This window comes from Grampus griseus, assembly GCF_964374135.1.
Source record: "Grampus griseus genome assembly, chromosome: 16".
In the NCBI taxonomy this organism is placed as follows: Eukaryota; Metazoa; Chordata; class Mammalia; order Artiodactyla; family Delphinidae; genus Grampus; species Grampus griseus.
Window position 1 is genome coordinate 13,062,440 of NC_139010.1, and position 271,905 is coordinate 13,334,344.

The 271,905-nt window shown below is 47.3% G+C and overlaps 2 protein-coding genes across 6 annotated transcripts; one reads left to right on the top strand and one right to left on the bottom strand.

Moving 5' to 3' along the window:
- The first annotated feature begins 252 nt into the window (after window positions 1-252).
- On the top strand, window positions 253-49,784 carry CSGALNACT2 (chondroitin sulfate N-acetylgalactosaminyltransferase 2). Of its 4 annotated transcripts, none has more exons than XM_082673583.1 (8): window positions 253-361; window positions 20,671-21,598; window positions 23,779-23,995; window positions 25,303-25,404; window positions 28,659-28,837; window positions 30,668-30,762; window positions 41,286-41,367; window positions 46,765-49,784. In XM_082673583.1, exons 2-8 carry the CDS (start codon window positions 20,938-20,940, stop codon window positions 47,055-47,057), a joined length of 1,629 nt encoding a protein of 542 aa, XP_082529709.1. In that variant the 5' UTR covers window positions 253-361; window positions 20,671-20,937; the 3' UTR covers window positions 47,058-49,784. The 4 variants fall into 4 exon arrangements, with proteins under 4 accessions (XP_082529709.1, XP_082529710.1, XP_082529711.1 ...); XM_082673584.1 differs by having other exon boundaries at window positions 20,671-21,358; XM_082673585.1 differs by lacking the exon at window positions 30,668-30,762 and having other exon boundaries at window positions 46,765-46,899.
- An 8,370-nt stretch (window positions 49,785-58,154) lies between these two features.
- Window positions 58,155-236,497, bottom strand: RASGEF1A (RasGEF domain family member 1A). Of its 2 annotated transcripts, none has more exons than XM_082673591.1 (13): window positions 236,480-236,497; window positions 68,410-68,610; window positions 65,962-66,084; window positions 63,976-64,113; window positions 62,895-63,116; window positions 62,212-62,286; window positions 61,762-61,854; window positions 61,175-61,277; window positions 61,007-61,086; window positions 60,047-60,238; window positions 59,298-59,421; window positions 58,805-58,877; window positions 58,155-58,480 (listed from the first exon to the last, which is right to left on the bottom strand). In XM_082673591.1, exons 2-13 carry the CDS (start codon window positions 68,602-68,604, stop codon window positions 58,456-58,458), a joined length of 1,443 nt encoding a protein of 480 aa, XP_082529717.1. In that variant the 5' UTR covers window positions 68,605-68,610; window positions 236,480-236,497; the 3' UTR covers window positions 58,155-58,455. The 2 variants fall into 2 exon arrangements, with proteins under 2 accessions (XP_082529717.1, XP_082529716.1); XM_082673590.1 differs by lacking the exon at window positions 236,480-236,497 and adding an exon at window positions 95,882-95,968.
- Between the last annotated feature and the right edge of the window lie 35,408 nt (window positions 236,498-271,905).

Below are 271,905 nucleotides of genomic sequence, written 5' to 3' on the forward strand. Positions count from 1 at the left end.
CAAATCGTTTTTTGGGCTACACGCGCGCGCGCGCGCACACACACAGACACATTTGTAACAGATACAGGGTTAATCAGTACCGGACTCCAATTACTGAGCGCTTCTATGCCAAGTACTGGGCGCGGGGCGGGCGTGGGCGGGGCCGGGGCGGGCGTGGGCGGGGCCGGGGCGGGCGCGCGCCGCGGCGGCGGCCTCATTTCCTCACGCGCGCCGGAAGTGGAGGTTGTCGGCGCGGCGGCGCGCCCGGAGGGTGGGCGGGGAGTTGGTGGCGGCTCCGGCGAGTCGGGCGCCGCCCAGGTGTGCCCGAGGCTGGGGAGGTGACGGCGGGGCGGCGTCCGCCGTCCGCAGGCGGGTGAAGTCGGTGAGTACCCGGGCCATCCGGCCTCGCCTGCCCGCGGCTCCCAGGGCTAGGGCCCCTCCCGTGCGGGCTTTGGGGCGCAGGCCCCGGACTGTGGGTTCCCGTCGCTGTCGGGTCACCTCACGGACGAGCTCTCCTGGGGGCCGTGTCCCCGTGGGTTCGCCGCAAGCCCTCCGGAGTCTGCTCCGGTGTCAGGAAAAGCCGCGGTTTTTCGGAGCCGTTTGACTTGGCTTTTCAGAACTGTGCTGCCGGAGACCGTTGGTTTGCGTGTGTTTTATTTTTATCACTTTTTTTTTTTTTTTTTAAACCAACTCACCGCCATCTCTGCTCCCCTCAGTGGGTAAACTTTGTAGTCAGCTGTTACCGCTTTATTGCGTTAAATTAGTATTCTCTGGCGGCAGCCTTTCTATGCCTGCCAGACGCTAGGCACCTTTAAAAGATGCATATTTGTGTAGGAATTAGTGGCGCCGAGGAGACCACGGGACGGGAAGCCTCTTGCATTTTTAGACTTCTTGAAAATTACACTATTCCTGAGCAACTTGCCGAGGAATAATTTGTAAACGCCATAGTGAAGCTTTTATTTATGATGTTATTCGCAGAATGAAAATTTGATTATAAACCTGAAGCTTTTATCCGTCAGACTACTTTTGAGATTTATATGCGATGTCTGGACATTTAACTATCATTGAAGGTTCTCAGGAGCTGGGCCTTGATTTTTGCTGGAGTTAATGTTGTATTAAAACAGGACTTCGAACGTGGAAGTAGGAATCCAAGTAGTATTTTATGACTGAGGATGTTAACGTTCATTTTGTATTATTATTCTGATACCATTTGTCTAAAGTTGTCTTATTACTTAATGTAAAAAGGATTTGGATATCCACTATTTATGGCTTAGAGAATTTTGACATAAGTAAACACAGTTTTAGTTCTCTCAGTTTGGAAATTACATTTTTTTCTTTAACTTTTTGATTGAGATATAAAATATTTATGAAGTCATCAAGCGCATAAATCTTAGTTGTACACCTCAGTGAATTTTTGTTTTTATTGTGCAACCACCAGCTTTCATATTATACCTGTAGAGCATTTCCGTCATTCCAGGAGTTTCCCCCTGCTTCTTCCAAGTCAGTTATACCCCTGCCCAGCCCCCATCAGTATTCTGATTTCTGTCATCATCTATTAGTTTTGTCTATTTGGGGCTTGATATTAATGGAATCCTACAGTATACTCAGCATATTGATTATGAGATTCTTCCATAATGTTTCATGTATCAGTAGTTCTTTTTTATTGCTGTGTGGTAATCCATTGTATCCTTATATGGCACTCCTCTGTTGGTGGATATTTATGTTTCCAGTTTTTGTATATTATGTATTTTGAAGAATGCTATGAACATTCTTACAAATGTCTTGGTGAACATCTGTGCATTTCTGTCAGCTGTGGAATGGCTAAATCATAAGGTAGGTGGAAAATTACGTTTTAACCATCATGGAGTCTTCCTTTTTAAAAAATACAATTTGTTATTTTAACTTATATAACATTAAAGATTAGTAAAAAGCATAACTATTATGATTTCAAGACTTAAGTGATTCATTACCATATTATTATTATTTACTCCTTGGATTGCACATCTATGACAGCCTTCTACCAGACTGTCATTATTTGTTTAAACTGTCTGTTAGGCAAGTCTGTTAGTTAGAGCTGGTGATGTTCTGTCCCTGAAGCTTGCTGTATAACACTTAGATAAGAACTGTGTTACTCAAGTTAGTGGTTGCTAGGGGAAATGAAACACCAAAAGGATGTGCCTAAAAGCGGATTGAAGAATCATAGGATTGCAAGTCAAAAAACTTACATTGTTGTTGTCATACTGCACAAAGTCCTAGGATAAATGTAAAATTGAATTATAAGGTTAGTTACAAATGTGAATTTACTATAGGAGTACAGTGATTTCCACCTGTACTGAGATACTGATACATTTATAATGGGAACAGACAACAAAAATCACTAAACATTTGTGGGAAATCAGTAGCATGTAAGAAATGGCCCAGACTGAACAGATACAAGGACTGGACCTGAAGCAATGTAGTTCATGTAAGAAAAAGAAAAAAACTTTAAGATAAATGTTAATATGCTTAGATTTCGGAGGGTATCATGCCTACTGAACATATACAGGCTGCCCTGAAAACACGCAATCAGTTCTTGAATATTGAAACATAGAAAGTAGGGAAAAACAGTTAACGTGGAAAATGGATCCAGGAGAGGGCCAGTGTACATCTAATAGGAATTCCAGGAGGGAATAGAAATTAGAAGAGGAGAAATAACCACAGAGATAACAGATCATGAAGGTAGGAGTATCCAGGCAGACTCTTGGGCAGCCTGATTAGACTTCTAATCTGAGACATGGAATGCTGGATGACAGTGTGGAGCAGAGTTTTAAAAGTGCTCGCTGGACATTTTTTTTTTCCATTGGACATATTTCGAATTCAAAATCTTATCCCTAACCGAACTGTCATTCAAAGTGGGGGCAAAATTAAGTCATTTTCACCCAGAACCACTAGGAATACCTCAGGATGTACTATATCAAATGAAAAATTAATCCAAGAAAAATAGATGTGGATGTGGAATTCAAGAAACAGTGATCAAAGAAAACAGTAAAACTTATTTCTTTATTCCAAGTCATTGATAACTATAGCTAAGAAATGTAATGCAATGCAAAGGAAGGATTCATAAACCAGAGTAGGTATAGTTTTCAAGTCTGTAATCTGGAAGAAATATTTAACGTGATTTTAAAGTTGATTGGGAAGGTGGGTAATAGGTAAAGGCATGTTGGAAGGCTTATCCTGAGTATCTATGCTATAGATACTGACTAGTTACATACTGGAATGAATGCTTTAAGGAAATTTGTCCCAGCAGTTCCATTTACAGGGATTTATTCTATAGATGAATTAACATGTGGAAAGTCATGTATATACATATAAGACTATGTCTGCTGAGATGTTAATAGTGTCAGTAGATTTAAAAGGATACACAAGGGACTTCCCTGGTGGCGCAGTGGTTAAGAATCCGCCTGCCAATGCCAGGAGATGTGACTTCAATCCCTGGTCCAGGAAGATCCCACATGCCATGGAGCAACTAAGCCCATGCGCCACAACTACTGAGCCTGCGCTCTAGAGCCCGGGAGCCACAACTAATGAGCCCACATGCCAAAACTACTGAAGCCCGTGTGCCTAGAGGCTGTGCTCCGCAACAAGAGAAGCCACCGCAATGAGAAGCCTGTGCACCGCAACAAAGAGTAGCCCCCACTCACCGCAACTAGAGAAAGCCCGCCACAGCAACGAAGATCCAACACAGCCAAAAAATAATAATAATAAAATAAATAAATAAAAGGATACAGAAAAACTGGAGAGGGGAACTGGGCCTCTGGGATAGAAGGGAGAGGTGTCACTCTATGCCCTTATATCCTGTTTAACCTTTTTATCACGTGTATTTATTTTGTGGAATTTTATAAATATAAAAAATTTTTAGGAGTGTAAAAATTTTAAGGGTTTAGAGCATGGATTGCCAAATCTGGCTGACCACTTGTTTTAGTATGATCTGTGACCTAAGAGTGGCTTTTATATTTTTAAGTGCTTGGGAAAAAAAGAATAATAGTTTGTAACATGAAAATTATATGAAGTTCAGATTTCAGCGTCCATTGGAACACACCTGTGCCATTCTTCTACGCATTTTGTGCTACAAGGCAGAGTTAATTGGTTGTGATATTTGCTACTTGACCCTTTACCTAAAATGTTTGCTAACCCCCGATTTAGAGGCCAGAAATAGACTTCCATATATATAGGAATTTTGCATATGATTAAAGTGGCATTTCAGATTAGTGTCAAGAGCATGGATTGTTTAATAAGTGGTAAGAATTGACTATCTATTTGAGGAAATACATTTTATAGTAGGAATTCCAGGAGGAATATATAGCCAAAATTCTCAAGCCAAAATTGAGAATACAGGAAAAGCTTCTCAAGCCAAAATTGAGAAGTAATACAGGAAAAGCTTGATAGGTTTAACCATTAACAACAACAAAACAAAACTTTGAGTAATGGGAAATAATACCTAAAACTTATTGAACACTTAATGCTTGTCATGTTTTACTTAATTAATTGTTACAATAATACTCCAAGGTAGGTGCTATAACTGTACCCACTTAACGGGTGAGAAAACTGAAACTTATAGAGATTAAGGAACTTGTCTGTGTTGATGAGTTAGAAAGTGGTCGAGCAGATATGTGCACTTAGGCTATCTGGCTCCCAAGACTATTATACAGACAAAAACTGAAAGAATTATTTGTAATTTGTTAACACCATTGTATAGATATTATCTATGTCAGCACATCTGGATCTACCTCATTCCTTTTAGATAGACATTCTATTGTATAAATGTCTGCAGTTTACTGAACCTTTCCCCTACTGATGGATAAAGTTGCTTTTATTTTTATTTAGCTGTTACATATAACACTAGTAAACATCTTATGCATGTGACTTTATATACTAGTGTGAATATTTCTGTAGTTTAGAATCTTAAAAGTGGAATTGCAAATTGTTGCACTAAAGGGCATGTGCATTTAAATCAAATTTGTCCTCCAAAAAATAAGAATGTATGTGTGTGTGCGTGTGTATTTTTAGTTTATCATTCATCAAAGGAATTGTAACATCTTGGAAAGAACCTTGGCCATCCAAGCAAGTGATTTCTTTTTACAGACGAAGCTCAGAAAGGTTAAGTATTATGCTCAAGATTACATAGCTATTAAGTAGCTATGACACTTGACTCTGTTTTTACTGTGCCACAGGCTGCCTTTGGCACAATTTTCTGCTTTATTTATAAAGATATGGGTATTACTCTCATTTGTTTTGCTGAAATCCACGTACCATAAATTTAATTTTCCCTGGAAACACTTGTCAAAACGATCCATCTGATGTTACTTGTTCTTGGCACCCAACACTGTCTTAGTCAGTTTGGGCAGTTATAACAAAGTACCATAGACTGAGTGGCTTATAAACAACAAATATATTTCTCAAGTCTGAGATCAGGGTGCCAGCATAGTTGGGTTCTGGTGAGGATCCTCTTCCAGGTTGTAGACTTCCAACTTCTTGTTATCTTCACAAGGCAGAAAGAGGGCTACTTAACTCTCTGGGGTCTCTCTCATAAGGACGCTAATCCCATTCAGAAGGGCTCCACCCTCATGAACTGATTATCTCCCAAAGGCCCTACTCCTAATACTGCCATATTGGGGGTTAGGATTTCAACATATGAATTTGCCAGTGAGGGTGGGGGAATATTCCATTCATTGCAGTGCGTGACATACAGTAGGTACTCAAATATTTGTTGAATGCACGCTGCCTTTTCGTGATCAGTATTTCTAAATATTTACAAAGTATTTATTCAATGACCTTAAAGAATCCATGTATCATTGTAATACTCATCAGTTGCTCAAGAAGTAAAAAGTTCTAATTCCCTCCCTTACATGTGTTTGTACTTCATAATGTTTTAGTTTAGTCTGCTGACAGAGGTTTTGTTTTCCTAATAATTTTTGTGACTTTTTGTTGTTTAAAAAATGAACTCAAAATTATACATTTAGTATTTGAAAACTTTAGAAATCGTTCAGAAAATTTAGGAAGATTATACAGACTAGAACGTTGAAAATAAATAAATTCAGATTCAAGTGGGTTGCTTGTATTTTGCAGAAAGCAGTAGGCTACTCTTGTTGCAGAAGTTAGTTTGGCACATTGCAGTGTAAGCATCCTGGAAGTGATTATGAAATGTTTATTGGTAGTTTCATAAAATTATAGAATCAAATGTTTGAGTAGAAACTGGTTAAAGGTCATATTATTTAGGGATCATTACTGTAGAATGAACTATCTTTAATACTCTCTTGTTTTCTCAGAAGCACAAGGCAAATAGAAAAGATGTAACAAGACTTTCAGAGTAATCTGAGTACTACTTTTGTGGGGGCCGGGGCCTGGTGTATGCTTTGTTTTGTTTTTTTAAATCCAGATTTTTAGTCAACGAATCTTCATATTTGTCTTAATGAACAAAATGGAGTTTACTTACAAATGCCTCTTTGGCACTACTACACAGCTTCACTGAGGTATAATTGACTTACAATAAACTACACATGTTTAAAGTATAAAATTTGGTAATTTGAACATACCATATATACCTGAAATCATCACCACAATCAAAATGATGGACAAATCCATCACTCCCAAAAGTTTCTTTGTGCCCTTTTATAATTCCTTCCTGGTACGACCTTCCCTACCCTCGCCCCATCCCAGGCAACCACTGACTCCTCTGCTTTCTGTCACTACAAATTACCTTATGTTTTCTAGGATTTATATAAATGGAATCATACTCTTTCATTGTACTCCTTTCTTGTTGGGCTTCTATTATTGAGATTCACCCATATTGAAACATGTATCAGTAGTTTATTCCTTTTTATTGATGAGCTGTGTTCCATTGTATGGCTGTATTAGTTTATCCATTCACTTGTTAATGGACATTTGAGTTATTTCTAGTTTTTGGCTGTTTCATATAAAGCTGTTATGAACATTTGTGTACAAGTCTTTGTATGGACATATGCTTTCATTTCTCTTGGTTAAATATCTAGGAATGGAATGGCTCAATCAAGCGATAGGCTTATATTTAACTTGTTAAGAAACTGTGAAACCATCTCACATTACCACCAGCAGTGTATTAAAGTTCTAGTTCCTCCACATTGTCACCAACATATCAATCTTTTTAATTTTAGCCCGTCTAAGATTAGCCATTGTGGTGTCTCATTTTGGTTTGAATTTGCATTTCCCTGATGGCTAACAGTGTTGAGTATTTTTTTTTCATGTGCTTATTTGAAGTGTTTCTTCAAATCTTTTGCCAATTTTTGATTGTGTTTGTTTTGTTATTGCATTTTGATACTTTTAAAAATAGATTCTGAATACAAGTCTTTTATCATATATATGCTTTGCCCATATTTTCTCCTGGCCTGTCACTTGTTTTTCCATTCCCTTTATAGTGTTCTTCAAAGAGCACAAATTTTGATGAAGTCCAGTTTATCAGTTATGCTGTTAGTGTCATATCAAAGAAATCTTTGCCTAATTCAAGGTCACAGAGATTTTCTCTTATGCTTCTAGTTTTATATTTTAAGGTTTTCATTTAGATCTGTGATTCATTTTGTGATTTTTTTAATTGAAGTACAGTTGACTTAAAGTATTAGTTTCAGGTGTACGACATAATGATTCAATATTTTTATAGGTTATACTACATTTAACGTTATAAAATATTAACTATGTTCCCTGTGCTGTGCATTACATCCTTGTATCTTATTTACTTTAAACCTAGTAGTTCGTACCTCTTAACCCCCTTCCCCTATTATGCCCTTCTCCCCTATAATTCATTTTAAATTATATCGTAGTGCATATGAAGTGGTATCTCATTGTAGTTTTCATTTGCATTTCCCTGTTGGTTTATGATGTTGACCATATTTTCACATGCTTATCAGCTTAATCTTTAGAAAAATGTCTATTCATACTTTTTGTTCATTGGGTTATTTATTTTTTTAATATTGAGTTGTAAGAGTTCTTTACATGTTCTAGATGCATCTTACATATTCTAGATGCATCTTATATTCTAGATATATATATTTATATATTTCTATTATATTTCCTAGTAGATATATGGTTTACAAATATTTTCTCCCATCCTTTTCACTTTCTTGATGATACCCTTTACAGCACAAAAGTTTTTAATTTTAATGAAATCTAATTTATATATTTGGTCTTCGGTATTTTGGTGTCATAGATCTAAGAAACCATTGCCTAATCCAGGGTCACGAAGATTTACATTTATGTTTTGTTTATAAGTGTATAGCTTTATAGTTTTAACTCTTACACTTAGATCTTTGACCCATTTTGAGTTAACTTTTGACTATAGGGTGAGGTAGAGATTCAGTTTCATTCTTTTGCTTGTGAGTATCCAGGTATCCTAGCACCGTTTATTGAAAAGACTGTTCTTTTCCCATTAAGTTACCTTGCCACCCTTGTTGAAAATCACTTGACTTAATGTGAAGGTTTATTTCTGGATCCTAAATTCTATCCCATTGATCCATATGTCTAGTCTTATGCTAGCTCCATGCTATCTTGATTACTGTAGCTTTGAAGTAAGTTTTGAAATGGGAAAGTTGAGTCCTCCAATTTTGTTCTTCTTTCTCAGTACTGTTTTGGCTGTTCTGGGTTCCTTGAATTTCCATGAGTTTAGGATAAGCTTGTCAATTTCTGTAAAGCTGGGAATCTGAAGAGGATTGTGTTGAATCTGTAAATCAGTTTTGAGAGTATTGCCATCTTAATAATATCAAGTCTTCCAGTCAGTGAGCATCGGTACCTTTCCACTTATTTAAATCTTTAATTTCTTTTAACAGTGTATTGTAGTTTTCAGAATACAAGTCTTGTACTTCTTTTTTTTTTTAGTTGAAGTATAGTGGATTTACAGTGTTGTGCTAATTTCTGCTGTACAGCAAAGTGACTCAGTTATACAAACATATACATTCTTTTTTTATATTCTTTTCCATTATGGTTTATCCCAGGAGATTGGATATAGTTCCCTTTGCTATTCAATAGGACCTTGTTGTTTATCCATTCTACATGTAATAGTTTGCATCTACTAACCTCAAACTCTCAGTTCATCCCTCTCCCTCCCCCCTCTCCCGTGGCAACCACCAGTCTGTTCTCTATGTCTGTGAGTCTCTTTCTGTTTTGTAGATAGGTTCAGTTGTGCCGTGTTTTAGATTCCACATATAAGTGATATCATATGGTATTTGTCTCTTTCTGACTTCACTTAGTATGATAATCTCTAGTTGCATTCATGTTGCTGCAAGTGACATTATTTCATTCTATTTTATGGCTGAGTAGTAGTATTCCATTGTATATATGTACCACATCTACTTTATCCATTCATCTGTCGATAGACATTGAGGTTGTTTCCATGTCTTGGCTATTGTGAATAGTGCTGCTATGAACATAGGAGTGCATGTATCTTTTTGAATTGTAGTTTTATCTGGCTGTATGCTCAGGAGTGCGATTGCTGGGTCATATGGTAATTCTGTTTTTAGTTTTCTGAGGAACCTCCATACTGTTTTCCACAGTGGCTGCACCAACTTATATTCCCACCAACAGTGTAGGAGAGTTCCCTTTTCTCCACACCCTCTCCAACATTTGTTATTTGTAGACTTTTTAAAGATGGCCATTCTGACTGGTGTGAGGTGGTACCTCATTGTAGTTTTGATTTGCATTTCTCTAATAATTAGCGATGTTGAGCATCTTTTCATGTGCCTGCTGGCCATCTGTGTATCTCCTTTGGAGAAATGTCTGCTAAGGTCTTCTGCCCATTTTTCAATTGGGTTGTTTGTTTTTTTGTTGTTGAGTTGTATGAGCTGTTTGTATATTTTGGAGGTTAAGCCCTTGTCCGTCGCATCATTTGCAAATATTTTCTCCCAGTCCTCTGTAGGTTGTCTTTTTTGTTTTGTTTGTTTTATGGTTTCCTTTGCTGTGCAAAAACTTGTAAGTTTAATTAGGTCCTGTTTGTTTGTTTTTGTTTTTATTTCTATTGCCTTGGGAGACTGACTTAAGAAAACATTGGTACGATTTATGTCAGAATGTTTTGCCCATGCTCTCTTCTAGGAGTTTTATGGTGTCATGTCTTATGTTTAAGTCTTTAAGCCATTTTGAGTTTATTTTTGTGCATGGTATGAGGGTGTGTTTTAACTTCATTGGTTTACATGCAGCTGTCCAACTTTCCTAGTACCACTTGCTGAAGAGACTTTTTCCCATTTTATGTTCTTGCCACCTTTGTTGAAGATTAATTGACTGTAGGTGTGTGGGTTTATTTCTGGACTCTCTTTTCTGTTCCATTGCTCCATATGTTGTGTTTTTGTACGAATACCACACTGTTTTGATTATTGTAGCTTTGCAGTATTGTCTGAAGTCTGGGAGAGTTATGCCTTCTGCTTTGTTTTTTTCCTCAGGATTGCTTTGGCAATTCTGGGTCTTTTATGGTTCCATATAAATTTTTGAGCATGGGAAATTTTCTTTTATGGTTCCATATAAATTTTTGAGCATGGGAAGTTTTTCCATTTCTTTGAATCATCTTTAATTTCTTTTATTAATGTTTTATACTTCTCAGAGTTTAAGTCTTTCACCTCCTTGGTCAGGTTTATTCCTAGGTATTTTATTTTTTTTGGTGTGATTTTAAAAGTTTTTTTTTTTTTTTTTTACATTCCCTTTCTGGTATCTCATTGTTAGTGTAAAGAAATGCAACCGATTTCTGAATGTTAATCTTGTATCCTGGTACTTTGCTGAATTCATTTATTAGATATAGTAGTTTTTTGTGTGGAGTCCTTATGGCTTTCTATATATAGTATCATGTTATCTGCATATAGTGACAATTTTACCTCTTTCCTTCCAATTTGGATACCTTTTACAGTAAGTCCCCTACATACGAACCTTCAAGTTGTGAGCTTCCAAAGATTCGAGTGTGCGTTCACATGTCTAATCACGTAAGTTAGTTCTGTTTGAGGAGAACTAACTTAGTTTTAGAGGCAGAGGACCTGGACGTAGAACAGTACACAAAGGTTGCAGCAGCCATTCAGAATACAATCCAGTGCTACCGTGTCTTCTATGACAAGAAAAAAAGAGCTACTACCCAGATATCACTGGATCATATTTCCAAGAGGTTAGATAGAATTGAATCCAGCAAGGAACTAGAACCTGTGCCACCAACGTCAGGCATGAGTGAAATTGCAGCTTGCCCTCCATCTCCTATTGCTGATGATCCTTCAACTCTACCATCTCCCACCTCCTCTCCCTCCTCCAGTCAGTAACTCTTCTTGCCTGTTCACTCGATACCAACCCCTATATGCCCACTGTTGTACTACTGTACTTTTCCAGGTACTGTACTGTAAGATTAAAAATGTTTTATTTTTTGTGTTTGTTATGTATTATTTGTGTGAAAAGTATTATAAACCTATTACAGTACAGTACTATATAGATGATTGTGTTAGTTGGGTACCTAGGCTAACTTTGTTGGACTTACGAACAAGTTGGACTTACGAGCATGCTCTCGTAATGGAACTCATTCGTATGTAGTGGACTTACTGTATTTCCTTTTCTTGTCTGATTGCTGTGGCTAGGCCTTCCAATACTATGTTGAATAGAAGTGGTGAGAGTGGGCATCCTTGTCTTGTTCCAGATTTTAGTGGGAAGACTTTCGGCATTTCAACATTGAGTATTATATTGGTTGTGCGTTTGTCATAAACGGCTTTTATTATGTGGAGATAGGTTCCCTCTGTACCCGCTTTGGTAAGAGATTTATTGTGAATTGATGTTGAATTTTGTCAAATGCTTTTTCTGCATCTGTTGAGATGATTGTGTGGTTTTTGACTTTTCTTTTGTAATGTGTTGTATTACATTGATTGATTTGCGTGTGTTGACCCATTCTTGTGAACTTGGGATGAATCCCACTTGGTGGTGGTGTATGATCTTTTTTATGTGTTGTTGGATTCAGTTTGCTAATATTTTGTTGAGAATTTTTACATCTATATTTGTCAAAGATATTGGCTTGTAACTTTCTTTTTTGGTGGTATCTTTGTCTGGTTTTGAAATCAGGGTGATGGTGACTTCATAGAATGTCTTTGGGAGTGTTCCCTCCTCTTCAGTCTTGTGGAAGAGTTTGAGAAGGATTGATATATGTTCTTTGTATGTTTGGTGGAATTCGCCTGTGAAGCCATCTGTTCCTGGAGTTTTGTTTGTAGGGAGTTTTTTTAATTACTATTACAGATTCTATTTCACTGCTAGTGATTGGACTGTTCAAATTATCTATTTCTTCTTGATTCAGTTTTGGTGGGCTGTATGTTTCTAGAAAGTTGTCTGTTTCTTGTAGGCTATCAAATTTGTTGGCATATACTTGTTCATAGTATTTTCTTATGGCTTTTTATATTTCTGTGGTGTTGGTTGAGATTTCTCCTTTTTCATTTCTTATTTTGTTTATTTGGGTTCTCCCTCTTTTCTTCTTGGTGGTCCTGGCCAGAGGTTTGTCAATTTTGTTTATCCTTTCAAAGAACCAGCTCTTTGTTTTAGTGATACTTTCTTTTTTTTTTAAATCTCTATTTTATTTATTTCCTCCCTGATCTTTATTATTTCCTTCCTTCTGCTGACTTCAGCTTTCATTTGTTCTTCTTTTTCTAATTCTTTTAGGTGGTAGGTTAGGTTGTTTACTTGAGATTTTTCTTGTTTTTTGAGGAAGGCCTGTATCACTGTCAACTTCCCTCTAAGAACTGCTTTTCCTGCATCCCATAGAGTTTGTATGGTATTTTTTATGGTATTCTCAAGGTATTTTTTAATTTCCTTTCTGATTTCCTTGTTGACCCATTGGTCTTTTAGTAGCATGTTGCTTAGTCTCCATGTAATCATTTTTTTCTCATTTCTTTTCCTGTGGTTGATTTCTAGTTTCATGCTGTTGTGGTCAGAGAGGATGCTTGAAATAATTTCTGTACTCTTAAATTCGTTGAGGTTAGTTTTGTGCCCTAGTATGTGGTCAGTCCTAGAGAATGTTCCATGTGCACTTGGAAAAAATGTGTTGTTTTTTTTTTCAGATATAATGTCCTGAAAATATCAATTAAGTCTAACTGTTCTGTTGTATCATTTAGGATCTGTGTTGCCTTACTGATTTTCTGTTTAGAAGATCTGTCCATTGATGTGAGTGGGGTGTTAAAGTCTCCTAATATTATTGTATTCCCATCAGTTTCTCCCTTTATGTCTGTTAGCGTTTGTTTTATGTATTTGGATGCTATTATATTAGGTGCATATATGTTGACCAGCGTAAAATCATCTTCTTGTATTGATCCTTTTATCATTATATAGTTTCTTTCTTTATCTTTCTTTATGGCCTTTGTTTTGAAGTATTTTGTCTGATATGAGTATTGTAACTGTCGCTTTCTTGTCATTTCTGTTTGCATGAAATATCTTTTTCCATCCTCTCACTTTCAGTCTGTGTGTCCTTTTCCCTAAGGTGGGTCTCTTGTAGGCAGCAGCATATTGTAGGCTCTTGTTTTTTTACCCAGTTTGCCACTCTGTCTTTTGATTGGAGCATTCAGTCCATTGACATTTAAGGTAATTATTGATACATATATATTTATTGCCATTTTAAACCTTGTTTTCCAGTTGATTCTATGTTTTTTCTTTGTTCCTTTTTCTTTTTGTGGTTTGATGATTTCCTTTTATTTTATGCTTGTGTTCTTTTTGGTTTTTGTGAATCTGTTGTATGTTTTTGATTTGTGGTTGCCCTGTTTTTCAAGTGTGTTAACCCCTTCCTATATCTGCTTGCTTTAGATTGATAGTCATATAGGTTCTCTTGCTTTAGATTGATAGTCATATAGGTTCTAACACATTCTAAAAAAAAGAATCTACATTTTCTTACCCTCCTTGCCCACATTTTATGATTTTGATGTCCTCTTCTACATCTTCATGTTTATCCTTTTGCTGTTCCTTGTGTTTATCATCGCTTTCACAAATCGGTTTTTTCTTTTTCTTTTTTTTTTTTCTTTTTGCTCTGTATACCGGCTAATTTAAGTGATTTACTTTCCAGTTATGATTTCCTCCTTCCTGTATCTTCCTACTTCTTTTCTGTTTAGAGAAGACCTTTCAATATTTCTTTTAGGATAGGTTTAGTATTGCTGTATTCTTTTAGTTTTTGCTTATTTGAGAAATTGTTTATTTCTACTTTATTCTAAATGATGACCTTGCTGGGTAGAGTATTCTAGGTTGCAGATTTTTCTCTTTCAAGACTTTGAATGTATTTTGCCACTCCCTTCTGGCTGCACCGTTTCTTTAGAGAAATTAGCTGATAGCCTTATGGGGTTTTCCTTGTAATTAACTCTGTTTTTCTCTTGCTGCCTTTAGAATCCTCTTTTTATCTTTAACTTTTGCCATTTTTATTACAATATGTCTTGGTGTAGGTCTGTTCGGGTTCACCTTGTTTGGGACCCTCTGTGCTTCCTGTATCTGCATATCTGTTTCCTTCTTTAGGTTTGGGAAGTTTTCAGCCATAATTTCTTCAAATACATTTTCAATTCCCTTTTTTCTTTGTTTTCTTTCTGGAATCCCTACTATATGTAGATTGGCACACTTTATATTATTCCACAGGTCTCTTATATTACTTTCATGTTTTTTTTTTCATTTGGCTTTCTGTCTGTTGTTTTGATTGGGGTATTTCCATTATTCTATCTTCCAGATCACATATTCTTTCTTCTGCATTATTCATTCTGCTATTTGTTGCCTTTAGCTCAACTTTTATCTCAGCAAATGAATTTTCCAATTTTTCTTGGCTCTTCCTTATAGTTTCTAGTTCCTTTTTACAGTAATCTTCATTTCTGTTGATACCCTTTCTTAATTTCTTCAGTATTTTCATTACCTCCTTTTTATTTTTATTTTACTTATTTTTTTTGCGGTACGCGGGCCTCTCACTGTTGTGGCCTCTCCCGTTGCGGAGCACAGGCTTGGACACGCAGGCTCAGCGGCCATGGCTCACGGGCCCAGCCGCTCCGCGGCATGTGGGATCTTCACGGACCGGGGCACAAACCCGTGTCACCTGCATCGGCAGGCGGACTCTCAACCACTGCGCCACCAGGGAAGTCCCGATCTTTGTACTTCTTTTTTTTAAATTATTCCTAAGCACTTTTATTCTTTTTGGTGTAAATAAATTGTTCTCATAATTTTATTTTCAGATTATTCATTGCTGGTATATAGAAATGCAGTTGATTTTTGTGTATTGATCTTGTATCCTGAGTTCCTAATTTCTTAGGATTTTCTTTATGCAGGATCACATCATCTGCAAATAGAGATAGTCCTCTTTTTTTTCAATTCAGATGTCTTTTATTTTGTTTTCTTGCCTAATTGCCCTGATTAGAACATCTTTCAATACAATGTTTAATAGAAGTGATGAGAGCAGACATCCTTTTCTTATTCCTGATCTTAGGGGGAAAGCATGCAGTCTTTCACCATTAAATATGAAATTAGCTGTGGGTTTTTTATATATGCCCTTTATCAGGTTGAGGAAGTTGCCTTTTATTCCTCGTTTGTTGGGTGGTTTTATCAGGAAGTGGTGCTGGATTTTGTGAAATGTTTTTTCTGTGTCTATTGATAAAATCATATGGGTTTTGTCCTTTATTCTATTGATGTGGTGTATTGCATTAATTGATTTTCAGATGGTAAATTCACCTTGCATTTTTGGGATAAATCACACTTGGTCATGGTGTTTTGTGTTGATAGATTTAGTGTGCTAACGTTTTGTTGAGGATTTTTGTGTCTATATTCATAAGGAATATTGGTCTGTAGTTTTCTTTTGATATCTTTATCTGGTTTTAGTAGCACAGCAATACTGGCCTTATAGAATGAGTTGGGAGGTATTCCCTCTGTTTTTTGGAAGAGTTTGTGAAGCATTGGTATTCTTATTAATTCTTGGTTGAATTCACTGGTAAAACCGTTTGATTCTGGACTTTTCTTTGTGGGTAGTTTTTGATTACTAATTGAGTCTCATTATAAGTCTATTCATATTTACTATTTCTCCTTGAGTCAGTTACAGTAGTTTGTGTCTTTCTAGGAATTTGTCCATTTCATTCAGTTATATTTGAAAGCAATTTAAATAATAACAGAAATCTTGGGGAATTCCCTGGCGGTCCAGTGGTTAGGACTCAGCACTTTAACTGCCGTGGCCCGGGTTCAGTCCTGGTCTGGGAACTAACATCCCACAAGCTGCGCAGTGTCGCCAAATAAAAAGAAAGACATCTTGTAATTATCCATGTAGTTAACATTTCTGGTTTCTTCATTGCTTTGTGTAGATCCATATTTCCATCTGCTAACATTTTCCTTCTGCCTAAAGGACTTGTAGTGAAGGTCTGATGGTGATGAATTCTTTTAGCTTTTTAATGTCTAAAAAAAAGTTTTTTGTCTTTGTTCTTGAATACTTTTTCTGAATGTAGAATTCTAGGTAGACGTATTTTTCCTTTCAGTTCTTTAAAGACATTGCTCCATTCTCTTTGTTTTTTGTTTTTGTATGATGTGTTTTTTTCCTTTGGCCACTTTTAAGATTTTCTGTTTATCGTAGGATTTGTGCAGTTTGATTATCATGAACTTTGCTTTAGTTTTCTTTGTGGCTTTTGTATTTGGTATTCGTTGAGCTTCTTGGATCTATGTGTTGATAGTTCATCAAATTTGGAAAATTTTCAGCCTTATTTCTTTAAATATTTCCCCTAGCCCCCTCCCCCTTGTTTGGAGACTCTAATTACATATATATTAGGCTGCTTGAAGTTGTCACGCAGCTTACCAGGTGCTCTATTCATGTTTTTCATTATTTTTTCCTTCTACATTTTGAATAATTTCTGTTGCTATGTGTTCAATTCATTAATATTTTGTTCTGAAATACCTGCTGTTAATCCCATTCAGTATATTTTTCATCTCAGAAATTGATGTTTTCATCTCCTTAGTTCAATTTGTATCTTTTTTTTAATGTTGTCTGTGTGTCTCCCTGTTTTTTTGAACATGATTATCTTTTTAAATACAGTTATAATTTTTAATGTCCTTTTCTGTGAATTCCAGCATCTCTGTCACTTCTAGGTCAGTTTCAATCATTAATTTTTTCATTATGGGTTGTGTTTTTCTTTTTCTTTGTATGCCTGATCATTTTTGTTTGGAGGGCAAACATTTTGAATTTTATTTTACTGGATGCTGGATATTTTTATATTCCTATAAATATTTGTGAGGCTTGTTGTACAGTTATATGGAAACAATTTGATCCTTTCAGGCCTGCTTTTAAGGTTTGTTGGCAGGATCAGGCCCGTATTTAGTCTAGAGCTAATTATTTCCCACTACTGAGGCAAGACCTTTTTGAGTACTCTACCCAATGCCCCATGAATTTTGAGGTTTTCCAGTTTGTCTGGTGGGAACAGTCACTATTCTTGGCCCTGTTTGAATGCTGAGTTCTGTGTCTTCTAATTTTTTGTGTGCTTCTGTCCTTAGCCTCAGTTAGTTTCTTCATATGCCTGCCCTTATTAGTGCTCTGCTGTACACCCAAAGGGTGTCCTCTTGAGATCTCTGGAGTTCTCTCCCTGTCCAGCTCTCTCCTCTGGTACTATATCCTTTGAACCTAGCTGCCTTGGTCTCCTCAGACTGTCAGCTCCACCTCATCAACTCAGGGAGTTACCTGGGCTCTACTTAGGAGGGGACTCCCTGTGCTATGGCTTGGAAACTACGGCAGAAAGCTGTGCAATCACTTGTTTTTTGTTCCTCCAAGGATCAGTGTGCTGTATTACCTAATGTTCAGTATCTTGAAAATCATTGTTTCATATACTGGTTTTTTTTTTAATTGATTTTGTTTGTTTTTAGTTGTTTCCAGTGTGAGAGTGAATCTGGTCCATGTTACTTGATCTTGGCTATAAGAGGAAGTCTCTTTAGTCTGTTTTAGAGTGTAAAATTGGTGGCTCCTAACGTTTCTTTCTACTCTGAGCTCTTTGATTTTGTTTTACATATCTTTGACAGCACAGTTTCCCATTTCCACAGTATCCCATTCTCTCCTCAGAACACTTAACTATCTGCTGTTGGTGCTTGGAAGGTTGCTTGGTATTAACTCTGGGTTGTGAATGAACCTGGTTTATCATACAGACAGACTACATAGAATGATGGCAGTCAAGGTGTAACAGGCAGAAAATGGGTGTGTTCTCTAATACTATTCTTAACATATTTAGAGTTGTCATAATCTAGTTTTTTAGGATGTTGTTAAAGAGTTCCCTTCAGGGAACATAAAGGCAAATATGACTTTAATTGGAATCTTTTATGTTTAACAACCACAGAGCTGTGCAACTAACATTTATATTCTAAAATAATTACAGGGACTTCCCTGGAGGTCCAGTGGTTAAAACTTCACCTTCCAGTGCAGGGGGTGCGGGTTTGATCCCTGGTCGGGAAGCTAAGATCCCACATGCCTCATGGCCAAAAAACATAAAACAAAAGCAATATTGTAACAAATCCAATAAAGAGTTTAAAAATGGTCCACATCAAAAAAATCTTTAAAGTAATTACAGCGACTTTTCTTTCATTTCAGTGGATAATATTTAACCGTAAGATATTCAGCTGTAAGATAAGCATGTAAGATATCTCAGACCTGTATTTTGCTTAAAGGAGGGAGAAAGAAGACCTTGGCTTTAATGTTGCCACTTAATAGTTATATAACCTTATTTAAATCTTTTCATTTCTGAACCTATTTTTCCTATACAAAAGAAGATACTAGCAACACTATTCTGAAAGGATGACATGGGAAATGTATAAAAATACCTTATAAATCAGTATTTTTCAAGATTTTTGGATCACAACCCACTTATAAATACATTTTATGTGGCTAGCTCATGCATATGTGTGTGTGTGTATTTGCAACACAGAATTTACTACTATATGTGATATGCACCAGTATTTCCTGTTCTAGTTCACTGAAAAGTAAACCTTTGGTAGTGACCCATTAATGGGTGATATCTCACAGTTTAAAATACATTGTCTATATAAAGAAAAAAAACATGAGGTACCATATTAATATAAGGTTGACATACTTAGCTTATATGCTGTTAGTTCTGTTATCAAGTTCAAATATAGTATAGTTAAATATATATAACTTTATTAACTTATTCAAGATTATGTTCTCATATTTTTAGTTTTAATCTTTCTTTTCCCTATAAACGGGCTAGTAATAACTTATAGTTAAGAGATACCTCTGAGTTTTAACTTTTAAACAATGAAGTTTAAGTGGTTTCTTATGCTAAGAATTACAGTTCTGAGACATGTTAAAGTCCTAGAACTAATACTGGCTTTGTTTTTTACTTAGTTTTCTTGATACGGTACCAATATTTTTTTCCTATTTTTTCCTATATCACTTAAAATAAATAAGATTTATAAGCAGTAAAACAGATGCCATCATAGTAAAACTTGTGAATTAAAATTTTAAGGATACTTGGTTATCTTTTGGTTAATTAAAATAATAAATGGCTAAGGGTAGTTAAGTCCATTGTTTGTGATCCACTAGCCAAAAGAAGTTTGAATCTATCCTACATTTTGTATAAATATGTGCCACAAAGAACACACGTTGCAGCATTTTTCACAGAAGGCATCCAGGCTTTCCTAATCACCAAGAAACTGACGAGGGCTGATGTTCTCTAGTGACCTTCTTCCATAGGTTCTGCTGCACTGGTAGAAACCAATTCTGTTAAAAGCAGGCTTAGTATCACATATTCTTCTTGACAAACCCTTCATTAGAATAGAAGTTCTCTCTGCAGTGGAGGCCTTCCCTGCTTCCTGTCTCCTAGGTTTAACCTTCTCTATTTCTAGAATTAAGAATCCTTAGTTTAGAAAGAAACATGGAAGAGCTCACATAGCTGGTTGTGGTATGAGGGATAGCATGTAATTTTGTAAATTTATAAACGGTTCTTGGATTTTGTTTCCCTATAGATAAATATGTTCCTGTTTTTCTTTATATAGACTCCAAACTTTCCAGAGCTGTAGGAAATCTGTTGCTGTGTAATACACTGGAAAGAATTATGTGATCTAATGCTCAAATAATCTACTGGAGGACTTTGGATGTAAAACTGTTTCTTAATGTGTTTTCCAGATGTCTGTGACCTTTTGAAATTGCTTTTCCTCCCAACTTAATTTTAAGGCTCTTAGATTGACTGAGTTGAGCTATAGAAATTAATGAAGTAGAATGCTTGAATTGAATAAACTGGAAGAAAATATCTCTCTCTAGAAAGCCATTATCAACATAACAAAAACATTTTATAGAAACTCAGCTCCCAAATGGTGATATGTTATAGGTGGGAAATGGCGAGTTAATTGAAATATTATGTCAATAAAGAGTTATACATGATGTAATTTTCAAATAGTTAGGGACCAATAGAATCTATCTATTGTAACACAAACTATGCTAAATGTAAGTTTAATGTTTCTTTGATTCATTCAGGTTATGGATGTGTAGACATTATGGTTGAAAATATTACATGTGATATTTTAGTGTTTCATAAGGTATTTTTCTTAGTACTTTCTCCCAGCATTTACTGAATATTCTATATTGTATTAGTGCCTCTCCTGGTGCTCTGCCTATGGTAGTCACATAGCTAAGTTTACTGAAGCTGTCAACAGTGTGATATACTTAAAGAAACAAAATTCTGATTGATTCTGATCTGTTTCTTTCAGAAAAATCACCATCCGTGTCATGGATTTTATCTGATTGTGTAGATCAGATTTCCTTATTCTGGATATCATGGTAACAATATAGGAAATATGCATTATTTCTGCAAGTAGAATTCACTGCTGAAGGAAGAAATTTTTTAAGCTACAGCCAAATTCATTTTGTTACCTTTTATGGAAATCCTGATTTTGTTTTTACTTTTTTATAACCTTTCGCAAAAGGTATGAACAAGCAAAGAGCACATCTCATTAGGCAAGTCCACATTAATAAGAATGCCTAGAAGAGGATTGATTCTTCAGACCCGGACCCACTGGCTACTGTTGGGTCTCGCTTTACTCTGCAGTTTAATATTATTTTTGTACCTTCTGGAATGTGCCCCCCAGACTGATGGAAATGCATCTCTTCCCGGTATCGTTGGGGAAAATTATGGTAAAGAGTATTATCAAGCCCTCCTACAGGAGCAGGAAGAACATTATCAAACCAGAGCAACCAGTCTGAAACGCCAGATTGCCCAATTAAAACAAGAATTGCAAGAAATGAGTGAGAAGATGAGATCACTGCAAGAGAGAAAGAATGTAGGGGCTAATGGCATAGGCTATCAAGGCAACAAAGAGCAAGCACCTAGTGATCTTTTAGAGTTTCTTCATTCACAAATTGACAAAGCTGAAGTTAGCATAGGAGCCAAACTACCTAGTGAGTATGGAGTCATTCCCTTTGAAAGTTTTACCTTAATGAAAGTATTCCAGTTGGAAATGGGTCTCACTCGCCATCCTGAGGAAAAACCAGTTAGAAAAGATAAGCGAGATGAATTGGTAGAAGTTATTGAAGCTGGCTTGGAGGTCATTAATAATCCTGATGAAGACGATGAACAGGAAGATGAGGATGGTCCCCTTGGAGAAAAACTGGTATTTAATGAAAATGACTTCATAGAAGGTAATGTGAAAACAGTGTCGGTCCATAGTTACGTTAGTATGACAAAATTCTGTTATTGTATGCTGGTAATATGTCAGTCATTATCCACAGTATTAAAACATTTAAATTTTTACCCACTAAATTCCACCAAGAATTTGAAGTGGCTTTTTTAGAAAAAGTTATAATGTGATCATGATAAAATAGAAAATAAGGACCAGGGAAATAGAATAAATCTAAGTTTATATAGCAAAATACTCCCCAAGTTGAAGGGCTCTTAGGATTGTATATGTATTTGCACGTATATGTATTTGCATTCATGTCTTAACTGGTCTTGACGTTTGTTTTTTATATTTTTTAAAATATATGAACTAAGGCTCAAGATTTGAAAACCATTTGCTAAAGGAAAGAAAAAGAACCTGATTTAGATTAGTGATTGTTCTATATTTTGAGTGGAGGAGAAACACATGTCAGAACATCAAGAGGCATACATAGTTTTGAAAAGCATATTTGGCATTTGGAAAAGTAAAGAAATAAACGTATTTTCCTAATACAGGCTGCAGAAAGGGCATAGGATTTTTATATGTCAAAATGGGACGTGACTCAAAAGTTGAGGAACACTTGTATAAATTTAAGAAATTTGTTGATTAATATAAACAGGAATAATTATAAATCCCAACCCATCTCCATCTTAATACCCCCTGCTAGATATTTAATTGTAGACTTAAAACCATTTTGGATACAAATACGTCTTGAAAGTTCTCTTTGCTCGATTCTGTAAACAGTATACCACGTGTAGTTTTTTTTTTTTTTTTGACCCTAAATCATCATGGGTATCACTTGCTGTAATATAATATAATACCTTGAGCCTTTGGAGGCCATCAGGGAGGGCCTTGTGCTTTTCTGTGGCATTTTAGCTGTCTTCTCCCTATAGCCACCTCTTTTCCCCTGTCACTTCCTGCAATTTTTGATGGGTTGTTTCTTTCAAAACGCTTGTAATTTTTCTGAAAGCTCAGCTTTTTGTCTTTTCACTGTGTATGTTTGTAGCTTATGGCAGAATTGAAAGCTGCAGAGGAAATAATATAACTAAGATATGTAAAATGTCTTCATGTCTGCCTAAAAAGGAAGGAACCTATGCCAGTTTTATATTCCGCAGCTTCTGCTTTTCTTATAACTCTCCTCGGATTCTGTCACTTACAGGATTTTTCTCTGCATGGAACACATTTTGCCCCTTGCTTTTCCTCCACTGTGCTGCTTCCCTCATCAAAAAAATAATTACTGACAATGATTTAGTAACTCCTGTTTCTCTACCAGACTTCAGCTTCGATGTCACTTCTTCTTCGAGGTGATCTCCAACCTGCAAGTTTAAGACAGCAGTACTTCTTCTACCCTGTGTCCCATCTCACAGCACTTGTCATAGTATATGGCATTTCCCACTTCCTGATTTGTAGTTCCTGATACACTGTAAGCCTCAGGAGGAGTGGGACCAGTCAATCTGGTTTACCATTTTATTTCCAGATATTGACTGACTCACACATCTATAGGTCTAACCTCTCCCCTGAGTGTCACACTTAAAAACCAGATTGCCCAATAGACTTCCATACTTTATTCCCAAAGGTGTCTCATATCACCATGTTTAAATTTATACTGATTTTTCTTTGTCTGACTTCATTCTATCCAGAGTCTTGTGTGTTTGCATGTGTATATCACTATATTGTTATTTATTTTTCTGTCTTCCTCACTAGACTGACCCTTCCAAAAAACTGGGACCATGTAGCCTTCTTTATACCATCAGTGCCTGACACAAATGCACTCAATTCATTTTTGTTAAGCTGAACCAAGTAATAGATGATTTGACTGTCAGGTCTAGAATTTAATATTGCTAGAAGTAATTTCTTTATTTTCATCATTTGGTTTCTGTGTTGATAGGCTCTGCTATTAAAGTCATATATGAAAAGGAATCATTGTCATTTGGAGCATATTTTATGGGTTGAATAATATAGCAGAGTGGTGAACATTTTTTTAACCTCTCCTTTTAAAGAAACAGTTGTTGTTGACTATACTATGGGGATAACATTTTCACAAATATATAAAAACCCTACAAGTTTGGTATCACACTTTTGATCTTTGAGTAAAATCAATAGTCATATTGAACTTGTAAACTTTGACATGGAGACATCTTTGTTCCTAACTCTTTCCTTTAGGTTATTATCGCACTGAGAGAGATAAGGGCACACTGTATGAACTCTTTTTTAAGAAAGCAGACCTTACGGAATATAGACACGTGACTCTCTTCCGCCCTTTTGGACCTCTCATGAAAGTGAAGAGCGAGATGATTGACATTACTAGATCAATTATTAATATCATTGTGCCGCTTGCTGAAAGAACTGAAGCATTTGCACAGTTTATGCAGAACTTCAGGTAACTCCCGGGGCTTAGTGATTTGACTGAGCGCTCCTAAAAAAAAAAAAGCACATTTCATGCCATTTTATTTAATTTACCTTCACTGAGTATGATTACTTAGAATTACAGAACAATTTTTTTGGCTTTAGGGAACTTTATGTTTTGATATTCCCTTTTTTCTTAAGGCATGTATAGTATATTGTGTTACTGACAACTTGAACTGTGAAGTAAATTGAGGGTGACAACTATTAGAAACTAAATTTGATTACCTTTATAATTGTGTTTGAATTCATTTTAGGACAAGTTGAATTTTTAAAAATAAAGTTATTGATGTGTAACTTACATACAATAAAATCGACATATTCCAAGGATAGAGGTTTCATGACTTTTGACAAATGTATACACCCATGTAACTGCCTCTCCAGTTAAGATATAGAGCATTACTATCTCCCCAGAAAATTCCCTGAGAACAATTTGAATTTCAAAATTGAAAGAAATTTTAGAAATACAAATATTCAAGTAAACGTGGGAGAATGTTTTTCCGTCTTGGGAAGCAGAGACTGTAGCAGTTTTTAAAAGAATTTTTTTCTTTTTCTTAATCATTAAATTTGGATATTTTTAAATGCTGAAGTGTTAAAAAGTTAACAACTACATATTAGGGTAACGATTTGAGGAAAGTTTTACTTTTTTGTTTTAATTGAACAATTGTCATGTTTTTAATACTTTAATATGATAGTTTTAATTCTTTGTAGTCCCAATCTTTGTTCTCATTGAAGTTGTTGGATGTAAAAGTTAACACAGTTCTGTTGCAGAATATCTAGAAGTCACGCTTCCAAATGAGTTTTACGTTTTTGAAATTGCTCGCTTGAGATCTGATTTCCTAAAGCATTTTTTAATTGCCTTTTTTGGAATTACCTTCAGATGCTACATTATTCTTTACAGTTACTAATCTCAATCATGACAAATATTTACTCCTTGATGATAAGTATAATTTCTCTAATTAGCCAATCTGAAGACAAAGTAACTCTTGACCCCAAACTTGAGTTATTTATTTATTTGGTTTTGAACTGATTGAACTTATTTCCTTGAGTAGCTTATAATTTGCTTCTGAAGGCAATACCAAAGCAAAAGTTCCAAAAATGTTTTGAAATATGGCAAAATTCAGCAATATTGCCAGTTTTATATTTACTTAAAGCTTTGTGTGATTTCATTCTAAATGAGTAATGCTTCATTTGTTTTCTTGTTAAAGCTTCATGTGATTGCTTTCTGAATGAGTAGTGCCTTATATATTTTCCTGAATGAACTTTATTTTTCAATTCTGTTAGGGATGTATGTATTCATCAGGACAAGAGAATTCATCTCACAGTGGTGTATTTTGGTAAAGAAGGACTATCTAAAGTCAAGTCTATCCTAGAATCTGTCACAAGGTTGGTGAGCCATGTCCACATTGAAGTCCTTTATATATAATAATAGAAGAATGAGAATTTCAGATACTTAATGGATAATTTTGAATAGCTGCCATTAAAAGTTGGCTGAGCATGTGAGTGGTGGTGCTAGTAAGTTCCTCATTTCACCCCTAAGTTCACTCTAAATGACTCATCTTCCCTTAACCTCTTAGACAGTGTGGCATGATTAGGGTGCTCTCACTCTGCGGCCCACTCACCTTGTATATATTTGCCTCCATTTATTCTTCCATTTCCTTCGTTTTGAACTCTTTCCCTTTTTCTAAATCTAATCCCTTCACTTGGATATCATCTCCTGAGCTTGTCTCTCTTGCTTGCCACTTTTCTTTCCTTCCATTTTCCTAAGTTCCTTCTCACCCTGCAAATGATGCTTAGGTCTCCCCTATCCTTAAGAGACCCCCGCCTGACTCTAGAGTACCCAGTAACTGCTATTAGGTTTCTGTCCTTTCACATCTGAACCTCACAAAACAGTAGCTATCTAACCAAGCAACTCATATAGTACCTGGCACACAGTAGGTGCTCAGAGGTTTGAATGAATGAATTAGTAATTCCTTAATACTCCATTATTAATTCTGTAGCTTCTCAGCCTTTTCATCTCTAAGTTATGGGCCTAGAGTTATGACCTAACTGCCAAATTCAGCCTTTTCTCTGTCATCCTCTTTGCTTTCTTACATTTGATACCTAACCAGTACTTCCTTCTTGAACCTCTCCTCTGATGTTTGTAAAATGTAAATATTTTGTAAATGTAGATATGTTATAATGTAAGATATAGGTTGATTGACTTTTCTGACCACATCAACTCTGTATCCTTTACTTGCTTCTTTACCTTTCTGCTAGTTGTGGCCATTCCCTAAGAGTCCAGCTTTGGCCGGCCATTCTTCTCGAATCGTTCAACTAACATTCATTGAGTCCCACCGACTATGTTCCAGGTACACTGCTCGGGAGTCTAACTGGGGTGGTTGGGTTAGGACTGGGCACAGAGGAGGGAGTTGCAGTCCCTACCCCAAAGGGACTCTCACAGCATTGGAGTAGGAAAAACAAACACTGTCTCCTCCTCCGCCTTCACTGGCTCCTCCTCCTGATGGCCCTCTTTCAGTTCAGATGAAGGTTCTCATGATTCCCTGGGCTTGATGTCTGAGGGCCAGCGTCTTTCACTCATTCTCTACCTCTGATTAATCGGTTTCTGCTCACCGCACAGGACCTCTGTTCTGTCCTTTCCTTGCTGCTGCCACCGCTCTAACCCACGCTCCCCTCCCTCCATTTCTTCCCTTTGTCTCTTCCCTCCTTACCATTTTCAGATCACCTACTAAGTACCAGTGACTCACGTTGGTATTACTGAAGTTGTCCCTGCATTAATCAAGACTCCTCTGTGGCAAATGATGGAAACTTATCTTGAATTTGGTTGAGGAAAATGGGAGCTTTTATGAAGAATCTTGGATAACTCCCAGAATTAAAGGGATTATTATAACCAAATTAATGAGAAGAAAACCAAAACAGCTTTGGTATCTTAGGGACTGGGACCAGAGACTTGAATACCATCAGAATTCTCTTGTCTTCTTGTCTGTTTTTCTCTGCATGTTGACTTCATTCTCCTGTTGCAGATTGGCTTCTTCCACATGTGAGGTATATGGCTGTTGGCGGCTCTGGGCTCACATCTTCTCAGCTTTGCCATCAGAGAGGAAAGAGCTTTCTCCCAGATCCAGTTGAGAGAATCCCAGGGAAGGACTTTTGCCCACTCTTGAGCCAGTCACTATGGCCAGGTGGGGTGGGGGTATTTTGATTAGCCCAGCTTGAGTCTGGTCCTTGCCCCTAGGAAATTACTGCGGTTGGGGTATTCTGTGATTAGTTCCTCCACTTGGTGCTGGGAGTGTGAGGTGGTGATCAGCAACTTCCCCAAAAGAAGGGAGAGATTTACAACCTATAAAGGGGGCGGGGGAGGCATGGGCACTCAGAGTACTTGGAGTCCACTCCATGCACTGTTTGAGTCTTTGCTTCAGTCTCTCCATTTCCCATTCTATACTATTTTAAGAGTAATCTTTTAAAAATGTTCCTTTTTTGATCCAGCAGTTCCCTAGTGCAGCAGTTCTCCAACTTTAACATCAGTAACCTGGAGTGACTTGTCCCAGGAGAGACGCAGATGCTCAGCTCCTCCCCTAGTATCTGATTCAGGGGCCTGGGGTGGGGCCTGAGAATATGTATTTCTGACCTGTTCCCGGGGAATTCTGATGCTGTGGGTGCATGGACTTGGCTGTGATAAACCACTGCCCTGGTGGAAAGACCCTGACTCCTCCTTGACTTTAGAACACTGACCAAGTTCTTCAACTTCTCATGGAAGGTACTCCTTAGTCTGACCCTTTTCTGGTCTTCTCTCATTGTTCCATTTTAGAATCCCTGTGTTCCAGTTTGACTTGTCTGATTCCTGTTCTTTAAAAAGCTTCCTACTTTCTTACCTCCTTGCCTTTGAGAATAATTAATTGGAATGACCTTTACACTCACCACTGAATTCAGGATTTTAACTAAGGCATAACTTAAATTCTGTTTCTAACGTCTTCTCTAACTACTTCAGACAAAAGCAATCTTTTTTCCTCAGAACTGCTGTTCATTCATTCATTCAGAAAGTATTTATTGAACTCCTACCCTTTGAGGGGCGTTGTAATGAACAAAACAAAATCCCTGCTCTCATGGAGCTTACATTCTAGTGGGAGACACTCAAACAAACATGTCTGGTGGTACTGAGGAAAACAAAGCTGGGCAAGGGAATAGAGATTAAAGAAAAGGGAGATCAGGGCTACTTCACATGTAGCATGAGGGGATCCCTCTGATAAGGGGACATTTGAGCAAAGATCTGAAGAACTAGAGAGAAGAGCACTCTTTGTATGTATCATTCATGTGGATTGCATTATTTATTACCAAATACTATGCTGTTTTTCCATGTGTATATTTCTTACCTCCCTAATAGGTTTTTAAGATCCTGAAGAGTAGTGGCCCCTCAACACTTATTAACTTCACATCACTAGCATGTTGCCTCAAATGTGGGCATTTAGTTGACTGTCTGTCCCTGATGATGATCATACACATGAAACTGATCATTGTCTTTCCTTATATGAATGTAGACCCAACATAATAAATACCTGAAGGTAAAATATATTTTGTAAGTTGCGTTAAGAGAGTCAGCTTTAAGTGGGGCTTACCGTTTGTTGTATGTGCTTTCCTCATAGTGAGTCTAATTTTCACAATTACACCTTGGTCTCATTGAATGAAGAATTTAATCGTGGACGAGGACTAAATGTGGGTGCCCGAGCTTGGGACAAGGGAGAGGTCTTGATGTTTTTCTGCGATGTTGATATATATTTCTCAGCCGAATTCCTTAACAGCTGCCGGTTAAATGCTGAGCCAGGTGGGTAAAATGTTAGTAGGTGGGTTGAGTGTAGAATTTAGAACAATGTCAGCACATCTCATATTTTGAATCAAGTTAATTATGTTTTTTAAAGGTTATATTTGGTGTAATTTAGCTGGAATATTAAGTAGAAAAGTGAAAATTTGCCCCTCTGAAGAAGTTCATACCCCTTGTTCTGTTATGGCCAGATTCCATTGTATACATTTGGATTCAAATAAACAAATGCAAAGAAATAAATCTTGAAATTGACAAGGAGGAAGTAGCACCCATCAAAAAAGAGCAAAGTGATAGTGTGATGTGTGAGATTCAGAAGCACTCTACCTCAGGCAGGTGGTGCCAACACAAATGCAGGCATGCAGTCACGCAGAGGTCTAGATACAGATGGTGCTTGGTCTTCGGACTGTGCATTTTGGGATGATTACTATACTTTGTTTTATGTTGTACATATTTTTTGAAAATGTTAAGAGCAAATGACATTTTTATATATCAAATATTATTTTAAATGTGAAAAGGAAGTTTTCTATATTAAAAAAATCTCATAGTAAATGTTTTTTTATATAGAACTACTCATATCGTACAAATTATTATCTTCGTATTAATCAATTTGGTTAGGGATGGTTGTCAGGAACTCCCTGAGAGTCAAGTGGGTAAATGAGGGTTAGATTTACCTTTTTTTTTACCAGGCAAAAATACATATTTTATATATATTTTACATTATTTCCTTAATGTAAAAGAAATAGATTTGCCTCTGGGAAATTGAGGTCCCCTTCCCTAAGTGGGTTTTAATGAAGATGAGATGAACATCTGCTGGGGATCTTGTAATAAAAAGACTGCCACATTACTTACAGGGTCCTTGACAATTTCTGAGTGCTACATATTATCACGTCTGATTGAGGCCAGTCTCAGCAAGGGGATCTCTGTTGAGAGGAGATGGGCTAGTTAGTTAGCCTTAAAGGGTCCCTTCAGTGCTAACAATCTGAATGCTAATGACAAGGCCTTTTGAGGGGGCTATTACATCATGTATTTTTTGTGGGTTTTTTTTTTTTTTTTCCCCGGTATGCGGGCCTCTCACTGTTGTGGCCTCTCCCATTGTGGAGCACAGGCTGCGGACGCGCAGGCTCAGCGGCCATGGCTCACGGGCCCAGCCGCTCCGCGGCATGTGGGATCTTCCCGGACCGGGGCACGAACCCGTGTCCCCTGCATCGGCAGGCAGACTCTCAACCACTGCGCCACCAGGGAACCCCACATCATGTATTTTTAACTCAATCTTCCCAAGTTTTCCAAATCTTGTTTAGATCTGTCTGCAGTTCTATATTCTAATTATTATTTATGTATCCATTATACAATATCCTTTGGATTCACTGTTTTTATGATTCATTTTGAAGGGTGAGTTTAACAGAAGTTTCTAAGTTTCTTGGTGATTGTCAGAGGTTAACCTACATCTGTTACTGCTAATTCGATGACATAATGATTAATAAATGGTTCACCTCAGAACAGGTGAGAGAATGCTTTTGTGCATCGCCCCAGAGTCAAAGGGAATAAACATGTCAAAAGGGAATAAAGCACCCTTTAGTCTTTTTTTCTCTGTTCTTTTGCAAGGTTATAGTTTCATAGCCAAACTTACTGATATGTTATAAAATCATCATCATGTTCATCAACATGAGGTTTCAGTAACCTGAACATTGATAAAATACAATATTAATAAAATAAGATCATCATATGTAACAAAGAAACACTTTAACGAAGTCGTAGTAAAGACTTTACTGCAATAAAGATCAATGCTTTATTTTATTACTTCTTTTTGTGATGTAAACATATTTTAATTTATAGGTAAGAAGGTGTTTTACCCTGTGGTGTTTAGTCTTTACAACCCTGCCATTGTTTATGCCAATCTGGATGTGCCCCCGCCTGTGGAACAGCAGCTGGTAAGACTCTTACTATCGGTTATGAAAAGTCTCAGAGATCCTTGCCTGGTTCCTTTATGTTTGTTTCACAAACAGAAAACATAGTTTCAATTAAAAACTGTAGTTACTATGAACACACTTTCATAGTGTACCCCCTCCATAAAGTGTGATTCTGGCAGGGGGTTGGGGGTGGGCAGAAAAGTTTAGGCTACAGAGAAAAGTTCAGGTTCTAGATTGTGAAAACTGTACGGTCATTTCTACCAACTTATTTTTAGTAATACTAAAAATAAATTTTAATTTTAGAAACCTTACTAACTGGAAATTAAAACTACTAAATAAATAAGAAGGAATAATATACTATGGGAAATTACTTAGTCTTGAAATGGGAGTGCCATATATCAGAACTTACAGTTATTGACAAAGTTACAAAAGTTTTGAAAAAAATTTAAATAAACATGTGGAATAATTTAGATTTACAGAAAAGTTGGAAAGATAGTATAGAGAGTTCCTGTACTTCACCCAGTTTCCCCTATTGTTTACATCTTACATAGCCATGGTTCATTTGTCAAAATTAAGAAATTAACATTGGTAAGTTACTGCTAACTACACTATAGATTTTATTAGGATTTCACCAGTTTTTCTACTACACCTCCTCTTTCTGTTTCAGGATCCAGTCCAGGATACTATATTGCATTTAGCCTAATCTTTTATTGTTAACATTAAGAACAAAAAGGAAACAAATGAACTAAGAAGACAATTTAACATGTTTAAAAAGTGAAAAGTAACTCCAGGAAAGAAATAAAGATAAAGGTGGAAATTAATGAACCAAAAATAATAGATTGACAAATACAGGAGCTTATTCTTTATGTGCAGAAAAAATGTAATCATAAAGTGGGCAGATTCAGGGTAAAATAGAAAACAACAACGTACAAAATTAGAATAAGAAAACATTAAGAGAAATCTATTTCATATAGTAAGTTTTAAAAATTCTAAATAAAAGGAAAGATTTGAGAGTTTATAAAATATTAGAATGAACTAAATTCATGTAAATTTTTTTTTTTGTACTTTTATTTTATTTTTGGCTGCACTGCACAGCATGCGGGATCTTAGTTCCCTGACCAGGGATCAAACCCACACCCCCTCCATTGGAAGCATGGAGTCTTAACCACTGGGCCACCAGGGAAGTCCCTCATGTTAATATTTTATAAAAGCTCATGTTAGTATTTTATAAATAAAAGAGATGGAAGCTCTGAAGAGATGAAGAGCAATTTAAAATATTAGAACAGTTATCAAACATTTAACCTGCAGATACGTAGATATGTTTCACTGGTAAGTTTTTCCAAACTTTCAAAGAACAGATAATATTAGTGCCATATGATCTACTTAATATATTTTAAGAGGCCAGCATTATCTTCATATCAACCCCTGGCAAAGCATGTATACATAAACATACACACACACACACACACACACACACACACACACACACACACACACACACACACACTTCTACCTTATCTGTAGGCCAGTATTACTTAGGAATATAGATACAAATGGGGTCAAAGTGGCAAACTGAGCATCTACATCTGCCCTATCTGACACCGTAAATCCTTTGTAGAAGTGAATTATTAAAAATAAAAAGGCATATTCGTATTGGAGAATGAGAGAAGTGCCATTAGGAGATCTAAATTTTGAGAAATTTCTGTAAGATGACAATAGTTGTCATAGGGTTGATTAATGGAGGAGAGAACAGTCTGGAACATATTCAGGACAACACTGAAGATGGGGCTGCCTTGCATCCTCTGAGCTCATAGAAGACAGGGAGTGGTAGAGTATCTGTGCTTCTCTGGAAGTTGTGCTGAACAGCAGGCATCACAGGCACTGACCTACAGGCTGAGGCAGTGTGTGTGGTCCCTGGAGCTAGAAAGGCAGGGTAGGGTCCTAGGAATACTGAGTTGTAGGGTGGATAGGGAGCCCCAGACTCCAGAGGTGAGCCGTCATTGGCACATTTTGCCCAAGACCACGTTTAGCCCCTCCTTCACTGTTGCTGGAGATAGACCCCTGTAATCATAGCTAAGAACCAGGGGTGTTTGAACAATGATTTTTGAAACAAAAATGAGTGGCAGCTAACCACAGCTAGCCAAACATTTGAGGGAAGCTAACACAATGAAAGAGGCACCAAATTTTAATAAATAGAAAAATTAACGTATGAGAATATGAATACAGGTAGAAAACAACTTTAAATATATGTTTAAGGAAATTAGAGAAAATGTTGATTTTGTAAAACTATTTGTTGCTAAAAATAGAGTCAGAACTTGGAAATTGTGAAAATATAAAACTCAGTAAATGGGCTGAATAGCAGATGGTCACAGTTGAAATAGTTTATAAACTGGCAGACAGGCCAAGAGACAATGTGAGAGAAAAATTGAGATGTGGGAAATCAATTCAGAAGCTCCCAGATTGTTTAATAGGAGTTCCAGAAGAGAAAGAAAAGAGAATAGAGAGGGGAGGAAATAGAAGAAAACTTCAAAGAACTAAGAAAAGATAAGTCTTCTGGCATTTGAGAACAGAAGTCAAGGGACAATCCTAATAGTTTCCAGAGACGCCAAAAATAGCAAAACCTAGCTTGTCTACCAAGGAATAATAGGTTGGCACTCGCGGCCTTCATGATAATATTGGTATTAGAAGATAATAAAATGATACCTTGAAAATTCTGAAGAAAAATAACTTCGATTATAGAATCCATATTTGACTTATTTGAGGGCAAAATAGATATTTTTGAACACTGAAGAGGTCAGAGGTTATTTCTCACAGACCTTTTCTAATTCAGCAGAATGAGAATGAGCACATTGAAAGAGGAAGACCTGAGAATAAAACAGTGGTCAGGGGCTTCCCTGCTGGCGCAGTGGTTAAGAATCCACCTGCCAATGCAGAGGACACAGGTTCGAGCCCTGGTCCAGGAAGATCCCACATGCTGCAGAGCCAAGCCCGTGCACCACAACTACTGAGCCTGTGCTCTAGAGCCCGTGAGCCACAACTACTGAGCCTGAGTGCCACAACTGCTGAAGCCCATGCACCTAGAGCCCGTGCTCCCCAACAAGAGAAGCCACCGCAGTGGAGAAGCCTGCGCACCACAACAAAGGGTAGCCCCTGCTTGCCACAACTAGAGAAAAGCCTCTGAGCAGCCACAAAGACCCAATGCAGCCAAAAAATTTTATTTAAACGCAACCAAAAAAATTTTTATTTAAAATAAATTATTTTTAAAAAGTGGTCAACAACAGCAAGAACCTAGTAAAACTTTAGTTTCTTTAAATAGTTGTTGATGAAACACATAATAAAAAAGAAGTTAATAGCAATTTAGGATTAAAAAGTCAAAGGGTATATACATGGTATACATACATGTATGCCCTAACTCTGTCCCAAGAGACCCAGAAGCAGTGACATCTTTAGAGTAAAAGGCATACCCAGCTCCCAGATCTTAGTGCTGGGACAGGAAATAGAGGAGCCTGGAGCATCTTGTAGCTCTAGAAAGTAAGGAGATATTCAAACAACAAAAGGATGAGGGTATGTCAGAGGGACACGAGCCTGAAAGGGCTCCCAGTGGCAAAGCTGGAACAATTTGAGCAACAAAATAAATAACCTAGTACTGGATTATAACACTAGAATAAAATAAATATCCATGAGTCCATACTGATATAAATAAATTTGTGAGTGAGTAAATAAGTAATAATAATGAATGAACTGGATAGATTGATAGGTTGATTAGATTAGGGGGAAAAGAGACAGATCTTCCCTACCAAATTCTAAATAACTTGTAGATACTCCCTTTTCCAGAAGGTGGAGCTAGGTGACTCACTTCCAAAGAAACAAGTATGAAAAAAGAAAAACTAGTAGGTTTCAACAGAGAAAGCCTGGCAGACACCACCTTAAACCAAGTAATGAAGGTTAACATTACTAGTCTTGTCATGTACCCCCTCATATGATGTAACAAGAAAGGCACTTCACCCCTGTGGTCTTTCTTCCAAAAACCTATAACCCCAGCCTAATTATGAGAAAAACTTCAGACAAACCCAAATTGAGGGACATCCTATAAAATACCTGACCATTACTCCTCAAAACTGTCAAGATCATCAAAAACAAGACTGAGAAAATGTCACAATTTCTCAGGAGACTAAGGAGACATAACACCAAATGCAATGTGGTCGCCTGGACTGGATCCTAGAACAGAAAAAAGGACATTAAAGGAAAAACGGGTGGAATCCAAATAAAGTCTGCAGTTAGTTAATAGTAATGTACCATTGTTGGTTTCTTAGTTTGGACAAATGTACCACAACGGTGTAAGATAAGAACATTTAGGGGAAGCTAAAGCTACAAGAGAAGTATATGGGAACTCTTTACTATGTGGCAACTTTTCTGTAAATCTGAAATTATTTCAAAATAAAAAGTTTATTTATAAAAAATTTTACTTGGAAAAACAAACCAGAAGAAGTGCAAAATGGACTCAGCCTATGAGGGTGAAGAGCGAATTTTCTTGTCTGGTTTGGGAGGATGTGGGCGAAGAATGATTTGAAAGTGGATTCATTCTAAGATGTTGTATAGAAAAATAAGTTTAAGTACTTCCATTTCAAGTTGTAGTTTCACCAGTTTGTAACCATTGCAATTTATTTAACCTTTCTAAGCTTCATTATTTTCACTTAAAAAGCATAAGACAAAAGTTTGCTCTCCATAATGTTTAAAGTTGTATTAGAAGTAAATAGGAAATACACCAAATAGGAAAAAAAATAGTTAAAAGGCATTTGATAAGAATTCACAGTAAACATATTTAAATAGTCATTCTTACTAAGAATGCATTAAAACAGCAGTGCAATACTTTTCTTCTGCCGTGAAATCGCTGTTTTGAAAAACAGCCATGTGAGTGAGGCTGGTGGGGTAGGGGCTCCTCCGTCCCTGCCAGTGGTGTGGGAATGCAGGTGAGCTTTCTGGGTCAGGAGTTTTCAAACAGGTTCATCCCTCTGATCCAATAATTTCCGCTCCCAGGAGTCTCTCCTGAGGAAATAATCAGAGGTGTAGAGTAGCAATATGCATAATATTGACAAGATTGAAAGCAAGCAAAACTCTAATAATAAAATGATAAATTGAATTATAGTATATACTGTGGTGAATGTTGTGTGTCAAGAGGAAAGTGTTCATGAAATGGAAATAAATACAACAGTGTAAATGTAGAGGTAAATGTGAAGTTAAAAAATGGTAAATGGTGTATATATATTTTAAATATTTTAATGCTATAATAGCTAGTGTTTTTATGTACCCTTTTGTTTGTGCAAGGTACTGTGCTGTTTTTTATACACGTTAACTCATTTAATCCTGTAACAACCTTTGAGGTGGGTGCTATTATTACCCCTGTTTTACAGATGAGGAGACAGCTGTGCATGGATGAGTGCCCCTCCCCTAATGCACAGCTGGCCAGGATGGGGCCAGGAGCCCGGGCAGTGTGGCTCCATAGTCTCCACTCTGTTATATTAATTCATCAAATAGTGAACGTCCATTCTGTGCCAGCCATTATTCACCGCTGTAACCCCAGCACGTAGAACCATACAGACGTGATTGTTGTTCACAAGAATCTTTAGTCTGGTAGGAAAAGACAGAAAATAAAATCAATTAACACATACCATGCAGATCATTAAAACAGGCTGCGTTGTGAAGAGTGATTAGGTGGTATCTGTGTTGCGTTGCGTCAGAAAGGCCTCTCTGAGATGGGGCTGTTGGAGGGGCTTCCGAATGAAAGGAAGGAACCTGCTACACAGTGACTGGGGAAGGCAGTGCCAGGCAGAAAGACAGCTAATAGATTTCCTAAGGTGGCTGGAGCACAGGGGGCGAGCGGGCACAGAGCTGGGCCAGGTCATGTAGAGCTTGCTATACCCTTGTAAGGGGTTTGAATTTTATGTAAGTGTGATAGAAAACCTTGGGAGTTTTGGTTCTTTGGAGAATGGATTGTGTGTGGCTCTAGCTGCAAGTAGCCAGTTAGGCTTTTGCAGTAGACCAGGGGCGGTGCTGTGGCTTGGGTGAGGATGGTGATTGTGGAGAAAGGTTTGGCTATGATTTAGAAACAGAACTGACAGAGCTTGCTGGTAGATTAGATGTGGAGAGTGAGGGAAAGACAGGAGTGGCAAGAGGAGAGATCAGGACTTCAATTTGAGCATGGTAGGTGTGTGTTGGTTATCAGACATCCAAGGGAAAATGCCAAGTTGCCAGGGGGATTCATGGACCTGCCGTCTGTGAGCAGCTGAGGGCTGGAGATGTAGGTTATGTGTGGATCGCTGCATCTCCCACATGCTTAGGAGAAAGAGTAAAATGCAATAAAATGTTAACAATCAGGGATTGTAGACAATATGAGTTTCCTTCTACTTTTCCTCAGTGAAAATGTGCTGATTTAAAAATCAAACAAAACCAATGACTCTTTTCCCCAAGTCTGATAATATTTGAAGAATTTTTAAAGAAACTAAAGTTATAAATGAAGTCATAATATTTATAAAATCAGAATTGGCCTGGGGTAGAAATGTCAGAGTGGATGTTTTAATACTTTGCACCAGGATTATATATATTATATATTTTTGACAAAGGAGATAAGAATATTAGAGCCCACTCTTGGTTTTGCCACAAAACTTATGCCTCTATAAATTTATTTATTCATTTACCAAGTATTTATTGAAAGCCTATCCTGCGCCTTGCATTGTTCTAGGTACTAGGGATATAGCGGTGAGCAAAATTAATAGCGAGCAAAATTAACAAAAAGTCCTGCCCTCAGGAAGAAGCCTTCCACCCCCCACCAAATGTTAAAGGAAAATTTGTATTTCATTTATTAGCTCCTACTTGAGCCAAGTTCTCAGTACTGCCTGGTTCATTCTGTTTTCCAGAGTGGTTCTCCCATTCTGCACAGCAGCTTTTTCAGACTGTCCCACTCTTCTCAAAAGCTGCCTCCTCTACAGACCTGTATATTCCTATATTCCTGCTATCTGCAAGAATTTCCAGTCTGTGGTTGCCCTACAGATCACTGAAATTCACTGTGTGCAGAACCTAGCTCCACATCATCCATCTCTGGGCTGGTCCTCCCCTGCCCCCAGCCCCGTGCTCCTGCTCTTGTGGGGGATGTACCGTCACATACCCATTGTCAGGACAACAGTCTGCTGTCATCCTTGGATGATCCTTCCGTCTCATCCCCTGCTCCTGCCCATTGAGTCACTTGCTGACTTCTGTCAATTCTGTGTCCTAAATCTTTTCTACATCCCATCAAATTTTTTTTCTTTCTGGACATACCATGACAGTCTATACCACCAGCCTCTTATCCCCAGATTATAACTGTTGCCTCTTAACCAGCCTCACTGACTCCATTCTTGCCTTCTTACCTCTTCTCTCTCCTTATCTCTTCTCCCTTATCATCCAGAATGATCTTCCAAAAACATCATCTGATCACATTACTCCTTTTGCTCCTACTCTTCAGAGAACCCCCATTACCATTAGGATAAAGCCCAAACCATGTGACCAGGCACACGTAGTTCTCTCTGATGTGGCCCTGCTGATCCCTCTAGGCCAGGGGTCAGCAGTCTGTGGCCTGCAGGCCAGATCTGGCCTGCTGCCTAGTTTTGAATGGCCCATGAGTTAAGAATGGTTGAAAAGTATTTTTAAAAGGATAATATTTCATGGCACATGAAAATTATATGAAATTCAAATTTCAGTGGCCTTAAAGTTTTTTGGAACACAACGTGTTCGTTTGATTATTTAATTGTTAATGACTGCTTTCACACTACAGTGACAGAGTTGAGTAGTTGAGACGGAGATTCTGTGTTCTGCAGAGCCTAAAATATTTACTGTCCAGTTCTCTATAAAAGTTTCCTGAGCCCTGCTCCACATTTATGGGCACCTCTACTTCTGACCCCAGTGTTTAGTCCCACCATCTTTCACCCACAGTGCTCTCTTCCATCACAGGCCTTTGCGTAAACTGTTCCTTTGCCTGGAACTTTCTCCCAGCACATCTTTCACTTAACTAACTCCTACTTATCTCTCAGATCCCAGCTCTAACTTCATTTCTTGGAGGAAGCTGTCTCAGAATGCTGCAGGTTGGGTGAGGTGCCTGTCTCTCTCCTCTCTGTCACCCTCCTCACATCCATATCCTCATTTCCCTCCTTACCCAACTCAGATTCCATGGTCAGCTGTTATCCACAGCCTCTTTTTTGCCATACACTCACCTCCTTCATCCCTCACTCCTTCCAGTGTTTTCTCTTAGAACCCTAACCTGGTTAAGGACAACTCTGTCAACCCGGCCCCAGAGCAGCAGAATGCGGAGAGTGAGAGACACACAGTCCCACTACACAGCATAGCTTTAAACGTGACCACAGGCCTCAGGAGTCCCAGACTGCCCTGAAATCCTGTGCCTTACCCTAGTCCACCCACTCTTTGTCCTCCAAGTCCGCCACACTATCCTTCTCACGCCTCCCAGCAGCCCTCACCACTCCTCACTCTCCACGTATGTGTTTCATTTAGAAAAGAGAAGCAGTTGGATGTTCACTTCCTTATTCTCCGGTCATGAGATCCATCGGCCTCACTGGCTCTGTATCCCATTCTCAGCCTCTCTCCAGTCCCAGTGGAGGAACTGCCACATTCCTTCCTAAGGCCAGCTCGTCCTTTTGTAGTGAACTACATGGAGCTCATCCCTCATGCCTAAACAAGGGCGCCCCTCAGCCATTCTTCACTCTCTCCTATCCTAACATTTTGCCTCTTCTAGATCATTGCCATAAGCCTATCAAAATACTGTAATACCACTTATGTTTGGAAAATGTAATAGCTGTTTCTTGACCTGGGGCCTCATTCTTCTTGCACTTGTTTTCTGAGCTATTGCCACAGTTGTTTCTTTACTGTTTCTCAAACACTCCAAGTGAGCTCCTCCCTCAGAGCCATTGTACATGCTTCTGGAATGATCTCCACATATTTGCATAGCCCACTCCCTGATTTCAGTAGGGTCCCTGCTCAAACGTTACCTCCTCATAGAGGCCTTTTGTGGCCATTATATCTAAAATAGGCTTTCTATCTTGCTCTCTTTTTAGCCTACGGCATCTTTCTTTCCAGCATGTGTCACCACCTGAGACCTATATTTATTTATTGGTTATTTTCCCATCAAAATGGAGACTCTGTGGTAGCAGGGATTTTGTCACCTCTGTTCCCTGCTGGGTCCCAGCTCCCAAAACCAAGTCCAACAGATTAAACACTTGTTGAATGTATGAATTTTAAAAGGAGGTTTATCAAGCTTCAACTTTTACTTCATTCTGCAGGTGCAGTGTCATCAAAGCTCTGATTTTCTTTTTCTTTCTCTGCTTGGACTTCAGTGGTGACTGCTCCATTTTAAAACTGGTTTCCCTCATGGTGGGAAAGGACTGAAGCAGTTCCAAACTTCTCATCTATACCCTACACCAGGGGTTGACACACTTATTCTGTAAAGAGCCACATAGAAAATATTTTAGGTTTTGCAGACCATACAGTCCCTGTTCCAACTATTTAATAACTCTGCCATTGTACCACAAAAATACCCATAGACAATTTGTAAACAAATGAGTGTGGCTTTGTTCCAATACAGTTATTTGCAAAGCCAGGTGGTAGTTGCTTACTCCTGCCCTACACCATCCAAAGAGAGCAAGTGTCTTTTCTAGTAGCTCTCAGAAGAATGAGGGGGCTTTGTTTTCCAAAGTTCCCAATAGCCCTCCTGTTTTAGCATGTTGACCTGAACTTTGTCTAATGCCTAATCAGTTCCTAAGTGAGTAGGGTGAGACCGTCTCACTGGTGTAGCATGCTCACGGCCCAGTCTGACGCTGCCAGTGGAAGGAGCGTCCCTGAAACTCATGGACTGCATGGGGCCAGGTAATTACCAGAGCAAAACTGTACACAGTTAGGAAAGCGGTAGGGGAATGGATGCTGGCCAGGCACCAAATAAGGTCTACTCTGTAGAAGTGATCAGTGTATTACGGTATGTGCTTGTGCAACTGGTGTCCTCCTTAAACAGAATGTAAGCCCCCTGAGGTCAGGCATCAAATTCTTTGATTGTTAGTAACCTCAGCTTGCACCTTCTACAAGGTTTGAACAAATTAAATTGAAAGTAGAGAACAAAAGTATGGGCACCAAGTGGGGACAGCAGGATAGGGGGTGGGGCAGTGGTGGTGGGATAAATTGGGAGATTAGGATTGACATACACATACTAATTTGTATGAAATAGATAACTAATAAGAACCTGCTGTATAAAAAAAGTAAAATAAAACAAAATTCATAAAACAAAACAAAACAACAAAAAAGAAGTAGCAAGAATCCTATGCTCATGGGGATTACTGTATTTTTGTTGGTTTTGTAAGGATTTAGTAATATAAAGGCATCTGATCCATTATCAGTCACATAAATGCCAGGAAAAAGTATTATTTGGAAAATATTTTAATTTGTTTCATTGTTGATTGAAACTACTTCTAGTTTTTGAGGGATTAAATTGAATTTTGTTTTTTAAACTTCAGGTTCACAAAAAGGATTCTGGCTTTTGGCGAGATTTTGGCTTTGGAATGACTTGTCAGTATCGATCAGATTTCCTGACCATTGGTAAGTATACCTTACATTTAAGGATAGGACTTTAGGTATATACTGTAATATGGCATTTTTCTAAAAGGTCTCAGATGTAAATGTTTTCCTATTAAATTTTGAATGTCTGAGATTAGCTGAAGAGTCTGGAAATATGAAAGGCAAAGTGAGCTTATAATTAGTGTCTTTGAATAGAAAAATGAGGTCATAATGATAAAATAAAATACCCATATTTGCAGTTGTTTCGAGTACTCTTACAAAAGATCTGTACCTGGCTTTGGTGGTGTACTCATGAATTGTTACAGCTAGAAATAATGTTGGGTTATCTAGTCCAAGGGCTTTCATATTTTTTACTTGGAGAGGAAACCACGGATTTCTTGAACATAATGCAAAATCCCAGTATTTAAAACAAATGGGAAAACACCTAATCTTTCTAGCTCTCGTTGAAGTTGGAGTGGGGAACTTGGAATCACTGGCTTAGTTATCCACTCTCCTAAACCAAAGCTAACCATGAAGGATCTCATCTAAGCTACCTGCCCCACTGTACCTTTAGTCTCACCCAGCAAAAATTAAAGTATCAGAGCTTAGTTTAAGGAAGCAGGCTGAAACCTGATTCATTCATTCCATGTCTCCTGATTCATTCAGGGGCTACCTTTCCACAACGTGTTAGAATACATGGTATATATATTTTTTAATAGAATATATTTTGTGTATTTTTTAGGTCCATCTTACCTTCATTTTTATAATCAGCCATTTGTTTTGGAAATTCCTACACCTTGTCTTTTTTTTTTTTTTTTTTTTTGGCCATGTTGGGTCCTCGTTGCTGTGCGTGGGCTTTCTCTAGTTGCAGCGAGGAGGGGCTACTCTTCGTTGCGGTGCACAGGCTTCTCATTGTGGTGGATTCTCTTGTTGCAGAGCACAGGCTCTAGACGTGCACGCTTCAGTAGTTGCAGCACACGGGCTCAGTAGTTGTGGCACACGGGCTTAGTTGCTCCCCGGCATGTGGGATCTTGATCAGGGCTCGAACCCATGTCCCCTGCATTGGCAGGTGGATTCTTAACCACTGTGCCAGCAGGGAAGTCCTCCACCTTGTCTTTTTATCTCTGTAACAAATGATGGAAAATCAGCAAATAGTAATAAAAAAGACTATTACATGAGACTAATGCCTTTTTCCCTGATTTCTTGCTTAATAAAATAGTAAGGATACATCACTGCCTTCTGACCTCTGTTATTTCTCACTGCTCCTTTCTCATTGTTTTTTCCTTGTATTTCTATTAGATACATGTTGGAGCAGTTAATGGTGTCCCACATTTCTCTGAGACTGTTCATTTTTCTTCATTCTTTTCCTCTTTGTATTGCATAATCTCAATTGATCTATCTTCAGGTTCACTGATTCTTCGTTTGTTAGTTCAGATCTACTGTTGAGCTGCTCTAGTGAATTTTTCATTTGAGTTATTGTGCTTTTTAACTCTAGAATCTCATTTCTATCTCTTTATTAATACTCTCTTCTTGATGAGACGTTGTCATTCTTACTTTGTTACTTCTTTAAGCATGATTTCTTTTAATTCTTCGAACATATTTATAAATGGTTGTTTTGAAATCTGCTAAAACTGACATCCGGGCGCTCTCACAGGCAGTTTCTGTTGCGGGCTTTTCTTTTGGTATACAGGTCACACTTTTCAGTATTCTTTCAATACTTTTTTGAAAACTGGACGTTTTAGATAATATTTTGTGTTGATTCTAGATATTGACTCCCCCTGCCTCCAGGGCTTGTATTTTGTTTTGACTTTGCTTATTCATTTATTAATTGACTTGGCTTTACTATTTTAGTGAATTCTGTCTCCCTACCCTCTGCCTCCCAACAATATGAAGCTTCTCATGTCTCTCATCAGGGCATGTTGCACAGCCATCCTGGGATGACGTTGGATTTAGTGAGGCTCTCTTTGACTGTCTCTTTCCATGCCTGTTGATGTCACTCCTACCTATTAGGCTGCACTAATTTGCTCTGATTTAACAGTGCTCTGGGACATAAATTGCTCCGTAGTCTGAACCAATTAAATCGAACCCTTTTACAGGGTAGTTTTTGGGGCAAGTTTTTGAGGTTTGCTTGGACCCAAGGAGGGCTGTGCACATGGCCTGATGTCTCCCTGCCTTAGCTGTCTCTTTGCCTGCCTCGTTCTGGTAAACTGGCTGGCCTACATTTTAGCTTGTTCTAATGGGGCTACCAGCCTCCTCTTAATTGTTTACCACCAAATCTCCAGTATTTTCAAGAGCCCCCTTAGGCCTGAACTTCTGCACATTCTCTTTTAAATAAAGTCAGTTCCTTTGGGAAAAGCTCTGGAGCATTTGTTCTTATGGACTGCTGCTTCCCCTGAGCCTCTGCTCCAGACCTGGGGGTGGAGATAGTGGCACACTTCTCTCAGAGGGACACTCCTGCTTTATGAGCAGGACACTAGGTGGCAGCAGAAGGGACTACTCCCTCTTGGAGAGCCTCTACCCTATGAATGTGGGCTGGGTGAGAAAGGGAGCCCCTGCCCTCTCAGCAGCACTTGTTTGCAGTTTAGCCTCTTTCATTTGGAGCTTCTGTTCTTGACCCTCTTTTCTGTCCTTCTGGTATTCCCATTATACATATGTTACACCTTTTGTAGTTGTCCCATAGTTGTTGGATATTCTGTTCTGTGTTTTCTTTTCTTCTTCTCCCCACCCTCCGCCCCCAGTCTTCTTTCTCTTTGCTTTTCAGTCTTAGAAGTCTCTATTCACCTGTTCTCAAGTTCAGAGATTCTTTCCTCAGCCAAGTCCAGTCTACTAGTGAGCCCCTCAAAGGTATTCTTCATTTCTGTTACATTGCTTTTTATCTTTAGCATTTCTTTGTGATTCTTTCTTAGGATCTCTATCTCTCTGCTTACATTAACCACCTGTTCTTGCATGTTGTCTGCTTTTTCCATTAGAGCACTTAGCATATTAATTATAGTCATTTTAAATTCACAGTCCTTTAGTTCCAACATCCCTGCCATATCTGAGTCTGGTTCTGACGTTTGCTCTTTCTCTCTGATACTGACCAGGGTTCTTAGCCTTCCCCAATCAATAGAAGTTGACTAGAGGCCGGACAAGAAATTCATGCAAGGCTTTATTGGGGCCCCTGCTGCAGCAGCCGGGGAGTGAGAACAAACGACAGGTTCCCTTGCTTGCTCACTCGCTGAGGCAGGGCGAGCTTGTTCCTTATACGGGGTGGGGGTAGGCGTGTGTCCAGGGGTCGGAGCAGAGGGGGGGTGGCTTAGATGGTCTGCCCACCCCTTGGTGGGGTTGAGTGCAGGGGGCATGCGCAGTTCCCTGCTTTTGCTCCTGACACCCAGTTTTTGCTCCAGGCTCTTTAGAAGTGGCAGTTGGGTTTTTCGATCTTTTGTATCTTTCTATCCATAATTTGCCCCAACTGCGCATTCATGCAGTTATTTTTCGTCCCATACGGTTTCTTTGTATTTTGTTGCTTCGAGGAGAGGTGTGTCCAGGTGTAAGCACTGCAGCAAAGGGTCCCGGGTCCCAGCCTGTCTCACTTCAAACTGTTTTTTGATTTTTAGTTTGCCTAATTTTTTTCCTCATAGCTGAACATGATGTACTGGGTAAAGGAAACTGCAGTAACTAGGCCTTTAGTGATGGTAAGGTGTGGGAGAAGAGGAAGAATTCTGTAGTCCTATGATAAGGTCTCAGTCCATCTTTAGTGAGCCTGGACCATGAACTTCACAATCGTTTCAAAGACACAGCCCCCAATCTTAGGTGGGACAGGATGGCTAGAGTGGGCTGGAGTTGGGTATATCCCTTCCCCCAGATAGGTTAGACTCTGGTAAAATAGTTTTTCCTAAACACAGGCCTTATTAAGAAGAACAAAATGCCCTGGCATATTTCAGAATGGTTACTTTCCCCCTCCTTCTGAAAGCACTAGGGGATTTTTCTCCAGTCTTCACTGTGAGAACCTGGTAGACCTAGAGGTAAAACTCACAAAAGTGTGCAGGCCTCTCTGGAATTTTCAACTCTTAGACTTTTCCACTGAGCCTCTAGCAATTCATCAATTACAGTTCAGATTTTCCTACCCCAGTACTGGTTCCCCTGGAGATTTCTACTAGTCCATTTCTTCCCTAATAGTTGTGATTCTGTCTTACCCACCTATCTGTGTCTTCACAGTTTGCCCTGTGACTTTATTTCTCCGAGGGATCTGAAAAGAGTTGTTGAGTTTTCAGTTTGTTCAACTTTTTACTTGTTGTCAGGATGGAGTGATGACTTCTAAGGTCTGTACATGCTGGACCAGAAACCGGAAGTCCTCTGTTTATTTTTATACCGTCTCCAGTATTTGAGGAGCTTATTCGTATCTACAAGGAAGAAAAGCCAAGATATAATCAGACATAGCATTTAGTAAAGCTGTGACTATTTAAAGTAATATTTTTCAGAGATCTCAGGATTATTGTCATCCTATGAGAGTGAAATTAAGTGACATAGAATTATTTGACAAAAGACATAATTTGGAAACCTAGCTTTTAATTAAAGAATTAATTTTTTCTCCATTTTTAAGAATCTTTTCTAGCTTTTCAAAAAACTCAAAATAGTTTGTATTCTCCATGCTTCTTTAAAGTTAGTTCAGCTTAAACCAATTTGAAAATAGTGTGAACTCTATCTCCCTTGCTCTAAGTAAGGCTCTAAGTGACATTTACATTGCCAGGTCTACTTGATTCTTTTTAAGTTCTTAATTGAGCAGCACACACTTGACCATTTCTTTCTCAGGATGCTTTCCTCACTTCACTACTGTGATAGCACATTCTCCAGAATTTTCTCCTTCTTCTGGGGCCGCCTCTCAGTCTGTTTTGCTGACTTGTCTTTCTCTGCCTGTTTACCCTCTAGATATTGACATTTCTTAGCATTTAGACCTGGGCCCTGTTTTCCCTGTAAACTCTAGTAATTTCACCCACTTCCATGGCTTTAAATCATCTGTGTGCCCATTCTCAACTTTATGTGTCCACCTTGGCCATTTCTTCTGTTTTCCCCTCTGGAAAGTTTTCTGTGACCCAGAAGAACTTGGATCTCAAAGGATAGAAAGAAAACATAATAAAACATTAATGGTGGTGATATTGTGGGTGATTTATGTTTCCTTCTCCTTTATTTGACTTTCTAGAGGTTTTCTGTAGAACTCTGAAGTTCACAAAGTATTCTCAGATGTTTAATCTCATTTTGATACTCTCAACAACAGATTGTGAGCTTCTAGACGTCAGCTGGTAACTGGATTTCTAAACCAGGATGTCAGTCCTCTACTTCGGGTGTCTTTGGATTATACCGTGCCATCTCATTTGAAGCAGAATGTTTAAATGTTTATCAGGTTTGACTGTGCTCTGGCTGCCAGGCAGTTACTTAACAGTGTGAGTTTTGATCCTGCAGGTGGATTTGATATGGAAGTAAAAGGTTGGGGTGGAGAAGATGTTCATCTTTATCGAAAATACTTACATGGTGACCTGATTGTGATTCGGACTCCGGTTCCTGGTCTTTTCCACCTCTGGCACGAGAAACGCTGTGCTGATGAGTTGACACCCGAGCAGTACCGCATGTGCATCCAGTCCAAAGCCATGAACGAGGCCTCTCACTCGCACCTGGGAATGCTGGTCTTCAGGGAGGAGATAGAGACGCATCTTCACAAACAGGCATACAGGACAAATAGCGAATCTGTTGGTTAATGTCATCAGTGACACATTAGTCTGAACCACAAACCAGCACTATTTAGCCTTAATTCCAATCCAGATGCAGTGCCTCTTTCAGAGAAGACATGCTTATCTTTTGTGTTCTTGCTGACATTACTTTAGCAATTTAACTTAGTGTGAGAAGAAAAAGCAAGTTTTGCAATGCAGAGTCTCTGTTTTGTGAGTATACTTCACTATGGAATCATTGACAAATCAAAATCTGGTATTTGTTCCAAGAGTAGCTTTGAGTTAATTTTACCCGGCTTCATGTTCTGATGTGTATCCTGGTTGCGTCTGGGCTGAGGGATGGAATGTGTTGTGCTGAAGGTGGGTCGGGAGCATCCTGTTCCCAAAGAGAGGACGGAGTGTTATGGATGGAGTGTGTGGATAAGGGCTCTTCACCTACCGACCACTGAGTCAACCTACTTGGTTTTAAATTAAGATCTTTGGGCAGTTGCTTAAAGGATCCTTTTTCACTGAAGCAGAGAATAATTAAATGACACATCTAAAATCCCCAACTAATCAAGAGAAGGCAGAGACAAAAATCCCTCAACTTTGTGTTGTTGCCTAGCCCCCTCAATGTCTGTTTTTAAACAAATGGGTAATAGTAGAAAATACTAAGGTTATAATCTGTGGCTTGATTAAAAATATAATGTGTTACAAATTTAGCATCATGTTCAGGATTAGGAGTCAAAGTTGCTGTAGACTGTTTTGAACAAACAGAAATAAACATGGAAACGTCTTTAACAGAACAGTTAATTATGCTGGAGTGTAGGACACTAGGGGTGTCTGGGACATCAGTTTACATGAGCCAGGGCCCTATCAGGGCCTTCTTGTGGTGGTTCAGAATAGATGAGCATAGCATGGTGTCGTGTGTTTTTGGCTTTGTATTGTCTTATTTAGCATGGATCCATAATGTATGTATTATTCTTTTTTCTAATATGTTAATTAAGCTACATCTGTGTTATTATAATACTTTGATTTGAGGAGGAGTTTCACTGAAGGAAGAAAAACCAAACAATGAGGTATACCATAAGATCATACTGATTTGAGAAAAGGGGAGGAGGGGAAGTTTGTCTAAATGGAAATCTGAATTACAGAATATTTTAGAGAAATATATAACTTGCAGATAGAATGATGTTTTAATTGAGGTGTAAATTATATTAAGGAGACAAGATGAGTAAGAAATTATATTCAGATATGACTGTACTGTGTTATTTATCACACATGGATCTTTTACCATATGGTCAATTGCTAGATCCACAAATTGGAGATATGGTGAAAGGCATGCATAGATTTTTGAACCTTTGGCTTTTAAAAGGGACCTATATTGAATTCTTTCTATTTGTATAGAAACCCCTGAAAATTCATAGAAGACAAATCATTACTCTTTTTTCTCAGTAAATCATATCATCTGAAATACTATAAATCCCAAATTTCGTGGTGCTACATGAATTCAATTTTATAATAACTCTTACTAAATATTCTTACAAGTTTTTAGTTGGGGTAGCATTTAGGCTTAGTTTTTTAAGATGTGTAAAATGTTCTCTGCAAAATTGTTCAGGCCATTGTCTCCTTTTATATACAGTTATTTATTGTGAAGACCAGTGAATTAAGGTATTTAAAGTGAGAGAACCTAATTATTTGCAAAAGTGAGTTGTAGCTGGTTTTTTGACAGAATCAAATGATTTTTTTTCCTTTTTTAAAAAAAAAAAGCTTTTCATTTAAAGATGGAAGCTAAGCAATGGAAACATTACTCTGTTTTTGACAGTAAAAGGTACCAATAAAGTATTTTATTACCGAAAGTTAAATGAAAATGTGATAAGTTAATTTCTTTCTGTTGTAAAATATCATAAATACAGAAAAGTGTATGACATGTAAATGTGTACTTTAAAGAATAATAAAGCCAACGCTAGTGCACCAGCTATTCAGATTAGGATATAGAACATTACCAGTGAAAAGTCTCTGTGTGCCCTTTCTCGATCACATACCCTCACCTCACTCTCTCCATAATAGTCACTATCCTGATTTTTGTGATAGTTTTTCACTCATTTTTCTTCACAGTTTTCCCAACTATGTATGTATCTCTACCCAATGACTATTTTGCCTGTTTTGAATTTGTATGCATATTATTTCATTATACTCTAACTTTCAGTATTTTGTTTTTGAGGTTCACTCATGTTAATCTCAAAATTAATTCATTTTCATTACTGACTAGTATTCCACTGAATGAAAATACTGTAGTATTATTCTACTGTTGATAGATATTTGGATCATTCATCATTTTTTTTTGTTTGCTTATTTGCTTTTGCTATCACAAGCAATGTTGTCGTGAATACTGCTGTGCGTGTCTCTTAGGAGTGTGCGAGAATTTCTCTAGGAGTAATGATGCTAAGTCATCGGTTGTGTGTACGTTCAACTTACTTTCCGAAGTGGACCACCTCCAGCACTGTAAGAGATTCACTTTGCATCCTTGGTAATACTTAATTTTGTCAGACTTATTAATTCTTGCTAATCTAGTGGACTTTAGGCATGAATTGTAATTATAATTTTCATTTCCAGTCTTTTTGCCCATTATTATAAGTTCATAGGAATTCTTCACATATTCTGGGTACCAATTCTTGTTGGTTAAATGTTTACAAGTAACTTCTCCCAGGATGTGGCTTGTCTTTTCCCATTGTTGATGGTACTTTCTGATGAATAAAAATTAACTTTAATGTGTTCAATTAATCTTTTTCCTTTATGTTTTCTTTTTATTACTGATTTATGACCTCATAATAGAGAAGGGTATCCTAAAGCTATTGTTCTGTATTATCTTCTAAATACCTCATACGTAGCTTTGCTTTTTCCCAGTCATAAAAGTGGAAGAGGTTTTGTATATTATGTGACGTAAGGATTGCATTTCACTTTTTTCCAGCGTCGCCTTACTATGAAGTCCATATTTTACCCACAGATCTGCAAAACCACTCTCATCCATCAGATGTCATACACACACAGGTCTGCTCCTGAGCTCTCATCTGTTCAGCAGATTAGGCTGTCTCTCACCACGTTATCACATCACAGTCTAATATTACTGTAACATTATAGGAGTTGATAATGTCTGAGAATTAATCTGCTCACCTTGTTCTTGAAGATTGTCATGGCTGTTTGCAGCCTTTGTACTTTCATATAAGTTTTAGAATAAGCTTGCTAACTTTAATGAAAACTTGTGAATTTTTATTAGAATCTCATTGAATCTATAAGGTCACTTTGGGGAAAATGTACATCTTTATCTGATCCTTGAACATGACCTTATCTATTTTGGTCTTTATTGTCTTTCAATTAAGTTTTATACTTTTTCACACAGTGGATTTTTGTGTATTATTTTTTGAGATTTTTTTTCTAGGTAGTTTGCATTTTTTATGCCATTGTAACTATCTTTTATTTATTTTTATTGTCTATTGCTGGTATTTAGAAATCAGACTGATTTTTGTGTGTTAATTTTTGTGTTCAGTTGCCTTGCTGAGCACAATTGTAATGTATTTCTAGTTTCTTTCGCATTTTTCTGTTATCTATGAGTAGTAGAAGTTTTGTTTCTTACCAGTTTTTATATCTTTATTTTTCTTGTCTTACTGTGCTTGTTAGGATTTGTTGTGCAGTGTTGACTGGAGTGATAGTAGAGGACTTCCTGCCCATATTTCTTATTTCAAGGGAGACATTCTCAGTGTTTCATCAGTAAGTATGGTATTTGCTATAGGTGTTTTTATAAATACCCTTTATTAAGTTAATAAAGTTACCTTCTATTATTACTTGGCAAGTTTTTATCATGCTTGAGAGCATTTATCAAATGTTTTTACTATATCTTTTGAGATAATTATATGATTTTTTCCCATCTTTAATATGTTAAATTGATGAATTAGGTTAATTGTCTGAAGTACCCTTGCATTCTTGGGGTCAGTGCCAATCTGTCATGATATGTTATATTATCCTTATACATTGCTGGATTTGGTTTGCATGCATACACAAACACATATTTATTTACATATTTGTATATATTTGTGGCGGGGTGTATATTATATATGTACTTTTTTCAGGTGTTTTTCATCTGTGTTCATAAGTAAGATTGCCTGTGTATATACTTCCTTTCTCACCCTTGGGCTTTTCTATTAAGGTTTTACTAGCTTATAAAATAAGTTACAGGTGTTCCTTTGTACTCTGTTTCTAGAAAAGTTTTGTAAGACTGTAATTATTTCTTCCTTGAATATTTGACAAAACTTCCTGAAAGCCACCTGGGCCTGAACTTTTCTATATACTAAGATCGCTGATCACTGGTTCAATTTATTTAATGATTGTGGACCTGTTCAGATTTTCTGTTTCTTCTAGTCAGTTTCGATTGAGTTCTTTTAGGTAAGGTGCTGTTTTCTAGGAATTTATCCTGATAAATTTGAAATTTTAGATGAAATGTACAAAGTTGTTTGCCATTTCCTCTTGTTATCTGTGTAATATGTATGTGATCTATAGTGATAGCTTCTTTCTCATTCCTGATACTGTTTATTTGTGCTTTTCTTTTTTCTTGAATAGTCTTGCCAGGTGTTAGCAAATTTTTCTCAGTCCTTCCAAATAACTGACCCCCTGCCAGCCACATATGAGAGACCCAGTTGCTTCACATTCTCCCCAGCACAGTATTTTCAGTGTTTTTAATTCAGACTCTTTAATTTCTGTTGGGTGTGTACAGTTATCTCCTTTTGAGTTTAGTGTAGTTTATCATCAGGGAAATGATGTTGAGTATCTTTTCATATGCTTATTGGCCATTTGGATATCTTGTTTGTGAAATGCCTATTCCATTTTTTTGCCCTTTTTCTTTAATTGGCTTTTTTTAAAATTGATATGTAGGAGTTACTTATATATTCTGGATATGAGTCTTTTGTCAGATTTATATATTGCAAATATCTTCTCCCAGGCAGGGGACTGTTCTTCATTCTCTTAATTTTATCTGTTAATAAGCAAAAGTTCTTAGTTTTAATAAAGTCCAGTTGATCGGTTTTCTTTCTTTTATGGCTAGTGGTTTTGGTGTCCAGTTTTAAAAACCTTTCCTACTCCAAAGTAAAGAAGAAACATTCATGTTTTCTTTTAAATGCTTTATTGTATTGCCTTTCATATTTAGATCTATGATTCATATAGAAATAATTTTTATATAGTATGCAGTAGGAGTCAAGATTCATCCTTTAGCATTTCTTTTAGTGAAGGTCTGATAGCAAACTCCATTTTAGTGTATAAATATCTTTATCTCATTTAAGAAATATTTTTTGAAGTGTTGAGAATTCTAGGTTGAGAAATCTTTTAGCACTGTCAACTTTAATACTACAATCAGTTATTTTACCAGGAAAAGCGAATTTATTCGGGAATAGCCAGAGGAATTGCAGTTCTGGGTATGTGAACTACGGTGGACCATAGGCAAATCAGAGAGCAAGGAAAGGAAACTTGCTCTCTAAGGTAAAAGGGGGAATTGGGAGGGACTGTATTAACCCAAGGGTCCATTGGAGGAAGCTGGGAGTTCAAAGTATGGAGGCTTCTCATTGGTGGGCTTCTGTAGTCTCTGACTGGCTGGCCTGTGCTCAGGGGAGAGAAGTTTTCTTCTTCCTGGTTGATGGTAAAGCGGGCAACACCTTTCTGTGATGGAGATGTTTGCGCTCTCTGTAATTGGTGATGTGTAGCTAGGTATGAGAACTCCCCCTCCAGGCCTGTCCCAGCTCTGACTCTAGCTCAGGTTTCTTTAATTCCACAGCACATTGATGTTATTATTCCACTGTCTTCTGCCTTCAGTTATTTCTGTTGTGAAGTAAGCTATCAGCTTAACAGTTGATAATGCCTTTGAAGGTAATCAACCTTCTTTTTCTCCAGCTGTCTTTAAAACCTCTTCTTTATCTCTGTTTTGTATCACCATGATATGTCTGTGTGCAGATTTTGTTTTTGTTTTTTGTTTTTTATCCTGCTTCAGAATCTTTGGGCTTCTTGGATTGTCTTTTGTCAATTCTGGAAGATTCTCAGCTATTTCATTTTCATTGTCTCTGCCTTGTTCTCTCTCTCTTTCCTTCTGTAACTCTGATAACATACGTTAAACCTGTTTCATATTTTCCAATCTTTGTCTCTCTGTGTTACATTCTGGTAATTTATACAGAATTTTGTCCAAATGGATTTGGAAAAGAACCAAATAGAGCGTCTAGAAATGAAAATGAATTTTTAAAATCCAATAGGTGGGTTTAACAGAATATTAGACACAGCTAAGGAGAGACTTTTAAAACTAGAATATAGGTTAGAATGTTTGCTTCTGCTGAGTAACTTAAGGACAGTACCAGTTCAGGGCCATGTTAAACTAAATTCTCAGCTTAAAGTTTTTTTGACCAGTGTGATTTGTGCTGCAAAACTTTGTAAAACTCACTGACTTGTGGTTATAAATTATCAGGGGCAAATTTTCCCCATCTCCATTCAGTGCCGAGGTTCAAAACAGGCAATCTTCCTTAACCCCCTTGGTGGGGTTGGAGTAGGAGTGCTTTATTTCAAGTTCACTGTTACACTGAGGGGTGGCTTTTTGGGATGTCAGCTTTATGGGCTAGGGTCTCCTATTTGACCCTTCTTCTTGAGCAAGTTCTGGACTTCCTTCTCTATCCCCCTTGTGGATTGGAAAGTGAAGCTCTGGGTTTCTCACTTGGATGTTAAAGTTTTGCATAAGTTTATTAGTCAATTTCAGTAGGCAAGCACTTAGTCTTTCATGCTGCCAGAAATGAACAGGTGCTTAACTTAAACTTTCTTATATTCTTGACAACATTGTCCCCTTAACATTGTTGCTGAAGATCCATACCTGAGAGTCCTGGGTATGCTGAGATAGAAGCGTGTGGGGTTTGAGCAGCAGCCCTCCACCTTCCTCCTAGTATCATGAATGCCTTTTTGAGAATAAAGATAGAAATTATATTGGCATGATCTAAGGTTACCAGCCTATAGGTGGATAGTAAGTTTTTCATTTAGAAAGTAGTTTTGAATCCCAACTTCGCGTGAATTTCTTCTATTTTTTTTTAAGATTTTTAGTTTTGTTTTTTTTTTAATTTATTTTTATTTTTGGCTGCATTGGGTCTTCATTGCTATGCACGGGCTTTCTCTCTAGTTGCGGCGAGCGGGGGCTGCTCTTCGTTGCGGTGCACGGGCTTCTCATTGCGGTGGCTTCTCTTGTGGAGCATGGGCTCTGGGCGCGCGGGCTTCAGTAGCTGTGGCACGGAGGCTCAGTAGTTGTGGCTCGTGGGCTCTAGAGCTCAGGCTCAATAGTTGTGGCGTACGGGATTAGTTGCTCTGTGGCATGTGGGATCTTCCCAGACCAGGCCTTGAACCCATGTCCCCTGCATTGACAGGGAGATTCTCAACCACTGTGCCACCAGGGGAAGCCCTCTTCTCATATATGTTTATATGTTGGTTATATTTGACACTTAAATGATTCTTTGGTAATGTTAGAATATATTTGTATTGACCAGGACTTGAGTTGTTCCTTTGAGCAGGGCACTTAATAATCCTTTGCTTCACTTTTCCCAGAAGATTCCTCTCTCTGTGGGAGAAGTGGCATTCAGTTTCATAAGGGTGCCACTGCTGGTACACAGCTAACACCACTTCTAATGCAGTAGGCATTGCACTTTCTGCCATATAACATTACAACAACCCATGAGATCAAGAGTATTGTAATTCCATTTTAATCATGGGAAAAATGGAGGCTTAAAAAGGCAGACAACTTGTCCAAGGGTACCCAGCTGGGAACTGGAAACTAGGACTCAAATCCAAAGAGTTTAGCTCTCGATTCCTTGCTCTTCCACTTACCCCGTCTTGCCTCCCTGAGGAACCTGACACGTTTCACAAATGTGTAGGTGTAATAGGTGTATAAAAATCTTAGTTTTGTCACAGAAGTCTCTGTGGCCTTAGTAGAGATTCTTAGCTTATCTTCCTGTCACATCTGATGCTTTTAACAGGTTTGCCCCTGAAACATGTGTAAAGTGAAAGGTGGTAACCCTCGGTCATCCCATGGCGTTAGGAGCTGCACACTGCGCTGGTCGCTGGCCACACAGCTACACGCCAAGAGGCTTCTACACAGAAAGAGCTGAGGCCCTAGTGCGTGAGACGGATGCCGACAGTGTGTGGTGTGGATGGTGAGGCAAGGCTGGAGGAGCACGAGCGCCACTCACCAGGAAGATGTAAGGAGGCTCAGAGAACGTGTGTGGGAGAATGGGGTGGCAAGTGTACTGGAGAAGGTGCACGTGCACAGCATGTGAGTCTAGTGCCCGAGCAGCAGCGTGCCCCTGGGAGAGGTGGGCAGGAGCCATGTTCTGCAGAACCCTACCCACCAGGAGAGCTTCCCAACTTGCCTGGGCTCCCCGCTCCCATGTTTCCCATTTAGCAGGTCTGCACAGGGGCCCAGAGAACATCTCAGACAAGTTCCCAGTGTTGCTGCTGCTGCCACGCTGGGACCCACACCTTGAGAAGCACTGCCTGGAGGAACCACCCATGGGTGAAGGACAGGGCCGTGCCGAGCCAAGCCAGCTCGCGTCCTGCTCCCAGCTCCACATCCAAGATGCAGACCAGATGATGTGCTGCTCCTTCTTCAGCTGAGGTAGGTAGAAACTTGCAAAAGTAACTTTACCAAGAAAGTAAGGAGGCCCTTACATGGAAGGACCTAAAAAGTGTTGTCACTTACCCAGAAGTCACTTAGGCATCCTCACAGGGGTCCTAGTTTGCTCCACAAACACCTGAGCACCTACTGTGTGCTGTTACTCCGCAAGGCACGTGGAGCAGCAGCAGGTGATGAGGCCCCGCAGGCCTCGCCTTCTGTCCGCTAGCTATTTAAACGTATGTAAGTTTAGAAGTTCTGTTCTTCAGTCACACTGGCCACATTTCAGGGCTCAGTCCCTCTGTGTATCTAGCAGCACTGTACTGGGTGATGCAGTACAGAATACCCCCTCAGCACAGAAAGTGTTCTGCTGGGTGCTGCTGCTCGAACGGGCTGAGTTGGCCCTGGAGGAGCAGAGCCAGGTCTGGCGAGCTGTCGTGGGCAGACCTCATCCAGCCTGGGCACTGGTGACAGGGTGGCAGTGGGAGACAGGCCAGAGAAGAGCAGTGTCTCAGTTCTTTTCCTTCAGTGCCACAAGCTCTCGTGTGCCCCTCCACAAATCCCTTTTATTTAGTGCTCCTAAGCATGACCCATTGAAACGGAAGGAGAACCGCGCAGCAGAAAGACGTCGGCAGGCACTCCCCAATGTCCCCAGCCCCCGGAGAGACCCTCAGCACCCGTGGACACTGAAGGTTCTTGTTAGTCCCTGCAGTAAAGGAACCTTGAGAGTCGTTTAAGGTAGGCTTCCTGAACTGACATGACCATGTAATTCAAGGGGCTAGTGATATCCTTCTGGATCTTTCTTTGAGGAAAGCAAAGCAGCAGAGAACATGCCTCTTATACAGCTTTGTTTTGTTTTGCAATGTTTATTTGAAAAGCCCTTTGTCAGAATGTGGAGGTGAGAGCTCCCTGCTCCATCTCTGAAAGGCCCGTGGTGGCCCTGGCAGTCTCGTCCTCCCCCCTGGCCCTGGCATCCCCAAGCCTCCTGCCAACACAGAACCGCGCACAGAGAACAGGCACACGAGGGGAGCAACATGTTCTTTTATTGATGCAAGTACGTCCAGTCACACCAACAGTTGACATCCTTTATTATTATAAAGTACAGCTTTATACGCAGAGTTCATCTCGAAATACCAAAACATCATAGGGTATGTGTCAAATTGGGAAAATAAAGTAGCAAATGTAGCACTGTGTCAGGTCGGTACTAGAACTGATGACCAAGTGAAGCGCACACTGATGTGAAAGCTCCTTAACACATGGACAGAAAAGGTTCTAACATTGTATTCCAAATATATATTCTCAAGTTTTAAACCTTTCTTTATCTCAAATACATAAACAAAGCAATATGTACTGTCAATATACAATATGTACTATCTAGAACGTCTGGAAAGTGCAAAAACACTGTGACAATACAGTGTAAATATCCTTGCTCCACCCTGGGCTGAGGGCGACATGAGCAGCGGATCATGGAGCCACCTCCCCCTGAGGCCTCGCCTTCACATCTCCAGGCTCTCCTAGGAGTTTTGGGAATTAGCAACTAACTGTCCTTACCCAGGCCTGCCAGCTGGAGGCTCCGGTGGAAGCCAGCCATGTGGAGAGAAACAGGGTGAGTAGTTCCAAATCTGCTTGGATGGAATGACAGCCCCGCCATGAGGGAGATACAGTCAGCATGGATTGCCCATTTCTGGCCTTGGAGGGAGCAGGGCTGTCACTGTCCCATGGCCGGGAAGTCAGAAAATGGAGAGTACTCCTCGAGTTCGGGTGTGGAAAATACCTCCAAATGTTGGGCAGCTTTATGTGAGTGGGCTCCAGCAGATACTGGCCTGGCTAACCTTCCATGTTTCACACTCCGTTAGGGGAGCTCAATCCCCCACCCAGAGGGAAGGAGGATACTGATTTGTAAGTTGCTTCTTTTGACTTTGTACTTGAGTTTCAAGATGGCTTTATACGTCCCCATCCTTAATTATACTTTGTATTCGCTTCATTACAGCTAAGTAAGTAAGTGTGTCAAAGTTACAGCCTGGAAAACGGACAATTCCATGACTCCCTCCTTACGTTATTTTAGATTTTCTCTTTTCCTAAAATGTAGGTGAAGAACAATTTGCCAGACATCTTCCAACAGAAAATATGCTGCCAGGTGTCCCCCTGCCCTCCCCCCAACCCCCATAAATCCCTGATAAAGGAAAATGAAAATGTAAACTTTGGAAAGCCCGTATTCAAGGTTCACTTCTGGAAGTACGCAAATGAGACCTCCGGGCCACCCGAGCCCTTCTTGCCAGAACCTTGTGGGCCTGCGCTTTGAGGGCAGAGCTTCCCCGGTGCCTCCAGCGGCACTGGCTGCAGGCGAGAACGGGCCTGCCAGAACCCTCTAAGGCACTCACCCCGACATCAGAGACACTGGCTGGAAAGGAGGCAGGGCTCACGTTGGTTTTGGTTGGGTTTTTTTAAGTATTTTTTTTGTAAGATGTTTGTTAATAATCAAAAGTAGAAAATAAAAATCTACATTTCATTAGAATAAGATGTTATCATGGATGCCATCTCCCATGATACTCTTTCCCCACCCCTCCCCAAAGCAGGGCCCTGCCCTGTCATAAACAAAAAGCTTTAAGTGCCAAAGGTTGATGCATGAAATAATTACTTCTTTTTTTTTCATAAAAGTTATGTACAAAATGGACCCCAACCAGTGAGGCCTCATCTCAGCCCATTATCACTCAAGATTAAAACTCAGTACGTAGGTGTGCTTAATCCCAGCGTCTGCAGGCTGCATCCGTGCCTTCAGGCTCTGTTAAGGAGAGTGGTCCTAAAGGTGAGCAGGGAACGAGGAAGTGGTCAGGCGGGCAGGCCCTTCCCCTGAGCAAGCAGAGGGCAGGCTTGTGCTACTAGGGGAAGGCCCGGCTGCCTAGAACCGCCCATTGAGGGAGGGGTCAGGGACGTTCAAACCCCAAGTCCTCAGCCTGTACCGGGGATGCCTTCCTCTCCCCGGTCTGCGGAGAGGTGCCCTCGGCCGCCTTTCAAAAGGGCAGACCCATCATGCCTACCCCCACCCCATCCTTTCCCTTCCTTGTAGACTCTGGTATGGGGCTGGTCTTGGGGGCTCACCGGACTGCTGCTGGAGTTCTCCTACCTGAGGGTCTTCCAGCTGTCCTTTTCCATGTGGTTCTCGGGACCTTCACTTTCGAAGGAGGCGATGAAGAGAGCTGAGAGACGAGAAGCCCCGCAGAAGCCATGTCCACACCCGGTCAGTCTGCCTCCCACCCCGGTTATCCCTTCTCAAACTCTCCCTCCCAGGGTGGAGCGAGGCCCGGGAACGAACTCCTAAACCAAGGGGGCAGCAACTTCGGGCCTCGGCTGGTCCACAGGCCTCTGCTGCATGGGGTTCCTGGCAACCTGCCTGGGGACTCAGACGTTTCCTGGTTCTGCAGCACTGGCCCAACCACGTACTGGCTCTCTCAAGTGGCCTCGGGAGCCTGATCTTTTCTTGTCCTTATCCATGGCCCACCCTCATGCACTCACCCCTGTGAGCTGAGCTTCCCCAGCGTAGCATGGGAATAACAACCCTGGAAGGGCACCCTGCCCAAGTCAGGGTGACCTCTACAGTGTGCAGAGGTGGACCTCACCTTCCTCGCTGTAGATGGGAGCCGTCAGCAGGTAACTCTGAATCTTCTTGTCCTTCTCGAAGGGACACTCTACCTGTGTCCATGTCATGAACTCATGGATCTGTCTGGAGATGTCCCAAAATTTCTGAAGGGGCAGAAGACCAACTGGATGTTCATTTGTCACCTTAAGCTTGAAAACCCTGGTTAGGGCAGGGGACGTAGGCTCTGGCTTTGGTCAGCTGATCATTTCCCTGGTCCCAGAGAGACTGGACGGTGGCCCTACAAAGCTGACTCCGTAGCCGTGGAAGTACTCTGTACAACAGGGCCAGCCGGTGTCTCCAAGGCCATTCAGTCCTGCCCTCCGCCTGAGCCACCGGGCTGCAGCCAGGTCTGTGCTTCTGCTGTGCATGACCCCCAAGAAGCCCCTCATCTGTCACTCCAGGCTGAGGCAGGCGTCCCAGCCACACCCAGCACAGCCCCACCAACCAGAACACCCCAGGATCTCACTCTGGGGCCCTCGGGCTCCTAGCACTGTAACCAGATCATCCACCCAGAACTGGGGCCACCCTCATACCTTGAGGTCACGGCACCCATGACCCACCCTGGAGCCTTCAGTCCTAAAAGGCCCTTCTGCCACAGGGCCTCGGCCTGGCAGCTCTCATGGCACAGACGGATTCTGCCTGTCCTAAAGCAAGGCCAGGAAGTCTGCCCTACCCTGTGCTGGGACAGCCTGGCCCCCTCCCCTCAGACCACAAGGGGGCTGAGCTGACCTTGAAGTTAATGTGTCCATTGGGCAGGTGGTTGGTGTGGATTTTGTGCAGGAAGTAGATGTCCTTAACGAAGAGGTTGAACACAGGGATGACGATCTTCTCCCGGCTGCTATTGGCCATCTGGGATCTCTGTGTGGCCCCCTGCAGGGCTGTGCGGTAGTTGCAGAAGTTGCTGGATGGGTCCATGTGGTGCTGTGGGCAGACGGGAGGATATGGTGGGCACTGCTCCCCCTGCACCCCTCAGAGCTGCTCAGGAGGCCCCTTTACAGGAAACAGCTCAGGGTGGCCCTGTACCATCACCAGAAGAGGCCGCCTCTCCAGGAGTGAGCACAGGGGAAGGAAGCCCAGAGGCACGTGTCTGAGCACTGGGCTGGGACTTTCTGGCTTTGGGTCCAGGCGTCACGGGGCAAGCTGTAGAGAAATCTTGAAGCTCACACACACCTCCTCCCTGCCCTGCTAAGTCTGGGTCTCCCCTCCTTCCTTTCAAAACCTTCCTTTGCCCTTGTGCTTTCACAGACACCTCCCAAACCTGACCAGCTCCACAAGACACACACTTGCAAAAACTGGATTCTCTGATCAAATACATCTGGTCAAGGCTGTAGACTCGCCTCTCAGCCCCTGGGCCCCCCAGACGGTCCGAGACCATGGAAGTCGAACGAGAAAAAGGCCAGTCTCTGCTTGGTAGGCACTGCCCAACCTGGGGCTGTCGGCCTGCTTTTGCCGACAAACTCCTTGCTGATCTTTCCCCCAAGCTTTGCTTTAGGCGATGCCAGTTCTGACTCAAGGCCCAAGGGCCGAGGAGAGCATGGGCTACCTGCCTTCTGGGGGCGCCGCGGCCAGGTCAGCAGACACACCCAACATCAGACGGCACTCGGGGCAGCAGGCCCTCAGCAAGGGGCCAGAGCGTGATGGGACGCCCAGCCCTCCTCAGGCTGACTCGGGACAAGACAGGGTGCCTACCTCTAAGACGTCGAACTTGGCCGTCTTGACTTTGGACCAGGTTTTCTTCAGCCTTGCCACAGGACTGAGGTTCATGCCAGCTGCGGGGGGGGCGACAGCTAGGGTCAGGGCGGGAGGAGATGGGCCACACCGTGCTGGAGGGGGAGCCCCTGGGGCCCGCACACTCACAGATGATGGCCATCATGGAGTTGAAGTTCCCGATGTTGAAGCACTCTCGGGCCACATCGATGAAGAACTCCAGCATGCGAGTCCGATGCTTCTTCTTCACCACCTGGAGGGCAGCCAGACTGCTCAGCGCGGTCCCCACCAGGGGTCATCCCCTACCACACCAGCCCCCAAAGGGCAGTGCCCTGGGCCTAGGGAGGGGCCTCCCCAGGAGGGAGCTGCCCTGGGCCCTCAGAGCTGTCATGCCGGGGGTGGAGGGATTCTCGCAGGCTGCAGAGGCAGGAAATGCAGCCGTGGCATTTTCGATGCTGGGCAGAGGCGGGAGGGTAGTCTGAGAGGACCAAGGGAGACCCAGATGAGCTGACAGGCCACGCTGGGCACAGGCTGCCTCCCCGGATGGGTCTCTGTTGTAATTTCAGGCATTACTGTTGGGGGTTGGCGCTCCCAAGGCCCTGGCAATAAAAACTTCCTATCTCCACTTGCAAAGTTCCGTCCCCTGCGGGGTACAGGGGTCAGAGCCCCAGGCGGCACGGTGGGGTCAGGAGGAGATGAGGCCGGCCCTGCTGCTGTGTGCGCCGCACGGCACTTACCCGGCACACCTCGGTGGCCACCAGCATGCTGAGGCAGTTGAACCAGTTGTCGTAGGCCTCCAGGCTGTAGGTCTTAATCAGGTCTCCTCGGCACTGTAGGGACACAGCAGGTCACAGGGAGCCCGAGGACCCTGCCCGTAGCTGCCGCCCCAGCCCCACCTTCAGAGCCCTCAGAAGGAGCTGTGGCCAGAGGAGGAGGGGGGTGGCTGCTGGACTGGCCCCCTGGGCCCGCCCAGGTCTCCCAGGATGCCCCCACCTGGCCCTCCAGGGCTCCCCGGCAGCATGCAGCATCCTGCGTGGCTGTCCACTGAGCTGTGGGGCAGGCGCTGCAAGGCCAGACCTACGTGCATCGTCAGGTTGTGAGGCCCGACACTCCGGAGGCGCTCAGGCGTCTGGGCGAGGCCCCCGCACCCTCCCCCGGCCACCCTGGAGCACGCCGCAGCCCCTCACCCTATGCTTGTCCCGAGAGTCCATGTGGCTGACGATCTGCATCAGGTCCTCAGGGTGGATGCTGCTGACCCTCTCCTGGATGAAACGGGGAGACAGCCCAGGAGGAGTGACAAGCCTGCCACCCTCAGGCAGGCCCCACACGCAGCATGGAGGGCGTGTCAGAGCAGCAGTCACGGCCTCCCTGCAGGCGTGCCCCTCAGCCATGGCCCCTCCTCGATCAGAGCACCCAGACAGTGGGCAGGCCCCCCAGATGTACCCCAGGGTCTGGAAGGCCCTCCCCTGGGAGGCGAGAGCCTCAGCAGCGGCTGCTATGTGCAGGGCCCCTGCCCAGCCCGGGCACAAGCAGGATGAGGGGACGGGGCGGGGAGAGCCGTCCCCCTTGAAACCCTTCACCTCTTCCCAAGCTGCTCTTCCATCCTGAGGCCACTGCAGTCCCCATCGCCCCAGCCCCTCCCGTTAACATGGGGCTGCCGTGATCCTGGGGACCCAGGTACCAAGAAACCCTCTGCTCAGGTGGACACACAGCCGCCAGAGGCAGCGCTTGGGGCTGCCAAGCGGGCTTCCCGACACCCCGGTCCGGCCGGCAGGGGAAGGCCCTGTGGTGTCATGTTGGGAAGGTGCCAGCGTGAGCATCAGTGAACACGCCCCAGCCCATTCTGGGAAGGGCGCACTGCAGCACTAACCAGCTCGATGTGAGTCAGCTGCTGGGCCAACACCAGGGGGTCACAGCACACGCCCAGGATGTCCTTCTGCGCGGCTGGCGGCTTGGCCTTGAGGATGGGCCCTTTGTCCATGGCCGGTGAGCGGAGCTTCTCACGCAGCTCCTGAAGCTGGCTCCGGGCAGCCAGGGACAGCAGCAGGCTCTGCGTCATTTGGGCGATGGCCTTCTTCACCGTGCCATTCTCCTGGGAGGGGCGGGGGTGGAGAAGGTGCTGGCCTGGGCTGGCAGCAAGACCTGCACCGCGCCGGAGGAACCCATCTCATCTCCAGGGACGCGTCTAACTTTGAGCCCACGTCCCCTACCCAGACCTGCCATGAGCACTTGGGCCTCTGACGGCAGAGTAGGGCACAGTGTGGGCTCTGCCGAGGGCTGCAGGGGAGGGTGACTCCACAGCCGTCCTGAGGAGAAGGGAGCTGAAAGCCAGGGCTAGGCTTCTGGGTATGAAAAGCATGGCTTTCTGGGTGGCGGCCAGCTGAGCTACTTCTCGTGGCCTTTCCACCGTAGGGGGGGCCCACGGTAGGGACGAGGGACTCCGGAAGGGCTTCCTCCAGGACTAGGAGCCTTCCTTCCCTGGGTGGGAGCAGCCCTGGCTCTGCCCCACTCTCCCTGGGCTTTGAGCCCTCAGGAAGGCAGAAAGTGCTGAGCACACGGAGCCCAGGCTCCCGCAATGGGGGCCGGCGGCAGGACCAACCTCCCTGGAGGGCCCGTCTCAACGCTGCAGACCAAGCGGGAGCTGGGAGCCAGGAAAGACGGACAAGGCCTCTCGCTAGGCCCCCACTCCACCCACCCAAAGAGCGGGAGAAGGTGGGGCCTGGGATCACCCCACTCGGGCCACAGGGTCTCCCGCGTGCGCAGGATGCCAAGGGCAAGTCTGGCCGGTTGCTGGCCAGCTGAGCGGCCCTCATGGGGCTGAGGGGCAAATGGAGCCACCCAGCAGTCCTCTTGGGAGAGTGACAGCAAAGGGGACCACATACAGAGCTGTCCCTGAAGACCCACCCCTCCCTCAGACAAGGAACTCTGCCAGGCTCCGAGGAGGACCTCACCTCGTCACACTGTGTGACCCGGTGGGTGATGGCTTTCAGTTCGGCCATGGCCTTCTCGTCCTGGAAGTCGTAGGGGAAGGCCTCTGTCCACTCCTTCAGTAGCTGCACGATCTTGGCTGAGAAGGACTTCAGCCTGGCCTGGGGAGGGTGGGGGGGTCGGGGGATAAAGCAAGGCCTGACCCTCCAGAGTGGGCGACAAGATGACAAGCGGTACAAGCACCCCCAGTTCTGCAACACCTCTGACCCATTCCCCCACAGGACCTGTGTCCTCTGCCCCGACGCTGGGGTGAGAGCTGCTGGGTAAGGACATCCTTCACCCTGTCCACCTGCGGTTTTGTCATTCCTGCGTTGCTTCACATTCCCCTTAAGCCAGCTCTCTTTTTCACTTAAATTCATTTTCAAAGAACCTGTCCTATCGCTACCGTGACACAGAAAATTAGTTTCATTTGCTGTAATTAGAAGTTACCCATAAAAAAGGACACGATGAAAACCAAGCAAAATCATTAACGTTAAGCAAGAGACCCCAGCCACCTTCTCTCGGTAAAAAGCAGGTTGGCAAGTGCTGGGAAGGGCCGCAGACACACCAGGCATCCTCTCCCCAGTTCCCACTGGCCCAGGTCCACACGCACATACAGTCCAAGGAGGGGGTGCGGGATGCCTGGCCGTGCTCTCCCGGCCAGTCCTCCAGGCCCAGCCCCGCGTTGGCTCACGTACGCTAAACCATTCCTATGCCCGCTTTGGCTCCTGCCTGGCCCTGACCAGATCCCCGTGCCTGCCTGGCCACCCTGGACCGTTCCGGCCCTGACTACCCTCGGGGCCCAGTTCCTTCATGACCCAACTCCCCACACCTACACCTACCTGCCCCCCTCCACCCACCTCTGCTCCGCTGCCTCCACCCAGCTGACACTCCCCCCAGGTGCCCGCTGCACCCCGCACTCAGCAGGAACTACAGCCCTGCATTCCATTCTCAGAGGCCCTGCCCTGCCTGTCATCACAGACGAAGGCGGGAGGGCTCACCCCAGGCTCCTCTCAGGCTTCTACTGTCCCCCTGCTGACCCTCAGCCTAGAATTTCATCTCCCACTCACCCTGTTCTGGCTTCTCCCCACCCACGCCTTCAGGAGCCTTTCCTGATCTCCGGGCTGCAATGGGTGCCTGTCTCTGTCCCTGCCCAGCACACCCAGGGACGCGCCCCTCTGGAGAGGAGACTGAAGAGGGCACAGATGTCACAGACCTTTGCCGCAAACCTCCAGAGGCAGGAGGTCCAGCCTGGTAGAGGGGAAGGTCATCCAGAACAGGCCCTGCCAGCACCTTGACAGTACGCCCACCAGCCCTGCTTCCGCACCAGACCCCGGGCCTGCCCCAGGGCCTCAGGGATGAGCTGTGGTTTCTTACCCATCTTGACTGCCCAAAGCCCGACTCAATCAGAAGACATGACAGTGAAAAACAGCCCTATTTGAGTCTCTGAAAACTCTAGCCTGAGGGTGCTGCCCGCCACCCCCTTTGGAGGGAGCAGTGACCCAGGCTGCTTCTCCACCAGCTGGAGCCGGACCCTCCCTTCCGGAGTGTCTGGCACTGAGCAGGAGAGCCGGCAGGACTGTCTGCTATGGCCCTTCCCCGGGAGGGGGTGTGAGCACCCGCTGGCTCACAGCATGCAGGGTGCTGCATGCTGCCGGGGAGCCCAGGAGGGCCGGGTGGGGGCATCCTGGGAGACCCGGGCGGGCCCAGGGGGCCAGTCCAGCAGCCGCCACCCTCCTCCTCTAGCCACAGTTCCATCCAGCGCCCTGGGAGGTGGGAGCCCCTGCAGACCCCCGGGAGGCCTGCTCCAGGGATGTCAGGAGGCCAGACAAGCAGACCTGCCCCCAGCAGGGAGAGGCCCGGGCCGGGCTCAGCCAGGCCCCGTCCTGAGGAGCATTCTCTCCCAAGCGTGAGCCAGCGGGGAAGCCAGGGGCACGGAGACGGGCAGCAGCCCGGGGGTTCACCTTTACCTTATCAGATCCGGCCTCCAGCTGCTGCCTCTGCTCCAGGCAGATCTGCCCCACGCGGGCCAGCAGGTCATGAGGGGGGATGAAGACCCGGGAGCTCAAGAGAAACGTGAAGATGTATGTCCTCTGAAGGAAAGAGACAGAGGGTGAAGAGTGAGTCGGGCCCGGCATGGCCCCCAGGTATAGCCGCGGCCTGCTCCTCCGCCTGGTCCCCGCCTCCCGGGCCCAGCGTCACCTTCTGCGTGGTTACCTCACCTCGAATGCCCTTCCTCCTCTCTCACTGCTCCCAAATCCTGCCCACCGTGCAAGGCACAGATCAAACCCCACTTTGCAGCAGCTCTCAGAGGTATCCCTGACAAGCGGTCCCAGTGGTTTTACTCAGCTGGGATGCTCCCCTACCCCACGCCGGGAGCTAAACCCGGACCTGGATGTTGGCGGTGTCTCCGGGCCTGTGTGGGCCTGTGGCCTGGCCCACGGTGCTCCCCGGGCCAGGCGCCCAGCCTGCTCTGTGACAGATCCTCACTGCTCAGTGGGGCAGGGCCTGGCTGGGGGGCGGTGGGGGCCTCCTTGGCCCCAGGACCCCACATCAGGAGCTGCTGCAAGCCGCTGTGTGGTCACTAGCCAGCTGTGGGCCCCGTCCCCACCTGCCACACCAGGGCCCCGCAGTCCCAAGGCCACACGTCCTCGTCACCTGGTCGCGGTGCAGGCTGAGGGGTGCACCTGGTCTGGGCTGAAAGGCGGCAGGGAGCAGAGCCCAGGGCTCTTGGAAGCTTTTGGCTGACGTGGGATTTACCAGGCCCCTGCCTGCAGACAGGGCGGACCTGGGGGCGGGGAGGCTGCCTGGGGTCTCCCGGAGACTCGACTCAGACAGTGATCTACTGCCACATGGCTGCTGCAGGCGGGGGGCCCAGGACTCTCGGCCTCCACTCCAGGCCCAAAGGAGCAGGTCTTCTGTGCTCCAGCCTAACGCAGCCTCCCAGATCGGGACTCGGCCCTCAGGCCCTCCCTGCCCCGATGCAGCCCTCAGAGGCCGCTGGGGAGGCTCTCCCTGGAGCAGCAGGGTGTCCCTGGGCTGTGCAGCACGGGTGCTCCAGGGGCCCGGCCCGTCAGTGGTGGGACCTTCAGGGGCCCCTCCTGAGCAGAAGGCTCAGAGCGTGAAGGAAGGCTGCACCTGTTACACCTTGGAGCTCTCAGCCAGGGGCAGAGGAGAGCCCAAGGCAGGAGGAGCAGGGAGACAGACGGAGCGCCGTGTCCCCAGCCGCCCACGTCTGCAGGGCACGGGCCGTGAGGGAAAGGCGGGGAGCCCAGGTGCTCGGCAGCCGGGCTGATGCCTAGCTGGACCCCCGTTCGACCTCCACCGCCCCTTGGCTCTCTCCTGGGAAGCCGGCTGGGACCCCAGGGCACAGTACTCTGGGGACAACACTGGGTGAGCTGGCTGAGGCTCCCCGGGGACAGGCCTGAAGAAGGGGAGGCCCCTCCCCCCGCCACACAAGGCCACTGTCGCACAGACCAGCACTGGGGTTGGAGGTCCCAGCCCCTGGGGGACCGCGGCCCTGCTCCAGACATCTTCAGGGCCTGGGGTCCCCTCTCCCCGGCTCTGCCGCCTGGACCTCAGCTGCCACATCGGCACCACCAGCCCCAGCCAGGCCCTGAGAGGATTTCCGGGGTGGATGGAAGGACAGACAGAGGAGTGGACAGAGCCCCAGGAGGGAGGGAGGAGGCCTGATATGTCTGGTGGGGGGGGGGGGCGGCCAGGAGTCCCGGAAACCCAGCTGGAGGGTAAAGGGGGCAATTCCTCCCCACCCTCCCTCGCAGCCCCATCTGTCGCCCAGAGGCCATGCGCAGGGCCCTGCCCTCAGGAGGGAGGGGGCACCCATAGGGGAGCAGGTAACAGCCCCACTGCCACTATGAGACGTCATCTACTGGAGGCGGAAGGGAAGCCACAAGTGACAAGGGAACTCTTTCTCGCTCTTCCGAGAACGCGCCAATGTCACCTTGAGATGAAGAGGGAGGATACGGGTTGGCAAAGGCCCGTCCTGCCCGCACACGCGTGTGCCCAGGAGGGCACGGAGGGGCCGACCCTCTTCATTCTGAGCCACTGCGGTTCATGCACAAAACAAACTTTCCAGCTCAGAGACAGGACACTGACGGGTGGACCCTCACCAGGACCCTGAAGCACTGGCCTTGCCCCTTAGACCCCTCCTGCTCCTCCAGGGTCGCCTCCTACCTGCCTGGGGACAGCAGGGAAGTCGCTGCCGGCTCCCCTCTCCTAGGCTGGGGGCCAGGGTGGCAGGGAGCAGGAAAGCACAGGAGGTAGGGCCGGGGCTCCCTGCTGCCCTGCGCCTCCCCTGCCTCTCCGTCCAGCTCTGACTGATGGGGGACCTCCCTCTCCATCCCAGCAGCAGCCTCCCCGGGAGCCCAGGTCGATCCCACCAGTCACGGGGCACTCACATCGGGGTAATAGTCCACTGTGGGGACCAAGTGCTCCATCAGGGCCTCCAGGGACCCGGAGATGAGACGTCCGTCTTGGAAGACGAGGTCCCCGGAGCTGCCGACCCCACCTCCTCGCTCCCCCATGCCGGGCTGCACCTGTCCACTACAGCTGGGCCCGAGGATGCTGGAGAAGACCACGGACGTCTGGGGCATAGTTTCCTGGGAGAAAAGAATGAGGCCATGAGGCATCAAAGGCACCTCCGCCAGGCCCTCCTCCCAGGTTGCCTGCAGCCTGCGTGCAGGTGCAGAGCCTGAGCCCCGGCAGGGCCGGGAGTGGGGTCATTAGATGTCAGCACAGGCGGGCGGGCAGGCTCCTCAGTGGCCCCGAAGCCGCTGATCAATGTGTCTGATAAATGTTTCTTCAGCACCTGCTCTGTGCATACCAGGCCTCATTCCAGGCATCTGGACACAGAAGGCCCTGCCTCCTGGGGTTCCATCCCAGTGGGAAAAGAGAAACTATGGAGAAAAACAGCACCAGGAGGAGAACACTGAGTGTGCGGGGGGTGATCAAGGCGGCCTCGGGGAGGGGCCCTGAGACAGACTGATGGTGTTAGCTGTGCAGCTTCCTGGGATAAAAGAGGGAGGTTCGAGGCAAAAAGGACAGCAGGTGCCAAGGTCCTGAGGCCAGTGTAGGGGAAGGTGATCAGCAGGGGAGTGGTCTGGCCAGACAATACACACCTGGGGGCCCAGGGTGCAGCATGTGAGACAGGAGGCGTCGGGACTCCGGACAAAGGAGTGACCTGACTCAGGGTGAAGGTCACCGTGGCCGCCGTGTGGAGACCCAGCAAGGGAAAGATCTAAAAACCAATCAGTGGGTTTTGCCATGACAAAACCCTGGGAGACATTGCTCAGGTCAAGTGATGGCAGAGGAGGAGGGGAGGAGGGTCAACTCTGGACGCTGTGGAGAACGGTCTTCCGCCTGAGAGACTGACCAGCACGGGGAAGGGCTCGGAGGGTGGGGCTTGGGGACAGACCTGGAACTTGCTTTTGGACACGTGGATTTGAAATGCCTGTTAGACACAGATGCTGGGCAGCAGTCTGGGGGCTCAGTGTGATGGAGGCTGAGGGTCCCCACCTCGCACTGCAGCCGGGCTTTGCTGCAGGCTCTCATGAGGCCGGGAGAGTCTGCAGCCCTCTGGGCCTCAGTTTCCTCACTGCCCGGGGCAGCTGGCCGCGTCTGAAGGGGGCTCTGAGGCATCAGCGTGACGCACACCTGCCGGCCCGAGGCCTCAGAAGCTAGTGCCGTGGGTGCACTCCCCCTCCTGCTGGCCAGGGGTGGCCTGCCCCGCCTGCTGGGCTAGTCCCACCCTTGGAGGGCAGGGAGGCTGAAGTCCGGGGGGAGGAGCTGGCCCTTCCTGCCTTGGCGGGGACCGTGGCCAGGTGTCACCCTCTCTGGTCACTGGCAGGCAGGCACCGCTGCCCCACCCCTAGCTCCCCAGGCTGCCGCGCTGGCCTCCCTCTCCGAGCCGGGGCTGCTCCCCACGCCTCAGGGGGCAGAAAGAGCCCCCAGCGCTGAGCTTGCCGTTGATGACGCCTCCAACCAGCCCTGGCCTGCTCTCTTGCCCGGACCAGGGTTGGCCTCTGAGCCCTTCTGGCCACAAGTCTCCCCACTGGGCGGAGCAAACAGCAGCCATGAGGGGCCCCTCCAAGGGCTTTACAAGGAGAGCCAACTCCCACCCCAGCACATCAGCTGAGCCTCACACCAGGGCAAAAGGGGCCCGGCCCAAACGACGCTGGCTTCTCTGCCAAACGCCTGGAGGTCGCCTTTGGATTCTCAGAAAATCCTTTGCAAGGAGGGCAAGTGCTCAAGGGAAGTCCCCGGGGACAGACCTGGATTGCAACGTCTGTGGCCCCCAGGCTCCGTGCTGCCCTCGTGTCAGGTTGGGTTCAGACTCACAGAACACTCCCCTCAGCCCACGTTAGAACGCACAGTCTCAGGCCCCACTGTGTCAGAACCCTGGGGTGGGTCCTCTTTGCCGCTCAAGTTAAAGAACCACTGACTTGAGCAAACCTTTACTTTTCACATAGTGAAACAGTCTCAGCAAGAAGGAACTCAACCGAGGAAATCAGGATTTCCAAGTCCAGCCCGGGTGTCACTACCCCTAGGAAGCCCCCCTGGGTTAATCGCTAGACTGCTGACCCACGAGGCCACAAGTGGCTGACCACCTGCCTTCACGTCTTCCTGTCTGGCTCGAACCCGTCCCATGGCCGTGCTCAGTAGCCTTTTGTGGGAGGAAATAAGGAAGGTGGGCTCCCTGGGTGCCTCAGCACTGGCAGCTGCTCTACTGTGCTGTCACTGGGACCCGAGGGGACACGACCCCCAGCACTTCAGCTGAGGGCCATGCGCTGCAGGGCGACTTTCCTGAGATTACACAGTTCCAGGTTCAAAAGTTGACCCGAGAGTGTAACCTTGGCCAGTTGGATATCCTGACCCCAAGCTTCTTGGTCATCAGAAATGGCATTTTCAGAGCCTCTGGCCTCTCCCACCGTGGAGAGAGCAGGCTGCTCTGGTCAGAAGGTGCTATGGGGGGAGCACACTGACACCCCACTAACTCACAGAGCCCCTACCAGATCCTCCACAGGGCAAGGCCGCCTGCAGGGACACCTGCCCCAGGGCTAGCCAGTGGGGAGCCAGCCTGGGGACTCAGCCCCCCAACTCTGCAGCCCCCCGTGGGGGGACAGGTGAGCCTAGCAGGAAGCCAGGGGGCCGAGCTCTACACTGGGCACCGGCCCACAGCTCCCTAGGGAGCCTCAGACGGCACTCATTGTCCCCCTCGACAGGGGAGGGGCGTGCGCTCAGGGTACAGTCACCTACCCCGGGGGTGAGGCCCCAGCCCATGTGTCCTGCACAGCCACTGGGCGGCATGTCCCTCATCACGCTGCTGCTCCCCCAGGGCTCCCCACCCGTGGGGGGTCTCGGTCCTCCAGAGACTGCGTCCCGCCTACACCATGCCCGTGCACCGCCCAGGAGGCCACGGGAAGGAAGGGGCAGCCACGTGAGGCCCAGCCCTTCAGCCTGGGGCAGTGACCCCTCTAACAGCAGCTGGGCCAAGGACCCCACCTCTGGACTCCCCAGCTGCACAAGATCCCGCACCAGTCACTTTTAAACGACATAAACAGGCGTGTACATGACATGTAAATAAAGGCACGGCAAACATCTGGCCACCGGTGGCCACGCTCATTACAGGCTTTACTGCAAGGGAGCAGGAGAGGGAGGAGACTTCCGCTTGCCGCTCTGCACATTTGTCATCTATTTGGTAACTTTTCTAAATGGCGCATCTATTTTGTCATCTTCTAAATAACCTTGTTTTTTAGTGCAAAGAAGCTGAGTTTTGAAATCAGCTCTTTTTATAAAGGCATAATAAAGAGGCTGCAGCCCCAGGGCTGGGTCTGCAGACAGAAGCATGGCCACCATCTAGCGGGTCATAATGTGAGGATGGGCTTTGAGGTGGAGGCCCAAAACCCCCTCGGAGAATGGGCAGAGCCCCCAGGGGTTGTGCAGGACCACCCAGCCTCTTCCCTACCCTGGGACTCTGCCTGGGGCCAGGTCTCTCTGACCACGTCTCTCCCTGCTCCTCTGTACACTGAGCCCTGTGGATCCTGGGGACCCCCCCCCCACAGAGGCCCTTCCTTTCCCACCCAGTCCCTAGCAGAGCCCACCCCCGCCAGGCCATGAGCACCTTGGGGAGGGTCTCCAGGCTCAGTGCCAAGTGGGAGGAGACAGGTTCCCCAAGTGGGTCTTCCTGGACAGGAATTTAGAGCCCCCTTGGGTTCAAATCCCAGCCCTGCAATGAGCCAGCTCCTTGTTCCTAGACAAGTCTAACCAACCTCGATTTCCTCAGCTGTCAAATGGGGATGATGGCAGGACTACCCGTTAAGACCTCTGCTTGGCATCTCTGCTGGCCACCCCACCCACCTCTGTGGTCCCTTCTGCTCTTGCACGTGGGGTCCTCCTCTCCTGTCCCAGAGCAGGGACTGAGGCTTCTGGCCACACACCTATGTGTCCATCACCCCCAACTGGACCCTTTCTCAAGGAAGGGCCACTCAGAGCAGAGCACACAGGAAATTTGGGCTCCTGTCTTGGGAGGGAACACATAGCAAGAGCAAGCATAGTCAGAAATACAGTAGCTATTAGGAGGGGCTCCCGCTAGAGTAGGCCCGTGTGTCCCGGTCACTCGCAGCCTCTGCCCCCTCCCGCCTGGGAGGGCACCTGTGCTCCGGGGCAGCCTCAGGAGCAGACACTGGTGGGTGACCCACATGCAGAGGTGGGGCTGAAGTCACAGCTGAGCCCCGGGGCCATGCAACAAAGGAAGAAGAGCTGAAATCTCTCCTCGCGGCTGTGTGAAGCAGGTTTACACCCCTGTGACCGGCTTTGTAAACTCAGAGCTGCAGAACATCCAAACAGACAATGAGTGCTCCCACCACTGAGATGGGTCTAGTTTGAGCAGCGGTGGACTTTGTGGGCACATACACACAGGGGTTGGGCCAGGCCAGAGTCTGACCTGCCCCCATAGCGCCCACAGAGGGGTCAGATGCATGATTACTGCAGTCCTGGGACATGACTTCAGTGGATCTATGCTGGTGGCCTGGGGAAAACAATACCTGAGAGACACCAGGGCCAACTGCCAACATACCCACGGTTAAGGTGGAGCTGAAAGCAGTACCAACAACAGTGTAATCTGTGAGCCCACACAACAGGTGAAAGGTGACACAACAGAGCAGCTCACAGGTGAACATCTCCAGAGGAGGAATACTCAGGGGCTTCTCTCCCAGTGGGACTGCTCCAATCCTGCCTACCTTGCACCGCAGATCAGAAACAAAACAGATCTGGGGGCCTCTACAACAACAACCAGGAAGCAGACTCCGCCCCTGACAGGGCGGTGACAACCACAGACCAAAGGGGAGGCCCTGCTCAATACCCAGTGCAGGCTCTGGTCACAACACCAGTCAAACCTCCTATAAAGGGGATAACGGCCAGCATACACTGAGGAAAGAGGTGGCAGACACCCACACGAAAAACAGCCCTTGCACTAAAAAATATTAAAATCACACAGGCTATATAGGGACGTAAAAATAGCCCTTCGAGACAGTCTGAGGGTCTGGCATTGGGAGGAAGAACCCCCAGAGCACTCAGCCCTGAAGGTCAGCGGGGCTTGAGAGCAGGAGCTCCACAGGGCTGGGGGAAACACTCTGGGAGGGTGCATACAAGAGTGCACTGGGACCCAGCACAAAGCAGTACCTCCCTAGGAACCTGGGCTAGACCTACCTAGGGATCTTGGAGGGTCTCCTGGGGAGGCAGGGGTTGGCTGTAGATCACTGTGGGGGACAAGGACACTTGTGGGGGGAAGGATCAATATTCCCCAAGGAATACTGATCAGCGTGAGCTCTCCCGGAGGTCCCTCTGTTGGCAGCAAGACCTGGCCCCACCCAACAGCCTGCAGGATCCAGTGCTGGGATGCCTCAGGCCAAACAACCAGCACATAGGAACACAGCCCCACCCATCAGCAGACAGGCTGCCTAAAGTCCTACTGAGCTCACAGCCACCTCAAAACACACCCCTTGGCACAGCCCTGCCCACCAGAGGGACAAGACCCAGCTCCACCCACCAGAGGGCAGTCACCAGTCCCTCCCACCAGGAAGCCTGCATAAGCCCCTGGACCAACCTCACCCACCAGGGGGCAGACACCAGAAGCAAGAGGAACTGTGATCCTGCAGCCTGTGGAAAGGAGACCGCAAACACAGAAAGTTAGACAAAATGAGACAACAGAGAAATATGATGCAGATGAAGGAACAAGATAGAAAACCCACAAGGACAACTAAATGAAGAGGAGACAGGCAATCTACCTGAAAAATAATTCAAAATAACGATAGTAAAAATGATCCAAAACCTTGGAAAAGGAATGGAGGCACAGACCGAGAAGATACAAGAAATGTTTAACAAAGAGAAGATTTAAAGAACAACAATAAACAAAAAGAGATAAACACCACAATAACTGAAGTGAAAAATACACAAGAAGGAATCAATAGCAGAATAACGGAGGCAGAAGAACGGATAAGTGAGTTGGAAGACAGAGTGGTAGAAATCACTGCCATGGAAAAGAAAAAAGAATGAAAAGAAATCAGGACAGTCAGGGACTTCCCTCATGGCCCAGTGGTTAAGACTCCACGCTCCCAATGCAGGGGCCTGGGTCCAATCCCTGGTCGGGGAACTACATCCCACATGCATGCCGCAACTAAGAGCCCGCATGCTGCAACTAAAGATCTCACATGCTGCAACTAAAAAAGATACCACATGCTGCAACTAAAGATCCCAAATGCTACAACTGAAGATCCCACATGCAGGACTTCCCTGGTGGCGCAGTGGTTAAGAATCCACCTGCCAATGCAGGGGACATGGGTTCGAGCCCTGGTCCAGGAAGATCCCACATGCCACGGAGCAACTAAGCCCGTGTGCCACAACTACTGAGCCTGTGCTCTAGAGCCCATGAGCCACAAATACTGAGCCTGTGTGCCACAACTACTGAAGCCCATGCGCCTAGAGCCCGTGCTCCACAACTAGAGAGGCCACCACAATGAGAAGCCCACGTACCGCAACGAAGAGTAGCCCCTGCTTGCTGGAACTAGAGAAAGCCCGTGTGCAGCAACGAAGACCCAACACAGCCAAATAAATAATTAATTTTTTAAAAAAAGATCCCACATGCCACAACTAAAGATCCCACATGCCACAACTAAAAAATCCCACATGCCACAACTAAAGATCCCACATGCTGCAACTAAAGATCCTACATGCAGCATTGAAGATCCTACATGCCACAACTAAGACCTGGTGCAGCCAAATAAATAAATGAACGTTAGAAAAAGAAAAAAGAAATGAGAACAGTCTCAGAGACCTCTGGGACAACATTAAACACACCAACATTTGCATTAGATGGATCCCAGAAGAAGAAGAGAAAGAGAAAGGGCCTGAGGAGATTGCAAACAGATTTCAAATAGAAATCTCTTCTATTTGAAGAGATTATACCCTAAAACTTCTCTAACACGGGAAAGGAAAGAAGTCACCCAAGCCCAGGGGGTGCAGAGAGTCCCATCCAGGATACAACCAAAGAGGAGGCCGAAACACATATTAATCAAACTGACAAAAATTAAATACAAAGAAAAAATATTAAAAGCAACAAGGGAAAAGCAACAAACAACATACAAGGGAATCCCCATAAGGTTATCAGTTGATTTTTCAGCAGAAACTCTGCAGGACAGAAGGGAATGGCACGATATATTTAAAGTGATGAAAGGGGAAAAACCTACAACCAAGAATACTCTATCCAGGAGGGCTCTCATTCAGATGCGACAGAAAAATAGAAAGCTTTACAGACAAGCAAAATTTAAGAGAATTCGGTGCCACCAAACAGCTTTACAACAAATGCTAAAGGAAGTTCTCTAGGCAGGAAATGCAAACCAAAAAACTACAATAGATACACACACAAAAAAGAAAAAGCAACCAAACACAGCACTAAAGATAGTCATCAAATCACAAGAGAGAAGAAAAAAAGAGAAAGGGAAGAAAAAAGACCTACAAAAACAAATCCAAAACAAGAAAATGGCAATAGGAACATACATATCGATAATCACCTTAAATGTAAATGGATTAAACGCTCCAATCAAAAAACACTAGGTGAATAGATACAAAAACAAGACCCATATATATGCTGTCTACAAGAGACCCACTTCAGACCTAGGGACACATACAGACCGAAGGTGAGGGGATGGATAAAGATATTCCATGCAACTGGAAATCAAAAGAAAACTGGAGTATAAATACAATTATCAGACAAAATAGACTTTAAAATAAAGACTGTTACAAGAGACAAGGAAGGACACTACACAATGATCAAAGGATCAATCCAAGAAGAAGATATAAGTTGTAAATATATATGCACCCAACATAGGAGCACCTCAATACATAAGGCAAATGCTAACAGCCATAAAAGGGGAAATCAACAGTAACACAGTAATAGTGGGGGACGTTCACACCCCACTTACACCAATGGACAGATCATCCAAACAGAAAATAATAAGGAAATATAAGCCTTAAATGACATATTAGACCAGACGGATTGAATCGATATTTATAGGGCATTCCATCCAAAAGCAGCAGAATAAACTTTCTTCTCAAGTGCACATGGAACATCCTCCAGGATAGATTACATCTTGGGCCACAAATCAAACCTTGGTAAATCTAAGAAAACTGAAATCATATCAAGTATGATATGACCACAACACTATGAGATTAGAAATAAATTACAGGGAAAAAACAAACACATGGAGGCTAAACAATATGTTACTGAACAACCAATGGATCACTGAAGAAATCAAAGAGGAAATCAAATAATACCTAGAGACAAATGACAACAAAAACACAATGATCCAAAAGCTATGGGACACGCCAAAAGCAGTTCTAACAGGGAAGTTTATAGCAATACAATCTTACCTCAGGAAACAAGAAAATTCTCAAATAAACAACCTAACCTTACACCTAAAGCAACTAGAGAAAGAAGAACAAGCAAAACCCAAAGTTAGTAGAAGGAAAGAAATCATAAAGATCAGAGCAGAAATAAATGAATAGAGATGAAGAAAACAACGGAAAATATCAATGAAACTAAAAGCTGGTTCTGTGAAAAGATAAACAAATGGATAAACCTTTAGCCAGACTCATCAAGAAAAGAAGGGAGAGGGCTCAAATCAATAAAATTAGAAAAGAAAAAGAGAAGTTACAACGGACACAACAGAAATACAAAGGATCAAAAGAGACTACTATGAGCAACTCTATGCCAATAAAATGGACAACCTAGAAAATATGGACAAATTTTTAGAAAGGTACAACCTTCCAAGACCGAACCAGGAAGAAATAGAAAATATGAACAGACCAATCTCAAGTACTAAAATTGAAAAAGTGATTTAAAAACTTACATCAAACAAAGTCCAGGACCAGATGGCTTCACAGGTGAATTCTATCAAACATTTACAGAAGAGTTAATACCTATCCTTCTGAAACTCTTCCAAAAAACTGCAGAGGAAGGAACACTCCCATGCTCCTTCTAGGAGGCTACTATCACCCTGATACCAAAACCAGACAAAGATAGCACAAGAAAAGAAAATTACAGGCCAATGTCACTGATGAACACAGAAGCAAAAATCCTCAACAAAATACTAGCAAACAGAATCCAACAACACATTAAAAGGATCATACACTATGATCAAGTGGGATTTATCCCAGGGATGCAAGAATTCTTCAATATATGCAAATCAATCAATGTGATACACCATATTAACAAATTGAAGGATAAAAACCATCTGATCATCTCAATAGATGCAGAGAAAGCTTTTGACAAAACTCAACCCCCATTTATCATAAAAGCTCTCCAGAAAGTGTATATAGAGGGAACCTACCTCAACATAATAAAGGCCATATATGACAAACCCACAGCTAACATCATTCTCAACAGTGAAAAACTGAAAGCATCTCCTCTAAGATCAGGAAAAAAAAAACAAGGATGTCCACTCCCACCACTTTTATTCAACATAGTTTTGGAAGTTCTAGCCATGGCAATCAGAGAAGAAAAAGAAATAAAAGGAATCCAAATTGGAAAAGAAGTAAAACTGTCACTGTTTGCAGATGACATGATACTATACATAGAAAATCCTAAAGACGCTACCAGAAAACTACTAGAGCTCATCAATGAATTTGGTAAAGTTGCAGGATGCAAAATTGATACACAGAAATCTCTTGCATTCCTATACACTAACAATGAAAGATCAGAAAGAGATATTAAGGAAACAATCCTATTTACCATGACATCAAAAAGAATAAAATATCTAGGAATAAACCTACCTAAGGAGGCAAAAGACCTGTACTCAGAAAACTATAAGACGCTCATGAAAGAAATCAAAGATGACAAACAGATGGAGAGATATATACCACGTTCTTGGATTGGAAGAATCAATATTGTGAAAATGACTATACTACCCAAAACAATTTACAGATGCAATACAATCCCTATCAAATTACCAATGGCATTTTTCACAGAATTAGAACAAAAAATTTCACAATTTGTATGGAAACACAAAAGACCCTGAATAGCCAAAGCAATCCTGAGAAAGAAAAACGGAGCTGGACGAATTAGGCTCCCTGACTTCCAACTATAGTACAAAGCTACAGTAATCAAAACAGAAATAAAGATCAATGGAACAGGATAGAAAGTCCAGAGATAAACCCACACACCTATGGTCAACTAATCTATGACAAAGGAGGCAAAAATATACAATGGAGAAAAGACAGTCTCTTCAGTAAGTGGTGCTGGGAGAACTGGACAGTACATGTAAACAAATGAAATTATAACATTCTCTAACACAAAACACAAAAACAATCTCAAAATGGATTAAACACCTAAATGTAAGACTCTCTGACATAAATCGCAGCAAGATCTTTTTGGATCCACCTCCTAGAGTAATGAAAATAAAAACAAAAATAAATAAATGGGACCTAATTAAACTTAAAAGCCTTTGCACAGCAAAGGAAACCATAGACAAAATGAAAAGACAAACCACAGAACAGGAGAAAATATCTGCAAACAAAGCAACCAACAAGGGATTAATCTCCAAAGTATACAAACAGCTCATGCAGCTCAATATCGAACAACCCAATCAAAAAATGGGTGGAAGATCTAAATAGACATTTCTCCAAAGAAGACATACAGATGGCCAAAAAGCACATGAAAAGATGCTCAATATCAGTAATTATTAGAGAAATAGAGATCAAAACAACAATGAAGTATCACTTCTCACTGGTCAGAATAGCCATCATCAAAAAATCTACAAACAATAAATGCTTGATAGGGTGTGAAGAAAAGGGAACCCTCCTGCACTGTTGGTGCGAATGTAAATTGGTACAGCCCTATGGAGAACAGTATGGAGATTCCTTAAAAAACTAAATGTAGAATTACCATATGATCTAGCAATCTCACTCCTGGGCATATATCTGGAGAAAACCATAATTCAGAAAGATACATGTACCCCAATGTTCATTGCAGCACTACTTACAAGAGCCAAGACATGGAAGCAACCTAAATGTCCATCAACAGAGGAGTGGATAAAGAAGATATGGTACATATACACAATGGAATATTACTCAGCCATAGAAAAGAACAAAATAATGCCATTTGCAGCAACATGGATGGACCTAGAGATTGGCATACTGAGTGAAGTCAGCCAGAGAAAGACAAATATATTGCTAACATGTGGAATCTTAAAAAATGGTACAAATGAACTTACTTACAAAACAGAAATCGAGTCACAGATGTAGAAAACAAACTTATGGTTATCGGTGGGGGATGGGGGAGGGATAAACTGGGAGACGGATTGACACATACAGACTGCTATATATAAAATAGATAACTGGGCTTCCCTGGTGGCGCAGTGGTTGAGAGTCTGCCTGCCGATGCAGGGGACACGGGTTCGTGCCCCGGTCCAGGAAGATCCCACATGCCACGGAGCGGCTGGGCCCGTGAGCCATGGCCGCTGAGCCTGCGCGTCCGGAGCCTGTGCTCCGCAATGGGAGAGGCCACAACAGTGAGAGGCCCGCGTACCGCAAAAAAAAAAAAAAAAAAAAAAAAGATAACTAATAAGGACCTACTGTATGGCACGGGGAACTCTACTCACTACCCTGTAATGACCTATATAGGGAAAGAATCTAAAAAAGAGTAGATATATGTATAACTGATTCACTTTGCTGTATACCTGAAACTAACACAACATGGTAAATCAACTATACTCCAATAAAAATTGTTTTAAAAAATGAAATACAGGAGCTAAGACTCTTAAGTACTTCACGTGCCAGCAGTGACAGTAATGCTAGAGCTGAATCATCTCATTAATCCTCACAATAACCCCACGAGAGACACCGTTACTCTCTGCACGCTGCAGATGACAAGGCACAGAGATGCCAAGCAACTGCCCCAGGTCACAAAGCAGATAATCAGAGGAAGGGGATGCAATGAGGGCTTCAGAGCTTCCACTGACAAGTTTTACGATAAACCTTCAGTGGGTGACGATGATGAAGGCTTGGAGACGTTGGAAGAAGACACAGAAGAAAGTTCAAGATCGCGGAGATGGCAGCAGGGCCAGGATGGAAGCAAAGGCGGTCAGGCAGGCCTGAGTTTGACCCTGGCTCAGCTACTTGTGGCTTTATCAGGATCCTCAACCTCTTGGAGCCATAATTTCCTCATCTGTAAAATGGGCACAGGGAGCACTACTTCAGAGGTTTGCTGGGAGGAATGAATGCGCTCACTTGGGTAAAGCACTGCACACTAGACATGGTAGCACCTCCCCACTGAGGTGCTGACTCCCACAGGTGTGCCTGCTCAGAGCCCCGCACAGGCCATTCCAGACACACAGGCCCCCAAGGTTCCTAGGGAGCCAGAGCCTGCGGGGACGCCCTAAAGCAAATGCAGTGCATCAGCATCACCAGGAACCTGTCGGCAGCGCCAGCGAACCTTCCCCCGAGTCAGAACTCAGCCTGCTCTGGAGTTTCAGATCCTCTCCTATATAGAGCTTCGCTGCTCCTCCTGGGGCCCAACCAGCAGTGCCATCACCTGTCGATCACTGAAATGCAGGACCTCGAGTCCGAGCCCAGGCCTGCTGGGTCACGTCCTCACCTTCCCTGGACGTGCTTATCCCTTGGAGAGTTTCATCCTCCAGGTGACGAGAGCAGCTTCACCTAGGTCAGTGCCTCTGGCTGTGGCTGCACAACAGAATCACCTGGGGAGTTTAAAAATCCACTGTGCCCAGCTCCCACTGCCACAATTCTAACTGGCTGGGGGTACAGCTTGGGCACTGGCGTTTTCCACGGCTTTCCAGGTGAAAATGGGAGCAGGGAGCACAGGGAGCCTCTCTCCTGCCTTGGCTGCTCCTGGCTGCAACCAGACCCACTTTGAGGCTGCAGACTCAGACATCGGTGGACAGCTCTGGAAGCCTCCAGAAGCCAGCCCGAGGGAGGGGGAAGATGGGGCTGGGGTGAGCCCGAGGATGGAGCCCCCAAGGACCCGCACCTCTGCCCCAAGTCAGCTGGCGCTGGTATGGACAAGGCAGAAGCCCTTTAGGGGGCAGTGGGGGACGGACTTGCACCCACCCTGCCTCCTCTGATTCCTTACAGCTGTGCCTCTGTTCCCACAGGAGGAAGGCCAGCACCTTCTAATTATAGATGCAGACGACTCACAGCCGGGCGGGTGAAAGCGATTCACCGGCTCCTAGAAGCCAGGCCCTGCCAGGTTTCCACCTTTCCCACCTCACGCGCAGGCCCCGGTGGGCGTGAGGGCATCCCAGGCGCAGGGGGGAAAGGAGCGCTCCTGCCAGCTCGGGAGAGAGCTGGCTCTGAATTCAGTGTCAGCGCTTGCCCGTCTCTTCCCTGGGTTTACTTGGCTCTCTGGGGGCACCATGGAGGAAGAGGGTCCTCCCTGCATGTGGGGCCAGGGTCCCCATGGCCAAGCCTCAAAGGGTGCCGGGGTGCCAGGCGAGAAGGCTACAGCCACTGCCCCTGCACAGGCAGAGTGGCACGGTGGCGGTCAGGGGGTGGGCAGGGAAGACTGGCCGGGCAAAGGCTGAGCCTGAGGAACCCTTTGCTGCCTGTCTGGATGAGCCGCCACCAGCGGTGTCCAGCGGGCTGGCCGTGGGTCAGGTGGGCCAGGTGGGCGAAGCAAGGAGGCGTACGAGTTTCTTGTGTCTGCACTGTTGCCCTCTCCCTCTTGCCGCCCCTCCCGGGGCTCCCGCCACCACTCTGCCTGACACAGGCTGGCCCGGCACCCCTAGGCTCGGCCGAGGCACTCCATCCGACCAGCTCCTGCTGCCGCCCCGAGCGTGATACGGCTGCAGCTACCCCTACACCACGGCCCAGCCCAGCCCCCCGCCTCCTGAAACTCCATTCCTTCAGCGCTCCCTGTCTGCACCCTCACCCGTGACCCTCACGTGCACACCTGCCGAGTCCTTTCCTGTGGTTTCAGGCCTGCGTCTCGGACCTGGCGACAGAGTCCAGGCTGGAGTCAGGAGACACTGTCTCGACGACGATGGGGAAGCCTCTGAGCTGCTCTGAGCCTCCATTTGCTCCGCTGTAAAGTGGGCGTAGAGGTTCTTGCCCCTCCTCCCTCGCAGGGTTGCGATGAGGGTTCGATGAGAAAACATGCCCCTGGGAGCAAGAGCAGTGCTGTTCTGTGCCTCCTGCCTCTGTGCCTTGCCTCGATGGAACCCTAGTGGCCCAGCACGGGCTGCCGCCGCTTCCGACCCACGGCCTCTGACCTAGGGCCTCACAGCCATCCGCAGGCCACCGGCCTCCCGCGCGGGCTGTGGGCTCTGCTCAGGTGCGAGACCCTGTGGCTCCACCCCAGCCCGTGCGTGCGTGCGTGCGTGCGTGCGCGTGCGTACAACCCAGGCGTCCGGGGGTGGGGGTGGGGGAGGTCGGGTAACACCCTGGGGCAAACTCGGATTAATGAGGCAAAAAAGCTTCCCATCCCCACTATCTACTTGCTCTCCCTCCCTCCCGCATCCCTGGGACCAGCTCTCCCGTAAAGTGGTGGCACGTTAGCTTTGCCTCCATCTCTAGGGGAGGCTGGGCTCAGAGAAGGGCAGCCATTCTTCTTGCTTCCACAGCCCCGCCCATGTCGAGATGAGGCACAGCTGAAGGCTCCCAAGTGCCCCGAGGGCCTGAGCTTAGGCGCCCACACACCCAGTCCCCGGCCCAGGCCTTCTCCAGCTGTTGGTTTGGGGCAAGTTACTCCATCCCTATGAGCCCCAGCTGTTTGTCAAACAAGACACTGGTCCCCAGACTTCCCGGCCTGGGTGTGGGGATACAGGAGGGGAGAAGGCAAGGAGGGTGGCTTCAGCCCAGAACAAGTGCTCACACACCCGGCGTGTTGTATTTCCGAAAGTAATCAGCGTCCTCTGGGTTCCGCTCAGCCCGGCCAAGGCCTGCATGAACATGGGATTCCTTCCTGCGGGTACAGCCCGGAGCTCTGCGTCCACACAACTCAGGCTGGAGGCCCCGTTGAGGCACTCGGTGAAAACTTTTAGCTTCTGAGTACGTGCAGCTGCCCTGCACACAGAGCGCCCACAGCGCACACAGACACACAGACACATGCGCACACCTTCTAAGGAACACACCGCTCCAAAGCATCAAGGACATGGAAGCTGCTGGACTGAGGGCCCAGGAGGAGAGGGAAGCACAGTGGGGAAGTAAGAGGAGATCTTAGGCAGCCCCACTGCTGTGAGAGATGCCGGCAAAGATGGGAAGAGGGTTTTTAGGAACTTGCCACAGAAGATTATGAATGAAATTCCCTTCTGCAGCCTCTTCAAGAGACTCGGCCACACCACACAGCTTGTGGGATCTTAGTTCCCCATCAGGGATCGAACCCGCACCCCCGGAAGTGGAAGCGCGGAGTCTTAACCACTGGACCGCCAGGGAAGTCCCTCTTCAAGAGACTTTGGCTAGAGATCTGGGTGCCACTCACTGCTGCAGTGCTTTCTAATGTGGCCCTAGCGAAGGGGAGCCTGCAGGCAGCAAAATCGGGAGGAGAGTATCTGTTCCTGGCTGCACGCGTGCAAAAGCCGGACACCCGCCAGGAGGGGCGGCCACACACACAGGCATGTGTGTACGGCTTTTGTGACCTGGGGCACAGTCCTTCCGCTCACAAACTCCAGCTGTGCCCAAGACGGCCTTCAGAGACCCTGCACTCCACTCTCATCACCCAGGAGCCCCCTGGACCCCTGGGAGCCGCAGCTGTGACAGTGGCCCAGATGGTGCTGAGCCAGGGCTGCTGGACTCACTACGACAGCCAGAGCCCACCGTGTGCACCGGATGCATCCATGGCTACACCGTCATGTATCTTCATGTCCTCCACTCACACACTCGTCCAGGCCTGGGTACAGGCCTTTCCCAAGTGCTTTTCCTGCTTCCTGTACTGAGAGGCTCAACAAGCCCTGGGGAGGCCTGACACTGCCCAATGGTCTCGTAAAAGGTTCCCACAGCGGAGGCTGTCACAAACAATTTACTTAAACGTACTTGGGTAAGGAATGCACGTGACACTGACTCGAGACAAACATCCAATTACTGCAGCATCTGTGTGCAGGGTTGTCCGTGCTCACAACTGTCCGGGGCAGCGCTGCACAGCTTCCTGGAGATGTTCCCATGCCCGGGGGCTGCTCCTGCCTCATCTCTTGCCTCCTGGCCCTTGAGGGGGAAGGTCCCTGCCCAGAAGCAGGGCCCGGGGTCCTCCGGTTCAATGCCCCAGCTCTGGGCAGGAAGGTGGGCTGGGAGGGGACGGCAGGAAGGGACTTGGGGCTACAGGTGGGGCAGGGACCTCATCCTTCATGAGCCACTTGGGAGGGACCCCACCCGTGGGCTCTCTGGGCTCCGCAGGCCCCCTGGCCTCTGATGCCCAGCTACCTGCTCCCAACACCACCTCTGCCCTCGGGGCACATCCTGTGAAAGGGGTGGCAGTGCTCAACGAGCATTCAATGCGCCCCCCCAGGGCAGCCTCAGACACAGCCAGCTCAGCCCCAGCTGAGAATGGGGACAGCAGCCCAGGGAGGGGACAGCCTGCTACACAGCTGGACGGGAGCAGTGTCAGGCCCCCCACTCAACTCTGAAAGGGAGGAGCTGTCTGGGGCAGGTTTCCAGGGCACAGTCAGAATTCAGGATCCCTTCCAATCTTGGAGTCTGCAATTCTGGAAATTTCTAAGAAATGGAGAAGCTTTCTTTGACTAACCTTTGGTACTTTCAACGTTTATCATCAGGAGTTGGGAGCCCAGCCATGTGCTGGGCTTTACATATCTCATCTCAACGCAATCCCTCCAACCCACAGGGGGCGGTGGGGAGATGCCCATTTCTTAGATGAGGATGCCAAGTGCCCACGACTTGCACTAGGCTGCTTAGGCAGGCAGTGGTGAGTAGGTCTGTCCAGGCCTGCCTGCCCCACTGCCCTGCTCCTTCTGGGGACTGTCATTTCTCCTCATCATTGTGCTTGGCCGGGGTATAACCTTCCGAGCAACAGATGAAGGCTGAGGCCCTCGCCCAGGGCACATGGATAAGTGCCCATTCCCACGGCACTCTGCATATGATTTCAGGGATTGACGGGCTCCCAGAAGCTCATCCATGGATGGCAAGTTAAGCATCCCAGCTTCCTGGAAAACTGGGACAAAAATGGCCCTGAGGGCCCATCTTGCATGAGCCCCCAGGGATCTGCTGGGAGGTGGAGGAGGGGCACGAGTCAGCCCCCTGCCTCTGCCAGGCTTTGCAAGTGGTGCTTCTTTGGGAGGCAGCACATGGACTTCTATTTTTTAACCCACTCAACAAAATGGAGACTATTTTTAGCTCAGCAAGCTGCAGGGCATCACAATTAGCAACTGAAAATTACACATCTTGCCAGTCTCCCCTCTGTTGGCTGGAGGAGAGAGAGAGAAAGTGCTCCTGGGGGGAGCTGGGTGCCAGCCCTGGCCCACACCCTGGTGGGCCACTTAACCAGGAGGGCAGCCTTTGGCCGAGATTTCAGAATGAGTGCATTCAGGGGGCTGTCTCTGGTTTCATCCCAGTTCCAGAAAAATCCAGAGCTGGTGGGAGCCAGGCAGGAGCCCCATCAGCTCTCAGAGGCCACAGTTAGGGAGAGACCCATGCTGGCTGCTTGAACCAGGGCCAGTAACACTGGAACTCAGCTCGGCTGGGGACCTCGGGCAGCTGAGGCCAGGCCTCCTGCCCCGTCTGCACAATGGACCCAACCACCCTTCTAGGGCTAACTGTCTGGTTCTCTGATGTCATTTGCACTGGGGTGGGGTAGGAGGTGGGGTGTTCCACAGAGCCCTTACTCTTCGACCGACAGACTAACCAATCATTCATTCATTCATTCACAAATGGCACCAAGGACCTGCCTACACACTGGAGATCTGCCAGTGAAGGAAACGGTCTCTGTCCCCACTGAGACCCCCGGCGCAGGCTGTGGCTGTCAGGCGTGATGACCACACGGATGAGAATGTGATATTAGGGGTTAGAAGGAGAGCAGTGCTCTGGAAGAGGAGAAGAGGGTCGGGAGAGCAGCTGCCAGCCCGAACCCAGACACTCCTAAGGCAGAGCGCTCCCTCCTGGGGGCCCTTCTTCCCCTCCCCAAACCCCAGCTTTCAGAGCTTCCTAACTTTGAGCTGAAATGTGTGTCTCCTAAGCTCCAGAAGCCCTGGTCCTATCTGCTGGGACCACACGCTGAAGATCTGGCTGCACACGGGCTGGGCGGAGGCCCGGCCACCCCATGAGCTGGGACCCAGAGCCCTCTCTGTAAAATGGCTACGGCAGCAACTTCACAGGCAGCAGTGAGCACGGCCGGAGGCCACCATGCTCCAGACATGCTTAGTACCTGCTGGTTTCGGTGGAGTCAGAACTGCAGGACGCTGACAGGCACTTGGGATACCTGTCCTCCAGGTTACCCACCGCCTTCCTAGACACAGTTATGGCAGCTGGTACTGCCCCTCTCCTGATCCCGCCTCTGAGGCCCTCTCCGCAGCCTGGGCAGCCACGGGGCCCTGGTGCGGCCAGGAAGAAAGTGGGGAGAAGCTGACTCCTCTGTCCAGGCACACAGATCCACTGGCCCAGCTGCACTGCCCTGTCCTGGCAGGTGGCGCTCAGAACTGGCTCTGGGGACTTCCCTGGCATCCCAGTGGTTAGGACTCTGCTTTCACTGCCGAGGGCGCAGGTTCGATCCCTGGCTGGGGAACTAAGATCCCGCAAGCCTTGCAGCGCGGCCAAAAGTTTTCTAAAAAATTTTTTTAAATAGAAGAACTGGCTCTGCCTTAGAGGTGGCTGCTCTGCCTGGGGTGGGGAGTGGGAGGGGTGACATGCCCTCTTTAGTCCTCACCCCTGTACTCCTGTGGCCTTGCCAGCAGGGAAGAAGTCCTCCTGAGGGCACGGCCGGCCCCATCCTTGCAGGCGGGGCCGCGGGAGCACCCTGCAGCTCCCATCCTCCCAGCCTGATGGGCCTCGGGGGCAGGAGGGCGAGGGGTGACGTTTTTCACATAAACCAAGCTTCAAGAAACCGTACGCGCAAGTGCCGGGAGGAAGAGCCACATTTACCTTCGTGTACCCTTGGGGCCACCAGGGCAGGCCCGGCCCCGGTGGAGGGCTGCAGGCCGGGCTCCAGCCAGGAGGTGGCTGGCATGGGAGCCAGAGCCACGCAGCACTTCGGCGCCTTCTCCACAAAGGCCCGGCCTCCAAGAGACGCTGAACAATTAAAGCTTTGTGACAGATGCATGATTCATTTTTTTTTCCTTCTGAATTCCCTCCTATTACCAAATCCTATTTGAATTGACTACAGGAATCTTGCCATCTCCTCCTCACACTCCTAAATACAGATTCTGCCGCGTTGGGGTTTTCTCCGCCTTCTGTTCTGCCTTTCTGTCCAGTCAGCTTCTTCTGGTGGCTGCTCAAGGGACAAAATGTCATTGTCCACCAATAACCATCCCATTATTGAGCCTTGAGAGGCCCGAGGAGGAGCAGGTAGGATTTCAGAGAATCCCTGCCTTCTCCCCACAGGGTGGGCTGCTGGCAAGCCGGCCTCCCACTCAGGGCCCTCAGGGCAGGGCAAGGGTGCCCGGGGCCTCCCCTTCCGCCCACCCACCCCACCCCCACCCCCACCCCAGCCTCAGATTCCACAGGGGTCACCCTGCGCTCCTGCACACGGCCAGGTGATGCTCAGACTCCGTGTGGAAACTGACATAACCTGGGGAGGCACTCCTGTCATTTCTGGGGGTTCCAGCAAGGTGCCACGGAGGAGGGCGGGCTGGAAGGCAGGGCGCAGACCCCCACCTCAACTGGAACTGCACCTCTGGGATCCCCTTCCTGTATGGGGCATCCACTTAAGGCTGCTGCTCATAAGTGTGCTAAGCAGAATCTGGGGCAGCCAGAGCTCCCCCCCCGACCAGAACCCCAGGTTCCAGGCGGCAGCATCTGACCCAGGCTCCCGCTGCTCCGGCCACAGGAGCCAGGCAGGACCCCAAGGAGCGGCAGGGCGTGGCTGTGAACGAGCAGGATAACAGGGGACTGCGTCAGAGCTCAGGGTCCTTCGGAGGCAGGGAGGCTGGGCCCCTAGGGAGGGAGGGGGCGGGGTCCGAGCCACGCTCAAGCCTTTCCAGGAGTGAGTAGCAGCCTCTACTCCACCTGCCAGGCTGCGTCGGGGGGTGCCAGGTACAGAAAAAAGAACATATAGTCCTTTTATTTTTAAATGACATCTAATTAGGCTGAGCAACGATTTCCCTTTGTGTTTAAAAACAAATAAAAATCAATTTCCTTCGCTTGAATTGTCATCCTCCTGGCAGACACCCGGAGTGGCAGCCCTGGGATCCCGCTGCACTGCAGGAGCTGGAGACTTCTGTACGCTAACCTGCTGGTGGAGGGCAGCAGGCGCCCAGCTCCCTGCTGGGCCTGGACAGAAACAGGACCAGGACGTGCATCTTGACCCTCCAGCAGAAACACCTCCCGCTCCCTGCGCACGTTCTCTGTACACAAGCAGCTTTCCTGCCACATGCCCTATGTCCCCTGGCCCTGGCGGCTGGTAACCAGGTGTCTAGCCCAGCCCCCAGGAATACCAGCTGCACAGCTGCCTGCATCCCTCCCCAGGGCAGTGCACTTCCCCGCACACCGCCCTGCACACACTGCTGGCAAGGCAGCTGTCACCCCATTTTCCAGACAAGGAACAAAGCCCCAAGGGTTTAAGTCATCAGCCTTAGGCCTTACAGCTCCAAAGTAGGAGAGCTGGGATTTGAACCCTGGTGTGTAACCGCCACAATCTGATAGGAAACCCAGGACCATCAGCGCAGGCTCAGGAGAAGGAAGGGCAGGTGCGAGGCGAAGGCAGGTGGAGCCGGCCAGGGTCCCCGCGAGATGGGCAAGGCCTGGCCCAGAAGGAGCCACCTGCTGGCACTGTGCAAGGTGAGGCCAGTGAGCGCAGCATTGTGGGGAGCAGGGCAGGGTCCAAGGGCCAGCTGTGCACGTGCCCGCACGGGGCCCCTTGCTGGACAGCCCGATCCAAACCCTCCCTGAAACAGCTCAGCAGCCTCACTGCCAATAAGTGACACTCACAGGGGGTTTCCACCTACTGGGCTGCCCTACACATCCCCACAGGGCCCTCCAAGGCATTATTGACCATTGTCCAGATGAGGTGCCGCCCAGGAGGTGAAGGACAGCCTGAGGCCACACTGTCTGGCAAGGCAGAGCCAGGAACAGCCCACGGCTCCTGCCTGCAGGCTGGTTCTTTCTGCCAAGAGTTGAAAGTGCAAGGCAAACTGCCAAGAACACGCCTGCCCCGCTGTGCCCAGGAAATGGGGCCGGTGCCCAAGCACAGAGCAGGGAGCTCCTCTTCGTGGACCAGAGACAGGCAGGATGACAACTAGAACTTTCTACAATTCCTGACACGTGGTTCAGACCCAAAGAGACGAGTGGTAGAAAGGAATGAAAATACTGCAGGGCATTCTCGCAAGACGTGGGAATGGAAACATCCAGAGAAAAATGCATGAAATCCCATGGCCTAAAGAGCACGGCACATTCTCCTACCCAAGAGTACTCATCCACGTTGTTCATACATCATATCACCAATGAAACCCTGAGGGAGTACCCAAACAGAAATGTACAGGGGACAGAACGATGTGTCTAGATATTAATAAACACAGCTGGATATTAATAAACAAACGATGAACCCCAAAAAGTCACCCACTTGATTAAAAAACTTCCTTAAATCATGTTTGTGTTCAAGTAGCAATCAAAACTCCAATTACAGACACATCAGAAAAATAACCCTTGTAAGAAATCTCCTCATGAAATTCGACATGGCCAAAGCTGTACTCAGAGAAAAATTCATGGACTTCAATATATTTTAAATGAACAGGAGGAAATGAAAACAAACTAAGCACTTGATTTAAAGAGCTTCTCAACAAAACAGACATACAGCAAAGCAAACTAGAGGAAGGAATTACTAAAAGATAAATTAGTGGATTGAAGGAAAGAAAGACAGTAGAACTGGCTGATTACATTCAAGAGCTGATTTTCTTTGGGAAACAAATTAAAAAGATAAACCTCTGGCAATTCTAATCAACAAAAGGATGGAAGAAAGGAAGGAAGCTGGCAGACAGAGAAAGAGGGAGGGAAGGATCGAGACTGGGAGGGAGGAAAGGAATGAAGAGAGGGAGAAATGCAAAAACAGAGGAATGAGAAAGAGACTCTAACCACAGATGTGGAGAAGAAACTTTAAACGAATAGATGATGTAAATCTGTGCTAAAAGATCTGAAAGAATTTTGAACTAGGATATTACCTAGAAAATATGAATAACCGAGATAGACTAGAAATGTTTAGAACGCAAAGAAGACCAATAACCAGAGTACAAATTAAGTAAGCTGACAGCCAGCTAAACCTCAGAGAATATAAAAGCAAGCCCCGGCTGAGCCCGTTTCCAAAATGAATGACTTCAACCCTTGAAGAGTAAGATAATTTTATATGATAGTTAAACTATTTCAACTACACAATTCATATTGAAAACCTTTCCTATTCATTTTATGAAGCTAACATAACCCTGATTTATAAATGTGACAAATATCTCCCCTAATAGAAAAGTAGGTATAAATTCTTACCTATGAAGATAGAGGAAAAATACCCCAAGCAACATATCGGCAGAATGAACCCAGCAGCATTTCCAAGCACAATCGAGCCTGACCCAGTGGGATTTATTCCAGAAACAGGATGATTTAGCTCAGAAAAGCTAATAAGTCAACACATTAATAGGTCCAAGGAGGAAAGGAATTTGATGATTCTGCTATATACAGGAAAGCCTCACATGATATCCATTCTTGGTGTACACTCTCGGCAATTAATGTAGGAATGAAATGTACTTCATGATGAAGATGATGTATTTGAAATTTAGGGCCAATTTCAGACTTAACAGTAAAACATTAGAGGCCTCCTCATTAACATGAAGATCAAGCCAAGGACAACTGCTAGGATGTGGGGACGTATGTATATGTGTAGCTGATTCAATTTGTTGTAAAGCAGAAACTAACACACCATTGTAAAGCCATTATACTCCAATAAAGATGTTAAAAAATAAAAAATAAATAAAAAAATAAAGTTGCTTTGTACCTTTCAGAAAACACACTAAGATAAGAAAATGTTAACAAGATACATTAGAAATGAATTAAATTCATTCCTGGGTTTTCCAGGGAGCCCAACTGAAAAATCTGTTCAAAATACTGAGAGTTTAATTACCAATTACCTAACATACATTTTTTAAAGATCGCTGTCTTACCTATCAACCTCGCCTGGAGACAGGTATTCCCATCCCCAAAGACATCCTGACTCAGTCCGTGTGGAGTGCGTGCTTTCACCCCAGCGGCAGAAGGGAGGAGGGTGTGTGTGAGCCAGTGCCTGCCTGCGTGCGTGCGTGCGTGCGTGCGCGCCCTGGGGCCTCCCAGCTCTGCAGGTCTCCCAGCCTCTGGGCAGGGACGTGTTGCTCCCAGTGGGCCTGCCCTGCCACCCAGGTCAGCCACCCAGCCCACAGTCCCCTTACTGGCCACACACCCCTGACACCGCAGCATTCTGCCCTCTGGGCTGGGCACCTCTAGGGGCCTGCCACCCCTCTTCTAAGGAGGTTGCACGGGGCTCTGGTGCGCGCAGGGTGGCCAGGCTCTGGGGTCGGCCAGCCCCAGAATGAATGTCGCCTCTTCCTGCTCTGCTCATGGCGCTGCCTTATACCTCAGAGCCTCAGCTTCCTCTTGTGTCACTGGAACAGCCACCTCGTGAGGGTTAAAGGAGACGCGAGCGCTGGCTCCAAGTCCTCTGACTCACACTCGCCACAGGGGGCGGCTCGTGCGGCAGCGACACTGACCTTTGGGAAATGCCGTGGGCTTGGCCCCAGCCAGGCAGGCTGGTGTGAGCGGGACAGTGAGGGTGGGGTTCTTCCACTGGAGGCTGAGACACAGGGCAGTGGGTTTGCCAGAGAAACCCCACCGGCTGGCCAGCGACCATGAGGCCACAGGGCCAGAACGCTTGGGGGCTGCAGGGCTCCAGGGGGTGAGAAGCAAAGAACCACGATGGAGGTCCCTGGCTGCTTTCCTCTGGAGACCCCGGGGCCACTGTCCACATGATCGATCACCCAGGGCCCTCCAATCTGTCTGCCTCTGGGCTCCCCTTGTCCTGGAACCCACAGGACTCCAGCCAGCCCAGAACCTGGCATAGTGGACATCCTGGGCAGGGGGCCAGCTGTGACCCCTGACACCCTGGCTGAACTCAGGCAAGCCGCAGCACCTGTGGGCCTCAGCTTCCCCACGTGTAACACATGGAAGCAGAACTAGGCAGTCTCCGTGGGCCATTCCAGCCCTCGTGTCTGTTTCTCCCTTCCCTCACTTATTCAGTCAACAAGCATCCCTGAGGTCCTACTGATCTGTGCTGCACACTTGGAAATGGAAGAACCAATGGAGCTCAGTGTGTGCCACTAGGGGTAGAAGTAACACCGCAGTGCAGTATGAGAGACTCGGGATTAGAGGTCTGTGCTGGCTGGGTGTTGAGGGGGCACAAGGGTGGAGGGACTATCTCTGTAGGGAGAAGTCAAGGAGGGCATCCTGGAGGAGGTGATTTGGAGGTGGGCTTCCAAGGATGAGCAGGGGGTTTCCAGTGGGTTAGGAGAAGGAAGAGCAGAGAGATAAAACAGGTCTCCTGGCTGACCTGTTTTTATCAGGATTGTTTGTCAGGACTGTGACACCACAGTCCTGACAGACCAGCCCTCTTCTGGTCACTCAACAGCAGCTCCCCAGAGAGTGAGGGCCAAGGAGCCCAGCGCTGTGGAGGGTGCAGGCAGCTTCCACAGGTACCTCAGCTCCATCTCTCAAGTCAAACCCTACCCATCCCAAAGCCAGTGTGTGACTCCCCACCCCCAAGCAGCTCTCCCAGATGGCCTAGCTCGCAAAGCCCCTGCACCACTGTGGTCCCTGTGCTTGGTGGGTACGTGACCTATAGGTGGTACTGTCCCCAGTGCTCCTGAACCTCGACGGGGACGGCAGCCAGGTCAACACAAGATGCTGTGGCCCCCCACCTCACCTTGCCTCCCCCGGTGGAGCTCACACGAAGCTCCTCCAACCCCAGCAGCAGGCAGGCCCAGCAAGATGAGGGCGTGGTGCCTGGACCAGGCTGTCCTGAGCCAGCAGGTACAGGTGTAGGCGGCGTGGCCAGGAGGCAGCAAGGGCTTGCAGGATGGAGCAAGCTGGGGCTCCAAATTAGCACCTCAGGCCAGACCCTCACCTAACTCCATACACCCAGCCAGTGCCAGGAGACATCGCCCCGAGGTGTCAACCTGTCCCACCTCCTCCCCAACCCCCCGCCCCCCGCTCCACCTGCATCCTTTCCCGCCTCTCCTTCCTGGAGTCGGCTGTCTCCTCTCCATCTCTACACCACAGCTCCACCGTCAGCAAGGCCACCTGCTTTACCTTCAGAGTAAATCGGTCCTTCTCTCCTCCTCTGCTGCCACCTCCCTGGCCTGAGCCCCTGGGCCCCTGCGCTACGCTCGCCAGCTCTGCTTCTGACACCGGCCTCCAGTCTGGTCCTCTTCGAAGCCTTGCCTGACCTCTTCCTGCTGTGCTCCTCTGCTCCCACTGCCACGTATCTCCCTCCCTCTCCTCCAGCAGGTCCTCAGGCTGAGGCCTCCCCTGACTGCCCCACCCAAGACACAACAGCTGCCCCACACTGGTGGTCAGTGCACTGGGCACCAAACGTGTCGGACCCCTGCTCGCCAGGCTGAGCAGAATTGTCATTACTGGTCCTAGCGAGACTGAGTGGGGCCCTGTGACTCATCTGGCTCAAGAGCAGCGAGTAGAAGTGACGTGTGGCACTCTGAACTGGGGCACTGAAAGGTTAGTGCAAGGGCCTCTCTCCCCCTCTGCCATGGGACCTGTCAGCCCAGGTCCTTGAGTGAGGAAGGCTTGGAGCAGGGCCCCGCCAAACCATGAAAAACTCGCCGATAAGTGAAAATTACAAGGTGTTGTTATAAGCTCCTGGCTTTGGGGGTTGTTTGGTTACCGCTGATAACCTAAATTACCCTGCCCTTGATATGCACCCTTGATATGTTCTATTCCTCTTTCCTGTCTTACTTTTTCTCTTTAGCACTTATCATCATGTAACATTCCATATTCCATTTCTTGATTGTGCTTTTCTTCTTCCCTGTCTCTCTTGCTAAAAGGTGAGCCATGAGGACAGGAACTGTGGTGTCTCTGGTTCCCTGCTGAATCCATGGTGCCTGCACACAGCAGGTGCTCAATAAATGTGCACTGAATAAGTGAAAGAATGAAAGACTAAATGAGTCCTGCTTCTTGGGCACAGCCAGGCCCAGTCAGCCCAGCTGCGGCCCCCTTCTGAGCCCCACCTGCACTGAGCCTGAGGTCTACACCGGTCAGCTCCAGGCTGAGGGCTTAGAACGGCGGCACCTGAATCACATTGCCTGATTGCCTCAAAGGAAGGGTTTGAGCCATGGAAATGCAACACTGCCTCATGCTCTGGATTAATTCCAGGACAGGTTCTCAGTCTCCCTTCCTGTAGAAAGGAAGCTGCCCCTCACCTTGGGGTCCACACCCCTGGAAGCCCCAGGCTGGGCCTCACTCTCCTTAAATACACAGGTGTCTGTGGGCCCACACAGGCACAGTCCTGCCTGCCCTGCCTCTCCCTCTCTCTCACACACACTCCATATATAAACATGCCCACATTTTCACATACTCTCACTCTCGCCCACACATCACACATACACACCTCCCACGTGCCCACCTCATCACAGACCTCCTCTCCCGGCACCTCCTCCAAGGCAAACAGGTGGTTCTGTGTTCAAGTCCAGAAAAGGATCCACTGTCGTCTTGGCGCTTATAAGCCTGCCTGTGCCAGTCCCAGGGCAGCCACCCTCCTGCCGACCCTGTCACTGGGGCTACTGTCTCCTGCCTCTCCGGCCCTGTCCACCCCACATGGGTCCCTACCAGGTGTGCAGGTGCCACGCGGCCACAGACTATCACCGGCGTCCGCAGGCCGTGCCAGGTAGCAGCCTGGGCTGCCCATCCGTTCTGAGCCCTGGGCGCAGCCCACCTGACAGCTGGTGTCCCAGTGGGGACCCACAGAGAGAGTGGTTCCCAAGGGCAGGCTTCCTCCGGGCCTGGCCAAAGATGTTCTCAGGATGGCCACACTCCTTGTCCGGAGGTCAGGACTGCTTCCCGAGCTCGGCGGCGCAGGAACCCCTGACCCCGCAGTCCGACTGCAACCAAGGGGTTGCCCTGCGAGCTCGTCCACGTCACCGCCTCCGCGACCCGCCGCCCCGCACCTGCCACGCGCCGCAGCCCTACCTGGGGCTCCAGAAACATCCTGGCTGCCTGCTCCCAGCGCTGTCTCCCGGCGCCCCGGGCGTCCCGCGTGCGGCCGCTTCTCTCCCCGCGCGCCACTGCAGCTCCAACCCTCCGCCCCGCCCGCGGACTACCCCACGCCCGCCTCCTCCCGGGAGGCGGGGCCCGACCACGGCCGGGAAAGCTAGAATTCTGGATGGGGCGGAGGTGAGGGGCCAAGGGGTAGCGAGGGACGGGGTGGGGCCGAGCTACCTCGAGGCAGGGCCAGGGGCGGTCAGGGGCATCGTGGAGTTCGAGGGGGGCGTGGCGCAGGGGGCGGGGAAAGGACCGGAGGGGCGGGGCGCTGCTTGGAGAGCGGTGGCGAAGGTGCAGGGGTTGGGGCGCCGGGAGGGGCGCGGCGTGGGCAGGGCACACAGGCCTGGCGCTGGATTTGGGGGCGCTGGGAGTGCAGGCGGAGCGGGCCGTGGCGTCAGGACGGAGGCCATGGCAGGGTGTCGGTGCTGGGTGCGCCGGGTGGGCTTGCGAAGGGGGGCCGTGTGGGTCGGTGCTTAGCGCGCGGTAGGAGCGGTCGTCCTGGTGAGATCAGCTAACGGAGAGCCCCGTGCGCCCCCATATCCTCCCTCGAGCCTCTCTTCCCCCTTCCCGACCTCACCTCATCGTAGAGGTCCACTACAGAGCTACGGCAGGTGCTTGGCCAGCATCTGGCTTGAATGCCTCCCCTCACGGGGCTCTCACTCCACACAGCTCTGGCCTCGAGCGTCCCACAGAACTCTCTGTCCTTCCGTTTCCTTGAGTGAACACAGGGGACACGGCAGCTGCTTTTGTGGGAGGACTACTCTAAGACACAGCGTGGGTCGGACCTGGCACATGGCACAGCGAGGCGTCCTCCCGCCCCCAGGAGACCCGGCGCTCAGAAAGAATCCTGTCCGGTGACGGATATTCCCCTCCCCCGCGTTCCTGCGTTGCCCCCAACGCGGGCTCTGAGAATCTGAAAGGAAAAGGTGGACTGAGGGAAGAGCGCCCTCTCTGGGAGATCTAGAACCGGAGGGCCCAGAGGCTGAGTGGGGAGAGGGAGGGGGTGGGATCTGGAAGAGCTCAGGAACAAGCCCTGGGGCTGGGATGGGGAGAGGTGATGCTGTCAGTGTCCAGGCAAGTCCCAGGACGCCGGCCCCCAGCAACCCGTGAGACAGCCATCTCTCTTCCCAGCTACCCGTTCTCCTTTGCCTGTTCTCTCACCAGTAGCAAGATTGGCCCTGAGGCTGAGTCCTGCTGGACAGCTATTTCCGTCTTGAGGAACTAGGGGCTGTGCTGAGTCCATTCACCAGCCTCCTCCAAGAGAATGCAGGAGTTTGGAGACAGCCGTCCTTCTCTTGGAGGTCTGCCCCCACCCCACTTTCTCTACTAAGACTGGAACCCAGGTCTCACTGCTCCAGCACCTGCTCCTGTGGGCGGGCAGTCGGGAAGAGGGGGGCAACATTAGCAGAAATGGCCAGGGCTGCAGACTGCTGGCACATCAGCCCCCCAAGCTTCCACACTGTCCGTCTCCCCCTGCTGCTTCTGCATCTCATTTCAGGCCAGTCAGAGGATGCAAAGCTAACACTGGCCTCTGCAGGGGACTTGTGGAACCGGGACCAGCCTGGGGCCTTGGTCCTGAGCCCGCCTGGCCACTCTTCCCCTTCAGACAGCTCCACAGTGCCAAGAGGGGTGAGGGGTTTTGCCCTGAGGGAGCTTGCCAGGCACCTACCCCTGCTGTCCTCGGCCCTACCCCACAGCCCTGCAGGACATCTGGGCCCTCAGGCAGCCACAGTATTTCCTCAGGAAGTCCATGTGGGCAGTTAACACCCTCTGCACCCCGAGCAAGCCTTCCCCTCTGCTTCTCTAGATGTTATGGCCCAGAGGAGTTGGCTAGGCCGATATGCAGCACCACTGCACCTTTCTGTACATGCTCACTCACAAATTTCACAAGCATCCCTAAGAACCTTGATAAAGTAGATGCTTCCCCAGGATGAAGGAGCACCCTCTGCCAGTAGTCTCTGCAATGGGAATGTCCTCACAGACACAGGTGGTGCTCTCTCGCCTGTGCTCACAGGTGTGACCTCAGCATTCATGTGTGTACATGGACTACATCCGCATCCCAAGGCAGCAGGGAGATGGGCGTGCCAGGGCTGTCCCCTGCCAGGGTGCTCCCCTGCTTGAACCTGTGGGTGGGGCTGGGCGTAGAGAGCAAGGTGCTGCAGGGAGGACTTGTGGGGACCGGCACAGGAACACAATGACCTTGCCAGAGCTGGCTTCAGAAAGTGGAGAAGGAACCAGCTGTGGTGCGGCCAGCAGACATGTGCTGGGGGCTTCTGGAAAGATGAGGCAGCCCAGATGATGTGGGCTGGCCATGAGGCCAGGAACAGTGCATCCATCCCGTGACCACGAGAGGATGCTCTGAGCAAAGAGCAAGGAAGCCTGGTTCCAGAATGACAGTGACCCTGGACATCCTCCCAAGTACGGACACCTGGGACTGACGGGAAACTGGGACAGGAGGCTGGACTCACTGCTACAAGCTCCTAATCAGTGTCCTTGCTTCCACCTGTCCTGCCTCAACACAGCAGCTGGATTGGCCCTGTTAAAACCTGAGTCAGGTCCTGCCCTTCCTCTGCCCAGACCCTCAGTGAAATGAAAGCCAGGGTCCTAGTGGCCCTGCAGGCCCCATTGGCCTGCCCCCATTTGAAACCTCCCACCTTCCACTCACCTCTGCCCCCGCCGGCCCTGCATGTCTGCATGGCTCTCCCACTTGGGTCTTTACTGACATGTCACCTTCTCGGTGACATATTTACAGTGTTAACCTCCACTCCCACACTTCCTCTCCCACTGAACTTTCCTTCTCATGGCTACTTCAGTTGACATATTCTTTCTACTTCCTTATTTGTTAGTCTCCTCTAGGGAGAATTCGAGCTCCATGAGTGCAGGGCCTTTGTCTGTTTTGTTCACTGCTGTGCCCCAGTGACTGTGACATTTTGCATGTGGCGGCACTTGACACCTATCTGTTGAATGAATATGTGTGTATGTATGTCTGTGTATAACCGTGCAGATATAGATATAGGTGTATGTATCTAGTATAGGCCTCATATCCAGAATATATAAAGAACTCATAAAAATCCAAAAAGTCAGAAGACCCAACTTTTTAAAAATAGGCAAAAGACTTGAAGAGGTACTTTACCAGAAAGGATATCCCAAAGGCTGATACACATAAGAAAAAGCATTCATTAGTCATCAACGGAAGGAAAATTAACACCACAGTGTGATACTGCTGTACACCCACCAGGATGGCTAAAATGAAAAGGCAGAAATATCCAAGTGCTGGCAAGGATGTGGCACAACGGAAACTCCCAGCCGCTGGTGGTGGGAGCTGAACTGGTAAAGCCACGTGAGAAGATGAACCCATAGTGCCTACAAAAGTCGAGCATATACAGGGCCAGAAACTCCTCCCTGGGTGGAGACCCGCCAGAAATGCTTACATACTCACACCCAAAGACCCATCCATGAGTGTTTATAGCAGCACTCTTCACAATGGTTCTAAACTGGGAACCACCCAGCTGCCCTCCACAGCCAGGAGGTGTAGTCACTCAGGGAGCACCCCACAGCAATGAGAATGAACGAAGACAGACACACACAAGGAGCAGTCTCAACCATCATCACGGGGAGCAAAAGAGATCAGGCGCGAAAGAACATCTAATCAGCATCCTACGGGGCTGCTGGGGCTGCGGCTGGGTGCTGGTCACCCACGTGCTCACCCCGTGAAAAGTCACTGAGCTGCAATATTTATGACTCATGCACTTGGCTGTATGTACATTACACTTCAAAACAGTTTATGTTTTAAAAACAGAAATAACTTCCCAAGCAGAGCAGGCAAAGCTGTCTGAGCCCCAAGGCCCTTCCAAGTCTGCTGTGAGCCACAACTCAGAGAAGCCAAACTGGGGAAAGGAGCATTTTAAGGACACTAGTGGTCTCTGCCTCCCTCTCCTCATTCCCCTCAAGACCAAAGGCACCTCTGGTAAAAAAAAAAAAAAACACAAACAAAAAAAAAAGCCTGCTCCTTCCTTTAAAAAAGGTACAGCCTGCAAGGTTTAAGTTTTGGAAGATGGAAGGTGGCCTGATGTGGGGTGACCAACTTTGAAGAACAGAGGAAGCAGGAACCCAAGTGCCCACACAGGTGGTGCCCACGCCAGCATCACGACAAAGCCCCTGCAGAGGCTAAAACCTCAGAAGCTAGGGTTCCAGGGCAGCGGGGTGGGGGGCAGGCTGCCAGAAGACGCAGGTGAAAGTCTGATGGTATCTGCGGGACCACGCAGGGGTGAGCACCAAGGGCGAGGGAGCAGGTTACGTGCAGCCTCTCCTTCCTGCACGGACTCCCCTCCCCACGCTGCCCAGCTGGGGCCACCCTCCTCCATCCCCACCAGCCACTTATCACCCAGGGCAGCCATGCAGGCAGAGCTTCGGCTCCAGCTCTGAGTGCGATGGATGAGGTGGGCGCCTCTCTGAGTTATCATTTCCTGGTTATAAAGCAGGGTTCATGACACCCAACTCAGGATGGCTGGCAAAACATGAAGCCAAGTGAATCAAGCACTTGGTGAGCCCTAGAGGCTTCTCAGTTTCTAGTTCCGAGGGCCTGAGCTGTCCAGAGGCTCTACGCTTGCCCTGGGAAACAGCCTGGGCCGCCTGCACTCAGCAACTGTCCACTGAGAGGCCCTCTCCTGTTGCCTCCACGCCCCCGCAAGAGGGCTCAACAGGACCCGGCTGGGACATGGCGTGGCCTGAGGGCCAGTCAGCACTCTGGGTGGTCAGGGTCGCCCTGCGGCAATCACACCCATGCAAACCCGTGAGCTTCAGGGCACACGCATGGCCGACACCCTGGGGAAGGGCGAAATGCCAATTCTACTCAGCTGCTGACCCTGTCCCCGGGCGACCTGGAGCAGTTGGGCACAACGATGTCCACTGAGGAACACACACAGGTCTCTGCATTTCCCTAACCCTGTCTGATTAATACTCCCCTTTGGAGAATAATGTTGGAAGCAAACAAATCGTTACGGTTTTAGGTGCCACTGAAGCACAAGGTATGGAGGAGGGCAAATGGAGGGACAGCTGACCGTTCTGATGCCCCCCTCATATCACAGAGGTTACTGCTCTGCCTTAAGAAACAGCCCCCAGTAGGGCAGGGTCCTCCACGAGCCTCACCCCATAGCCTCTGCTTGTCCCCCACTGTAGGTAGAACTGCCCGCTCACCCCGGGTGTGTCACTTGCTGCATGCGTGTAACCGGGCGCGTAACTAACCGTGACTAACAGCACAGACTGCTTGGGACAGCGGCCACTTGCTGCACCCGGGCCCTGTCATCACTCTCCCGTCAACAAGCTGGGAAAGGAGCAGGTGGAGATGGGACTTCAGCTGGCCACAGGGCTGTGTGGTCCCTGCAGCACGGCCCTCTCCACTGTCCCAGCTCTCACGCCTCCCCCACCAGGCGCAGGGACCAGTGGGTGTGGTAGGGGTACCGCAGAGTCAGGTGGGCTGGGTGGGGACAGTTCCCCAGGGGCCTGGCCAGACCCAGAGGGTCCTGGGGGCTAGGGAAGGACCTGGGTGGCCCTGGCGAACAGGGCTGGGAGGATGCAGAGATCTGGTGCGCGGGGCAGGGGAGGGCCGTGCTCCCACAGAGGGCGCCAGGAGGTGCCGGACGTTAGAGAAGCAGCCCTTTGGAAGGGGGATTGGTCACATCAGGAGAGTAATCCCTCCCTGCTAGGTGCCACCTCCGCTTCCAGAGAAGGAGGAAACACAGGTGGGAGGAGGGTCTTCCCTCATGCAGGTGAGGTCCCTCAGTGGAGGGAGGGAGGGAAGTGGGGAGCCTGGGCACGAGCACGTCTAGGTCCTGTCCGCCCAGTGAAGGGGGCAGTTCCTAGCAACGCCCCTCCCTGACCACACCCACCTGAGTCCTGCCGCCCCTTCACACTGAGTGCCCACCGATCCCGGCTGGCAGTGGTGGGCAGAGCACGGACCCGAGCCCACTGCACGAAGATCACCAGGTAGAGGTGGAGCGACCTGCCCAGGGCGGCCTGCAGGAGCCCCTGGGCTGGTGCCCTGGTGCCTATATGGGGAGTGGGCCAGGATGGGGGGTGGGGACGCACCAGCACCAGGAGGGCTGCCCAAGGCCACACTCCAGCCCTTTCCACAGCCCACCCCGAGGCCTCAGAGAGGCCACACTCAGGTTCCTGCTCTCAAAGAAATAAATTAATTTCTCCTAAGCAAGGTTTCCTTTCAGGCAACACTCCCTAGCCAGTCCAGCTTCCGGAGTGAGGCTGTTTTCTAGTCTGTGTGTGGGACCAGCCACCAGCCTTTATCTTCTGAGAGCAGAGGAGGGGAGAGAATGCTCTCCCGGGGAAAGGTGGGAAGAGGATCCACTCCTTCCCCCAAGGAAGCCCAGACCTGCCTCCCTGGCCGGTGCCAGAGGTGGGAGCTGCAGAGGAAGCTGCCTGCTCACCTGGGGAGATTCCCCCTGGACTGGAGTGGCAAGGCCCCGCCCGCCACTGCACCCCAAAAGTTTCCATTCCTCTGACTCCAACGTTTGGCCGATAGACAACCCTGACATTGAAGGGCCTGGTCCTTTCCAGTGCTGGTCACCGTCAGAGAACGTTCCTCTTGCCAAGAGAACATGACCTCCCCATTTGGAGGCCCTGCCGCAGGGAAGCTGACCCTGGAGGGGTCACATGGAGGTCAGGGCCGAGGTGAGAATACTGGGTCTTGCAGGGTCCCAAAGCTGGGAGGACGAAGATCCTGAGGCTGGGTCCTTCGGAAGGCCCGTGACCTCAGGCTGGGCAGCCCTGTGGCCTTGGAGCCCCGCAGGCCACTCTGTCCAGGACAGTGGTTGGTCTCTGGGTGGCGGTGAACCAGGAAGCACACGGGACTCTCAGCGAGCTGCCCCCTGAACTGTGATGTCATTAGCAGACAGTCCTGGACCAGGTCACAGCCTCTGTGAGCCTCAGTCCCCCACCCAAAACCAGGACTCACTACCTGAGATGAAGCAGGTCACGATGCAAGCCAGGCGCCCATAAAGAGCCTGATGAGAGTATCTGCAGGGGCAGCGGAGGCAGGGGGCGTAAAGGGGAGGACGGAGGGAGACCCTTCCCCACACAAAGCTCCCACCCGAGCGGAGGACTGCCTGGGGAACACGGACAAGGCGTGAATGTCCTTGTGGAACCCTGCAGAGCCTCAACCTCAGAGCCAGACAGCATGCAAATGAAGAAGCAGGAAAGGTCCGTCCACAAGGAGCAAACTGCTTCATGGCAACCAAAAGCCCGAGTCATCAATTTTCACCTGTGCAATCTGCAAAACTAACTTTAAACGTAACACAGGGTGTTTGTGCAAGTGTCAGGGTCACTGGTGGGAAAAAGGGGAGAAACGGGTGGCAGAGATGGGTTCCCTCAAGGCACCTCACGGGAGAACAGCCCCTCCTTGGCAGCAGGCCTGGCTGAAAGCATAACTGGTTCATGCACACACACGTGACCTTGTGCATGTGCACGTATATGTGTGCATGTGTTTGCACGTGTGTGCTTTGTGTGTGAATGTGCATGTGTATGGTGCGAGCACGTGTGTGTGTGCATGCACGTGCCTGTGCTCTCCATGTGCACATGTGTGTATGTGCCTATAACACAGACTGGCATACACCCTCTGGAAGGTTAATCGGGGTGCCTGCCCGCCGTTGGCCATCTCTCCAGTGGCCTCTTTTGCTCTCTTCTCTCCATTTGTCCTCGTTGAATGCTTCCCAGGTTTTCTCCAATGAACATGAAGGGCTCTGTCACTGGCATAACGCAGTGCATGTTCTTTCGCTAAAACCAGGACGTGAGGCTACAGTACTCCTCTGGAGGATGCCTGGCGGGAGGCCACGGGGGGAGCCCACGGGGGGGGCCTGCCCTTGAGCACCCTCACCGGCTTCTAGAGAAGGGAGACCCGTTCCCGCCAGCCGGGGTATAACCAAGGGAGGAAGGGTGCCCAGGGCAGACAGGTGGCATGGAGAGTCAGCGGAGCCTGAGGACCCCGCTGGTTGGGTGTCAGGAAAGGCTGCATCAGGCAGCACGGCTGCATGGGAGCAGCACCCTCCAGACAAGGGACAGGGCCCCGTTCCGTCTCACCCACCAAGAGCGTGATCTGCTGCGTGTGCTCAGCAGCGCTCATCGCTTCTCTCCTTACGTCCCGCTAGCTTCTCCCTCCAGCTGGCAGGCCAGAAGGCTCTGCTTGGTACTGGGCAGGGCAAGCTGTGGGAGTCAGCCTGACAGGTGCCCTCCTCTCCACATGGGCTGGTTTTCACCGTCTCGGGGATGTGTCCACTTGATTCTTACCTCCAAGACTTACGTTATCACCCACACTCCACACTGTCCTTCTCCTTCCCCCACTGTCCCAATACCTTTCAGGCCCACCCTGTCCCCTCCTCCAGGAAGCCTTCCTGACTCTTAGAACATGCTTGAGGGCCTTGCCCTTGGACTACCAGCCCATTCACGAGGTGCACCTTATACCCTAGTCTTCTTCCCACCACCTCTTAAGGAGAGCTAGTGGCTCCCTAGAGGCCTCCCCGAGGATCGGAGCTCCTGTCTGGGCTCCATAAATCCAATGTGCTGTGTTGTATTAGTGATGTCTGCCTCAGGTGAGGCTGTGGAGGAATAGGGTACCAGGGCCCTGGATCTGCATCCCTCCTCCAGCTCCTCATTGGTGGGCTTCTCAACCACTGGGTGGCATTTTGCATTCCTAACTAGACTATTCACTTATTCGTTTTTTAAAAGTTAATTGAACATTTACTACATGCTAAGTTCTCAGAGACACAGTCCCTGCTCTCAGGGTTTACTCTCAGGGCTGTGGGAGGGGAGAATGGTAAACACAATACAGCTGGTGATGAGAAGGGCGATGGCACAGAGTCTGTGGGTCAGAGGGCGCCTCCCTGGGGAGGTGAGCCTGGAGCGGAGGCTGGGCTGCTGGGTGGGAGTATCCTGGTAAAGGTACCAGGAAAGGTGTGCCAGGCAGAGGGCACAGCGAGTGCAAAGGCGCCCAAGAATGGAAGGAGCTTGGTGCATTCAAGGCACAGAAAGACCAATGTGGGGACCTGCAGTGAGAGACACCTGGACACTATGGCTGTCCTGGGAATTCTCCAGAAGCTCAACTGAGTGGCCGAGTTGGGAGGGGGCAGGGAGGAAGGGAGACCCAAGCTACCTGGGAGGCTTTCCCCAACAGAAGGTGTGAAACAGAAGGTGCAGGGTTTGACACCCCTCTCGAGGCCCTGAGCAGTCCCAGTCCCAGCAGTGCAGCTGGGCGCCAGCTTTAAGCCCTTGGGCGCTGACCTAGCAGCGAGCTCCTAGGGATGCTCAGGGAAGACGTGGTGGGGCTGGGTCAGTGACCAGCACCCACAGGGTCATCTGGCTTCAGTTCTCAGAGGAGACTCTGCCAGAGGACTCACACCTGAGGTACCCTGTTGAGCGTGTGTGTGTTGGGAGGTGGGGCTGGATGCTTTGGGCCTGCTGCTGTGGGTAGGGCATGGGGGCAGAGAGTCAGTACCAGCCTGGTTTGGTGGGGCAAGGGGGTCGGAATGTGGAGCTGCCAGAAAGTGAGGCGAGGGACTTCTTCTGTCTCACTGGGTTCCCCTTATCTGTGCCCAGCTCCCAAACTCCCTCCCGACCCCCCTCATGCTTCTGGAGCTTCTTCTGCCCCTCCCCCTGCCCTGTCCCTGGGGGCTCCCTGTCTGCTCTCCCACTTCATCCTCCCCTTGGCATGGAGCCCCAGCCAGCAGGTGGGCCAGTCCTTGGAGCCCCCCGGGGGCCTCTCCTCCCTCCCACCTCCTTCTCCCCTTCAGCCTCTCTCTCTGCCTCCCCTTCATCTCAGCTCTGCACTTCTCCAGACCCACAAACACAGTCTCCCTGACCTCCCACCCCTTTTAGCTGCCTTCCAATTTCTCCTTTCATTCACATTTCTAGAAAAAGCAGACGGCATCTGCCACTTTTATTTCTCCTGGTTCCACGCACACTCCCCAGCCCAGGCCCCCTCACCTTCCTTGGCCTCTGGAACAGTCTTCCCGCCTCTTCCCTCCCTGTGGCTCCCTGACCAATCCTGGGGCACCTGGCTGACCCAGGCCCTGGATTTCAACGAGACAACTGCTCACAGCCGAGTCTCAGCCTGGTGCCAAGCCCAGGCGCCCGATGCCAGGGAGGTCCACAGGGGCTCCATGCAGGATTCTGGGCTGGCCTGGGCTTCCCTCCTCCTGAGCTGCTCCTCCGCGGGGCCCAGCCCCACCGGCCGGCAGGAGTCCCCAGGGACCCGCTCACACACACAGCCAGGCCCACAGCCACCAAGACACATGTCCTGGGACCACCACAAGCCTCCCTCTTCGTGGTCGAGAGCAGAAGCTTGTCCTGCGATCTCTCGGGCACAGGCAGCAGGGGACCCACCCCTTGCACACCTTGGACAGCGACCTAGGCCCCGTGAGGCCCTGACCCCGGCGGGGGAGCGGCGGCGGCTGTGCAGGTGGAGATATGCCAGGCCTGACACAGGTATGTTTGAATTCCACCTTCGGGAAAAGGTTTTAACCGGAGCGGAACATATGGTCTCCTACGCTCGAGCTTCTTTATTTACTTGGCTGACTTCAATATTTTGGAGAGTCACATTACACTTTTTGACAGTTTACTTATATTTTGAAGGAGAGTTTGGGTTCCTCCTCCGATTTCCTTGATCACTGTCCCATTCTCATACCCACATATAGTCCTGCCGAGATCCTGCAACCCGGACAAGGCACCAGGGCCATTGCGAGGGCCCCTGGGCTCTCCCCCCGCCCTCTCTCCTGTGGCAGGAAGAGGCCGTCTGTGGTGGACAGAGAGGCATCTGAGCAGGGGAGGGGCACTGGGGGACTGTGACGAGCATCCAGAGGGGAGGCTGGTGGGGCTGACTGGCGAGCGAGCAGGTGGTGGCCCCCTGGGAGTTCTGCCCTCCTTCCTGGGGATGGACTGCAGCTGCCTGCCCATGAGAATCCGCTCAGCCCCAGCCTGTCTTGAGCCAAAGAGAACGATGCTCCAGGCTGGCAGGAAGGGACCTGATGCCAAACGGACACGAGGTGACCTGTGTGTGCTTCTGTGCACATGCCTGTCCCTAGAGCTGACACAAATGTTCCCAGGAGGGGTCTTTCACAGTCAGTCCCAGAATCACGGGCTCCTGAGGGATGCCACCACCGTACCCTCTCCTCTCACCCCAGAGAGCTGCGGCTGTCCTGAGGACACCCAGTAAAGGCACAGAGCTGAGAGCAGAGCATGTGCCCTTCCCCTTCAGGGTCCCAGCCCTGTCCTGGACCCTGTAGGAGGGAGAGTTGTAGGCACAGCCTGCAGAGAAGTGTTCTTCATTCTCCCAGCCTCTCAGCCAGAACCAGGGCCCCGGGGGAGGGGAGGAGACCAGAGCTTACCTGGGCAGGGCCTTCCCGTGCAGTCACATGTTTGTTTGCCTAGTCTGCTTGTTTATTTTACCCATTTTAAAACTGAAAATGCAATATATGCTCATGAGAAAACACTCAACAGTACAAAAGATTATACAAAAAGTAAATGCCCTGCTGCCCCAGGCACCAGCCCCTCCACAAAGACACCCACAATTAATTAATCTTGTGTGCAACCACCCAGAACTTTCTGTGTTCATGAGATGACTTACATGTGCATGCGGGGTTCTTTTTCTGAACTAAAGGGCTCACACTTCACACATTATTTTCAACTTGCTCTTTTCTCTGGGCAACCCCTCATGTTCTGTACCAGCTGCAGGGCATTCTGCTGGGTGGCTGAGCTGTCCCCTAGCACAAGGCACTCAGGTGTGGCATGACGTGGTGACCACAAACATACCTCAATGACCATCTTGACCAAGTGTCTTTACTCAAATGTGTGACCATATATGAAGAATAAACTTCTAAAATTAGATGTGTTAGATCAAAGATTATATGCATTATAAGTTTAAAGAGACATCACAGACCCGCTCTCAAAAGAGGATGGACAGATGTCAGCAAAATGGTATAGTAAGGACCTCTGAAAAGCCTTTCCTCATAAAAGCAACAAGAAAACTGGCAAAAATGATTAGAATCAACTTTTTTAGAACTTCGAAAATTAATCAGAGATGTGGAGCAAAGCAGGGAGCATTTATTCACAAAAAGCAGCTGAGTACCACTGAGAACTGTAAGCTTTGTGGTGTGCTAACTTGCCTCAGTCTCATCCCCAGTGCCTTGAAAAACAAGACCCTTGCCATGGAAACCAGTAGCCTGGGAGCCACTGGGGGGAAGCCGAACAGGGCTGAAACTCTTTCAAGGCCTCATTTCCAGAAAATTGCCATTGTTCAGCCTGTCTGGTGGCTTCCCGGAAGACTCATTTGCAAGGATGTCTCTCTGACTCAGAGCTCACCCTGTACAAAAAGCCTATTCCTGAGGGTTGATTGTCAGAGATAATTACAGGCATTTAACTTCACAGCTGCCTGAGGCAGTGGATAATATTTGGAGCAAACATCTGACGAACCAAAAAGCTTAAAAGACAAAGCTCAGCAATGAGATGTCCATAGGGGCTTTTAAAAGTTGCAGTGTATTCCTGGGAATCTAGAAGGCCACATGCATGCCCAGACATGTGCACATGTTTAGGTAAGCCTTGGGAAGGCCCTCAGCTCTCACTCTGGCTGACTTTGAAGCTCTGTGCAAACAGGAAGTGAAGGCTAAGGCAGAGTTGTTAACTGCCTGGCTGAGAGTTGAAGATGCGCCCCAACATGTACACAGAGCCCCTGGGCCGAGACTGGGAGACTGGTTCCAGGCATTTAAGGAAACCTCTGTCCAATCATTAAATGGCAACTAAGATAACCAAACAGAAAGTACAGTGGTCATACACAACAAAAGAATAGACTTTGCAGAATTAATTCAGAAAAGTCACTAAACAAACAAATCACACTGACTTCAACAAACAGAAACAGCAACAAACCCTGAAGAGGAGTGAGCATCTGACTTCCAGAGCTGTCACATGAAATTATTTAAAATGTCCAGTTTTCAACAAAAAAATTACAAGACATGCAGGGGGAAAAAAGATATGTTCCACAAGCAGAAAAGCAATCACCAGCTGTCCCTGAGGAAGTCCAGACATTTGACTTTGTTTTAAACAAAAATTTTAAATCAGTTATTTTAAATATATTAAAAGAAAGTAAGTAAGGTAACTTACAGGTTGGGTGAAAATATTTGCAAAGCACACATCTGATAAGGGGTTAATATCCAAAATATATAAGGAACTCACACAACTCAAGAGCAAAAATAAAACCCCAAACAATCCAATTTTTTAATGAGCAAAGGACCTGAATAGACATTTTTCCAAAGAAGATATTCAAATGGCCAACAGGTATATGAAAACTAACTCAACATCACTAATCATCAGGGAAATGCAAATCAAATCCACAATGAGACATTACCTCACACATGTTCTAATTGCTGTCATCAAAAAGACAACAGATAACAAACACTGGCAAGGATGTGGAGAAAAGGTGGGAATGTAAACTGGTGCAGCCACTATGGAAAACAGTATGGAGGCTCCTCAAGAAATTAAAAATAGAACTACTATATGATCCATCAATCCCAGTTCTGGATATGTATTCCAAAAAAATACAAAATCACTATCCCAAAGAGATATCTGCACTCCCATGTTCACTGCAGCATTATTTACAATAGCCAAGACATGGAAACAACTTAAATATCCATCATTGGATGAATGAATGCAGACAATGTCACACACACACACACACACACACACACACACACACACAAATAGAATACTATTCAGCCATGAAGAAGAAGGAAATCCTACCACTTGTGACAACATGGATGGATCCTGAGGGTGTTATGCTAAATGAAATAAGTCAGGCAAAGAAAGACAAATACTATATGATCTCACTTATATGTGGAATCTCAAAAAACCAAACTCATAGAAACAGAGATAAGATGTGGGGTTGCCAGAGGTAGGAGGTGGACGTGAGGGAATAAGGTGAAAGTGGTCAAAAGGTAAAAACTCACAGAAAGATAAATAAGTTCTGAGAATGTAATGTACAGCATGATAACTATAGTTAACAATACATACAGTATGTTTAAGAGTGGCTAAGAGAGTAAATCTTCAGTTATCATCATAAAGAAACTAAATTTGTAACTGTGTGGGTTGATGGATGTTAACTAAACTTATCGTGCTAATCATTTTGCAAAATATACGTATATCAAATCATTATGTTTTATACCTTAAACTTATACAATGTTATATGTGAATTATATATCAATAAAACTGGAAAAAAGGAATTAAAGAAAAAGAAATTAAGGAAACTACGTCAGAACAATTAAAGCATGGAAACGATGTTTCACCAAATAAAGAGTATCCATAAAGGAGTATAAATTATTTGAAAAAATAGAAATTCCAGTGTTGAAAACTACAATAACTGCAATGAAAATTTAACTGGAGGGACTCAACAGCAGATTTGTACAGGCAGAAAAGAGAATCAGTAAACTTGAAGAGAAGTCAATAACTGTCATCCAGTCTGAGGAATAGAAACTAAAAAGAATGAAGGAAACTAAACAGAGCCTCGGGTATTCCCATGCATACCAACATATGTATAACGGAAGTCCCAGAAAGAAAAGAGAGAAAGGAGCAACAAGAATATTGGAAGCAGTAATGGCTGAAATGTCCCAAATCTGATGAAAAACATTAATCTACACACCCAAAAAGATCAACAAACTCCAAGTAGATTCCCCATCAGAAACTAGAGAAGGGCAGGGCAGAAAGCAGTGGGATAACATATACAAAGTACTGAAAGAAAAAAGATGTCAACAAGCAATTCTTTATGCAGCAAAACTGTCCTTCAAAAATGAAGGAGAAATTTCCCAGCAAATAAAAACAGAACTCATCATTAGGAGATTTACCCTACAATAACTACTAAATAGAGTCCTTCAGGCTGAAATTAAAGGACATTAGCCAGGGAGTTCCCTGGTGGTCTAGTGGTATGGATTCCGGGCTTTCACTGCTGTGGCCCAGGTTCAATCTCTGCTCAGGGAACTGAAATCCCGCAAGCTGCATGGCAAGGCCAAAAAAACAAACAAACAAACAAATAAATAAATAAAAAGGACATAAGCCAGGACCTCAAATCCAGATGAAAAAATAAAAATTATCAGTAAAAGTAACGATATAGGTAACTACAAGAGACAATACAAATGTATTTTATGCTTGTAACTCTTTTTTCTCCTATCTGAATTAAAAGACAACTGCATAAAGCAATAATTATAAGTGTGTGTTGATGAGTACACAATGTATAAAAATGAATATTTTATGACAATAAAAGCACAAAGGAGAGGGGAGGTAACACAACGACAAAGGAGCAAAGTTTTTGTACACTACTGAAATTAAGTTGGTATTAATCTGAACTATATTGTTATAAGTTAAGACGTTAACGTTAATCTGACAAGCAAAAACTAAGGAAATAACTCAAAAATATATAGTAAAAGAAATTACAAGGAAATTAAAATGGTACTACCAAATATCTATTCAACACAAAAGAAGGCAATAATGGAGGAATAGAAGAACAAAAATGATATAACAATTGAAAAACAAATAGCAAACCCTATCTTACCAGTAATTGCATTAAATGTAAATAAATTAAACACTCCAATTAAAAGTCAGAGATTGGCAAAATGAATTTAAAAACATGATCCAGGGCTTCCCTGGTGGCACAGTGGTTAAGAATCCACCTGCCAATGCAGGGGATACGGGTTCGAGCCCTGGTCCGGCCCACATGCCATGGAGCAACTAAGCCTGTGCGCCACAACTACTGAGCCTGCGAGCCACAACTACTGAGTCCACATGCCACAACTACTGAAGCTTGCACGCCTAGAGCCTGTGCTCCACAATAAGAGAAGCCACTGCAATGAGAAGCCTGTGCACCGCGATGAAGAGTAGCCCCCACTCGCCGCAACTAGAGAAAGCCCGCACGCAGCAACAACACAGCCAAAAATAAATTTTAAGAAAAGAAAAAACATGATCCAACTATATGCTTTCTACAAGAGACACACTTTAGATTCAAAGACAAATAGGTTGACAGTGAAAGGATGGAAAATATATCGCATGTCAACAGTAACCTAAAAAGAGCTAGAATGGCTAGATCAGTCAAAACAGACTTTAATATCAGACGACATAGACTTTATCAGACAAAAAGGACTCTAAGAAAAAAACAGTACTAGAGACAAAGAAGGTCATTTTACAATGATAAAAGAGTCAATCCACCAAGAGGATATAACAATTATAAACATAGGCACCTAACAACAGAGCCCCCAAGTTTAAGAGCAAGAACTGCTGGAACTGAGGGGTGAAATAGACAATTCAACAGAAATAGTTTGAGACTTCAATACCCTACTCTCAATAATGGATAAAACAACTAGAGAGTAGATCAGTAAGGAAATAGAAGACTTGAACAATACAATAAACCAACTAGACCTAACAGACATGTATAGAACACTTAACAATAACAGAATACATATTCTCCTCTAGTGCACATGTAACATTCTCCAAGATACATGAGTTAGGCCATAAAACACATTTTAATAAATTTAAAAGAACTAGCATCATACAAAGTGTGTTCTGTGGCCACAAGGAATAGCAGAAATCAACAACAGAAAGAAATCGGGGAAATTCACAAATATGTGGAAATTACACAACCCACTCCTAAATAACCACAGGGAAAAGAAGAAATTACAAGGGAAATTTTAAAATGACTTCAGATAAATGGAAATAAAAATACAACATACCAAAACTTATGCAATGCAGCTAAAACAGTGCTTAGAATGAAATTTATAGATGTAAACTCATGTATTTAAAAAGAACAAAGATCTCAACTTCTATTCAATATTGTACTAGAGGTCCTAACCAGGGCAGTTAGGAAAGATATAAGCCATAAAAGACATCCATACTGGAAAGAAGAAGTAAAACAATCTAGGGCAAGTTACATGATCTTGTATATGGAAAATCCTAAAAAATACACATACACACACACACACACACACACACAAGCACACACAATTAGAACTAATAAATAAATATACAAAGAGCTCATGCAGCTCAATAACAAAAAGACAAACAACCCAATCAAAAAATGGGCAGAAGATCTAAAGAGATATTTCTCCAAAGAAGACATACAGATGGCCAAAAGCACATGAAAAGATGCTCAGCATCACTAATTATTAGAGAAATGCAAATCAAAACTACAATGAGGGGCTTCCCTGGTGGCGCAGTGGTTGAGAATCTGCCTGCCAATGCAGGGGACACGGGTTCGAGCCCTGGTCTGGGAAGATCCCACATGCCGCGGAGCAACTGGGCCCGTGAGCCACAATTACTGAGCCTGCGCTTCTGGAGCCTGTGCTCCGCAACAACAGAGGCCGCGACAGTGAGAGGCCTGCGCACTGTGATGAAGAGCGACCCCCGCTTGCCACAACTAGAGAAAGCCCTTGCACAGAAATGAAGACTCAACACGGCCCTAAATAAATAAATACATTAAAAAAAAAAAAAAACTACAGTGAGGTATCACCTCACACCAGTTAGAATGGCCATCATCAAAAAAATCTACGAACTACTGCAGAGCAGAATAAAGAAAAAAGATTGAAAAGAATTGAGGAGAGTGTCAGAGACCTCTGGGACAACATTAAACACACCAACATTCGAATTATAGGGGTCCCAGAAGAAGAAGAAAAAAAGAAAGGGACTGAGAAAATATTTGAAGAGATTATAGTTGAAAACTTCCCTAATATGGGAAAGGAAATAGTTAATCAACTCCAGGAAGCACAGAGAGTCCCATACAGGATAAATCCAAGGAGAAACACGCCAAGACGCATATTTATCAAACTATCAAAAATTAAATACAAAGAACAAATATTAAAAGCAGCAAGGCAAAAAAACAACAAATAACACATACAGGAATCCCCATAAGGTTAACAGCTGATCTTTCAGCAGAAACTCTGCAAGCCAGAAGGGAGTGGCAGGACATATTTAAAGTGATGAAGGAGAAAAACCTACAACCAAGATTACTCTACCCAGCAAGGATCTCATTCAGATTCGATGGAGAAATTAAAAGGTTTACAGACAAGCAAAAGCTAAGAGAATTCAGCACCACCAATCCAGCTTTAAAACAAATGCTAAAGGAACTTCTCTAGGCAGGAAACACAAGAGAAGGAAAAGATCTACAATAACAAACCCAAAATGATTAAGAAAATGGGAATAGGAACATACATATTGATAATTACCTTAAATGTAAATGGATTAAATGCTCCAAACAAAAGATATAGAACAATTAAGAAACAATTAAGAAAATGGGAATAGGAACATACATATTGATAATTACCTTAAATGTAAATGGATTAAATGCTCCAACCAAAAGATATAGACTGGCTGAATGGATACAAAAACAAGACCTGTATATATGCTGTCTACAAGAGACCCACTTCAGACCTAGGGACACATACAGACTGAAAGTGAGGGGATGGATAAAGATATTCCATGCAAATGGAAATCAAAAGAAAGCTGGAGTAGCAATTCTCATATCAGACAAAATAGACTTTAAAACAAAGACTATTACAAGAGACAAAGAAGGACACTACACAATGATCAAGGGATCAATCCAAGAAGAAGATATAACAATTGTAAATATTTATGCACCCAACATAGCAGCACCTCAATACATAAGGCAAATACTAACAGCCATAAAAGGGGAAATCGACAGTAACACAATCATAGTAGGGGACTTTAACACCCCACTTTCACCAATGGACAGATCATCCAAAATGAAAATAAATAAGGAAACACAAGCTTTAAATGATATATTAAACAAGATGGACTTAATTGATATTTATAGGACATTCCATCCAAAAACAACAGAATACACATTCTTCTCAAGTGCTCATGGCACATTCTCCAGGATAGATCATATCTTGGGTCACAAATCAAGCCTTGGTAAATTTAAGAAAATTGAAATCATATCAAGTATCTTTTCCGACCACAACACGATGAGGCTAGATATCAATTACAGGAAAAAATCTGTAAGAAATACAAACACATGGAGGATAAACAACACACTACTTAATAACCAAGAGATCACTGAAGAAATCAAAGAGGAAATCAAAAAATACCTAGAAACAAATGACAATGAAAACACAATGACCCAAAACCTATGGGATGCAGCAAAAGGAGTTCTAAGAGGGAAGTTTATAGCAATACAATCCTACCTTAAGAAACAGGAAACATCTCGAATAAACAACCTAACCTTGCACCTAAAGCAATTAGAAAAAGAAGAACAAAAAAACCCCAAAGTTAGCAGAAGGAAAGAAAGCGTAAAGATCAGATCAGAAATAAATGAAAAAGAAATGAAGGAAACGATAGCAAAGATCAATAAAACTAAAAGCTGCTTCTTTGAGAAGATAAGCAAAATTGATAAACCATTAACCAGACTTATCAAGAAAAAAAGGGAGAAGAATCAAATCAATAGAATTAGAAACGAAAAAGGAGAAGTAACAACTGACACTGCAGAAATACAAAGGATCATGAGAGATTACTACAAGCAACTCTATGCCAATAAAATGGACAACCTGGAAGAAATGGACAAATTCTTAGAAATGCACAGTCTTCCAAGACTGAACCAGGAAGAAATAGAAAATATGAACAGACCAATCACAAGCACTGAAATTGAAACTGTGATTAAAAATCTTCCAACAAACAAAAGCCCGGGACCAGATGGCTTCACAGGCGAATTCTATCAAACATTTAGAGAAGAGCTAACGCCTATCCTTCTCAAACTCTTCCAAAATATAGCAGAGGGAGGAACACTCCCAAATTCATTCTACGAGGCCACCATCACTCTGATACCAAAACCCGGCAAAGATGTCACAAAGAAAGAAAACTACAGGCCAATATCACTGATGAACATAGATGCAGAAATCCTCAACAAAATACTAGCAAACAGAATCCAACAGCACATTAAATGGATCATACACTATGATCAAGTGGGGTTTATCCCAGGAATGCAAGGATTCTTCAATATAGGCAAATCAATCAACGTGATACACCATATTAACAAACTGAAGGATAAAAACCATATGATCATCTCAATAGATGCAGAGAAAGCTTTCAACAAAATTCAACACCCATTTATGATGAAAACCCTCCAGAAAGTAGGCATAGAGGGAACTAGACCATATATGACAAAACCACTGCCAACATCGTCCTCAATGGTGAAGAACAGAAACCATTTCCACTAAGATCAGGAACAAGATAAGGTTGCCCACTCTCACCACTATTATTCAACATAGTTTTGGAAGTTTTAGCCACAGCAAGCAGAGAAGAAAAAGAAATAAAAAGCATCCAAATCGGAAAAGAAGAAGTAAAGCTGTCACTGTTTGCAGATGACATGATACTATACATAGAGAATCCTAAAGATGCTACCAGAAAACTACTAGAGCTAATCAATGAATCTGGTAAAGTAGTAGGACACAAAATTAATGCACAGAAATCTCTTGCATTCCTATACACTAATGATGAAAAATCTGAAAGTGAAATTAAGAAAACACTCCCATTTACCATTGCAACAAAAAGAATAAAATATCTAGGAATAAACCTACCAAAGGAGACAAAAGACCTGTATGCAGAAAATTATAAGACACTGATGAAAGAAATTAAAGATGATACAAATAGATGGAGAGGTATACCACGTTCTTGGATTGGAAGAATCAACATTGTGAAAATGGCTCCACTACCCAAAGCAATCTACAGATTCAATGCAATCCCTATCAAACTACCATTGGCATTTTTCACAGAACTAGAACAAAAAATTTCACAATTTGTATGGAAACACGAAAGACCCCGAAGCAATCTTGAGAAAGAAAAACGGAGCTGGAGGAATCAGGCTCCCTGACTTCAGACTATACTACAAAGCTACAGTAATCAAGACAGTATGGTACTGGCACAAAAACAGAAATATAGATGAATGGAAGAGCTCTGTGCTTTGTGACCACGTAGAGCAGTGGGATAGGGAGGGTGGGAGGGAGGGAGGGAGATGCAAGAGGGACGGGATATGGGGACATATGTATAACTGATTCACTTTGTTATAAAGCAGAAACTAACACACCATTGTAAAGCTCCAATAAAGCTTGTAAATATTTGTAAATAAAAGCTTGTAAATACACACCATTGTAAATACTCCAATAAAGATGTTAAAAATAAAATAAAATAAGGACAGAAAGCACAGGTAGGTGTGAGTACCCATGCCTCAGTACATTAGGTGAGACTGGGATGGGAAGCCAGGCAGACCCTAAAATTTGAGGAAATAGTATGACTTTTCTATAAATGTCACACCTTGGATGACTCCGGCTCTAGACATAATAGGTCATTTGGTCACTGACAATGGAATTGGATCCTGGAAAATGCAGCTTAAGAGAAAAATGAAAGCTCAGTCCTTATTCCTGAAGTAAGGTTCCCTTTCACGAATAGTCAGTCAGGCAGTTGAAAAACAAAAACAAAAAATCTACGAACAATAAATGCTGGAAAGGGTGTGGAGAAAAGGGAACCCTCCTACACTATTTGTGGGACTGTAAATTGATACAGCCACTATGGAGAACAGTATGGAGGTTCCTTAAAAAGCTAAAAATAGAACTACCATATGATCCAGCAATCCCACTCCTGGGCATATACCCAGAAAAAAACATAACTCGAAAAGATACATGCACTGCAATGTTCACTGCAGCACTATTTACAATAGCCAGGAAATAAGTGAAATAAGTCAGAAAGACAAATACCATATGATATCACTTATATGTGGAATCTAAAATATTACACAAATGAACTTATTTACAAAACAGAAACAGACTCACAGACAGAAAACAAACTTATGGTTGCCAAAGGGGAAAGCAGGGAAGGAAGGGATAAATTAGCAGTTTGGGATTAGCAAATAAAAAACACTATAAATAAAATAGATAAACAACAGGGTCCTACTGTATAAATAAACCATAATGGAGAAGAATATGAAAAAGAATATATATATATATATACACACACACACACACACACACACACATATATATATAACTGATTCACTTTGCTATGCACCAGAAACTAACACAACACTGTAAATCAACTATACTTCAATAAAAAAGAAGTCATTGCCAAAAAAAAAAAAAATAGAGAGAGAGATTGTGCAGTCACTTTGGAAAACAGTCTGTCAGTTCCTTAAGATTTTAAACATAGAGTTACCAACATTTACAGTCCTAGGAACATAGTCAAGATATTTGGGAGCTTATACCCACATAAAAATTGTACACAAATGTTCATAGCAGCATTATTCATTTTAGCCACAAAGTGGAAATACCCCAATATTTATCAACTGATAAATAAACAAAATGTGGGATATCCATACAATGGAATATGACATGGCAATAAAAAGGAATGAAGTACATACTACAACATGGATGAACCTTGAGAAGATCATGCCAAGTGAAAGACACCAGACACAAAAGGCTGCATATTGTATGACTCCCTTACATAAAATGTCCAGAATAGGCAAATCCCTAGTCATAAAATAGATCATGGTTGCCAGGGCTGGCGAGCGGGGGGAGGGGAAGTGGGTATTAATGGGTATGGGGGTTTCTTTTTGGGGTAATGAAAATGTACTGGAATTAGACAGTGATGATGCTTCTACAACCCCATGAATATACTAAAAACAACTGAATTAGTCACTTTAAAAAGGTGGATTTTATATTATATGAATTATATATTCCAATTTTTTTTTAAAAAAAGAGATAGCCCAATTTATACTCCCAGGACAGGACCCAATTCCCCTCACATTCACTACAATCTAATAGGTGACAATGGTCTCATTGCAGACTTAATTTGTATTTCTTTAATTATGAGTGAGACTGAGGTAAAAAAGGCATTTTTTTTCCTGGAATTGCCTGCTTTGGGGTTTTCCCCCTTGATTCAACTGGCTTGTGGATTTTTCTTATTCATTCATTCAGTAATCACATACCGAGCATGTGACTTGCACTGTTCTAGGCACTAGCGATACAACCGTAAATACAATCAACAAAGTCCAGGCCCCCATGAGGCTCACGTGCTAGAGGGAAGACACAAATACTACACAAGTGAATGGACCCCAGCTGTCAGGAAGTGCTGTGCAGAGTACCAAAGCAGGCAGCGTGGACCAGGAATTGATAGGGGAGGTGGGGGCTTTGTCATTTAAATCAGGCAGTCAGGGAAGGCCCTTCTGATGAGGTGACTTAGCAAACCCTGAGTAAAGTAATCCATGTGGATCTGAGGGAAAAGCAAGTGCAAAGGTCCTGGGGCAGGAGCATACGTGGCCTGTCCAAAGAACAGGCCTGCTCAAGGCCAGTAGTGCTGAGGCAAAGTGAGGGTGGAAAGAGGTGAGAACAGACCCTGCTAGGCCTTGTACACCCGGATAAGGGCTTGTTTCCTAGGGTTGCTCTACAAATTACCACAAAACAGGTGTCCTGAAACAACAGAAATGTATTCTCTCACAGTTTGGGGAGTTAGAAGTCCGGAATCAAGGTGTCAGCAGGGCCATGTTCCCTCTGAGGTCCTAGGGAAGAGTCCTTCCTTGCCTCTTGCCAGCTTCCGGGGGCTGCGAGCAATGCTCAGCACTCCTCAGTTTGTACGTACGTTGCTTCAATGTCTGCCTTCATGGTCACGTGGTCTTCCTCCCTCCGGGCCTCTACATTCCCTCTCCTAATAAGGACACCAGTCATTGGATTTAAGGACCACCTCAATCCAGTAGGGCCTCGTTTTCACTTGATTACAAAGACCCTATTTCCAAATAAGGTCACATCACTGTTTCCAAGTGGACATAAATTTGGGGAGACACCACTCACCCCAGTACAGGGCTCCTCTTCAGACCCTCGGAGTCTACGTCTGTGTGTGGTGTTCGCTGCCTCTTTCACGCCTCCACACACTCTCTTCACTTCCCACTGGAGGGTTTGAGTGGAGTTTGACATAGTCAAATTTAAACCACTCTGGCTCATTTATGGAGCCCAAACCACAGGAGGCACAGTCGAAGCAGGAGACCAGTTAGAAGCTCCTGCAAAAATCTACGTTCTCAGGAGGGTGCGCAGGGAGTGAGAAATGGCAGGTTCTCGACTTTATTGCAGAGACATAGGATTTGCTCACTGATCAGATGTAGGTCTTGAGAGAAAGAGAAATCAAGGCTGCCACTGTAGCTTTAAGCCTGAGAAGAGGAGACAGAATCTATGGATTTGTAAGAGCATTTTATGTAGCACTTCCGACTTCTGGTTCAAGATGGAGAACCGAGCACATGCGTTTGCTTTACAGCCTTCCCAACCTCCATGAAATAAAAGAGAACAGAGGAACAGTGGTGGAAGAGGGTGGGTCGCTGGTGGACAAGAGTGACTCATGCTTCTGGAAAACGGAAGGCAGAAGGGGCGGGTGGAAGGAAGGAGCCACAGAGGGGCCCAAGCAGGAAACCCCACCTTCCAGGTGGGCACACAGACAAAGACCAGGCAGAGGGCTGCCCAGGGGCGGGGGAGTGTCACTCCCACCCTCCAGACACATGACACAGACAGGTCATTACCGAGCTGGCAGGCAGGGGCAGACCCCACGTGGAGAGCTGTCACCTAAGTGGGCTTCCAATGTGGAGCCAGGAGCCCAGTGGGAAGCCCCCTGAGAGCTGGCACGTCCCACCTCACCTCACCGTGTCTGCCTGGGAACTCCACGCAGGGGAAAGATGCTGTGGGGCAGGCAGACCCCAATACAACAGAGGGGGAGCGCTCAGCCGACCCGCAGAACCCCTCCTCAAAATGGACAGACGGCCCCCAAGTTCAGGAGGTAGGAGAGAAGAATGGACAGCATGAAAGCAAAAGGCCAAATGGCCAAGGGAAGAACCGAACCCAGAGAAAACAGATGCTTTAAGCAACAAAAGAAATCTTAAAAGAAGAAACAATTGTAAAAGAGAGAAAGACTTGAGAAGCTGCATCCCTATAGTGAGTGGGACGCAACAGCGAGGCCCAAGAACGGCTCAGATCTCTCCCTGGCCCCTGCCCCGTGGCCAACGCATCGCCCGATGCCGGCAGTTTGCCTGCTCTGTATTTCTCACATCTGACCGCATGTGTCTGTCCACGCCGCTGGCACACCCTAGTCCAGACAGCCTTCCCCCTCCCCCCCGGAACGGCACTGACCTCCCAGCAGCTGCTTCACTACCGTCCCATCCCAGCCCGTCCCCACCTGCTATTCCCTCTACAGATGGGATCATGCGTGTGGCTTCTGCATGCCCCATCTTAAAACACTTCAGCAGCACCTGCCCCTCCCCCAGCCCCAAAGAGGACAAAATCTGGTGGCTTGGCTGGCTAGGCCCAGACTCACCTTGACCCCATACCCATTGCTGTCAGGTGGCTCTGCTCCTGTACCCACACCGGGCCCTGCACGGGCTGTTCCCTCTGCTCAGAACACTCTTCCTGCCCGGCCTCCCCTGGCCTCCCCTCCCTGCCGGGGACCAGGAGCCTTCTCTCCAGCGCTTCCCGGGTCGCAGCCGCGCTATTCCCGGGGTCATCCTGTGACTGTCTCCCCTACCAGACTCTCAGCCACCTTCTGCCCCTCCTTTCAAACCGAGCTGATTCTCTTTCATGAATTTCATATTGCCCTGGGGTTTCTTTCCCTTCACTGCTACAGAAAGTTTGAGAACGGCTGCCACACACCATGTCGCCTCCGATTTGGAAGAGGCACTCGGAGTACCGGGCGTGCATGCCGTGCCCCTTGCAGTCTGGCCTGAGTCCCATTCTCGGTGTCTTGCTGTCTTGCTGAGCAGGGGGATGGGGGAGGAGACCCGGGACCTGAGAATAGGTCACAGAGGTGGGTGGAGCTCTACCTTCTCTGCCATCAGGCTCTCAGGACGGACTCAGCCTTCCTTCTGACACTCCCAGAACTCTGGGAGGACCCTTCTTTAGAATGAGAAGGCGCATTAACAATTCACTCTCAGGAATCAGGGCTCAGCGAGCACCTCTGCCCCAAGGGTCTGAGGCCGAGGGACTTGGGGTGGAGGTTTTGGGGGCCGGAGACCACGTCCCGAGATGGCGGGGGGCCTTGTTTGAGTCAGGTGGTGCTAACTGAGGCATCTGGCTCCAGGCTCTGACAGTTCCTTATTCAAAGAAAATACTCCTGCAGGTGTTTCAATTCAGGTGTTTACCGTTTCTTTTTAAAACAGGATTGTCCCACGTCCTCTTTAGGTAAGGCCCCCTGCGTGAGGCAGCACTGTGCTCGCAGCAGTGCCCGGCAGCCTGGCGAGGTCGCCACCTCTGCGTCCCCCGAGGGAGTTGGCACAAGCCTTTGACCTCTCTGAACCTCAGTTTCCTCTTCTAGAAAACACAGTGTGTCACGTACACCCAGAAGGGTGAGGCAGCTCACCTCCTCCCAGCATTGCCCCCCCAAGATGAGGCTGAGGCCTCAGGTCTAGGAGAGCGACCCTGGAGGGAGGGAAGGTGGGAGGGCGTCCCCACCGCAGGATGCGCTGGGCAGCTCTGACGATCCCCAGCTGGGGTGACGCCGAGACGAGCTCCCAGTTCGGCGAGCACCTGCCACCACCCATAGGGAGACAGCCATCCCGGTGGATGGAGGACACTCCAGTTTCTGCCTGCTGTCTGGCATAATTCACTCTCAGAAACTGCTCCCCCGACCCAACAAGGTGCTAAAAATAGATTTCTGGGCTCCACCCCCCCAGACCGTTTAAACCGGAGTCTCCGGAGATGTGGCTTGGGAATTTACACTTCCCACCAGCTTGAGGGGACTTCTAACGCGCAGTCAGGACTGATAGCCCCTGGGCGTGGGGTATGCACGCAGCAGGGGAAGGTGGGCGAGGTACCCCAGGTGGAGCCCCTTACCCAGCCCCAAGGTCAGGCTAAAAGTCGTCAAAGGTACCCGAGGGGCATCATGGCTCAGCTGTCTCCCCACCTGCCACCTGGCCAAGGACAGCTTCCCATAGGGCAAGGGAGAAAGGGGGCCAGAGGCTGGGCTGGGCAGCCCTCAAGAGACAAGGCTCGACCAATGCGGGGGGCCCTGCAGGGAGGACCCGCCCCGGGCCAGGCAGAGGCTCCTGCAGCCCGCTGAACCTCTAGAAGGATGGGTGTCAGCAGGGGCCTCTGCCCCAAGGAGCAAACTAAGAGTCAGTGGGGCCCGGGCATCACACAGGGCAGTGCAAACTGCACTGCAAACCCAGGCATTCTGGGGGCACCCCCATAGCTGCAGGGCACGGAGGCACCGGTCATCCCTCTGAGGGAGCCAGGGCATGAGGGAAACCTGGGGAGGCACCAGAAATCCAACAGGAAAGGCTGTGGGAAGAGGCAGCTCTGAGGTTGGGGCCTGGCTCCAGTTGCGCTGTGACCCCACTTCCGAGACTCGGTTTCCCCTCCCGCCCCAGTCCTGGCATGCGGTGCTGATGAGCCGGTGGCAGCCACCTGGAGCCCTGGAGCGCAGTGGCCCTGTGGGCTCAGCAGCAGGTCCCCTGTCTGCCTGGGGTGGGCCGCCCCCTCGCCATCCTGTGATTTGCGGCTTTATCCGGCGCTCCCCGGGAGGCACAAACCCAGGAGCAGGAACGCACCCACACACGTACTGGAAAGAAAAGAGAAAGCCACACAGATTGATTTGCTGTTCCTCATGTGCAGCGGGGCAGGAGGCGTCCGGGTGTGTGATGGATGCAGGCAGCTGTGAAAATTGAGATGTCAGCCCCAAGCCCCCAGCCGCGTCCCCTCACCTCCAGATGCGGCCGGGGACGCGCGGCACAGTCCCGCTCACTGTGCGAACCCGCAGCCGACTGTGAAATACCCTCGATGCGGTGGCTGCAGAGCCTCAGGCCCATCAGGACTGTCAGAAATCTGGGTCGTTGCCTCTACACTCCCGGCTCCGCTGACGGGCACCTGTGCTTCTGCCCCTGACCACAGCCGGTGCCTCCAGGCCTGGACCCCGAGGGGGGATGGGTGCTGCCTGACAAAGACAGAAGCCGTGCTCCGGCCCAGCTCTGCCTCCAGTGAGGTGGCCTGCGGGTGGCCTGCACTGGCCCTCCAACCCCCAGGAGTATCAGTTTCCTCTTGTTCTCCTTGGGTTCAGAGGAAAATGGGTGAAGGTACCCCCCGAGTCCCCACGACAGCCTGATCGCTGACAACGTGGGAACGGGCGGCAGGGGCAGGAGTCCCTGGCTGGATGGTTGCAGCAGCCACGAGGACACATGGGGGTGTCACCAAGCTCCTGCCCGGCCCTGGCCCTGACACGTGGTGTCAGATTCTGGACGAGGACATGGGGGTTACCTGTCCCCAGTGATGCTGGAGGGACCCAGGATGGAGACTTGCCCAGGTCAGGTCCCCAGAAGCAGACGGGGCTTGGAGGCCCTGGTGGGCCGAACAGGACATCCCTCCCATGCGTGTTTGGTGTCCCAACCAAATACACACACTCTGCACGTCAGGGGACACGCCTCCGGGTCAAAAGCTGTCAGCAGGCAGAGCAGACGCAACACTCCCCAGGCCCGGCCTGGCAAAGGCAGAGGGATCTGATCCACGAGCCATGAGCTGAGGGCTCTGACAGTGGCATGGGGTGGGGTGGAGTGGAGTGGATAGTGGGTGGTCTCAAGACGGGCCAAGGCTCAACATCCGGAAGCCGTTTCTAGGAGGGGAGGGAGAGAGAGGTACGTGAGCTGTGGCTAGAGGGCTGCCAGGCGGGGAGGCTGGGCTCAACAGAACATCCATGTGTGCACAAGGATGGAGGGACAGATGGACAGACGGATGAAGGAAGGAAGGGAGGCCGTGGTCAGACCCCCTGGCAGGGTTTCAAATCCTGTGTCAGATACAGTGGCTTGACCTGGGTACAGTGCTGAACGCAGATCCCACACTAAGCGTCCACAGCCCTCCGTACTCCCCTCTCCGGCCCCAAACTTCAGGCCTTTCGGCAGCACTAGAGGAGGTGCATTCTGGGCCTGGGCTACAAGCACTGCCTGACTGGGGCAGATAGCTGAGCGAGCAACTATGCAGCGTGTTTGCTGCACGGAAGGAAAACCTCCTGCAGGAAGGGCTGGCCACGACAGTGGAGGCAGGAACTCCGCCCTTCCTGCCCCGCGGCGGGTGGGGCAGGGTTGGGGTTCTCTGGCTGCCAGCATCCTGAGAGCAGCCCTGGGGACCCTCCACGCCCCCATCACAGGCTCCCTGCTCCGCGCAGATGCTCCCCCTGTGCCCCAACCCCACCAGAACTCCACAACGTGCCACAAATGCCCCTCCCTTTCCCCAAACTCTCCTCTCAGAGCACATGCTTGTCCCCTCCCTGCAGGACCAGCCAAGTTCACAGGGAGCCACGTCATGGGGAGACCACCGTGTCCCCTCTGGTGTCCATCCTCCAAACAGGGGGCTGCACACCCAGCCCTGGAAAGGCCCACGGTGGGGCATGGCTGCTCCCACAGACCCCCACAGGGGATGGTGTGGCACAGCGGGGATGCTGGGGTGTGAGGCCCCCCGCACACCAGGGAGGCTGGGCTGTAGCGGAGCCCCAACCCAGCCTGCCCCAGGCTGTGATTGCCCAAGGCCCTCTGACAGAGGCCCCTCTGATGCCCAGAGAAGGGACTAGGCTCTCAGCAGCAGGTATGGGCCCCAGAGATGCCCAAATCCTGATCCAATGACTGTGAATGTAAGAAAACAGACTTTTGACAAAAAGACTACACTGCGAAAAGGACTTCGCAGATGTGATTAAATTAAGGCTCTTGAGATGAGATTATTATCCTGGATCATCCGGGCGGGCCTAATCTAATCACATGAGTCCCTAAAATTGGGGAGCCTTCCTGTCTGTGACCAGAGAAAGAGATGTGACGACAGGGTAGGGTCAGAGAGATGGATCTGAGCCCCCGCTGCAGGCTCTGAGGTGTAGGGAGTCATGCAAGAGGCCTGGGGGGGTGAGGGGTCCCAGGAGACAGCAGCAGAGAATGGGGATCTCAGTCCCACAGCACATGGAATGGACACCTGGATGAGCGGGAAAAGGCTCTACCCCAGAACCTGCAGAGAGGAGGGCCAGCCGACACCTTGGCCTTAGCCCACTGAGACTTCGCTGGCCCCTGAGACCCAGCTCCATAAAGTGATAAGTGTGTTATTGATCATTTTGTGGCAGTTAGGGCAGCCACCCCGTGCACATCCCCGGGGCCACGGCAACAAGCTCTGCTTCGAGGCACCAGGGTGTGGCCTCGTGGGAACCAGGAAAGGGGCCTCACACCCCTCCTGGGCTCCATGGCACAAGGCCATGTGGACGTGGGCTCCGGAGGCCGCCCACGACCAGCAGCCACAGTGTGGCCACACGCACGCTTGCCTGTCCCTGCTCTGCACAGGAGCAGGGCCTGGGTCTGCGACCAGCCTCCACACCCCGCAAGGCTGCCGTGAGCGCTGAGCAGGACCCGCGGGCCAGGCCCGAGCACGTGTCGGCATCGGCACCCGGAGCTGGTGCCTCCAGAAATGCGTCCCATGAGCCCAGCTGTCCAAGGAAGAAGTGAGCTGGACAAAAATACCGAAGGTGGGAAGCCCAGGAGTCAGAGGGGATGCAACGAGGGCAGGCGGGTGGCCCTCAGGGCCCCCTCAGGCACCTGCACTGCGACAGTGGCACAGAGATAGCCATGAGGGGCCGTCGACCGCCACCCCCGCACGCTGACAGCCCCAGCGCAGTCTCTTCGCATCTGTCGTGGTGCCCGCTGAGGCCACACTTCCCCAGGCTGCTGCCACCACAGGGCACTGGGGCTGTCCCTACCCGCAAACCACTTCTGCTCAGGGCAGGCCTCCGCTGACAGGCACGTTTCCTGCAGGCTCCCTCGGCCTGACCCAGACCAGGCTGTGCTTTGTGGTCTGCAGCTCTTCCTGCCTGGTCTTTCCTACCCTAATCTCTCCATTTGGGCCTCACAGAGGCACTGCTGGCCGCCCCCTCCAGCTCTCGCCCTCTCTCATACTTCTAGTCTAATCCCACCCGTGACTGCTTCTTGGAGGGCCTGGAACTGACACCGTCACACCCAGGTCACAGCCCTGCGACACCAGGCCTCCCGGGCCCTGTGCTGCAGGAAGGGCTGAGGGGATGGTAGGGCACGCCGCTCAGCGGTCACTCTGGTGCTGCCCTCCTTAAGGCTGTGCTTCCTGAGCAGAGTGTCTACTGCTAAACCAAGACTGGAACCGTGGCTCTAGCTCAAGGGCACTGCAGGATGAGCTTCAAGCAGGGGTTCTCCCTGGAGTCCCCGAAACTGTGGCTAAAGGGAGGGAACAAAGGGGGCAGCCTCAGAACTTCCCTGGTGGTCTGGTGGGTAAGACTCCGCGCTTCTAATGTTCCAGTGCAGGGGGTGCGGGTTTGCCCCCTGGTCACAGAACTAAGATCTCACTCGAGGTGCGGCCCCCCCAAATAAAAAATCAAAGGAGGCAGCCTCTGCATGGCATGTGAGCAATGACAAGAGTGACACTTGGTCTGTATGTCCCCATGGCGGGTCTGACCACACAGGTGCCCCTGGTATGGCTGGTAGCCACACCCACTGGAGGCTCCTGGACCGCAGCCCTGGCCACAGTGCACAGCAGGGAAAGTTGGGGACTTTCCTCCTGGACAGAGGCCATGGCATTCCCAGGAATCTGGAGAGGAAACCGGGCAGCACTGGGGTTTCCAGCACCCTCCTGGGAAGCCCCCTCAGCCACCACCTGGTCACTGCCCGGCAGAGTCCAGGCTCTCTGGTTGGCTGAGGTGGAAATGCCACATGGGGACACAGGAAAACCCTCCCAATGTCACTGTCCTGCGACAGGCCCTCCCAGGAGCCAACACCCAGGCACCCGCTCCACCCCTGGCTTTGGCTGACGGTGCCGTCCTCACTCCCTCTCTGGTCACCTGCTCAGTGCCACTCCTTCCGGCTCCACCCACTGCCACCACCCTCGCCTCACTCATCACTCTGGGTCTGGACCCCTCCAGGGATGACCCGGACAGTCATGTGGGCGGGGGTGTACAGAGCTGGCCCCAGTCCTGATCCAGCCTCAGGGCTGGGCCTTCAACCAGTCTGTTCAAAGGCCCTGGATAGGCTGTCACCCTCATCTTCTTTTAGACTGTCAACCCCTGAGGGCAGGGGCCACTCCTCATGAAGCCTCCTGTGTCCCGCAGCCTCACTTGTAGGTGCTCAGCGTGCCCTTGAGGACGGACTGGCCCCAGGATCGAAACATCACAGCTTTGTCATTTACGCCTCACAGTAACTCCTCTGAGGAGTGCTACTGGCCCACTTTACAGGAGTGCAAACTGAGGTCAGAGATGTGAAGCCGTCCATCCAAGGACACAGGGCACTGGTCAGGTTCAAAGTCTAAACCAAAGTCCAGACTCCATATCAGGGGCACCCTGGATGCCGGTGCTGGAGGGCAGAGGGGGCCGCTCAGCCTCAGGACCACCACGTGGTAGGTGTGTGGCCATTCCTGGGAGCCCCATCACCCTTGGCTCCTCTGGGAAGACAGCTCTGGAGAGAGAGCCTGAGGCCACCAGGGAACTGGTTCCTAGCTCTGTCTGCCCACTGACACCCCCCTCCCCAAGGATGCTTACCCGGCACGGGGTTGAGGCATCAGTACTCCTCTCTGACACCCTCCTTGCTCCTCTGGTTGCCAAGCAACACTAAAAGCTCCGGCATGTGTGTGAATTCGGAAGGCGCTCCTAGCCTTCCCCACCCCTCCCCTTCCTCACCCCCTGCCACCTCAGTCAGACTGCTTACAGGAGAGGCTGTGCACTGTGTCCCCTGCCTGGGGGAAGCTCTGGGGGAACAGGCCCCCCGACCTGACCGCAGGGAGCCCGCACCCGCTGACACCCAGGCCACGCCGAGCTGCGCCTGCTGTGCAGTCTCTCCAGCACTCGGCCGGGTGGGCCAGGGCTCACCCACCAGGGTCGGGACCTGGGCCCTGAGAGACCGAGCTGGGTGGAGCCCACGTGGGCCTGGCGCCGGGAACGCTGGGAGCCCTGTGCCAGGTGGGAGAGCTGGGGAGGGGGCAGGGCAGAGACAGCCCAGGGCCCCAGGGATGTGCAGCCACATCGCCCTGGAGCACAGTTCACAGATCACCTCCTTCTACAGAAGAGGCGTCTGAAACCCAGAGGGGGCAGCCACTTGTGCCAAGCAGGAGGGAGCAGAGCCACCTTCCTACGCAGGGCTGCACCCTGGCAGCCGTGTGCCTTCTAGGCTCTCTGCTGGAGGGGGTCATGTGGGAACGTGCTCCCCCCTCCCGCTTCGGACATAAGGGAGAGGGAAGAGGCCCAGGCCTGAGCAAGTGCTCAGTGCCAGGGAGTCAGGGTCTAGGGGTGCAGGCCTCTGGGGGAGACGTGAAGCACGGACCAGAGCTGCAGCCTGGCAGCCCCGGGCCGTGACACTTCGGGGCGTCTCTGACCAGTGCCTCCACCTGGCATCCCTGGCACTTCCCACCACTCCTGCCCTGCAGAGGGGCCCTTGTCAGCAAGAGGCGACAGGGACTCAGGCCTCGCAAGGGGGTGATGGATGCCTCCTGGCCTCACGTGAGAAGCACAGCAAGGAGAGTCGGCCCATCAACCCGCCTGGGGGACTGGGGGACGGGGTCAACAGGCCAGTGTGCGCTGACCCTGGGGCAGCCTCGGCCCGGCTGTCTGCCTTACACATGGGGAAACTGCAGCTAAGGTGCCACACTGCTTATCCTGGGCCCGGCCAGGTGATGGGCCTTGGTTCTGGGCTGACCCTGGTGGCCCAGAGCATGGCTCCCACTGCATTTTGTTGGGGAGCAACAAGGGGGAAGGCGAGTCTGGCCACCTTACCACGCCCAGCAAAGGCAGCCAGAGAAACCGCCTGGGGTACCGCTTCACGGGCCAGCTCTATCAGGGTGCTGCAGGTGAACTCAGAAGCCAGACCTTCCAGGTGCATAGTTGTGGGGCCTCTGAGCCCCAGCAGGGTGCCCACAGAGCCCAGGCCTTTGCCAGCGGTACCCCTGCAGCATCCCTTTCTCCTCTATGGTCAACAGCGCAGCCTGGAACCAGCCTGCACCTCCTGGCCAGTCCTTAACCTCTTAGTTCCCTCACCTATAAGATGGGGGTGGGAACGGCCCTGTGTCTCAGGACTAGATGAGTTACCACGTGTGAGATGTTCACAAAGCACCCCATGTCAACACAGGCATCATCACTGTAACGTCCTCTGCCCACACGCCCACACCAGGACCCCACGGAGCATACCCGGTGCTCTGGCACTGAGGCCCCCGTGCCCACAGCCCAGGTCTGCACCTCTGGAGCGGGGAGGCAGGCTTGTCCCTGAGGTCCCCGCACCACAGACAGGGCTGAGGGAAGGAGGACGGCTGCAGGGGCCCTGTGGACAGACACTTCTTTTCCACGGAAAAGGCTCCAGTGGTCATTGGTCTGGGGTCGGGCTTCCTCAGACTTCAGCTCTGTGGCATCCGGTTCCCCCGCAGTAGGGGCAGGGGAGGGGCAGGGAGCTTGGCTGCGGGGAGGAAGGTGGAAGTCAGGAGGGGTGCAGTCCAGGATGTGGTAACTGGCGGGACGTGGGGACTGGTGGTGGGCAGCAGGCAGTGTGGGGACAGGGACTGGTCTTAGGACACAGCCTGAGCCAGGGCTCATTAAGAGGCAGGCAGGGGGCTTCCCTGGTGGTGCAGTGGTTGAGAGTCTGCCTGCCGATGCAGGGGACACGGGTTCATGCCCCGGTCCGGGAAGATCCCACATGCCGCAGAGTGGCTGGGCCCGTGAGCCATGGCCGCTGAGCCTGCGTGTCTGGAGCCTGTGCTCCGCAACGGGAGGGGCCACAACAGTGAGAGGCCCGCGTACCGCCAAAAAAAAAAAAGAGGCAGGCAGGGGTGGGATGAACTGGGAGACTGGGATTGGCACATATACACTACTATGTATAAAACAGATAACTGACGAGAGCCTACTGCAGAGCACTGCGAACTCTACTCAGTGCTCCGTGGTGACTAAATGGGAAGGAAATCCAAAAAGGAGGGGATATATGTATACGTATAACTGATTCACTTTGCTGTACAGCAGAAACTCACGCAACATTGTAAAGCTACTATACTCCAATAAAAATTAATTTTAAAAAGATGTTAAAAAAATTAATTAAAAAAAAAAAAAGATCCAGGCAGGCCTCCGCCCAGGGCCATGGGGCCTTACCAGGACTTCAGCTCCAGGCTTCAGCTCCTGTGGGACCTCAAGCGGTCCACAGGCTCCCAGGGATCAGGCCTGAGGAGCGGAACAGAGGGCCGGGCGAGGGCGATGGTCTCGCTGGGGGCGGGGCAGGGAGGGGGGACAGCATCCTTGGTGAAGTAGAAACCCCTGGAGGGGGCACCGTGGGTGACAGGAGGGAGGGGTGAAGAGTAAAGTCTTGGTGGGCAGGCGGCTGGGGGCTCCCTAGACAGTGAGCACGGCCACAGGGGGTGAGTGAACGAAGTGCGGTCTCACAGCATCAGGTGTACCTCCCCGACCTGGGGCTTCCCCTGGGCTATGAAGGGTCAGGGGCTCCTGTCCCCCACTCTCCCTGGGCTGAGTCTCTGCCCACATCTGCCCAGGACCTGGGGAGGATGAGAGCTTGGAAGACCCACCAGGCGGGTGAGATCCACCTCTGAGCTCTCAGGGAACGCCTGTCCTGGGGACATTTCTTCCACTCACTTACCCCTTGTACTTAATGAAGGGCCCCCTGCTCTCCCCAGGCCTGAAGCTGGAAGGGCAGGGGCTGCAGCCTGGGCCCCGTGGGTGGACAGAGGCTCCGGATGTGCAGTTTCTCTGCCTACTCCTGACAAAGACCCGCCCACCCGCCAGGTCTGACCCAGCCTTGGCCTGCCGCCTGGCGGTAGGCGGGCAGCCAGGCTGCGGTCTGCGTGGCCACACCATGGGACCTGCCTTTCTCACCGAGGCACGTCCAGCACCACGTGCCCTGGGCTGCCCGGGCGGCAGTCAGACCAGGAGGCCCTGCTTCCCAGACCAGGGGCTGCAGCCTCGCTGACAGGGCGCTGACAGGGCCTCGGGCCACAGCCGCCTGTGCAGCCTCCCAGCTCACGGGCCCCTCACACAGGGTCTGGGGCCCCCAGTCCCTCCTCCCCAGAGCCTGTGGAGATTCTGTTCACTCTGTTCCCCTCCCAAAGCTTCAGAAACCAAATGAACACACTATGGCCCCAGCAAATCCCATGATAAAGACATCAATTTAACTTGTCATTTAACGACTAAATAGTCCTCCCTATATTTCTGGGGGAGGGGAGAAACCCCCAGGTTATGCACTTGCTCCTAGAGGCTGAGGCTTGTCTTTTGCCTGATGAGAGGGTCTGGGTCTCTGGGGGCAGCCAGACAGGGTCTGAGTCCCGGTTCTGACCCATAGTGCTGAGTGACTTTTACTGGGTTTCCCAGCCTCTCTGAGCCTACTTTGTGCTTCTGTAGGACTGGAAAAGGCCGTTATCCTAGGGGATCTGTGAGAATGAAAAGATCTCACCTGAAAAAGCCCAAGAGCCCCCTTTCCTCTCATCCCACCCCCTCCCTTACCCAAAGTCAGGGATCCTCTGTCAAATGGTCGACTTAGAGAAGGTCTCTGCCAGGTACAATCTCCCAGTAATGCAGCGGCTCCTTGACCCAGATGTTGTTGTGCCCCAGGCAGGGAGAGAGATGCCAACAAGAGACATCAGGCCCCCGAGTGTCCCGGAAACCCTTCCAAGCTTCTGAATGCCAATTACGGGAAGTCTGATTCATCTGTGCTCTGCGTAGCTGGGTCCACTGACACCCGAGTTATTGTCTGAGCTGAGTGTGTTGGGGGGTGACAGGCAGGGGTGGCCTGGGAAGTGAGTGACCCCGCGTCCTGGTCCAGGCCAGCCACTAACCTCTCCCAGAGGTTTTAGGTAAAGGCATGGACCACAGCCCCTGAGGGCCCTCCCAAGGGTGCAGTCAACCTGATCTGCCCCATGATTCTGTGACTGATGCCAAGAGTTGGCCGAATGCCACTGGGCAGCTCGCCAGAGACCAAAGCAAATACAATGAAAAGGAAAGTTCCCCGTTTTCTGTGTACTCAAAGTTCCCTGCCCTGAGGCCTTTAGGCCCCCCAGTGTGGTAAGCGTCCAGGTCCCAACTCAACTTGACATTCTGGGCTGACCCTGGTGGGTCAGCATCTGGGAGCAGGCTTGGCACTCAGTAGGGTCCGGTGGGCTCAGAACTGCAGACTGTGGTCTGGGAAGATTCCAGAAACAAGAGGAAGAGCCTTACTCTTGTCCAGGCCTGAACCCCTGGGCTGGTCTGTTTGCCCTTGAGAAGTGGTTCTCAGACTTTAGAAGGTGTCAGAATCCCCTGGAGGGCAGCCCCCTCCCCCAGAGTATGATTCAGGAGGTCTGGGGTCGGGCCTGAGAATCTGCAGTTCTAACATGGTCCCAGGGGAGGCTGAGGTCGCTGGGATCCCTCTTTGAGAGCTGCTGATCTAAAATCATAGTTGGGAGAGGGCCTGGGAAGCGGAAGGAAGGAGGCACTGCGCTCAGAGCCCGGCCAGAGGCAGCCTTGGGTCAGCAGGGGCCCAGGCCAGGCTGGGCAGGGCTAGGACGCAGGTGGCTCGAGATGAAGGCCACGCCGGGTGGGAAGAACACCCCAGCCTGCGAGGAAAGAAGCCCCGGGCTTCAGCACCCTTGCCCAGCACTGCCCACCCCCCTCACTGGACAGGTGGTCCTGGGAGCTTCAAGAAACCTGCTTCCTCCCATTGTGCTTGTTCCTGCCTCTGGGCCCTCGTCCATTGCCCACCAATCCCCCTCAACACTTCACCTCGGGAGAGGCTCTTGACCCCCAACCAAGCAGAGCCCTGTGATTGGTCACACACCTCTGGATGCCCCACCACAGTGTAGAATCCAATGTATAGCAGGCCAGGTGGCCCACAGGTGTGGCTGCCCTTGTGGCCCCAGCACTGCGTTGGCGGGGAGGCAGCTTCTGCCTGTTCACTCATTCAACAGACATCGGGGGCTGGGTGCCCGGGGGGGGTGGGCGGGGAGGGGAGAGGAGGCCGCCTAAACCCTCGAGACCCTTTGTTCAGGCACCATGAACCCTCACTGTCGGAGTCCCCACTCCGAGCCAGGCAGGTGCTGGCGCAAGGCCAGGCTGTGAAAGGCATCCTGGCAAGAAAGAAAGAAGCGGGCTCCTAGGTGTGGGTTCTGCTCCTGGTGGGTTCTTCTGACCAATGATGTCAGAGACCCTCTGCTCACTGCCCGTGATCCACACCAGCACCAACACATCCATATGGGGCCTCAGCAGAGCTCAGGCATAGCAGGACAGGGGCAGAGCTCAGATCCACACAAGTCAGCATGGATGGAGCAGGGCGTTGAGCTGGGGTCTGGAACCCAGGGACCACTGTGCGGGCCCCTCCCACAGGCCCTGCCCCCGCAGACCCTGCCTTCCCATAAGACTCCGGTCTGTGCCTCCAGGGGCCCTTCCTCATCACAGGTCCCCACCTCCTTAAGCCCTTCACTGGAAAGCCGAGTTTCTGCAGGTACCACCTGTGCGCCCCACCTCCCCCAGCACTCTAGGTTCTCCCAGCTGGGAACCCTGCCGTGTCATGAGGCTGCCACCGTCTGATGTTCCCTAGTGTTCTCTACCATGCAAAGGAGGCTCTTTGGTTTCCATAGATGCTGGGCCCGCTGGGGCCTTCAGCTTGCCCTCCCACCCTCTTTCCTAACGCACAGATGGCTCACATCCACAGACCGAGAGAAGACAAGACAGCTGGGATGCATTTCTCCCCACGTCCCAGGCAGGTCTCCCGCCACGCATCCTCTTCACCAGCCTCCCAAATGTGCAAGCCTTCTGCTCCAACGAGATCTAGCATTCAGGGAGAAAAAAACAAACAAACAAACCTCACCTGCTGTAAGACTGCCCCTCAACATATCAGGACTGATGGGAGAACCAGGTTGGGCCAAACACCCCGTGGGTCTGATGTCACACCAGGAAACAGTCAGTCACAGTGACAACCAGAGTAAATACCAGCACAGTTAACAAGGCTAAGTCCTACCAGATAAAGGAATACTGCAGTAAACACAGGGCTATACCTGCAAAAAAAAAAAAAAGTAAAGGCAGCTTGAAAAGGAATGTGGTCAGGTGAAGCTGCTGAGTTTTGGAAACAAGAGCAAACTGCAAAGGTCAGAGGAACCACGTGTTGGCAAAAAAAGAATTTAGTACTTATCTGCCTTTTTTTTACTGAAATGATTTCAGGGTACCCAAATAGCCCTGGTTGGTAAGGGAACGTTTTTTATAGAAGAATTCCACAAGTGCATTCAGAAGGAACAATTAGAAAGGTACCATGTTACAACTCTGGATGTCATACTTGACTCAGACGTGGTCATCAATGGTTCAAATGGTCAGAAGGATGGACAAACGGATGCCAGGGCATCCCACGTTCATGCCCACTGCAACAAGACGACATGATAGACTCCTGCCACAATGCCATGCAAAGGGCAACACCACGTAGCATTCTTGCCCAGATAACATGAACTCCCATGAAGTTGTCTGAGCTAAATTCCAGTTTAGAGGAAATACTAGGAGTTGAGGAACTAGTTAAATGACACCAAGAGGAAGCAAACAGGCAAGTCTTGAAAATAAGGCATTCTACAGACAGCTCACCAAGATTCTGCAACAAGGCAATGGCTTTTTAAAAAGGTGGGGGGAAAGAGGCTCTGCTTTAGATTAAAGAGGCTTTAAGAACAATACACACTAAATGCCACATGTGGATTTAATTTGGTTACCAATTTTACAAACCAACTGCAAAAAGGCATTTTCAAGACAATTAAGGAAAACGACATGTGTACTGGGTGTTAAGTGATAGCAAGGAATTGCTGTTATCTTGTTAAGTGTGCTAATAACCATATGGTTTTGTTTGAAAATGGCCTTGTTTGTTTTAGAGATCCACAGTGGAGTATATAGGAGCAAATTACTGAGGTCAGGATTTGATGTAAATACTTCAGTCAAAAGGAAAAAGAATAACGGGAAAAAAAGAAAAGAAAAGAAAGAGGGAGGGAGGAAGAAAGAAAAATGAGTAGTGAAGCAAGCTGGTAAAATCTTAACTGCTGAATCTGGGTAATGAGAATATGGGATTCATGATTCTATTCTCTTTACCTTCCAGTGCGTTTGAAAATTTGCATAATAACAGTTAAATTTAAAACACGGTATCACCACATGAATATACAATCAGAGCAATGAAGCCAACAAGAAAGTCTAGAAATAACCCCAAACACATATGGCAGCTCAGTATATGATAAAGGTGATATTTCAAATCAGTGAAAAAAAGGTAATTATAAGTGGCTTTGGACAAATGGGTGGCCATCTGGAAAAAAATTAAGCTGGAGTCCAGCAGATGGATCAAATATTCACATTTGAAAAAAATGAAACCGTAAGCCTATGAGAACGTATGAGAATTTCTTTATACTTTCACAGAAGAGAAAGCCTTTCTGTTACTTTGAATCCCATGAAAGTACCAGTAGGCAACCATATTTGCCGACAGAAATAGTAATTTCACCTAATTTCATGTATGTTACAAAACCCCAAACACATTTTTAAAATGATGGTTCTGGCTGCATACATTTTTAAAATTTTGCATGGCAAAATCGGAACAAACAAAATGAAAACACAATAAATTGGGGAAAAGATTTGCAACTCATACTCCAAAGTATCCGTTTCCTCAATATATAACTTCTATGAATCAGTAAGAAAAATGTCATCAACCCAACAGATATACTAAGTTACTAATTCAAACACCAGTTCGCCAAAAAAGAGAATACAGGTGGCTCTTATATATACGAAAATATGCTCAATGTCATTCATAGTAAGAGAAATGCTAACTAAAATTGCAACGAGATGCCATTTCTCACCTTTCAGATCGGCAAAGTTAAGGGGGTGAAAAAACAGGTGCTCACATACATCGCCAACAGAAGTATAAATAGGTATGGCTGTGGAGGACAGTTTGGCAAAATCTATCAAAACTGTAAATGCACCTCCACTTCACCCTATTTTATTTCTAGGGATTTATCTTACAAATATGCTCACACTTGAGCAAAAGGATATGTGTGCAAGGGTCCTCACAGCAGCACTGGGTAGAAAAGGAGAGTGGACACAGTCTGAACAGTCACCTTGCAGCACCTGGATGAATGAGTTATCATACACACATCCATTGTGGGAAGACTGCACAGGCGTTGAAAGCAGCAAGGCCACTCTACACACACTGAGACAGGAGCTCCAAGATGCACCGGGAAGAGAAGCCAAGCTAGGCGCAGGCCCGTGGCTGCCAAGTGCATGACAAGAACTAATGCACTGCTGGTGTACAGGGACCAGAAATGTGGGCGGATCCTGAGGAAACAGATAACAACAGGGCCTCAGCTGGGAGCAGCCAGAGCTGGCCAGGGTTGGGAGAAGACACGCTCCACGTGGACCCTTTTTCTTTTTTTTTTTTTTTTTGCCGTGAGACATGCGGGATCTTAGTTCCCTGAGCAGGGATCGAACCCGCGACCCCTGCAGGGGAAGCGTGGAGTCCTAACCACTGGGCCGCCAGGAAGTCCCCCCTACACACCTACACACCCACCCCAACTCCTCCCCCAACCGTTTTACTTTTTGAATGCTATTACAATACCAGCATTTGTAAATTGAGGAGGGAGAAGGGAATCCTAGGGAAAGAAGAGCCGGGAGAGTCCCCACCCACATGGCCACGCATAGGCCATGCCTCTCTTGGCTTCCCAGAGCTCCACACTCAACAGGACTCCACCGATCTCAGCTCCTTCCCCCAGGCAGGCACCCCGAGCAAGCCCCCAAGCCAGGCTCTCTCCTGGAGGTGGCGCAGGGCTGTCACGCTGCGGCTGGGACACGGCTGGTGTGGCGGGTCAGCTGCCCCTCTGCCTGAGCCATCCACATGTGGACACGTGAGGTGGCATGAGGCCCCAGTCAAAGCCACAAGTCCCCTGGCTCACCCCAGGGTGACATGTCATCAGTGGCCCACAGTCACTGTCCGCCCTGGACTGTGCCCCCCCGACCAGCCCCGCCCCGCTTTCTTGGCATTCCTGGGCATGCCGGTGCATGTCCATCTCAGGGTCTGGGACTAGCTGTTCCCTCTGCAGGGAGCCCCCGGCCTCCAGACGTCCACGCGGCTTCCTTCTCCCTCCTCCCTTCGGGGCCTTCCCAGTTAGGCTGCCCTAGTCACTCTACTCTGAATGGAAGACCCCGGCACTTCTTCCGCCTCCCCCAATCAACCTCTAATTCCCTGTTCTGCCTTTCTCTACCTATTTTCAGATTTTTCTGCACTCCCCAAACCTGGGCCAGGCCTGGTGCACAGAGGCCTGTCCGCCCCTGAGCCACCTAGGGACCTGAGTCTGGACACCCTGCTCCAGTCAACCCGTTACTGAAAGATGGGGAAACAGAGCAGCAGTTTAGCTCAGTTCAACTCAGGATCATCTGAGTAGGTGGTGGTGTTTAACCCTGAGCGGGAGGACTCATGGGGGGAGGTGCCCACTGCTGGCACTGCCAAACGAGCCTGCCCTGTCAGGAGACCCGAGGTGAAGGGCAGGGGCAGGTAGAGACACCCTCCTAAAAAGAACGAAATCATGCCATCTGCAGCAACATGGACGGACCTAGAGATTGTCATACTGAGCGAAGTAAGTCAGAGACAAATATCATATGATATCGCTTGTATGTGGAATCTAAAAAAAATGGTACAAGTGAACCTATTTACAAAACAGAAATCAAGTCACAGATGTAGAGAAGAAACTTACGGTTACCAAGGGGGACATGGCGGGGAGGGATAAATTGGGAGACTGGGATTGACATATACACACTATTATATATAAAACAGATACTAATAAGGACCTACTGTATGGCACAGGGAACTCTACTCAACACTCTGTAATGACGTATATGGAAAAGGAATCTAAAAAAGAGTGGATATATGTATATGTGTAAGTGATTCACTTTGCTGTACAGCAGAAATTAACACAACATGGTAAATCAACTCTAATCCAGTAAAAATTAATTTTAAAAAAGGGACACCCTCCTGCTGGGGCAGGCTGAGGGCTGAGGTCAGGCTCAGTCGGGGCTCTCCCTGCCCTTGCCCTGCCCTCATACTCACGGCCAGCCTGGTGCCCGTTACCCTCAGCTCCACGGGGGGACAGCCCACCCAGGAAGCCACCTGCCACACCGTGTCTGATGCCACAGGTGCGTGTGCATGTCCTGGGGCGAGGCTCTGGCCACACCCAGTGCCAGAGGCAGGCTGCAGAGGGAGGCCTGGGCTGAGTCCAGGCTGGAAAAGGCGGCCGGGGGAGTGAGCACGGGCCACTTTGGGCACGTGGGCCACCGCCACCGCATCCCTGCAACGCCGCTCTGCCTCCACCTCATGGGGCCACAGATGCTTCGGTGGGAAGGGGCTCGGAGCCCCCGCCCTCGATCTAATTATGTGCTGTGCTGAGAGGCAGAGCCCTGGGCCTGGCTTCAGACAGGCCTGGGCTCCATGTCTCCGTCTGCAACCTCTTAGCCAGTGACCTTGAATAAAAAAGAAGTGACCCTGTCTGTCACCCCCAGTGGATCCATCTCTGTCCTCCCGGCCCTGCCCCCTGCCCTCAGAGGGGGTCCTGGCCCCTCCACCATCTAGAACCTTGGAGACTGACCTGGCATCACACGCCCTGCACCCTTCTGTGCAAAATGCTGCTGACGCTGCCAGTCTGTGAAAACTGGAGTGGCCCTTCCTGGCATCACGGGGAGCACGGGGAGTGCTCTGGAGCCTAGTTAGCGCACCCAGGTCCACGCACTGTCAGGCTGTGCTCAGGCGTCCCACCCTCCCAGGCCCGGTGGCTGGGTGCTGCCAGGAGGGCCTTCCCCAAGGCTGCTCCCGGCCTGGTGCTGGGGCACTCTTAGATGCATGTTTGACCGCAGCCAAGCAAACCGAGGCAGGCAGCCCCTGAGGGGGTTTAGGGCCCTCCCTGGACCATTCCTGAGAGCAAGGAGCGCCATTCGGAGCACACGGGATGAAAAGTTCAGAGAAGTTCAGGGAAGAGGAGAACGGCACGGTTCGGCAGGCCAGCGGGGCAGACGGCAGGGAGCCCCGGAGGGGCCCAGCAGGGGTGGGCGGGCTACCAGGCAGAGGCCAGGCCCACAGCCCACCTGTGTGCCAGCCACGCCCCCACTCGACCCTCACGTCTGCCCGCTCGGCTCAGCATCTCTCACCTCCTCAGGTCAGTCCCGTGTGCTGCCACCCCTGAGCTGGGCTGCAGGAAGCCAAGAGGAGCTCATGGGCCCTCCTGCTGCAGGCCATACCCGAGGGCAGACCCCAGGGAGTCAACCAGCCCGGGGCGGACAGCTGCAGGTGGGTGATGAGACAATGGATGGGGCTGGAGTGCAGGCCCCAGACCCCAGGCCAGGGCTCTTCACCCCGCACTGCCCCCACTGGCCTGGCACCAGGACCCTCTCTCGAGGCTAGTGGGCTCTGGACAGCCCTCGGTCTAGGGTTCTCCCACCCCTGGCCTGCCCAGCATCCTGCCATTGAGCCCAGGCTGACGACCATGATTCAGTTCTTCTCTGGACAAGCTGACAGAGACCCTCCACGTGCCAGCACAGCCCTCAGTCCTGGGCCCCGCAGCACAGGGCAGGAGACTCGGATGCAGGCAGATGCACCCCAGGAAGATGAGGCACCACGGCAAGGAGGCCAGTGATCCATGAGCCAGGCCACAGGACGCATGGGCAGAAGCAGGCTGGACCTGAGGCTGCATCCCAAGCCTCCCAAGCACTACTGGGAGAGGCTGGGAGAAGCAGGCGGCTTCCTGCCTGCGGGCAGCAACAGTGACACCGAGGAGGGGGCTGCTGCTGGGCCCACCCAGACTGCTAAGACCTCCTACCAGCCTGGGGCACCTTCCCCTAGGGCGGCCAGCACTGGGCCGTTGGCACCTGCAACCTTCTCCAGGGCACTGGAGGAGTCAAGGGCAGAGCCCACTCCCTGCCTCCCAGTGAGACAAGCCTGTGATGCAGTCTACACTCCAGAGTCCCCCATGTGGTTAGGCTGAGATGAGACTGCTTGAAATTACACTTCTGTCGTACGGGTCAGAATGGCCATCATCAAAAAATCTACAAACAATAAATGCTGGAGAGGGTGTGGAGAAAAGGGAACCTTCTTACACTGTTGGTGGAAATGTAAACTGGTACAGCCACTATGGAGAAGAGTATGGAGTTTCCTTAAAAAAACTGAAAATAAAACTACCAAGTGATCCAGCATATATGTGGAGAAAATCATAATTCGAAAAGATACATGCACCCCACTGTTCACTGTAGCACTATTTACAAGAGGCAAGACATGGAAGCAACCTAAGTGTCCATCGACAGATGAATGAATAAAGAAGATGTGGTACATATATACAATAGAATATTACTCAGCCATAAAAAAAATAATGCCATTTGCAGAAACATGGATGGACCTAGAGATTACCATACTAAGTAAGTCAAAGACAAATATCCTATGATATCACACATATGTGGAATCTAATTTTTTAAAAATACAAATGAACTTATTTACAAAACAGAAACAGACTTACAGATATCGAAAACAAACTTGTGGTTACCAAAGGGGAAACGTGGCAGGGAGGGATAAATCAGGAGCTTGGGATGAACATATACACACCACTATATATAAGATAGATAACCAACAAGGACCTACTGTATAGCACAGGGAACTCTACTCAATACTCTCTAATAACCTACATGAGAAAAGAATCTAAAAAAGAATGAATATATGTACATGTATAACTGAATCACTTTGCTGTACACCTGAAACTAACACAACATTGTAAATCAACTGTACTCCAATAAAATTAAAATACAAAAAATAATAATTTTTAAAAATTAAAATAAAAAAGAAAGAAACCGCACTCTGGTGAAACTGCCTCTCCCCTTTCCTACCTGCTTGCTCACCTGCTTACACTCCTGAGGGCATACCCTCGACACCCCATGCATCAGAATCCCCATTTCAGGCTCTGCGTTTGGGGAACCCGACCTAAGCCACGTCTTTCAAAAGCATGTGTGCGATGACCTAGAGGGGTGGGATAGGGAGGGTGGGAGGGAGGCTCAAGAGGGAGGGGATGTGGGGACACGTGTACACATATGGCTGATTCGCTTTGCTGTGCAACAGAAACTAACACGGTATTGTGAAGCAATTATACTCCAGTAAAGATCTATTAACAAAAAAAAAAGTGTGTGTGAGGGACTTTCCTCACGGTCCAGTGGGTAAGACCCCGTGCTCCCCATGCAGGGGGCCTGGGTTCGATCCCTGGTTGGGGAACTAGACCCCACATGCCACAACTAAGACCCGGCGCAGCCTAAATAAATAAAAAAAAAATTTTTTAAGTGTGTGTGAGATGAGTGGACTTGGGCAAAGTACTTAGAAGAGCGGCTGGCACACAGGGAGCTAGTTACGCCCACTACAAGTCCCTGGAGTTCTACAGCCCAGAGGAAGAGGCATCTCAACCGCCCAGGAGGTGGAGAAGCTCCTGCTGGGAGCCCTGTTCAAGCTGAGACCTGAGGTGTGAGTGTGAGATCAGGGAAGCCCAGGGGATGAGGGGAGGTCACAGTCAAAGTCAGGAAAGGGAGCGAGAGCCAGCTCAGGGCCTGCACACAGGGAGAGGGCAGCAGGAAGGGCACAGGAAGATGAAGGGAGGCACAAAAGAAGCACGTCACCTTCTCTCCAAAGTGCTCCTTGGCACAGAGGAAAGACCTGGGTTCAAGTTCCGCCTTTGCCTCTCTCTCCAGACCCAAGAGGCTCATGAGCAAAATGGGTATAATGATGCCAGCATCCAAAAACAACAAAAAGCTTACAGCGTTAAATTAAGTCAGGTGTTAGTGAAAGGCACGGCAGAGTCCTTGGGACAGAGGGCTGGTCAGGGCCCCCTCCCTGCATGTGAATGTGCACGCACACACGCACACGCACACACACACACACACATATGGAGTCCACACGCACACGCAGCGTGTCAAGATCCTGAGCATGGACAGGGTGGTCCAGGGCTCTGGCCTCCACCACGCTGCCCGCTGTTCCATCCTCTCTCCGCTCTGCAACCTTGGGCCTTTCCCTGCACTGGCCCTTCCTTTTTTCCCCTAACAGCACCCCAATAACCTCATAGAACAACAGCTCTTCAGAGTCTCAGCCCAAACTCAGACACGCCTGGTGTCCTCCCTTCCAGGGCTGGGAATGGCTATCACCTGTGAATGGTGGCTGTGACCAGAGAGTGTGCTTTAAAAGTCCTGGTCTCAGGGCTTCCCTGGCGGTGCAGTGGTTAAGAATCCGCCTGCCAATGCAGGGGACACAGGTTCAGGCCCTGATCCCGGAAGACCCCACATGCCGCGGAGCAACTAAGCCCGTGCGCCACAACTACTGAGCCTGCGCTCTAGGGCCCGCGAGCCACAACTACTGGAGCCTGCTCGCCTAGAGCCTGTGCTCTGCAGCAAGAGAAGCCACCGCAGTGAGAAGCCTGCGCACCGCAACGAAGAGAACCCCCCGCTCGCCGCAACTAGAGAAAGCCCACGCACAGCAACAAAGACCCACTGCAACTAGAGTTGCATGGCAACGAAGACCCAACGCAGCCAAAAATAAATAAATAAATAAAATTTATACAAAATTAAAAAAAAAAAGTCCTGGTCTCTGCACTGGGGGCAGGGCAGCTCCCCCAGACCCAGCCTGGCCTGACTGCAAGGAAAAGCCAGGGATCCTGCATCTCCCCCAGGCACCCCTGCAGTCACGGGAGGCCTGGCCACCGCTCCCTGCCTCTAACCCCCTTCCAAGGCACCCACTGCCTGGCCCCTTTCCCACCAGCTGGGGCCGAGGAGGAGGTACATGGACACGGACGCCTCAAAGACTGTGGAATACCCAGACAAGGTCAGCTGGTGACACATCTGTGGTGCTGTGCGCACGAAGGCTGTGTCCCACAAGTGTCCCTCATTATGTTTCTATCATTTCATTTCAGTATCATCTCATTTCCATTATGATTTCTTCTTGGATTCACTAAGTATTTATAAACGTGTTTTAAATTTTCCAAATACTAGAATTTTGAGAGTTATGTTTTGTTATTATTTCTATCAGAACTGCGTTGTAGGCAGAAAACACGGTCTGAATCACACGGTGCCTTTGATATTCCTTGAGGCGTTTTGACGGTCAGTTTGCAGGCAATTTTCATGAATGTTCCCATCATTAACGGCATGGTCCTGCAAGCACCCTGGAGCTCACGAGCCCTCCATCCTGGGGCGGACCAGGTACTGCGGGAGGCTCTGCCCCACGCGAGACACCCACTCTTGGAAGCGATTCTGACCTTTCCCAGAGGAATAGCTCTGACCCTTGTCAGCCCTGCTCACCGTCAAGCCTCCCTCCGTAGTCCTGGAGAGCCCCCTGACCCAGCAGCGAGGGACCAGGGCCCAGGTGCTCACAGGTCACCCCAGAGACTGGCAGACTGCTCACGCTGGTGGGGGTGGGCTACCCTCCCAGGCCCGAGGACGGAGGGGCTCAGGGCATGGAGGACTCTTCCCACGGTAGGGCTGAGCACATGGCCTGCCATGGGCGGTGTGGACAGGACGTGGGCTCTTCCAGGGGCAGCTCTGATGCTCTCCTGTTCCTGGCCTCATCCGCCCAGCAGGGGCCACCCACCGCTAATAACCGCAATAAAACCAATAACTGACACAGCCTCCTGCCTGCTCCAAGGGATCGACTCAGGAAAGCTGCGGAGGCTCCCCTCAGAAGTCCACGAGCTCCTTCTCTATGAGCCTCTAACCCCATCCGACCCTAATCCCTCCAGCCTCATCCCCGAGCTGGTGCACATGGCCAGCTCTCGCCCTCCTTCACTCTCCCCCAGCTCTGAGGGCAGAGACCTGGATCCCAGGGCCAACCGCCCGTCCCCAGTCGGCACGGCCCGGGCTGCGTGTCATTACCGCATTCAACCGAAGCCCTAACCTCAGAGGAGGAACGGAACCCAGACAGGGCTTGTTCAGAGTCCACAACCAAAACGGGCTTGGGCACCGAACCAGTCTCCGGGGAAGTCCTAGGCAAGAGAAGCCTGGGCCTCTGAGCCTGGGTTTCCGCAGTGACAAAACGGGGCGCCTCACCCTGGAAAGGGCCTGGTGCCAGGGCTGGGCACACCCCCGTGAGCCAGCTGCGGCTGGGATCCAGGCCACACACAGATGGAATCGAGGCTCCGTGACACTCACATGGCGGGGGTCTGGGTACCAGAGGCCCAGAGAGCCCCGGGGGCAGAGGGGCCCACACAACCTGGGCAGCCTCGGTGCGGGTGCGGAAACAGGCTCTGCTCATAAACCCATCAGAACGCACACCCTCGCCCAGCCCCCTCGGTTTCTGGGTGAGCCAGCCTCCTCCACGGAAGCTACTCTTTGTTAACAGTGTTGCCATGACAACCAGATCCAGGGAGAACTCTCTCTTCAAGGTAGAGTCTGAGGGTGACACTTGGAGAAACGGAAGTGGTGGTGACAACAGGCAAGGGCCTGTCCTCCGGCCCCACACCCCCTTGCCTGTCCCAGAGCTTGTGGGTCTGCTCCCCTTTCCTCTCCCCGAAAGGGGACAGCAATGTGGCTGAGGCCAGGAGCCTCCCACCCACCGACACTCAGGTTCCCAGACACAGACCTGCGCTCTCCGCCCGCCGCGCAGACTTTCACACACATCCCACAAACGTTGCTGAGTCCCCCAGCACAGCCAGCATCGCAGAGCTGGCAGTCCATCTGGGGCCGACAGGCCAGGTATAGACCTGAGCCCGAGGGATCACAGACAATTACACAGTATGCCCAGGGCACCCCGCAGAGCACACCTGTGCAGGAAGGCGCCCTAAGGAAGGCTGGGAGCCGACCAGGTGGGGAGAGGCCGTCCTGCTTGGGAGCAGGAGGCTCCAAGCATTTTTACAAAGAGAAGGTTAAAGGTCACTGGGCTGTGCTGTGGGGCAGGCACTGCAGGGGAAGCAGGCCGCTGCCACGGTCCAGGCCAGGGGAGGGCAGCTCGGCCGCGGAGGTGGCAGTGGGCGGGGGAGGGGGAGGGGAGGGGTGGGGTCAGAGGAGCCGAAGGCTCAGTCAAGGGCTGACCTGGCAGACTAAGAGGGAGGTCCTGGCTGTCCCACCTGCTCAGAGGAGGGGCTGGGCAGGGGAGGCTCAGGGGTTCGATGACAGTGGACAGGCTGCCCGTGGTCACCTGGGAGGCAGCCAGCAGGCCTGGGCTCAAATGCTGCTGGGACAAGCTGGGGTGGGATCAACACCAAGGAGGGAACAGCAGCCACGTCTGGGGAGGAGAGGATGGAGGCCCAGGTCTTAAGGAAAGGAAGGGGAACACTGAGTGCCCCGGGAGAGGAGGGAGCACCCGCAGGAAGGTCTGCAGGGGGGCCGGAGGACATGGAGGCGCGGGGTGGCCCGCAGAGCCCGGGGCACCACGGCCAGGGAGCAGTGCCAGAGACACCCAAGGGCCTCTGAAGCCTGTTTGCCTGGAGTGAGGGGCGTACAGATGGGAGTGGGCTGGGCTGAGTGGGAAGTGCTGGTATGCAGTGGGCAAGCAGAGAACACCCTTTACAGTCGGCCCGCGCAGGGGAGGAGAGCAGGGTGCAAAAGAGCTGGAGGGGGAGACGGCTGAGGAAGGTTTGTCGTTGTGCTCGAGCTGGGAGAAGCTGTCGGCAAGTGGCTTCACCTCTGAGGCCATCAGCTGTCAACTAGGGCGACAGCACCACACCTGGGAGGAGCTGGAGGAGTGGGAACGACGGCCTGAGCTCTCGACACCGCACCTACGGCACAGGCTCCCTGCCTGGGGGCTCAGCGCGTGTGTCCCCCAGGAGAAATGGGGTGCTCTCCTCTGAAGAGCTGGGACCCTCACCAAGGCCCAGGCCCCTCCTTCCTAAGCTGGTGCTCGCCCATCGCTTCCCAAACTCACCCCCCTCCGCGGAGGACCCCAGAGCCCGCTCAGAAGGACCACGGCACGGCCCGAGCTCCTGCCACTACCCCGGGCGGCACAGGCCGCAGCCTGCCCCCAACCATCCCCGCCCAGTGCAGGGACTCGCGGCGGCCAGGGGGACAAGAGGCTCTTTTCACCCATGCTACGTCCACATCCTGGCACCAGTGCACTGACCCTGAAGAGCTTCCCTCTTACATAAGTGAGACGGGAGAAGCTTCCAGGGCAGAACCACTGGGTGTTGCCCTGAATCCTACTCAAGGCACCTGTGGGGCTCTAAGGACATGCTTTTGCAGACAAGAGCGTTCAGACACCTGAAGCCACCTGACTATCCACCCTGAGGCAGGGTCAGCGACAGGCAGCACTCACACCCCTGCCCCTCCCCAGCCCTGGCAGGCATCGGTGTGGACCCTGATGATTTCATACTCTTGACCAGACACCTCTCACCAGCCTCCTTTCAGGGCCTGAGACCCGTCCCAAAAGGCGAATCCCCAAGGCCCTCCCTGCCTCCAGCACCTGGCCTCTGTCCCTCCCATACTTGGCACAGGCCTGGACGTAGCGAGGCTTTCGACTTTCCCTTCCACGGTTCCCGCCACGCCACAGCCATGCTGATGTCTGCTGACCTTCCCAAACCCCACTCTGGAGTTGTGAGACCGGGACTTCCCGGTGTCCCCACTGCAGGGACATTCTGAATGGACCAGTAACAGCCAGCTCACTCTGTGCCAGCCCAGGGCACCCTTGTGTTCACTCTCTCTCTCACACAAACACAGCCCCAGGCTCTGTGCCCAGAAAGAGGTGAGAAAGGCACACAGTCTTAAAAGAGGGCAGAGTGTCCTCCCCAGACCCCAACAGATCAGGGCGCCCTGACATGTGGCCAGTGGGTGTCAGAGGTCCGCCTCGTCTCCCACGGCCAAGGGCCTGGCAGCTTCCCCACCGATGCCACCCTGTGATGCCGGGCCTCCCTCCCATCCTCCCTGCTTCCCTCCTCAGATTACGCCTGGAAGACGTGTTGCTAAGTAAACACTCATCTCAGGAGGAAGGTGGGCAGGCGAGGGCAAAGGGATGAGAGGCAGCCTGCAGTGGGTGGGAGCTACAGGAAGCAGATCTCTGCTCAGCATTTGGAAGCTCTGAGAGTAAAAACAGCCAGAGCGGACCAGGGCTGAAGCAGATGGGCCTCGGGAGGGAACAGGGAGGGAGGAGATGTCCCAGCAGGGGGCAGTAGGAGGGCCGGCTGGCACTAAGTCAAGACCACCTGGACAGGCCCTGCCCGGCATCTCTGTGGCCCTGGCACCCACCCACAGCAGGTCCTGTAGGGACGCCTGGGGGGGCCCTCTTCTGGGGTAGGGCCATGCAGCGAAGTGCAGCCTACACCCACCCACCCCAGCCCCAACCCCAGCTCCTGAAGGCAGCGTGTGGACCTCACAGCTGCGCTCCTAGCCCTGCACCTTCACTTGGCCTATTTGACAAATCTGGCTTTGAAACATGTGTCTTGAGAACAGGGTTCTGTGGTTAAAAACCAAATATCAACCAAAGCTATTCCCATCCTGCCAGTTTGGCCCATTATTCACAGATGAGGAAACAGGTGGGCTCAGGGGCCCTCAGGCTACACCTGAGCATCCCAGCCTCTAACTGCTCTCCTCTGGAGGACCCAGGACACGGACTAATGGCTCTGTCCCTTGTCTGGCCAGCTGCAGGGGGGCCACTTGTGCTGGGGATGCCCTTCCCCCTCAGCCTGGGCCCACCAGCCCCTGGCCTCACTCGGGTCGACCCAGCACAAACGCTGGTGGTGCCGGTATTTCTCCCTCCTCCCCCTCCCCCTCCTCCTCCCCCTGCGGTTGCTAAGTTACACCAAAAAACCCCTCTGCTCTGTGTGAACTGTTCCATTTCCACGATTTGCCAGGTGGAAGGAAGCCATCAGGCTGGCAGTTCAAGGATGCCTCCCAGAGAAAAACAAACTTGTTGGCTGGCTCTCCGGCCCCCATGGCATACCTGGGGACAGGGACACCTGCTGTGCTCCTGTGTGCTGCAACACACAGCCTCCCTGGGAGGGTGTCAGCATGTGGGCCCACACTGCTCGCTCTTCTCAGGGGTAGGGCTTGCAGATTCTGCTGCTAACCCCACCCAGGCCCATGACCCCAGAGGGCTGCTGGTCACTCTGACACATGTCCTTAAAAACAAAGAAAGGCTGGAGGGGCAGAAAACCTACCCCTGTGCCCCAAGCGAAGCCCTCCACTTCCCCCCACTCTGAATCCCCTCCTCCTATTCTGGGTTGGGGTCCCGAGGTTCCATTGCAAGGTGTCCCTGGATGTCAGCGGAAATGCCCTCACAAGTCACTGAAACCATGGTGTCACTCTACAGGGAAACCGAGTCTCAGAGGAGCCTGCAGCCTGCCCACAGCTCAAAAGTCAAGACCTGTGGCCTCTCTACTCCCTAGTTTTCTGCTCACAAGAGGAGCTGCTGCTTTGCTCTCTGCCCTCCTATCTGGGCAGGGAAGGGCCTGGACCCAGGCGAGGCTGGGCTGGGCCAGACTGTCCAGAGGGAGGTGGGAGACCCCTGAGGGGCAGGCCCGACCACTGCCTCTGCGAATTACCCCTGCATATGCCAGCCGGACTCTGCACGTCCTGGGCTCCCAGGTCAGGTGGCCATCTGGGCCCTTCCATTGCTCAGGAGGGTGGGAGAAGCACGACAGCAGTGGGGAGGGTGAACCTGACAGGGCTCCCGTTTCCAAGCAGGGGAGAAGGGTGCTCCATCCACTACCACATCTAAGAGGCAGGCGGCCTCCCTGTAAATATCCACCAGTTCCAGCGCTCAGAAGCAGCTAGAGATGCAGGGCACAAGGGGCCTGCTGCTCGTCTGTCTCCCTCCTCACATGCGCAGACCAGAACTAGCTGCACCTGCCCCAGGCTCTGTTTCCAGCAGGGAGGGCCCGGGGCAGAGAGAGCACGGTCCTTCAAATGACCCTTGCCCACGGTGCAGACAGGAGCATCTCGCCTTGGCCCTGGCCGGCTCCCCTCAAATGCTGAGCTCACGCCCCAATTCCTCGCCACACAGCAAGGGCGTGAGATGCCACCGCGGGGCCCAGAATGCAGACAAGCAAACGGAAACTTCCAACTGCGCAGCCCTAGCGCCTCAGATTTCCCAGCCTCCCTCCTTCACACCAGACCCGGGGCAGGGGACCCGCCGGCGGGTATCCACGCCAGCCCGCCGAGTGCGCTCCCGCCACGCCCAGGCTGAGACCACCCGCTGCCCCGCAGGGCCTGGGGACTGGGAGGTCCTGACACTGTCCAGCCCGAGGCGGAGTTCTGGGCAACTCCGCACTGGGCTCCCGCACGCCCTCTTACACGCGCGCCCCGCGACCCGCGCCGGGAGCCCGCGCCCCGGCCCCACGACGGCCGCGCCAGGCGGGACCCTAGGCCCGCGTACGCCCCGCCCTGCCCGCGCAGGCGAGCGGAGGGGACGGCCCGCAAGAGGGAGGGAGGGACGGACAGAGGGACTGAGGACCGGCGGCCGCTGCCTACCTCGGTCCGGGCCAGCGTAGCTCCCGCGCAGCCCTTGCGCCGCAGTCTGGCCCACAGCAGCGCGCGGCCGGCGCCGGCGGCGGCTCATGCTCTGCACCCGGGCCCGCGGCACCCGCCCACCCGCGGCCGCCCCCGCGCTCCGCCAGCTGCGGGCAGAGCGGCTCCCTCCGCAGCCGGCGCCGGGGAGCGCGAGCGAGCGAACGCGGAGCGAGCACGGAACGGGCACGGATCGGGCACGAAGCGGGCGGGCGCGAGAGCGCGTGGAGCGGGCGGGCGCGGGGCGAGGGTGCGGGGCGGGCGCCGGGAGAGGGAGGGCGCAGGGTGAGGAAGGGCGCAGGGCGGGCGCGTGGAGAGCGAAAGTGCAGGACCAAGGTGCAAGAACAGGTAGAACGCGTGTCCAGGGCGCAGGGCGCCGGGCGGGGGCAGGGGTTGGGGGCGAAGAGGGAGGGCGCGGGGAGAGACGGGGCCAGCCTTTCATTTTAAAAAGGATAAGGCAACAAACACCCGCAAAGGTGACGTGGCCTCCTCTTGTGAAAGACCGTTTGAGGATTCTCAGATAGCTGCCCAAATTTTTATCATCCGCATCTGACAGTGAAAGCGCTTCCGTGGGCAAACCTGGTCTCTTCGGCTATTCCCTTCAACGGTCACAACCACGCTATATGGTTGGTGTTGGTTGTGTCGCCACTGGTCAGATGAGTAAACATATACATGGTCAGGGAAGCGAAGTGACCCTGCAGAATCTCAGAGCTGGTAAGTGGCAGAGCGAGAGTCCAAAACCATCTTGAGAGATTCCATAGTCCCCATTTTTCCAAAAACACTGAGAGGATGATGATCCAGGTTTTCTGGCTCCCAGAGAAGCCTCCTGTCTCTCTGAAGGGATATCCCTGTTCTCTGGCAACAACCAGGGTGTGGGGGAGGAGGGGGGTCAGGAGGGACTCAGACTCAGGTGAATATGGAAGAGGTCTGGGGCCAGGAAGGGGTGGAGGGTTCTGGGTGAAGGAACGGGAAGGTGCCCCTTAACACGGCTTGGAGAAGCTGAGGACCTTTTGTATTCATTCATTCAGTACATGTTTATTGAGCACCTACTGTGCCATTCTGGGCACTGGGGTACAGGTGTGAATGTCCGTGTCTGGTTGAAATTTGCACTTTTTTGGGGGGAGGGGTACATGTTCATGCAGTCAAAACATGGGGGCGGGGGTTGGCGGGTTTTTTTTTTAAGTATTTATTTATTTATTTATTTTCGCTTTTCCAGGTCTTAGTTGGGGCACAGGGGATCTTCGTTGCGGCATGCAGGCTCTTAGTTGTGGCATGCATGCAGGATCTAGTTCCCTGACCAGGGATCGAACCCAGGCCCCCTGCATTGGGAGCACAGAGTCTTACCCACGGGACCCCTAGGAAAGTCCCCTGAAGTTTGCATTTTTGAGGGAAGCAGGCAGTAAATAAAAACACAAGTAAATATTTCATATGTCAGATGATGCAGATGCTCTGGAGAAAAGCATGGCAGGGAGAGGGCATAGAAGTGCAACTTATGGAGTTATTTTATTTTGACTTTGGTCAGGGAAGTCTTCCCTGAAAGGGTGACATTTGCGCAAAGACCTAACCGACGCAAGCCATGCTGAATCTGATAGATGAACATTTGATGCAAAGGGAACAGGAAGTGCAAAGGCCCTGAAATGGGAGTATGCCTTGGTCATGGGCAAGCAATAAGGAGGAGGTCAGAGTGGTATGAAAATGAGTGAGAGTGTGGTGGAGAGTGAGATTCCAGGGGGTGCCAGGGTGACCAGATCAGGAAGAGCCGGGTTGGCCATCGGCCCATTGTGACTTTGACTCAGAGGGAGCAACAAAAGCTTGTGGAGGCTTTTGCACAGTAATGTTATGGTCTAACTTTTTTTTTTTACAAAAACATTTCATTATGGAAAATTGCAAACATTTACAAAAGTAGGCCCTAAGGTATAATAAACCCAATGTTGGGCTTCAACAATTATCAATACATGGCCAACTTTGTTGCACCTGTACCCTCACCCACCACTCCCTATATAATTTAAGTGAACACTGACAGCTTTTTATATAACACATAAATATATTTATACATAGATGATAGTACACAAATCATAAATTTGTGCTTGATAGATTTTCAATGAGAATACTAATAATCATCTGTACCTTGATTTTTATTGTGGGAAGGTTTTAAATTACAGAATCATTTTCTTTAATAGATAGAGGACCATGCAGATTATCCACTTCTTCCTATGTCACTTTGGTAAATTGTATTTTTGAAATATTTTTCCATTTTGTCTAAATTTTCAGATTTATTGACATGTTATTCATAACATCCTCATATTATCCCTCAGATGTCTGTAGAATCTGTAGTGCTGTCCCACTTTTCATTCTGATATTGGGGCTCTTTGTGTTTTCTCTTTCCTTGATCAGTCTTGCTGGTATTTTGTCAATTTTATAATTTTTTTCCAAAGAGCAACTTTCAGCTTTGCTGAGTTTTCTCTATTGTGCCCTGTATTTCATTGATCTCTGTTCTTAGTTTTATTGTGTCTATATTTCTACTTTTGGAGGGATATTTATTGTCCTTTTTGTTTGCTTCTTAAGTTGGAAGCTAGGCTTCTTGATTTTTGACTATATTCATTTAAAGCTATAAATTTCCTTTTAAGCACTGCTTTACCGTCTCTCACAAGTTTTACGTGTTTTTTAAATTATCATTTAGCTCACGATATTTAAATTTCCATTTTGATTTCTCTTTTGGCCCGTAAGTTATGTAGAAGGGTGTTACTTAGTTTCCAAATATTAGGGGATGTTCTAGTTATCTTCTTACTGAGTTCCAATTTAATTATACAAAAGGATATACTCTGAATTATTTCAATTATATAAAATCTGCTATACATTCTTTATGACCCAGAATATGTTCTGTTTTGGTAAGTGTCCCATATGCCCTTGAAAAGAATGAAAATTCTGTATGTATTAGTTAGGTCAGGTTGGTTAGTCAAGTCCAAATCTATATTGCTACTGAATTGTATCTTGTATTCTGTCAGTTCCTGAGGCAAACTGGAAATAACCCAAAAGTTCTTCAATGAGTGAACAGATAAACTGTGATACGTCCACTTAGTGGGATACTACTCAGCAACAACATGCTCAAAGAGATCCAAACTGCATGATTCCATGTATATGACATTTATATGACATTCTAGAAAAGGCAAAACTGCAGAGATGGAGAACAGATCAGTGGTCCCCAGGGGTTGGTGGGGTGGAGGGGAGGGGAGGGTTGACTACAGCATGGGGAAAATTTTAGGAGCCATGAAGTGTACCTGTATCTTGATTTGTGGCGGTGATCACATGACTCTATGCATTTGTCAAGACTTAAAGTAACTGCACACCAAAAAGAGTGAATTTTACTATATGTAAATTTAAAAATAGTTTTCAATCTCCAATGTAATTACAGGCTTCTGTGACTACCTTGTCATCTCTTTTTGTTGCGATGTTGTCCACAAGTTTCTGATTTTCCCTTCCTTTTTGCTATATCCATTATTATGGGGGAAATCAGGATGATCCATTACTGCCAATGAACACAGCATTGCCACTGTTGCCACAAAGATGAAGTCTGCAGGATGCACAGGAGAAGTCGAGGGACAGGTTAAAAGGCTGTTGCAATATTTAGATGATGGATGATGGTGACAGACCAGGAGAGTCTAATGGAGCTAATAGTGCTAAAAGTGCTAAGCGTTTGCAACTGGACATGTACTGCAGATGGAGACAAAAGTGCCTGGGTCGGAGAAAAGGGAGGAGCCAGAAATCCTTTTGCCCCAGTCACTCCTGCTGCGCCCCTTGCCCATGCTGGGGAGCATGTCCTGAGGTGCCTCTGCATAGCGGGACACTGGCAGTGCTTTGAATGTTGCTTTATTTGGGCTGGCTTTGGGATAGAGGGATTTCTGCAGGTTGTGGGAACTAAAAGATATATGTCTACGACAATTCAGCCACTGTTGCACCCAGACATTGTCTTGCCTCAAACATGCCCCTTTAATACCTCTCATCACCATGACTGCACTGGCTTACAACATTTTACTTCCATGGAGTCCAGTTCATTGACTACATGGGGTGCTCTGGATCTGTCATTCCCCACCCAAACCAGATTTTCCCAGGATTTCCGCTTTCTCCCTCCTGACTTCACTTGCCTCCCGTTTCAGCCTTGTTTCCATAGAACAGGTTTTCAATTGTTCCCTTGCCAAAATGATAGATTTCCTTGCTCATTTTACCTTCATGTCTCCCACCTGGCCAAACTCCATTGCGAGATGAATCCAAATCTGCCTTCTCCAGATGTACCCTCAGGTATCTAAGTGCTGCCAGACGCAATCATATAGCCCTGCTATCACTCTAAATTCACAATAGATTCATCAGTGGAACTGAGGACTCAAGACTACTCAGTCATTCTCCTATGGTTCTTTTTCTCCTCTTCTTAACTGTGAAATATGTCAGACATACAGAAGAGTGTATGAAATGTACATGTATAGTTTCAAGAATAATCACAATGAGAAAACCCACAGGGTAGAGTTCCCTGGTGGCCTAGTGGTTAGGATTCGGCATTTTCACTGCAGAGGCCCCGGTTCAATCCCTGGTTGGGGAACCATCCTGCATGCCATGCAGTGCAGCCAAAATACAAAAGTACAAAAATAAATAAATAGATAAATAAAAGAAGAATTGTGTATATGTGCTATCTCTCATTTCTCTCATTCTCTCTTAAACCCATTCCGATTAACCCTCATAATTCCACTAAGACACAAGGTCACAAGTGACCACCACATTCCTATAGTCATTTTTCAGTCCGTGAACCACTTGATCTATCAGCATTTGGCAATCAATCACTATATCTTCTTTCAAACACTTCTGAGCTTCTAAGACACCACACCTGACTGCTGTTCTGCCTATTTTTCTGACTGCTCTTAATCTGTTGCAGGTCCTTCTTTAAAAAAAAGAAAAAGAAAAGAATACCCATGGGATCAGGACTTAGGCTAAGAAATAGGACATTGCCAGTACATGAGAAGCCGTCGCCTTTGTGTCCTCCCCAGTTTTCCCTCATCCCCTCTCCCTACCACCTCCCTCCCAGAGGTAACTGTTATCCTGAAATTTATTCCCATGCCTTTATTTAAACTTTCACTCCTAGATATGTATGCCTGTCTTTGAACTTCTGTGAATGGAATCATACTGTATATTTTCTACTGTTACTTGCTTGCATCATCAATATGATGTTTGGGAGATTCACCCATGTTGATGAGTATAGTTTATTCATGTTTACTGTTGTTTGGCATTCTGTTATATTTATGTGGTCTACTATTAGTAGACATTTGGGGAGCTGACATTTTTGCTATTATTCACTCGTTCACTGGACAAATATTTCTTGAGCACCTACTACGTGCCAGGTACTACTTTAGGCATTGGGATAGAACAGTGATCAAAACTGATAAAATCCCTTCCCCCGTGGGTATTCTAGGTGTGGAAAACTACAATAAATAGAAAAAAATAGATAAGTTATGTTGTATGTTAAAAGAGGAGAAGTCCTAATTAGGACCAAAAGCAGGGAAAGAGATGGAAAGTACCAGGGTGGGAGGCTGCAATGGAGCTTCTCCTGTATTCGCCACTGAGTTGACATCTAAGCCAAGACATGTGGCCATCTAAGGTGAGGTGTTCCAGCAGAGGGAGAAGCAGCGCAGCATTCTCAAGACAGGACGATACAGAAGGGTCTGTGCAATGCCACTCTGTCACTAACTGCCTTGAGTTAGGCCAAACTTCACTAGTTAAGGGCATATGCCCCACAAGACTGCCCTCACTTCAGACACCCACACCAAGCTCAGGGGTCCCCAGGCCACCCACGCTTCTGACCAACTGGTTACACGTATGGAGGTTCCCCCTACTCCCTCAAGTTCCAGAATTCACTAAAAGAACTCAGGTAAGCACTGTACTTAGGCTTACAATCTTACCATAACAAAAAGGATTCAAATCAGGAAAAAGAGTCTCATAGGGCAAGATTTGGGAGGATCCCGAACACAAAGCTTCCATGTCTCTTCCCCTCAGTCAGGATGTGTCACCCTCCTGGCATAGAGTATTGTTAACCAAGGAAGTTACCCTGAGCTTTTGTGTCCAGAGTTTTATTTCTGTGTCTAGGGTTTCATTATGTAGGCATGATTAAATCATCCATTGCCCATGCAGTTCAATCTCCAGCCCCTTCCCCTTCCCCCAGAAGATGGGCTGATGTCACATGACTCAAAGCCCCACCCCTCTTATCACATGGTCTTTCAGGCATGACCAAACCCCATCCTGAGTCACCTCATTAGCATAAACTCAGGTGTGGTCTGAGGGCCCACCAGGAACAACAAAGACGCTTCTAACACTCAGGAAATTCCAAGGATTAGAAGCTCCCTCCCAGGAAGCAGGGGACAAACTCCAGCCAATTTCATCATACAACATCCCATGTGTCTGGAGAAGAGTAAGCATGGCCAAAAATAAAAGGAGATGAGGGACTTCCCTGGTGGTGCAGTGGTTAAGAATCCGCCTGCCAATGCAGGGGATGCGGCTTCAATCCCTGGTCTGGGAAGATCCCACATGCCGCGGAGCAACTAAGCCCATGCGCCACAACTACTGAGCCTGTGCTCTAGAGCCCACGAGCCACAACTACTGAGCCTGCGAGCCACAACTACTGAAGCCCACACGGCTAGAGCCTGTGCTCCACAACAAAAGAAGCCACCACAATGAGAAGTCCTCACACTGCAACGAAGAGTACCCTCCCTCGCCACAACTAGAGAAAGCCCACGCGCAGCAACGAAGACTCAACACAGCCAAAAATAAATAAATAAATTTTAAAAAAGAAAAAGGAGATGAGATCAGAGAGATACTAGGACTAGATCCCTTCGGTTATTCTAGTGCCTGTTTCCTGGTGCCTGGGTGTAAGGGTTTTCTCAAGTGTAGACTGGAAGTGCAACTTCTGGGTCACAGGAAGTGGATGTGTTCAACTCTGTTGGGAAATATCCAATTGTTTTCTAAAATAGTTATACCAATATACACGCTTACCAGCAGAGTATGGCATTCCCATTGTTTCAGTCTGTGGTAGGCAGAGTAATGGCCCCCAAGAAGTCCATCTCCTAATCCCCAGAAGCTGTTAATATGTTTCCTTTCCTTACATTATAAAAAAACTTTGCAGATGTGATTAGTTAAGGATCTCAACTTGAGGAGATTGGGAGGGTGGGCACTGTACTCACAAGGACACATAAGAGGGACGCTAAGGTTCAGAGTCACAGAAGGAGATGTGATTGTTCCTGATGAATTTAAGGTTCTTGCCTCATCACAAAAGAATCCAGTGAGAGGCAAAGTGATAGGTAAGAAGTGGATTTATTTAGAGAGAAACACACTCCAAAGACAGAGCATGGGCCATCTCAGAAGGCTAGAAGCCCCGAAATATGGCATGGTTAGTTTTTACGGGCTGGGTAATTTCACAGGCTAAGGAGTGGGAGGATTATTCCAATTATTTCGGGGAAGGGGCGGAGATTTCCAGGACTTGGGCCACCACCCACTCTTTGGCCTTTTATGGTTGGCCTCAGAACTGTCATGGCGCTGGCAGGCATGTCACTTAGCTTATGCTAATGTATTACAATGGGCATGTGATTGGGCTCAAGGTCCACTGGAAGTCAAATATTCTGTCATCTTGGACCTAGTCGGTTCTAACCAGTTTTTGTCATGTCCTATGTCATTCTTTTAAAGGTTGTGCCCTGCCCCCTTCCCTCCTGTTTCATGATGAGAAAAGCAGAGGTCAGAAGGAGTGAGAGAGATTTGAAGATGCTACACTGCTGGCTTTGAAGATGGAAGAAGGGACTGATAGGGACAGAGTAGGATAGTTACACAAGTAGTTTTAGAAATCCCACTAGGGGATTATAGATAGAGAGGGAAACAGGGAATTTTGGGAGACCACTGTAAGTTAATGATCACTCGAGAAAGCTATCAGAACATCATAGAACAAAGCAGGCTTGCTTAACTATAAAGCCATCAATAAAAGCATGAGATATGCCCCAGGCCATTAAGTGAAAAAATGAGACCTTCAGCCTGCTGGTCAAGTCCAGCAAGATAATCATCCTTAGAACCAAGGACAGGAATATAAGGGAAAGGTGACATTCCAAAGCAGGAGACCCTCATTATACTGAAAACTGAGATGATTTAAAATATTTTAGTATAAGGAATTCCCTGGCAGTCCAGTGGATAGGACTCAGCACTTTCACTGCCGAGGGTGCGGGTTCAGTCCCTGGTCAGGGAACTAAGATCCGGCAAGCCATACAGAGTGGCCAAAAAATAAATAAATAGAAAGCCACTCTAAAAAAATTTTTTTTCTAGTATATGTTACCCCCCTTCTGCTGATTTGAATAAGCACCACGACAGTCCTAGTTTGACCTTATAGGGTCAAACATTCTCCTGCCCAATGTGAAGGAGCAGCTAGTGATGTAAGTCTGACGTCTACTCAAAGAATGAGGAAGAAGTTGGTCTTTTCCTCCTCCCCACTTTCTTTTGATTATAAAAATCAAAAGCAGGTGAGGGGTGATGGTGGTGGGATGAATTGGGAGATTGGGATTGACATATATACACTAACAATGTATATAATGGATGACTAATAAGAACCTGCTGTATATAAAAAAAATGTAGCCCGCTTAATTCTCGGGGCAGAGCTCCCTTGCCTGCCCACTTGTATCCCTCACACATATATTAATAAATCTACTTCTTGCCTATTGCTTTGCTTCTCGCTGAATTCCTTCTATGCTGAGACACAAAGAACCTGAGCCTCACTAAGTCCTGGCACCAGGTGAATGATTCTGATTAAAAGACCATGAGTTCAAGTTCCAATCTGGGTTTTGGCTGGGTTCGTGTCCCAGGTTGTGGGTTCAAGTCCCAACCTGAGGTGTACAGTTTCAGGACTACAAGCCAAGGAAAGTATTGATAGATGGCCTGTAGAAGCTGTAAAAGTCGGGAAAACAGATTCTCTCCTACAGCCTCCAGAAGGAACTAGTCCTGACAACATCTTGAATTTATCCCAATGAGACTGACCTCCAGAAACTGTGTTGTTTTAAGCCACTGAGATTGTGGTAATTTATTCCAGCAGCATTCGGAAACTAATATGTAATCCTTGCCAATACTTTCTAAGTGTTGATTTCTCAATTTTTGCCAATCTGTTTGTTGTACAGTATTGTCTCATTGTAGATTTAATTATTTTCCTGATGACGAATAACATCAAACATCTTTTCATCTATTAGTCATTTGAGTTTACTCTTTAGTAAAATGCCTGTTCAACATTTTTGCTCAGTTTTCTATTGATTATTCTTTTTTCTTATTGATATAGAAGCTTTCTGTATACTCTAGAAATTGGTGCAATGAGAGTTAAATGTGTTACAAATTGGTAAATGTCCAATTGTTTGGACAATCTTCTCCCAAGATTGTCGTAGCTTGTATTATCACCCCCTTTGTGTTTCTTTTTAATATAAATTTATTTATTATTTATTTTTGGCTGCATTGGGTCTTTGTTGCTGCATGTGGGCTTTGTCTAGTTGCGGCGAGCGGGGGCTACTCTTCGTTGTGGTGCATGGGTTTCTCATTGCGGCGGCTTCTCTTGTTGCGGAGCACGCGCTCTAGGCACGAGGGCTTCAGTAGTTGTGGAGCTCAGGCTCAGTAGTTGTGAGGCTTAGTTCTCCGGGGCATGTGGGCTCTTCCTGGGCAAGGGCTCGAATCCGTGTCCCCTGCATTGGCAGGCGGATTCTTAACCGCTGTGCCACCAGGGAAGTCCCTGTGTTATCTTTTGATGGAGACAATGTCTTAATCTGTATAATAGAGTTTCATTTATGGCTTTCTTTTTTCTTTTTAATTATACTTTATTTTTTTATACAGTAGGTTCTTATTAGTTATCTATTTTGTACATATTAGTGTATATATGTCAATCCCAATCTCCCAATTCATCACACCACCACCACCACCCCCGCCACTTTCCCCCCTTGGTGACCATACATTTGTTCTCTACATCTGTGTCTCAATTTCTGCCCTGCAAACCGGTTCAACTGTACCATTTTCCTAGGTTCCACATACATGCGTTAATATACAATATTTGATTTTCTCTTTCTGACTTACTTCACTCTGTATGACAGTCTCTAGATCCATCCACATCTCTACAAATGACTCAATTTCATTCCTTTTTATGGCTGAGTAATATTCCATTGTATATATGTACCACAACTTCTTTATCCATTCGTCTGTCGATGGGCATTTAGGTTGCTTCCATATCCTGGCTATTGTAAATAGTGCTGCAATGAACATTGGGGTGCATGTGTCTCTTTGAATTATGGTTTTCTCTGGGTATATGCCCAGTAGTGGGATTGCTGGATCATATGGTAATTCTGTTTTTAGATTTTTTTTTTTTTTTTTTTTTTTTTTTTGCGGTATGCGGGCCTCTCACTGTTGTGGCCTCTCCCGTTGCGGAGCACAGGCTCCGGACACGCAGGCTCAGCGGCCATGGCTCACGGACCCAGCCGCTCCGCGGCACGTGGGATCTTCCCGGACCGGGGCACGAACCCGCGTCCCCTGCATCGGCAGGCGGACTCTCAACCACTGTGCCACCAGGGAAGCCCTGTTTTTAGATGTTTAAGGAAGCTCCATACTGTTCTCCATAGTGGCTGTGTCAATTTACATTCCCACCAACAGTGCAAGAGGGTTCCCTTTTCTTCACACCCTCTCCAGCATTTGTTGTTTCTAGATTTTCTGATGATGCCCATTCTAACTGGTGTGAGGTGATACCTCATTGTAGTTTTGATTTGCATTTCTCTAATAATTAGTGATGTTGAGCAGATTTTCATTTGCTTCTTGGCCATCTGTATGTCTTCTTTGGAGAAATGTCTATTTAGGTCTTCTGTCCATTTTTGGACTGGGTTGTTTGTTTTTTTAATATTGAGCTGCATGAGCTGTTTATATATTTTGGAGATTAATCTTCTGTCTGTTGATTCGTTTGCAAATATTTTCTCCCATTCTGAGGGTTGTCTTTTCGTCTTGTTCGTAGTTTCCTTTGCTTTGCAAAAGCTTTTAAGTTTAATTAGGTCCCACTTGTTTATTTTTGTTTTTATTTCCATTACTCTAGGAGGTGGATCAAAAAAGATCTTGCTGTGATTTATGTCAGAGTGTTCTTCCAATGTTTTCCTCTAAGAGTTTTACAGTGTCTGGTCTTACATTTAGGTCTCTAACCCATTTTGAGTTTATTTTTGTGTATGGTGTTAGGGAGTGTTCTAATTTCATTCTTTTCCATGTAGCTGTCCAGTTTTCCCAGCACCACTTATTGAAGAGACTGTCTTTTCTCCATTGTATATCCTTGTATGGCTTTCTTTTTTCATGGTTTGAGTTTTTCACTGTACTCCTCTCTAAATTCCCCAAACATTCCCAAGAATTTCAAATCCTCTGGGCCTTTACCAAACCCCAGGCTGCCCTCTCTTTCTCCCCCTTGTCAGATGGGGACCCTCCCTCTTTTACCTCATAGGGAAATTCAAAACCATCATCAGGAACTGTCTCAACTCTTACCCCCAAATTTACACATTTGTCTGCATCCTTCCCTCCTGTCATAATGGACGACACCATCCGTTTTCTCTCACAGGTCATTCTCTCCTCCTCTGCCCTGGATGCCATTCCACATACCTCCTCTTCAATATTGTGCATTTAAATATACCCTCTCTCTTCTCTCTCTTTAATGTCTTCCATTTAAACATCTAACCTTTCTCATTTTCAAAAAATCCCTGGAACACCCATGCCTTGTAGATTCCATCCTGCCTTCTTTTCCCATTCAGAGACATGCTTCTTAAAAGAATTAATGGTCTCCCTCCAATCTGCCTGAACCTCTGTGGCATAAGAAATACGTATTTGGTCTTTGTTCCCAGTTCCTGACATGGAGCTCCTAAATGTCTTGGAATTTCCTGTGCGAGAGGACTGTCTTTTCTTCTAATAAGATGACTCTTGGCAAATGCCCTAGCTTCAGGATGGGGGCTAGTCACCAGAAAGACCAAACCAGCCCCATTCCCCAAGCTCCAGAAGGTGGAGGGACTGAAGATTGATTTAATAATCAATCTTGCTGACATGATTAAACCTCCATAAAAACCCCTACACAATGTAATTCAGAGAGTTTTCCAGGTGGTGAACACATTGAGGTACTGGGAGGGTGGTGAGCCTGGAGAAGTCATGCCCTCCTTTCATGCCCTACATGTCTCTTCCATTTGGGTGTTCCTGAGCTATAGCCTCTATAATAAAGGAGTAAGTGTAAGTAAACTGTTTTCCTGACTTCTGTGAACTGAAACTTGGGAGGGTCATGGGAATCCAAGTTAGACAGTAGCATGGGTAACCTGGGGACCTGACATTTATGACCAGTGTCTGAAGTGAGGGCAGTCTTATGGGACTGAGTCTTTTTTAAAAAAAACATTCTTGGGGGCTTCCCTGGTGGCTCAGTGGTTGAGAGTCCGCCTGCTGATGCAGGGGACACGGGTTCGTGCCCCGGTCCGGGAAGATCCCACATGCCACAGAGCGGCTGGGCCCATGAGCCATGGCTGCTGAGCCTGCGCGTCCGGACCCTGTGTTCCGCAATGGAAGAGGCCACAACAGTGAGAGGCCTGCGTACCGCCCAAAAAAAAAAAAAAAAAAAAAAAAAAAAACATTCTTGCTGAAGTTGCCTGAGACCTCTTTTGCCTGATGCAGCCAGAGTGATCTTTCAAACACTCAAATCTGACCAGGTCTCTCCCTTCCTTGAGAGGTAACACTCATTTTCCATCACATTTAGGACAGAGTCATTAATGTTAACAATTTAGAACACTTGTCTTTTTGTCTAAGGAAAATGTGTAACATCATGAATTCTAGTAACTCCTTTTAGTGATTTGCATGTGGTAACGAGCACACCTCTCTATGAAACAGAGGACTTTCATGGTTGTTCTCTGTCTCCTCATAGAGCACATTAAGATTCAACTATTTGGTATTCTAGTCCAACATGTAAGGAGTTTAGAAGTTGCCACTCTGTCCTAACAAGTAAAAAACTGAACAAGCTGAAAAATCACCACCACTTCTTAGATTCTTCAGAGAAGTGAAATCACAGGACAAAATGCTATTCCCCAAATCAGAGAGATAGGCAGATGTGGAGAATCACAAGTCAATGGAGCAGAAACCTCCACAGGAACCAGTGCCAGGGCAACGTAAACTGTAAGTGATTAATTTCTGGAGGCCCAATATGGACAAGTCTGAGAGTTAAAAACTCCAGGGGGACCTAGTCATCAGGGGGGGACCCCACACCTTTTGGGTGTTACCTCTAAGAGCTCTACCAAGTCCTCACAGTGAATATCACAGAAAAATCCCCTCAAGCTTCTGGCAGAGAAAGGGGGAAAGGAGCCATTTTGAACTATACCAGCGCCTTCTGTTCTTCTTGACAATGCCTGCCCTCATGAAAAACTGTTTTACCAAAACCTACTGGGATTTTATCAGAGCCTAACCTACCCAGGGAAAGGGAAATACTGGGATTTTATCAGAGCCTAACCTACCCAGGGAAAGGGAAATACTCAACTCCAGTCCCTTCTAGCCATCCTGTCCCACCTAAGGGGGGAAAACAACTGAGAAGTACTGGTGAAGTTCACAGACCAAGGACCAAGGTACAGGTTCATCAAAGGCTGAGATCTAATCGTAGGACTATAGAATGCTTCCCCCTCCCCCACACCTTACCACACCACGTTACTAAAGGCCTATTTACCAGAGTTCCTTTCACTCAGTACATAATCTGCAGATTTCAACAAAAAATTACAAGGCATACTAAAAGGCAAAAGACATGGTTTGAAGAGACTGAACAAGTATGAGAATAAGAGTCAGATATGGCAGGGATGTTGGAATTATCAGACTGGAAAGTTAAAACAAGTATAATTAATGTGCTAAGTGCGTGCTCTAATGGAAAAAGTAGACAACATGCAAGAACACATCAGTAATGGAAGCAGATAGATAGAAATTCTAAGAAAGAATCAAAAAGAAATGCTAGAGATCACAAGACCACAAACACTATAACAAAAATGAAGACTGCCTTTTATGGGCTCATTAGTCGACAGAACATGGCTGAGGAAAAAAATCTCTGAGCTTGACGATATGACAATAGAAACTTCCAAAACTGAAAATCAAAGAGAAAAAAAAAAAACCACAGAACAGAACATCCAAAAACTGTGGGACAACTACAAAAAGTGTAACATATGTATAATGAGATTATCAGAAGAAGAAAGAGACAAAAAAAAAAAAACAGAAGCAATATTTGAAGGAATAATGACTGATAATTTCCCCCAAATTAATGTCAGACACTAAACCACAGATCTGGGAAGCTCAGAGAACACCAAGGAAGATAAACACCGAAACAACAATAATAACAACATATAATTAGGCATATCGTGTTCAAACTTCAGAAAATTAAAGATGAAGAAAAAATCTTTTCTTCTTTTTTTTTTTGCTGTACACGGGCCTCTCACTGTTGTGGCCTCTTCCATTGCGGAGCACAGGCTCCGGATGCACAGGCTCAGCGGCCATGGCTCACGGGCCCAGCCGCTCCGCGGCATGTGGGATCTTCCCGGACCGGGGCACAAACCCATGTCCCCTGCATCGGCAGGCGGACTCTCAACCACTGTGCCACCAGGGAAGCCCGAAGAAAAAATCTTGAGAGAAGCCAGAAGGAAAAAAAAAAACTTACCTATAGAGAAGCAAACTTAAGACCAACATTTGACTTCTCCTCAGAAACCATGCAAGCAAGATGAGAATGGAGGGAAATATTTAAAGTGTCTAGAACTAACCTAGACTCTGTACCCTGTGAAAATCTCCTTCAAAAGAGAAGGAGGAAAAAGAATTTCTCAAACAAAAATTGAGAGAATTTTTTTCCAGTAGACTGGGCTTGCAAGAAATGTTAAAAGAAATTCTTCAGAGAAGGAAAATGATATAGGTCAGAAAGTCTGATCTATAAAGAAAGGAAAATCACTGGAAAATGAATAAGTGAAGGTAAAATAAAAACTTCTAGTTTCTTATTCTTAATTGATCTAACAGATAACTGTTCAAAATAATTACAAATATAAGCATATATATACTTATATATAAGTGAAATTAATGACAGTAATGATACAATGGGTGGGAAGGCGGAATTAGAAATATTTTATTATTATAAGGTACTTTCACTACTCATGAATCCATGGTGTTACTTGTTTTTTAATTTATTAATTTTAGTTATATATTTTTTTATTTTGGGGTCTTTGTTGCTGTGCACGGGCTTTCTCTAGCTGTGGCAAGTGGGGGCTTCTCATTGTGGTGGCTTCTCTTGTTGTACAGCACAGGCTCTAGGTGCTCAGGCTTCAGCAGTTGTGGCACATGGGCTCAGTAGTTGTGGCTCGTGGGCTCTAGAGCGCAGGCTCAGTAGTTGTAGCTCACAGTCTTAGTTGCTCCACGGTATGTGGGATCTTCCCGGACCAGGGCTCGAACCCGGGTCCCTTGCATTGGCAGGCGGGCTCTTAACCACTGCACCACCAGGGAAGCCCCATAGTGTTATGTGAAAGTGATTTTGGATTAGTTGTAAATGTACAGTAAAAATTCTAGTACAAAAAAAAGTTAAAAAATAATACAACAAATATGCTAAACAAGGAGAGAAAATGGAATCATAAAATGCTCAATTAAAACTACAATATACAATGAAGAAAAGACAGCCTCTTCAATAAGTGGTGCTGGGAAAAGTGGACAGGTACATGTAAAAGAATGAAATTAGAACACTTCCTAACACCATACACAAAAATAAACTCAAAATGGATTAAAGACCTAAATGTAAGGCCAGATAAAACTATAAAACTCTCAGAGGAAAACATAGGCAGAACACTTTATGACCTAAATCACAGCAAGATCCTTTTTGACCCACCTCCTAAAGAAATGGAAATAAAAACAAAAATAAACAAATGGGACCTAATTAAACTTAAAAGCTTTCACACAGCAAAGGAAACCATAAACAAGACCAAAAGACAACCCTCAGAATGGGAGAAAATATTTGCAAATGAAACAACTGACAAAGGATTAATCTCCAAAATTTACAAGCAGCTCAATAACAAAAAAACAAACAACCCAGTCCAAAAATGGGCAGAAGACCTAAATAGACATTTCTCCAAAGAAGATATACAGACTGCCAACAAACACATGAAAGAATGCTCAACATCATTAATCATTAGAGAAATGCAAATCAAAACTACAATGAGATATCATCTCACACCAGTCAGAATGGCCATCATCAAAAAATCTAGAAACAATAAATACTGGAGAGGGTGTGGAGAAAAGGGAACACTCTTGCACTGCTGGTGGGAATGTGAATTGGTACAGCCACTATGGAGAACAGTATGGAGGTTCCTTAAAAAACTACAAATAGAACTACCATATGACCCAGCAATCCCACTACTGGGCATACACCCTGAGAAAACCAAAATTCAAAAAGAGTCATATACCAAAATGTTCATTGCAGCTCTATTTACAATAGCCCGGAGATGGAAACAACCTAAGTGCCCATCATTGGATGAATGGATAAAGAAGATGTGGCACATATATACAATGGAATATTACTCAGCCATAAAAAGAAACGAAATTGAGCTATTTGTAATGAGGTGGATAGACCTAGAGTCTGTCATACAGAGTGAAGTAAGTCAGAAAGAAAAAGACAAATACCGTATGCTAACACATATATATGGAATTTAAGAAGAAAAAAAATGTCATGAAGAACCTAGGGGTAAGACAGGAATAAAGACACAGACCTACTGGAGAACGGACTTGAGGATATGGGGAGGGGGAAGGGTGAGCTGTGACAGGGCGAGAGAGAGTCATGGACATATACACACTAACAAACGTAAGGTAGATAGCTAGTGGGAAGCAGCCGCATGGCACAGGGATATCGGCTCAGTGCTTTGTGACCGCCTGGAGGGGTGGGATAGGGAGGGTGGGAGGGAGGGAGACACAGAGGGAAGAGATATGGGAACATATGTATATGTATAACTGATTCACTTTGTTATGGGGCAGAAACTAACACACCATTGTAAAGCAATTATACCCCAATAAAGATGTTAGAAAAAAAAAACTACAATATACAATGCAGAAAAGACAGCCTCTTCAATAAGTGGTGCTGGGAAAAGTGGACAGCTACATGTAAAAGAATGAAATTAGAACACTTCCTAACACCATACACAAAAATAAACTCAAAATGGATTAAAGACCTAAATGTAAGGCCAGATAAAACTATAAAACTCTCAGAGGAAAACATAGGCAGAACACTTTATGACCTAAATCACAGCAAGATCCTTTTTGACCCACCTCCTAGAGAAATGGAAATAAAAACAAAAATAAACAAATGGGACCTAATTAAACTTAAAAGCTTTTGCACAGCAAAGGAAACCATAAACAAGACCAAAAGACAACCCTCAGAATGGGAGAAAATATTTGCAAACGAAACAACTGAAAAAGGATTAATCTCCAAAATATAAAAGCAGCTCATGCAGCTCAATATCAAACAAACAACCCAATCCAAAAATGGGCAGAAGACCTAAAGAGACATTTCTCCAAAGAAGATATACAGATTGCCAACAAACACATGAAAAGATGCTCAACATCACTAATCATTAGAGAAATGCAAATCAAAACTACAATGAGGGGAGGTTCCTTAAAAAACTAAAAATAGAACTACCATACAACCCAGCAATCCCACTACTGAGCATATACCCTGAGAAAACCATAATTCAAAAAGAGTCATGGGGGCTTCCCTGTTGGCGCGGTGGTTGAGAGTCTGCCTGCCGATGCAGGGTACACGGGTTCGTGCCCCGGTCCGGGAAGATCCCACATGCCGTGGAGCAGCTGGGCCCATGAGCCATGGCCGCTGAGCCTGCGCATCTGGAGACTGTGCTCCGCAACGGAAGAGGCCACAACAGTGAGAGGCCCACGTACCGCAAAAAAAAAAAGAGTCACGTACCACAATGTTCATTGCAGCTCTATTTACAATAGCCAGGACATGGAAGCAACCTAAGTGTCCCTCAACAGATGAATGGATAAAGATGTGGCACATATATACAATGGAATATTACTCAACCATAAAAAGAAACGAAATTGAGTTATTTGTAGTGAGGTGGATGGACCTAGAGTCTGTCATACAGAGTGAAGTAAGTCCAAAAGAGAAAAACAAATACTATATGCTAACACATATATATGGAACCTAAAAAAAAAAATCGTTCTCATGAACCTAGGGGCAGGACAGGAATAAAGATGCAGACGTAGAGAATGGACTTGAGGACATGGGAAGGGGGAAGGGTAAGCTGGGACGAAGTGAGAGAGTAGCATTGACATATATACACTACCAAATGTAACATAGATAGCTAGTGGGAAGCAGCTGCATGGCACAGGGAGATCAGCTCAGTGCTTTGCAACCAACTAGAGGGGTGGGATAAGGGGGGTGGGGTGGGAGGGAGATGCAAGAGGGAGCGAATATGGGGATATGGGGATATATGTATGCATATAGCTGATTCAGTTTGTTATACAGCAGAAAGTAACACAACTCTGTAAAGCAATTATACTCCAATAAAGATGTTTTTAAAAAAAAGATACATGCACCTCAATGTTCACAGCAGCATTATTTACAATTGTCAAGCCATGGAAACAACCTAAGTGTCCATCAACAGATAAATGAAGTTGTGGTATATATATATACACACACACACATACATACATACACACAATTGAATATTACTCAGGCATAAAAAAGGATGAAATTTTGCCATTTGCAGCAACATGTATGGACTTTGAGGCCTTTATGCTAAGTGAAATAAGTCACACAGAGGAAGACAAATACTGTAGGATATCACTTATCTGTGGAATCTAAAAAATACATCAAACTAGTGAAGATAACAAAAAAGAAACAGACTCACAGATATAGAGAACAAACTAGTGGTTACCAGTGGGGAGAGGGGAGGGGGGAGGGGCAATATAGGGATGGGGGAGTGGGAGGTACAAACTATTGGGTATAAGATAGTCTTAAGGATGTATTGTACAACATGGGGAATATAGCCAATATTTGAATAACTGTAAATAGAATGTAACCTTTTAAAAGTGTATAAAAATAAAAAATTTAAAACCTTTAAAAAAACTACAAAAGGCAGAAGTGTAAAAAGACAAAAATAGAAACAGAAAACAAGAGCAACAAATAGAAAAGAGTAACAAATATGGTAGATATTAATTCAATTATATCAATAATCACTTTAAATGTCAATTATCTAAATATACCAATTTAAAAATAGAGATTGTCAGTGTGGATCAAAAAACAAGACCCCAACTATATGTTGTCTACATAAACCCACTTTAAATAGAGACCTATATAGATTAAAAGGAATAGGATGAAGAAAGATATACTGTGCTAAACACTTGTCAAAAGAAAGTAGGGTAGCTGTATTAATTTCAGACAGAACCAACTTCAGAGCAAGGAAAATTATCAGTGATAAAGAGGAGGATTACATGATGATAAAGGGGTCAGTTCTCCAGGAACACATAATAAACATTAACATGTATGGACCTAACAACAGAGCATCAAAGTACATGACACAAAAATTGATAAAACTGTAAGGAGAAATAGATGAATTCACTATTATAGTTGGAGACATAAACTCTCCTCTGTCAGAAATGGGCAAACACAGCAGACAGAAAATCAGTAAGGATATAGCAAACGCAACAGCACCATCGATCAACTGGGTATAATTGACATCTATCAACTACTTCATTCAACAGCAAAATATACATTCTTAAACTCACGTGGCACATTTACCAAGATAGACCACATTCTGGGCCATAAAACACATATTAACAAATTTTTAAAAATATGAAATACAATATTTGCTCTCAGATCACAATGGAATTAAACTAGAAATAAATAATAGAAAAATAGCTAGGATATCCCAAAATACTTGGAGATTAAACAACACACTTCTAAGTGAGACATGGTTCAAAGAAGAAATCTCAAAATAAATTAAGAAGTATTTTTAAGTAAATGAAATGAAAATACAACTTAGCAAAATTTGTGGAATGCAACAAAAGCAATGCTTGAAAGGAATGTTATAGCATTGAATACCTATATTTGAAAAGAAGAAAGACCTAAAACTAACCATCTAAGCTTCCCCCTTGGGAAACTAGAAAAAGAAGCACAAGTTAAATCCAAAGTAAGCAGAAGAAAAGTAATTTAAAAATTAGAACAGGGGATTCCCTGGAGGCGCAGTGGTTGAGAGTCCGCCTGCCGATGCAGGGGACACGGGTTCGTGCCCAGGTCTGGGAAGATCCCACGTGCCGTGGAGCGGCTGGGCCCGTGAGCCATGGCCGCTGAGTCTGCGCGTCCGGAGCCTGTGCTCCGCAACGGGAGAGGCCACAACAGTGAGAGGCCCACGTACGGCAAGAAAAAAAAAAAAAAAGAATCTGCCTGCCAATGCAGGGGACACGGGTTCAATCCCTGGTCCGAGAAGATCCCACATGCCACGGAGCAACTAAGCCTGTGCGCCACAAATACTGAGCCTGCGCTCTAGAGCCCACAAGCCACAACTACTGAGCCTGCGTGCCACAACTACTGAAGTCCGCGTGCCTAGAACCCAGGATCCACAACAAGAGAAGCCACCGCAATAAGAAGCCCGCACACCGCAACAAACGGTAGCCCCCGCTCACCGCAACTAGAGAAAGCCTGTGTGCAGCAATGAAGACCCAATGCAGCCAAAAATAATAAATAAAAAATGAAGATTATGAACAACTCTATACCCACAAATTTGATAACCTAGATGAAATGAACCAACTCCTTGAAAGACAATCTGCCAAAAGTCACTTGAGAAGAAACAGACAATCTGAATAGGCCCACATCTATTAAAGAAATTGAATCAATAATTTATAACCTAACAAAACAGAAAACACCAGGCCCATAGGGGTTCACTGATGAGTTCTACCAAACACTTAAGAAAGTATACCAATTTTCTACAATGTCTTCCAGAAGACAGAAGTAGAGGGATGGCTTCCTAAATCATTCTATAAGGCTAGTATTACCCTAAAAGCAGGACCAGACAAAGACAGTACAAGCAAAGATTCAACTACTTAAGAAAATATAGTCTACATGTATTTGTAGCTGGGTGCATGGAAGCTACAACAGGTGCAAAATTCTGAAAGTAGGAAACATGTGGGGGAACTACTGTCCATCCTCTGCAGTGGGAGTTCCTGCTCTGCCCTAGCATGTGGCCTTTACCAGACATGACCAAAATCCACCTGACATTTGGTCAAGGCAGGCGCCAGAGTCAGCCTGCATATTAGCTATTAGTAAAGCTGGACTTCTCTGTTTTAAATAAATAGATATAAATGAATCATCTTGCTCACCTAACACTGAAACCAATTCAGGAAGTAATATTTACCTACTAAGTACCATCCCTTTGCTGAGTCTATAATATAGATTATTGTATTTAATTCTCACAGCTCTATGAAGTTGATTCTAACATAACCCTCATTGGTGGAAGAAAACGAAGCAGAGATAACGAAGTCACTTTCCCAAGGTCACTCAGCTATTGATGAAAATCCAGATATCTCTGACTCTGATCAGAGAGATTGCTTTAACCATATTTGTAATGGCAACTACAGCTGGGGCAATATCCCCATTCTTTGCTTAGCGCAGTCATTCTTTTTATTGGACACAAATCAAGTGCAACCTTCTGCTACACCTTTGCTATGATCCAAGGTTCTAGTCCCGGCTCAGGGGGAGGATGAAATCTATATGTGTCCTCAGCTGCCCGTGCCTCTAATCCCTGGATATCCATGGGTGATGTTCCTGGTTCTCTACCAGGGGTTGCTTTGGTCCTTATTTCTATCTGGTCTTGTCCCATTTTTTCCTGGAATATCTTGAACATCTGAATTTATGATTTGGCAATGCCACACTTCTCCACCTTTTAGCATTTACGCATGCTTTCCCTATCTCTATAGTCTGTTGATGGTCATTTCAATGGAAATTTGGAAACAAGTTAGAGTTGCATACAAATGTAGCCATCCTATCTGGAAGTCTATTCTATCAAGTACAAAAGCTAAACATTTTTCTTGCCTCTAGAGCATGATTATGGGCAAGTTCTCTGAACTGAGACATTCTTTCTCTCTCTCATCTGGGCTAAGAGCTCATACCTTAAGATATTCCACAGTACATACAAATGAGCAGGGCCAGGAGAAGCTGGAAGGTAGAGGGAGGGTGGGTCCTTCAGATGACCCTATGCTGAAATTTTCTGTTCACCCCACCTGGACCCATTCAAAGGCCACTGTTTACAAGGCTCTATTTAGAGTCATGGTTTTCAGTATGAATTCTGTGGGTCCCTGGTGAGTGGGAAAGAAGCTGAGTATGAGACCCCAGAACCCCCTATTCCCACTTCATCCAAGCAGCTCTGCATGTATCTATGCTAGAAACTTGGTCTGAGTCCTGGTCAGACATTTATGGATGATGTAAGTAGACTGAGCCAGGTGTATCTTTGTGAGAGGGCATGGGGGCTTCTGAGGTTCAGTCCTCATCCTGAGCCAGGAAGTCCTGTGGCAGAGCCAGAAGGACCCTGCCCCCAGCAATGGTGGGGAGTCCAGTCCCATCTGTACCCAAGGCTGGGATTCAATTTGTCCCCTTAAAGATGTCCAATTTCTCTCATTTCACAAAAGAATGGGGACTTTTTGTAACTACGTGAAAAGGGAAAGCCTACAACATCAAATAAACACATATTTAGGACGATGGCCAAGACTGGTATCTCTCTGCCCTGGAGAGCTTCTGCCTCTGATGGTGAAGTACGTCCACTGCAGCTGCTTCTGCTCTAGACACTGTGACCTGTTGGTCCCTGCTCTACAAGCAGCAGGCTGTGCGTGCCGTGCTACTCCTGAGGCTAAACGGAGCCTCAGCACCTTTTGAGTCTGAGAAGCCAGGAGGTGTTAGGCTTCAGGTAGCATGAAGCCTTGGAAACTTGCAACTCTGAAGCCAAATGCAGCTTTATACAAATATTTAAAAGCCCGGACTTCCCTGGTGGTGCAGTGGTTAAGAATCTGCCTGCCAACGCAGGGGACACGGTTCGAGCCCTGGTCCGGGAAGATCCCACATACTGCGGAGCAACTAGGCCCGTGAGCCACAACTACTGAACCTGCATGCCTAGAGCCCGTGCTCCGCAACAAGAGAAGCCACCGCAAGCACAAGCCTGCGTGCCGCTACGAAGAGTAGCCCCCACTCGCCACAACTAGAGAAAGCCCACGCGCAACAACGAAGACCCAACACAGCCAAAAATAAATAAATAAATATATTTATTTATTTATTTTAAAAAAAATTAAAAGCCCACTCGCTGTGGTAGAGATCCTTGGCATCTGGCCATAAGGAGGTGTGCTGTTGATCAGCACAAAGGACAGCGCCTGAATCGGCGCTTAATAGAATTACTGGATGTCAAGTCTGGGAAAGAAGGGCCTCCTTACAGATACCGGGAAGGGTCAGACTGAGGGTAGGGGTGTGCTCAGGTGCCCTGCAAATGCCACAAGCAATTGACATCCCCCTTCTTGCCATCACAGCCAGAGGCATCTAGTTACACCTTCTAAAGTAGGGGGCACTGACTCACTTAGGAGCTGGGAGGCCACACATTTGGCACAAGTGGATGCCACGAGAAGACTGGGGGCTGGACAGCTTGCCTGGAGAGAGATACGCGATGCGTCCCCCAAAAGGGTAAACTCTGCCTGACCAACAGACTGGCCTCGTGGCTCCCTCCTGGCTCAGAGCACACTTTCTCTCTAGTTCGTGTGCTCATGCTGTTGACCTGCGATGCTGAGCTCCACTGCAAGCGGGAGGCCTCAATGGGATGAGGCTGCCCCATGTTCCTGATGCAGGTTCCAACGTGGCTTCTGGGTCGGGGCAGAGCTCCATTCCCAGATCACTGAGTGGTACGACACTGTTCCTTCTTTGCCTTCCGAGGAGCTACCTTCTACTGACCACTTCCTATGTCCTGCAAACACTAATCTCTTTACCTATGTCCTCTCCTCTGATCATCACAGCAACGCTGTGGGTGGGTATTGCTGCTTCTCCCATTCTGCAGACAAGAAACTGAGACTCAGAGAGGCTAAATCATGGCCAGTAACTGTAGCCAGGACTGTCACTCAGATCTGCCTCCAACCAGTGTCCCTGTAGTGTGTGACTCCAAGGGCAGAGGACTCCTGGGGCAAGGATGCTGGGGTAAAGGACACACCACAGCCAAGCCCCATAACCTTCCTTCTCTAGGTCAGAGGCCATTTAGATTTGGGGGTCAGACAACACATGGCATTGCTCTGTGCTGGGCTTACAAGATCTCTGCTTCTGAAGTCAAGAGTCCAACAGGAAGGCCAGCCTTAATGCACAAATAGTCATATAGTGTTAACCTCCCAGCCTCCCCTATTTGCCTGTTCGATGAGAGACATGACAATCATGTCTCTCTCACACACTGCCCAGGAAGAAATTGGACTAAAAGGTGTCTGGTCCAGGGTACAGGTTCAGTAGACATGGCTTCCTTCTGAGCTGCATGTGGGGGACCTGTGAACTGAGCCTCTTCCTCTGAGTCACCGGCAGCAGGTCTCCTGCCAGGGGTCGTGAAGGTTGACCAGTCCCTGCATCGTGGTGGATCTGCTGTCCTGGGGGTGGAGGCTGGGATCTTCCCCCAGACCACTTCCTGGTCACTTCCCTTTCCTTCACTCTTATGCTGCTGAAGGTCAGCATGGGGCCCTCCCTGGCCACATGATTCTCTTCTTTGGAAGCCCAAGGTGCTTCTCAGAAAGGAGATTGCTTGAACCCACAAAGCATGGGAGTTTGGAGGGAGGGGCTGTGTCCCAAACTGACAGGTGAGGGAAGCCACTAGGTGCACCTGCACTAGACATGGAGAAAGCTGTGGCCCCAGAGGGCTTGAGGGTGATCATGGCTGATTTCTGTTCCAGCTCTGCCACGTACTGGCTGTTTGGACTTGGTACCCGCAAGCAGCAGTTTCTACATCAGTCAAGTGAGTAAACTGAAGCTCCCTCTCCAGATAAAAGAAGAGGTAACATGTGGAAGACACCAGAACAGTTCGCCAGAGTGGCACTGATCAACAGAGGTTGACAGCGCGCACACACACACAGACACACACACACACACAGACACACACAGACACACACACACACACACACACACACACACACACACACACACACACACACACACACACACACACACACACACACCTCCCAAAGCCTGCTTAACTAGTCCATCAGAGCAAGCTCTCCAAGACTGGGTTTTGAATAATGAAAACATTTTGAGAGTGATAAATGCCTGCAGGCCATCAGTATTTCTCAGGAAGTGTAGTTGGTGCCCTGCCCCAATGGTGTGTTGGGTGCCCCCTGGGAGAGTGTGTGGCTGGTCCCTGAAGAGGAAAGACATGGAGCCTGTGGGCTGCACCTCTACTTCCCTCACCTCACAGCCTCCTGACCTGGCACCAGTCAGGACACTGGTGGTCTGTGGATGCCCCTTCCTCTTCCCCCTTCCCCCTTCCCCACTCCGCTCTCCACTAGAAAACAGAGAGCCACACACGGAAGTGTCGTGTTCTGCTAATTGAGGGAGAGAGAGTTGAGTACTCTTGTCTTTCTGAAGGTTGATGTGTTTGTCAAAATCCAGCTTCAGCCCCTCCTCACAGATTAAATGACTCATTTCTCATTTGGATAAAAAGCTCTAATTTAGATAAAAAGTTCCTACATGGGTGTTTCTGTGAACAATATTTGTCTTTAATCTAAACAGATCATAACCGGTTAGAAAATTTTCTCCACTCTTCTGATTTATCTGCTTTTACATGCCAGCTTCAAGGAAGCAGACAATGGGCTCTGGGTTGGGGGGCCCATAAGCTAAAGGAAAGAAGCAGAGGGGGGATGCGTGAAAGAGGAAACAGGGTTTTCAAAGCACCAGGGCTTGATCATGTTTCTGCACCCCCAAAGCACTGAGCGTGTCCATCACATGGCAGGCTGAATGAATGAATGAGTGAATGAATGGATGGAGAAAACAGGCGCAGAAGTGGGAAATTCAGGAAAGAACTTGTGTTTTCTTAGCTGGGTAAGATGACCACTCAGGTCCCCTAATGCTCACATCCCACAGGGAATACAGGCAGCTGTCTTACAGAGGATGAGACTGAGCTGAGGGGCTGCGGGACTTGCTCCGAGAAAATGGGAGGGCACAGCCCAGACCCCCCAGCAACAGGCCCACCCCCGCCCCTCACGCAGCCGCTTACCTGGGCTTGAGTTGCTCACAGCCAGACCCCAGCCATTCTTCCAGGTTGGACCAGTGGGGCCTCCTCTGGTGACCTCAGGACTGGACCCACAGCTGTCCCTGTAGGGGTGGCCCACGAACCCCTGCCCAGCAGATGAGGGCTGAGAGATGAGGTATTCTGGGAGACGCCCTGGGCCTCATCCCAGGGCAGCAGGGTCTGCGGTCCATGGACTCACTGCAGCGGGTCCCTGGTCCTGATTTTCACACCGCAACCAGCCCTCCTCAGTCAGAGCAGTGGGGCAGCTTCAGCCTTGCCTTGCTTCAGCAAGGTTGCAGGGTATACAAGATCAATAAACAATCAGTCGTATCTTTATATATCAGCATTAAACAATCTGAAAATAGAATTAAGAAAACAATTCTGGGGGCTTCCCTGGTGGTGCAGTGGTTAAGACCAATGCAGAGGACACAGGTTTGACCCCTGGTCCGGGAAGATCCCACATGCCGTGGAGCGACTAAGCCCGTGAGCCACAACTACTGAGCCCATGTGCCACAACTACTGAAGCCCACAAGCCTAGAGCCCGTGCTCCGCAACAAGAGAAGCCACCGCAGTGAGAAGCCTGAGTACCACAACGTAGAATAGCCCCCACACAGTGCAACTAGAGAAAGCCCACGCGCAGCAACGAGGACCCAATATGGACAAAAATAAATAATAAAATAAATAAATTTATTTTTGAAAAAAACAAAACAATTTTGTGTTAGTTTGCTAGAGCTGCCATAACAACATGCCACAAAATAGGTGGCTTAAATGGAAATTTTTTCGTCTCACAGTTCTGGAGGCTAGAAGTCTAAGACAAAGGTGTTGGCAAGTTTGGTTTCTTCTGAGGGCTGTGAGGGAAGGGTCTCTTCCAGGCCTCTCTCTTAGCTTCTGGTAGTTTCTCGGCTTGTCACAGCATAGCTCCAATCTTCACATGGCATCCTCTCTGTGTGCATGTCTATGTCCAAATTTCCCCTTCTTATAAGGACACAGACATACTGGATTAGGGGCCCACCCTAAAGACTTCAGTTTAACTTGATTACCTCTGTAAATACCGTAACTCCAAATAAGGTCACATTCTGAGCTACTGGGGGGTTAGGCCTTCAACATATGGATTTTGAGGGGATATAATTCAACCCATAACAAATTCCATTTACAATTGCATCAAAAATAATAAAATATTTATGAATAAATTTAACAAAGACTTATACACTGAAAATTATAAACATAATTGGAAGAAATTAAAGAAGACTTAAATAAATGGAAAGGCATCCCAAGTTCATGATGGGAAGACGTAATATTGTTAAGATGGCAATACTCCCCAAATAAATCTACAGATTAAAAGCAATCCTTACCAAAATCCCAGGTGTATTCTGTAAAGAAATTCACAAGCTGATGCAAAAATTCACATGCAAATTCAAGGAAACCAGCATAGCTAAAACAACCTTAAAAAAGAAGAACAGAATTGGAGGACTTACACTTCCTGGTTTCAAAACTTACCAGCAAGCTACAATAAACAAGACTGTGTTACTAGCATAAGGATATATGCAGAGAGATCAACAAAATAGAATTGAGAGCCCCAAAATAAACCTTCACATTTATGAGCAATTGATTTTGAAAAGGTTGCCAAGACAATTCAATGGAGGAAAGAATCATCTTTTCAACAAATGGTATTGGGACAACATGCAAGAGAATGGAGTTAGACCCTACCTCACATCATGTATCAAAATTAACTGAAAATAGATCTAAAACTTCAATGTAAGAGCTATATTTATATAGTTCTTAGAAGCAAACAGGTATAAATCATCATGACTTTGGATTAAACAATGGTTTCTTAGATATGACACCTAAAGCACAAGCAACCAAAGATAAATAGATAAATTAGACTCTGTCAACATTAAAAACTTTTATATTTCAGAAGACATGATTAAGAAAATTAAAAGTCAAGCCAGAAACTGGGAGAAAATATTTGTAATGTAAATATCTGCTAAAAGACTTGTATCCAGAATACGTAAAGATCTCTTACAAAGTAGCAAAATTAATTTTTTTAACTAATTTTTAAATAGGCAAAGGATCTGAAGACATACTTCACCAAAGAATATGTAGGAATCGTTAATAAGTGAATGAAAAGATGTTCAACATCATTAGTCATTTAAGGGTATGCAAATCAAAACCACAATGAGACATCATTTGCCAGCCACCAGCATAGCTATAATAAAAAAGACCGTCCTTACAAGCTTTTGGTGAGAATGTGGGGAAACTGGAACACTTATACATTGCTAATGAAACGTAAATGATGCAACTACTTTGGAAAAACACTTATTTTCTTAAAAAGGTAAACATAAATTTACCATATGATCCAAGCAATTCCACTCCTAGGTATGCACCTAAGATAAATGAAAATTTATCTCCACACAAAGATGTGTATGCACATGTTTATAGTAGCATTATTCATAATAGCCAAAAAGTCCATCAACTGGTGAACTGGTGAACAAAATTAGTGTATCCATACAAAGAAATACTATTTGGCAATAAAAAATAATGAAGTACAGATACAAGCTACAACAAAGATGAACCTTGAAAACATTATGGAAGTGAAAGAAACCAGAAGAAAAAGACCACATATTGTATGACTCAGTTCGTATTAAATGCCCAGAAAAGGCAAATTTATAGACAGAAAGTATATCAGTGATTGCCTAGGGCTGCGAGTAGAAATAGGGATTTACTGCAGATGGACATAAAGGATCTTTTTGGGGTGATGGAAATGTTCAGAATTGGATTGTCGTAATAGCTATACAACCCTGTAAATTTACTAAAAAATCATTCACACAAAATGAGTGAATTTTATGGTACATAAATTATAACTCAGTAAAGCTCTTAACCACACACACACACACACACACAGAAATTGTTAGAGAAAATAAATGATTCAGCAAAGTTATAGGATATAAAATCAGTACACAAAAATTAGTTCTATTTCTGTATGTTTACAATAAACACACTGAAAGATAAAATTTAATTGATTTGTGATAGCATCAAAAAGAGTAAAATTCTTAGGAATAATTTTTATTTATTATTTTATTTTATTGAAGTGTAATTGATTTATTGATACAATGTCATGTTAGTTTCAGTGTACAGCACAGTGATTCAGCTATAATTTTTTTGTCAGATTCTTTTCCCTTATGGGTTTTTACAAAATACTGAGTACAGTTCCCTGTGCTCTACAGTAGGTCCTCGTTGGAATAATTTTAACCAAGGAGCTTAAAGATTTATACACTAAAAACTGTAAAACATTGCTGAAATAAAGAAGACATAAATAAATGAAAAGGTAACCCATGTTCATTGATCGGAAGACTTAATATTGTTAAGATGACAATAATATCCAAAACAATCTACAGATGAGTGCAATCTCTATCAAATCCCAATGGTATTTTTTACAGAAAAAAAAATCCTAAAATTTATATGGACTATCAAGGGATCCCAGAACAATCTTGAAAAAGAAGAACAAAGCTAGAGGTCTCACAGTTTCTGGTTTCAAGATATATTACAAAGCTACAGTGATCAAAACAGTACAGTGTTGGCCTAAAGACAGACATTTAGACAAATGTAATAGAATAGAAAGCCCAGAAATAAACCCTCACATATGATCAAATGATTTTTGACAAGGTGCCAAGATCATTCAATGGGGAGAGGATAATCTTTTCAACAAAAGGTGCTGGAAAAACTGGATATTTACATGTTAACAAATAAAGTTGGAGTTTACCTAAGCCATATTTAAAAAAAAATAACTCAAAATGGATCAAAGACCCAAAAATAAGAGCTGAAACTATAAAACTCTTAGAAGAAAGCATAAGTGAAATCTTCATTGCATTGGATTTGGCAATTATTTTTTAGATTGGACACCAAAAGCACAGATATTGGAACGCTCATAGATTGCTGGTGGGAATGTTAAAATGGTGCAGCTGCTGTGGAAAACAGTTTGGCGGTTCCTCAAAAAGCTAAATATGGAATTACTATGACTCAACACTTCTACTCCTAGTTATATACCCCAAAGGAATTGAAAAGCAAGGACGGGAACAGATATTTATATCCCAGTGTTCATAGCATTATTCACAGTAGCCAAGAGGTGAAAATAACCCAAGCATCCATTAAATGAATGGATAAACAAAGTGTATTATATACATACATGAACTAGCATTCATACAAAGAAATGAAGTTCTGATACATACTGTAACATGGATGAACCTTTAAAATAAGGTGAAATAAATGAGACACAAAAGTGCAAATATTATGATTCCACTATATGAGGTGTCCAGAATAAGCAAATTCTTAGAGACTGAAAATAGATTAAAGATTACCAGGGGCTGGGGAGAAGATGGGGAGTTTCTGTTTAATGGATACACAGTTTCTGTTTGGGGTGATGAAAATATCTTGGGAATAGATAGTGGTGAAGGTTGTACAGCATTGTGAATGTCATTAATGCCACTGAACTGTATACTTTAAAATGGTTAAAATGGAAAATTTTGTTATATATTTTTACCACAGTTTTTAAAAAATTCATAATGTAATAGATTAAAAACTACTGAATTGTACACTTTAAATGTGTGAACTCTGTGGAATGTGAATTATATCTCAATAAAGCTACTTTTTATTTTAATTTTAATTTTTATTATTATTATTTTTTGGCATCCTCACATGGCTTGCAGGATCTTAGTTCCCCAACCAAGGATTGAACCTGGGCCACAGCAGTGAAAGCACCGAGTCCTAAGTGCTGGACAGCCAGGCAACTCCCAATAAAGCTATTTTTTTTAACTGATAGAAACATCAGAAGGTATTAAAATAGCTCTCTTATAGTAGGAGATATACATATATATCCTAAGAAATAAACAAAGAAGTAAATAAATAAAATGGAAAATGATAGATCAATTTTTAAAATTTCATTAAAATCCTTCTATCAACAATAGAATTGGGGCTTCCCTGGTGGTGCAGTGGTTGGGAATCTGCCTGCCAATGCAGGGCACATGGGTTTGAGCCCTGGTCCAGGAAGATCCCACATGCCGCAGAGCAACTAAGCCCGTGCGCCACAACTACTGAGCCTGCGCTCTAGAGTCCACGAGCCACAATTACTGAGCCCACATGCCACACCTACTGAAGCCCGCGTGCCTAGAGCCCATGCTCTGCAACAAGAGAAGCCACCGCAATGAGAAGCCTGCACACCGCAACGAAGAGTGGCCCTCATTCTCCGCAACCAGATAAAAAGCCCGCGCGCAGCAACGAAGACCCAATGCAGCCAAAAATAAAATTTAAAAAAATTTTTTAATTTAAAAAAAACAATAGAATTAATCTTTAAAAAGGGACAAAAATTTCCTGAGATGTAAACTCCTAAGTAGTTCTAAATTAAGTCTAAAAAGTATAATTCATATAGCCATATTCACTGACTTCAAAGTAATTAAGTTAGAAACTAGTGATTCCCCCAAATTACATAACACACTTAAAGTTACTCTTGGATTTAAAAGAACACCATGACAGAAATTCCCAACATCACAGCAGAAATTGATGACAACCAAGAAATGGATGACGGAATACTCCACTTTTTAAACTTGTGAATATTTTTCAAAGCAGTATCCTGAGAAAATTTAGAACCTTAAATGTATTAATTAGAGAAAAGGAGGATTATAAATAAAGGAACTACTATCTTAGTTCAAAAGCAGGAATGCCAGCATTAAAATAAACCCAAGAAAGTTGAATTGTGATTGATAAAGAAGATGAAGATAATAAAATAGAAATCAAACCTACAGTAGGAAAAAATTCACACTGTTAATCCATAAAACCCAAAGCGGGCTCTCAGAATTAGCAATGCTGAATTTGCACAAATGCTGGGAGGCTCAGCGCCGTCACGTGCATGTTTACAACATGGGTACTGCAACCTGATCAGACCGACGAGGAGAAAACACAGACAAGATCAGGAAAAAAGAAGGAAGACCAAGGAAATTAAATAAATCATAGTAGGCCAATATGTACGATAAAGGGTTTGAAATCAGAGACATCATGGAGAAATTTACAGGAAAATATGAATTATCACAATGGGTGTGAAAACGCTAAAAAACTAATAACTGCAAGGGAAGAAGCGGACAAAAAAGTACAAGGTTTACCCTAAATTGCAGTGTCATTTTTTTCAGACAATGTGATTTTCTACCTAGAAAACTGAGCTAACAAACTATAAGAATAATTAGGACAAATTCCATTAGATGGAGGGAACTGCCTGTCTACACCAAGTCCCCTATCTACCAGCAATGAATTATAACATATAAAGAAAAATGTCGTTCATAATAGCAACACTGTTACAACACAGCCAGGGGTAAACCAAAAAAAACCGTGCAGGACCCATATGAGAAAATGATAAAGTGTCATGTCTATAATTTTTAAATTAAAATTTGCATGAATAAAGAGATAAACTGGAGAAAATGTGTAAGAATAGTCAAGACTGTTAGGAAAAAGCAAAGTGGTGAAGTAGAAATTCTCTGTGACACATGAAAATATATAATAAACCATTATAATTGAAGGAATATGTAAGAATAAACATATAGAATATCAGATACTCACTTTGAAAGAGGATAGTTTCCTGAAACTGGCCTACACATTGAGGAATTTACTATATAAACTAAAAGAGTGTAAAATATAGACTTTGAATAAGAGATGATTCAAAAAATGGTGTTGAATTGACTAACTATACATTTGTAATATAATGAAGGTAGACAGCTACCTCACAATACTAAAACAAATACAGATGATTTATCCCTACAAAATTATAAAAATCATTTGAAGAAAATATTTTAAAATATATTTATAAGTGAAAAAAATATGAAAGAATATATGTGGAATTAGGAAAGTCATTCTTAAGACATAAATGACAATATCTATAAAATAAATTTACATTAATAATAGTATACTGTGCAACCTCAAGATACGAGATACATTTTTCACTCAACAGTTTGGAAAACCGGATACTATTTAGAACTGATGGGAGTGTAAATAGGAACAGCATTTTTTAGGACAATTTAACCATATCTACTAAAATTAAAGGGTGCAATCCCTTAGACCAAAACAATTTCACTTCCTACACATATGCATAAGCTGGCTAAACAAGGATGTTTATTTAGCCTTGTTTATAGTAGCTACACAAATATATAAAATAAACAACCAAATGTCTATCGACATGGAAAAGGGTAAATAAATTATCACTATTCAGCAGTTTATAGATGAGGTCATCCTATATTCATTTAATATGGGAAGTTCTCACAAGATTTCTTGTTAAGTGGAGACAGCAAACTGCAAAAGCATGAATACATGGAATATCGTTTATGTTAACTATTTGTGCTAACTCACTGATGAAACCCAAATTATGCAAAAGCAAATGAAGCAAATTAATTTTTCTTTTTTTTTTTTTGGCCATGCCACGCAGCATGCATGATCCTAGTTCCCCGGCCAGGGATCTAACCCATGCCCCCTGCAGTGGAAGCGCAGAGTCTTAACCACTGGACAGGCAGGGAAGTCCCTACACCAGTTATGATGTCATCTTTGGGGAGGGCCTTGGGCATGGTGGCAGGGAGCAGGTGGCCATGTGGGAGGATTTCTGATGCATCTGTAAGTTTCACTTTTCTAAATAACAGAACATGCACATGTATTATTTGTGCAATTAGAATATAATTAAATATAAACATAAAAGATTTGTTTGGGTTGGAGGCAAAGAACATGTGAAAGCACCTGCCAAGTCTTGGTGAGGCATAACATGGACTCCTGGGCTGCTTTCCCAGTCACAAAACCTCCCAGGGGCAGAATGAAGAGAAAAGAACTCAAGTCTCTGCCCAGTCGTGGGAGATACCTTGTCCCCGAGGTAGAGGATGAGTGAGCGTGTGTGTGAGAGAGAGCTGTTGATGGTCGCGTTCTTACTCTGCGACATCAATGTCCAGGTTTTTCCACACGATGCTGTCCTCTGTGCCAGCAGGAGCCTGTGTGATGTGCATTTCTGAACACAACACCCCATTAGCTTTTTCTGGATACGCCACTGATCACTATTCTACAAGGTTTGCTGCTGGCGCTTCCTAGATCTTACCAGAAGGCGTCCGCAGAACATTTCAGACACCATCCAGGACTCTCGTTCCTTCCACCCAAGGGTGCTTCAATGATTTGTTGACAGAAACATTGAGGGGGTGAGGTCATCCAGTCAAGCTACCAGGAGGGACACGTGCAGGAAGTGATATTAACCTCAGGGCTGCCACCTAGCTAACATAAAGTTAAAACTCTTGATGGAGAGATACGACCTGATTTCTGAAAAGTTGAGGTGTACAAGTATACATTTCTGAACTGATTAAATGCACTATTTCTCTCCCATCAACTCCATACACCCAGTGAAGTCATTAGCTGGTAGGAAATCTAGGGGAGGTGGGAAAGGGCAGGTCAGTCTTCTTGTCGTCCGACACCCATCAAACAAGGTCAATGGAGCTCCAGTCCAAGTTCACAGATGCTCAGAGAGTTTAAGTCAATTCTTCGGGGTCACATAGTCAATAAATGGCAGTCAGAACTTGAACTCATTGCCTGTGGCTCTGAATCCACTGCTTACTCTATTCTGCTACATGTCCACGGGAGCCTTCTGGAGGAGGGGGCTTGGCTTGGGCTGGTCCTTGACCATGCAGCATGTTCTGGCCCCTGTGAACACCTGAGGAGGTCCAGCATGGCTCTCGTTGTTCACAGGATCAGACACTGTTGGCGCCAGGAGGGGGTTGGCCGTGATATGCTTGGTTTCTGTTTCAGCACTGAACAGCTGGTGACCTTGCTCTTGACCTTCCTCTCCTTGGGCGAGAGTTCTGGAAAGAGCATGTTGGACTCTAGGACCTCCGAAAGCCCTCCTAGCTCTGGAGCTCTACAACTGGATGATCTCCAGAAAGAAAACTGTGTGAGACTGTGAAGCCTCCTTTCTTTGCAGATGGGCTCAAGAAGCCTAGCGGTAGTGTCCGGACCAAGAACTCTGGGCCTCGTCCTGCCCGAGGACTCAGACTTGGTGGGCAGTGAAAGACTGCGTTGCCGAAGTTTACTGAACTGGACTCTGCCTATCAGGGAAAGAGGTTCCACAGTCCTCTGGGTCCAGGGAATACCTGTGAGCAAAAGCCTTTGGCCATGGATTGCTAAGCCAAACTTCTGAGAGCCCAGGATCATGGAGGGAAAAACTAGGAATGGGGAAAGCAGGGTCCTTGTCAACCAGGACCAGCAAGTCCTCCCTTGATTCTGGAGAAAGTCGCAGAAGGGAAATTCGGATGGAATTCTGCTGAGCAGAGGGGTTGCTCCCAGCGGGCAAGGCTGATCTACCTGTGAATCACCCCAGTCCCCACCCATTCCCACCTAGAGGCAGTCCTGCCCACTCCTAAGGGCAACCCTGCCCCCTCCCGACCAGTCTGACTGGACTCTAGGAGAACTCCACCTGCCTCTCCCTAAATACCGTGTGTCCCTCCACCCACCTGGGTTAGAGTTGGGATTCCCTATGGAATTCCCCAGGTCACTCTGGCTCCAAACTGGTGCTGGAACATAGCTCCCCAGGGCTCAAAGAGAATTCCAGACCTCCCCTGAGTCGCTGCTTACCTGGCCCCAGAGCCTCCATTTCTATCTGTAAAACAAGTCACTTCTACCTTCTTCACAGGGTTCCATGGAAGGAACTAAAGGCGTTATCATCAGAGAAGCATCAGCCCAGTGAGTGGGTCCGTTGTGTTGGGCATGATTTGTTCTAAATGTCTGATGGCCCTCGTACAGCCCCTCCCTGTTAGGATCATGCTTCCCATCCATTGACAGCAGGCTTGGCAACTGACATGTTTTGGCCCAAGAAATCTGAGCGGAAGTACCGTGCGCCTCTTCCAAGCGGAACATCCAGGGGCCATCGTGTTGTTCTCCCATTGCTCTTTTCTCTCATCTGGGAGACTAGTAGGTCCCAGGTACCGACTGCTTCTGAATCCTGAGGCCCTAACTGAGCAGAGCCGAGGCCAGCTTGCATTGGACTATAGAGGTGGGTAAGAAATAATCATTTGCTGCCATACAGCACTGAGATTCGGGATCCTTTGTTTCAGCAACACCTCTTAGCCCACGCTGACTGATATAAGCACGGAGGACCAGTGGTATATGTTGGTTCCTTACCATCTCCCCTTTAAGGATGAGGCATCCATCATGCTTAGTATAATGAATTAGGAAGAACAATGCTCCAAGTTGCAGAGGCATAGCAGGGGGCAAGGACCGTGGCTGGGAGTGGCCCTGCTAGGAGTGATGGAGTAGGGGAAGGAGGTGGGCAGGTGGAGGCCCTTGTATGTTATGGGTTGAAGACCTAGAGGGACCAGGTGATGTTGCAACCTTCGCTGTGTTTCAATGCAAAAAATAGTATTATTACTTATCTTCCAAGTCTTTCAGTAATAATGAAATTTCGTGAGTGCCTTATTTGGGATAGGGTGTCACATATCCGTTTTAGATGTTTGGGTAGAAGCCAAGCCAGGTGTCCCAGGGTGTTAGCACAGGCCGAAGGCTTAAGACAGGTCCCCGGGCCAGGTAGCGTAGGCGGGATGGCACAGACCCAGGAGATCAGAGACTGGAGGCCGAGCACAGGTGCACTGGTTGGAGTGCGTGGGGTCGCCTGGATATAGGGCAGAGCCATATGTAGACGACCTCTGTCCTTGTCCGCAGCCCAGGGTTCTCCACAGGGCGGAGACTGTCGCATGGTCAGAGACTGTCAGGACTGAGACTGCTGTCGAAGCCTGCTTCTGCTTGTCCAGCACTAATGAGAATACTATCTCCTAGGAGGGTCGCTCTCCTTGAGGCGCGGGGTGACCGTGGGAGACGTTCATCTCGGAAATATGAAGCCCAGCCACAGAGATCTCAGTGGAAGGAGCACAGAATTCTGCTCCTTGTTAATTTCATGGTTGACTTAACTGTTCTTAAGCGATTATAGCGCTGGTGATGATGGGCTTGAAATGCTTTTACTTTTTTTTCCCAGCCAGTTCTCTTTCTTTGTCCCAAAAGATTCAGACTCTCGATTTGAAGCACAAATTCGTTGTCTTAAGGTTTCCTGGGCACCGTTGTTTGTGGGAACATATTTATTTTGCCTGTCGTAGGAGGAAGAACACTGAAGAGAGGGGGAGGATGAAGACGATGCAGACCCGCATTCCCAAGCAGTTCTTATGGCCAGGCTGGGCTGCATACCTGTGTCCCATGCATCGTTTCTTTGAATTTTCTCAACAGCTCACGAGGCAGCACGGCCACTGGAGTATGAGCCCCATGGGGCTTATTTTATCACTGCATCCAATCATCTTAAGCAGGTCTGGCACATAATAGGAGCTCAATAAATATTTGTTTTTTTTAAAAAGGGATATCATGATCATCCACATCTTAAAAATAACATAATGGGGGCTTCCCTGGTGGTGCAGTGGTTAAGTATCTGCCTGCCAGTGCAGGGGACACAGGTTCGATCCCTGGTCTGGGAAGATCCCACATGCCGTGGAGCAACTAAGCCCGTGTGCCACAACTACTGAGCCTGCAAGCCACAACTACTGAGCCCATGCACCACAACTACTGAAGCCCACGTGCCTAGAGCCCATGCTCCACAACAAGAGAAGCCATTGCAATGAGAAGCCCCCACACCACAATGAAGAGTAGCCCCCGCTCACCGCAACTAGAGAAAGACCGTGCACAGCAATGAAGACCCAACACAGCCATAAATAAATAAATAAAAATAACATAACGGAGGCTGAGGAGATTAAGAGACTTGCCCAAACCCACATGGCTCATAGGTGACAGAACCGGAACTCAGATCTCTGGGACCCAAAAGGTTTCAATCTGCCTTCGGTGGGTATGGACCATTCAGCCTCTTCTCAATGGTCAAGATAGACACAGGAGTGGTGTTAGAGAAAAGCCATTTTAGAAAGATACAGGAGGAACTTATCAACAGGATGGACTACATATTTTTAATGGATTGTTATCTAGGTTGCACATTAATATGGGAACTCTTGCAGCAATATTTTCCAAAGGTGGCAACATATGCTCTTTTTACAGTGTTACATGGACTTGCCTCTATCAAAAGGTGGGGCTCGAGTCCCCTCCCCCTGAACCTGGGCAGACCTCAGTAACTGCCTCAACCAAAAGCATGTGATTTCCAAGCTCAGTCACACACATCAACACAGCCTTGTCCTGGACCTCTCTTGGGACATGAGCCTTGGATATCTGAGCTGACAGGTGAGAAGTCTGGCCCCCGCATGCTGGGGAGGCCACATGGAGAGGCCATCAGGAGACAGAGATGCCCGAGAATGCCCAGTGTCCCAACCCCCGGCTGTCTGCCTCTCCCCGCCATCAACTGCCGGACATAGATGTGAGGGAGGGACGAAACCAGCAGGTGAGTCCAGCCTTGGCCTTTAAGCTACCCCGGCTGATGCAGAGTGGAGAGAGATGAGAAGTCTCCACCAAACCTGCCCAAATTGCAGCTTTGTGAGCCATATAAACATTGCTGCAGGTTCTCATGCTCTCGGTGGAAGTGGTGGCCTGGAAGCAGGTAAAGGGGGTGTGGACGGTGTAGCTCTTCATGTCCTGCTATGCTCTGCCCACTAGTGCTGCTGTCTGAAAAGTCCCAGCCTCAGTGGGACCCCTGGGCCACTGGATTTAGCATGGCATCCCCCTACCTGTCTGCAATGATACTGTGCTACTCTGCCCCTCTGAAACAATGGGTAAGCCCACTGCCCTGTGGCCAGTGCTTCAGCAAGGATGCCTTCTCACCCCTACAGCATCACTTTCCATCTCAAATGGATCGTTAATATCAATCTCAAACACATTTTTATTAACCCTACCCTTAAAAAAAATACTCTCTTGACTCTATTATTTCTCGTGTCTCTTTTTTCCTCCCATTTTTAGCAAAACATTCTCAGAAGTGCGTCTATGTTCACATTCTGTACTCACTCCCAGCCTATCACTCTTGAACCCGTTCCAATTCGTTTCATCCAGCAAAACTGGTCTTGTAAGGACTCAGTGACTGAACCTGTCCCCCAGCGGCCAGATCCAAGGACTAAGCCTTGGTTCCCAGAGGACTTAAGCTGTCATTGGCGTTTGCATGGGCTGTCGCCCTCCATCTGGACCCGCCTGCTTCGCCTGTCCCAGGACACACCCCCTGGTTTCCTCTTCTCCTCAGCTCCCTTTTCTGGTCCCCTCTCATCCCTCCAACGTCTGTACTGGTGAGTCCATGGCTCAGTGCGTGGGCTCCAATCTCTCCTCTCTTTTCTGGCATTACAAACACCACGTGGGTGCTGACAGGTCTTGAACCTCCCTGTCCAGCCTGGGCATTGCTATCTGGAATCAGAATCCCAGCCTCCTATGGCTAACGCCTGCTTGATCCCTTTACAGGAAGTCTGAGAGACATCTCAACCTTGACACGCCCACATCCAAATTTCTCATGTTCTCCCCACGAAGTGCTCCTCCCCAGCTGCTCAGTTAAAGGCCATCCATTCTTCTGGATCCTCTGGCCAAAAATTATGGAGTTAAACTGGACTATTCTATTTTTCTCAAACCCAACTCCCAATGCATCAGCAAATCCTTTTGGCTTGACTGTGCAGGTATACTCTGCATCCCCTCCATGGCCACCACCCTGGTCCAAACCCCCAGCATCTATCAAAGGATTATTAGAGCAAACTCCTACAGGGTGTCTCTGGTCTGCCTTCTGTAGTCCTACCATCTATGCTTCAAAAAGCACTAGAATGACCCTACTAAAAGGTCAGCTGGGGGCTTTCCTGGTGGCACAGTGGTTGGGAGTCCGCCTGCCGATGCAGGGGATACGGGTTCGTGCCCCAGTCCGGGAGGATCCCACGTGCCGCGGAGCGGCTGGGCCCGTGAGCCATGGCCGCTGAGCCTAGGCGTCCGGAGCCTGTGCTCCGCAACGGGAGAGGCCACAACAGTGAGAGGCCCGCGTACCGCAAAAAAAAAAGAAAAAAAATGGGCAAAGAAATTGAAAAGACATTTCTCCAAAGAAAATCACAAATGGTCAAGAAGCACATAAAAGATCCTCAAAATCATTAATCATGAGAAATGCAAATCAAAACCAAAATGAGATACCACATCACACCTACTACAAGGGCTATAATTTTTGAAAATGGAAAATAACAAGTGTTGGTGAGAATGTGGAGAAATCGAAATCGTTATGAACTATTGACAGGAATGTAAAATGGTACAGCTGCTGTGAAAAACAAACTGGCACATCCTTGGGGTTCCATCAACGCCATAACCAACCCCAATTACAAACCTAGAGGTCCAGCTGGGGAGCCTCAGGTGGGCTGCACAGTGCTCCGAAGCCCTCTAGAGGCTGTCTGCTGTAATGCCAACTCTCGACACTTCCTACTGCTTACCCACCCCCACCCCCCGCCCCGCCCCCGCAGCCCCAGAGGTTGCACTGGCTTGGAAACGTGCCACCATGATTGCCTTCCTTCTCTCCCCCTAAGCGCCATGAATGCTCTACAGAGGAGGATATTTCTCTCTCAAACTCTCCCAGGAAACTCTCACCTCCCAACCCCACCCCACTACTTTAAATCAGCCAGCGGACCAGCCATCTACATAAGGTCACCTGGCTTTAAATCAAACAACATCCATAACTGACTTCACCTGCATTTAAGTCAGGACATCCAGGCAAGGGTGGGGGGAAAGGAGGAAGTGGATCAGGTGGAAAGGGAAGAAGGAAGTTTGGGGAGAGCCAAGACAAACAAAGGGCACAGGGATGAGGACAGCTCACCCAGCAATACCAGGGCTTTTACAGGCTCCAGGTTCAGGACAACTAGCTGCGTTTCCCAGGTGCCAATACACACAGAGGCCTGCAGCTTAAAAACTGCAAGCCCAAGTCAGGGCAGGTATTTCCGGGTCTAGGTTCCTGCCGCTGGAGAAACAAAGGACAGTACTCTGCAGACAGCCTGTTTGGCCGTCCAGCCACTGGGCCACAAGACCAGGCTGGAAATGCCCCCAGCGCAAACTGAAGGCAACCTCTGTCCCCCTCTGTGAGGTGAGGCATTTGACTGATTGAATCAGAGGGGCCCAGTAACCAACCCCTTTACTCTGGGCGTATCCTTGAGATTCTGCCCGCCCCAACTCCAACTACATCTCAGAGCCTGTTGGTTTGGCCAGGGAGCCGCCACACGTGGGCTATGTTGGTGCTCTGGCGTCCTCTTGTGGCCGTCGTCTCTAATAGCAACTCATAGCCCTTCCTCCTGCCTCCCTTGCCAGCTCTGGGGGCTGCACTGGTTCAGGGCGCCTGCCCGCCTGATTTCCTTCCCCCTCTCCCTCTTACCACAATGAAGTGCCCTAAAAATGGCGATATTTTCTCTTTCCAAGTCTCCCAGGGTACTCATCCCTCCCTACCACATCTTACTACTTTAAATTAATCAGCCCAGGCTTCCCTGGTCCTCCAGTGGTTTAGACTCCATTCTTCCACTGCAGGCCGTATGGCTTTGATCTTTGGTCGGGGAACTAATATCCTACAGGCCACATGGCATGGCCAAATATAAATAAATAAATAAATAGGCCCACTGCATTTACTGATGTACCTGGCTTTAAATCAATCATCTCCCACATACTTCAGGTGACCTGGCTTTAGGTCAGGTTACCCCAGGCACAGTTGTGGAAACAGAAGGAAGAAGATCAGATAGAAAGGGAAGACAAACTTTTGGAGAGAACTCTCGAGAACAAGAAAGGGCACAGGGATGAGCGCAGCCCGCCCAGCAAACACCAGGGTTTTTACAGGCTCCAGGTTCAGGACGACAGCCCCGTTTTCCAGATGCCAACACACACAGAGACCAGCAGCTTAAAAGCTGGAAGCCCAAGTCAAGCCAGGTGTTTCTCGGTCCAGAGTCCTGACTCTGGAGAAACAAAGGGCAGTCAGTCTGCAGACAGCCTCTCTGGCTGTCGGGTCACTGGGCCACCCGACCCGGCTGAAAGTGCCCCCATGGCAAGCTGAAGGCAGAATTCAGCCCGCTCTATGAGAGGAGGCAGTTTCAGCAAGTGAATCAGAGGTGCCCAGTAACAACCCCTTTCCTCTGGGCACGTCCTTGAGTTTCCCCAAACCCCATCTACGAACCTGGAGTCTTGGCCAGGGATGAACACGAGGGTACCGCTGGTGCTCCGGCGCCTTCTTGTGGACGTCGGCTCTGATAACAACTCTCAGCCCTTCTTCCCTGCGGAGCCCCGGGGCTGCACTGGCCTTGGGCACCTGGCAGCCTGATTTCCTTCCCTTTCTCCATCTTAGCACAATGAAGTGCCCTACAAAGGGGGATATTTTCTCTCTCCAAGTTTCCCAGGGTACTATCCCACCCTACCGCACCCCACTGCTTTAAATTAAATAGCCCGGAACTTCCCAGGAGGTCAAGAGGCTAAGACTCCCCGCTTCCACTGCAGGTGGCACGGGTTTCATCCCTCGTCATGGAACTAACATTAAGATCCTACATAGCACACGGCATGTCCAAATATAAATAAATAAATAAATAGCCCCCTGAAGTCACTGATGTACCGGGCTTGAACTCAATCACCTCCCTTTTAATTCAGCTGACCTCGCTCTAGGTCAGTTTTCCCCACGCAGGGTTGTGGAAACAGAAAGAAGAGGATCAGATAGAAAGGGAAGACAAACGTATGCGGAGAACTCTCTAGAGAAAGAGACGGCACAGGGATGAGCAAAGCCCGCCCAGCAAATATCCAGGCTTTACAGGCTCCAGGTTCAGGAAAACCAGCCCCGTTTTCCAGATGCCAATACCCACAGAGACCAACAGCTTAAAAAGCTGCAAGCCCGAGTCACGACACGTTTTTCTGGGTCCAGAGTCCTGACTCTGGAGAAACAAAGGGAACTCAGTCTACAGGCAACCTGTTTCGCCGTCCGACCACTGGGCCACAACCTGGCTGGAAGTGTCCCCATCGGAAGCTGAAGGCAGACCACTTCCCCACTGTGAGGGGAGGCAATTTGAGCCATTGAATCAGAGGGGCCCGTAACCAACCCCTTTGCTCTGGGCACGTCCTTGCGGTTCTGCTAACCCCATCTCCAACCCCATCTCAAAACCTGGAATTTTGGCCAGGGATCCACAGATGGGCTCCACTGGCGCTCCGGCGCCTCCTTGTGGCCTTCGTCTCTAATAGCAACGTATAGCCCTTCCTCCTGCCTCCCTTGCCCGCTCTGGGGGCTGCACTGGCCCAGGGCGCCTGCCCGCCTGATTTCCTTCCCCCTCTCCCTCTTACCACAATGAAGTGCCCTAAAAATGGCAATATTTTCTCTTTCCAAGTTTCCCAGGGTACTCATCCGTCCCTACCACATCTTACTACTTTAAATTAATCAGCCCAGGACTTCCCTGGTCCTCCAGTGGTTGAGGCTCCATTCTTCCACTGCAGGGCATATGGGTTTGATTCTTGGTCGGGGAACTAAGATCCTACATGCCACACGGCATGGCCAAATATAAATAAATAAATAAATAGGCCCACTGCATTTACTGATGTACCTGGCTTTAAACCAATCATCTCCCACATACTTCAGGTGACCTGGCTTTAGGTCAGGTTACCCCAGGCACAGTTGTGGAAACAGAAGGAAGAAGATCAGATAGAAAGGGAAGACAAACTTTTGGAGAGAACTCTCGAGAACAAGAAAGGGCACAGGGATGAGCGCAGCCCGCCCAGCAATCACCAGGGTTTTTACAGGCTCCAGGTTCAGGACGACAGCCCCGTTTTCCAGATGCCAACACACACAGAGACCAGCAGCTTAAAAGCTGGAAGCCCAAGTCAAGCCAGGTGTTTCTGGGTCCAGAGTCCTGACTCTGGAGAAACAAAGGGCAGTCAGTCTGCAGACAGCCTCTCTGGCTGTCGGGTCACTGGGCCACCCGGCCCGGCTGAAAGTGCCCCCATGGCAAGCTGAAGGCAGAATTCAGCCCACTCTGTGAGAGGAGGCAATTTCAGCAAGCGAATCAGAGGTACCCAGTAACAACCCCTTTCCTCTGGGCACGTCCTTGACTTTCCGCAAACCCCATGTCCGAACCCGGAGGCTTGGCCAGGGATGCACACGAGGGTACCGCTGGTGCTCCGGCGCCCTCTTGTGGACGTCGGCTCTAATGGCAACTCTCAGCCCTTCTTCCCTGCGGAGCCCCGGGGGCTGCACTGGCCTTGGGCACCTGGCAGCCTGATTTCATTTCCCCTCTCCCTCTTAACACAATGAAGTGCCCTACAGATGGGGATATCTTCTCTCTCCAAGTTTACGAGGGTACTATCCCACCCTACCGCACCCCACTGCTCTAAATTAAAAAGCCCGGGACCTCCCAAGAGGTCAAGTGGCTAAGACGCCCCGCTTCCACTGCAGGTGGCACAGGTTTCATCCCTCGTCATGGAACTAACATTAAGATCCTACATACTACACGGCATGTCCAAATATAAATAAATAAATAAATAGCCCCCTGAAGTCACTGATGTACCGGGCTTGAACTCAATCACCTCCCTTTTAATTCAGCTGACCTCGCTCTAGGTCAGTTTTCCCCACGCAGGGTTGTGGAAACAGAAAGAAGAGGATCAGATAGAAAGGGAAGACAAACGTATGCGGAGAACTCTCTAGAGAAAGAGACGGCACAGGGATGAGCAAAGCCCGCCCAGCAAATATCCAGGCTTTTACAGGCTCCAGGTTCAGGAAAACCAGCCCCGTTTTCAAGATGCCAACACCCACAGAGGCCAACAGCTTAAAAACCTGCAAGCCCGAGTCAAGGCACGTATTTCTGGCTCCAGAGTCCTGACTCTGGAGAAACAAAGGGAACTCAGTCTACAGGCAACCTGTCTGGTCATCCGACCACTGGGCAACAACCTGGCACGAAGTGTCCCCATCGGAAGCTGAAGGCAGACCACTGCCCCCCTGTGCGGCGAGGCAATTTGAGCCGGTGAATCAGAGGGGCCCGTAACCAACCCCTTTGCTCTGGGCACGTCCTTGCGGTTCTGCTAACCCCATCTCCAACCCCATCTCAAAACCTGGAATTTTGGCCAGGGATCCACAGGTGGGCTCCGCTGGCGCTCCGGCGCCCTCTTGTGGCCTTCGTCTCTAATAGCAACTTATAGCCCTTCCTCCTGCCTCCCTTGCCAGCTCTAGGGGCTGCAATGGCCCAGGGCGCCTGCCCGCCTGATTTCCTTCCCCCTCTCCCTCTTACGACAATGAACTGCCCTAGAGATGGCGATATTTTCTCTCTCCAAGTCTCCCAGGGTACTCATCCGTCCCTACCACATCCTACTACTTTAAATTAATCAGCCCAGGACTTCTCTGTTCCTCCAGTGGTTGAGGCTCCATTCTTCCACTGCAGGGCGTATGGGTTTGATCCTTGGTCGGGGAACTAAGATCCTACATGCCACACAGCATGCCCAAATATAAATAAATAAGTAAATGGGCCCACTGCATTTACCGATGTACCAGGGTTTAAATCAATCATCTCCCACATACTTCAAGTGATCTGGCTTTAGGTCAGGTTACCCCAGGCACAGTTGTGGAAACAGAGGAAGAGGATCAGATGGAAAGGGAAGACAAACTTTTGGAGAGAACTCTCGGGAGAAAGAAAGGGCACAGGGATGAGCGCAGCCCGCCAGCAAACACCAGGGTTTTTACAGGCTCCAGGTTCAGGACGACAGCCCCGTTTTCCAGATGCCAACACACACAGAGACCAGCAGCTTAAAAGCTGGAAGCCCAAGTCAAGCCAGGTGTTTCTGGGTCCAGAGTCCTGACTCTGGAGAAACAAAGGGCAGTCAGTCTGCAGACAGCCTCTCTGGCTGTCGGGTCACTGGGCCACCCGGCCCGGCTGAAAGTGCCCCCATGGCAAGCTGAAGGCAGAATTCAGCCCACTCTGTGAGAGGAGGCAATTTCAGCAAGCGAATCAGAGGTACCCAGTAACAACCCCTTTCCTCTGGGCACGTCCTTGACTTTCCGCAAACCCCATGTCCGAACCTGGAGGCTTGGCCAGGGATGCACACGAGGGTACCGCTGGTGCTCCGGCGCCCTCTTGTGGATGTCGGCTCTAATGGCAACTCTCAGCCCTTCTTCCCTGCGGAGCCCCGGGGGCTGCACTGGCCTTGGGCACCTGGCAGCCTGATTTCCTTTCCCCTCTCCCTCTTAGCACAATAAAGTGCCCTACAGATGCGGATATCTTCTCTCTCCAAGTTTACGAGGGTACTATCCCACCCTACCGCACCCCACTACTTTAAATTAAATAGCCCAAAAATTTCCAGGAGGTTAATTGGCTGACTCCCTGCTTCCACTGCAGGTGGCACGGGTTTCATCCCTCGTCATCGAACTAAGATTAAGTTCCTACATGCCACACGGCGTCGCCAGAAATAAATAAATAAATAAATAGCCCCCTGAAGTCACTGATGTACCGGGCCTGAACTCAATCACCTCCCTTTTAATTCAGCTGACCTGGCTTTAGGTCACTTTTCCCCACGCAGGGTTGTGGAAACAGAAGGAAGAGGATCAGAGAGAAAGCGAAGACAAACGTTTGCGGAGAACTCTCCAGAGAAAGAGAGGGCACAGGGATCAGCAAAGCCCGCCCAGCAAATATCCAGGCTTTACAGGCACCAGGTTCAGGAAAACCAGCCACGTTTTCAAGATGCCAACACCCACAGAGGCCAACAGCTTTAAAAGCTGCAAGCCCAAGTCAAGTCACGTATTTCTGGGTCCAGAGTCCTGACTCTGGAGAAACAAAGGGAACTCAGTCTACAGGCAACCTGTCTGGTCGTCCGACCACTGAGCAACAACCTGGCACGAAGTGTCCCCATCGGAAGCTGAAGGCAGACCACTGCCCCCCTGTGCGGTGAGGCAATTTGAGCCGGTGAATCAGAGGGGCCCGTAACCAACCCCTTTGCTCTGGGCACGTCCTTGCGGTTCTGCTAACCCCATCTCCAACCCCATCTCAAAACCTGGAATTTTGGCCAGGGATCCACAGGTGGGCTCCGCTGGCGCTCCGGCGCCCTCTTGTGGCCTTCGTCTCTAATAGCAACTTATAGCCCTTCCTCCTGCCTCCCTTGCCAGCTCTAGGGGCTGCAATGGCCCAGGGCGCCTGCCCGCCTGATTTCCTTCCCCCTCTCCCTCTTACGACAATGAACTGCCCTAGAGATGGCGATATTTTCTCTCTCCAAGTCTCCCAGGGTACTCATCCCTCCCTACCACATCCTACTACTTTAAATTAATCAGCCCAGGACTTCTCTGTTCCTCCAGTGGTTGTGGCTCCATTCTTCCACTGCAGGGCGTATGGGTTTGATCCTTGGTCGGGGAACTAAGATCCTACATGCCACACAGCATGCCCAAATATAAATAAATAAGTAAATGGGCCCACTGCATTTACCGATGTACCAGGGTTTAAATCAATCATCTCCCACATACTTCAAGTGATCTGGCTTTAGGTCAGGTTACCCCAGGCACAGTTGTGGAAACAGAGGAAGAGGATCAGATGGAAAGGGAAGACAAACTTTTGGAGAGAACTCTCGAGAACAAGAAAGGGCACAGGGATGAGCGCAGCCCGCCAGCAAACACCAGGGTTTTTACAGGCTCCAGGTTCAGGACGACAGCCCCGTTTTCCAGATGCCAACACACACAGAGACCAGCAGCTTAAAAGCTGGAAGCCCAAGTCAAGCCAGGTGTTTCTGGGTCCAGAGTCCTGACTCTGGAGAAACAAAGGGCAGTCAGTCTGTAGACAGCCTCTCTGGCTGTCGGGTCAGTGGGCCACCCGGCCCGGCTGAAAGTGCCCCCATGGCAAGCTGAAGGCAGAATTCAGCCCACTCTGTGAGAGGAGGCAATTTCAGCAAGCGAATCAGAGGTACCCAGTAACAACCCCTTTCCTCTGGGCACGTCCTTGACTTTCCGCAAACCCCATGTCCGAACCCGGAGGCTTGGCCAGGGATGCACACGAGGGTACTGCTGGTGCTCCGGCGCCCTCTTGTGGACGTCGGCTCTAATGGCAACTCTCAGCCCTTCTTCCCTGCGGAGCCCCGGGGGCTGCACTGGCCTTGGGCACCTGGCAGCCTGATTTCATTTCCCCTCTCCCTCTTAACACAATGAAGTGCCCTACAGATGGGGATATCTTCGCTCTCCAAGTTTACGAGGGTACTATCCCACCCTACCGCACCCCACTGCTCTAAATTAAAAAGCCCGGGACCTCCCAAGAGGTCAAGTGGCTAAGACGCCCCGCTTCCACTGCAGGTGGCACAGGTTTCATCCCTCGTCATGGAACTAACATTAAGATCCTACATACTACACGGCGTGTCCAAATATAAATAAATAAATAAATAGCCCCCTGAAGTCACTGATGTACCGGGCTTGAACTCAATCACCTCCCTTTTAATTCAGCTGACCTCGCTCTAGGTCAGTTTTCCCCACGCAGGGTTGTGGAAACAGAAAGAAGAGGATCAGATAGAAAGGGAAGACAAACGTATGCGGAGAACTCTCTAGAGAAAGAGACGGCACAGGGATGAGCAAAGCCCGCCCAGCAAATATCCAGGCTTTTACAGGCTCCAGGTTCAGGAAAACCAGCCCCGTTTTCCAGATGCCAACACCCAAAGGCCAGCTTAAAAACCTGCAAGCCCGAGTCAAGGCACGTATTTCTGGCTCCAGAGTCCTGACTCTGGAGAAACAAAGGGAACTCAGTCTACAGGCAACCTGTCTGGTCGTCCGACCACTGAGCAACAACCTGGCACGAAGTGTCCCCATCGGAAGCTGAAGGCAGACCACTGCCCCCCTGTGCGGCGAGGCAATTTGAGCCGGTGAATCAGAGGGGCCCGTAACCAACCCCTTTGCTCTGGGCACGTCCTTGCGGTTCTGCTAACCCCATCTCCAACCCCATCTCAAAACCTGGAATTTTGGCCAGGGATCCACAGGTGGGCTCCGCTGGCGCTCCGGCGCCCTCTTGTGGCCTTCGTCTCTAATAGCAACTTATAGCCCTTCCTCCTGCCTCCCTTGCCAGCTCTAGGGGCTGCACTGGCCCAGGGCGCCTGCCCGCCTGATTTCCTTCCCCCTCTCCCTCTTATCACAATGAAGTACCCTAGACATGGCGATATTTTCTCTCTCCAAGTCTCCCAGGGTACTCATCCCTCCCTACCACATCCTACTACTTTAAATTAATCAGCCCAGGACTTCCCTGTTCCTCCAGTGGTTGAGACTCCATTCTTCCACTGCAGGGCATATGGGTTTGATCCTTGGTCGGGGAACTAAGATCCTACATGCCACACAGCATACCCAAATATAAATAAATAAATAAATGGGCCCACTGCATTTACCGATGTACCAGGGTTTAAATCAATCATCTCCCACATACTTCAGGTGACCTGGCTTTAGGTCAGGTTACCCCAGGCACAGTTGTGGAAACAGAAGGAAGAGGATCAGATAGAAAGGGAAGACAAACTTTTGGAGAGAACTCTCGGGAAAAGAAAGGGCACAGGGATGAGCGCAGCCCGCCAGCAAACACCAGGGTTTTTACAGGCTCCAGGTTCAGGACGACAGCCCCGTTTTCCAGATGCCAACACACACAGAGACCAGCAGCTTAAAAGCTGGAAGCCCAAGTCAAGCCAGGTGTTTCTGGGTCCAGAGTCCTGACTCTGGAGAAACAAAGGGCAGTCAGTCTGCAGACAGCCTCTCTGGCTGTCGGGTCACTGGGCCACCCGGCCCGGCTGAAAGTGCCCCCATGGCAAGCTGAAGGCAGAATTCAGCCCACTCTGTGAGAGGAGGCAATTTCAGCAAGCGAATCAGAGGTACCCAGTAACAACCCCTTTCCTCTGGGCACGTCCTTGACTTTCCGCAAACCCCATGTCCGAACCTGGAGGCTTGGCCAGGGATGCACACGAGGGTACCGCTGGTGCTCCGGCGCCCTCTTGTGGACGTCGGCTCTAATGGCAACTCTCAGCCCTTCTTCCCTGCGGAGCCCCGGGGGCTGCACTGGCCTTGGGCACCTGGCAGCCTGATTTCCTTTCCCCTCTCCCTCTTAGCACAATAAAGTGCCCTACAGATGCGGATATCTTCTCTCTCCAAGTTTACGAGGGTACTATCCCACCCTACCGCACCCCACTACTTTAAATTAAATAGCCCAAAAATTTCCAGGAGGTTAATTGGCTGACTCCCCGCTTCCACTGCAGGTGGCACGGGTTTCATCCCTCGTCATCGAACTAAGATTAAGTTCCTACATGCCACACGGCGTCGCCAGAAATAAATAAATAAATAAATAGCCCCCTGAAGTCACTGATGTACCGGGCCTGAACTCAATCACCTCCCTTTTAATTCAGCTGACCTGGCTTTAGGTCACTTTTCCCCACGCAGGGTTGTGGAAACAGAAGGAAGAGGATCAGAGAGAAAGCGAAGACAAACGTTTGCGGAGAACTCTCCAGAGAAAGAGAGGGCACAGGGATCAGCAAAGCCCGCCCAGCAAATATCCAGGCTTTACAGGCACCAGGTTCAGGAAAACCAGCCACGTTTTCAAGATGCCAACACCCACAGAGGCCAACAGCTTTAAAAGCTGCAAGCCCAAGTCAAGTCACGTATTTCTGGGTCCAGAGTCCTGACTCTGGAGAAACAAAGGGAACTCAGTCTACAGGCAACCTGTCTGGTCGTCCGACCACTGAGCAACAACCTGGCACGAAGTGTCCCCATCGGAAGCTGAAGGCAGACCACTGCCCCCCTGTGCGGTGAGGCAATTTGAGCCGGTGAATCAGAGGGGCCCGTAACCAACCCCTTTGCTCTGGGCACGTCCTTGCGGTTCTGCTAACCCCATCTCCAACCCCATCTCAAAACCTGGAATTTTGGCCAGGGATCCACAGGTGGGCTCCGCTGGCGCTCCGGCGCCCTCTTGTGGCCTTCGTCTCTAATAGCAACTTATAGCCCTTCCTCCTGCCTCCCTTGCCAGCTCTAGGGGCTGCAATGGCCCAGGGCGCCTGCCCGCCTGATTTCCTTCCCCCTCTCCCTCTTACGACAATGAACTGCCCTAGAGATGGCGATATTTTCTCTCTCCAAGTCTCCCAGGGTACTCATCCCTCCCTACCACATCCTACTACTTTAAATTAATCAGCCCAGGACTTCTCTGTTCCTCCAGTGGTTGTGGCTCCATTCTTCCACTGCAGGGCGTATGGGTTTGATCCTTGGTCGGGGAACTAAGATCCTACATGCCACACAGCATGCCCAAATATAAATAAATAAGTAAATGGGCCCACTGCATTTACCGATGTACCAGGGTTTAAATCAATCATCTCCCACATACTTCAAGTGATCTGGCTTTAGGTCAGGTTACCCCAGGCACAGTTGTGGAAACAGAGGAAGAGGATCAGATGGAAAGGGAAGACAAACTTTTGGAGAGAACTCTCGAGAACAAGAAAGGGCACAGGGATGAGCGCAGCCCGCCAGCAAACACCAGGGTTTTTACAGGCTCCAGGTTCAGGACGACAGCCCCGTTTTCCAGATGCCAACACACACAGAGACCAGCAGCTTAAAAGCTGGAAGCCCAAGTCAAGCCAGGTGTTTCTGGGTCCAGAGTCCTGACTCTGGAGAAACAAAGGGCAGTCAGTCTGCAGACAGCCTCTCTGGCTGTCGGGTCACTGGGCCACCCGGCCCGGCTGAAAGTGCCCCCATGGCAAGCTGAAGGCAGAATTCAGCCCACTCTGTGAGAGGAGGCAATTTCAGCAAGCGAATCAGAGGTACCCAGTAACAACCCCTTTCCTCTGGGCACGTCCTTGACTTTCTGCAAACCCCATGTCCGAACCCGGAGGCTTGGCCAGGGATGCACACGAGGGTACCGCTGGTGCTCCGGCGCCCTCTTGTGGACGTCGGCTCTAATGGCAACTCTCAGCCCTTCTTCCCTGCGGAGCCCCGGGGGCTGCACTGGCCTTGGGCACCTGGCAGCCTGATTTCATTTCCCCTCTCCCTCTTAACACAATGAAGTGCCCTACAGATGGGGATATCTTCTCTCTCCAAGTTTACGAGGGTACTATCCCACCCTACCGCACCCCACTGCTCTAAATTAAAAAGCCCGGGACCTCCCAAGAGGTCAAGTGGCTAAGACGCCCCGCTTCCACTGCAGGTGGCACAGGTTTCATCCCTCGTCATGGAACTAACATTAAGATCCTACATACTACACGGCGTGTCCAAATATAAATAAATAAATAAATAGCCCCCTGAAGTCACTGATGTACCGGGCTTGAACTCAATCACCTCCTTTTTAATTCAGCTGACCTCGCTCTAGGTCAGTTTTCCCCACGCAGGGTTGTGGAAACAGAAAGAAGAGGATCAGATAGAAAGGGAAGACAAACGTATGCGGAGAACTCTCTAGAGAAAGAGACGGCACAGGGATGAGCAAAGCCCGCCCAGCAAATATCCAGGCTTTTACAGGCTCCAGGTTCAGGAAAACCAGCCCCGTTTTCCAGATGCCAACACCCAAAGGCCAGCTTAAAAACCTGCAAGCCCGAGTCAAGGCACGTATTTCTGGCTCCAGAGTCCTGACTCTGGAGAAACAAAGGGAACTCAGTCTACAGGCAACCTGTCTGGTCGTCCGACCACTGAGCAACAACCTGGCACGAAGTGTCCCCATCGGAAGCTGAAGGCAGACCACTGCCCCCCTGTGCGGCGAGGCAATTTGAGCCGGTGAATCAGAGGGGCCCGTAACCAACCCCTTTGCTCTGGGCACGTCCTTGCGGTTCTGCTAACCCCATCTCCAACCCCATCTCAAAACCTGGAATTTTGGCCAGGGATCCACAGGTGGGCTCCGCTGGCGCTCCGGCGCCCTCTTGTGGCCTTCGTCTCTAATAGCAACTTATAGCCCTTCCTCCTGCCTCCCTTGCCAGCTCTAGGGGCTGCACTGGCCCAGGGCGCCTGCCCGCCTGATTTCCTTCCCCCTCTCCCTCTTATCACAATGAAGTACCCTAGACATGGCGATATTTTCTCTCTCCAAGTCTCCCAGGGTACTCATCCCTCCCTACCACATCCTACTACTTTAAATTAATCAGCCCAGGACTTCCCTGTTCCTCCAGTGGTTGAGACTCCATTCTTCCACTGCAGGGCATATGGGTTTGATCCTTGGTCGGGGAACTAAGATCCTACATGCCACACAGCATACCCAAATATAAATAAATAAATAAATGGGCCCACTGCATTTACCGATGTACCGGGGTTTAAATCAATCATCTCCCACATACTTCAGGTGACCTGGCTTTAGGTCAGGTTACCCCAGGCACAGTTGTGGAAACAGAAGGAAGAGGATCAGATAGAAAGGGAAGACAAACTTTTGGAGAGAACTCTCGGGAAAAGAAAGGGCACAGGGATGAGCGCAGCCCGCCAGCAAACACCAGGGTTTTTACAGGCTCCAGGTTCAGGACGACAGCCCCGTTTTCCAGATGCCAACACACACAGAGACCAGCAGCTTAAAAGCTGGAAGCCCAAGTCAAGCCAGGTGTTTCTGGGTCCAGAGTCCTGACTCTGGAGAAACAAAGGGCAGTCAGTCTGCAGACAGCCTCTCTGGCTGTCGGGTCACTGGGCCACCCGGCCCGGCTGAAAGTGCCCCCATGGCAAGCTGAAGGCAGAATTCAGCCCACTCTGTGAGAGGAGGCAATTTCAGCAAGCGAATCAGAGGTACCCAGTAACAACCCCTTTCCTCTGGGCACGTCCTTGACTTTCCGCAAACCCCATGTCCGAACCCGGAGGCTTGGCCAGGGATGCACACGAGGGTACCGCTGGTGCTCCGGCGCCCTCTTGTGGACGTCGGCTCTAATGGCAACTCTCAGCCCTTCTTCCCTGCGGAGCCCCGGGGGCTGCACTGGCCTTGGGCACCTGGCAGCCTGATTTCCTTTCCCCTCTCCCTCTTAGCACAATAAAGTGCCCTACAGATGCGGATATCTTCTCTCTCCAAGTTTACGAGGGTACTATCCCACCCTACCGCACCCCACTACTTTAAATTAAATAGCCCAAAAATTTCCAGGAGGTTAATTGGCTGACTCCCCGCTTCCACTGCAGGTGGCACGGGTTTCATCCCTCGTCATCGAACTAAGATTAAGTTCCTACATGCCACACGGCGTCGCCAGAAATAAATAAATAAATAAATAAATAAATAGCCCCCTGAAGTCACTGATGTACCGGCCTTGAACTCAATCACCTCCCTTTTAATTCAGCTGACCTCACTCTAGGTCAGTTTTCCCCACGCAGGGTTGTGTAAACAGAAGGAAGAGGATCAGATAGAAAGGGAAGACAAACGTTTTCGGAGAACTCTCCAGAGAAAGAGAGGGCACAGGGATGAGCATAGCCCGCCCAGCAAATATCCAGGCTTTTACAGGCTCCAGGTCAGGAAGACCTACCACGTTTTCCAGATGCCAACACCCACAGAGGCCTACAGCTTAAAAGCTGTAGAAATATCTTTACCCTCATCAGTTGCACTATCTTCTACATTTATAAACATACTCATAATTCTCTCATCCTTAAATATTATTTAAATTTTATTATTATTTTGAAATATTATTTTGAAATATTATTTAATATTAAATAATTATTTTAATTTAATATTTAATTTTATATTTAATAAATAATATTATCAAATTGATTAATATTTAATGAATTAAAGTTTTAATATTTCAATTTCAATAAATATAAATATTTATGTATTTAATATTTAATTTAATGTTTAACAGATATTAATATTTAATGATTAATATTTAATGATTAATATTTAATTTGTTATTTAAATATCATTTTTTTAAATTTTTATTATTATTTTAAATTTTTGTTAATTATTTTAAATTTTTGTTAGTTATTTGAAAAATCTGAAACCCTTTCTTTGGCTGTCCCTTCTGATTAAGCAGCAGTTCTGTATTAACCATCCCTTTTACATGGAACGTTTTCAAAAACTTTACTTGTTCCCTTTTCCCATTTATTCTTCAGTGACTCTGCCCACCAGACCCCACAGACAAGAAACTCCAGTGGCCTCCGAACACTCAAAGCCAGGGGCTGGCTTCCTTCTTTGAATTCTCGAGACTGACTACTTCTCAGTTCTCCTGATTTTGTTTATTTTTTAGTTGTTGATTGTTAAACACTCATTTTCCTTAGCTTCCCCACTGCAAGGCATCAAATCTAATTTGATTCTCCTACTGCTCTAATCATTCTTTTTTTGGTTTTACGGTACGCGGGCCTCTAACTGCTGTGGCCTCTCCCGCTGCGGAGCACAGGCTCCGGACGCACAGGCTCAGCGGCCAGGGCTCACGGACCCAGCCGCTCCGCGGCATGTGGGATCTTCCCGGACCGGGGCATTAAACCCGTGTCCCCTGAATCGGCAGGCGGACTCTCAACCACTGCGCCACCAGGGAAGCCCCCTTTTTTGTTTTTAATAAATTTATTTATTTATTTATTTTTGGCTGCCTTGGGTCTTCGTTGCTGCGCGTGGGCTTTTCTCTAGTTGCGGCGAACAGGGGCTACTCTTCGTTGCAGTGCGTGGGCTTCTCATTGCAGTGGCTTCTCTTGTTGCGGAGCACAGGCTCTAGGCGCGTGGGCTCAGTAGTTGTGGCACACGGGCTTAGTTGCTCTGCGGCATGCGGGATCTTCCTGGACCAGGGCTCAAACCCGTGTCCCCTGCATTGGCAAGCGGAGTCTTAACCACTGGGCCACCAGGGAAGCCCTGATCATTACTTTGGAGTCCCTTTAATTAAAAGTATCCTCTCCTTAAATCATTTTTTTCAAACTAGTGTTTTCTTACTTCTATTCTCCGTCTTTTTTTTATATATTTATTTATTTGGCGGTGCCGGGTCTCAGCTGCAGCACACGGGATCTTTGTTGCAGCATGCAGGATCTTTTTTTTTTTTTTAGTTGCGGCATGGGAATTCTTAGTTGCAGCATGTGGGACCTAGTTCCCTGACCAGGGATAGAACCTGGGCCCCCTGCATTGAGAGCACAGAGTCTTAACCACTAGACAACCAGAGAAGTCCCTTCTTCCTTCTGTTCTTTTCTTTCTTTCTTTCTTTCTTTTTTTTTTTGCGGTACGCGGGCCTCTCACTGTTGTGGCCTCTCCCGTTGCGGAGCACAGGCTCCGGACGCCCAGGCTCAGCGGCCATGGCTCGCGGGCCCAGCCGCTCCGCTGCATGTGGGATCCTCCCGGACCAGGGCACGAACCCGTGTCCCCTGCATCGGCAGGCGGACTCTCAACCACTGCTCCACCAGGGAAGCCCTGTTCTTTTCTTGCTTCTCCTGTGACCTTTTTGAGTCATCTTATGAAGGGTTTACAACTGTTCGTAGTCATTTGTTTTATCCTTACCCGTGGGTACATGGGAGGATTGCATTTTCACTGCCCCTAAAGTTACTCCACATAGAAGCCATCACACATCCTGTATATTCTACTATCTAAACTAAAAAAAAATTTTTTTCCTTTGAATTCCCAGTGAACCTACCAGTCATCCTGTCTCATCTATACTCCTGTGACACTGTGCCAGATGGTCTCTTTATACAAACTGTGCCCTTCCTGGATTCTATTCTCCACTTCACAGTCAGAATTCCCGTACTTACAACAATTCCTTTTGCCCTTCGAGTGAAATCCTTAACATCACGCAGAGACTCTGGACTGATCCCCTCAGTCTGCTTTCCTCTCTCCCACACTCAAGTTCTCTGCTGCAGCCACTCTAACCTCTCTCATTTCCTTCAAAGTTCTGTGTTCCTTGACCTTCATCTCAGAATACTACCCATTCTGACATCTCAGACCCAGAAGTGCCCCTGCCATTTTTTTCTTAGTTGAATTGCATGAATCCTTCACATCTCAGCCTAGACATCATACAAAAAAAAATAAATATTTATGGATTGATTCTCTCATCCATTATTCCAGCTAAGACTTGCATCAGCTCCTATCCACATTGCTGAAATAGCCTCTACTCTCCTCTGTACCACTCTGTACCTTTTAACTACAGCGTCCTCTATGAAGATGCTAGTTGCCTGGGTGTGGAACATTACTAGATTTGATTTTCTAATTTTACCGTTTAGTTATTACTCTCTTGCTTGTCCCATTTAATTGTATCCTCTGATTTCAGCACATTATTTAACACAATAATTAGATAAATCATTAAGCTTTTGATTAGTATACTAACTAATCACCATAGATCTCATTTACTGAAAATGCCAATCTTCAGTTGCAGTTGAGGAGTGTTTTATCAAGATATTGTTTCAATAGTTAAACATCATAGTTTCTTATAATGCATATCACAAACTTGGAAAATTCACTTTCTTGATAGCTTCACCAAAGTTTAGGTTTTTTTGCTAAAAATAGGTTATAAGTTACAACATCAGAGTGGTGTTTTCTTGTCTTCTGGATGCGACCAAATCACAGTTTAGTGTCATTAAACTGTGGGACGAAGTGAGAGACTGGCATGGACATATATACACTACCAAATGTAAAATAGATAGCTAGTGAGAAGCAGCCGCATAGCACAGGGAGATCAGCTCGGTGCTTTGTGACCACCTAGAGGGGTGGGATAGGGAGGGTGGGAGGAGACGCAAGAGGGAGGAGATATGGGGATATAGGTTTATGTATAGCTGTTTCACTTTGTTATACAGCAGAATCTAACACACCATTGTAAAGCAATTATACACCAATAAAGATGTTTTAAAAAAAAAAAAGGTATATTGAATTTTACGCAACTTACTTTACAGGCAAAAATTGTGAACTTAGCTCCTTTTCAATGGATACAAAATCTAATAGTAAACTACCCAAAAGGATGGATAATTTATATTGCTTCTTTCAACAAAAGAAACAATAAAACTATGACTTATGAGAACAAGGCTACATTGAGAAATTAAAAGAAATGAAACACTGGGAACCAATGAAAACAACACTAAATATAGTCAGAAAAATAGAAAACATATCAACTTTATACCTCTGTAATTAAATAAATATTTATAGAGTAGGGAAAAACACTTCAGCAGAAAATTCTTAATTAGAAAGCACAATGTTTTGTAAAATAAATACATGATGATGGTTCATCTTAGATACACAAATAAACATTTTAAATCAGGCTAGTAAGTCTTGTCCAAAAATAGAGAAATATTTTTGACATCTAAAAGCATTAGGATTGTTGCCTAAGACTTCACTCAAGTGGGATCTAAGTGAAACTTTCTCCTGGTGTCTAATTTATCAAATTCAAGTTCTTAAGGTATTTATTTCAGAAGTAGATTTCATCCTACTTTAAAGATTTCTGCCCTTCATTAACTTCAGATATCAGTCTACTTGCAGTCTCGGGGATATAAATATAAAACATATTGACATCCCTGTGGTTTTGGATAGCTATTAATGTTTTTTCTGTTTGGTTAGAATTAATTTGTTTATTTTCAACTTGGCATGAAATCAAATAACTTTGTCTTGTTTCTATGTCTTTTATAAAGTTGATTAAGGACAATTAAACTAATAGTTAAATTGCAAGAATATATATGACCATAAGGAATGGCAAAAGCATTACTTTAAAATTGATTCTTTTGGACTTCACTGGTGGCGCAGTGGTTAAGAATCCACCTGCCAACACAGGGGACACGGGTTCAAGCCCTGTTCCAGGAAGATCCCACATGCCGCGGAGCAACTAAGCCCATGCACCACAACTACTGAGCCTGTGTTCTAGAGCCCATGAGCCACAACTACTGAGTCCACATGCCACAACTACTGAAGCGCGCGTGCCTAGAGCCTGTGCTCCACGACAAGAGAAGCCACCGCAATGAGAAGCCCACGTGCCGCAACAAAGAGTAGCCCCTGATCGCTGCAACTAGAGAAATCCCGCGTGCAGCAACAAAGACACAGTGCAGCCAAAAATAAATAAATAAATTTATTAAAATAATTATAAAATTAAATTGATTCTTTTTAAGAATTTTGTAGTGATAAAAAAGAAGAGATAACGTTGCAGGTCATATATTACTATCCTTGTAAAAGTTGTGAGAAACCATGAATGAGTAATTCTACATTTATTAGCTAATGGTATGGTACAACCACTTATCAAAATAAAAATGAGGTCCATATACATACAAAGTCAACTCTTTATCATAAGTATCACTAGAAACTATAGAGCCCCACATGAACTCTTGAGGGTAGTAAGGCTCTTAAAACAACATTTTAAGTGCCTAGCTATTACAAACCCATTTGATACTCATTTTAATTGCCATGACGCTAATGAATATACTCTGTATTCAAACTGATGTCTCAAGTTCTACTACAGCAGTTCCAATATAATTCAGCCTTAGTTAAGAATGAGTATTAAAATTGCAGGGCTTCCCTGGTGGCGCAGTGGTTGGGAGTCCACGTGCCAATGCAGGGGACAGGGGTTTGATCCCTGGTCTGGGGGAATCCCACATGCTGCAGAGCAGCTAGGCCCATGCACCACAACTGCTGGGCCTGTGCTCTGGAGCCCACGAGCCACAACTACTGAAGCCCATGTGCCTGGAGCCCGTGCTCCGCAATGGGAGAGGCCACTGCAATGAGAAGCCTGTGTGCCGCAGCGAGGAATGACCCCCATTTGCCGCAACCAGAGAAAAGCCCACGCGCAGCAAGAAAGACCCAAAAATTTAAAAAAAGAAAAAATTTCCATTTTACCAGGAAGGAGGGAAAAAACTAATTAGAGCAAACATCAGCTCCTTGAAACAGTAAATTAAAGATTTATATTAAATCATGTTTTCTCACTTAGACATGTACAGAATACAATAATACAGGAAACCTTGCTATATCAACCATTCCTTTTCCTTGCCTCAGCTGTGCTACTGATTAATTAACCTGCAAAACAGAAATTGGGATGCAAAAAATGACTCAGAAGGGGAGGCTGAAATTCACTTTACAATATTTAGTCTATGAAAAGGATTTTTAAAATACCACCACGCCAATATATTTTAGCTGAAGGAACAGGTAGTTATATATGCCATTTTACAGCAATTGGTCAGACAAGTTCTAATGTTCCCTTTAATCCTCTCCCACACGGAGGACCGACACCTGAAAATCCAACATGAGAGACCTCATGCCATAAATTCAAGATGGTATTTTTCAATGTATGGGTCACAGAATGACGCCTGGATGTTTGTTAAAAGCAAATATTCCTGGGAATTCCCTGGAGGTCCAGTGGTTAGGACTCTGCGCTCTCACTGCCGAGGGCCCAGGTTCAATCCCTGGTTGGAGAAATAAGATCCCACAAGCCACACAGCATCGCCAAAAAAAAAAAGCAAACATTTCTGTGCCTCAACCAAGTTCTACCAAGTCAAAATCACGGGAATCAGCATTGTGACGAGCAACCTGAAAATTCTGACATATACACTTGTTTAAAAACAACTGCCTGGGACTTGCTTGGTAATCCAGTGGTTAAGACTCCACACTCCCAATGCAGGGGGCCTGGGTTCCATCTTGGTCAGGGAACTAGATCCCGCATGCCACAACAAAGATCTTGTGTGCTGCAACTAAGACCCAGTGCAGCCAAATAAATAAATTTAAAAAAACAACTGCCTGAAGTTTGGATGAGGTAATATTTAAAGCTATATATTTTTCATTTCATTCCAGTCAGCAAACATTTATTAAGTACGGATCCTATGTGAGTGAAAATTTGATACATGGAGGGTGTCCCAAAAGGCAAGAAGCATATGATAAACTTATTTTCAAGGTACAGTTTATTAAGTACAATGATAATCTGCAAATGTCTGGAAACACAAAAAAGTGTGCTTATTGTGCAGATTAACAGTTCACTCTTTTGTTTTTTTGATTTACTTTATTTATTTTTGGCTGTGTGGGGTCTTGGTTGCTGCGCGCCATCTTTCTCTAGTTGCGGCAAGCGGGGGCTACTCTTCGTTGTGGTGAATGGGCTTCTTATTGCAGTGGCTTCTCTTGTTGTGGATCACGGGCTCTAGGCGCACAGGCTTCAGTAGTTGTGGCACACGGGCTCAGTAGTTGTGGTTCGCGGGCTTAGTAGTTGTGGCTTGTGGGCTCTAGAGCGCAGGCTCAGTAGTTGTGGCGCGTGGGCTTAGTTGCTCCGTGGCATGTGGGATCTTCCTGGACCAGGGCTCGAACCAGTGTCCCCTGAATTGGCAGGAGGATTCTTAACGATTGTGCCACCAGGGAAGCCCTAACAGTTCACTCTTTATTTTTTTACAGCTTTATTGGAGTATAATTGCTTTACAATGATGTGTTAGTTTCTGCTTTATAACAAAGTGAATCAGTTATACATATACATATGTTCCCATATCTCTTCCCTCTTGTGTCTCCCTCCCTCCCACCCTCCCTATCCCACCCCTCTAGGTGGTCACAAAGCACCGAGCTGATCTCCCTGTGCTATGCGGCTGCTTCCCACTAGCTATCTATTTTACGTTTGGTAGTGTATATATGCCCATGCCACTCTCTCACTTTGTCACAGCTTACCCTTCTGCCTCCCCATATCCTCGAGTCCATTCTCTAGTAGGTCTGTGTCTTTATTCCTGTCTTACCCCTAGGTTCTTCATGACATTTTTTTTCTTAAATTCCATATATATGTGTTAGCATATGGTATTTGTCTTTCTCTTTCTGACTTACTTCACTCTGTATGACAGACTCTAGGTCCATCCACCTCATTACAAATAGCTCAATTTCATTTCTTTTCATGGCTGAGTAATATTCCATTGTACATATGTGCCACATCTTCTTTATCCATTCATCTGTTGATGGACACTTAGGTTGCTTCCATTTCCTGGCTATTGTAAATAGAGCCGCAATAAACATTTTGGTATATGACTCATTTTGAATTATGGTTTTCTCAGGGTATATGCCCAGTAGTGGGATTGCTGGGTCATACGGTAGTTCTATTTGTAGTTTTTTAAGGAACCCTAACAGTTCACTCTTGATTTCAGTCTAGTAGTTCGTCCTCTGAAAAGGTGTCTGGAGGTTGAAGTGTGTTTAGCTTATTAGAAAATGTAACAGAAGTATTGGTTAAAATCAAATTTACCCTATGTTTTCTCATGGTTTGGACATCCTGTGTTTTCAAGAGGAGGCTAATAAGTGTGTGAGGTTTCTTGGTGGCTGGGGGAAGGGACAGAAGATACCAATGAGGGAAGGGAAAAAATGAACTACAAGACCAGAAGCACTAAAGGCAAACGGTTTCTCTTACCTCCAACCTAATTCTCCTGGTGCCTGAACTGTGAGTTAAACTTATCAATATTTGGAAGTTGCACTGTATTTTTTTAACCACCAGAGCAAAATTCAAACAGTAAAAGATGACTTTGAAGTTTAATAGGAGAATGGAAGAAAATAAAGCTGATGGTGCCAAGTTATTTTTCTGGTCAGCAATTTTACCTCACCCCATCCCCTCCAGGAGTGGAGACTGATTGACTGAAATCTTTAGAGTGAGCTTGGACAGGAAGTACTCACTCATGAAACTGAGTGCAGGCAAGCTGCTGGGATTCATTAACTGTGCCTAGATTTTCTATAAACCTTGGTTGATTTTTCCTGGCAGTGAAAACAGGATCCAATTTAAAAAAAAAAAGATTGTGATAAGTGAAGGCGGACAGAAAAATGGTTGCAGGGACCTTAACGGATTTCCATTGTACATAGCCATGGTTCTCAGAGTGGTCTCTAGACCAGCTATTTCATCACTACCTGGGGACTCATTGTACTAGTCTGCTCTGGCTACTATTACAAAAGACCACTGGTTGGGTGGATAAAATAACATGTTTGTTTCCTTAACAGAGCTGGAGGCTGGAAGTCCAAGATCCAGGTGCTGGCCTGTTTGGTTTCTGGTGAGAGCTCTCTTCCTGGCTCTTCCTCTTTTTATAAGCCACCCATCCAATCAGATTAGGAACCCAGCCTTATGACCTCATTTAACCTTCATTATCTCCTAAAAGCCCTATTTCAAATAGGGTCACACTGGGGAGGAGAACATATGAATTGTGGGGCCAGAATTCAGTCCATAGCATGTGTAACACATGAAAACTCTGGAGCCCTGCCTCAGACCTACTGAATCTGAAATTCAGGAAATGGAGCCCTGCAATTTGTGTCTTATTAATCTCTCCAAGTTATTCGCATGCACACTAAAGCCTGAGAAGCATGGGCCTTCTGGGAAAATTCCAGCATCTCATTTTGTTTCCTCCAGAGTTTCTCTCATTTTTACTTTTCAACCTTATTTCTTACTGCTCTTTGACATGAACTCTGCTTCTGCTAAACTCCTTCTCACTGTGGCCTGAAGGATCATTCGTATTCTGCCTTTCAGACTCTTGTTTCCTCTTTCCATGACCTTGAATTGTCTTTCGACCTCTTTAACGAAGCACCTCTTTAACATCCCGGCCACGGTCATGTCTTCTTTCTCCAGATAGCATAAGCACCACTTGTCTGAACCAATCATTTTCCTATTTTACAGATTTTACTTTCTTAGAGTTCATAGGTTACACTTGTTTGTAATTTTAGCACAAGGCTTTGCACATAAAAAGTACTTAAGGGCTTCCCTGGTGGCGCAGTGGTTGAGAGTCCACCTGCCGATGCAGGGGACGTGGGTTCGTGCCCCGGTCCAGGAAGATCCCACATGCCGCGGAGCGGCTGGGCCCGTGAGCCATGGCCGCTGAGCCTGCGCGTCCGGAGCCTGTGCTCCGCAACGGGAGAGGCCACAACAGTGAGAGGCCCGCGTACCACAAAAAAAAAGTACTTAAATCTTCAAAATATTATAGACTGTCCCGCTTATAACTCTTCTCTGTAAGCGACTCCCTACAACACTGGCTCCAATACAACATTGATTTGGGGCATCAAACAGCCCATTGGTCTCTGACATAATGCTACTTCCGAAGTTGCTTACTATTAAAAAGTAATCAATATATTATTTGCTATTTATTAAGTCCTTAAGTGCATCAAGCCCTATAATAAGCACTTAGTACAGTACCTCATTCAATTCTCACCATCACCCTGAAATAGGCATTATGATCCTTATCTGACTGAAAAACACACTGGAAACTGAGGCAGAGAGTTCAAGCAACTCCCCCAGAGTCACATACCCAAGGGGCAGCAAGGCTGAAAAATGTGAACCTATGTTTCTCTGACTCAGAGCATATGCATTATTTCCACTGTGTTATACTAGAGACAGAGAGATTTAGTTTTCTGTCATCGCATTGAATTTACTGCCAAGAACCCCAGAGGTATAGGTCTTGTATTAAAGATAATTCCAGGATACCCTTTGTAAACTCTCTATTTTCTACATTCGTAGCATACACACACACAAACACACATCCTGAAGCACTGCTAAAAGTAAGCCATCATGAAAAAAAAATTGGGGGAGGACTTCTTGACCAACAGATACTGTTAAATGACTACAGACAACAAAGAGCTCTCAATTCCATCGCTATTCTATATGCTATTTACCGGCGGACAGACTTTGGAATTCTTTCATCTTTACATTGAAGACAACTGAAGAACTCAAAGGGAACTACTTGAAAGTTCACAAGGAGTTCTGATAAACTTTTGCCCAAAGCTACTACTGATAATTAAACACTAGAAGCACACACACACACATATATGCATAGAAAATTGAAAAAAATCTATAAAAACAATGGAAATTTTTTTTCCAATGGTAAGTTCTTAGCTTCCTTCCCCAGAAAACAGACCAAGGGGTTGTACTTCACTTTCACAGCTACCAGCACTTTGAAGACTGGCCTATTAAGAGAATAAGTCACACCTGCTGGATTGTTTCCATCATTCCAACCACCAGCTGAGATAGCAATGAACAGTAACCCTCCCGTGCTCAGCCTACCTGGGGGGTTCCACAACCTCGACATCTTGCAGAAACAGGTGACATCCTGCCCACATGGAGGTGCTGAAAATGAGCTGAGTATCTTTCTGGGTTGTAGCACACCACCGCCGTCTGTGTCTGCAAATCGTAAGACACGATGGTCCATACTTTGTCCTCTGTGGGGAGAAAAATGCCGCGACGATGGGTCATTAGTATGCAACTGCATCTTCAAATGTCAGAAAATAAGTGAGCTACACTTTCACTGGTGTTTTCCCTGAACTGCTGTAGAATAGTTAAGGACAGTAACTCTTCAAGTAACCCCTACCGTTTTCTCACACCGAAGTTCTGCTTATATATATAGACAAAGTAGAAAAGTCATATTGTTTATTAAAAACAAACACAAGATCTGGCGGATGCTCTAACATCCACAGCATTGAATGTGAGGCCCATTGTGTTGCAATGCCTTCCGACGCTGGAACCCCTCACCCCTCCCGTAGAACAGGACCTGCTCCTTCCTAAATGAACTATGTGCTCTCCAGCCTCTGGATCTTTGTACATGCTCTTTGCTCTAACCGGAATATGCATCCTCACCTTGTCAACAACTGTTCTTTTCACCCTGACCTTTCAGATAAAATTAGACACTGCATGCTCTGTTATTGAAATGTTCTACACATGTGGGATGATGCAGATAATTATCTTGGTGTTTTGGACCCTGAAAATTTCAATGTGTGAAAAGAAGCAGATATAAGACTGATGAGGTCGAATTAAAATCCTACATAGTTCTGCATTTGAATTAGAAGTATCACTATAAACGCTTGATGATGTTATCTTTTAAAAATACAGATATAGGGCTTCCCTGGTGGTGCAGTGGTTGAGAGTCCGCCTGCCGATGCAGGGGACACAGGTTCGTGCCCCGGTCCGGGAAGACCCACATGCCACAGAGCAGCTGGGCCCATGAGCCATGGCCACTGAGCCTGTGTCCGGAGCCTGTGCTCCGCAACGGGAGAGGCCACAACAGTGAGAGGCCCGCGTACCGAAAGAAAAAAAAAATACATCAAGGATATTTAATTCTATGAGTTCACTGAAAATAAAAGAAATGTTTAACTTCGGAAGATGCTAGGCAACTAACACATTATTTTGAATACCAGTAAATGAAGGCAAAAATTCAGCATTTAGTCTACATTACCTATATGAACTGTAATATAACTAAATACTCCCTTTATGGAAATATTTCAGCTCATAAATGAAGGTAAATGATAAGTTAGAGTGTCATCATTTTGTAACTGTTACCGAGTCCAAGCTCCCCTGCTCGCCACATGACAGGCCAATAAATCAAAGAGGAGGTGTTGAGGTAGGGAATACTTTATTCGGAAAGCCAGCAGGCCTTGTAGATGACAGACTAAAGTTTCAAAATTACCATCTTCTCCGGGTTTGGATGTCTGTTTCTTTTATAGCACAGAGAGGGGGAGGCGATGAGGAAGTAAAGTAAAAAGGCCATAAGATTCGTAAATATCACCTGGAATGGCCAGCCTGGGGGAGGTGATGTGTTAATTTCTTGATGTGTTAATTTCTCGTTCCTTGCAGCCATCTGCAGGTGGAACAGGGTCCGGATGTTTCCCTGAACAAAGGTACTTTGGTTTAACATTCAGGCAGAGGGGCAGGGTTCCCCGAGGCAGGCCATTATGTGTACACAGTATCCTTTTACTGAACAAAAGCAGCGCAAAGCAAAGGTTAAAGTAAAAGAAACAGATCCAACATGTAGTCAGATTTGGCTCTTTCCTGTTACAATTCCCCACTGTCAATGTCCATTTCACAGTCTTGTGGAAAAAGGGTTGACGACCCAGAAAAAGAGCTCCCAGAGAATTTGGCTTTGAAGGCCAGTGAGGCTTAATTTCAGGAGTCCCAGAGGGTTGGGGGAAACAGACTTCCCTCTCAATGGGCACACACAAAAATCTCACAGGCTCTGGGATGGAGGGAAGAAGCAGTAATATGATAGGAACATGGGTCAGACCTACTTGCTGATCTTGGAGAGTCTCCCAGAGAGGCAGGAGGCAACTACAGCTCACCCTGGGGACACAGACACTGACTACAGCAATTTTAGGGAGCTTGTTCTACCACATGGACACTGGTGCTGACAAATGCCACTTTGGAATCCTCCTTCTAGCTTATAGCCCCAATACCCAGCCCTGCCCAGACCAAACAGCATATAGGTGCCAGTGCTGGGACGCCTCAGGACAAGCAACTAACACGGCATGGACACAGCCTCACACACTGGCAGGAAGACTGCCTTATGACCCTGGGAGTCCACAACCATCCCTGGACATGATCCTGTCCGACAGAGGGCCCAGGACCCAGCCCCATGCTCCAGTGCACAGGCACTAAATCCAACTCGAGACCCTCGGGGCCCTCTAGCCAGAGAACCTGGGACCCAGCTCCAACCAAAAGTGGGCAGGCACCATCCCCAGAATCCACGGGCTTGAGCCACACACTCTAGGGAACCTGCTCTAGCCTCAGGACCAGCTTCCCTAGTGGGTGGACACCAGCCATAAGAAAACCACAGCCCTGCAGTCTGTGGATCTGGCCCACCCACCAAGAGGCCAGATCATGCCCTGGGACTGGCTGGGCCCCAGTGCCAGCCACCAGCAAGCCTGTTCTAGCCTCAGGCCCAGCCTCACCCACCAGTGGGCAGACACCAGCTGCAAGAAAACTATAGCCCCACGGCCTACAGACGCAGCCCGCCCACTAGCAGGCCAGATCCTTCCCTGGAGACCAGCTGGGCCCTGGCCCCAACCATTAGCAGTCCAACAGAAGGATCAAGACACCCTGGGCCCTGCAGCCAACTGTGTGAGAAAGCAGCCTCACTCACCAATGATAAAACACAAGTTCTGGGACCCCTGGGACCTGCAACCAGACTCCAGGACCTGGCTTCACCCACAGTGGTTGGGCAACAGCCCTGAGATTTCCTGGACGCTGAGTCCACCCACCAGTAAGGCAGCACTAGTCCCCCCACCCCGGGTTTCTGCAGTAAGCCACCGCCTGACACAGTTAACAACCCATAGCTAGCCAGAAGCCTCTGCACAAGGCAGGACCCAGCAACCAACAAGTCCAGGGGCAAAGCAAGCCTACCAGACCACCCATATGATGAGCCTACCATGACAGGAAGACCCACGCAGCCCTCACAGGGGAATCCTCTAGAGCATAAAGCTCTGGTGATGAGAGGGGAGTGCACTACTGGGACACACAGGATGTCTCCTGCAAAAGGCCACTTCTCCAATGTTAGGAAACAAACATAACCAATCTATAAGATACATAAAAATATAAACAGCAGATGAGGCAAAATGAGGCAACAGAGGAAGCTGTTCCAAACAAAGGAACAAAATAAAACCCCAAAAGGAGAACTAAGTAAAGTGGAAATAGGTAATCTACCCAAGAAAGAGTTCAGGGTAGTGATGATAAAGATGACCAAAGAACTCGGGGGAGGAATGGATGCACAGATGAGTCAGAAATTTTTAACAAAAATTTAGAAAATATAAAGAACAATCAGAGGTGAACAATAAGATAACTGAAATGAAAAACACCCTAGAAGGAATCAACTGTAGACTAAATGATACAAAGGAATGTATCAGTGAGCTGAAAGACACAGTAGTTGAAACCACTCATACTGAAAAGAAAAAAGGAAGGAAAATAAATGAGAACAGTTTAAGAGACCTCTGTAAGAACATCAAGCACACTAATATTTGCATTATAGGGGATGCAGAAGAAGAAGAGAGAGAAAAGGAGGCTGAGAACATAACTGAAGACATAATACATGAAAACTTCCCTAACCTGGGATAGGAAACAGACATCCAAGTTCAGGAAGTGCAGAATGTCCCATACAGGATTACCCACAGAGGAAGACACGAAGACACATTGTATATATTTTTTTTAATATTTATTTATTTGGCTGTATCAGGTCTTAGTTGCGGCCCATAGGATCTTCATTGCAGTGTGTGGGCTTCTCTCTAGTTGTGGCACACAGGCTCCAGAGTGCACAGGCTCAGTAGTTGTGGTGCACAGGCTTAGTTGCCCTGTGGCATGTGGGATCTTAGTTCCCCGACCAGGGATCAAACCCACATCCCTTGCATTGGAAGATGGATTCTTAACCACTGGACCACCAGGGAAGTCCCCACATTGTATATAAAAATGGCAAAAATTAAAGAGAGAATGTTAAAAGTAGCAAGGGAAAAGTAACACAGTACTTACAAGGGAACTTCCATTAAGGTTCTCAGCTGACTTTTCAGCATAAACTCTGCAGGTCAGAAGGGAGAGGCATGGGCTTCCCTGGTGGCACAGTGGTTAAGAATCCGCCTGCCAGTGCAGGGGTCACAGGTTCAAGCCCTGGTCCAGGAAGATCCCACATGCCGAGAAGCAACTAAGCCCATGCACCACAACTACTGAGCCTGTGCTCTAGAGCCCGCGAGCCACAACTACTGAAGCCCATGTGCCACAACTACTGAAGATGTGCCTAGAGCCTGTGCTCTGCAACAAGAGAAGCCATGGCAATGAGAAGCCCATGCACTGCAACGAAGAGTAGCCCCCACTTGCCACAACTAGAGAAAGGTCCGCGCGCAGCAACAAAGACCCAACGCAGCCAAAAATAAATAAATAAATTTATAAAAGTTAACTATAAAAAAAATTTAAAAAAAAACAACCAATCATACACAGCCAACTAGTCTTTCCAAAATCGTGACTGGCTAAGATACAATCAAATATTATCCTTGCTTTGATTTGGTGTCTTCTCTAGAAAAACCTCTCCCCTATTTCCTGCAGATAAAGTGCTCCTAACCACCTTTTTAAAAAATATTTATTTATTTATTTATAAATATTTGCTTCTGTCTTAAACTGTTTCTCAGTGTGCTCTCCCACATGTTGTGCTGTGTCTCTGGTAATAAACTTAATACCTGTTTTTGCAGTTTTTGCCTCCTTGAGAAATTAATTTATCAAACAGGGCAAGAGCCAGGGCAACTTTGCCTCTAGCCTCTAGCCATTAGGATTCCTGGTTTTTGCACCCAGGCTACTCAGGTTCAATTACTGGGCAGGGAACTAAGATCCCGCTTCAAGTCACCACTCACTGCTCTCTCCCCAAGATCAGAATCAGGGACTGGCCACCCAGAATCACCCTGAGTAATATAAACACATAAGGCACCCATCAGTCCCACCTCTAGGGCAGCCCATCAGATTCCTGTTTCATACTTCAGGCTTAACATTGCGGGCACAGCTCTGCTGCTCCAGAATTTCCACCCAGAATATAGCCCCTCTTCCAAAATCAGACTTGCAGAGCCTAAAAGTGAACATCAGTTCAGATTCCATTTAAAATGACCACTTAAACAACAACAAAAAAATGTCCTGCCATGGCTCTGCCCCCATTCCTTGGTCACCCTTTTCAGAGCAGCTCAAAGACCAGAGTTTCTGGAAACTCTGTCACCTTTGTGAATGGACCTGGCATTCACAATTTTTGATGCTCAGACTCAGATAAAGGAGAGCAAAGGACTTGAAGTTTGGTGGATGGGTTTTATTTCTATCATCAGTGAGAATGAAAGAGAAGAGACAAAGATAATCTCTACTCCCAGGAAGGTAAGCCTAACATCTAAATCCTCTTGGGAAAGATGAACATAGAATACCCAGTTCCCAGCAGATTACGATAATTAACTCTCATAATGTGAGGATCTTAGCACAGTGTCTTGAACATAGTGCATCCTCACATAGCTGTGAGCATGCTGTAGATCCTCGTGAAACATTCCTTTCCTGAATGAATAAATGTTGTTTCTCCATAAGAGTCTTGCTCAGACCCCACTGCTTTCTCTCGTCCCCACTCAATTTGAAAGTGGTGAGCAGAGAATGTCATCTTTTCAGAAATTGTTAGTGGTCTTCCCTGGGAATAAGCAGTATTTGTGTTCAGATAGGGTGGTTGTATGTAAGGCACTCAGGCGCTGTTCTTGATTTCTCTAGATCAACGCTGCTGGAAATGAGGTCTGGGGGAAGCAGTGGTTGCTCAAAGTGCAGATTAATGACCTTCATCCCAGACTTGGAGAGTCATAACATCAGAGCATGGGGCCCCAGTATCTGTTTTTAATGGGATCCATAAGTGATTTGTATAGCCATGAAATTCTGATGAGCAACATTCACCAAAGTCATTTTCAGCCTTGACTCCCCATTGGGATCATTTGTGTGTTTTTCAGAACTACCATCCCCTGTGTCCCACCTTGATAGATTCTGTCAGTTAGTCTTTGGCAGAGCCCAGGATCAATGATATCTTAATGAAGTGGCCCAGGTTATTCTATCGTGAGGCCAGAGTAAATACTGTGAGGCTCCCAGGTTCATTTCTGAGGACCTAGTACAGGGCCTGGCTCATGGGGAAGCATGCTCTATGTAGACTGGAATGGGGGACAGTCAGTCTATCTCACGTTCCCAGTGTTGAAGTGGAATGTGTAGGTGTCTCTAGGAGACAAGTGCCCCCGAAGATAAGGGAAGAGAAACTCACATAAACTCCATGAAAAAACTCTGTATGTGCACAGATTTTCCCAGGCCCCCATAAAGAATGGAAGAAGAGTCAGAACATACAGACCCTCAGTGGCCATTGGGAAGACTTTGGCTCTCACTCTGATTGCCAGGGAAGATCACTGGAGCAAAAGGAAAATCCTTAGAGAATTTAGGAGCATGATATGAGTGGAGCAGGAGATGTGTCTCTGTGAGAGCAAGAGACAAACCTAGGCTTCTCAACATAATTTCCATCAAAGCAGAGCTTCCCAAACAACATTTTAAAGCCTAGTTTCCTCCTTCACCTTTGGACATCACACCTGTGCTATCTGCTTTATTCATTCCCACCTATCTGGGTGTATGACTGTTGTCTCCTTTTCTTCACATCCCAGGGTTCCTTCCTTTGCTCAAAAAAGGTGACAGGTTCAGCTTAGAGACAGAAAAGACCTGTTTATTTAAAAAAAGGAAGATGACTCATCCTGGGGATTCTATAATTTCCAATCCAGTACTATGTTCAGTAGAGAAGAGAGGATTCTGTAAGTTATAGAAAATTACTTTACCAAATAGTACTTCCTGACAGACCCTTTAAAACACTTAGGAAGTATTTCTAATTTGCAGATCCATAACTCTACTTCCAAGTACTACTCAATCAAAAATAAGGAATGGGGGCTTCCCTGGTGGCACAGTGGTTGAGAGTCCACCTGCTGATGCAGGGGACACGGGTTCGTGCCCTGGTCCGGGAAGATCCCACACGCTGTGGAGCGGCTGGGCCCGTGAGCCATGGCCGCTGAGTCTGCGCGTCCGGAGCCTGTGCTCCGCAACGGGAGAGGCTACAACAGTGAGAGGCCCGTGTACTGGAAAAAAAAAAAAAAAGGAATGGAGGAAATTCCCTAGTTAAGACTCCGTGCTTTCATTGCCAAGGGCACAGGTTCGATCCCTGGTGGGGCAACTAAGATTCCACAAGCCGTGCTGTGTGGCCAAAAAAAAAAAATAAGGATGGATATCTGATTTTAAGATGTGAACAACAATATCTTATTTAATTTTATAAGTATCTAGAATTGTCACTGATCTAGAGTGAAAGATGCAGATCAACTCAAGAAATGAGTAGGACAAGATGAAATATCATGAAGATTTTCTTTGCATCAACAAATCCCTATTTCCATGAAATTATTTCATTTCTCATTTGTGCTGATTATATTATAGCATTTTAAGATACTTGAACATATACTATAGGACTCTTGTTTTCTTTTCCTGGAGATACAAAAAGTAATAAACAAGAAAATAACTGAAATGACAATGGAATTTAAAAGACCATTTACAGAACTCTTACTAACAAAACCTGAACAAAGGTGAGAGCCTTCATTTTCCAAAGCAATCTACAAGTAAAGGGAAATGAAGAAGACAGTAGTATTCACATGAAATGTGATGGTTTATGAACATCTCTTAGTAAATCCCTCCAAGACCCTATTAACAATAATTGGAAAATTATTAGCTTTTCAGTCAAGGAATCTGGCAGATAGCCCCTGAATCAAGTGAACAAAATTCACGTCAGCTGTAATGGGACAAATTGATATCATCTGACCCATGCACACAGGCCTCATCATTGCTGGAACAGTTTTGCAAGAAAGCAAAGAAAAAAGCAAACCAAAAAACATTAATCTAATCATGAGAACAGTGTTAAGCGCATTTAAAACCACATATAACTCTCATGTCCTGTACTCTTGTGTATTTTAAATAGGAAGTCTTTCCTTGAGGCAATTGAGAGCTCTATTTTTCAGAACTCTGGGTTATTCTAGGCCCTACAGCAATCAGCTTAATTGGTACATTTTCATTATCCTTGTCTTCGTAGACTGATCCTGCATCCAGACAGGACCTAAATATTACATATTCTCTGTCTTCACTGATATCCCAGGACCCAACCTCATATTCAGTGAGAATCCTGTATATCAACACATCCTCAAGTTGATATGACAAAAAGGGAACATTTTCAATATTTGCACATCAGTAATTCATGGTAGAAATTCTTTATGCTGTAAAGGGAACCTGGATGGAGAAAATGGAGAAAAGGCAATGGGATATAAGAGAGGAATAGCCTAGAGATCTAACCTTGGCTATCATTAGGAAAAAAGGAAAAGTATTGAAAACAAATTTTTTAGGCAGGACTACCAGAGGTACCGAAGTAAATGTTTGCAAGTTCTAAATACATGGGGTTTCAGCAAGAAAAGGTGACACGGCTGCTGATCTGGATCACAAATTTTACCTGAGAACCTACCATTTCTTCCTCTTCCTCTTCCATTTCCAGGTTTCTTTCGCAGGCGATATTGTGTAGAGAAATCACACCTGTACACCCTTGAAGACATCGGCACAGCACTTTCACCTGCTACCTGCACACTCAGAGGCAGAAGGCCCTTCATATGCAGAAAGGCCACGCTCCCCTATCCTTTGTCACATGACAGATTCAGAAGAAAATGAGCTCCTACACGGAGACCAAAACGTGATATTCTCCTTCCCTGTTTCCATAGGCCCTTCTGTCTCACACTCAGCTACTACTGGTGCTACAGGAATGGGGAATGGGGGGTGCACTGACCTGACCCACTCACACAGACTCTATTATTACCTTTCCTTGAACCAAAGGCTGGACTCAACTCTCACACCACAAAAATACCTGCGAGACCTGTTGCATAACCCTGGTTTCTCCCTGGAATTGCCTGGAGAACGTAATTAAAGCAAATTTATTTGTCATCTATATAAATTATGTTGCTCACTTGAAACTATGTTGTACACTTGAATCAAATATAATATAGAAGTTAACTACATTTCATATTTATTAAAATGTGGGACTTCCCTGGTGGTCCAGTGGTTAAGAATCAGCCTTCAATACGTGAGGCGCAGGTTCGGCCCCTGGTCAGTGAATGAAGATCCCACATGCTGTGCAGTACAGCCAAAAAAAAAAAAAAAAAAAAAGTGCTCTCAGGCAGAATCTGCGAAGGAGGTCATAGGTGATAGTAGTTATTAAAACGAGCCATGTAGGGCTTCCCTGGTGGTGCAGTGGTTGAGAGTCCGCCTACTGATGCAGGGGACACAGGTTCGTGCCCCGGTCCGGGAAGATCCCACATGCCGCGGAGCAGCTGGGCCCGTGAGCCATGGCCGCTGAGCCTGCGCGTCCGGAGCCTGTGCTCCGCAACGGGAAAGGCCACAACAGTGAGAGGCCCGCGTAACACACACACACACACAAAAAAACTAGCCATATCATCTTTATTGTAAGCACTTATGTAAATCTTGCCTCTCAAACTTTAATATGCATACAAAGCATTCCAGCACCCATGGAAGAAATTGCGATTCTGCAGGTTTGGAACGGCATGAACTGGCATCTTTAACAACTTTCTTCCTTGTGCCGATGCTGCTCCCCCAGATCCGTTATTAGTAGCACTAGAGAAAGTAGGCACACCACAACTCAGCCCCTTACATCAACTACTTTATCTCAAAACAACTATTAAAGACCATTAAAGGCCACCATCACAATCTTGAAGGATCACATGTTTGGCTGGCACATCAAAGTTTACAGAAGGCTAATAAAGGCTGTAACATCTGAGTATGTCTCTATTTGGAAAACAACATATATATAGTCATTAGTGCAACAATCACTGAACATGTATTACTGAACACAACACATCTGTTATGTGTTTACAAGTAGGTTACAATGCACTGTTTTGGAAACCTCATGGATATTATTGGAGTTAATCTTCATAATACCCTGGGATTTTGGCATTAGGAGTCCCATAACAACCATGAGGATGTAGATACTGGGACTCAACTTTGTTTCTGTTTCCCTACTCTTGATTTTTTTGTAAACGTTTGCACAAAATAGAAGCTGATTATAGATGGCTGGAGGAATACAGAAAGTAAGGGTGTCTTAGAACTTCAGAGAGAGACTTCCCTGGTGGTCCAGTAGCTAAGACTCTGTGCTCCCAATGTAGGGGGCCCGGGTTTGATCCATGGTCAGGGAACTAGATCCCACATGCCGCAACCAAGAGTTTGCAGGCCGCAACTAAAGATCCTACATGCCATAACTAAAACCCGGCTCAGCCAAATAAATAAATATTAAACAAATAATATATTTTTTAAAACTTTAAAAAAAAGAACTTCAGAGAGTTTTCATTGTTTTGTATTTACTTTTACTCTTTTTTCTAATAGCATAGATAAAGGTTTTTGTTTGTTTTTTGGCGACGCTGCCTGGTTTGCAGGATCTTAGTTCCCCGATGGGGGACTGAACCCGTGCCCTTGGCAGTGAAATCACGGAGTCCTAAGTGCTGGACCACCAGGGAGCTCCCAATAAAGTTTTAAGTTTATAAGTAAAAGCCAATCAGTTTTCCCAACTGGATTTTTTTTTTTTTTTTCAGTACGCGGGCCTCTCACTGCTGTGGCCTCTCCCGTTGCGGAGCACAGGCTCCGGACGTGCAGGCTCAGCGGCCATGGCTCACGGGCCTAGCCGCTCCGCAGCATGTGGGATCTTCCCGGCCCCGGGCACGAACCCATGTCCCCTGCATCGGCAGGCGGACTCTCAACCACTGAGCCACCAGGGAATCCCTGGATGTATTTTTTATGTGCCCATGAGCTCTATACAGGGTAATTTTTACTCCTCTCAGTTCTCACTAAAATTTGATGTTATCAATTTTTATTTATCTATTTAATTTAGGCATCTAGAAATTAGAGGTGCCGTCCTATTATTGTTTCCCTGGTGTCTAGCAGAAATAGATAAAGAAAATGTGATATATAAGAATGAATATTGTTCAGCCTTAAAAAAAATGACCTCTTACATTTGGGAAAACATGAATGAACCTGAAAGACATTATGCTAAGTGGAAAAAGCAACCACAAAAAGAAAACACTTTTATCTCAATTACATCTGGTATCTACTAAAGTCCAACTCACAAAACACAGCAGAATCTTGATTGTCGGGAACTTGCATGGGAAGACAGGAGATGTTGGTGACACGATTACAAAAATTACGTTATGCAGGATGAATAAGCTCTGGGGATCTAAATACAGCCTGCTGAAACAGTTAATTATACGGGATATTGTACTTGAGATTTGCTAAGGTCCACCCGGCAGGGGTGTGGGGACAAAAGAGGCTCAGATGAAAAGGGAAGAAGTTAGGGGAGAACTCTGCAAAGGAAGAAAGCAAACAGCGATGAGCACAGTCCACCCACCAAAATACCAGGGCTTTTACAGGCTCCACTTTCAGGACCAACAGCCTTGTTTTCGAGATGCCAACACCCACGCAGGCCTGCAGCTTGACAGCTGCAATCCCATGAGTCAAGCCAGGTATTTCTGGGTCCAGAGTCCTGCCTCTGGAGAAACAAAGGGCAGTCAGTCCGCAGACAGCCTGTTAGGCTGTCCCACCACTAGGCCACCCGTCCAGGCTAGAAGTGCCCCCCATCAAACGCTGAAGGCAGACCTCTGTGCCCCTCTGTGAGACGAGGCAGTTTGGGTGGGAGAGTCAGAGCCGCCCGATAACCAGCAGCTCCTCTCTGGTTACATCCGTGGAGTTCCGCCAACACCCGCTGGTGCTCTGGCGTTCTCTAGTGGCCATCCGTTCTAACGCCAACTCTCAGCCCTTCCTCCTCTCCCTCCCCAGCCCTGGGGTCCGCACGGGCCTTGGGCACCTGCCAGACTGATTTCTTTCCTAGTCACCCTCTAAGCCCAATGAAGTGTCCTGCAGAGTTGGGTACATCTCTCTCAGTCTTGGCTGGTGGGCTACAGATCTTTATCAGATACGTGATTGCCAAACATCTTGTACCATTTTGGAGGGTGGATTATCTTTTCCCTTTCTCCTTTATGCACAACAGTTTTTCGTTGTAAGAAGTCCAATTCATCTCTTTTGGCTTTTCTTGCTTGTGCTTTTGGTATCAGATCTAGGAAATCATTGAATCCAAGGTCATGAAGGTTTACTCTCATGTTTTCCTCTATCAATACAAGTTATATAATTTTGGTTCTTATATGTAGGTCTTTGATCCATTTTGAGTTAATTTTGTATGTGGGATGAGGTAAGAATCCAACTTCATTCTTTTGCATGTGGGCATCCAGTGGTCTTAGCACCTGTGCTAATTGTTTGGGAGAAAATATTTGCAAATGATGCAACCGACAAGGGCTTAATTTCCATAATATACAAACAGCTCATACAACTCAATAACAACTACAAAAAAACAATCCAATCAAAAAATGAGCGGAGGCTATCTGGACAGTTGAAATATGGCTGGTCCAAACTGAAACGCGCTATGAGTGAAAAATACACATCACATTTGGAAGACTTTGTAAGAAAAACAGAATGTAAAATGTATTATTGATGATTAATAAAATGATCACGTCAGTGATAATATGTAGGGTGAGTTAGGTTAAATAAGATGTACTATTTAAATGAATTGCACCTGTTTCTTTTTACTTTTTAAATGCAGCCACTAGAAAAGTGTACGTGGGGGCAGCATGCTACTCCTTCAGGGCGGTGCTGGCCAGACCCTCTCGGCCCCTGGGTGCTCTGAAGCCAGAGTGGGAGGCTCCCGGTCAGGGATTGCTGCCCCCAGCTCTGGGAGCTGAGTGGGACCCCACCAGGGAGGGCACAGCTGGCCCTATGGCAAGAGCCTTACATGGTGCCTTCCTTCCACCCTCCCCAACCGCCTGCAAGTGTCATTATCCTAGTTTACGAAAATGAAGGGGCAGAGGCTCCGAAAGGCTCAGCAAGGGTGTGGGGAAGAAGGTAGAGACCCAGCCTGTCCACTACAGACCCTCCCACCTCAGCACACCAGTGCCTGACCTGCTTCTAGGCTGAGGTGTCTACCTCTCCCTCCCCCATAGAATTTACCCATTTCAGGTGTAAATTCAATGATTTTTAGTTAATTTGTACTGTTGAGCAACTATCACCACAATTCAGTTTTAGGGCATTTCTATCACCCCGTGGGCAGTCCTTCCCCATTCCTACCCCAACCCCAGGCAACCATTAATTCCTTTGTCCCAGCACCATTTGCTGAAATGACTATCCTTTCACTCCATTGAATTGCATTGACATTTTTGTTGAAAGTCAATGAACCATAAATGTAAGGGTTTATTTCTAGACTTGTTGCCGAAATATTGGCTTCCCTGTGCACCAATGCCAGACAGAAATACAGAAATACGGAGACAGAGATTTTGGAGGAAGAGAGAGATGGCTTTATTTTTCTGCCAGGCAGAAGGGAAGAGAGCAGTCTAGCGCCTCAAGAACTGTGCCCACACCCCCTTTGGGAATGGGAGATTTTATACGTGGGGCTAGCAGTCCAGGGTATATGATAAGGATCAAAGTAGTGAAGGTCCTGCATTCTTCTTCTTCCTGCATTATTTCAAAACAGTCAGTGCTGGCGTCAGGCAGCCCTGTTACTGGGTCCGTTTGTCTCTGGGTTATCAGCCTGCAACTTTTTTCTGAAATGCAAATGTTACAAGGGAGTGCAGGATGTAATTCACATAGTGTTAAAGAGTAATAGGTTAGTTTTGTGGAGTAAAATCTATTTACAGACACTACAGATTAGTAACAGTTAAAAAAAAAAAACTAGGGGTGATTAATTCTTTCAGGCCAGGTTATGTCTCTTCTCTAGCCTGTTCCCTTTATTTTCCTTGTTCTCAGGAGAGGGAAAACTTCATTTCTATTTTTGCTGCAACAGACTCTAGTCTGTGCCACTGATATATATGCCTATCCATATGCCAGCACCATACTGTTTTTTGTTTGTTTCTTTTTTACTGAAGCTTTATAGTAAGTTTTGAAGTCGGGAAACATAAATCCTCCAACTTTGTTCTTTTTCAAAATTCTTTTGGCTGTTTTTGCCCTAGGGGATAAGCTTGCCAATTTCTGTAAAAAGCTTCTGGGATTTTTTTAAAAGACTGCAGTGACTCTATAGATACTTCGGAGAGAATTGCCGTCTTAATCATATTGCATCTTCCAGCCCATGAACACGAACTCTCTCTCCATTTGCTCAGGTCCTTGCTGGTTTCCCTTGGCAGCATCGTGGTTGTCAGTGTGCAGGTCTTGCACTTACACTATCAGGAGTGCCAGAGAGGCTCAGGGTCGGGAAGCTGGGGTGAGGGGGGGTGTACAGGGAGAGGGCACATGCCCTCCTCACAAACACACACTGCAAAGTCACACCAGGACGAAATACCCCCTTATTATAACCCTGAAGAGCAGAGGGAATTTTCTTGAAAACCTAATTCTAGTAAATGGGGGTTCACCCGCACGGCAGCATCTCAGCTAAACAGATTGGTGTCCTGAAACAGAAGCCAGGTTGTTTGTTCTGTTGTCCAGAGAGCAAGGCCAAACAATGCTGAATCCCACTCACCCTCTGGTGGTGATATCGGGCACCACCGTGGCACATGGGACCTGGCTTGGGTGGCTGAGTCTAGGCAGCCGCCACAGGCTTCTGGTCATGCGCCGGAGGGAGGGGCTGGGGAAGTGACCCCCGGCCGCTGCCTGGGGAGGGCGATCATGTCTCAAGCCCTCCACCCCCGCCCCATGCTTCTCCACTCAGCCTGATGGAATCAGCTTCCACTCACCTTTCTTCCCACACACTCTGAGAACATTGCTAACTGAATTCTACTACAGGACACCACAAGTTTATGGCAGCGTGTTGACTAAAAGTGTTTACTGAGGGACTTCCCTGGCGGTCCAGTGGTTGAGACTCCGAGCTTCCACTGCAGAGGGCAAGAGTTTGATCCCTGGTTGGGGAAATAAGATCCCACAGCTGCCAGGTGCGGCCAAATAAAATAAAGTATGATACAGATGAACTTATTTACAAAACAGAAACGGGCTCACAAACATAGAAAACAAACTCATTAAGGTTACCAAAGGGGAAAGGGGTTGGGGAGGGATAAATTAGGAGTTTGGGATTAGCAGATACAAACTACTATGTATAAAATAGATAAAAAACAAAGTCCTACTGTATAGCACAGGGAACTATATTCAATACCCTGTAATAAACCATAATGGAAAAGAACATGAAAAAGAATACATATATATACATACTAATTGAAGTAATACATATATATAAAACTGAATCATTCTGCTGTACACCAGAAACTAACACAACATTGTAAATCAACTATAATTAAAAAATAAATAAGAAACAGAAGTATTCTTTTTTTAAAAAAAACAACAGCCATTTATTTATTTATTTATTTAGCCCTGCCACGCAGCTTTCAGGATCTTAGTTCCCCAACCAGGGATCGAACCCGTGCCTCCTGCAGTGGAAGCACAGAGTCCTGACCACTAGACCTCCAGGGAATTCCCTATTCTAACTTTTTTTTTTTTTTTTTTTTGGTGGTACGCGGGCCTCTCACTGTTGTGGCCTCTCCCGTTGCGGAGCACAGGCTCTGGACGCGCAGGCTCAGCGGCCATGGCTCACGGGCCCAGCCGCTCCGCGGCATGTGGGATCTTCCTGGACCGGGGCACGAACTCGCGTCCCCTGCATCGGCAGGCGGACTCTCAACCACTGCGCCACCAGGGAAGCCCTATTCTTACTTTTTAATGAACCTTAATTTTGAAAATTTTCTTTCACACGAAGCCACAGATACACAAATAGGAAGAACCTTAAACATAAGATATATCTGGCAGAGATTCATAAAACTTTCACTTCACAATAAATTCTAGAAAAAAAATGCTTGAAAATAATTACATTTACACTAAAGTTCTCAATCCCTAAGTGGAGGTCTGCGGGAAGCCCCTCTTCGAGCCCAAATTCTATTCCATGAAACAAAGAGGAGGTGTTGCCTTGAGACCCCACTTCCCAGGTCTTCCTGGAAATGATTTTAAACTGCTTGATCTTTGAAACTCTTCAGTTTAAGATGTGCTTCTGTGCAAAGTCACCTGGAGTTGGCACTTATGTCTTGTCCTTGACCAGAGCTTACCCTGCAGCCACTAGGGGGCGGGAGTGAGGCGTTCAGGGGCTCTTGGGTACCAAGGACGCCTACGTGTGTTCCAGGCGGGTCCATGGTTTTCTGTCATTTGTCCTGCAGTTCTTGACTGCTCTCCTTGTATGTTTTTACTTGCTCAGATGGTTTTTGCTTGTTCCTTTCTATCTCTGCACTTTCTTGTGCCTTTCATTTCCCTCTTCCTTTCTGCATATCTCAGGCCTTGGCTGCTGCACATCCCAGCACTGTGCTTCCCGCTGCCTCTACCCCGTGTGCCTCTGCAGGCCCAGCGAGTGCAGCTTTGTGCCTTCTGCACGTGGCTTGACTTTATTTGAGGCCTCGTGGGTGATTCCCTAGCTGAGGCAAAGGCCCATTCTCGGCACATTCAGAAACTAGAGAACCAGTTTGGTACAGCACTGATAGGTTGTGAAGGACTTCTCCAATTCCAGGAGGCAGGCCAAAAGAGCCTCCTTGACTCAGATGTGATTTTTCTGGAAAGATTTTTATGAATACCTTCCAGGAATTGGCTTTTGGATGCCAGCCATGTGGGTTTTTAAAAAGGCAACTCTGGGGCTTCCCTGGTGGCACAGCGGTTATGAATCCGCCTGCCAATGCAGGGGACATGGGTTTGAGCCCTGGTCCGGGAAGATCCCACATGCTTCGGAGCAACTAAGCCTGTGCGCCACAACTACTGAGCCTGAGCTCTAGAGCCCGTGAGCCACAACTACTGAAGCCCACACGCCTAGAGCCCGTGCTCTGTAACAAAGAGAAGCCACCACAATGAGAAGCCCGCACACCGCGACAAAGCGTAGCCCCCGCTCGCCGCAACTAGAGAAAGCCCGCGCGCAGCAACGAAGACCCAATGCAGCCAAAAATAAATAAATAAATAAATTTATTTTTTTTAAAAAAAGGTAACTCTGTTGCTCTGGCCCTCTCTTCACAATCTGGCCATTTTCAAAACACATGTTGCATTTCTTTTCTTTTTAATATTTATTTGGCTGTGCTGGGTCTTAGTTGCGGCAGGCGGGATCTTCTATTTGCGGCATGTGGGATCTACTTCCCTGACCAGGGATCGAAACTCGGCCCCCTGCATTGGGAGCACAGAGCCTTAGCCACTGGACCACCAGGGAAGTCCCAGCACTTGTTGCATTTCTGTACGTATATTTTTAAACTTTGGCTCAGTTCGTTGTTGATTCACTCAATGTCTTAAGGAGAGTGGAGCTCCAAGAATAAAATGGTAGTATGGGGCTTCCCTGGTAGCGCAGTGGTTGAGAGTCCGCCTACCGATGCGGGGGACGCGGGTTCGTGCCCCGGTCCGGGAAGATCCCACATGCCGCGGAGCGGCTAGGCCCGTGAGCCATGGCTGCTGAGCCTGCGCGTCCGGAGCCTGTGCTCCGCAACGGGAGAGGCCACAACAGTGAGAGGCCCGTGTACCGAAAAAAAAAAAAAAAATGGTAGTAAGCACTGGCTGCCTGCGCACATCAAGAAACTGGCCCAGGCCATGGCTCCTCAGGCAGTACAGCCTTTTTAAGTCGCCCAGTCCTTCTTAACAGATGTTATTTCATTAAAAGCCCCGCCCTCGCCACAGCTCTGAAGCCTTAGGCCTCTTCTAAGCCAGAGTCAGAGGTGCTGAGTTCTCAGGCCATGTGGGTCTTCCGGTACGCCCAGTCCTCTTGCATTTCTATTCCAAGACTTGCTTCTCCACTCTCTGGTCCTCTCTGATGAGTAGTGAACGGCCTCAACTCAGTCACTCCTGTCTTTAATTCTGAGGGTCCCCTGATGGTCTCCTTTAGCTGGCATTTATTCTGCCCTTGTCAGTTGTGGGTGCCCTGTGATGGGCTCGTTATCTGATACTTGTTCTGTGTCCGCCACACATTGAGCCTGCAGTGGAGCAGCCCCTCAATCCTGGAGCTCCCCAGTTCCTCAATGAGCCCCAGGAACCCGATGCTTCCCAAGGACCCAATGCTCCGAGGAGATCAGGGGAGAGAAGAGGCCTAGCAGAACAGCCACTCAGAAACACTTGTGGAGTGAAGACTGGCGCCCCTGCTGGTCTGACTCTGGTCCCACATCCCTGAAGCTGCACCCAGATCACAGGACCAGGTGTTTCCATGGTGATGACATACAACACTGAACTCTTATTTCTGCATCACTTCCAGGTCCCCACACCCCATCCCTAATTCAATGCTCAGGTGTCCAGATGCAATGAGGCAGAACACAAAGAAGTGGGGTTTCAAGGGTCCTGGAGAAGGGGTGGCCAGGGTACTTTTGACAGGAGGCAGAGGGCTCTGAGCTCAGGGACCATGAGCCTATGGATCAAGGCTGTAGCAACTGAGAGATCATGGATTTGGGATTTAAGGAGCTTAGACTTGGGAACATGGGTGGGAGACCCATGAGAGGGAGCCCAGAGGTTCATGAAGCCCTAAAAAGAAGAGATCTAGGACGAGCTAGTGGGGAGTCAAGGTTGGAGAGAGAACAGCTTGTCCTAAGGAAGGCCTTCTCCATCATAGAGCAGTCCTAGAACAGGCCTCCCAGCCACTGTAGATGTATGAGCAAACTCCTGAGCACTCCTGCAAGGGAATCAGTCCAGAGGGCTCAGACACTGAGTAGGGTGAGAAAGAGGCTCTTTGTAGCGACTCCCTCCTCTTTTCCCCACTGCCTGCTCCCAGAGGAAATCACTTCCGAGCAGGGCTTTTCCATCCCTGAGCTCTGCCAGGTCACGGTTCACCTCTGAGGTCCTGCCCTCTTCCCCTCATCTCTGTGTCTCCACATGTATCTCCTGTTTGCAGAGGAGACTCTATCATCTGGTGTCACTTGACACAAGATGTTTGGTCGTGCTTTTCATGGGCCTCGTGGCAACAGTCCTTCCTCAACCGTTTGTGTTGCCTTGACTTTTCTCATGTAGTGATCTCCAAAGTGATCCTTCGCTAGATTCTTTTCCTCATCTCATCTTAAAGGTGAGTTTTCCTAGACCAGATTTGCGTAGGACATTTGTGTCAGGGAGAATCAGGGCTGTGAGTGTCAGGGCTGTGTCTTAGGCTTGTATAGATTTTGTGGGGATTCAAGTTTTTGTATGTAAACATGTTTTGCACCTTAAAAGAATAAATGTTGGGCTTTCCCGGTGGCACAGTGGTTGAGAGTCCGCCTGCCGATGCAGGGAACATGGGTTCGTGCCCTGGTCCGGGAAGATCCTACATGCCGCGGAGCGGCTGCGCCCATGAGCCATGGCCGCTAAGCCTGCGCGTCCAGAGCCTGTGCTCCACAACGGGAGAGGCCACAACAGTGAGAGGCCCGCGTACAGCAAAAAAAAAAAAAAAGAATAAATATCATTATGTGTATGAGAGGTTATAAAGGCAGGGCATAAAGAGCACTAGGAAGTAGGGCCAGTGTACTACTATGTCTCAGTGGATGAAGTAGACACACCATCATGTTCAGACATCTTCTGTGTGTGCCTAAGCCTGAGTCTGTAACTCAAGGGGGCAAACCATTGGCCCCGGATGTGGCCATATCCCCCTGACCCACCCGGGTGTTCACTTTGATCCTCAGTTTTAATGATTTCCTTGCTTTTCTTCCTAGTCTTACTCCCTTCGTGCCATATCCTAAGAGGCCTGGCTTCACATGCCCTGTCCACTCTCTGTCCATGGCCTTGTGCCTGTGTCTTACTCCCAGGAAATTAGGATTCAGCCTCAGCCAAGGGGCCAGTCTCTTCAGACAAGCCTATCTGGTATTGTCTTTCTTATGATCAAACACTAAACTCAGAAAAAACCAATGCTGTCAACGGGGTTTTACACCCACACCATCTTGATGCTTCCTGAATAAACAAATGCCCCAGAGGTTTTTGCTCCTTCACCTGTCACCTGACACAGCAGTCGCGTGCAAGGGACCCTAGGAATAAGAGGCACGGTGCTATCCTTTACATTTAATTAGCTCCACATTTTTTATTAATGCAACATTGAAGAGCTGACCGGCTGACCTACTTATCCAGCCCACAGGGCAGGCAAAGCTCTAAAATCTAAAAGTGAAGTTCAACCTTTAGGAGGTTAATTTTGTATATGCAGAACGTGCAGAGTATGAAAAAATGTTACATTAAAAAAACATTTAGAGTCCGTGTGCTTTACAGCGTGAGTCGGAAGGCTGGCTATGTCACGGTGCTCATGCCCCTGGGGTAACCCTGAGAAGTAGTTCTGTATCAAACCTCATGAAAGCTTATTTCTTCTCTTTATCCTGATATTGTTGGTTACTATAATAATTTAACCAGGCCATTCAGTCTTGTCTTCAGCAGATGGCTTCTGCTTTCCTGCCACGCTTGCCTGAAGAACCATTTTAAGTTAAAAGCCAGAAGTTGCATGCCCAACAAAGGACCGTCTCAAAGCCAGGGTGGGAAGGACTGGATTGCATACTCAGCAAATGACACTACAAAAAAGACTCATGGGTACAGGATTCTTAGCATCAACTAACATCACCTGTAAGACTGTCCCAGGGAACCGAGTGAGGGCTTCTAGGACTCTGAGTTCAGAACAGAAGCAAGCAAATCACCACGACTGTGTGTCTGGGGCACTGACCTGTGTTTCGGGAATCCATGGAGATCGGCATGTTGTTGTATCGTGCGGTGGCCCTGCCTTGTCCTCAGGGTGAGGGGGAACAGAGTCACATCTTCCGGCAACGCGCCCTCACACTGACTGATGAACTCCATCAGTACACAGCGGCGTGTCTGTGCTCTGGAGGGAAGGAAACAAAGAGAGTGATAGCCTAGAGTGCCTGCCTCCCAGCTCCCACCCACACGGTGAGACAACGGATGCCGGGCTCATGCCTGGGAGAGGTCTGCCGCTCCCGTTCCTCCCCTTCTGTCCTGCCTAAAAGGGGGTCTTCTCATCGAGAAGAAACCGTACGGACTTCCCTGGTGGCACAGTGGTTAAGAATCCACCTGCCAATGCAGGGGACACGGGTTCGAGTCCTGGTCCAGGAAGATCCCACATGCCGCAGAGCAACTAAGCCCGTGCGCCACAACTACTGAGCCTGCGCTCTAGAGCCCGCGAGCCACAACTACTGAAGTCCGTGCACCTAGAGCCCGTGCTCTGCAACAAGAGAAGCCACCACAATGAGAAGCCCGCGCACCACAACAAAGAGTAGCCCCTGCTCCTGCAACTAGAGAAAGCCCATGCACAGCAGTGAAGACTCAACGCAGCCAAAAATAAAAATAAATTTATAAAATTAAAGAAGAAGAAGAAGAAGAAGAAACCGTACGTTTTGAAGCAGTCCCTACTGTGGCCAGCCAGGACAATTCACTTACTCCTGGCCCTCAGCCTGCCCTTTTCCCAGGGCCAGGCAGTGAGGCAGAGAAGACGTTTGAGAGCCAAAAACCAGTGAGGTGGACCTAGGAGCCTGCTGGGATCCAGGCCGAGTGTGTGGACCTGAGTGAGGACCCCTGAGTTCACGCCCCAGCTCTGCCACAAGCTGGCTGTGGCCTCGCTGCGTTTCTCTGCTTCCTATCTATAGAATAATGATGAGAGAGCCTCCTCCCTCGGCTTGTTATGAACTTTAAATGAATTAATATGTTCAAAGAACTTAGAAGAGCACAGCTTCGTGAGTGCCCATGGTGTTAGCTCTCATTTTCACTCGGAGACCTCAGGGAAGCTCGTTCCTTTGAGCTTTGGTGACCGCTGTCCATCTCAGCCCTGACCTGAAGATCAAATGAGATCATAGGTAAGAGCTTCGTCAAGGGCCACTTGACCATACCGGAGTAGGCTCGTGAAGTCATTATGGTACGTTTCTGTAGCTTCCCTAGAACAATGGCGTTCCCTTCCCCCGCAGCGCTACGCTCCTGCCAGAGCCTCCTTGGGCCCCTCCCTGCTGCAGGACCTGATGTTCCTGTCTCAGTTTTTGCCTCCAGTTCTTCAGGGCAGAATTTCTGCTCCCCCAGGAGCAGCGGGGGCGAGCAGACAGCCGTGGGTGAGTTTCACTCCATGTTGTTAGCCCTGAGGGTAAAGTCTGGGCAATGGGATGGAAGTGGGTCCCAGTCCTTGCTCAGAGAGCTATTTGCCTGGCACATTGCTAAGCATTCCTCATAACTGATGCCTGTATTAGAAGTGCTCTAGTGTCTATCATTTGGGAATTATAAAACAACAATGTCCTCTACTAACATTTACATTTTACTACACTGTGAAATAACATTTTAGTGGATATCCTTGTCAATAATTCTCTGTGCATGTCCTTGTTTCTTAGAATAAATTTTTAGTAATAGAAGTATTGAGCGAATGTAATAATTCTAATACTTATAGCCAAATAAGACTTCCAAACAGGTTGCTACCAATTTACCCTCTTACCAGCAGCAAATTAACATTCCTGTTTCCTGAGCCCTTACCAAACGCATATTTCATAGTCTCTATCTCTCTATATATCATTGCCAGTTTCATAGATGAAAAATTATCTCTGTGAAGTATAAAAGTTCCTATAAAAATACGGTAGCTCTTTTTTCTTTTTAAAATTTATTTATTTATTTATTATTTTTGGCTGCGTTGGGTCTTCGTTGCTGTGCGCAGGCTTTCTCTAGTTGCGGCAAGTGGGGGCTACTCTTCATTGTGGTGCGTGGGCTTCTGATTGCAGTGGCTTCTCTTGTTGCGGAGCATGGGCTCTAGGCCTGCGGGCTCAGTAGTTGTGGCTCGCAGGCTCTAGAGCACAGGCTCAGTAGTTGTGGCACATGGGCTTAGTTGCTCAGCGGTATGTGGGATCTTCCCGGACCAGGGCTCGAACCCATGTCCCCTAAATTGGCAGGCGGATTCTTAACCACTGTGCCACCAGGGAAGTCCAGTAGCTCTATTTTTAATGATCCAGCAATCCCACTCCTGGAAATATATCCGGAGAAAAACATAATTTGAAAAGATACATGCACCCCAATGTTCACTGCAGCACTACCTACAATAGCCAGGACATGGAAGTAACCTAAATGTCCATCAACAGAGGAATGGAAAAAGATGTGATACATATATACAATGGAATATTACTCAGCCATAAAAAGAACAAGATAATGCCATTTGCAGCAACATGGATGGACCTAGAGATTGTCATACTGAGTGAAATAAGTCAGACAGAGAAAGACAAATATTATATGATATCACTTCTGTGTGGAATCTAAAAAAAGGGTACAAATGAACTTATCTACAAAACAGAAATAGAGGGGCTTCCTTGGTGGCACAGTGGTTGGGAATCCGCCTGCCAATACAGGGGACACAGGTTCGAGCCCTGGTCCGGGAAGATCCCACATGCCGCGGAGCAACAAAGCCCGTGAGCCACAACTACTGAGCCCACGTGCCGCAACTGCTGAAGCCTGTGCGCCTAGAGTCCGTGCTCTGCAACAAGAGAGGCCACTGCGGTGAGAAGTCCGTGCACCGCAACAGAGAGTAGCCCCTGCTCACTGCAACTAGAGAAAAGCCCACACGCAGCATGGAAGAACCAACACAGCCAATAAATAAATAAATAAATAATTAATTAAAAAAAACAACAAACAGAAATAGAGTCACAGATGTAGAAAACAAAGTAATGATTACTCGGGGGTAAGAGGAGGGAAGGATAAATTGAGAGATTTGGTTTGACATATACACATTACTATATATAAAATAGATAACTAATAAAGACCTACTGTATAGCACAGTGAACTCTACTCAATACTCTGTAATGGCCTATATGGGAAAAGAATCTAAAAAAGAGTGGATATATGTACATGTATAACTGATTCACTTTGCTGTACACCTGAAACTAACACAACGTTGTAAATTGGTTGGCTATTGCCAGAATGCTGTGTAACAAACAGCCACAAAGTCTCCACGACATATAAGACTTTGTTCCACATTCATGCACCCTGGGGTGGCTGGACCTCAGCCAATAGGGTGTGCTCAGGTCTGCTCCCTGGGTCTCTAATTATCCTGGGACCAATGGGCAATCTGCATACATTCTACTGCTGGCGATGGCAGAAACACATGAGAACAAGCTTCTGCTCACATCACAGCCACAGGAGTTTCAAAACAAGTCACCTACCAAGCCCAATGTCAAGGGACAGAAAGTCCATGCTACTCACCATGATGTCATCTTGGCTGGAGGCCACTACTGCAGTAAAGTGAAGCATCCAGACCAGTAATTCCACCACAGCTGTGAAGCTGAACACTACCTTACATGCTTATTTGTGGTATTGCTTCCTTCAGAGTATTACCTATTTGGGAGTGCCTTGGACCAGGGGTCAGGTTTAGATATAATGATCAGGGAAGGTAAGTCATGCAGCAAAAATGAGCTTGTAAAGCCAGGAGAACTTCAAGGGGCCAGTGTGAGCAGGAACAAGGAAGTGTGGGGTGGGGTAGGGTGTGGGCAGTTCATAGAGACGTGCGCCAAAATGTGGGGAGAGTTGATTGGGATCCAGAGCAGCAACAGGGGGATCCCTTCTTAGGCTCTTGCAGTAGTTCAGAGCAGGAGCAGTGGAGGCGGAGGGTAGTGATGGGATTTAAATGTAGACTAGGTAGAAAGAAATGGGGGTCAGGCCTGGGCCTCCAGGGCAGGGTACCTCCTTTACTGAAATGGGGAATACTGATGCATGATAATGCTTTTTGAGGCATGGTGATCAGTAGTTCTATTTTGAATGTGCTCAATTTGAGACAGTTATTAGACATCCAAGCGTGGATGTATATGAGGTAGTCGGCTGCTTAGCCTTGTGTCCAGAAAAACGGACTGGAGACAGTGGTTTGGAGAGTCAGCACACAGAATTTAAAGCCATAACTTCACTTACAGGGATAAAGAGAAAAAGAGGAAGTCCAAGGGCTGAGCCAATGGCACTGCCATCACCCCAGGTGGCGGTGAGATTCGGGAGTGGGGCCTCTTGAGAAAGGACCAAGGAGGGCTTCCCTGGTGGCGCAGTGGTTGAGAGTCCGCCTGCCGATGCGGGGGACGCGGGTTCGTGCCCCGGTCCGGGAAGATCCCACATGCCGCGGAGCGGCTGGGCCCGTGAGCCATGGCCGCTGAGCCTGCGCGTCCAGAGCCTGTGCTCCGCAACGGGAGAGGCCACAACAGTGAGAGGCCCGCGTACCACATAAAAAAAAAAAAAAAAAAGGACCAAGGAATGCCACCTCAATACAAGTGGGGAAAGGGTGATAAATGGAATATTGCCTGCCACATCAGTAAACAAAGGATGTCACAGTCATCAGCGATTGCAGCCCTCCAGCGTGAGCTTGTGAGCCCTGAGGAAACTCGGGAAGGAAAGAATATCTACCACCTGGCAGCCATCAGACTGCAGCCACTCCCTAGACTGAGGCCTGAGGAAACTCAGGATATGAAAACACAGGATCCTGGCCCCAGATAGCTGAGGTGCATATCAAAGATATGACGGCAGTGAGCCCAGACTCTCGCATCTTCCCATACCTAGAAAAACACGAAATTCCTCAACTTGACATATCTGGGTTTCTTTAATTAACAGTCCTCTTTTGACGTTCAGACTACCTGCCTTTGTTGCAAAACTCATATATAACCTGCCCCCGCCTCCTCGGAGCAGTTCTCCCAGGGTTACTTGAGATGCTGCCTCCCCGGCTTGAAGTCCTAAAACTTCCCGCTGAATAAAACATAACTCTCAACTTTTAGGTGGTGAATAATTTTTTAGTCGACAAGGGCTTCAAGGAAGAGGGAAGGTGAGGTAAACTGGAAAGCTTGGAGATGTGGTGAGAGGGAGAGGGCTGAAACGGGGATTTCTGGTGCTGGGCTTGGCTAGTTTAGCCTCTTAAGGGCTGTAAGCAAGGCTCCGAGTCTGCTTCTCCAAGAGGCTTTTCCTTCCCCGCATGGTCATGGATGGCGCCACAGCGCCTCACATCATTTAACGAGGACAAAACTCTCCCAGACCACACACACCCCAGTCCCAAATCTCTGGTCCTATGGTCAGAACTGGGCCAGGCTGCCTCTGTCCCTGACAAAGGGCAAGGCCCTCAGGAGGCTCCGTTCTCCGTGCACTTTGCTCAGAGAGCCCAACCAATGTTATTACAGCTTTGTTTTGGGGGACAAGGAGAGGCCAGGGTACCTATGAGAAGCTGACTGAACAAGAAGACACATGAGGCGGAGCCCAAATTTTCACAAACCAACAAGGAGGGGTGCGGGGGAGGGACGGGGCGCTTTGAAGAATCTGTCTTCCCGCAATCTCAGCCCCTCACCTGTTCCTAGTGTACCTGTGCCGGTCTCCCCGCGTGAGGTGGCCAGGAAAGTCCGGCTCTCTCCACCCAGGCTGCTTAATGTCATCATGGGAACACCGTGGGCGGGGCTGAGAAGCGGTTATTGTGACGCTCCAGTATCGGAGCCTCCGATTGGCTGGTATGGCGGGGGGGCGGGGCCAGCTGGGAGGGGTGGGGCTGAGAGGCCTGGAGGTGCCAGGTGGGCGGTGGCCGGGAAGAGATCTGTGGATCTAAGGCTCAGGTAAAAACCTCATTGCTGGGGCCTAGCAAAGATAGAGGAAGATGAGACTTCCCTGGTGGCACAGTGGTTCAAGCCCTGGTCCGGGAAGACCCTACAGGCCTCTAAGCCCCCGTGCCTGGAGCCCGTGCTCCGCAACAAGAGAAGCCACCGCTATGAGAAGCCCGCGCACCACAACGAAGCGTAGCCCCCGCTCTCCGCAACTAGAGAAAGCCCGCGTGCACCAAAGAAGAGCCAACTCAGCCAAAAAAAAAAAAAAAGATAGAGGAAGATGTATGTCCCTTCTTGCCACTTTATGGGGGCTGCACAGGGACTGAACAAAAATACCCTCCTGCTGGCCACTCCCGATCCGCCCACACTCCGCAAAGAAACTTTTTCTATAGAACCCATGAAACAGCGAGAAGCAGAGAGCCAAAGACAACCACGGATATTGTTCATCTTTCTCTCAGCCTTCCCCAAAAGGACCAACAGCTGTTTGCCAGCGTCAGTACTGTGCATTAGAGAGAGATAATCATACTTTTCAGGGATTACTGGACACTGGCTCTGAACTAATTTCTGAAGACTCACCATTCAGAGAGTAGGGGCTAATGGAGCACAGGTGATCCATGAAGATTTAGCTCAGGTCCACTCACAGAGGGTCCCTGATGCCACCCTATGGTTATTTGCCCAGTTTCAGAATTGGAATAGACATACGCAGCAACTGACAGAATCCTCACATTGGTTCTCTGATCTGTGGAGTGAGGACTGTTATGGTAGGAAAGGCCAAGTGGAAGCTACTAGAACTGCCTCTACCTAGGAAAACAGTAAACCAAAAATACTGTGTTCCTGGAAGGACGGACTTGAAGGATGCTGGAGTGATGATTCCCACCTACAGACCCATTCAACTCACTCATTTGGCCTATGCAAAAGACAGGTGGACCCTGGAGAATGATAGTGAACTTGGTTGTTCATTTTTTCCTGGAGGGAGAAAAGGCCAGAGGTACGAGTCTGCTGATTCATGGGCCATGGCCAATGTTTGACTGAATGCTCAAGGATTTAGAAGGAACACAATTGGAATATTGGTGACAGTGAAGTTTGGGGAGGAGGTATGTGGATAGACTTCTCTGAACAGGCAAAATACCCACATTTGTGTCCTGTGTGAATGCTCACCAAAGGGTGACCTCAGCAGAGGAGAATTTTAATAATCAAGGGGATAGGATGATCCATTCTGTGGTTACCATTCAGCCTCTTTCCTCAGCCACCCCTGTCATCACCCAATAGGCTCATAAGCAAAGTGGCCACAGTGGTAGGGATGGAGGTTATGTATGGGCTGAGCATCGTAGACGTCCACTCACCAAGGCCAACCTGGCTACGGCCACTGGTGAGCACCCAACTTGCCAGCAGCAGAGACCAATACTGATTCCCCAGTATGACACCATTCCCCAAGTTGATTATGTTGGACAGCTTCCATCATGGAAGGAATAGCACTTTGATTTTACTGGAATAGACACTTCATCTGGATATGGACTCTCCTTTCCAAAGAGGGTTCTAGCTGTTCCACTGTGGCAGTTGAAAGATGGCCATGAATTCTTCGGAACTTCTCCCATACTGAAGTGGGGTCTGTGTGCCCTGCCCTTAGATCTGGACAGGCTCTTTAACTGTTTTGACTAATAGAATACAGAGGAAGTGATGCTAGGCCACCTTGGGTCTCAGGGTTTTATAAGCTTCCACTTTATGTCTCTCAGAACACTCAGCCTTGGGATTCTCAGCTGCCAGGTAAGAATTCTTACTACCCTTCTGGAGAGACCATGTTGAGAGGCCCTGAAACCTCATAGAGAGGGAACTCACTGAGACCAGCTTCTGGCCTTCTCCACCAAAGCACCAGGCATGTGAATGAAGCCATCATGGGCCCTCCAGACCACCCCAGCCATGAGCTGAAAACTGAGTAACCCCAATGCACCCTCACGGAGCAAGAGAAGTGGCCACGCTGGGAGTTCCCTGGCGCTCCAGTGGTTAGGACTTGGCCCTTTCACTCACGAAGCCCAGGTCTGATCCTGGTCAGGGAAGTAAGATTCCGCAAGCTGTACGTCATGGCCAAAAAAAGAGAGAGAGAGAGAGAGAGAGAAGTGGCCACCTGATAATCAAAGATGCCACTATGGATAACCAAAACAAACAGATTCTATGTTCACCACTGGCAGCAGAGTTGGAGATGGGGCTGCATTTTCCATGGTGCTGGGCTGGCAGAGAGAGAACTCAGCTCATGGGCAGAGGGCCTGCGATAGGAACAGAGTCTTCCTTTGTCCTCGTTCATGGCTGGAAACACAGATGAAAGAGAAGGTTTGTCCCCTCAAAGAGCTCACATAAAAATAGCTGACACTGATTACCACCTCCCACCCATCACAAGTTCTTTAAACCTTCCTCCAAACACTGTGATGTGAGTAGCATTGTGAGCAGATGGGGAAAACGAGGCCCAGAAACATTAATTTATGCAAGGACACAGGTATTGATTGAACCAGAATTCAAACCCAACAGACAATCTGTCTCCAGAGTGCCCCCTCTCACCCTTCAGGCTTCACCAGCTTTAGCTGGGGATGAGGACTGAAAAGGAAGGGACTGGGCGGGATGGGAAGGAATAAGGTGGGTTGACACAGAATGGAGAGAAAAGATGCTCATAAACAGATGGAAAGGCTGGCTGGAGAAAGTGGGAGAATCTAGCAAGGGAAGGGTTAGCATAGAATAGGAAGAGACAGAGGAAGGACAACCAATTTGTGATCAGACTGAACAGAGTACGGAGGCCCAGGAGGAAGGAAGGGCTATGTGGCTAGCAGAGGGATGCAGGAAGAGAGAAAAGGCCCTGACTCAGGGACAGCAAGCATAATGAGCTGGCATTCCTTGGGCTCAGGTTGGCCCCAGCCCCTCTGGGCACTCAGGCTCCTCAGATGGTGACCCCTCTCTCTGCCTGTTGGCCTCTTGGCATAAAGAATCCAAAGTCAATAGGGGGGACTTCCCTGGTGGCACAGTGGTTGAGAGTCCACCTGCCAATGCAGGGGACACGGGTTCGATCCCTGGTCCGGGAAGATCTCACATGCCGCAGAGCAACAAAGCCCATGCGCCACAACTACTGAGGCTGCGCTCTAGAGCCCATGAGCCACAACTACTGAGCCCGTGTGCCACAACTACTGAAGCCCGTGTGCCACAACTACTGAAGCCCGCGTGCCTAGAGCCCGTGCTCCACGACAAGAGAAGCCACCACAATGAGAAGCCCGCACACTGCAACGAAGAGTAGACCCCACTCACCACAACTAGAGAAAGCCCACGTGCAGCAACGAAGACCCAACAACGAAGACCCAATGCAGCCAAAAATAAATTTTTTTAAAAAAGTCAATAAGGGACAGTCATGGCTTCACATTTGCTGATGAAGTCATCTTTCTCTGGAGCCAGGATCTCTAGGCTTTTGGGGACTAAAACTGAGACAGAAACTCTAAATCCCCTAAGTGTGTCACTGAGAGCAAGGGCCACACCTCCTTTTACCCCTTGGTCCTCTACACATTGGGAGGTGACACAGCCTCATATAATGGGAGTGACTAAGGAGGATGGCACACCACCCTTGCAGGATTAGTCTCTTAGCTGATGCCTTAACCACCCTATGAAAAGGTTCCAGCCTACCGTTGGGCTGGCACTTGCTGGGTATGGTAGATGATGGAACCAGTACATGGGGACTTGCTCACTGCCACACCCTTTTTGCTGTAAAGTAGGTTCCTTAGTCCAATTCCTTAGTTATGCAGAATCCCACATAACTTGACGGTTTAAATACTCTCTATGTCCTTGGAGAGTGGAGAAGGCAAACTCACACTCAATATGTGTCAGCTCCAGTCAATATGGTCACTGTCCTCCAGAGTGAAGGGATCCAGAGTAATCAACCTGCCACCAAGTAGCTGGTTCATCTCCTCGAGGACCAGGGCAATATTGCAGGCTCAGTGTTATCCTCTGTTGCTGGCAGGCTGGACAGTGGGCCATGGTGGCATCCAGGCCAGCCTTGGTGACTGGGAGCCTGTGCTGTTGGGTCCATGTACACCTCACCCCTGCCACCATGGCTGCCTTGCTCACATGCACATTGTGCCAGTGCTGGCTGATGCCGGTGCATGAGCCTGCTGTCTACATGGCTCCTAAAGCTTCCTCCATGGGAATGTGACACTCGGACCTTCACACACCGGCTGCAGCAGGTCTTCACTTTGCCTCATCTTGTCTGTCACTTTCCTAGAGATGCCAGAAAAAATTACCACAAACTTACTGACTTAAAAGAACAGAAATTGGACTTCCCTGGTGGCACAGTGCTTAAGAGTCACTTGCTAATGCAGGGGACATGGGTTCGAGCCCTGGTCCAGGAAGATCCCACATGCCATGGAGCAACTAAGCTTGTGTGCCACAACTACTGAGCCTGCGCTCTAGAGCCCGCGAGCCACAACTACTGAAGCCTGCGTGCCACGACTACTGAAGCCTGCGTTCCTAGAGCCCATACTCTGCAACAAGAGACACCACCACAATGAGAAGCCCGTGCACCGCAACAAAGAGTAGCCTCCACTCACCACAACTAGAGAAAGCCCACGCACAGCAACAAAGACCCAACGCAGACAAAAGTAAATATAAAAATAAGTACATCTTAAAAAAAAAAAAGACTCCACGCTTCCACTGCAGAGGGTGAGGGTTCGATCCCTAGTCAGGGAACTAAGATCCCTCATGCCACACAGCGTGGCCAAAAAAAAAAAAGTCAAAAGACTGACCATGCCAGTCTTGGCAAGGATGTGGAGAAATTGGAATGTTATATGCTACTGGTGGAAGGTAAAATGATGCAACCACTTTAGAAAACAACTTGGTGGGTTTTTATGAAGTTAATCATACACATACTCAGAGGCCAGAGAGCAGAAGCAAGAAGAACTACAATCCTGCAGCCTGAGGAACAAAAACCACATTCACAGAAAGACAAGATGAAAAGGCAGAGGGCTATGTACCAGATGAAGGAACAAGATAAAACCCCAGGAAAACAACTAAATGAAGTGGAGATAGGAAACTTTCCAGAAAAAGAATTCAGAATAATGATAGTGAAGATGATCCAGGACCTCGGAAAAAGAATGGAGGCAAAGATCGAGAAGATCCAGAAGAATTAAAGAACAAACAAACAGAGATGAACAACACACTAACTGAAGTGAAAATTACAGTAGAAGGAATCAACACCAGAATAACTGAGGCAGAAGAATGGATAAGTGACCTGGAAGACAGAACGGTGGAATTCACTGCTGCAGAACAGAATAAAGAAAAAAGAATGAAAAGAAATGAAGACACCCTAAGAGACCGCTGGGACAACATTAAACTCAACAACATTCGCATTATAGGGGTCCCAGAAGGAGAAGAGAGAGAGAAAGGACCTGAGAAAATATTTGAAGAGATTATAGCCAAAAACTTCCACTATTATTCAACATAGTTTTGGAAGTCTTAGCCATGGCGGTCAGAGAAGAAAAAGAAATAAAAGGAATACAGATTGGAAAAGAAGAAGTAAAACTGTCACTGTTTGCAGATGACATGATACTATACATAGAGAATCCTAAAAATGCCACCAGAAAACTACTAGAGCTAATCAATGAATTTGGTAGAGTAGTAGGACACAAAATTAATGCACAGAAATCTCTTGCATTCCTATACACTAATGATGAAAAATCTGAAAGAGAAACTAAGGAAACACTCCCATTTACCATTGCAACAAAAAGAATAAAATACCTAGGAATAAACCTACCTAGGGAGACAGAAGACCTGTATGCAGAAAACTATAAGACACTGAGGAAAGAAATTAAAGATGATACCAACAGATGGAAAGAAATACCATGTTCTTGGATTGGAAGAATCAATATTGTGAAAATGACTATGCTACCCTAAGCAATCTACAGATTCAATGCAATCCCTATTAAATTACCAATGGCATTTTTTACAGAACTAGAACAAAAAATCTTAAAATTTATATGGAGACACAAAAGACCCCAAATAGCCAAAGCAGTCTTGAGGGAAAAAAGCGGAGCTGGAGAACTCAGACTCCCTGACTTCAGACTATACTACAAAGCTACAGTAATCAAGACAATATGGTACTGGCACAAAACAGAAATATAGAACAATGGAACAGGATAGAAAGCCCAGAGATAAACCCATGCACCTATGGTCAACTAATCTATGACAAAGGAGGCAAGGATATACAATGGAGAAAAGGCAGTCTCTTCAATAAGTGGTGCTGGGAAAACTGGACAGCTACACATGAAAGAATGAAATTAGAACACTCCCTAATACCATACACAAAAATAAACTCAAAATGGATTAGAGACCTAAATGTAAGACTGGACACTATAAAACTCTTAGAGGAAAACATAGGAAGAACACTCTTTGACATAAATCATAGCAAGATCTTTTTTGATCCACCTCCTAGAACAATGGTAATAAAAACAAAAATAAACAAATGGGACCTAATGAAACTTAAAAGCTTTTGCAAAGCAAAGGAAACTACAAACAAGATGAAAAGACAACCCTCAGAATAGTAAAAAAATATTTGCAAACGAATCAACGGACAAAGGATTAATTTCCAAAATATATAAACAGCTCATGCAGCTCAATATTAAAAAAACAAACAACCCGGGGCTTCCCCGTGGTGCAGTGGTTGAGAGTCCGCCTGCCGATGCAGGGGACATGGGTTTGTGCCCCGGTCCAGGAAGATCCCACATGCCATGGAGCGGCTGGGCCCGTGAGCCATGGCCGCTGAGCCTGCGCGTCCGGAGCCTGTGCTCCACAACGGGAGAGGCCACAACAGTGAGAGGCCCGCATACCGCAAAAAAAAAAAAAAAAAAAAAATTGGGCAGAAGACCTAAATAGACATTTCTCCAAAGAGGACATATGGATGGCCGAGAAGCACATGAAAACTGCTCAACATCACTAATTATTAGAGAAATGCAAATCAAAACTACAATGAGGTATCACCTCACACCAGTTAGAATGGGCATCATCAGAAAATCTACAAACAACGATTGCTGGGGAGGGTGTGGAGAAAAGGGAACCCTGTTGCACTGTTGGTGGGAATGTAAATTGATACAGCCACTATGGAGAACAGTATGGAGGTTCCTTAAAAAACTAAAAATAGAATTACCAAATGACCCAGCAATCCCACTACTGGGCATATACCCAGACAAAACCATAATTCGAAAAGACACACGCACCCCAATGTTCATTGCAGCACTATTTACAATAGCCAGGTCATGGAAGCAACCTAAATGCCCATCAACAGACGAATGGATAAAGAAGATGTGGTACATCTATACAATGGAATATTACTCAGCCATAAAAAGGAACGAAATTGGGTCATTTGTAGAAACACAGATGAATCTAGAGACTGTCATACAGAGTAAAGTAAGTCAGAAAGAGAAAAATAAATATCGCATATTAATGCATATATGTGGAGCCTAGGAAAATGGTACAGATGAACCAGTTTGCAGGGCAGAAATTGAGACACAGATGTAGAGAACAAACGTATGGACACCAAGCGGGGAAAGTGGCAGGGGGTGGTGTGGTGGTGTGATGAATTGGGAGGCTGGGATTGACATGTATACACTGATGTGTATAAAATGGATGATTAATAAGAACCTGCTGTATTAAAAAAAATCATACACATACTATATGCCTCAGTCATTCCACCCCTTAATATTTACTCAACTTTAATGAAAACATACATCCACACTAGATTTATACACTAATATTGATAGCAGCTTTATTTGTAATAGCCAAAACCTAGAAACAACTCAAATGTCCATCAATGGAAGAACGGATAAATAAAGTATGGCCTATCCATGCAATGGAATCTTATTCAGCAATAAAGAGTGAACTATTGATACAGTAACATGGATGAATCTCAAAGTAATTATGCTGATGGAAAGAAGCCGAACAAAAGAGTATATATTATATGATTCCATCTAAATAAAATTCTAGAAAATGCAAACTAATCTATAGTGGCAGAAAGCACACCAGAGGTTGCCTGGGGACTAGCATTGAGAGGTAGGTGAAAAGGGAGGGATGGATTATAAGAGAGACCAAGGAAACTTTTGAGGTGATGGATATGTTCATTATCTTGATTTCATGGATATATACACATGACAAAACTCTTCAAATTTTACACTTTAAATTTGGGTAGTTTATTGTCTGTCAACTATACCTGAATGAAGTTATAAGAATAAAAGACTTCACTGATGTGAGACCCCCTGAATCTTTGTAGAATTCCTCTCCACCCTTCTGGAATACAAGGCTTCCAACATCCTTCCACACTTCTTGGTCTTCTAGGCCAGTCAACTGATGACACTGATGCTGTCAAACAGTGGATGAATGTGGTGGGCTATGGAATGCCCAGATATTCCAGGTCCTTTGGCTCTATATCTTGATAGAGGGAGAATTAACATATCTCTGGGGCAACACTTTACATGTATGGTACCGTCCACTACTAGTGACTGTCCACTGTTCCTGGCCTTCCTTCCAGATACGGATGGTAAGGAGTGGATTTTGCCAAAAGTGCTGTGAACTGTGTGACTGAGAAAACAGTAATCTGCTCCAGCAAAGATAATACATCTGGCACAAAAGCTACAATTGGGCCACTACCTGGTTGAGTAGTGGTGGTCCACTGTCATCCTCCAAGATCTAGCTGGTTTTTGTAGCGGTCATTAAATGGGAATTAGATGGGAAGCACCAACCTCCATCTTTTTGGTCTTCTGGTCAGGTTTGGGGTTGGGGGAAGCATATTTTCACTTGGACTCCCCCAACTATGATAGCACATAACCCACTGTGGGCCAAGGGACCAATGTGATTGTTCTCCAAGTATCAGATATGTCTATTCCAATCATGCATTCGGCACCTGGGAGAATGATCTCTGGCGGGTCCTTGGACACAGTGGACCTACTGGAAGCCAGACTTGGGCCAGGACTCTATCACCTAGCTCTCAAATGCCCCCAACAAAAACAGGGGGCCACAGTGATGTTTTGGGTCCCCAGGTATCAATGTTAACTTGGACTCTGTGTCCAACAGTCCTTGCAATGTTTAGATTCCCTTTCACGCAGTGGATGGTAACTCAAGTAAACAACCATAGGTGTTTTGGGGGAAGAACAGGGGAATCATTACTACACACCCCGCTGTGGGGTCACAGGGTCCTTCCTACTGGAGACCCAGCCTCTCCTTTGGGCACTGGGGTCCAGGAAGGAGACTTATTGAGTTGGCTCCCCTCAGCTTCATGCTTATTCATCTCTGATTTCTGTTGATTGTGTAGATTAAGCAGTAACTTCACTGGCTGCCCATCTGTGTTGGCCCTGGGGATAACTTGCTGCGTCAATCACCTGCGTCACTCTCTGCAGTTCGGGTCTCCCCAGCTGCCACACTGATTCTCATCATAATTGAGCCCACCTTTCCTCTGAAGTTTGAGCACAGCCCCCTGGTTTCTATGGCTTCGAGCCCTCCTGCTGGTGAGTAGAAAGAACCACTCTAGCACGGCCACTTCACTTCTTCCACTGTCTTCCACAGCACTCTGGCATCTCCATTGCTTCCTCCAAGCTTCCAGGAGCTCCAAGGAGCGTGTTGGCACCATCTCCTGGGTCCTCCCAGGATATTACATCCTCTATCATGGAAGAGTGCTCTCACATTAACAAACTCTGCCTGATACAACTTTAGGTTCTGCCCCCTCCCCATCTGGACCCAGCACCCTCCGCCCTCCACCACATACTCTCCCAGTCACCTTGGCCAAGTCCTGTAAGCTCTCCAGAGCTTGGTCCTTTTCCTTTCTTACCAAGCCCAACTCTTCTACAGCCAAGTTTAGTTGAGTCTCAATTCAAGTTCTTGGTGTTGTTGCCAGGAGGGGGGAGGGATGGAGCCTGAGGGGAGGGGAGGCACTTCTGTAGGTGCAGAGGGTTCGTGGAAATCTGAATACAACTGTCTGCTCCGATGTCCCCATGCTAAGCCTCAGGGAACTTCTGTCCCAACACAGGGAGGGAAACTTGCCAAGGCTGAGAGTTCTGTGTCTGCTCCAGCTCTAATTAAGCCCTGGGCCCCATTCTCAGCATTTTCAGCCCTCTAGCAGCAGGAAGTAGAGTCTCTTTCAACACAGCCTGGAAGGCCCTCTGACTTTGACACTTCACTCTCCAGTTCGTTGGTGATGAGTCATGCTTAGCTTTTCATTGTCTTTTCCCAGTCAATGGTCTCAACAGCAGTCATCCGGTTTCAGACCTTATAATTAGTCCTTCCCCAGAACCTCTCAGAAGCCTGAGATATTGTGTCCCCAGTGCATTTTTTTCCCATTCCAATTCACCCCCTGTGAAAGTGTTAACAAGTCCACCTCTTCCCAGCATGCCAGGGGCATCAATACACCCCCAGCACCAGTGATTGGTGGGGGGGAGGTTGTCACCAGGCGGCCAGGTGGCAATGAAGCTCCAGAATCCCATGTAGTGTCAGCTTCCTTGACCCACCCTGGAGCCAACTGCCTTAGGTCAGGATCCCTGGGGAAAAGACTGAACTGTCCACATGCATGCAGGAAGTTTATTGGCAAGTGTTCTTGGGAACAGTACCTGTGGGACAGGGATGAAAGCAGGATGGGCAGAGGAGGTGTGGCCCAGGACGCCTTTGCACCAGTGGCATTGTTCAAGCCCACAGAACTCTGGAGCTGGGCTGGCTGGTCAGGGATGTCCTGCCTTAAGGCAAGGGAGCCTTTACTCTCCTGCATTGCCAAGTCACTGGAGGTGGGCTGCCCCAAGGGAGGGGACATGGCTTTGGCCAAAGGCAGTTCCTGGAGGGGGACTCAGCTGAGAGTCAGCAGCAGTCACTATTCCCAGTAGCTGAGGCCATGAGTGCCTCTGTCTGAGGGGATCTAACCGTGCATCCCAGCCCCTACTGCCAGTCCCAATTTCGGACACACACGACAGTGAGCGGTAGCTTACAGTGAGCAGCAACTTGAAGCGAGACCTTAGTTCCCTGACAGGGGATCAAACCCTGGTTGCGGTGGTGAGAGCGCCAAATCCTAACCACTGGACCACAGGGACCAGTGGCTAGAGTGTGGGTCCTGGGTCCTTGTCTGCCTTGAAAAGAAAAAATTCTGACAAGGAGATGGAAGGCAGAGAGGAAAGTAAAGCCTTTATTAGAAAAGCAGAGTACATGTGGACAGGTGCGTGGCCAAGCTCAGCAAGAGAGTCATGCCTCTGGGAAGTTTCAATCCTTCATGAGGGGGCAGTCTTCCGGGTCTTTGTTTTCCCTCTGGCCAATTAGCTTGCTTTGACCGCGTGGCTGATTTGCCTCTCAACCCTCCGCTGTGTGTGCATGCACCCCTCAGCAAGATGGATTTTAGCGGAAAGGCCTGGGGGGGTGGGGGGGTGACATGACTTATTATGGTCTGGCTCCTCCTGCCTTTTGACCCGTGAGGAGCCTTTCTGAGCATGTGTAATGTCTCCCTTGCCCCAAGGATGGGAAATATATGACTTCTTGATCTTTTACTCAAATAGGGTTTAGCCCCTCTCTGTCCCTGACATAACTGTTGTCTTAAAGTGTCCACAGGAAACAAAGTCCAGCTATTTACCCTGCTCCTGTCATTTCTATCTCAAAGTGGAGAGACGAGGCTGGTCAGAAATATCTCTCCTGGAGCCCACCTGCCTCCGGCCCCAAGAAATGTGAACAGGAGGCCAGTTGTTAATGCCTAGCCTGGAGCCCATCTATCTCCTGCCTCAGTCCTGCCCTGTAATCCCCCAGTGTCCAGCACCCCAGTTGCCCCTGGATATCTCGTCCAGCGCATTCCATCCTGGACTGCACAATGCTGTGGACACACCTCCAATTCCAAATGCCATGAGGGCCAAGGCTGACGCGCAGCACTTGTGATCTGGAGAAGAGAAGGGAACAGACAGTCGGACGGAGCACATGGTGAGTTTGAACTGTTGTACGGGCATCTGGCTGCCTGGAGCTGATGCTGGGTGTTGGGGAGAAGCTGGAGATGGGGTGGAATAGGCAGGGTGTGGTCAATGGGCAGGGAGCTGAGCTGAGGAACTACCCGTGACTGGGGAGGAAGGGGGAAGCTACGGGAGGTTTCCAGCAGGGACCAGACATGGTTAGAGCAATGCTTGAGAAAACTCCGTCTGACCTGGAGGGGAGGAGTGGCCAAGGAAGTTTTTGCAACTGTCCACATGTGAAGGGATAAGGTGTGGGAGGAGGGTGAGTCCCCCGGGAAATAAGGGGAAAGAGGGATCTGAGAGACAGCTAGCGGCAGCTGGCAGAGAAACTGGCTGCAGGGTGGGCTTGAGGCAGTTCAGCTTTGAACCCAGTTCAGCCAGAAAGACCAGAAGAGCAACAGCAAGAGGCAGATCAGAGTGGGTGCAAGCATGCATTTCCTGGGGCTGTGCAAGGGGCCCAGAGCACAGGTTTCACGACCTGCAGGAGCTTCAGGATGAGGAAGCAGGAATGCAAGAGGTAGAAAGGAATGTGAGAGGCCAGAGCAGCAGCTGGGGAGGCTGAGGCAGGGCCCGTGGAGGGCACCCACAGGGCTTTGGATGAGTGTATCCAGGAGGCCCGGATCCAAGGGCTGGGGTGGAGCCTTGGCTATGTCTACACAGAGGCCTTACTAAATGGTGGAGTGAGGGCTGAAGAGAGGGCCGTGCACCTGGGGTGAGCCTGGAGCACAGCAGAGAAGAGGTGCCCTGGAACCAAGGGGCCAGTTTTTGATGTAGGATCTACCGCTATCAGCTGTGTGGCCCTGGCCGTGGTCCGGGTCTCTCGGTGCCTCCACTGATCAGTACAATGGTATAAAAATAGCTCCTGCTGTCTGGGTGTTCTCTGAGGGAAGGGGCAGTCAGAGAGGCTGGGACTAGCCCAAAGTCAGTCCATCAGAGAGCCAGCAGCGAGCGTGTCAGGCAGGAGACAAAGTCCTCCCGATAAAACACCCGTGTGTTGAGTGCCAGCAGCCGGGCACCTCCGCCTCAGCTCATCCTCGGGGCCATCCTGCGGGGAGGTGTGTACTCATCTCCCACTGTCAGGAAAGGAGCCTCCTCCCAAAGGAAGTGATGGGCCCAAAACAACGCAGCCAAGAAGTGGCTGGTCAGGACCTGAACCCAAGCTGGCGCCAGAAAACATATCCCTAAACGCCAGGCCCCGCTGCCCATGGTGAGGCTGCAGGAGGTCAAGAACAAAGAGTGCCGGGACTTCCCAGGCAGCCCAGTGGTTAGGACTCCGCGCTTCCACTGCAGAGGGCCCAGGTTCAATCCCTGGTCAGGGAACTAATCCTGCATGCCGTGTGGTGCAGCCAGAAAAAAAAACGAACGAAGAGAGCCAAGGAACAGCCTTGACAAAGTGGCCCCCAGCAATGCTGGGGCTGGGGGAGGGCAGAAAGAGAGTGGTGTGGTGGAAATAGACACTCCTAGAAGGACATTTCCAGAAAGGGAAGAAGATTCCCCGTGGCGGCTTGAGAGCCTGGCAGTGTCTAATAGAGTCTGTTACAGGAGCTGGGAGAGAGGCCACAATGAAGAGGCCAGTGGAGGTGGGGGGAGTGGGGGAGGGGGCAATGAGCTCCGCAAAGGGCTGTGTGTGCACCGAGGAGAGTCACAAAGAAAGGCGGGGGAGGGGGGCTTCCCTGGTGGCACAGTGGTTAAGAATCTGCCTGCCAATGCAGGGGACACAGGTTTGAGCACTGGTCTGGGAAGAGACCACATGCCGCGGAGCAACTAAGCCTGTGTGCCACAACTACTGAGCCTGAACTCTAGAGCCCGCGAGCCATAACTACTGAGCCCACGTGCCACAACTACTGAAGCCCGCGCGCCCCAGAGCCCATACTCCGCAACAAGAGAAGCCACCACAATGAGAAGCCCGTGCACCGCCACGAAGAGCAGCCCCTGCTCTTCCAAGAGCAGCCCCTGCATGTAAGACCGGAAACCATAAAACTCCTAGAGGGAAACATAGACAGAACACTCTTTGACATAAATCGTAGCAATATTTTTTTGGATATGTCTCCTAAAGCAAAGGAAATAAAAGCAAAAAAGTGAGATCTAATTAAACTTAAAAGCTTTTGCACAGTACAGGAAATCATGGACAATATGAAAAGACAACCTACAGAATGGGAGAAAATATTTGCAAATGATATGACCAATAAGGAGTTAATATCCAACATATATAAACAGCTCATACAACTCAACATCAAATAAACAAACAACCTGGGAATTCCCTGGCAGTCCAGTGGTTAGGACTCTGCACTTCCGCTGCGGAGGGCACAGGTTCAATCCCTGGCCAGGGAACTAAGATTCTGCAAGCCGCCCAGTGGTGGCCAAAAAAATAAATAAATAAATGAAATTAAAAAGTGGGGTTTACACTATATATAAAATAGATAACCAACAAGACCTTACTGTATAGCACAGGGAACTATATTCAATATTTTGTAATAACCTATAAAGGAAAAGAATCTGAAAAAAATAGATATATACATATGTATAACTGAATCACTTTGCTGTACACCTGAAACTAACACATTGTAAATCAACTATACTTCAATTTTAAAAATGTAAACAATAAAAAATTTAAAAAAATAAAAAGTGGGGTTTATTACAGGTGTACAAAAATGGATTCATTTGACTATCAATAAATGCAATTCATCACAATAACAGACAGAGGCAGGAAAAAGTATTTTACAAAATTAAAATATCCACTTATGATACATAAAACACTTAGCTTAACAGAAAAAGAAGGGAGCATCGTAAATCTGTTAAAGGGGAAAATATGTGTAGATTTACCTTTCAATGAACAATAGTGAGCCAACTGGATTTACATATGGGAAAAAAATGTACCTTGACTCCTGACACGATGCAAAATAGATTCCAGATGGAGAACAGGTCTAAACGTGAAGGTTAAAAAAAATAGAAAAAACCTTTAAGAGAAAAACAGAGGAGAACATCTTCAGGACCTTAAAATAAACACATTTCTTTTTTTTTTTAATTTATTTTTTGGCTGCGTTGGGTCTTCGCTGCTGCGCACAGGCTTTCTCTAGTGGCAGGGAGCGGGGGCTACTCTTCATTGTGGTGCGCAGGCTTCTCATTGCGGTGGCTTCTCTTGTTGCGGAGCTCGGGCTCTAGGCTCGCGGGCTTCAGTAGTTGTGGCTCGCGGGCTCAGTAGTTGTGGCTCACGGGCTCTAGAGCGGAGCACAGGCTCAGTAGTTGTGGCACGCGGGCTTAGTTGCTCCGCGGCATGTGGGAATCTTCCCAGACCAGGGATCGAACCAGTGTTCCCTGCACTGGCAGGCAGATTCTTAACCACTGTGCCACCAGTGAAGTCCAAGCAAAGATTTCTTAAATGGCAGGTGATAAATAAATACTGATCATAAAAGAAAAAATAGACAAACTGAATATTTTCAACTTAGGAATTTCTCTTCCTCAAAAAATACCATTAGGGGCTTCCCTGGTGGAGCAGTGGTTAAGAATCCTCCTGCCAATGCAGGGGACACGCGTTAGAGCCCTGGTCTGGGAAGATTCCACATGCCGCAGAGCAACTAAGCCGGTGCGCCACAGCTACTGAGCCTGCGTTCTAGAGCCTGCGAGCCACAACTACTGAAGCCCACGTGCCTCGAGCCCGAGCTCCACAACAAGAGAAGCCACCACAATGAGAAGCCTGCGTACCACAATGAAGAGTAGCCCCTGCTCGCAGCAACTAGAGAAAGCCCACGCACAGATACGAAGACCCGACGCTGCCAAAAATATATAAATAAAATAAATAAATTTATTAAAAAAACATACCATTAAGAGAGTGAGAAGGCAACCCATAGGACCTGTATCTGGAATATACCTACAGAATTGCTACAAATCAAAGGGAAAGACAGACCATCTAGGAGAAGGGGCAGAAGACTCAGACCGTTCCTAAGAGGAGAGGCAAATGACCAAGAAGCAGCTCCACTGCATTAGTCATGAGGGAAATGCAGATTAAAAGCACAAGCAATGCCTACCAAAGAGCTTAGAAAATGTTGGAAAATGCCACGCCCGTGGTGGGGAGCAGCCAGAACTCTCCAGGGGAGTGTGAATTGGAACAACTTGGAACCTGTTTGGTAGAATCCATGCAAATCCTGTGGTCCTATGACTGACATTTCACTAGCAGGAACATACCCAAGGGAAAGGTGGGCAGAGGTTCACTTAACAGCACTATTCTCAAGAGCCCAAATCTGGGAACTGCCTAAATGTTCATCAACAGGAAAACAGATAAATTGAAGTATATACACCAATACAATTCCAAACAGTAAGGAGAATAAAAAGGCCTCGATTGCATGGGAAAAGCTCACAAATGCCTAAAACACTACATCCTGTGTGATCCCATTTATATGAAGTTCAAAAGCCAGCAAAATGAAACTATTGGATAGAAGTTGAGAGAGTGGTTACTGGGGCTGAATCAAAGGGGACAGGAGGGGCCTTTGGGTACCGGTAATTTTGGTTCTTAAGCTGGATGCTGGATACCTAGGCGTGCTCACTTTATAAAGATTCATCAAGCTGGACACTTAGGGGCACTTTTCTATGGGTATATTATACTTCAATAAAAAATTTCATTTAAGTAATCATTTTTAAAGTCACAAATTCATTAACAGAAGGATTTTTACCCTAGAAATAAATTTGGGACTGCCAAATTTATTTCTCACAGTTTTGTAGGCTGGCAAGGCCAAGACTAAGGGGCTGGCAGGTTCATTGTCTGGTGAGAGCCTGCTTCCTGGTTCACAGACAGCTGTCTTTTCACTGGTCCTCACATGGTGGAAGGGGTGAGGGAGCTCTCTGGGGTCTCTTTTATAAAGGCTCTAATGACAATCATGAGGGGTTCATCGTCATGAACTAGTCACCTTCCAAAGGCCCACCTCCAAATAGCATCACACTGAGAATTAGGTTTCAACAGATGAATTTGGAGTGACATAGACATCTATAGATACTAACCCCTATGTGTCAAATGATGATCAGAATCCTAACTCTCATGTTCATTTCACAGATGAGAAAACCATGGTTCACCATACTTCCCTAGGCTGGGACCCTCTGACCACAAACTCTGTTTGGATCATAGTGGCCACCAGGTCCTGCAGAAGACAACTGCTCATAATGGCCAAAAGCAGCAGCCTGTGTGGAATAGGTCCTCACGAAGAGCATTGGAAAGGTGCACACGTCAGCGATATGAAGCACGCAGTATAAAACATTTTATGAAACAGAAGGATTCTGACTGCCAGCTATGCAAGAAATGTATTACACGTCTTACCTCCCTAGAGACAGAAATGTAGATGGGTTTAATAAAAATTATGTGGTTAGACAAATATAAAATGTCTACTGGTTTAATAAAAACTATGTGGTTATGTAAATATTGAAAAAAATGAATAAAAAGTGTAGAATAGTGCTTAAATTAATTCTAAGTGGAGAAATGGTATATATATGCAAATATGTACCCATTTATCTCTGTAGATTGGTAAAGATAGCCATTTGCATATATAGTGGTTAGATAAATATAATGTTTAAATGGACACTATATACATAGGAAAATAACTTTTTTTTCCTTTTCTTCAATAGATAATATACATACAGTGATTCGATAAATATATAATCAGATACTTAATGGTTAGTTAAGTGTATTTATTAAGGCACCTTTACGTTGTGAAGACAAGTTTTTCCCACCAAAATCTCCAGCCAGGTCAAGCCAAGGACAGTTCTGTCCAGTCCTGTGCTGAGGGTACCAGTGGGAACATTGATCCAAGGGGGTAGCACCAGCCAGTGGTGAGAACTGATGAGAAATATGAGAATGTAATGGTAATGGCATTCCATAGGCACTGGGCACTAAGTATGTACCAGATGATCTCAAATTACCACCCCAGGTGGATTATTCCATTAACCCCAAGTTAGAGTAGAGGAAACTGAGGCCCAACAAAGGAACATGTGGCACCCTGGTAACTTTATAAACCTTTTAATTGTCATGAGAACTAATGGGATACTTAAGATTTTTTTTTTTTTTTTTTTTTGGCTGCACCGTGCGGGTTGCAGAATCTTAGTTCCCCAACCAGGGATTGAACCAGTGCCCTCAGCAGTGAAAGGAGCCCTAACCACTGGACAGCCAGGGAATTCTTTACTCCTGATTTTTTAAAATTAATTAATTTAGGCTGTGCCGGGTCTTAGTTGCAGCATACGGGATTTTTAGTTGCAGCATGCAGACTCTTAGTTTGGGCATGCATGCGGGATCTAGTTTCCCCGACCAGGGATCGAACCCAGGTCCCCTGCACTGGGAGCGCGGAGTCTTACCCACTGGACCACCAGGGAAGTCCCTACTCCTTATTTTTAAAGGAAATTTCAGGTTAGAATAAATTTGCTGCACCCAAAATCTACTCCCCGCTAACGTGGGTGTCGGCTCAGTGAGAGCTGCAGAGGTGAAGAACCAAGGCCGAAACAGTCCTTGACTGCCACCTAGTGGCTACTGGGGGTGGACTCCAGCCTGTCTCCCACAAATGAAAACCGCCTTGGGATCCCACACCCTTTCTTGTCTGACTCAGAGGTGAGGCCACCAAAAAGACCCTGGGGTGGGTAAAATGATGAACTAACCACTGGCTTCACGCCAGGTGGGGCTGTGGGCTGAGGGGGATAGTTTCTGGGCCTGGCTTGGAGGGAGATACAGAGACACCTGGAGCTACAGTAATGTCACAGAGAAGCAAAGGCAGGGAGGCATTGAGAGACATGTGGGCATAGCAAAGATACAGAAATAAAGATGCCAACAACGCAGAGACCCGGAGGGATGAGAGAAAGAGACAGACAGAAAGAGAGAGAGTCCCAGACAGACCCAGAAAGCAATACCAAAGGATTCAGAGACACAGACACAGAAGGCTGAGGGCAGGGGTGGGGGTGGGTGGTGGGTGGGGGATCTCCAACAGGAAGAGCCCTTACCCCTGCTGTTCCCATGGACGTCCAGGCAGTCCTCCAGCCCCATCCGAACATCCTCTTCAGGAGGTCCTGGGCACTCTAATTCTTAGTCCTTTCTGGGATTCACTGGTACAGATTAGCTTTATTTCAGAGTTTTCCCCAGGACAGGCTGGGTTGCTACTTCTGCTGTGGTAGGTCCAGCTTTACAGCTTCTAAAACCAAGCTGCCATTCTCTCTTTGTCCTTCTCTTTCTCCTGGTGTGTGTATTTCCCAGTCCTCCTTCATATACATTAGGCATATCTTCCTAAGCATAAGAACTTCTATAGCACTTGCCTGGAGAAAACAAAACTGACAGTGGGTTTCCTCCCATCTGGCTCTGTCCTGAGTAGGCTAATAAAGAGCTGTGAATTTGGAGGGCCCAATGACCTTTCCTGGCTTGCTGAAGACCCCTGCGTGGCTGATGGACAACGGGACCTGTTCTAACACACTGTGGCCAGCTCGTGGCCTCATCTGCCCCATGCAATCTGCTAAATTCACTCCTGTATTCCGGGACCACCTCCCTGCTGGCACTTAGCAAGCTCCTGGAGAATGTGGGGTCAGTTAACAGCAGAGGGACTTGGGAAGGTAGGAAACTTCAACTCCCAAATTCAATCCACCGTTCTCCTGCATTCTCCTCTTACCCTCCCCCACCCAGCCTCACGCTGAGGCCACATTCAGGTTTCTTCCACAAACACTGCCAATGTCTACGGCCCAGAGGCCTAGATTATGGACCCTGACCTTCTGGATTCTAATTCTGATCTCACCACTTACCATCTGGTTCTCCTTGCCTCCACTTCCCCAAGTATAAAATAGAATATTGATAGGGTCAACTTCATAGTGCTGTTGCGAGGATGCAATGAGTTAATATTGCAAAGTGTGGCACTGAACCAAGTTAAAATCAAGGATTTTGGAGTCAGACTGGCCTTGGGGAATTCACTTAATCCCTCCAAATTTCCGTTTCTCCTCTGTAAAATGGACACAGTGACTTAAATTCACAAGGTTGGGAGTATCTAATTAAATGTTGGGAGAGGCCCCTGAAGGGCCTGAGATGTGAGACGGGGCCACTGTGGCTTTCAAATGTCCTGTCCCTGCAGCTGTGTTTCTTTACCCCTCCACCACTTAGTCCCTACCTCTTCCTCTTCACCCCTCCCCATAAACCCCAGCCCGCCTAGCCTGTGGCTGCAGCTCCTCAGAACTATGCCTCTATTCCCATTTCAGAAACCAGAGCTACCTTTCCCATAAAACACTTTCCTCAAATTCAAAGTCCCTTTGCTCCCTCAGAGCTTCCTCCTACCCAGCATTCCAGAAGAGTCTTAACTATGACAACAGAGCTTAGGCTGCTTTTCTTGCACAATATAAAGCAAGAAAAAGTGCACAGTGAACAGGCGGCACCCAGTTTAACAGACCCATTGTTACTGGGACAGGTGGAGCCTCCCTTTCTTGCCTCCAGAGGTAGGTAAGAAAGTCTTCCAGGCTGAATTGAGCGCTTACTTTTTTTTTTTTTTTGCGGTACGCGGGCCTCTCACTGTTGTGGCCTCTCCCGTTGCGGAGCACAGGCTCCGGACGCGCAGGCTCAGCGGCCGTGGCTCACAGGCCCAGCCGCTCCGCGGCATGTGGGATCCTCCCGGACCAGGGCACGAACCCGTGTCCCCTGCATCGGCAGGCGGACTCTCAACCACTGTGAGCGCTTACTTTTTAAATTGTTATCTATTCTAGTAGTTTCATTTATAGTTTTACTAGGCAGTACAGACTTGGGCTATACATAAATGTTTTTCCTCTACAACTTTGTTTCATTTGATTCGCTGGTATTCACCTTAACCCATGTACATATACGTACTAGTTCACTCGCTTCACTGTGGAATAAAGTTCTAACCCACAAAAATGTGTACTTATCTATCTCCCGTCAGTGGTCAGTGGAGATTAACGTTGTTTCTAGTGTTTTTCTATTAAAAACAGTCCCGGTGGGAACATTTCTGCACTACAGAAGCTGCTGAAGCTGAAGCTTAGGGTCCCACGCTCCAGCCTCACCTGCCCAGGCCTCCATCCACTGCCAGATGCCCCTTCCCCGCCAGCCCCCCAAGCTGAGTTCCCCATCTGCGCCCAGACTCCCTCATTTCCTGCCATCTCCCACCGTCACAACGCCTCAAAGTACCCCCTCCCTACTCTAGCCACTCCTCACGCTCTGAGGGGCTTCCGGCCCCACGACCCGGCCCTCCGCCCAAGGCCAGCTCCCACCCACAGCCCCGAGCCCCTCCCACCTCACCGCCCGAGCTCCCTCACGAGCCCAGCCCGCCCACACCTGGGCCTCCACCCACACCTGAGACCCTCTTCAGTGCCTCTGCATTATCCCGATCTCCGCAGTCCACACCCCTGCCCCGCCCAAGCCCTGGCGGCCCACCCACACGTCCCAGCCCCCCGCCTCAAGGTCAGGCCCCTCCCCACACTTGGGGGCCTCCCCGACATCTGTTCCGTCACACCCGGGTCCCTTCCTCAGGGCCCCCCGCCCGCGCCTGCCACGGCCAGAGCTACACACATGCTCTATTCAGGCTCCACACCTCCCCGCTCCCCACACCTGGTCCCAGGGCCCCATCCAAGGCCTCTGGAGGCTTGGTGGCAGCAATGTGGTCAAAGAGCATCGTCGATTCAAAGAGTATTTGGGCGCCGTGAAGCAAAACGTGAAACACTCTGAAATCTTGCTGCTCCTACGTGAAAAACCCTCAATAGACGTTTTCCCGAATTTGACAACACCCCAGAATTTTACAGGACATTAGCGGTAATACATTGTGAAGCTGAAAGCGAGTTTTCTAAACTATTAGTAAAAAAAAATTTTAAAGAGTGGGTCAGTCATGCTAGAAGACACAGTTATCTTACATTCTTTCTCATAGAAATGATTCTAATTTTACATATTCAGATTTTAAATATTCCAGGGAATTCCCTGGTGGTCCAGTGGTTAAGACTCTGTGCTTTCACTACCAAGGGCACGGGTTCAGTTCCTGGTCGGGGAGCTAAGATCTTACAAGCTGAGCAGGTGCGGCCAAAAGAAATAAAATAAAATAAAATATTCTAAATCACTATCATAGGAAGCAGTGGCTATGATTATGCAGTTAATCACTAAGATTGATATTTTAAAAGGCAATTAATTTTATATTTGTTATCCTTGAAATTTTGTTGTCAGCTTTTAAAATTTTGCAATTATTTTGCTTTGTCATTCTAAAGAAATATAAACTTTCACACAAACATATTATGTTCATAATTTTGTGTTCTTTTCTTCCGGCTCTGGGCCGGCTTCAGCTCCTGCTTCTGGGATCTGCCCTCGCCCCTCTTCTGGGACAGGTGTGTATGTGCTCTGAGCGCCACACCTGGGTCATTACATCGCTGCTGGGCACCATGTTTGCACTATTTCAGTTTTTAGAAGCAGTGCCTCTTTCCCAAGGCAGGCGCGCCAATTTAGATATGGAACTGAGATGCGGTGCATCCCACTCTGCCCAAGCCTAGGAGCCTAGAAGGTCTTAGTCACCATGGATGAAAAAATAGAATACAGCGAACTCCACCCAGCTCTAGCGGCAAAACTGGTTCTCCAAGCACTCTGTGGCGGAAGGGGGATGGCTTCAGACCCTCACTGCGGAAAATTCCAATGTTGATCATTAGAAGTTAATATATTAATATTTTACTAGTTTATTAAGAACTTGAAGGCAAGTAATCGCTCTCAAGACTTTACCCATGAAACTACAAGACGTCCTACATGACAGGAAAAAAGTTAAAACTGCTACTCAATTTTTAAAATATGATTTGTTTATTTCCCATTGTTTACTAAACTTCAACTTCAGTGGTTCATTTTAATTTGGTAAACATTGCTTGGAGGTACTTGTTATTTTCTTTTGTAGTCTGATTGGAGTAGAACAGAACACTAGCTCCCTTTGTTTATTGGTAAAACTGCATAACAAATAACTGCAGAACGTTGCAGGGCTTTTAGAAGAGCTACTGCAGTGGAGACAACAAAGACTTTGTTAAGCTTTGATTGCATTTGAATCCAGATTTCAGGTGGCCACAAATTCAATGCATTATTTAGGTTCTAGAAACTACTGACATTCACATTTATGTTCAATGCTAACAAACACAGAATTAAGACCCTTTCCAATCATAGTGCCTTTCGTCTGTTCAGCCACTGTTTTCAGTTTTTCAACCCTAACATTCAGTGGCAGTAAAAACATTCTTTTATTCTATTATTGCCGGATAAGTAATTCTCCTAATCAGACACTTAATCTTATTATAACTAACTTATACAAAGATGTAGAGGAGACACATTTCTTGGAACGAGAGCAACTGGTTCTAGATAAGAGACACTCTTCATAAATTATGCTCTAATCTGAAACCTGGGGATGTATTTGACTTCATTGGCTCAGTTTAACGAGGGAAAAAGGGCAAAGGGAAATTTATCACTATGTCATGCAAATGTTTTAAACCTATGTTTCTAACACTGACCAACTCTAACCTCCCAATCTAAGAAAGCAGTCTCTCTACCCCATCATTCTACATCTCAGCCACTATATGTGTCTTCACTACATTTGTCAATCAATACTTGAAATATTATACCATCTATTTCTCTTTCTTACTTGTCCCCATCATAATATCAGCCATTCAAGGCAGGAGCTTTGCATTACCCGGTTGGAAGCTTCAGTTCCTGGAGAAGTGCCAGAACAGTAGTAAAATTCAAAATATATGTTGAATCAGTAAATAAATATCAAGTAATTATACTAATATGAAAATACTTTGAAAGTTGTAAAATCAAATTATAATGTATTAAATTTAAAAAGCACGGTACAGGAGACTTCCCTCTCCATCCAGTAGTTAAGACTCCGAGCTTCCACTGCAGGGGGCACGGGTTTGATCCCTGGTCGGGGAACTCAGATCCCACACGTCACGTGGCACAGGCCAAAAAGAAAAAGAAAAAAGCATGGTAAACATAGTACATGCATAGTGATACAAACTTTTCCACAATTGGCACCTTAGTGAAAATAAAATGTACATTTATTGACACAAAATGTCTAAATAGATAGCCATCAGCTTAAAATTCACACACATGCATGCACACCAAAGATAAATATATATATAATATAATATATATATTATATATATATAATATATATTATATATATAATATATATATATATATTATATATAATATATATATTATATATATATAATATATATATACCCTGTAAACATCCTAAAAAACATTGAAATTGTACAATTTAAGTGGGAGAATTGGTTGGTACATGAATTCATATCTCAACAAAGCTGTTTTTAAATCACATTCAAAATAAATCACATGCACAATTTAACGTGGAGAGTGGTGATTAAGAGCTGGTTCTGGGGCCACCGCTTCCAGCTATGAGGCCGGGTGCTTCTCTTAATCTCTCTTTGCCTCATTTCCTCATCCTGAAATGGGGTGAGAGTCCTCCCTGGAAAGGTTGTTGTGAGGATGACATGGGTTAACACATGGAAAGTCAGCGCTGGAAAGCAGCCTGCCAGGTAGCAAGCTCTCACCAAGGCTGCCATTGTGGATGCACCCAGAGTTCGGGGTGCTAGTCCCCTAAGGGGGTCATAGTCTGAGGGAGTGACACACGTCAGTGATAATCCCCATATGATGTGCTCGGTGGTGGCCTGTGTGACCAGGTGGATACGGGAGTGACCTGAGATAGAGAACACTGAAATAGAGAAGGGTGGGTATAGGGGAGGTGACACAATGGGAAGCTTTATTTCAGAAGTTGTTGACTGGGAGGTGTGCCCAAGAGGTACTTCAATTATAAGATCGAGGGCTGAGTAGTCTGGTTGAGAGACATGAGCAGTAGTTGGACAAGGGAGCTAAGACACTCTTGGGGCAGGAGGAAAGCATCTCTGAGCTCTAACAGAAGCGGAATGAAAGGTCGAAGAGAAATGACGTCGCCTGGCATCTCAGTTTTGTGAACCCTTGCGCTTCTCTCCTCTATGCACAGGTTCCCACCCTTACTCTTCGAAGGACTTTCTCAAATACAAATCTAACAATGTCTCTCCCCGGCTTGAAGCCCTCCCTCCAAGGTCCACTGCCGACTTTCTGGCCTTACTCCACGCGGCCCGCCTCCTCCGCTCGTCCCCCTCCTCCCTGGCCTCCTGAGCTCACCCGATGCTCTGTCCCTTCACCTCAGCTATCCCTCACAGCCTCTAAAGTCCCAGGTCCTGAAGCCCACGACCTCCGGAAGATCGTGGCCATCACGGAGGCGCGAATGGATAAATGGGTGGACAAAGGCTCCAGAAGTGACTCAACCAGAGCCCCAACCATTACAAGAGGATACAGCGTGGGGGGGGGGGGGGCGGGGGGAAGAAGAGCTGCGCAGGCGTAATAGGGCGGCTGCTTGACAGGTACTCGGGTGAACTGGAGCAGCCAATCCGCACGAAGAGGGGCGGGACCGCTTCGCGACAGGAAAGCCCTGCCCACACTGCCTGCACGAGAGCGAGTGGGTACGGACGGCTTCTTGGAAGGGGCCTCCTAGAAGCCTATGACGTCTTTTCTGGTCGGAGTCGGCCAAAGTGATCCAGACCTTCACTCCAGACTCCGAGGGGGAGTGGCTGCCGCAGAGACCTCCATATCCCCGTTCTTGAGACACTCCCCCACACCGTTTCTGTATCCCCTCGTCTAGAAGGCTCTTAGATCTTTGCAGCGTGAAGGGCCCCTCCCGCCGCCTCCCCAGGGCGCTGGAGTCAGCCAAGGCCGAGATCCGGCAAAAGTCCGTCATCCCTCAAACTGTCGCTACCCTTCAGATGGCCCTCCTTGCACCCTGTCTTAACACCCACTCACCTCCTGCTCTAACACTGGTAGGCAGGTGAGCAGAGTTAGGCTGCCTCCTTCCCCACGGTCCTCAAACGGAGTGAGACCCAGACTTGTGGGCAAGGAGCCCAGCACCCTGAGCACACAGAGGGGGACCTGCAGGACATGTTAGAGAGAGGGGAAAGAAGAACAGGGGGCTCCTGAGGGAGACAGCACAGGAAGTGGTCCAGGTGGGAGTTCAGTATGTCTCAGAAACTGGCAGAAGCCTCAGAGGGCAGAGATTCCCTCTATTCTTGTTCTCTCATGAATGGGGTCTTTTCCCTATTCTACCAGACCCTTCAAAATAGACAATCTCAGCTTCCTACTGATGCCTGTGACATTCAGTCCATCTTGTAAGTTAGGAAGAAAACACGTCATGTTCCTATTATGTGCCAGGCTTGATGCTATCCACTTCCCTTTATCTCTGGTCAATCTTAGATAATTCCTGTTTTATTACCTTTCCTCAGGGAAATTAATGACTTTGAGGATGCATCTATGTTCTTCGCAGAGCAATCGGTAGTGCTTAGAGAAGAGGAAAAGCACCGTTTGGGAGTGTGAGGGGCTGCGGCAGTGATTGACGTGAGCAGAAGAGAGTCCTGGGTGTGAGTGCCGATTTTCAGGCGGCCACTCTTGGCAACAGACTTCCCTCCTTCCACACAAGGTCTTTTGTATCATTTGCACACTGAGTCCAGAAGGGGAAGAGAGAGTTCAGAGCTGGATCTTGCAGCTTTCTCTCTTTTTGATACCTCTAGGTTCTCATTTGCACCCACCCAACTCAGGCTGGCTCTCCATCACCCACTCCTCCCAGCCTTTCATCATTGGAGTTTTGATTTCCCTGTAGGTCTCAGTGCCTCTCACCCAACTTTCCCATCTGGTAGGTAAGAAATCAGACCCAGGGGCTTCCCTGGCCATGTAGTGGTTAAGACTCCGTGCTCCCAATGCCGAGGGCATTTCCCCCTGGTGGGGGAACTAAGATCCTGCAGGCTGTCTGGCGAGCCCCCCCAAAAAAGAAAAGAAATCAGACCCAAAGGGATGGCTCCAGAAATTCTGATAAGGAATGCATGCCGAAGAAGCAGGGCAAGTGGCCAGCCCTCCTCGAAAGTGACTTCCTGAAAACAGCCTTCACTGCCAGTCTAGCCCCTCAGGAATCATACCTTGAGAACACAGTTGTTCATCCTAAATACTCCTAACACTTCTTAATACACAAAGCTTTTAAAATTTTCTACACCCAGTTTCATGACTATTTATAAGTGCTGGGTTTAACATCTAAGAAGCTAAATTCATTAGCTTGGGACCTGACCTGTGCCACTTCCAGTGTGGAAGGCATTGTTGCCCACTGCTGAGTGTGTGTCTGGCCTTTGGGGCCTCTTAGAGGGGACAGATGCAATACTCAGCCCTGATGCACCTATACTGAACTTTGGCAAAACGGGGAGATGAGGTGGTGACTTACTGTTGTGTGTTTGCAGAAGCCACACACAGGTAGCTGGGCTCTCTCTCCCTGGTTCTGCCCTAGGCTCAACCTGTCCTCTATCTTGAGCCAGTGTCAATACCACCTGGCTCAGGTGAAGTTTTCTTTCTACCTGTTAAAGGTGAAATACCTCATGGTGATAGGGGTGGGAGTGGAGGATCCCTAAAGAGGGCAGAAGCTTCAGGATGGGGCAAAAGTGCTAGAACCTTCTGGAGAAGTGGATCTGAGGTCCTTTTCATACTTCCTGGAGACCTTCCAAAGCACCTGGGACTTAAAGGGTCCTCCTCCTCAAATGCCTGCTTTCTTGCTGCTTATTCCCCACCGGAGGAGTCTGGAAACTTGAGCTGAGTCTCCATTCTGCTACCATGGCACAGTGTGACCTTAAGCAAGACCATTATCTTCTCTGGAGCACAGTTACCCCATGGGGGTCTCTCTAATGATGACCCCCTTTCTCTCATGCTGCAGATCTTACTGTGTGTATATCAGGGCCATTCGCAGCTACAAGAACAGCCCCTGTGAACTGAGCAGCATAATCAGATGTCATCATCACAACAAACATTCAAAGTCGGCTCAGTCATCGTTCCCTCTTCATGGATGAGCAAATAGGCAGGAATAGGGTAAGTCAGTTGCTCAAGTGCACATAGCAAGTAAATAACAGAGCCTGGGGCTTCCCTGGTGGTGCAGTGGTTGAGAGTCCGCCTGCCGATGCAGGGGACACGGGTTCGTGCCCCGGTCCGGGAAGATCCCACATGCCACGGAGTGGCTAGGCCCGTGAGCCATGGACGCTGAGCCTGTGCGTCCGGAGCCTGTGCTCCGCAACGGGAGAGGCCACAACAGTGAGAGGCCCGCGTACCACAAAAAAAAAAAAAAAAAATAACAGAGCCTGGATTTGTCTCCAAAGTATGTGCTATTATTGGTTCTTCTGACTCTCGAGGTTCACAAATTCTCCTCACACAGGGCCTGGAAAGCATTCATTCCACACATACAAATTGAGGGCTGGTCATGGGTTGGCCCCGTGCCACTGCAGCCCCTCCACCCCAAACCTCAAAGGTATGTCCTGTTGTTATTCCATTTTATTATTTTTTAAAATAAATAAATTTATTTATTTATTTTTGGCTGCATTGGGTCTTCGTTGCTGCGCGCGGGCTTTCTCTAGTTGCGGCGAGCGGGGGCTACTCTTCTTTGCGGTGCGCGGGCTTCTCATCGCGGTGGCTGCTCTTGCTGCAGAGCACGGGCTCTAGGCGCGCAGGCTCACTAGCTGTGGCACGGAGGCTCAGTAGTTGTGGCTCACGGGCTCTAGAGCACAGGCTCAGTAGTTGTGGCGCATTGGCTTGCTCCGCGGCATGTGGGATCTTCCTGGACCAGGACTCGAACCTGTGTCCCCTGCTTTGGCAGGCGGATTCTTAACCACTGCGCCACCAGGGAAGTCCCGTTACTCCATCTTAGAGGAGAGGGAACTGAGGCTCATAATGAAGGAGCTGCCTGAGCTCTCCCAGTGAGCAAGTGGCAAGCTGGGCTTCACATCCAGCTCTTTCTGGTCCGGGAGCCCTGGTCTTAAGCTCTGTGCAAGAACAGAATCTTGAAAATAGGAAGCACCATGGAAGGTTTTCGTGAGGAGGTGCAACATGTTTGCACTAGGAAGGCCCTCCGGCTTCCTACTCACCTGAATCCTTCCCACCCTGTCTTTCAGGGCTCTGTCCTGCCCTCTGACCCCCAGCACTGGGAGCTGCTGGTGGCTTCCTGTCCTCAGTGACTCAACAATTCAATCAAAATCTATTTATCAGTATTGGGAATAAGGGCGGCAACAGTCTTGCTTCAGTTGGTCACTGCGCAGTGGGAGAAGAGGGTGAAAAGAGAGGAATCAGGGAGGCGGGACAGCAGAATAGAGGGGCCCGTGGTCGTCCAGCGTCAAGGGCACAGGTCGAAGGCACATGGTGGGGTGAGGGACAGGAAGAGCTTGGCCAGCGGTGCACAAGGCAGGCGCGGGGGTCTGCCGAGGGAGGTGGCCCACTCTTCATCCCAGGCCGGTGGTCCTCCCCTCGCCCCCCCTCCCCCACAGCAGGCAGGAAGCGAGGACAGGGCGGGGGGCTTCTAACTACAGCTTCCGGTCCCCAGGGGCTAAGTGGTTGTCAGGATGTGGTCAGAGGGTGGGCGATCCTGTGGGGTGCCCATCAGCCCCAGATCTCCCCCCAGTGAAACCCAGTCCAAGGAAAAGCGATGCGACGGCCAAGCGAATGGAGCCTCAAGGCCAGCCCCACCGCCTCGCTGACACGATGTTCCCGGAACGCCCGCCCC

Coding starts and splice junctions, on each gene's coding strand:
- CSGALNACT2 (XM_082673583.1), top strand. CDS start 20,938: ATGCCTAGAAGAGGATTGATTCTTCAGACCCGGACCCACTGGCTACTG. Junction 21,599..23,778: donor TGAAAATGACTTCATAGAAG/GTAATGTGAAAA, acceptor TCTTTCCTTTAG/GTTATTATCGCACTGAGAGA. Junction 41,368..46,764: donor ATCAGATTTCCTGACCATTG/GTAAGTATACCT, acceptor TTGATCCTGCAG/GTGGATTTGATATGGAAGTA.
- RASGEF1A (XM_082673590.1), bottom strand. Junction 62,287..62,894: donor AGCTGACTCACATCGAGCTG/GTTAGTGCTGCA, acceptor CGTTTCATCCAG/GAGAGGGTCAGCAGCATCCA. Junction 58,481..58,804: donor GACAGCTGGAAGACCCTCAG/GTAGGAGAACTC, acceptor GCTCACCTTTAG/GACCACTCTCCTTAACAGAG.